Source organism: Procambarus clarkii, chromosome 40, assembly GCF_040958095.1.
Source record: "Procambarus clarkii isolate CNS0578487 chromosome 40, FALCON_Pclarkii_2.0, whole genome shotgun sequence".
Lineage (NCBI taxonomy): Eukaryota > Metazoa > Arthropoda > Malacostraca > Decapoda > Cambaridae > Procambarus > Procambarus clarkii.
In genome coordinates this window covers 30,982,905-31,219,370 of record NC_091189.1, presented here as the reverse complement: position 1 = coordinate 31,219,370, position 236,466 = coordinate 30,982,905, and the positions used below count along the sequence as shown (strand labels likewise).

General features: G+C 44.2%; 4 protein-coding genes across 7 annotated transcripts; 2 read left to right on the top strand and 2 right to left on the bottom strand.

Annotated features, from left to right (window-relative positions):
- Window positions 1-547: 547 nt before the first annotated feature.
- On the bottom strand, window positions 548-1,808 carry LOC123757989 (ester hydrolase C11orf54 homolog). The gene has a single exon (XM_045742073.2). It carries the CDS (start codon window positions 1,697-1,699, stop codon window positions 770-772), a length of 930 nt encoding a protein of 309 aa, XP_045598029.1. The 5' UTR covers window positions 1,700-1,808; the 3' UTR covers window positions 548-769.
- Window positions 1,809-1,879: 71 nt separating this feature from the next.
- Window positions 1,880-60,848, top strand: bor (ATPase family AAA domain containing bor). Of its 4 annotated transcripts, none has more exons than XM_045742070.2 (14): window positions 1,880-1,911; window positions 18,606-18,817; window positions 19,724-19,809; window positions 26,741-26,868; window positions 28,781-28,875; window positions 36,523-36,721; window positions 36,888-37,045; window positions 37,956-38,103; window positions 40,013-40,115; window positions 41,816-41,908; window positions 42,835-42,986; window positions 43,437-43,604; window positions 56,111-56,309; window positions 60,031-60,848. In XM_045742070.2, the coding sequence occupies exons 1-14, from the start codon at window positions 1,895-1,897 to the stop codon at window positions 60,133-60,135; spliced, it is 1,863 nt and encodes a 620-aa protein (XP_045598026.2). In that variant the 5' UTR covers window positions 1,880-1,894; the 3' UTR covers window positions 60,136-60,848. The 4 variants fall into 4 exon arrangements, with proteins under 4 accessions (XP_045598026.2, XP_045598027.2, XP_069195044.1 ...); XM_045742071.2 differs by lacking the exon at window positions 1,880-1,911 and adding an exon at window positions 12,438-12,571; XM_069338943.1 differs by lacking the exon at window positions 1,880-1,911 and adding an exon at window positions 12,486-12,685.
- A 5,557-nt stretch (window positions 60,849-66,405) lies between these two features.
- On the top strand, window positions 66,406-137,584 carry LOC123757990 (uncharacterized). Its single transcript, XM_045742074.2, has 9 exons — window positions 66,406-67,281; window positions 79,189-79,308; window positions 87,394-87,900; window positions 98,630-98,924; window positions 112,670-112,770; window positions 125,393-125,524; window positions 135,984-136,139; window positions 136,350-136,484; window positions 137,119-137,584. Exons 1-9 carry the CDS (start codon window positions 67,222-67,224, stop codon window positions 137,323-137,325), a joined length of 1,713 nt encoding a protein of 570 aa, XP_045598030.2. The 5' UTR covers window positions 66,406-67,221; the 3' UTR covers window positions 137,326-137,584.
- A 2,895-nt stretch (window positions 137,585-140,479) lies between these two features.
- LOC123757991 (CLIP domain-containing serine protease B4) lies at window positions 140,480-192,975 on the bottom strand. The gene is made up of 9 exons (XM_069338941.1): window positions 192,774-192,975; window positions 192,563-192,690; window positions 186,384-186,456; window positions 179,732-179,862; window positions 179,490-179,634; window positions 176,931-177,042; window positions 160,075-160,277; window positions 156,548-156,750; window positions 140,480-142,261 (listed from the first exon to the last, which is right to left on the bottom strand). Exons 2-9 carry the CDS (start codon window positions 192,569-192,571, stop codon window positions 142,055-142,057), a joined length of 1,083 nt encoding a protein of 360 aa, XP_069195042.1. The 5' UTR covers window positions 192,572-192,690; window positions 192,774-192,975; the 3' UTR covers window positions 140,480-142,054.
- Window positions 192,976-236,466: the final 43,491 nt, after the last annotated feature.

Here is a 236,466-nt window from a genome sequence, read left to right as displayed (position 1 = left end):
CTATTTATTGTCTTTATTGTCTATGCATTTTTATTAAAGTTGTGAGGGCCGAGCACAAATCTTGTTGAAAAGTATCTTTTTGTAAAAAAAAAAAAAAAAGACTAGATCGAGCCTGTCCATTTTTCAGTCATGTTTTCTTTAATAAGCTAATTTCAACTATTAAAAATATAAATAAACATACACGACAGACGTTCAAAATAATTTTGGCTTAGACCTTGTATAGTGGCAATGTTATTATGAAGTGTTTCACGGCGCTTCCAAGAATGCAAGCATCTGTATTACTACGTACAATATCGTTCTTATGGTTATGACAACAGGAAGATTTGTAAGTACGACCAATGCTGGATTCCTTAACCTGCCAGTAAACTTGTGCCCCTTGCTTAACTAATTCGTGGTGGTCTGCCATTATCTTTGTAATGACAGACCAAAACAGAGACCAAGGGATAAAACAAAACTAACTACCCTATTTCAAAGAATTTAATAAGTAATTGGCATACCAGTAACAGAGCATAAATAACAACATAGCATATGCAACAATGACCTACCCTTAATCCCCTATGTAAAATGTCCCCAATGTACGTGTCTTATACTTTGCAGTATTACTTTTAATTGTCACACAGTTCATTAACAATTCTTGCTTAATAATTATTGCTTAAAGACAACTGAAATAAAATTATTTTACAGGTTAAGCTGCACATACTGATGGCCTTCATCGGTTCCTTATTTAATCAAATAAGGTTAAAGTTTGCTGTAGATTAGCAAACAGCTACTAGTTTCTACCGAAGTCGTGGGTCACTTTAGGCTTATCAATACGGTATATAAACTCTGCCACGTTGTAAAATGCCTCATATTCTACTGCATCTGGAGTGGTGTCGTAGTGGTAGTGGCCACCACACTGGTTGCCGTATCCGTGAGAGTGCTCCAGTCGGAGGTCCAGCCCAGGATCTTTGGAGATTAAAGTGGACAAGAACACCATTGGAGCCGGCATGTCGAAGAAACGTAACCACTTATTGATGTCCTTGTCACAAGAGAGGGGAGCTGAGGAGAAGTCTGGCATGACGTGACACCAGGCGCTGCCCTCTACCAATCGAAAGGTTCCTCCCAACCCAACGGGCTTCTCACCATAATGACTTTCCAGTGCTTGGCGCAGGCACGATACAAAATTATTCTCGCCGGTACGCTTCTTTGCCCAAATTCGAAGAACTTTTCCAGCTCGACCTTCACTAGCGAACATGTTCAACATGAGAGCACATCTAGTTTCGCTCTCTGGTAACTTCACCAGTTCGTAGTTCCCGGAAGAATCAATCTTAGAAATACGGGACCCATTTGAAGCCTTCTCGCCAGTCTTCACATTCGCCATCAACTCGCTGTTAACACCAACAAATGTATGTGGACCTGCGCCCGCTCCCAACACAAAGGCATTCGGAAGATGTACCTCAGCTGCTAATTGCTTGATGTCATACACCTTGTCCTTGTGGGCCAACGGTACCAGGTGAGGTACACCGCCCACGTCCCCCAGCCTCGGCGACCCACACAACCCTTTTCCTTCCAAACGAAATGGTTCGTTTGTTAGGTCAGGACATTCAACGACACACACATCTACTTCAGCAAAATTCATTTTCAATGCATTTTGTAAAATAGGTGCCAACTCCTCCAATGACGGGACGTGAAGAGGTCTTTTTTCAACAGAGTGTGACATTGTACCAGCTTCTCAGACCTTCTCTCTAACTGTACCGATGTGGCTCTACGTTATCAGGCAGCTGGAGAGTAACTGAGATGCTACATGGATGAGATGCCAGGCAACAGCTGTTCGATCAAAATAACAAACAAGAAGCGAAACTCTCCCGTTAGTGTTGCCATCCGACCCTCCAAAATTTCCAGTAACTAAGAGAAAATGGATGTCCCTGAAGAGTAACTATGATATATTTACTATTATATTATCAAACATATTCAAATTCAAATTCAAATGCTTATTCAGGTAAAGTACATACATGCAAGGTGTGATACAAATATTGATTGATTTATAGACAGAGCTAATACATACAATGCCTAAGGCCATTATTATGCAAAGCGTTTCGGGCAGGAAAAACACTAAAGACTAAAACTTAATACTAATTGAGATTAAAGTATAAAATGTGTTGAAAAAAAATAAAAAAAAATAAAAAAGGGGGAACATGGCAGAAAAACAGCAAAAATACAATTTGGTCGACAAAACAGCATTGCTAAAAAATAACAGACATGGGTTGACATTATAGGGGTAAGGTAGGTTACAGGGAGTTAATTAGGTACTGCTTAGTTTTTATATTAAACTGGTTGGGAGAGGTACAGTCTTTAACATGATTGGGAAGGTCATTCCACATTCTGGGTCCCTTGATTTGTAAAGCATTTCAAGTTTGATTAAGTCGTACGCTTGGAATATCAAAAAGGTATTTGTTTCAGGTGTGGTGCTCATGGGTTCTGTTACAACCTTCAATGAAGCCTTTAAGGTCAGGATTGGCATTACAGTTCAGCATTATATATATATATATATATATATATATATATATATATATATATATATATATATATATATATATGTATATATATATATATATATATATATATATATATATATATACATATATATATATATATATATATAATACACATGAAAGGATGACTTCATATCTAACACAACATCTCATACCAATTCTATTTGCTGACGATAAGACCTTCATTTACTCCAGTCCCGACCCCCCTTGCTCTAAATGTCACAGTGAATACTGAGCTAAATAAAGTCCATCACTGGTTAACTGCCAACGAACTCACCCTCAATATTGATAAAACTTTCTATATTTTGTTTGGCAATAAATCCTCAAATCAAATAAATCTCAGGATTAACAATACCCAAATTTGTAACAAAGTAGATGGCAAATTCCTTGGCGTTCTCATTGACCACAAGCTGAATTTCCAGGGACACATTCTAAATATATCAAAAAAAGTTTCGAAAAATGTTGGCATTCTTTCTAAGATCAGATATTATGTACCTCGCCCTGCCCTGGTGACACTTTATTAATCTCTCATCTATTCTTATCTCAACTATGGTATTTGTGCTTGGGGTTCTACTACCCAAAATCATTTAATTCCTCTAATTACTCAACACAAAGCTGCTATTAGGACAATATCTCACTCTGGCCCCAGACATCACTCGGTACCCTTACTCAAATCTCTGAATATGTTAGACATTAAGTCACTGCACATCCTCTCATGTGTATTTTATATATATAAAACACTGAACTGTAATGTCAGTCCTGACCTGTCCAGTCCAGTCCTGATTTAAGAAGAAGGTTTTGGTAATTGACAGTGTCAAAAGCCTTACGCAGGTCCACAAATAACCCAACAGGGAACTCATTTTTATCAAGAGCTGCATGTATCAAGTTAATCATACTAATAAGTCCATCGTTAGTGCTTTTTTGGGCTCAGTATTCCCTGCGACATTAAGAGCAAGGGGATCAGGACTGGAATAAATGAAGGTTGTGTCGTCAGCAAATAGAATTGGTTTGAGGTGTTGGGAGGCATTTGGAAGGTCATTAATGTAGATGAGAAAGAGAAGAGGGCCAAGTATGCTGCCCTGAGGAACACCAATGTTGATGGGTAGGGTGGGAGAAATTGAATTATTCACAGAAACATACTGGAGCCTGTCAGTAAGGTAAGGTTTGAGGTATTGTAGGGAGTGTCCTCTGACTCCATAATGATGTAATTTAAGAAGAAGGTTTTGGTGGTTGACAGTGTCAAAAGCTTTACGCAGGTCCACAAATAACCGAACAGGGAGCTCATTTTTATCTAGAGCTGCATGTATCAAGTTAATCATACTAATAAGTGCATTGTTAGTGCTTTTTTTGAGTTTGAAGCCATATTTTCACGATCTAAGTATATTGTGCTTGGCTAGATAAGAGTAAAGCTGCTTGTAGATTAGTTTTTCAAATATTTTTGACAAGTTTGGCAGGATTGATATAGGTCTGTAGTTGTTAACATCAGTGAGATTACCACATTTGTGGACGGGGTTACTCTCGCTTTTTTTAGAATATCTGGAAAGGTTTGGAGTTCAAGTGACTTGTTGAAGAGCAATGCAATGGCAGGAGCTAAAGATCTGGAGTTTTTTTTGTAAATTAAAGTTGGTATCTCCTCAATGGCACTAGACTTGGTTTTAAGGGAAAGGATTATCTCATTAACATCAGTGGAATTTGCAGGCGTTAGGTACAGAGACTGTGGATAGTTACCTGTAAGATAGTCCTGAACATCAGTACTGGAAGATGGAATATCATTTGCAAGGGATGACCCAATGGAAGAGAAGAACCTATTGAACTCAATAGCAGAATCAGAGGCTGAAAGCAGACCATCATTATTGGACAGGAGTGTTGGTTTGTTATTTATAATCTTCTTTGATCCTAATATTTGTGAAATTGTGCTCCATGTTTTCTTAATGTTGCCCTTTGTTTGGGTAAATTTATCTTCGTAGAATTTAGTTTTGACTCTTCTAATTATTTTAGATAGCAATGATGAGTAATTCTTTGAAAATTCTTTGGAGACGATTCCTAACCTATACTTCTTGTCAAGGTCATGTTTTTTATTAATGAATTTAAGTATCCCCTTTGTAAGCCAAGGATTGTTTAGCTTTTTAGTTGTGACTTGTTTCGTTAGCATAGGACAGTGGGTGTTATAAAGGCTGAGAGTTTTTTGAAGAAATGATTGCACTGCTTAGTTGTGATCCCCTATGTTACCTAATTCGGACTCCCAGTTGACATTAGCTGCAGCAGCTATAAAATTGCCTATGGCAGTTTCATTGTGCAGCCTAAAGCTTATCTTCCTTGACTCTAGAGGTGGTTTGTTAATGTTAGTTAGGAGAAATGTGGGGTAATGGTCTGTAGTGCTATCAATGATTATCCCTGAAGTAAGTGGAGAGAGGTTATGTTGGTCCAGATGTGATCTAGAGTCGTGGCAGTACTATCAGTGATTCTAGTAGGTCTAGTAATTAAGGGTATGAGGAAGCAAGAATTCATACAGTTGAGGAACCTGGCAGCAGTAGGATTTTCAGGCTCGCCGAGGTCAATATTAAAGTCCCCTGCGATAATTAGGTGGTTTTTGTTCAGTCTGTTATCTAGTATTAGATTTCTAAGGCTAGAGTTGAATTTGGACACATCAGTGTTAGGAATTCTATAGACTGCTCCCACATTCAGGACAGACTCAGCACCCTTGACTCTGAAAATGGCGAAGATATACTCCCCACAGTAGTCTCTAGTTCTAATTACTTTTAAGCATGTTAGTTCTTGGTGGTATTAAAGAGCAGTACCACCATATGTCTGAATTGGTCGACAGTTGTGAATTGCTAAGTAGTTCGGCATGTTAAAGAGTTGAATAGTATCCTCTTTTAACCACGTTTCAGTAAGTATAATAAAAGAGAATTTGTTGTCAATAGTTTCAATCAAGGCACTAACATCATCGAAGTGTTTGCTTAGAGATCTTACATTCAAGTTAATTACAGAGATATTGTGATTGTGTGTTAATACATTGTTTACATCATGTGCTGTAAAATATCTGCAACTTTGATCATTAAAGTGATGATTGTCATAGATAGTGAATAAGAGGTGGATAACAATTGATATGTTTGTCCTGCACACCGCCCCCCATCCAGTGGGCAGGGGTGGATAGGTTACAGTCATTTAGTTACTACCTACAGTTAGCAAACTGGGGATATTTGGCTAAAATTTCTGGTAGCAGATCATATTGAATGAAATATTTACACATCGTTGGAACATTGGTTATAGAATTGTCTCTAAATTGACGTATCTTTTCGCACTCCATCACATACTGACGGAGGGTGTGCGAATAATTTTGTTGACACAGTTTACATTTGGTCAGGTCTACATCGGCAGATAATGAGAATTCCCAGAGATACTTGTAACCAAGTCTAAGCCGAGCAGTAGTAACATCTAGAAGTCTGCTGATTTTATTGGACGAACCATAGATGTGTGGCTCCTCTTGCATGATAGTACGATGATAGATGGAATTACTGGTGTCAATTTCACTTTGCCTCAGATCTACAAGATCTTGTTGAAGTTCTCGGTGTACTGCTGCTCTCAGATTGCTCATTGACAATCCAAGGTTACACTCAACGTCTCCTTTAAAGGCAGATTCTTTGGCTAACTCATCAGCTCTATCATGCATTCGGAGGCCAACATGAGATGGAGACCACATGAAATGGACTCTGTTACCATCCTTAATAATTTTGTTGTATTTGTGTCTAGCTTCGGACACGAGCATGTTACAGTTATGCCTTAAAGAGTTGAGAGCATTTAAGGATGATAAGGAGTCACTTACAATTAATGTATCAAGTTTGGAGACTTGTACACATTTCAGTGGAAGGAGCAAGGCAAATAGTTCGGTCTGAAGGGTAGAGGTCCAGTTGTTTATAATAAATAAATAAATAAAATAATAAATAAAATGTTTATTTAGGTAAGGTACATACATACAAGAAATTTTTACAAAGATTAGTTGACTTATAGGTAGAGCTAGTACATACAATGCCTAAAGCCACTATTACGCAAAGCGTTTCGGGCATGAAAAACTTAAATGACAAGCTTAATACTAATTGAGCATAAAGAGTAGAATGAAAACAAGAAATGAAAACATAGCTGAAAAAGCAGCACAAATACAATTATGTCGACAAACAGCGCTCTTTAAAAAAAACAGACATTGGTTGACAATAGAGGGGTAAGGTAGGTTACAGGGAATTTATTAGGTATAGCTTCGTTTTTATCTTAAACTGGTTGAGAGAGGTACAGTCTTTAACATGGTTGGGAAGGTCATTCCACATTCTGGGCCCCTTGATTTGTAGAGCATTTCTAGTTTGATTAAGTCGTACTCTAGGAATATCAAAACTGTATTTATTTCTGGTGTGGTGCTCATGGGTTCTGTTACAACCTTCTATGAAGCTTTTGAGGTCAGGATTGGCATTACAGTTTAGCGTTTTATATATGTATAATACACATGAGAGAATGTGCAGTGACTTAATGTCTAACATATTCGGAGATTTGAGTAGGGGTACCGAGTGATGTCTGGGGCCAGAGTTGGATATTGTCCTATTGGCAGCTTTGTGTTGAGTAATTAGAGGACGTAAGTGATTTTGGGTAGTAGAGCCCCAAGCACAAATACCATAGTTGAGATATGGATAGATAAGGGAGTAATAGAGAGTCACCAGGGCAGGGCGTGGTACATAATATCTGATCTTAGAAAGAATGCCCACAGTTTTTGAAACTTTTTTTGATATATTTAGAATGTGTCCCTGGAAATTCAGCTTGTGGTCAATGAGAATGCCAAGGAATTTGCCATCTAATTTGTTACAAATTTGGGTATTGTTTATTTTGAGATTTATTTGATTAGAGGATTTATTGCCAAACAGAATATAGAAAGTTTTGTCAATGTTAAGGGTGAGTTTGTTGGCAGTTAGCCAAAGATGGACTTTATTTAGCTCAGTATTTACTGTGGCATTTAGAGCAAGGGGGTCAGGACTGGAGTACATGAAGGTTGTGTCGTCAGCAAATAGAATTGGTTTGAGGTGTTGGGAGGCATTTGGAAGGTCATTAATGTAGATGAGAAAGAGGAGAGGGCCAAGTATGCTGCCCTGAGGAACACCAATGTTGATGGGTAGGGTGGGAGAAATTGTATTATTCACAGAAACATACTGGAGCCTGTCAGTAAGGTACGTAAGGTAAGGTAAGGTTTATACGGACTCCCCACTCAAAGTATAGGCCATCGCCCATTGTCAGGACAACTGCACTTCCAGCTGCACCCGTGGTGCGGTGTAGGGAACCATCAGTGTACAGTATATGATTTGAGAGAGAGAATGCTCTGTGGACAGAGCATCAATATGGTCTAAGGCGTTGAACTTTGCCTCAAGACGAAGCTCGGGCTGATCTCTAATTTGCTTCTTGGGTGGAAAGGGAGGGATTATATCTGGAAAATACTTAAAGTTTTACATTCTTGAAAAGCCACTAGGTTGTGTACTGTGGGGGTATAGAGACGGCCGGGTGGTGAAGGTGAGAGAGAGACGGCAGGGTGGTGAAGGTGAGAGAGAGACGGCAGGGTGGTGAAGGTGAGAGAGAGACGGCAGGGTGGTGAAGGTGAGAGAGAGACGGCAGGGTGGTGAAGGTGAGAGAGAGACGGCAGGGTGGTGAAGGTGAGAGAGAGACGGCAGGGTGGTGAAGGTGAGAGAGAGACGGCCGGGTGGACAGAGCATCAATCCAAGCTTCGTCTTGAGGCACAGCTCAACGCCTTAGACCATATTGATGCTCTGTCCACAGAGCATTCTCTCTCTCAAATCATATACACTGATGGTTCCCTACACCGCACCACGGGTGCAGCTGGAAGTGCAGTTGTCCTGACAATGGGCGATGGCTTATACTTTGAGTGGGGAGTCCGTATAAACAACTGGGCCTCTACCCTTCAAACCGAACTATTTGCCTTGATCCTTGCACTGAAATGTGTACAAGTCTCCAAACTTGATACATTAATTGTAAGTGACTCCTTATCATCCTTAAATGGTGAGAAATGCCCGAAATGCTTTGCGTAATAGTGGCTTTAGGCATTGTATGTACTAGCTCTACCTATAAGTCAACCAATCCTTGTAAAAATTTATTGTATGTATGTACCTTACCTAAATAAAATTGTATTGTATTGTATTGTATTAAATCTGGAGTGACCTGATAGAAATAAACCTGATAAAGACATAATAAATGAACTAAACTAACTGTCCTGCACACCGCCCCCCATCCAGTGGGGAGCGGTGGATAGGTTACAATCACTCAGTTACTGCCTACAGTTAGCAAACTGGGATATTTGGCTAAAATTTCTGGTATAGCCCTGCGTGCTATTTGGAACGTTTTGTTCCCAGTAGCTGAATCTTAAACAACAACAACAAGATACGAGTGCCATCTACCAGTCATTTCCACCAAGTGTGGTCATGTTATATTTCTTGAATGATGATACACACTTTGATTATATCATTGATTATTGCGACCAGTACATATTAATTATGTACTGCCTTGGACCACATATGGACAAACATAACAGCTCCCCTTGTATCTGGTATAATCTACGACAGAACAACTGACCACTATCCTACCTTTCTCATAGCGAACATGGACATAACACCACCAAAAAGCAAGAAATTTTCATTTAGGCTACACAGTGAATCAGCTTTAGACAATCTTACAGAGGCACTTCACAATATTAACTGGGATTCTGAATTCAATAATACCCATGATATAAATTCATTAGCTAACCTCTTCCTCTCCAAAACTCTAAGCCTCTACAACCTTCATTGTCCCCTTCTTACAAAGCAAGTAACTGACAAAAGATTAAACAATCCATGGCTCACAAATGGCATTCTCAACTCAATCAACAAGAAACATGAATATGAAAAGAAAGTTAGGATTGGCCTAGTTTCAAAGGAAGTAGCTAAAAGGTACTCATCAATGCTTACCAGTATCATAAGAAAGGCAAAACTTGCATATTATGTGAATAGATTCAATGAAGCAAAAGGCAACATGAAAAACACTTGGAAAACTATCTCTAGTATCCTAGGAACTAAACAACACTCACATAACCAAATAAAACTCTACAAGGATGGGGATATACCGTCAACTGATTTAGAAATGGCAAATGAATTTAATAGTTTCTTTTCATCGGTTGGTGCTAATCTTGCCAGTAAAATCCCACAGACTCAGACACATATTAACACATATCTCTCAGGCAGCTATCCAAACTCTCTTCTCCTTTCACCAATCAGCCCGGCAGATGTTGTGTCCATCATACACTCTCTAAAAACCAAGGCAGGGAACACCAGTGAAATTCCGTCCATTGTGTACAAGAGAGCCTCCCATGCCCTTGCCCCACCCATAGCACTACTGTTCAACAAATCTATAGAGTGTCACACCTTCCCTGATATCCTCAAAAAAGCAAGAGTAACGCCAGTCCATAAAGGAGGCAATCCGGCGGACATAATCAATTATAGACCAATATCAAATCTACCCATTCTATCAAAAATATTTGAAAAAATTATTTACAAACAGCTCTATTCCTACCTCGTAAAATTCGACATACTCAGCCCCTGCCAGTTTGGCTTCCGGTCCCAAAAGAGTACCAATGATGCAATCATTAGTCTCCTTGACATTATCTACTCAGCCCTTGACAAAAATGAGTTTCCGATTGGACTCTTCATTGACCTAAGAAAAGCCTTTGATACTGTTAATCACAACTACCTCTTACTTAAACTCCAGCATTATGGAATCCGAGGCCTTGCCCTTGACTACATCCGATCCTATCTTAGTGACAGACACCAATATGTAACCATCAATGATACAACTTCTTCCACTCTACCAATTACCGTTGGAGTGCCACAGGGCAGCATCTTAGGACCTCTTCTATTTCTTATATATATAAACGATCTGCCTAATGTCTCTAATATTCTCAAACCTATATTGTTTGCTGACGATACTACCCTTATCTACTCAAACCTCAACCCACATACACTAAATAATGTTGTGAATAATGAATTAAAAAAAGTCCACTTATGGATGTCAACGAACAAACTAACATTAAACATCGAAAAGACTTACTACATCTTATTTGGAAGCAAATCATCAAATGCAATTCAGCTACAGATAGACAACATTAACATCAGTAATAAAAATGATGGCAAGTTTCTTGGCCTATTCCTAGACAAGAGACTCAACTTCAGCACCCACATTCAACACATAACTAAGAAAGTCTCTAAGACAGTTGGTATACTCTCCAAAATCAGATATTATGTTCCTAACTCTGCTCTCCTCTCACTATATTATGCACTAATCTACCCCTATCTTAATTATGGTATCTGTGCATGGGGGTCTACCACTGCAAACCACCTTAAGCCCATCATCACACAGCAAAAATCTGCTATCAGAATAATAACTAACTCTGCTTTCAGACAACACTCAGCTCCCTTGTTTAAATCTCTAAACTTGCTAAATATTAACTCCCTCCACACATTCTCTTGTGTCAACTACATTTACAAAACCCTGTTCTTAAATGCAAACCATGCTCTGAAACTCTCCCTGGACAGATGTAATAGGACCCATTATCACCACACCAGAAATAAATATCTCTTTGATATCCCCAGGGTCAAACTTAATCTGTGTAAACACTCTATGCAAATTAAGGGACCTAGTCTATGGAACTCACTCCCTAGTGAATTGAAAAACTGTAAAACTTTTGCCTTATTTAAAAGCAAAACCAAAAAGTACCTAACTTCATCTATTTAGTTTCCTACACTGAGCTTTAAATTTGCTCTGTACCTAGTGGTACCCAATCTCCTAATTTTTATGTAATATCAAACAACCTTATCATTGTGTTCATTGCTGTCTTCTTTTATGTGCTAGCCATATGCTGTATTGTGACTACCAATTTTTGTCAACTACCATTCAAGCTGTCATTGCAATCAATCTTATATTGTTTCTGCTGTATTGTGCCTACCAATTTGTTGTCAACTACCATTTTAAGCTGTCATTGCAATCAATCATAGCTACCTATGTGCTTTAATATACTGTACCTATAATTTTCTCTCATCTTTTTTTTTTTTTTTCATTCCATGTAATCTGTTATCATTTTTTTGTCTATAAATTTTGCAAGTATTTACCTCCTTAAAATTTTCTTAGATTAAGGACCTGCCCGAAACGCTGCGCGTGCTAGTGGCTTTACAAGACTGTAATTACCTTAATTGTATCCTCACATTCCTTATGTACATTCTTGTATATGCATAAATAAAATAAAATAAAATAAATTATACATTCATAAGTTATCGTCGCTCCTAAATCAACACAACAACATTCGTAAGTTATATACTCGCTCTAGCTTTCTTACTAGAACGACGAGGAAAGTGGTAGTAAACATTTTCATTACATAAATAATAAATTTGTTAATATCATTCCATGGGATATGAAAGTTAATATATCAGTTATGAAGTGATCGCTAAAATACGGGTGATATGATCGAATTTATAATGTTCTCAAATATCACAGCAATGTTTAATACAGGACTATTTTTTTATATTTATATATTATATGTATTAATTTAATGGCACGATGCATCAGTTAGTAATTGTTCTAAGCTCACGTAAACTTTTCAAAATAATGAAGTCAATTCCAATATATTTCGTGATTATTTCATTGGCTTTCGTCCTTCGGCGACTTTGGCTGTGGTTTACAAGAGGAATAAATTCGAGTGTGGCAACTGCAGGTGGGAGAGTAGTGTATAAAGCCAGGTGCTGCATCATGCTACACACACACACATGCTTCAAACAATTTCTCTAAGCATTTTTGTTTTGTTATTAACAAGACTAACATACACAAGGTGTTAGTATTAAGAAGAAGGAGGAAATATAAGAGGGTGGCGGGCGTGACGTCACGACCACACGTGCACAAGGCGTCTGCTACTTGACAACATTACCTCACTACCTCCATATTCTCACCCTCTATATCGCTTAGAAGCAATTAAGGTCAGCCTTTTGACACTTTATTAACATGGTGGTTTGATAAGTTAGTAGAAACTTGAGAGATAACCGTGATATTGAGGGTTAAAGCCACGATCTGAGTTACCAATCATTGTGACGGTAAGCCGGGAGGTTGTGAGCATGTTACATTATGTAGCCAAGTTGTGCCCGTGCCCCATACTCTCGTGCCCCATACTCTCGTGCCTCATACTCTCGTGCCCCATACTCTCGTGCCCCATACTCTCGTGCCCCATACTCTCGTGCCCCATACTCTCGTGCCCCATACTCTCGTGCCCCATACTCTCGTGCCCCATCCTCTAGTGGTCCATACTCTCGTGCCTCATACTCTCGTGCCCCATACTCTCGTGCCCCATACTCTCGTGCCCCATACTCTCGTGCCTCATACTCTCGTGCCCCATACTCTCGTGCCCCATACTCTCGTGCCCCATACTCTCGTGCCCCATACTCTCGTGCCCCATACTCTCGTGCCCCATCCTCTAGTGGTCCATACTCTCGTGCCTCATACTCTCGTGCCCCATACTCTCGTGCCCCATACTCTCGTGCCCCATACTCTCGTGCCTCATACTCTCGTGCCCCATACTCTCGTGCCCCATACTCTCGTGCCCCATACTCTCGTGCCCCATACTCTCGTGCCCCATACTCTCGTGCCCCATCCTCTAGTGGTCCATACTCTCGTGCACCATCCTCTCGTGCACCATCCTCTCGTGCCCCATACTCTCGTGCCCTATACTCTCGTGCCCCATCCTCTCCTGCAGCATACTCTCGTGCCCCATACTCTCGTGCCCTATACTCTCGTGCCCCATCCTCTCCTGCAGCATACTCTCGTGCCCCATACTCTCGTGCCTCATACTCTCGTGCCCCATACTCTCGTGCCCCATACTCTCGTGCCTCATACTCTCGTGCCCCATACTCTCGTGCCCCATACTCTCGTGCCCCATACTCTCGTGCCCCATACTCTCGTGCCTCATACTGTCGTGCCCCATACTCTCGTGCCTCATACTCTCGTGCCCCATACTCTCGTGCCCCATACTCTCGTGCCTCATACTCTCGTGCCCCATCCTCTCGTGCCCCATCCTCTCGTGCCCCATCCTCTCGTGCCCCATCCTCTCGTGCCCCATCCTCTCGTGCCCCATCCTCTCGTGCCCCATACTCTCGTGCCCCATCCTCTCGTGCCCCATCCTCTCGTGCCCCATCCTCTCGTGCCCCATCCTCTCGTGCTGCCCGGCTCATAACTGCTCTCGGGCATCACGTGCTCTGTAACTAGTGTGTTAGCCAGCAGGGGTTGATGCTAGTACAGTATATTGTAAGGTTGTCATTGGCCAGTTGGTGAGGTTATCGTCATTTCCTAGGCACGAGGGCAGTTACACAGGTGATGAACTAGTTACAAGTAATTTTGGGTTCAGTTTCTGAACGTCTGTAACTATGCATAATAAATTAAACAAATAAATATATATATTAAACTGTGTAATTGTTTGTACTCGCTTCGGCAGTACATATACTAAATTGTGTAATTGTTTATCAATACTAACTTGCTTTGTCAAATGAATTACTTTGAGGTTCAGTTCCTGAGCCCATTAAATGTCTCGGTAACCTCTTAAACTATAACTCACACGATGGATATTAGGTTCATTACTTCATTGAGGGAGCCTGACGGCTGAGTGGACAGCGCTAGGGGTTCGTAGTCCTAAGGGTTCGAGCTCGTTCCCTGGCAGAGACAGAAACGAATGGGCAGTTTCTTTCACCCTGATGCCCCTGTTAACCTATTCAAGATAACCTCAAGATAGCAGTAAATAGGTACCTGGGAGTTACAGTTGCTATGGGTGGCTTCCTGGGAACGTGTGTGTGTGTGAAAATTGCCATTAACCACTGTGCTGCTCGGGCACGAAATATGGCATCTTCCCCCCCTTGTGCGCAGGAAATAAATTCTTGGGATATTTTTTTAAGTGTTAATACCCTTTCCTGATTACATATATGTAAAAAAATACTTGAAATTGTGCCTACTTTGCCCGCAATGGGATACGGAAAATGTCGTGTGATGTCACGATTTGGTGGTCGCCTGTGGCGTAGACTCCCGGAGGCAATCACGCGTTAAGTTCAACATGCGCGAGTTGTCACAAATAATTTTTTTATTTTATGCATACATTTCCATGTAATTTGTTTTGTTTTTTCTTGCCAGTCCTATGTATAATGAACACATGCACAATATTTGGGGCCTCGTAGCCTGGTGGATAGCGCGCAGGACTCGTAATTCTGTGGCGCGGGTTCGATTCCCGCACGAGGCAGAAACAAATGGGCAAAGTTTCTTTCACCCTGAATGCCCCTGTTACCTAGCAGTAAATAGGTACCTGGGTGTTAGTCAGCCGTCACGGGCTGCTTCCTGGGGGTGGAGGCCTGGTCGAGGACCGGGCCGCGGGGACACTTAAGCCCCGAAATCATCTCGATAACCTCAAGATTATGGCAGTAGAACATTCGTACTGTCCGAAGACACATTGTTACATGCATCACAAAAAGTGATCACATATTTTGCTCATATTTCCAATGTATCATGCTCATTTATGTATATTTACAACATATTTACACACAATACAGTATCACACACTATATACATTCACCAACAACACACTCAGCAACTCCGTGAGTGTGTGATGTGCTGCGAAACAATCGACGGGGCATAGTGAAACTTTACACTCAACATACCAGGTGGAGATGCATCTTCGCTTGCAATCTTTACGTTGAGTGTTCTTACATACAACACAGGCATATTTACCCATGTCCCGTGATGCTGTGCCTGGCATATACTCAAACTTGTGTACACCGAACATCTCGTTACCCCCCTCTGTCTGGAACTGCGTGTGGCATTGTTGCTGGCACTCCACGCGTTGCAACAGAAGGCAACAGAACACTCCTTCGCATACTTAATGAGCAGTTGTGAAACTTGAGCAATACTGAATACTGTATCCGTATTGGGGTCTCTTGCCCGATTTCACTAGATACATATTGAAACAGTTGAGCACTGCAACATCAATGAGGTAGAAAAAGAATTTTTTCGTCTACTTCACAGATTTAAGCACGCACTCGACGGCACCAAGCATCATGTCACATTTATCTACTAGGCGCATGTTGACGTTGTAGTCTATGACACAATCGGGTTTATATATTGGGAAGCGTGTTTGAAAGTGCACTGCCACTGTCCAACATAACACCAGTGTGAATTGTTGTCAACATATTCACCTCGCGTCTGTCCTTCCACCGCACTGATAAGATCTTGTCACACTTTTGCAGCTGGCAATCACCCACTGCAATACCTATGCCAAACACTGGCCCCTCCTGTGGGCCTTCACAATGCCACATACGCTGGTGTTGTGGTCAAGGAGTTATCTGGTCAACAAGGGGCTGGTATAATAGTTGTCCGTGAACAGTACATGCCCCTTGTTCAGCAACGGTTCCATGAGGGTTTCAAAGACACTGCCGGAGAACCCGTGTGGATCTTGACCTGGTGTGTCGATGTCTGTACCTGAATACAGTATCATGTCCATAATGATACCAGTTTCGCAGTAGCACAGCACGAAAAACTTTAGTCCATACCGGTGCCGCTTTGATGGGATGTACTGCTTGAACGCGAGTCGTCCCTTGAAGTGGACTAGCGATTCATCAATCACCACATTCTGTCCAGGTACAAAATTGTCACGGAACTTGCCTCTCATATCACTAAAAATCTTCCGCACCTTCCGAAGTCTGTCCTGTCTGTCTTTATTTTTGTTATTCTCAAAGTGCAGGAACCTATCACGTGACATGTACCGGTTGAACACGGGGGATGGAACAAGGCTGTCTTTGCTCCAATAATCTTGGATGACGTGTTTCTCAGAGTGATTCATCATCATGCTCAACGCGAGAAACATGTACATTTCCTCATTTGTAGTACCCTTCCATAGTGTCATGCGAGAGGCAGGTAAAATGCCTGTCTATGAGGCTGTGAGCGTGTCTGATTGTCTCTGCCACAAGATGGTTCGTGAATTCATTATCAAAATAGGCAAGGAAATAGTAGATTTCGGCCATATCGTCACCTGTATAGGGGAATAGTGGTGTCACACCAACATCGGTACCATCAAAAGTTGGTATTTGTGGGACAAATCTCTCACAATCCTCCCACACAGGTACACCTGGGGGTTTGGTTTTTGCGTCAACACCACAGTCAACACTACCACAAGTGCCACAAACATGGCTCCGTCGTCTTGTGCTAGAGCTGCGTATCAGTATGCCAAGAGATGAGGGTGTTCTGCGTAGTGTAGGCCTACCACGAAAACCTGATGTCGAGGAAACACTGTCGTCATTGTCCTCAGGCCGCGTGACATGCTGCCGCTTGCCACGGCGTATTGCTGGGGCAGCAAAATCCCGCCTAGTAACACCCTCACTGCTTGTACTCAGGTTGTCAACACTACTTGTATCAGAGCCTATGTCACTGAAGCCCGAGAATGATTCATCACAAGTACTGTCAATGAATAAACTTGTATCAGAAGACACACATGGTGGTGGTGACTCTTAATGGTGTTGACCCAGGGCGAGGCACCTGTACTGTACACACTCGCGATATCCTCCACCGCAGCCTCTCCCTCACTCGTGTCAGACCTTTGTGTAAGGTCTTACTCTGGATCGTAGTCTAAGTCAAATATCCATAGCACCATCATCATTCAAAATGTCGCGTATTTCCTCCTCAGAGAGTGGTTTTCCATGACCGCAGCTGACCGTGGAGCGGGAGCTCGTAGATGGTGCATCGGACATGGTTGCTTCTTTGAAACTGAGGCTCCTCACGGCCCTGGGGCATGCTGGGATTTTTTTTTCAAAATGATGGACAGTCACTGAGGCCCTCAGGCATTCATTTTGTACCCGCGTCATCGCGCACCAGTTTTGAATGGTACGCTATACCTATAAGATCCCCGAGGCGCATTACGCACCACCCATTGAGCGCCTACAGGCGTGTTGCGCAGTGCAGTGGTTAAGGACTTGCCTGAAACACTGTGTGTGCTAGTGGCTGTACAAGAATGTAAGAACGCATGTATATGTAAATAAATATAAATAAATTATTACTAGCAGGATGGGTATGGGGTCCATTATCACTCACAGGATTGATATCAGGTGCATACCCCCATTGAGGATCTCAGATTTAATTCCCAGGCTAGACAGACCTGGTTGGGTACATTTCCTTTCATATAATGCCTCTTGTTTACCTAGCAAAAAGTTCCCCAGGAGTTAAGCAACTGTTGTGGGGATCTCAATACAGACCTTGTGTGTGTGTGTGTGCGTGCATACGTACGTATACATACATACATACATACATACATACATACATATACATACATACACATACATACATACATACACAGGTTTCCTTTCCCCAATAAAACAAATTAATGTATTAGTAGTATAGTAATTTTGTTGCATAAATTCATAAGTTGAAAAAAGAATATTCTCAGGCAGTTTCTTTTAATCAAGATTGAAAGAACTGGCTCTTTGCCTACCTTCAATTTTCATTCCAAGGAATTTAGTACAATACTGCACAATTCAGTACAGTACTACTGTTTCTCTTCCAAGCACATTGTTATGTTGTAAGTTGCAGAAAACTATGTGCAGTACAGTATATTTGTTGTTCTCCCCTTACTAGACTCGTTAAAAATCTAACCCAAGTTGAGGGCAAACAAATACACTCTGCGGTGTTGATGAGATCAAATAAAACAATGAGTTGATTGTCCTGTATTGTACTTAATTTTCTAGAAAAATAATTTAAAGATGCATATTAGAATACATTACTATGGAGCAGAAATGATGTGTCGCTATATTTGAATGAAAGTCTTATGGAAAATGTTATCAAAGAGAAAGGCATAATAATAACATAACATGTAATATTTGTAATTATAGACTGTATACTAAAAAATTAGAAAAAATTAGATAAAAGTGTAGTTTATACAATTAAATTTTATATTACAGAACTTTGATGTTTTAAAGATTTGTTTAATTTTTGCAGGTCAAAGATGTCATGGCTATTTGGGATGAATCAGCGACCACAAGACTTTTCTCAGTTTGTGCCACCACCCGGTGCTGTAGGTGGTGGGGCTCCGGATGGATCAGGGGACTCTGGTGATGGCAAGGGCAAGAGTGGCGCTATGGATGCCTATCGGTTTGACTCTGCGGCACTAGAGCGTGCTGCCAAAGCTGCTAAGGACCTAGAATCCTCAAGTATGCATTAATTTATATTATAAATTACAATACTGTACATTGTTGTTGTTGTGAAGCATGAGGAAAGTAAATTAAAAAATAGAAGGGTACTGGTAAAAGCTTTCGAGGAGAATAAATAATATAATATGGATAAATAAGGATTATAAAATCAAGATTAAAACAAACTGAAAGGAGTAAGTTAGTGAGGGAGCAAGTCATTTATTGAGTGAAAAGTAGTACGAGTCAATGCATGATATTTTGGTGATTGCATATGTTCTCTCTGATGACATAAGTGAGACTGAGAAATTATATTGTTTGCTCAGGGTGAGAATGTCACATGTTCAAAAGGTTTAAATCATTGTTATTGTCAATTTGAATCTTAAGTGTGGAAACCGACTCTGATAATTATGTGATGAATGATATTTGTGTGCCAGCCATAAATAATAATAGCGTCACACTGAAACATTTTATGTATGACTAATAATATTTTAAGCATAAGGATATTCACAAGTATACATGAAATTGTTTGATAAAATGGCATAAAATGGTTCATTCTGAGCTTGATTATGTAAGAATAATTTTTATTACATACATTATAATAAAACTTTATCTTGAGAACTAGTGTGTCTATAAGGCAACCACAATATAATGGACCAATTTGGCATAGGCTGTGAGGTCACCTACTATTGATTAGTACTCTACTGAAGGCATGTGAATTTTCAGTACTTTACTTAATTTTTATTCCAACCATTTCTTTTAAAGACATCTTTCATATTGCAAGTTGTTACTGTATTTATGTTTTCAATTACTGTACTAAAATTGTTCAGGTTTTGCTTTATACAACAGTGTGGTGCTTGAGGGTCATTTTAAATCAGTGAACTTGGTTTATGCAGCATTATGATATTATACTTCAATGCATTTTTTCAGAATTTGCTAAGGAAGCTTTGGAATTGACAAAACTCCAGGAAGAAACGAAGCAGAGGGAACTTATAGGAACTGCAAAGGAAATGGAGGTTAGCAATGTATTTTGTTATAAATTTGTCATGCATATTAATTTAATCATGTATACTAATCAACTTGCAGATTATGTTCCACAGAAAATATATTGTTATATAACCTAACCAGTCTCAGTACCTGATACTAGGGTCTAAATCATAGTGTGTTCACTGTTTCCCATGTTCCAGATTCACAGATAGGTTCACAATCTTACAAGAGCATAGTTGTACAGTGGAACCTCGAGTGACAAGTGCCTCAATCTACGAGCAGTTCGAATAACGAGCGTGCCACTTGGCGAAAATTTGTCTCGATTGATGAGCTTCCGCTTGATTAATGAGAAAAGCACATGGTGTTTCCTAGCGTTTCCGCTGGTTCTCGCACATTCTCGGACACGGCCGACGATGCAAATATGTAATTTTTTTTTTTAGGATGCTAATGATGCTGGGATGTAAAGGGGGGTGACTGCTGTAATGTTGCAAAGCATTGATTTTGTTTTTTTAGACAAAATTAGAAAAACAAATAAAAAATTTGAAAAAAGACCAAATGTCAAAAAGGTTCAGTCAGTGAATGTCGGGTATGCTGATACAATTTCTAAAAAAATAAATGAAAAAATAACAAAATAAAAATTAAAAGAATTTGAAAAAAAAAGAAAAATGTCATAAAGGTTTGTTCAGTGATTGTCAGGTAGGCTGCTCTATTTTCTAAAAAAAAAATTGAAAAAAAATTGAAAAGACAAATGTCATAAAGGATTGTTCAGTGTATGTAAGGTAGGCTGCTCCATTATTTAAAAAAACTGAATATCATTGATGTTTTTCGGTGGTGAAACGCATTAATTTTATTTCCATTATTTTAAATGGGGAAATTCATTTTGAAAGACGAGCGTTTCACATGACGAGCTCGGTGCCGGAACGAATTAAATTTGTTAATCAAGGTTCCACTGTACAGTATATCAAGTGTTGAAGAGTCAAATACAGTGATTGAAATATTTATTAAAGAACTCGGCATTTGCTTAATGTTTATATCCTGTACTGCATTAATTGGTATACTAAATATATATTATTTGGTATATAGAGGGCCAACTTTGCCTCTATATACCAGTTTGAAGTTGAATACCAATTAGAAGTTGGCAATATAATGGCCAACTTAAGCTGCCTTGACAGTTAATTTTTAATGTCACAAAACTTGTCTCTGCAAATTAGTTGTCAAAAAGATGTTCAGGCAGTCTGTCGGCAGAGGAAAGGATGAAATATGGGCTGAGTGAATTTTAAGTTTAACCCCTGGGCTGCTCTTGTGATTATAGCCTGCAACACGCCCAGGTGCAAGAAATTAAAAAAAATATTCTTTTTTTATCTTATAAAAGTGTTGATTTGTGTTACCTGATCACGTGGAGAAAAAACAATCGTAGGTGACATATTTTTGGCTGCAATAGGGCAGGAAGTCTGGCAAAATTGAGGTGCCGACAGACTAGGCGTCTTGTGGGGGGTCTGCTCCACTTATGCTGACAGGCGGGATTTGCCACAAAGATATTATTACCTAATTATTTCAATGTGATTGATTTTTTTTTCAGTAATATTATTCAATAGTGTGTAGTGATATATTTATATAATAAAATGCATGAACCAACTGTACAAGTATGCTGGTATGGTGAGTTAAGACAATCATTGAGGTCGCCACACAGTCAGCTGATGCTCCCTCTCTCATTTGCCAACATTCCTCCTCCCACTATATTGCTTGTGCTGTTTTTACACTATATACACACATTATATGTAAGTATCTACATGTTTTATTCACCATAACTATACAACTAAGCTGGTATGGTGTCCAAACAACATAGTGATCTATGTTGCTTACCCATAGCTGGGAGCCGGTCAGCCAAGCGGGGAGCCGGTCGGCCGAGCGGGGAGCCAGTCGGCCAAGCAGACAGCACGCTGGACTTGTGATCCTGTGGTCCCGGGTTTGATCCCGGGCGCCGGCGAGAAACAATGGGCAGAGTTTCTTTCATCCTATGCCCCTGTTACCTAGCAGTAAAATAGGTACCTGGGTGTTAGCCAGCTGTCACGGGCTGCTTCTTGGGGTGGAGGCCTGGTCGAGGACCAGGCCGCGGGGACACGAGAGCCCTGAAATCATCTCAAGAAGATAGTGGCCACAAAAATCTGCTTGACAAGTGACATAGCAGCTACCAGATGACACCACCCTTCACCAAAATGGCACCTCCCAACATACTCCTTTTGCTGTTATTACACACTATATAAGTATCTACATGTGTGTTCACCATAGCAAACCACTAAGTTGGTATGGTGAGTCCAAACAAGAGTGAGCTGCCACACCCAGCCATCCCTCCTTCAACACCTTACTCGCCAACATTCCTCCTCCGACAAGTTTGTGGTTTTATTACACTATATACACTGTTATATATAAGTATATACATGTTTTGTTCACCATAACTAACTACAACTAAGCTGGTATGGTGTTCAAAAAACATAGTGGACTCAAAACACTGCATGACAAGTCACACAGCAGCCAACAGATGACAGCCTCACTCCCTCCCTCACCAAAATGGCTCCTCCCAACACACTCCTTTTGCTGTCATACACTATATACACATGTTATACATAAGTATCTGCATGTTTTGTTCACCATAGCGAACCACTAAGCTGGTTTGGTGAGTCTCAGACAATAACAGGTTATCTTGAGATGATTTCGGGGCTTTTTAGTGTCCCCGCGGCGCGGTCCTCGACCAGGCCTCCACCCCCAGGAAGCAGCCCGTGACAGCTGACTAACACCCTGGTACCTATTTTACTGCTAGGTAACAGGGGCATAAGGTGAAAGAAACTCTGCCCAATGTTTCTCGCCGGCGCCTGGGATCGAACCCAGGACCACATGATCACAAGTCCAGCGTGCTGTCCGCTCGGCCGACCGGCTTCCCAGGTTGCCACACAGGTTGCCTCCCTCCAGGTTGCCTCCCCAGGTTGCCACACAGTCAGCAGATGATGCTACCTCTCCCTCCCTCACCAAGATTACTCCTCCCACCATACTATGCATATTGCTAATTCTCACCACAATGCTGCTGTTATCATGAATCCTGGTCATTAAATCCTGTAAATGAATAATTTTCCACAAGTTTATTTTGTAAAGGAGCACAAGAAGTCATTTGAAGATTCTTAAATGAACGAAACAAGGGCAGTGTGCTGTGACTAGTGCTGTGAACCCCTTGAACAGCATTGTGTTCACTGATATCTGAACATTGTACACAGTCTTTATCACAGTCAGGCTCTTCTGTAATACTATCATGGATAAATAATACCAGTTACATATATATTTTGACTTTTTAGGCGATGCTGTGGGCTCATGCTGTGTGTGCTAGCCTTGGTTGCTCATTCAGTACGGAGGCTCTCACACCCGGGAATGTTGCCCACGATTTAAAAAAATTATGGCGTCAGTTTACAAGAGCCCTGAGGAAGCTGATGTGCACCCCATGTAGCTGTGGGACTTTTAAATCTTACGTGGTACTTCCAAACATACATAGCTGTGGTGCAATAGTTACTCACCCCCAGCTATATATGTATTGCACAGTATAAGGGTTAACATACTTTGCAGAGATTTTCTTTACCAGAATGAATGTGTGAAATGTGAGGAAAATTGTTGTTAAGAGTTACCATTCTCTTGATGTATGCTGACCTTTCCCATGTTTTAGGTTTTATGCATATCAGTACATTTATTCAGTGGATGTATGTTTTGGTATTTTGTTTTGCATTCTTTTCATTATCACAAAACTATTCTTGCCAATTTTCATTGACTCCACTCATCAGTCATTCAAAGTATTGTCTTCACCCATTTTGCATTTGTTCATCAGCAGTTATTGTGTTTATCTTTAATATTCCCATTTATTTTTCCAACACCTCAAAATAATTATTATTTTTGAGTTTAGTATTATTTTTCTTGCTAGTTTATTATAATTTTATTGCTTTTATCTTCATACAGTACTTCCTTTTTATCATAGATCTTTTCCCTCAATTTACATATCAAGAATCATTTTTTTTCTCTTGTCATCAACTGCTTTTGAATTTTCTTGTTCCAAGAAGTGTTGTCTTATTATTCTACCTGCAAGTGCAAACACCACATTCCAATGAATCATTTCTGCAGAAACATTGCTTGTGCAGTGGAACCGTGAGTGACGAGGGCCTCAATTTACGAGCATTTTGAATGAGGAGCACACCGATCACTGACAATTTGTCTCGATTGGCGAGCGCTCGTTTGATTAACGAGAAAACCACATGGTGCGTTCCCGCTGCTTCTCGCACATTCTTGGACGCCTCAGACGATGCAATTAAATTATTTATTTTGTTTAAAGTTGCTGATGATGCTGGGATGTAAAGGGGTGGCTGCTGTGATGTTGCAAAGGATTGATTTTTTTGTAGAATAAACAGAAATAAATTAAAATATTTTGAAAAAAGAACACATGTAAAAAAGGTTCGTTCAGTGTACACAGTACAGTATGTCAAGTAGGCGGTGGTGTGGGGGGATGGTGTGCGTGGTGTGGAGGATGGTGTGGATAATGTGGGTGGTTTGAGGGGATGGTGTGGGTGGTTTCTTAAAAAAAATAGAAAAAAAATGTTTCCATGTTTCTTAAAAAAAAAATGAAAACAAAATTGAACAAATATATAAAAAGGAAAAAGTCTTAAAGGTTCGTTCAGTGTGTGCCAGGTAGGCTGCTCCATTATTAATAAATAAATGAAAAATACAAAACAAATTGAACACATTTGAAGCAAAGAAAGATTGTCATAATGGAGCATCCTACCTGACAAGCACTGAACGAACCTTTATGACATTTTTTTTTTTTTTTTTATGAAACATGGAGCAGCCTACCTGACATACACTTAATAAATCTTTTGCTATTAAAAAAATGAAAAATTAAAAAAAAGTGAACAAAGTTGAAAAAAGAGAAAATGTCATTAAAGTTCATTCAGTGTATGTCAGGTAGGCTGCTCCACTAAATAACAAAAATCAAATGTCATATTGATGTTTGTCGGTGATGGAACGGAATATTTTTATTTCCAATATTTTAAATGGGGAAATTCGTTTTGGAAGTTGAGCATTTCACATGATGAGCTTGGTGCTGGAATGGCTTAAATTCTTTAATCGAGGTTCCACTGTATTTCTATGACAAGGCAGTGATTGGTCTATTCACAGGATCCTGCTCCAAGATTGTTAAATTCTTTTGTTATCGGCCAACATGCTCAACCTCTCAGCTAACATTATATATCTTAATGATATATTGTGCATTTACCATTTGATCTTTTCTTTTGACAATGTTTTAATTCTTTACACATTTGAATTATTCTTGTTTTTGGTTAGCACCTGTTAACCAAGTCGAATCAGATCGGCAACAGCTTAAACTAACAAATCCTACTAAAGTAGTTAAAATATCTCTTTGTTTATTGATTAATTTTTCCTGGACTAGAATCTGTTCAGCTTCTGTGGCATGTTATTTTAGTCAGGTTTATTCTAGTGGGATCCCACTGTTTGTATGTATTTGTATTTTATTATGTTTATATTCCATGTCAGTTACAAGGTGGAACATAAACTTTTCAATCAGTCCTCATTAGCTGTCATATATATAACATGTAAAATATCTGCTCCCTCTTCACAAACTACTGCCAACTAGCTTTGTTTTCTGTCACCACCTGCATGAGCAATTGTCTGGTTTCATGGAGGTCAGCATTCAATCCTTGACCGTCTTGGGCACCATTCCTTCCCTTCGTACTATTCCAAATCCTTATCCTGATCCCTTCCAAGTGCAATATACAGGAGTAATACTGGCTTGGTGCTTTCTCCTGATAATTCCCTTCCCTTTCCTTCTATCACTTATTGTGTTCTGTTCACTCTTAATCTCTTCTTCATCACTCTCCATATATGGCCACTTTTCTTTTTGGCATTTCTGTTTTCCCTACCCTCAGATTCACACACTTTCATCATCAGTCAAGCATCATGATCAAACCATTAACTCCTCCATCTTGTAATGTACCTGATTTTACACAAGGCATCTTTACATTACATTTTGAGTTATTACTCTATTTTTATCAGATTTTCAATTTCTACCGCTTTAATTGTACATTTTTTCATGTACTTGGCATGCCAGCATCTCTCCTTGTAATATAATGAGAAGTACCTACCACTTAAGAGAGCATTTGTATCCAAGGCTTTTATTATACTAACCACATTACTTCTCTGTCTAACTCTTTACTTTACATTTATATATTCCTCTTTTGTCACTTTTGTGACAAGTGGATCTTTTCCTCTTTCCTCACTTTTCCTCACTTTTCCTCTCTTTTGTCCTTGTGTGTTTAAACAGATCAACAAATTCCAGCACTTCTCCATTCACATTAATTCCATAGAGGGTTTTCTTTCCTTTCTAGCATCATTATTTTTATCCACTTTTTTTTAATACTGTATATCTTTTCTCATGCACATTAATATACCTTTCATCTTATTACATAATTTTTTCATCTCTTGATAATGAACAGTATCACCTTCACGCATCAAATTTTACATGCTTCATTTTTGCTATCGTAAACTCTCTCTCTTGAGTGTTTTTAACTATAGTACCTTCCTCATTTCTTTACTAATTTATATACTATATTTACTGTATATACAATAACCATGAGGCAACCACACAACTCTGGCTTACAAATACACCAATACTTACAAATAAAATACTGGCGTACAAATACAAATATTACAAATACAAATCAAACCAGTCACACATTAACCATTAACTCTTATGAATGCTCCTTTTCCTACACAACAACATTTCATCGCATATAATTAACTTCATTCGTGTTTAATTTTATGAAGAAATTCTTCAATTGGTACAAATAAGACATTAAACACACATTAATTTTCTAATCAAATTAAAATTTAGATATTTATGAAATATATTTTTTCCAGTTAAGAATAGAAGCAGCTAAAGCTGAAGGAAAGCGAATTGAACAGGAGGAAAGACGAAAAACACTTCAGGAACAGTCAAAATTGGATCAACAGAAATCCCAATATCAAGACCAGCTAGCTCGTAAAAGGTCAGTTTATAATATAATTAACTTATTACTCTGAAAATGAATTTGTGCAAGAATAATCACAAGCATGTGATTCGGTTATGCATATGTATCCATTAAGACAATGAAACGAAAATTCCAAATGTTTTCGCGTTTCACAACATTATCAAGGAAATACAGTACAGGATTTCCTTGATAATGTGGTGAATCACAAAAACGTTATAAATTTGTTTCATTTTTCTAGTGGATACTTACAAGCATATATTCGATCCCAATCAGCCAGGGTCTCCATGCCCCCAGCAGTCCAATGCTCTAACCACTCGGCCAGCAACTGTCAAAAGTGTTGGGATGTCGGGAGACCTACATGCACCCATGTTAAGTCAGATTACTCTGCAGGAAGCTTTTAAGATTTAAGAAGAGTTTTCCTAAGCAATATTCCAGTCTTAGATGAGAAGCCTTGTACCTCTTTTTGTATAATTCAATCCTAAGGCGTCTAGTACTAGGCACAGTGATCATCCTTTCACTACTTAATTTTATATTTCATAGTACAGGCATACCTCAGAATAAGAGTTTAATCCGTTCCTGGAGACGCCTCGCCTTCCGAAAACTCGCATTCCGAAGTTAATTTCCCCATAAGAAATAAAGGGAAATGAATTAATCCGTTCCTGACTACCCCAAAAACCCCACATCAAACTAAATTTTTATACCTAATTTACCTAATTCATCTAAATAAACCTACAAAACTGTGTTCCAGTTATTACTTACCTTGCTGTCGAGTGCTGTAGGCGTATGGAAGATGGTGAGGAGGGGGGAGGAGGAGAGGAGTTACTGTTTGGAAGGGGAGTCCCCTTCCATAATCACATCACATAACCCCATGCCTTGTAACACTATGGATACCACTTCTCTTTCTAAATTTTTCAAACCAGCCCCTGCTTGCCTTAAACTCTTTCTTATCTGCATCACTCGTTGCAGGGGTATTCTTTAGAAGGTCTTCGTGCAACACCCTGGCTTTCTCACAAATAATGGCCTCCGAAACACTATCACCCCTCAACTCCTTGTCGTGTATCCAAATTAATAACAACTTTTCCACTTCTTCAAGTATTTGTGGTCTTTGTGCCGTTAATGTTCTTACTCCTTTTGCCACTTTAGCACCCATAATCTTATTTTTCTTCTTAAGTATAGTGCATATTGTTGATGTGGCTTTGTTGTACTGCCTACAAAGTTCAACAACACGTGTACCGTTCTCATGCTTCCGAATGATCTCTTGTTTCTCCTCTATTGTCATCCTCACATGAGCTTTCTGGCCTTTATCCTTACCACTGGCTTTCTTGGGACCCATGGTGAGATATATAATAACAAATTGTATAGACAAATCACCAAAAATCCAACAAAACACTGAAAATCCGCGAGAAGAATTGATGTGGGGGTAGTCACTGAGCGCGAGACAATAATAAACTGAGGAGCGGCGGGGCGGAGGGGCGACGAACGCGCTAGGTCGGCTGTACGCGTATCAACAAACTCGCGTCCAAACTCGCCTCCCGAAGTAACCATCGCCTTCCGAGACAAATTTTTGGAGTAAATACACCTCGCCTTCCGAAAACCTCGCATACAGGGACAATCGCATTCCGAGGTACCACTGTACCAACATATGATCAGACAAACCTCTAGATGTTCCTCTCACTGCTCTTACATCACAAAAATGCTTTATCATGTTTCTGTCAACAAACACTTAGTAAATTCTTATTTTATACAATTTCATTATTTTCCCTGTGTCATATATTTATAAAGTGAATTATACCTATGCCTCTGTGATTGCTATATTTACTAGCAACACATTTCCTTTTTTCAGATCTGACCAATATTTGTTACACTTATCAATGATTAATATTTTGAAGAAAATTTTTTTGTCTAGTATTTAATTATATATCTTCTGCAGGTATGAAGACCAGTTGGGGCAACAGCAGAGGATGAATGAGGAGAATTTGAAAAGGCAAGAAGACTCCGTAGCTAAACAAGAAGCTATGAGGAAAGGTTTGCATATTAACTGTACTGTAATTATATATTTAATGGAGCTGTAACTTTCACAAGTTTATTCTTTAGGTTTTAACTATAATTTCTCTTTATCAGTTGTTATTATTGTTATCTGTTGTCTCAAATGCCAGTCTAAACCTCAACCATGGCCAAAACAGAAGCCTCGGGTCATTGTGACCAAGTCAATGTCTATCTACCATAGCAGAACATAAAGAAGGATTAGTAACAGACTGTACACAGTACCCTGCACATAACTAATTGCTAAGAGTCACCAATCTAATATTTGAGTTTCTGAGGAAGAAAGAAATTAGACCAGTTCTCTGACTCTAAATCTATTAAGTAAAATATGCCTAAATTTAAACTCATGCATCTAAATCTGAAAATATTTCAAATAAGATGATCCAAGCATTACATCTCTGGTTTTATTTCAATGTCACAGCATCTCACAGAGCAGATGCAGACATTGATTTAGAAACCATACACCCTATTTTCCTTTAAAAAATCCACTAGGAAAACCTTGATTGTGTTAGAAACCATACACCTCATTTTCCTTTAGAAAATCTACTAGGATTTTCCTTGCTTGTGCAAGATGCACCCCAGGAAAAAGGCTATCATGGGGAAGTATAAAAAACTCGAACACATTGTTATGGGTCTCACAAGGTAGATAGGTTCTGAACATATATGCTCCGAGGTTTGAAGGTTCCATGCCTAGGATGCTCCCTTAACCTGGAGGAAGACTTCATCTCGTTAGTCACCTTGACTTGTGAGCCACTGATGGAGAACCATAAGAGGGTGGCTTAGGGTGTTAATTCCTGCACTTCAATTTATAGGTTTTGAATCCTTTTTCTTTTGTAAAGGGCTCAGTATCTCATTCTTTTCCCTTTGGCTGTGGGTCCCAAGAGGCTTTGAGTTCTTTTATGTAGGCAACAGTGAGGATGGAGGATAGGAGTGCTGCACATGTCTATGGGGGAGGAAGGCCTTTCAGATTCATAACAGGGATTTCAGCTATCTCTTCTTTTGGGAGGGAGAGGACTCTGTTTCAGCTTGAGGCTTGGTTTGACTTTTCTGTGGTATTCGGAGCTGTCCCTTCCTCTTCCCTGGTCACTCTGGCATGCTGTCTTTGGGTATAGTTTCATCTTTTTGTAATTTCGAAATATTGCATCACCTTATCCTTTGTCCTGCAGACCAAATGTAAGAGTTCAGTGACTTCCTGGGAATTCTTTTCAAGAATGCAAGTTTTTGCTTCAGGGCTCTCCTTTGGGTCAAATCATATTCCCAAGACTTTCATCAGTCTTTCCCAAGGTTGCTTTTTGCTCTAAAACCATCCAAGTCTTGGCCTGCCTTAATGACTGGCTTGTTTTTATAAGCTCCAAGTTTTTTATTGAAATTATTTCTGTTTCCTTTGTAATCTATCCAGCTCATTTCTGTCATATGTTCTTTTCCACTGTTGTGATACTTGATGTCTACCAATCAGTTGTGCTTCACTGTATATTCCTCCACCATATATTTGTAAAATATCGTAGAGTCTTTGTCTTCCATACAGTAATTTAATACTTATTTAGTGCCATTTCTGGGGGGAGCCCCGTCGGCTCCCCGGAGCTTTACCGGCTGATATGCTAATGTCAGACTTTGGCATCAGTCATGTGTATGGAGTTCTAGGGCCTACCGGGGACCACGAGCCAGAACCTGGCCCCCTCAGAGAGGCAAGGGGAGCAATGGCCTATAGAAACCCCCGTGTGGTTGGAAGCATTCTATGTCTGCCATCGACCGGGTCAAGCATCCAGAAAGGTAAGCATTCCAAAACAAACCCCTATTCTGGTGAAAATTGCTACCTAAGCCGAACTAGTGAATAGAACTCTTCAACAGAAAACACGGAAACTAGTATGACGTCATACGTCACCGCGCCGCTGTCTGCGCAGCTCCCCCCTCCCCGGGAGGGGGAAGGGGGAGCCCCAGACCTCCCACGCCGGCTATCCACCCATCAGTTCTTCGGCTGATGCTATAGGCAATGGTTATGTGCTCCGGCTCCAGTGGTTGTTTCAGCACTGTACCTAGAGTGTGGTGTCTGTTTTCTAGGTGGTGCGTGAGCCGGGTGTGATTCTTCAGTACTCGGGCTGCATGCGCCTAGGGTTCCCTTCCCTAGGTGCCCTGTAAGTACTGCCCTTGGGGCTTGGGGCCACCTTCCACAAGTTCCTTGGGTCCTGCCCCTGCTTGGCCGTTTACCGCTTGGTTTTCGGCCGCTCTTTGTGTGCTCGGGTGTTCTGTCTCCCTTGTTCGCCTTAGAGTAAGGGGCGGTGTTTGCACTGGTGGGGCGCGGGGTACTGTGCAGCTTGTCTTTACCAATCATAGCGGCCGGCTCTGTTCCGCTTGGGTACGCTGTCCTCTTGCGGGGTTTTCTTTTTCTTTTGTTTATATACCTGGTGGGGGGGTCTGCCTTCGTTCTTGCCCCTTGTGTCCCTTGTGTTCTGAGTATTTCTGGTGGTACCCCCTGCTAGGTCCCCGTGAGTGTACACGTCCCGGGGGTTCAGCTCTTAGAAAGTTGTTTGGTAGCTTGGGTGCCGGTTAGCAGTACCCTGCCTGGGATTACCTGAGCGCGAGTCCTCTTAAAGTAAACGCTCGGGACCCTGGGAAACCCCTGGGGGCGCGCGGGTCCGATGGATGTGACCCCAGAGCCCCCCCCTCGCTTCCAGCGAGTTTGAGGGTTGCTCTCACCTTTTGTCTCTGGGTGACTCTCTGTTTTGCCTCCGTCTGCTGCCTGTGGGGTCGGTGACACCTTCGACCCGGTGTCCTGCGAGTTTGGTTGCTCGTTGTGGCTCGGTTACCCAGTTGTGCTAACAAAGCGGGTGCGGGCAGCAGGGGCGTTGCACTTGAGCCTTGGTGGTGGCAACGTTCTCGTGGTTTCCTCCCCGGGAGCCCCGGGGCTGCCCCGTTGTATTTCGTTTTGGGACTTGGGGGTGTTGGTTGCATCCACGCCCCCTTGTCTTTCCCCTGGTTCACCCTTCCTGCCTGCATCCGGTTCCTTACCGTCTGTAGGTTCAGGGCGGGGTGTTTCGTGGTGTTGAGACTCGGGCAGTCTCGGGGAATTCCCCTTCCGGGGTAGTGACGGGGGCATTTGGGCCTGTTCCTCCAGCCGTGTTGTATGAGTCTGCCAGTGGGCTCCCTTCCTTAGTGTTTTCACGGCTGCCCCGGTTTTCTGGTACGGCCGGGGCTTTGGGGGAACGGCTCGGCCCCGGGGCCTGTCGTGTAGGTTCCCGGGGCTGGGGAGGGGCTGCCTTGGGGGGGGCCTTGGCCCCGTTAGACCCCGTGGGGGGTTTTATCCCCCTCTAGGCGGGGCTTGTGGTTACGCGGAGTGGGGTCTTTCCTCCCCACTCGCCGTACGTGCTGTTGGACGTCGGCCCCTCCCCGGGCTCGGTTCCTTGGCCTTTGAGTCGGTTGGTTCCGTCCTGTGGGTGGATGTTTCCTCCCCCGCTTTTTGGGACGGTGTTTTTGTCATGTTTCCCCGTTCGTTGGGGTTCTGCGTGACTTTTGATCTCGGGTGCGCCTGCGCCTTCGTGTGCCTTCGGGACTAGTGTTGGCTTCTGTGTTCTCGAGGGTACGGGAAGGTTTTTCGCTACTTCCCGCATTATTGGAACGTCTGTCGGCTCCTAGTACTTGTCGCCCTGTTGGGCTACTTGTCGCCCTGTTGGGCTACTTGTCGCCCTGTTGGGCTACTTGTCGCCCGGTTGGGCTACTTGTCGCCCGGTTGGGCTACTTGTCGCCCGGTTGGGCTACTTGTCGCCCGGTTGGGCTACTTGTCGCCCGTTTGGGCTACTTGTCGCCCGTTTGGGTTCCCTTTTTTTTGGGCTCTTTGCTTCTTTGGCCGGTTTTATTGTTCCTGCTTCCTCTTTTGGCTCCTTTTCTCGTGCAATAGTCCTGGCTGGCGCCTTCCCGCAGGGAGGGTGTGCGGTTCGGTCAGCGTGTTATGCGCATGCGCCGTGGAGTTTGTTTTGGTCTGGGCGATGGTTCAGTGCTGGGGTTTTGCGCCCTTTTTTGCTACAGTGCTTCGCCTCTCGTTCTTCTCCCTGGCTGCGGTATGTGCCCCTTTGCACCAGGGGTGTCCTGGTTCCCAGTTGTGGGGAGGACACCGCGGTTTTCTGTGTCATGGGTGTGGACCGCCTCCTTCGCCTCTCCCTGTTCTCCTGCGGGTCCGGCTCTGGCGTCTTCACCTGGCGGTGCTCCCAAGTTCTTCTGGGCACGGTTGAGTCGTGTCAAGTTCGAGCCACCATTCGCCAGGTGAGTTTCTGCGGTCTGGCGTCTTTTGGCCGGGCGCTGGATGCGGCGGTGTTCATATACCTGTTTTTATTTAGGTATAATTTTGTACGACTGAGACCGTTCGCACACCAGTGACTGTCCCTTTATCACCCCTTCCTGTCCCCCTCATGTGCATGTCCAACCCATGCTGGAGTCATTCAGGGGACCCTCCTTTTTTAATGTTGTGAGGTGTGGGGGTTGTAGGGTTGGTTCTGTACTCACCTGGTGAGGCTCCTGGCTGTGCTTGCAGGATTTGAGCTCTGGCTCTTGGGTCCCGCCTATCTGGTAGAACTTGCGGGATAGTACCAGTGGAGTGCAGTGGTGCTATTGGCACTTTTGGGGAACACTGTATTACCATCAGTGGTCTGTGCTTGTTACACGACCTACTTGCGAGCATAAGCCTTCTTGCTGGTTCGTCCGTGGACTTCCAGGGCGCACTGGCCTGTTTTCGTATGGCAGTTCCGGCCCGTCCTGGTTGTGGGGGTATGTGGGCCGGTGGACTGCTCCTAGCAGCTGCCTGGTGGGCCATCCTCTGGCCGGTCTGGCCTGACCTTGGGCCGGGCTTGAGGTGTAAAAGAGCTCCCAGTACCTCATCCAGCAGGTATCGAGCGGGGTTTTCTCCGCCGTCGGTCGCCTGGTGCAGGTTTCTGGGCCTGCAGGGTTTTGTCGTGTCTCCGTTGGCCCTGTCTGGGGTCTGCCTGCTCCGTTCTCTGCCTTTGCAGAGGGGAGTTGCTATTTACATGTTGCATGTTGCAGTGGTACCTGTTGCTGCTGCTGCTGCACGTGAGCATTGGTACCGTGTTTCACGGTGGCGTGTCCTTGTTCCTGTGTCCGGTTGTGGAGTGGCGCTTTGCTGCCGTTTTGTGCCTGGGGATTGCGTGGGGTTTTTGTCCCTGCCTGATTGTCCACCCCTGGTTGTTCTCCTGGTTTTTTTTTTTTTTTGTGCTTCTGCTCTTTCTTCCTGCCTCTTCTGCAGCAGGAATGTTCTGCGTGTGTTCTTAGGCGTTGGTCAGCCTGTGTCCTGTGATGTGCTTCTTTGTCTCGGTCTGTTGCAGTTGTTCGTGCCCCTTGGTTCGGGTCCTGTTCTGGCGGCGACCCTTCCGCCTTCTTTGGTTTTCCTAGCTTGCCCTGCCGGTTGTTGTTGTTTTACTTTTTTTGGGGGGGTTCTTGCGATGTCTCGCGTCGGACCCGTCGTTTCTGAACTCCTGGCGGGCTTGCATGCTTCGGAGTTTTTCTGTTCGGCAGACGTTCCATCTCCTTGTGCCGCCTGGGTTTCGGTGGTCGCGCCCGAGATCTTCTCGCGGCTCCGCCTTTTTCCTGGGCTCAGGGGGGGCCTTGTCGGGGCTGCTTATGTTCTGCCTCGTGGTCTCGCCTCCGGTTGGTGGTCAGGTGGCTTCGTGGTAGGTGTCCCACCTGCGTGCTTTCTTGGCGGCAGTATGGGGTATTTTGGCGGTCCTTCCTTTTCCTGTCCCTTCTTCGGTGGGTCCTTCTTGTTGGCTTGGTTTACTCTCGGCTTGGTTTTCTAGTAGGGGTTGGGGGCCGTCGTCTTGCCACATACTGTCGCCTCTTTTCGTGCGGCGCAGGCGGAGCCGCTTCAGCTTGCTTTCGGTCTTGGTGTTGCTTCTGCACCGTTAGTCAGCTGTCTTGTGCGTCATTTCACCTCCGGCCTGTTCGTGCGCCGCTTGCACCATCCTGGTCTCTGGTCAGCGTGCTCTGTCTTCTCCTCGGTTGGTAGTGCCCCTTCGGTTCCGGTGTGTTTTTTCGTTGGCTCTTTCCTTTGGGCCTTTGCCTCTGGGGGTCGGTTCGCTGTGTTTTCTTGCTCCTTCGGTTTTAGCGTTTTGGTTGTTTGATGGCAGCAGTCTCCATCTTTTCTGGCGCGGGGTGGGGCTGCTGCATTCTGGAGGGGTCCAGGGTTTGTTGGTGCTTTGTTGGTCGGGCCGGGGGTGTGTCGTTTTTGTGTTCAGTGGCGGCCCTCTGCTGTTGTTTGCGTGCCACGGCGTTTGGGTCCGGAGCGCGTTTTGCGTTGATCCGGTTCTGTTCTTCCCGGTTCGCGGGTGATGGTGTCCCGGGTGGTCAGCCGTGTTCTTGCGGCTAAGCTGCCTGTGTTCTTCCCTCATGCCTGTGGCGTTCGTGGCTTCGCTGCTCTCGCTGTCGTCTGGGCGACGTGGCCTTGCAGTCTTTCGGGCATGGATTTTTGGTGTTCGTGCAGGGGCCTTGCTGCTCGTGGTTCTCGTGTTGTTCCCGGGATTTTCGGGGCTGTGGCGCCTTGGGTTGGCGTTTGCTGCCGGTTGTCTCGCCTCCTTGGGGGGTGCGTGGTGTCCGCCTCCCGGTTTTGTCCCTTTGACCTTCCTCTGTGGGTAGTTAGCTCCGGGGAGCCGACGGGGCTCCCCCCAGAAAACCAGCGTTGAATGTAATGAAACGCCATTTTCTGGGTGAGACCCGGAGGCTCCCCGGCAACCCTCCCTCCCTCCGGTCGGCGTTTTTCGCGTGTTTTGATATCCAGCCTCAGAACTGATGGGTGGATAGCCGGCGTGGGAGGTCTGGGGCTCCCCCTTCCCCCTCCCGGGGAGGGGGGAGCTGCGCAGACAGCGGCGCGGTGACGTATGACGTCATACTAGTTTCCGTGTTTTCTGTTGAAGAGTTCTATTCACTAGTTCGGCTTAGGTAGCAATTTTCACCAGAATAGGGGTTTGTTTTGGAATGCTTACCTTTCTGGATGCTTGACCCGGTCGATGGCAGACATAGAATGCTTCCAACCACACGGGGGTTTCTATAGGCCATTGCTCCCCTTGCCTCTCTGAGGGGGCCAGGTTCTGGCTCGTGGTCCCCGGTAGGCCCTAGAACTCCATACACATGACTGATGCCAAAGTCTGACATTAGCATATCAGCCGGTAAAGCTCCGGGGAGCCTCCGGGTCTCACCCAGAAAATGGCGTTTCATTACATTCAACGCTGGTTTTATGAGTGAGATATGGATAACTTGCACACCTGTAGCTCATTTTAACAACCAAAATTTTAGATGTACTGTATCAACTTCTTTTCATGTTTTCATGTGTAAAGCTCAGGGATGGATGTATATGTTGCATAATGGTCCAGTTCAATTAAATATTTATAAAAATCCTCTCAGGGGATCTAGTCATTTATGCTCCTTACATTACCCTTAGATCTAAGTCTTTTTTTAGTGTATTGCAATAGAGTAAAGGTGTCCCTCCATATATATTGGACACCTCGATTTAAGAATATTTGATAATTAAAAAAAAAAATTGGTGAGCATCCTTCATTAAAATTTGGTGAATAATCAAATATATTTGAACAGTACATATGTATACCAAACTAATGATAACTATTGTTTTCATAGCTACCATAGAACATGAGCTAGAGCAGCGGCATAAATATGACATGAAGCGTTTGGAAGCCGAAATGGGATCTAAAGCGAAGATAGAAAGAGAGAACCAGGATTTAACACTTGAACAAATTCGAGTGCGGGCATCTGAGGATCGGGAAACTACGCTGAAATCTTTGGTAGAAAAACGAGAAACTATCCTATCCTCCATAAAGTAAGTTTTATTTTTATTCTAATAAGCAAACAGATTACCTGATGTTAACTTCCTTATATTGTTTACTGATGAAATGTACAAAATATTTACAAACGATAATGAATTAGTACTTTAATAGATTATTGTACAACAAATTCTGATTATCGTGTGTTTATCTTTTGTACAGAACAGCAAGTACAGCAATTGGAACTGGTTTAGACACATTTCTAAGTGAGCCAGCCAAGATTCGAGCAGCAGTTGGTGGATTAGTTGCTCTTACTGCAGGATATTATGCTGCCAAAGGTTCATTAGGCATTGTGTTTAGATTTGTGGAAGCCAGGCTAGGTAAGTTGAACAAAAATAGTGTATTGTGAACAGGATTAATTTAAGCTTAGGCACTGGCTCTGCATGACATTCTTGTGAAGTGGAACCATGCTTAAGTGGACTGATTTGTTGACACCAGCTGCAGTTGGAACTTCATTGCACACCACTCTAATTATTTTATCAGACTATTATTAATTCGCCCTTTTCAGATGTTGCTCAACCTTTTCCAGTTATTTACAAGGAATGTCAATGACATTGGACTAAAGTTTAGGACCATCTCTGGTCCTAAACTATAGACCAATGGTATATTGCAAACACCTATTGGTATAATGCTTAATCATCCATATTATCAGGACCTCTATATTCTCTGTTGCATTATAGACTAGTTACTGTATTTGGAAGTAAATATTTGCAGATGATCTCTCTATTTTATGGTGATTTCTCTATTTTATAAATTGCATGATAATTTATACCCATGGTCCATGGTATAATAGAAATAAAATGATTGTATAAACAAATTAGTGCTCTTTTTTATACTAGTAAAAAACATATTTGTATAGTATATTATTTGTTAATATAATCTCTCTATCTCTCTAGACACATAGTTACATTAGCTGTGTTCTTTTTTACATTTGTTCATTATTCCTTTCTCAAAGTTGTAATAGTGTAATAATGTACGTGTACAGTATATCATGCAAATATCTTTTTCATAATTCTGTAATTTATGATAGTGTTTCATTTAGTGTTCCAAATATTAATAAACTATAAATTCTATTAGCTTTTACTATTCTGGATATTAGTTTCTTTTAGTGTCAGACGTGATGGTTTTATTTCAGTTATAGCCAAGCAGATTCCTATCAATTTTTTTAATATTTATAATTAATTTGTATAAAAATATAAATTAATGTAATTTTTCATTAATCTTCAACAGCAAAGCCTGCTTTAGTTCGTGAAACATCGAGGTTCAGCCCTTTTGAAGCTGTTCGTCATCCAATACAAACTTTTAAGAAAATGCAAAAGAAACCCGAGGATGTTTTAGAAGGCATAGTTCTCAATCCAAGTGTTGAAGAAAGAGTTCGGTGAGAAACTTTATTTTTCCAGCTTTCTGAATTTGATACTGTTATTGGTAGCTAAATTTAGTTTTTGCATGAATTTTTCACTAAATATGTTAGTCAAAGTAAATATTTGTGATTTAATGATTATTGTTTCATATTTATAGTTTAATTTAAATTTTAACTTTAGCCATGAACCAAAATATTAAAGAAAAAGAAAAGAACAGTAAATCCTTATTCTGTCTGAATTTGGAAGCTGTAAAATTGTACATCGTAAAACGATGTAAAACGTCATCGTCTCCTCATTTTCTGGTGTGTGGTTTAGTCTTCATATCTTAAGCCACGTTATTGTGACTCATCATTTGCATGTAAATTTGTAGTTTGCAACCAAAATGTAAACTGACCATGGGTTTGTTTTCCCATGTATGAGGCTGGGCACTGGATTTGATGCAATCAAGACAGTTTTGGTATGCTCACCCAAATACTGTGTACTGACCCTGTAGCTTCATAATTATATGTTAGGAATATATTCAAATGTGGTTTCCATTTTAATATATTCCTTTTAACCACGGTGCAGGAGCTGAAATTTTTTTTCATTGAATGTCTTGTTTTTTCTTTGTACCTGAAAGACTTAGTTTAGAGGTTTTCTGTGTCCTCAGTATTGACTACTTTCAAAAATCCAAGTTTCATCTGCAAAGGATGATACAGTACTACTGTATGGTTTGTATCCTTGTCTATGCCTAATATGAGAATGAGAAAAAGTACTGGAGCAATCACAGTATCCTAGGGACTGACCTTCTAAGGTCATGTCATAGTGGTCTTGCAGCAGTTGTGAAAGGCAGGAGCATCCTGCTCTGAACCCATGTTATCCAGGGTTACGTAGCCATTGTAATTGTTTTGTGATATTACTTCTCGGCACTCTTTCAAGCAATATTCTAGCAATATTTGTTCTGCTAGTCAATTCTTTACTCTCTACCTAGAGTTCCATTGTATCCAGGATTATCTGTATTAGATTTTTTGACTGACAGGTTTGGGTTTCACCTTCGTTTTAATACCTTGTACTAAGACATTCCTGCTCACTCTTATAAGTGAGCTTCATGCTATGCTTCTCAGTCCTGGCTCAGATTTTTGGTTTTATTTCCTGGTAAAAAAATTAAACTTCACATGCCATATCTTGCCTTTGGCCTGGTTTGTGTCCAAATTTCATCATGTGAGATGAAGTACTCTCAGAGAGAACTCTTATCAAATCAAAGACCCAAGATTTTTCAACACTCCCACTACACATAAAGGGCATAACTGGCCAGCCTCTCGTGGTGTTCCAGAGAGAACTTATAAACACCTCCAAAGGATACCTGATCAACCAGGCTGTGATTCATACATCAGGCTGTGAGCAGCTGCATCCAACAGCCTGGTTGATCAGACCACCAACCAGGAGGCATGGTCAGAGACCAGGTCATGAGGATGTTGATCCCTTGAAACAATGATAGGTAACCACAATTAACTGTGTTTTATGTTGTGTTATTATCTACATGCCTAATTAGACACATGTTCAGAATGATGCTTTCTCTATTGACTCCCTAGCACCTCATATGATCCTACAAAAACATAAATGCTCTCTCTGTCACCTTTTATGTTAGCCAAGTCAGATTATGCATAATTTTAGACTGCAAAATGATTTGCTAATACAAGTGGTTTTTCAAAACTCAAAGGCTGCTTCTTTTGAGGGATAATGTCTAAATTTCTTGAAAATTACCTATGATCTTTTAATATAGAAATGTTTTAATGCTTTTCTTTTGCATTTTCAGCATTAGAATTTGTAGATATACAATTGGTAAGATGCATAACAAAAATGTGCATTTATTACCTTTTATAAATATAGAAATTGGTATGCAGGTATTATAATGTTCTTGCTTTACTGATTCATTGTTGTTTTCAGAGACATTGCTATAGCTACCAAAAATACCAAATATAATAAAGGAATGTACCGAAATATCCTTCTTCATGGGCCACCAGGCACTGGAAAGACCCTCTTTGCAAAGGTATTTACATAGTTTCATGAAGTTTTTGTTTTAATTTAAAAGATGTGTGATTCAGCTTATAAGTATGTTAGGTATTTCTACTAGGAGGAATATTCTTGTATGCTAAGCAGTTGTGTGGTGTTACACGGACTGTAAATACAAAGTGAAAGTATAAGAAATGTAGTATATTGAAAGTAGTTATAATAGGCACAATATTAATTATCTAATTTTGCTTAAGTAGCCTTGACAGGGTCAGGATTATCAGAGATACCCCAGTTGTTCCTGAGAATTTTTCCCACCCATATTTTGAACTAGTGTCTGGCATTAATGGCTTCAGTGGGTAAGTGATTGCATGAATTAAGTACCTTATCAGTGAAAAAGCTGCCCTGGAAAACTAGTGCAGTCACAAAATATAGTTTGTAAATGAAAAGTGAATATAAGTCATTCTAAATCTTTAATCCTTAGACTGCTTAGGTGTTTAAAAGTACTATACGTATCAAGGTACAAACAAAAAGTCATTAACAAACCAAATTGGGAAAAAATCACGAATAGTAGTTTGTGCACTGGAGGTAATTGCAGCTAGCAAATGGAGCAGTGTAAGAGTTACTGTGATTGGTTCAGTATTTTTGTTATTGCACGTGATTCACAAGCTTTTTAAACACTGACTAAAACCATCTAAAAAACTGGATTGTCCTGGAAATTTTTAAAACCAAAACTTAATCAGATAAAGTAATTTTCTCATCAGTATCAAAATATTTATATAAAATTGAAAATGATTTTTAATGGCTTGTTTTGTGGGTGTGGGTGATGACTTGTCTGAAGAAGAGTTGATTTTTTATTATCTTCTCTCGAGTGATTGTCTCCCCTTGCTTGTCTTTATATACTTATTAGTATGGCAGTTTAAAAATTCCTAAATCTTTCATCAACACAAATACTACTCACTAATGTTCATTGACCTAAATTGTTCATTTGCTGCTGTTACTTGTGGTACCATCCCCACACTGATGTGTCAACACACTTTACCTTGCTTGCATTTACTCGGCCCCACTTGTGTGTGTCACTTTGTCACATTCACTTCAAGAAAAAATCTAAGATTGTAGATTTAGCTATGTAAAATATCAGAAAAGCAGACATTATCAGGATAAAATACTAAGTCAGTATGACTGTATAGCACTTGAAAGGGATGTGAGAACAAGGAGTTTAGACATGAGGAAGGGATGAAGGAACAATGCCCAACCATTTGAACTTTAAAATATCCTAAATTGTCTTGCTCACTTGGTGCTTGGCACACACAACAGTTATATGGAGGCAACTCTCAAACCTAATTTATAAGCTCTACATATCTCTGCAGATTTTATACTATGTTTCCTCTTGTTTTGCTGATTAAAGAAGCATTGATTGGCACACTACTGTGCCTGTACTCTGAGTCAACTTGGTTCAAGGATGTTAAGAAGCTACTAATAAATCCAGGGATGCTAAGAAATGAACGCTTGAGTTCTGTGCCACATACCACAGCAAAACACTTGTGTAAAATGGATGAACAGTGGGCAGAGTAGGCCTCGTGCATCTCAAGTCATGCTCTTATAACTTTATTCACACAAAAAACAAAGAAGTGGTTAAATAAATAAATTCAGTGATCAATGACTTACTGTATTTTAGTATTAAAATTTAATATGAATTATGTGAATTACTGATGGCCTTTCCTAATTTATTTTTTTCAGAAACTTGCAATGCACTCTGGTATGGACTATGCCATCATGACTGGAGGGGATATTGCACTTCTTGGCAGAGAATCAGTTGGTGCTATTCACAAGGTTAGCATGCATGGTTGTCATATGATTTCCTTCAGACAGTATTTGTTTTTTAAGTGTGGTTTACTCAAAACCATTACCTCTTTGCCATGTAAAGTGCTAGAAATATCCAACTCTTAATGCTTAAGGGCTGTTGTTTTATAAAGAAACTTTTTACGTTTTATAAAAAAAAACATTTTTGCATTTCACGAATTTATATGCACTTGTAGTATGTGACTATGATGTTCATTACTAGGTCTATTTACCTTGCTGTGGCATTTATCTACATGCCTCTCACAGTCTGTGTTGTTATTGGGCTAGGATTGATCAAGCATTTACAAAACCTGTAAATCATTCCATAATCATGAAGGCTTTGTTTACATTTATTAAACAATTTGCGAGCTTGGAAACTTCACAACCCAAGGTTATTATTTTTATAAACAACTTCATAAAGCTTTGGAGCTCATAAACTGTTTAATCAATGTAAATAATAAAGGTATTCTATTTCTGCTATGATTGAGGAATGGTTTGTAATTTGCAATGATTGTACAGGTTTGGTAAGTGGTTGCATAAATGCTTGATAAATCCTGGTCCTGATTTTCTCTATACCTTTCCCATTCTCATTATTCTCTTAATAGCTATTTTCTGACGACTCTTGTGGCCAGTTGGAGTAGTCTTCCAGTAGTCTGTCCTCACCCATTTGTGTCACCTAAGCATTCTTATTAGCTTAGCATCGACTGCATATAATCCTTGTATTCAAAGTTATGCTGTATTACAATTGGTGAATCCTGTGACGTTTGCTTTTTTTTTTTTTTACTTCCATGCCTCTATTCTTCCAATAAATTAAAAAAAAATTTAACAAGATAGTAAAGAAATTTGCTGCATTTATCATAATACATTTATAAATATATATCTGACATTCTTTAAAAGCTTTTTTTTTTGTACTTTAGGTATTTGACTGGGCATCCACATCACGCAAGGGTCTTGTTCTTTTTATTGATGAAGCTGAAGGGTTCCTTCGGAAACGCCATGAAAACATTAGTGAAGAATTACGGATGTCTATAAGTGCATTCTTATACCGGACAGGCACCCAGACTGACAAGTACGTTCTACAGCCTATTGTAGTCTCTGATATTGTTTAATTAATTAATGAATTAACTACTAAAATGAGTGTTCATGTAGAGTAATTTCCAGAACGTGTGTGTGTTTATCAAGTAGTAAGAGAACTTTGCAGTTGGCAGCACTACACAAAACATCACTGTTCTGTACACTGGTTTCCTCCCCACATTTTAGGCCATATACATATTGCAGTGTGTTAGGTTAGATAGTAATGTTACATTATCTTGTATCCAGGTACAACCAATTTGCACAACAGAGCCTAGAGAGCAATAACACTTTCACCAATTAGTGTAGTACATTTGGCCTTTAGCTTATAAATATAAAAGATAGCTTTTACACAGATATTCTGTAAATGCAATTCACATGAAATTAGCAATTATTGAGTCTAATATAATTTTTTGTGGTAGATAATGATCAATATTTGTTGTAACAGGTTTATGATGGTGTTGGCTTCAAACACCCCTGAGGTGCTCGACTTTGCTGTAGTTGACAGAGTCCATGAACCTGTTGAGTTCCCTCTACCTACTTTAGTGGAGCGAGAACGGATAATCAGACTGTATTTTGAGAAGTATATTCTCTTACCAGCTTCTGAAGGCAAGAGGTAAGCTTGTAATTTAATAACTTCATGTTCTGTGCATTTGTCTGCACGGTACACAAAGATTGCTGTCTTGTGATTACCTACTTCTGATTATTATTTTTTATTACATAGGTGAGTACAGTGGAGTATAGGTGAGTAGATGTCTTATGACTTGGAGCTTTCCCTTTCATAGTTCATGGTGAGCCTTACTATACTAGTTTTCCCAGGAGCACAACCTGCCCATCAGTTAACAACCAGTCACTATACCTAAATACTCCTAGATGAACAGGGGGTGAACACTTAATAAGGATGCTCGGTCAATCCTCCTTGGCCAAGATTTGAACCCAGAACAAATTTCTTGAGGTATGGTGTGAGAGTGTTAAAGAAGGAAACCTATGCTCATGGTGTTCATTTTTTTTAACTCATCTTAAATATGTTTTAAGTTTCTATAGAGATAGTGGTACATTCCATCTATTACTTTTAACATAACTGTATTTACTTCGACATGTTTTTTACACCAATTTGATTTTTCCTCTAATATCCATTTTTAGGTTGGTCAAACTATCAAATTCTTTTTGTATAGTTCGTTATAAGTGGAATGTGTCCATGTGGTGGGTGTTACTGTGGATGAGTGCTGAAGAAACTGGTTGTCCACTCTCCCAGACCTGGTGCAGAATGGGTTGCCTCCTGGTGCTTACCTATCAGTACTTACAGGGAAATTATTATTAACATTATTATTTTTTCTGGGGGGAGCCCCGTCAGCTTCCTGGAGCTATCCAGGCTGAATGGATATGTATAACTTTCTGACATCAGTCCAAGTGCTAGAAGTTCTTGCCTACCGGGGACCACGAGTCAGAACCTGGCCCCCTCAGAGAGGCACGAGAAGCAATGGCCTATAGAAACCCCCCTTGTGGTTGGGAGCATTCTATGTCTGCCATCGACCGGGATAGGCACCCAGAAAGGTAGGCACCCCAAAACAAACCCCCTATTCTGGTGAAAATATTGCTACCGAAAGCCGAACGAGTGGACAGAACTCCCCAAACAAAATTATCAAACTAGCATGAGGTCATCGTGTCGCCGCGCCACTGTCTGCACAACCCCCCCCCCCTCCCCGGGAGGGGGAAGGGGGGGCCCCAGACCCTCCACGCTGGCGATCCAACTGGCAGTTCTTGGCAGACGATTGTGCAGTTTCCTGAGCCTCCTGGGCTCTGTCTTCTCTACGTTTGCTCCTGTGGGTGGGGTCTGCCTCCACCACATAGCTTCCTAGTGCTTTCTGCTTCCTTTCCCCTCTGACATTGATCAGGTTCTTTTTCATGTCTGTGGCTCCTTTGGGTACTCAGCTTCCTCCTGTGTCCCCTTGTGCATACGAACATACGGACATAAGATCAGTGGAACTGCAGAGGGCCTATTGGCCCATTCGAGACTGCTCCTATTTCTTACCACCCTTTCCCACTCGTATAGATGTCCAACCCACGTTTGCTCCAATTGTGGGGCCCCACCACCGCATTCCGTGGTATCCGCAGGTTAGTTCCGCGAATCACCGAACTTCTTACCGTGCTGGTCTTTTCTTCAGGTCTTCACTGAATCTACACTTATTCCTTTTATGCCCATTCTTTCGTGTCCACAGTGTGCCACAAGGGTGGCATGTGCCACTGTCCCAGTTCTATTGTTTCGTTAAGTTTGGTGACGATCAACACAAACACTGTGAGACTAAATAATTTGTTGCATATGCAGTAGTATGTAGGTGATACTTTGGCGGGCGATGGTGCGAGTTAAGCTCACTGGGAGTCGGTACAGTATCTCGCGAGTGTCTGTTCTAGACCACACTTGCAGGTAGACTAGTTATTATTCGCTACTCTACTGCGTATATGCTCGGGCAACACCTCACCGTTCTCCAGAGGTTGGCAGGAATATTAACTGAAAGTAAGGAAAGGTTTGAGTTCCATACTTGGTACTACGTAGAGCTTAGCTTCTCTCGTTAGGCTACTGCGTTTGGAGCGAGTATCTTATTGGGATAATCTACTCGCTCCACCACCCTTGGTCTCTGCTCCATCCTTGTTTATTCTTCCCTACTTGGCGGGATTGTGTCGATGGCTCCTAACAGGGGTGTTTGGTGTGGTGTGTTGTTTTGGTCTCCTTGCGTGTGTCTTCAGTGACTCCTTTGTCCCTGTCTTTAGTTCTGTTTTGGTACCGAGTTCCTGCGATTTTCGGTGTGACTTCCTGCAGGCTTAGGTGCTGCGCTGTCTGTGGGGGGTTGTGGACTTTCGGTCTGCCGCTCCTGCCTTCCTGGTTCCTTTACTTGGACCCGGTTGCTGGGTTCCAGTCCTGGCTCCGGTTTTTCTTTGTTCCTTTTCTGGACCGGGTGTGTATGCTTTCCCGCGGTTCACGTCCTGGGTACAGTAGTTCTCCTCTTGGATGCCTCAGGGACGCGTGTGTCTTTCTTCCCTGCTGCAGCTAGTTATGTTGCTCCTTTGGGTTGAGGGGGAGCTGTTTTTCGATTCGCATTTTGCGCTTTCGTTCGTATTGCTCGTTTCTTGTCGTTTGTGTCGACACTGGTAGGTTCGTTGTTGGTCTCCCACCTGCATGTTTTGTCTCGGGGGCGGTGTGTGGTTTTCCTGACGGTCCTTCCAGTTTTCCTATCACTGCGAAGGGTCCTTCGGTCTTTGATAGGGTTGGCTTGTCTTCCCTTCGGGGTTGTTCCAGGACCGTCGTCTGGTATTGTCCTGTCACCTCGTATTGGGCGGTGCTGGCGGAGCCGCTTTTGCTTGCGTTCGGTGTTGCGGTTCCTTCTGTTCTGTTCTGCTTGCTGTCCTGGGCATTGTTCCCCTCTCGCCTGCTCTTGAGTTCTGGTGCCGTCCTGGTCATTGGCCTGGGTGGTCTCTTTTCTTCTCATTTTGGTCTGTTTTGTCTGTGGTCTTGGTTTTTAGGTTAAGGAGCGTGGCATTCGCCTCCCGGTTCCTTCCCTGTTTTCCTTATCTGTGGTGAGGTAGCTCCGGGGAGCCGAGGGGGTTCCCCCCAGAAAACCAGCGTTGAATGTAATGAAACACCATTTTCTGGGTGAGTCCCGGAGGCTCCATGGCATCCCTCCCTCCCTCCCGGTCGGCGGCGTTTTTCGCGTATTTTGACAACCAGCCTAAGAACTGCCAGTTGGATCGCTGACATGGAGGGTCTGGAGGGTCAAACCCCCCCCCCCCTTGCCCCTCCCGTGGAGCGGGGGTTTGCGCAGACAGTGGCGCGGCGACACGATGACGTCGTGCTAGTTTGATAATTTTGTTTGGGGAGTTCTGTCCACTTGTTCGGCTTTCGGTAGCAATAATTTCACCAGAATAGGGGTTTGTTTTGGGGCACCTGCCTTTCTGGGTGCCTATCCTGGTCGATGGCAGACATAGAATGCTTCCAATCACAAAGGGGTTTCTATAGGCCATTGCTCCTCGTGCCTCTCTGAAGGGGCCAGGTTCTGGCTCGTGGTCCCCAATAGGCAAGAACTCCTAGCACTTGGACTGATGCCAAAAAGTTATACATATCCATTCAGCCTGGATAGCTCCGGAGAGCCTCCGGGACTCACCCAGAAAATGGCATTCCATTACATTTAATGCTGCTGTTTTTTTTTTTTTATACACACACACACACACACACACACACACACACACACACACACACACACACACACACACACACACACACATACACATACACATTTTCCTGGATTGCCAAAAAGCCTTTGACACAGTACCCCATAAAAGGCTGTTAAAAAAGTTGGAGCAACAGGCAGGAGTAAAAGGGAAGGTTCTCCAGTGGATAAGGGAGTACATAAGCAACAGGAAACAGCGAGTAACGGTGAAGGGGGAGACATCAGAGTGGCGAGATGTCACCAGCGGAGTCCCACAGGGCTCAGTACTTGGACCCATCCTGTTTCTAATATATGTGAACGATCTTCCAGAGGGTATAGACTCATTCCTCTCGATGTTTTCTGATGATGCAAAAATTATGAGAAGAATCAAGACGGATGAAGATAGACAGAGACTACAGGATGACCTGGATAAACTGGAGGAATGGTCTAGAAAATGGCTGCTAAAGTTCAACTCGGGAAAGTGTAAGGTGATGAAATTAGGCGAAGGGAGCAGGAGGCTGAACACAAGGTATCATCTGGGAGGGGAAATCCTGCAAGAGTCAAATAGAGAGAAGGGTCTGGGGGTTGATATCACACCGAACCTGTCCCCAGAGGCCCACATCAAAAGAATATCAGGGGCATATGCTAGACTGGCCAACATAAGAACTGCCTTCAGAAACTTGTGTAAGGAATATTTCAGAACCCTGTATACCACTTGTGTAAGACCAATCCTGGAGTATGCAGCTCCAGCCTGGAGTCCATACCTAGTTAAACACAAGACAAAGTTAGAGAAGATTCAGCGGTATGCCACCAGGCTCGTCCCGGAACTGAGAGGATTGAGCTACGAGGAAAGGCTAAAGGAGCTGAACCTCACATCCCTGGAAAACAGAAGAGTAAGGGAAGACATGATAACCACCTACAAAATTCTCAGGGGAATTGACAGGGTGGACAAAGACAAACTCTTCAGCACAGGTGGGACACGAACAAGGGGACACAGGTGGAAACTTAGTACCCAGATGAGCCACAGAGACATTATAAAGAATTTTTTCAGTGTCAGAGTAGTTAATAAATGGAATGCACTAGGAAGCGATGTGGTGGAGGCTGACTCTATACACAGTTTCAAATGTAGATATGATAGAGCCCAGTAGGCTCAGGAATCTGTACACCAGTTGAGAGGCGGGACCAAAGAGCCAAAGCTCAACTCCCGCAAGCACAATTAGGTGAGTACACACACACACACACACACACACACACACACACACACACACACACACACACACACACACACACACACACACACACATACACATACACACACACACACACACACACACACACACACAAAACCCCCCCCCCCCCCCGTACACGTACGTACGTACGTGTGAGAGTGATGGAGTGAGGTCAAAAACTTTGGAGTTGCAAGATATAATCCAGCTTAGGGTCCCAGATATTGTTGCATTATCAGAAACGAAACTTGAAGGAAATATAATAAATGAAGTCATATTCCCAAGAGGCTACTCAGTTTGGAGACGTGACAGGAAAACTAGGAAGGGAGGAGGAGTGGCTGTACTGGTGAAAAAACACCTGAAGGTAAAAGAGTTAATATTTGAAAACCCTCGAGATATTGACATAATGGCATTGCAGGTCTGGAATCAGGATGATAACCTGATAATTGTAAATACCTACAGCCCACCAGCAAGCAACACGTGGACAAAGGAAGAACTGGATGACAAACGAGAGGGCCTCATAATGGTCATGAGAGATATTATTGTACAAGCAGATAAAGATAAATCACGACTGTTGATACTGGGGGACTTCAACTTTAGAGCAATAGACTGGGAGGCCTATGAAGCAAGAACGGAGGACTTTTGGACATGCAGATTTGTGAACCTCATTCTGGCGACATTCTTGTATCAACACATAAAGCAAGCCACAAGAATGAGGGAAGGAGATATACCGTCAGTACTGGATCTAGTATTCACCAGGAAAGAAGAAGAGATTTTTGACATCCAGTACCTTCCTCCCTTGGGAAAGAGTGATCACGTCCTGTTAGACATTAAATATGCTTTAAGATATCATCTAGAAGAAAATGGGGACATTGAAACAGTTGATAAACTCGATTTAAAGAGAGGCAACTATGGGGAACTTCGAAATTTTTTTAATGAGTGTAATTGGACAGAATTGTTGCTAGGCAGGGAAGTAAATGAAATGTATGCCAAATTTTTAAAACTATACGAGGAAGGCACACAAACATTCATACCAAAACAGAGATGCAGGACCAGAAAACAGGATTGGTTCGACAGAAATTGTGAGAGGACAAGAGACCAAAAGACACAAAAATGGAATCAGTATAGGAAGAGGCCAAACCCCCAAACATACCAGCGATACAAAGATGCGAGAAACAATTATACAGCAGTAAGGAGAGAGGCAGAAAGAAATTTTGAAAAAGGGATAGCAGATAAATGTAAAACAGAACCGGGCCTATTCTACAAATTCATAAACAACAAATTGCAGGTAAAGGATAATATCCAGAGGTTGGAAATGGGAAACAGATTCACGGAAAATGAAAAGGAAATGTGTGAAACATTAAATGAAAAGTTCCAAAGTGTGTTTGTACAAAATGAAATCTTCAGAGAACCAGACACAATAAGAATTCCAGAGAACAACATAGAGCGGATAGAGGTGTCTAGAGATGAAGTGGAAAATATGCTAAAGGAGCTCGGGAGGAACAAAGCAGCTGGCCCAGATGGCGTTTCACCATGGGTTCTGAGAGAATGTGCATCTGAGCTCAGCATTCCACTTCACCTGATCTTTCAGGCATCCCTGTGTACAGGAATCGTAGCAGACGTGTGGAAACAGGCTAACATAGTTCCAATCTACAAAAGTGGCAGCAGGGAAGACCCCCTCAATTATAGACCTGTATCATTGACAAGTGTAATAGTGAAAGTATTGGAAAAGCTAATCAAAACTAAATGGGTAGAACACCTGGAGAGAAATGATATAATATCAGACAGACAGTATGGTTTTCGATCAGGAAGATCCTGTGTATCGAATTTACTCAGTTTCTATGATCGGGCCACAGAGATATTACAGGAAAGAGATGGCTGGGTTGACTGCATCTATCTGGACCTAAAAAAGGCTTTCGACAGAGTTCCACATAAGAGGTTGTTCTGGAAACTGGAAAATATTGGAGGGGTGACAGGTAAGCTTCTATCATGGATGAAAAATTTTCTGACTGATAGAAAAATGAGGGCAGTAATCAGAGGCAATGTATCGGAATGGAGAAATGTCACAAGTGGAGTACCACAGGGTTCAGTTCTTGCACCAGTGATGTTTATTGTGTACATAAATGATCTACCAGTTGGTATACAGAATTATATGAACATGTTTGCTGATGATGCTAAGATAATAGGAAGGATAAGAAATTTAGATGATTGTCATGTCCTTCAAGAAGACCTGGACAAAATAAGTATATGAAGCACCACTTGGCAAATGGAATTTAATGTTAATAAATGTCATGTTATGGAATGTGGAATAGGAGAACATAGACCCCACACAACCTATATATTATGTGAGAAATCTTTAAAGAATTCTGATAAAGAAAGAGATCTAGGAGTGGTTCTAGATAGAAAACTATCACCTGAGGACCACATTAAGAATATTGTGCAAGGAGCCTATGCAATGCTTTCTAACTTCAGAATTGCATTTAAATACATGGATGGCGATATACTAAAGAAATTGTTCATGACTTTTGTTAGGCCAAAGCTAGAATATGCAGCTGTTGTGTGGTGCCCATATCTTAAGAAGCACATCAACAAACTGGAAAAGGTGCAAAGACATGCTACTAAGTGGCTCCCAGAACTGAAGGGCAAGAGCTACGAGGAGAGGTTAGAAGCATTAAATATGCCAAAACTAGAAGACAGAAGAAAAAGAGGTGATATGATCACTACGTACAAAATAGTAACAGGAATTGATAAAATCGACAGGGAAGACTTCCTGAGACCTGGAACTTCAAGAACAAGAGGCCATAGATTTAAACTAGCTAAACACAGATGCCGAAGAAATATAAGAAAATTCACCTTCGCAAATAGAGTGGTAGACGGTTGGAACAAGTTAAGTGAGAAGGTGGTGGAGGCCAAGACCGTCAGTAGTTTCAAAGCGTTATATGACAAAGAGTGCTGGGAAGACGGGACACCACGAGCGTAGCTCTCATCCTGTAACTACACTTAGGTAATCACACACACACACACACACACACACACACACACACACACACACACACACACGCACGCGCGCGCACGCACGCACGTACGTACGTGTGTGGGAACAAGTTCCTGAAGATTGCATACACCAACATAGATGGAGTGAGATCGAAGATACTGGAGTTAAGTGATGTAATACAGCTGCAGACACCAGACATTGTTGCACTCACGGAGACAAAACTTGAAGATGTAATTTTAAATGAGGTCATATTCCCAAGGGGCTACTCAATTTGGAGACGGGACAGAAAAATTAGGAAAGGCGGTGGCGTTGCTGTGCTGGTAAAAGAACACCTAAAGGTGAAGGAAATAATGACTGCCAATCCACAAGAAGTTGACATAATAGCACTAGAGATCTGCTATGAGGATGATAAACTAATGATAAATGCATATAGTCCACCGCCAAGCAGCACATGGTCAAAGGAGGAGCTAGATAGTAAACGTGAAGGTCTTATAACAATAATGAGAGAGATTATAGCGAGAGCGGATAACGATAGATCACGACTGTTGATAGTCGGTGACTTCAACTTGAAATCCATAGACTGGGAAGCATATGAAGCTAAAACAGAAGATTTTTGGACCTGTAAATTTGTAGACCTCATCCTGGAAACATTCTTGTATCAACATGTTAAACAAGCTACGAGGATGAGGGAAGGGGACGTTCCCTCCATGCTAGATTTGATATTTACCAGGAAGAAGGAAGAGATATTTGACATTCAGTACCTTCCTCCCTTGGGTAAAAGTGACCATGTCTTTTTGGGAATAAAGTATGCAATGCGTTATAAGCTGGAAGAAAATAAGGAGGTTGAAGCAGTTGAAAAACCAGACTTCAGGAGAGGACATTATGGTGACCTTAGAAATTTTTTTAGTGAGTATAATTGGACAGACTTGATTCTAGGCAAGGAAGTGAATGAGATGTATGGCAAGTTTTGTGAAATATATGATAAAGGCACAAAAAAATTTATACCAAAACAGAGATGCAGAACTAGGAAACAGGATTGGTTCAATAGAAATTGCGAGAGGGCTAGAGACCGAAAGACACAAAAATGGAATCAATACAGGAAGAGGCCGAACCCCCAAACATACCAGCGATACAAAGATGCGAGAAACAACTACACGGCAGTGAGGAGAGAGGCAGAAAGAAATTTTGAAAAAGGGATTGCGGACAAATGTAAAACAGAACCAGGTCTATTCTATAAATTCATAAACAACAAATTGCAGGTAAAGGATAATATTCAGAGGTTGAAAATGGGAAATAGATTCACGGAAGATGAAAAGGAAATGTGTGAAACACTAAACGAAAAGTTCCAAAGTGTGTTTGTACAAAATGAAATCTTTAGGGAACCAGATACAATAAGAATTCCAGAGAACAACATAGAACACATAGAGGTGTCTAGAGACGAAGTGGAAAAAATGCTCAAGGAGCTCGGTAAGAACAAAGCAGCTGGCCCAGATGGCGTTTCACCATGGGTTCTGAGAGAATGTGCATCTGAGCTCAGCATTCCACTTCACCTGATCTTTCAGGCATCCCTGTGTACAGGAATCGTAGCAGACGTGTGGAAACAGGCTAACATAGTTCCAATCTACAAAAGTGGCAGCAGGGAAGACCCCCTCAATTATAGACCTGTATCATTGACAAGTGTAATAGTGAAAGTATTGGAAAAGCTAATCAAAACTAAATGGGTAGAACACCTGGAGAGAAATGATATAATATCAGACAGACAGTATGGTTTTCGATCTGGAAGATCCTGTGTATCGAATTTACTCAGTTTCTATGATCGAGCCACAGAGATATTACAGGAAAGAGATGGTTGGGTTGACTGCATCTATCTGGACCTAAAAAAGGCTTTCGACAGAGTTCCACATAAGAGGTTGTTCTGGAAACTGGAAAATATTGGAGGGGTGACAGGTAAGCTTCTAACATGGATGATAAATTTTCTGACTGATAGAAAAATGAGGGCAGTAATCAGAGGCAATGTATCGGAATGGAGAAATGTCACAAGTGGAGTACCACAGGGATCAGTTCTTGCACCAGTGATGTTTATTGTGTACATAAATGATCTACCAGTTGGTATACAGAATTATATGAACATGTTTGCTGATGATGCTAAGATAATAGGAAGGATAAGAAATTTAGATGACTGTCATGCCCTTCAAGAAGACCTGGACAAAATAAGTATATGGAGCACCACTTGGCAAATGGAATTTAATGTAAATAAATGTCATGTTATGGAATGTGGAATAGGAGAACATAGACCCCACAAAACCTATATATTATGTGAGAAATCTTTAAAGAATTCTGATAAAGAAAGAGATCTAGGAGTGGTTCTAGATAGAAAACTATCACCTGAGGACCACATAAAGAATATTGTGCAAGGAGCCTATGCTATGCTTTCTAACTTTAGAATTGCATTTAAATACATGGATGGCGATATACTAAAGAAATTGTTCATGACTTTTGTTAGGCCAAAGCTAGAATATGCAGCTGTTGTGTGGTGCCCATATCTTAAGAAGCACATCAACAAACTGGAAAAGGTGCAAAGACATGCTACTAAGTGGCTCCCAGAACTGAAGGGCAAGAGCTACGAGGAGAGGTTAGAAGCATTAAATATGCCAAAACTAGAAGACAGAAGAAAAAGAGGTGATATGATCACTACGTACAAAATAGTAACAGGAATTGATAAAATCGACAGGGAAGACTTCCTGAGACCTGGAACTTCAAGAACAAGAGGTCATAGATTTAAACTAGCTAAACACAGATGCCGAAGAAATATAAGAAAATTCACCTTCGCAAATAGAGTGGTAGACGGTTGGAACAAGTTAAGTGAGGTGGTGGTGGAGGCCAAGACCGTCAGTAGTTTCAAAGCGTTATATGACAAAGAGTGCTGGGAAGACGGGACACCACGAGCGTAGCTCTCATCCTGTAACTACACTTAGGTAATTACACTTAGGTAATTACACACACACACACACACACACACACACACACACACACACACACACACAAAAGAACAGACAACTCCTGATGCCTGTTAGCTGGCTGAGAGTTTTCCCTTCCCGTTGCTCAAAACAAATCTTATACTAGTTTTCCCTGTAACACGACTTGCCAAACGGTTAGCAACCAGGTACCCAACTACAGCTAAGTGAACTGAGGCAGAGTTAGAGTGGCACCTAGACAATCCTCTCTGGCCAGGACTCAAGCCCAGACTAACTCTCTTGTGAAGCTTAGGACGAGTGTTACATCTCAGAGACTGTCTTTTTGCCTCCTGTCCCTTTATGTCTCGTGTGCTAATTACTTAATGTTCAAATTCTTCTTTTGCCACATCTAGTACCTTTACTATTGTAGACTGACATAGTCACGGGTGTAACGTACGATTATGTTACGTTGTTTGGTAGATTAGATACACAGTGTTTAGTGAGTTTCATATTTATTTAGTAGTCCTGGATACAGCAATGTCGTAGATGTTGAGACAGAGTTTGGAGCAGAGCAGAGAGCTGTGAGTGGCCGGAATCACGGAGCTCTGTGGGAGAGCGTTGTAGCTCGATGCGGTCCTAGTCTGCTGTCTGTTCTGTGTTGAAGCTGTAGCATCTTGGAGAGGATTAGAACTACCTACGCCAAGTGCTACATTCTTGACTGGAAATTGTACTGTCGACTATTCGCTATTCGGTGACTACATCTCGGCTTCCTCCGCTAGGAGAGGTTGATGGAAGAACACTAGAAGATGTGGATGGAAGAACTGTTATCTGTAAATAGGGATAGGATTGTAGCTTGTGTAGTTAGTGCTAATTAGTTATGCCATTAAGATAATGAGATAATGGAGCTACACTGGTTTCATATTTTTCTACATTTTCCCCAAAAAGTACTACTAATCAGCAGTATTTGGTGCACAAGTCTTGCAATACCTCACAGCAGCCAAAAAGGAAAATGTGGCCTTACACTAGATTTTTTAACCTAATTTTCTGGGGGGAGCCCTGTCGGTTCCCCAGAGCTATCCAGGCTGATATGCTAATGTCAGACTTTGGCATCAGTTATGTGTATGGAGTTCTGTGGGCCTACCGGGGACCACGAGCCAAAACCTGGCCCCCTCACAAAGGCATGAGGTGCAATGGCCTATAGAAACCCCCGTGTGGTTGGAAGCATTCTATGTCCCCTCCCGGGTAGGGGGGGAACCGCGCAAATGGCGGCGCTTCGACGTGTCATACTTGTTTGCTCGTTTCTGTTTGGGGAGTTCTATCTACTTGTTTGGCTTTTTGTAGCAATTTTCATCAGAATAGTGGTTTGTTTTGGGATGCCTACCTTTCTGGGTGCCTAACCTGGTTGATGGCAGACATAGAATTCTTCCAACCACTTGGAGGGGTTTCTATAGGCTATTGCTCCTTGTGCCTCTGTAAGGGATCCAGGTTCTGGCTCGTGGTCCCCGGTAGGCCCGACAGAACTCCATACACATGACTGATGCCTAAGTCTGACAATAGCATATCAGCCTGGATAGCTCCGGGAAACCTCCGGGACTCACCCAGAATATAGCGTTTCATTACATTCAATGCTGGTTTTTTATGTCAAATTATTGTGTAATTAGGGATGCTACAATTAAACAGTTCTTCACTATTCCTTGTAATGCACAGTATAGTAAAAAAATACAATAATTTTTATTAATTTACAGGAGATTAAAAGTAGCGGAGTTTGACTACAGTAAAGCATGTTCAGCTGTGGCCAAAATTACTGAAGGCATGTCAGGCAGAGAAATCACTAACTTGGCATTAGACTGGCAAATGACAACATATGCATCCCTTCAAGGTGTTTTTACAGAAGAAATTATGCGACGTAGAGCAGAAGCAGCTGTTCAGCATAAGAAATATAAGGTATGATCAGTTATCTAACAGACAATCTAGTAAGCATTCTCCTTAGTACAGTAGTTTGTATATTTGTGTCTTGGCTTACCATATCTGAATGTGACGTGTGAAGATCACTTTACACTTAGTATTATAACATGGTGTTGTAAATGAATTACCGGTATAATGGCATTAGTTCTTTATGGTGGAAACAGTTTAAATGAACATGATCGTAGAAGACTATACACAGCAAGCACGCTAAGAGTTGTAAAGTTAAGCATTCCTTAACCAAAAACCATCACTTGCCTTTCATACTAAACCTTCATTAATGTCATTTGCAAGTAGTTCAGTGTCTTCACTAACTGAGCTAATATTATGGGAAACTCACTCATTGATGGGTCTGCTCTGGTAAATTGCATGGTACGTCTATATAGAAGTCATTTTCCTAAAGGTAGGTCCCAATCTAGATTTAAAAATTTTTTAAGTATTTACAGGATAATTCTATTACCCCAAGATCATCACACTCGCTGGTCTGTCATAGTTTCATAAACTATAATAACTCCATCAGTGATTTATGGAGTCTTGATCTAGGATGACAAGATACACACATGGTGAAGCATAAGTCCCTTCCTTGCCACTGCTCCCCAGCATTAACCAACCTACTGGAACGTCGGGTTGAACCATGGTCTAAACCCAATGAGTGTGTATTGCTAATGGTGACTCATACTATGTATAAATGATGAGACCATAGGATGGAATCAGACCCATATTCCTGAACTCCCCAGGCAGCCATATCATGCCAGCCAGTGGCATTCCTTGACATAATCTTCCATCTTTGAATATAAACAGATGTCAGTGAATGCTTGTTTAAAGTTAGCTTACTAACCAGCAGTAGGTTGATTCACTAATTATGCTGTCAGTATTAGTAATGTTGCAGGAATTTACTTTATTGTATTTATACACATGCATTTCTTTATTATATATACTGTTGATCCAACATTTAAAATTTATCCATCCTTCCTCATATAACCAATAGTATTTTTGGCACAAACCATATGTCTGTCTATTTAAGTTGGGAGTGCATTTTAACCACCGTGCTGTGCGGCCTTAAAATATGACATTCCTGTAGTGCACTGAAAATAAATTCTTTGCCAAAAATTATTTTCTCTTGTATTGTTCAAATGCAGTCTGATCACGGGAAACTAAACAATAATATTGTATATGACATACTTTAGCCATGATAGAGCCGAGAAGTTTAGCAAATAATGGGCGCTGAGCGATGAAGCGCTCGGGGTCACTTGACCCCACCACCCCGTGGGCCAGCAGTTGCCGCAAATAATTTGTCATAATTTTGATGTTAAATTTTTTTTTTTTTTTTTTTTTTTTTTCTGTAATATTCAAAATTATGTAATTTGTGGAATTTATATAGTTCAATGTGTGGAACATTGCAGTGCTCAAAATTATGGGGCTCATATATGTGACATGTATATTATAGTCTACAATCAATCAAACAGTGTTTTTGCTGTTATTACACTATATACACACTTTGTATATATCTACATGTTTGTGCACCATAATGAACCACAAGGATCGTGTGTTGAGAGTTTATATACACAGAACAAGAATCCAAGGTCAACCTAGTGGCCAACAGCTGAGTGTGGCATAGGCTGCCCCAATTACATTTTTACATAATTATTTCAGTGTTTGTGAATAGTTTTATATCTAGTTTTTTGCACTAATTTTATTCAATAGTGTGAAATATATGGAATGTATGTAGTTAAATATGTGGAACTTCGCTGTTCTCAAAAATATGGAGCTGATATATGATGACACATATTATTAGATCAACCAGTGTTCTTGTTATTATGTTATATATGCATGTTATATATCAACATTTAGTAGTAGTAGGCATCCATCAGTCTAAGGAGACTATGGAGTTCCACTGTGGTTGTCAGTCTGGAGTGGCTTTTCCAGGGGTGCAAAGCCAGGGTAGGTTGATACGGGGGAGAAGCTGTCACCCATACACCAGGTCTCCCCTCTCCACGGCGCTGAAAGTCTCCACTGAAAGAGCAAACGCCAATACGATTGGTTCCAGCACCATCCCAGGAACTGTCAGAACGAAGTTAAAGGCAACATTAAACTGCCCTGGGGACTCCTGCTCTGAAGGTTACCTCGAAGTTGGTAAAAGAAGGCACAGGAACTCCAAACCTGGAGACAGCCATGGTCAGGGCTGGAGGAGAACCACCCCAGCAAGGGCAAGAATGACCCCAGCCTCCTGAAGCAGAACTTAGGGCCGCACGAGCCCCAGGAGGTGGATGTCCAAGCCCCGCACCCATGGGTTTCACACCAATCATCACAGCCCCCTTTCACCCAAGGCTGGCTTCTTTCAAGACCAAGCAGAAGGAAGAGTAATAATTATTAATTAATAATTATTACTCTTCCTTCTGTCGGGTTATGAAGAAAGCCGGCCTTGGGTGAAAGGGGGCTATGATGATCTGTCTCATTTATATGCACCATAACATACTAATTAGCAGTTCTGGTGGGTATGGTGATGAAATCAAAACACAGTATGGAGCCACAAGCAGACAACACAAACATCATGCTGTGAATATTGTAACTACATTGTGTTCACTTTTTTGAACATTGTATAGTCTTTATGACAGTCAGGATCATCTATAACACTATCAATGCAAAATAATTAAAGTTACCTATTTTATTCATCATTACTAAGTGGTGCGTGCAGTAGCCCCTAGCTGCACGGCGGTTCTGTGCGCTGCTGCTGCATGTGCCAGCCTTGATCGCTCTCTCTTAGCACTAAGGCTCTCACAGCCAGTACGGATGCTGACAATTTTTTTCAAGATGGCGTATGTTTACAGGAGTCCTGAGACACAGGATGTGAGCTCCATGTACCCACAAGAGTTTTGAATCACTCACTGTACCTAAAAATGCCACATGGCACTCTGCGCACCCTCGATCTAGAACCACAAGGCGTTCTGCGCAATGCCGTGGTTAATATATAGGCACGATATATATGGTCGCACGATCAAGGATGCCTGACAGCTGAGTGGACAGCGCTTCGGATTCGTAGTCCTGAGGTTCTGGATTCGATCCCCGGTGGAGGCAGAGACAAATGGGTAAAAAGTTTCTTTCACCCTGATGCCCCTGTTACCTAGCAATAAATAGGTACCTGGGAGTAAGACAGCTGCTATGAGCTGCTTCCTGGGGGTGTGTAACAAAAAGGAGGACCGGGCCGCGGGGACGCTAAGCCCCAAAACCATCTCAAGATAACGATCATAAAAATTCTTTACGTCAACTCTACCACCATCTCTTGCTACATCAGTGTTCATTATATGCAACAGCATCCCCTGTGTGCTATCCTTTTCTAATGTCTCCTCTCCTTAGTTATGAGCCATGACTTCCCAAATTACTGATTGATTAAAGCAATCAGCAACCTTGGTGATATTACATTACCCCTTTCTTGCTCCAGCTAACTGCAAATTGATCATGAATAACTTTTCATAATTCTATAGCAATTTCTCTATGTTCACATAGAGTGGAGGTAGGAATTATCACAGATGTGTGATGGGATAATGTAATAAATATTTGACATCTGTTAGCTAAGTAAAAGGGGTTTAATGCAAATATAGTAGTTTTATAAGCAACTTTATATTTGATATTGAAGAATTTAATTATTTTTGTAAATTATATTCCTGAAGGTTCACGACCAAGTAATGACGTAATTATGTTACAGGTCTCTTGGCGAAGTTCTCACGAAGACAAGAAAACAATGTTCAGCGCTGCAGTCATAGCCGCTGTAGGAGGAGCCACATCTGCAAAACCTGACAGTGTTAGCTGAAAAAATGTTCTAATCTAGGATTAAAATTATCACAGCTAAAAAATATAGATTGAACCTGTCTTATATATGAAGAATACTAATGGAACAATAAAACCTGTGAATGATCAACACAAAAATCTATATTATCACTGGCAACAGGTAAATAGTCTATAAAAAAAGATGCCTCATGATTGTGCTACATCCATTGAATCTGTTAAAGGAATTGTTAATAATAATAGTTATCCAGTTACATGTAATTTGTGCACATTATGAAATACCTGTAAAAGTTTTTTTTAGTAAATTAGTATTTGAGCAATCTAAAAATACTAAATAATAGTAAATAAAATATCCCAGATAATTATATCCTAGAAATATTTGTTGTCTTGCTCATGCACGTGTAAAATGTACAAAAAAGAAGCAATCTTGAAATGTATTGTGCAAAAAAAAAATTGTGCAGAAGCATTCCAGAATTAGCCATTGCTGGTGTATATTTAAGATGATGTGTGCATGCTTCTCAGTTATACCATTGTTTCATAATGGTAAAATATAATTGGGTTTTATAATTCTACAATGAACAAATTGTATACGTACAAAACTTTTTATATTTCTTTATTGCTGTATGAAGTACAGTTTAATTAATAATTTTGTAGATCATCATCATAAAAACTTGTATAATAGGTTTGAAATTGTAAAATATGATTGTATAGATGGTTTAATAAATTGTTGATATTTTATTCCCTTGTTTTAGTTACATTTTATGCTTAGCTATTAATTTCAGCAGACTTTGTCATAAGTTCTTAACTTAAATATTTAATTAAACCATTATAACAAAATTCAACAGACTTGTCTGTCCACTTATCAAATTTATAAACAAAATCTCTGCACTGCAATCTAGTCTTTTTTTTTTTTTTACTGAAATACTAACAAGGTTAAAAAAAAAGTTTTTGAAATACCAGACTTTTTCCACCTCGCTTGCCCAATGTATCTTTGGAATATCCCGAGACATGGATAGTGCTAAATAATCTAACCAGATTGGTGCCATTTGATAATTACAGTACTTTCCCAGCGTATCTCAAGTGTCTGAGGCTGCTCTAGATTAAGGCATTGACCAGCAATAACAGAAGGACCACTGAACAGCATGACTTTTGGACTGCCTCCAGTTGAACATTGCTCAATCCATGGGGAAGCTGTTAGCAATGCTGTCACTAATGTAGGCAAATCATTGCCAGTCATAAGGCAAACTGTAGTGTCAAGTGAAATCAAAACCGAGCCAAATACAGTACAGAAATAATTTTAATTTAATTAGCCAAAAATAATTATAGTCTAATAACAGGAGTTATTAGAGTATAGACCAATAAACTGACAATGGAAAGATGGTATTTATGGAAAAAACTAGTACATCTAGATCCAACAGTACATGCATTATAGGCTACTAATATTTGTAAAATAAACATACAATAAAATGGAATGCTGAAGCTGAAGATTTGTTGACATTTGTTGATGCTTGCTTTATCAACATATAAGAGCCAACATGGTCACTAAGGTTATTTGCTATTTGGACAAGTACCAACTTAATGTTAAACCAGATGAACTTTCACTACATGGGTCGATTTTAACAGCATTGTTGTTTGTGAAGCCTTTGTCTGGCTCCTTGTGGATGGTTCACAGAATTGCTAAAATTATCATTGCATAATATCCTTAACTGTTTGCATTTGTTCATCCGGCAGTAATTGAAGATGTAGTTATAAATGTTACAGGGGAACTAGCAGGGTAAAGCTTGCTATGAGAGTGGAAAGCTCTCAGACTGCCAAAATGAGTCAGAACTCATTTACTGTACCCCACCTAGTAAGAACAAAAAACAGTCACACAATCAACCTGAACATTTATGACACATGTGAGTGCAGTAGATCTAGGTGGCTTGTGAATCCTATTAGCAGACTTGAAGCTTTCCCTTTCCATGGTTCATGCTAAACCTTTTGTACCCTATTATAGTTTCCCCTGGAATGCTACCCATCAAATTAATTGATTTCAACCAGAAATCCCAATTTCTGCTAGGTGAACAGTTAAGTATTGGTCCCCATTCTAGCCCCCCTAGCCTTTTTACCTAAATTTACCTGAGGATCATCAACCCTAGTGGCCTTGCAAGAAGCTGGTGGCTTGCCAAAAAGTCCCACCATTATCACCAAGGATATTTTCAAGCTGAAAATGAAGGGTTTCATGATATTTTTGGTTTTGGTGAGTAGGCAATGACATGGGTTTAATACTCTATACAGTATATGTTTATGAAACAGAATATTTGCTTTTGGTCCAACATTGTTATTGTTGAACTTAAAGCTGGTTACAATTTTAATTCACAGAAGAAGCAACATTGTAGCTCAATGTAGGACAGATCCTTTTTTACACAAGATAACTCGGCTCCACCCTGATCTTTCTTTCCCCTCTTCTTTTGTTTACACCTCTTCCCCACTCCTTCCATTTCTTACCTCAACCCCCTCCCCCATCTGTCTCACCTCTCCCTTCCCCCATCTCCTGTCTCTCTCCTCTCCTATCTTCCCCTCTCCTGTCTCTCTCCTCTCCCCTGTCCACCTTTCTCCCGCCCTCTCTCTTTTACCCTCTTCAAACATCCCCCTTCACATTCCCTATCTTCAAACATTCCCTCCCCCCTTCTCTTTCCTTCTCTCTCTTCCCTCTGTAGCCAGTATAAACAATATACTCGCTCCAAATAAATTAGCTTAATGAGGAAGCAAATCTCATTAGCACTAATGACGTCACTCATACTTTTTCCCTAATTACAGTTAACATTCCTTCCAACCAATGATGAGATGAGGTGTAGTTCACTCACTGCTACCCGTTGAGGGTGTGGACACAATGCGATCGAAACGTCTATAGGTTAAGAGATTATGAGGTTATAAAGGTTATGACCCCCCCCCCCCCTTGCCGGTCATGCTTTCGGTAAAAGCGATAATCTAAAGGTCCTGAAGGATGTTACCGGCATCACACCCACTGACTTTAGTCAGGAAGAGATATCGTGGTCTTCTTTTCATGTGAGGAAGAACTAGAACAGCTCTGGACCAACGATGCCATACTTCGCAAGGAGCACCACCTACATCCTTACTTTCCACGTCAGTTCCTGGCCAGAAGAACTGCTTTTACCAGCAGGACCAGCCAGTGGATCGTTGACCGACTGTAAAATAAGATCATGGACATTATCGAGGACAAAAATCCGAACCTGGGTGTATTCAACCTAGAGTTCGGCAGCACAGACAAATCATCAATGAAGATTACTTTTACCACCATAGCCGCGGCCACACAGGCTGCCACACAAGGCTTCTTCTGCTTCACTTTACAAATACAACCCCGCCAAGTAAATAAGGAACGATACCATGAGATCCAGCAGTGCTTCAAGTGCAACGAGCTCTCCCACCCCACCAACAAGTGTCAGCACCCCGTCCAGAAGTACAGCCTCTGTGCACTGGACCATCACTACTCCATATGCAAGGCAACAACCCATCGCTGCTTGCTCTGTGATTGCAATGACCTCGTAATTTCCTACCGCTGCCCCCGCAGACTGGAAAACATCAAGGTCCAGGTTGAAGCCAAAAGAAACAACCCTTCTACCTCCCCAGCCCCAGGTGTTCAACCCACCACCTCAGCTCCCACCAACCGACCAGTAGACTTTACAGCCTTACTAAAGAGTGGCTCCTCCAACCAGGCGACCCAGCCTTCACAATGGGGACCCAAGGTCCTCTTTCAGGCTCCTTCACAACCCCCTGCATCACGTGCAGGCATTATCCTTGGTCTTATTAGACTAGCGGAGAGGTTTGCAGGACCAGACAACCACCGTTTTGTTAGTGAACTGAACATAATATACCTGGCCAATGACCTGGACCCCTTCATAGCCCCCTGGCGCAAGTCTCACTGCCTCCACTATCACTCCAGAGACTACAACCAGGTCGATTTCAACACAGACTCCAGGATCACCCAAGACCAGGGAAATCACTATTATCCTTTCACATTGTTATCACTTCACACGGTTATCGCATCACATGGTTATCACTAAGCACTAGAAGCACCACACACTTTTATCACTTCACATGGTTTTCATTACACTTGGAGTGGATTGAAGAGCTTTCAACCATCCAGTTGCTTGGGCGCTATTTCAAGGGGGCAACAAGGGGCCACGTCCAAGGAACCTGTCCCAAGACCAGGGAGACACAGAGGTATTTTCCTCTCCAGCTCCCAACACTCATACCATCACCTGCTCAACAGCCGCGCTAGCTGACGTGCTGTCTACAATTGCTAACAGCACCACCAACGCTCCTGAAATAGCTACCTCAGGCTGCGAGGGGAAAGACGAAAACACCAACTACGGAGGTTATGGACTCCTCAGACGAGGAAATCTTAGTAGGAGCTCCACCGCCGCACCATAGATATGACACCTACTCGGTACAAGACTTCCTCATGGAGGCCACCTCATCAAACTCCAACGACAGCACGGCTCAGCCAGTCTGAGTCAAAGAAAAAACGGAAGACCTAGAGGTTTACACTAACCCCCACCAGTTCCATAACTGGGACAGCCAGCCCTCCAGGGCTGAAAACCACCATGAAGACCCCATCCACACAAGACCCGCTGCCACAAAACGCTTTGCCCGAAACTGCCCGAAACGCTTTGCGTAATAGTGGCTTTAGGCATTGTATGTACTAGCTCTATCTATAAAGCCAACAAACTTTGTAAAATCTCTTTATGTATGTACCTTTGCCTAAATAAAAATTATTATTATTATTATTATTATTATTATTATTATTATTATTATTATTATCCATCCCCTGATCTCTAGTATCAGCTATTTATACAGATAATGGCTCCAAAGAGCCTCCACTTACGGGCTCACCATAGCCCGTGCTACTTGGAACTTTTTGTTCTGAATAGTTGAATCTAAAACAACAACAACAACAGGTTATAAATGTGAACATTATAGATGTTCATATAAGCAATCGAGAAGCGAGTAACCATCAGTAAAATATCCACAGTATTTCAGTTAACTTCAGTACATAAGATTGGGAGTTACCACACACCTTCAAAGTCCAGAATGTAGCACTCGGTTTATGCAGTTCTGACCGACCCCAAGACGCACCAGCTTCCACACAGAGCAGACAGTAGATTCCGACCGCATCGAGCTCCCACGCTCTCGTTACCCATTGAGTTTAGACACACACCGTCCCCCATCGAGCTCCGCGACTCCGGCCGCACTCGGCTCTCTGCTCTGCTCCAAGCTCCGTCTCAACGTCTACGACACTACTGTAACCAAGACTACTAAATAAATATCAAACCCCATTAAACACTGTGTATCTAATCTACCCAACAACGTAACATAAACGTACGTTACATCTCATTCCTAGCTCTTGATGTCTCTCAGAAAAAAGTATGTAAAGAAAGCACTGAAACTGCTAAATAGGTCTACAGGTAACGCAACCAATATTCATGTCATTAAAATCTCGAAAGAAATGAGGGAAAGAGGGGGAGGGGGGGTTTGATGCTGATATAGTGTGGCACTGGTGATGATCCCGAGTGGCCTATGATGCTCCCATACCCCACATGCTTCATGTGTGAAAGGTTGGTGAGGCTCCTCTCAAACATCCTCCTTCCTTGAACAAACATTCTCTTTTATAGTTTAATCCATGGAAATACCTAATGCCTAAGCTGTTATGTATATATAATTGCCAATTAAGATAGTTAAACGTTGAACTTGGAAAATCCTTAGGATTAATATATATTTTTTCCACAATGTGGTCGATCTCGAACCCATTGTTGATGTGACGACTTATATTGAATTTTGTAACTAGCTCATCAAGATTGTAACTTGCTTAGCTAAGTGAATTGTGGGGTTCAGTCCCTGAGCCCATTATGTGCCTCTGTAACCCTTTCCACTACCGCCCACAGGATGGTTATGGAGTGCATAATAAATGAACTAAACTAACTTCCACAATGTGACCGATAAGTTTGTGGTTCAAGTTCAAGTTCAAGTATGTTTATTGAGACAAGAAAACAATACATCTCAAAGGGGTAGAGTAGCTTAGGCTATTTCTCCCTTCTTGAAGAAGTCGCCAATTCAGAGCAAAGTAGTTACGTTCATCTTTAAACAAATACAAATCTTATTAATTTTCAACGTCTCGAATACATAAATTTAACACTAAATTTATATGAATATTTCAATAAATAATAAAAGAAGATACCTATTTGCAATTTGATAATAGTGCCCATAAATAAATATGTTTTTGAGAGACGAACGCGGCTATGTATGTAAACAGCGAGAGCGAGAGAGGTGGTTCCTGCCCGTGTACCCCCACTGTCCCCTCAACAGGAGGCGGCTGTCTTGACTTACTGCACCAGTGTCCCTTTCACAGAAAGCGGCTGTCTTGACCTACAGCACGAGTGTTATCTCACAGGAGACAGCTGTCTTCTGTCTTCACCTTCTGCACCAGTGCTCCCTCCACAGGAGGCGACAGTCTTGACCTCCTACATCAGTGTTCCCAACAGGAGGTGGCTGTCTTGACATACATGACAGTATTCTCCCACAGAACATAATTATCTTTATCCATCATAGGAGGTGGCTATCTTGAACTGCACCACAGTATTTCTCCACAGGAGGTGGCTGTCTTGATCTGCATCAGTGTTCCTGGAGTTTGGTGGGCTGCCGGTGTTACCTCAGGACATGGTGGGTGTCTGTCCTGCCGTGCCAGAGCTCATTTGAAGGTGCTGATGTGCTTTTGTCAGAGCAGAGTTCAAAGGATGTGTGATGTCTATAGCGTCTGGAGTCATTGGGGATCATTAAATAGCCCTCAAATTGGACTTGTTGGGGTCGCTGTGCTCACCATCCTGGGAATAGCCAGGGGTATCTGAGCAGTGCATTTACCTGCTTTAAGCCAGAGTTATCTTTCTGCCAAAAGGCAATGTATAGCAGCAAGGCTTAAGTATTTTACCCAGACAAGGGACCAGCAGAGTACATGAGGAACTGTTCTGTTGTTTTCTAAATCAACAACAATAACTACATCATCATCATCCTGTCATCGTGCAACAGAGGCTACCCCTACCCTTCCACAGAAACAATGGCCTCGGTAGATGTCATACGAGAAGCCGCTTTATACTTGGAGTATTTCCTTAAAGGAGTGAGTATCATTATGAAGATTGAGTCAAATAGAGGAAAAAAGTAATGATTCTTGCATGTAGTTGAGCAGATTGGTCCAACATTACTAGTAATGAGGCTTGTACAGCAGAAATCTATCTTATACAAGGCAGAGTTCCCCCATTGTTGAGTAAAATGTTTGGTAATACTGTATATTGTCAGGGATAGAAGCCTGTATATACAGTATACAGTACAGTGCAGTGGTACCTTCGGTTACAATCCTAATCCGTTCCCAAAGACGCGTCGTACACCAAAAATTTGTAACCCAAACAAATTTTCCCATAAGAGATAATGTAAATTTAATTAATCTATTCTACACCCCCAAAATTATAAACTTAAAAATACATTTTATGCAAAATACTACTCATATTTTTCACACACAAAACAATCAGGTATAAATATAAACCATAAATAAAATAAGTGAACATTTAACTGTACTTTACCTTTACTAAAGACTCTTGTTGGCATATGGGAGACAGGGAGGAGGGAGGAGTGGTGTTTGTGTATGGGGAGGGTGAGGAGGAGGGAGGTGGTGGTGAGACCGTCCCCTGCTCGCCTTAAACGCTTTCATATCTGCATCACTGGTTCAGATTTTCCTTTCAAACAATTCACTGCCTATGTTATGTGGCAGCCAGTCAGAACCAGTCACTTGGTCACAAGTCAGTCAAGCATTCACAGTTGTGGTAGTAACTGTTTAGGCATTTACAGTCAGTCAGGCATTTACAGTCATTCAGCCATTTACAGTCATTCAGCCATTTACAGTCATTCAGCCATTTACAGTCAGGCTTTCACAGTCAGTAAACAACAAGAGTTTAATGTCAGGTAGTCTGCCTCCTGATCCACCTACTGGTACCAAAGAAGCCTTCCGTATTAATCCTGAAATTTCTCGCAACAAAATTTAGCAGTGATTTTTGCATGGATGGATAGCTGAATGGCCACCCATACTGCTTTTTCGATTACACTACGTTATTCTACACCAAACGTTGTCCTGGTATGTCAAATTTCACACTCCTACAGGCAATAGAAATGATTTAACAAAGGGTCAAAGTTGGTCATTTTTGTGGTATTTACGCATTAACGGGACGAGAGCCCATTGAATATGGACCTGTTATTTAAGAACCAAAGCAGATTGAGCTCTAATATTTTGCAAAGTGTCATTTGGGGTCTAGGGCTATCTTACTACAAAATTTCATGGCATTTGGAGAGGGCCAAGTGGGAGCCATAGGTGACTTTTTGGTGATTTGAGATGGATTGACCCACTATCCATCTATCCACCCCTATCCATCCATCCAGTTTCCCCACCATCCATCCAGTTTCCCCACCATCCATCCAGTTTCCCCACCATCCATCCAGTTTCCCCACCATCCATCCATCCAGTCCCCCCACCATCCATCCAGTCCCCCCACCATCCATCCAGTCCCCCCACCATCCATCCAGTCCCCCCACCATCCATCCAGTCCCCCCACCATCCATCCAGTCCCCCACTATCCATCCAGTCCCCCCACCATCCATCCAGTCCCCCACCATCCATCCAGTCCCCCACCATCCATCCAGTCCCCCCACCATCCATCCAGTCCCCCCACCATCCATCCAGTCCCCCCACCATCCATCCAGTCTCCCCACCATCCATCCAGTCCCCCCACCATCCATCCAGTCCCCCCACCATCCATCCAGTCCCCCCACCATCCATCCAGTCCCCCCACCATCCATCCAGTCCCCTCACCATTCATCCAGTTTCCCCACCATCCATCCAGTTTCCCCACCATCCATCCAGTTTCCCCACCATCCATCCATCCAGTCCCCCCACCATCCATCCAGTCCCCCCCACCATCCATCCAGTCCCCCCACCATCCATCCAGTCCCCCACCATCCATCCAGTCCCCCACCATCCATCCAGTCCCCCCACCATCCATCCAGTCCCCCCACCATCCATCCAGTCCCCCCACCATCCATCCAGTCCCCCCACCATCCATCCAGTCCCCCCACCATCCATCCAGTCCCCCCACCATCCATCCAGTCCCCCCACCATTCATCGAGTCCCCCCACCATCCATCCAGTCCCCCCACCATCCATCCAGTCCCCCCACCATCCATCCAGTCCCCCCACCATCCATCCAGTCCCCCCACCATCCACCCAGTCCCCTCACCATCCATCCAGTCCCCCCACCATCCATCCAGTCCCCCCACCATCCATCCAGTCCCCCCACCATCCACCCAGTCCCCTCACCATCCATCCAGTCCCCCCACCATCCATCCAGTCCCCCCACCATCCATCCACTCCTATCCATCTATCCACTGGGAGATGAATGGATAGTTCAGATAATTCAGTATCCATCCATCCATCCATCCAGTTCCCCCACCATCCATCCAGTTTCCCCACCATCCATCCATCCATCCATCCATCCATCCATCCATCCATCCATCCATCCATCCATCCATCCATCCAGTTTCCCCACCATCCATCCATCCAGTCCCCTCACCATCCATCCATCCATCCATCCATCCATCCATCCATCCATCCATCCAGTCCCCCCCTCACCATCTGTCCATCCAGTCCCCTCACCATCCATCTATCCAGTCCCTTCACCATCCATCCATCTATCCAGTCCCCTCACCATCCATTCATCCATACAGTCCATCCATCCATCCAGTCTCTAAATCCATCCATCCATCCAGTCCATCCATCCATCCATCCATCCGTCCATCCATCCATCCATCCATCCATCCAGTCCCTCCATCCATCCATCCAGTCCCTCCCCCCATCCATCCAGTCCCCCCCCATCCATCCAGTCCCCCCCATCCATCCAGTCCACCTCCACCATGCAGTCCCCCTCCATCATCCATCCATCGATCCACCCAATATCCATCCTTCTAATTCCCCCATCCATCCATCGACCCCCTATCCATCCAGCCATTTCTCCCATCATCCATCCATCCATCCAGTCCCCTCACCATCCATCCAGTCCCCTCACCATCCATCCAGTCCCCTCACCATCCATCCAGTCCCCTCACCATCCATCCAGTCCCCTCACCATCCATCCAGTCCCCTCACCATCCATCCAGTCCCCTCACCATCCATCCAGTCCCCTCACCATCCATCCAGTCCCCTCACCATACATCCAGTCTCTTCACCATCCATCTAATCCCTTCACTATCCATCCAGTCCCCCTCACCATTCATCTTGGGACCCATGGCATGATATATAATACAAACTTTACTGTTCAGAAAGCAAAAAAGCAGAAAAAGAATGAAATTCTTTACAAAGAATTCAAGCGCGGTCGTTACTAGGTGTAATACACTGGTAAACAACTGAGTGTGCCTTGCCCTGCACCATGCACTCGCTCGACTCATACACGTATCAACAGATGTCGTATTTCAAGTAAAATCTTGTACACCAATTTAAATTTGACGATAAATTTGACGTCGTATATTAAAAAATTCGTACTCTAGGGCAGTCGTGCACCAAGGTACCACTGTATATACTTTAGGCTTGTATCGAGGTCCCCCCCCCCCCCGAGATTGAACTACCGATCCTTTCTAGGATGCAACCCCACAACAGTTGCCTAATTCCCAGGGACCTATTTACTGCTAGGTGAACAGAGGCATTATGTGAATGGAAATGTGCCCAACCATTTTTGTCTCACCCAGGAATCAAACCTAGGATTCACACTCACGAGTGGAAATTGAAGCCAACTGTAGTGTCAGAACACGTCACGTCTTCCTGTTATTTGACTATAATTTGTATGCATGTTATGGTAGGTAATGTTAGATTTGATTATGTAAATACAGTACAGTACTGTACAGTACTAGGTATGGTTAGAAGTGAGCTGGGAAAATTATGAAATAAAATTTATTATGGCAGTCATAGTGACGGACCTTGAATACAGTATTTTATGTCATCGGAAAGGGTGAAAAGTGATCTTTATTGTTTATGGAAATGTGAAACTTGATAATCATTACCTGAATTAAAAATTATCAATTGTCAGATACAAGTCGATGTGGTTTTGTGCTTCTTTGGATACAGATCTATGAAGTGCTATTCAATATGGTAGGTTCCCCAGAAAGTGCTCTAGAAATATCTTGCTTGTGCTGTGCAATGCAGAATATGGCTAACACTGAATTTCTGTACATGATCTGGTGACTAGTAAGGTAAAGTTACTACTCCTTGTCTACTTCTGCTACTTAGTTTTGTGTGTCAGTGGAATAAAAAACATGTTTATTAACATTCAATAAAACCTATGTTTTAAATTGAAAGTGGAGAGGTTTAACACGTAAAATTACATCGCAATCAAAGTAATATCTGCCCTAGTTGTAATTACCTTAGTGTAGTTATAGGATGTGAGCTATGCTCGTTGTGTCCTGTCTTCCCAGTACTCTTTGTTGTATAATGCTTTGAAACTACTGACAGTTTTGGCCTTCACCACCTTCTCACCTAACTTGTTCCAACCGTCTATCACTTTTGCGAAAGTGAATTTTCTTATATTTCGTCGGCAGCTTTGTTTAGTTAGTTTAAATCTGTGATCTCTTGTTCTTAAAGTTCCAGATCTCAGGAATTCTGCCCTGTCAGTTTTATCGATTCCCGTTACTATATTGTATGTAGTGATTATATCGCCTAAATGATTGTGGCAGATAACTCGAGTAACACACTGTGAGATTCATCCAGGTTTACTGAACAGTATATGCCTACTAAGCTATAATTTTCATATTATTATTTATTTATTCTTTGCCAAGCAGATTAAGATCTACAGTATTTGTTTGTGATATGGCAATTATGATAATAATAATAAATAATAAATGTTTATTCAGGTAAAAGTACATACATACATGATGAGTTACAAACAAAATGTTGGATTTCTAAATAGAGCTAGTACATACTATGGTTAAAGCCACTAATACGCACAGCGTTTCGGGCAAGATGTGTAAAACACTTAAACTAATTAAAATCAAAGCTTAAATTGAATTGAAAAAGGGAAAAGATGAATAAAAGAATAATAATTACATAATGGATGGAACAGCAGAAATTGAAACAACAGCAGAAGTAATTTTAACTAAATAAACATAAGACTACAATTTTCTTCAAGTTTCTACATTGTGGATATCAGCCGTTATACAAGTTGGTCAATAATCCATATTGTTTTAAAATGGCAAGAAATAGGTTGACATTTAGGGGGGTAAAGTAGGTTACATGGAGTTTATTATGTAATACAGTACAGGGGTACCTCGGTTTAAGAGTTTAATCCGTTCCTGGAGACAGCTCGTATTCCGAAAACTCTTAATCTGAAGCTAATTTCCCCATAAGAAATAATGGGAAATGAATTAATCCGTTCCTGACTACCCGAAAACCTCACTTCAAACTAAATTTTATACCTAATTCATCTAAATAAACCTACAAAACTATGTTCAAGTTACTACTTACCCTTGCTGATGAATGCTGTAGGCATATGGAAGATGGTGAGGAGGGGGGAGGAGGAGAGGTGTTACTGTTTTGAAGGGGAGTCCCCTTCCATTATAACATCAGGCAGTAAAGATTTTTCTGGTGTGCGCACTCTGGCATGTTTTGCCTGCATACCACTAGGTCCTGGTTGTGGCTTACTGCTCGATTTTCTCACAACAGATCTGTCCAAAGAAGATTGTTTTTCCCTTCTTTGCAAGATGTCTCTGTAGTGAGCCATCACATTGTCATTGAAAAGATTAATGCAATGTCCTACTACAGCTTTCTTTGGGTGAATCTTTTCAATAAAAGTTTGCATTTCTTCCCACATCTGACACCACTTCTTAATGTCTGCAGAAGGGACATTCTGTACTACCTCATCCTCCTCCACTGGAGAAACATCCTCAGCTGGGTCTTCTTGCTGTTCCTTTTGAAGGGCTTGGAGTTCTTCAGTGGTCAGTTCTTCATTGTGTTCTTCCACCAACTCCTCCACATCATCACCATCCAATTCCAAGCCCATTTGCCGGCCCAGAGTAACTATTTCCTCAACAATAGGCGCATCATTTACAGGCTCAAACCCCTCAAAGTCTAGTTCTGTCACACATTCAGGCCATAATTTTCTCCAGCCAGAGATCAGGGTTCTTTGAGTCATTTCTTGCCAGGCTTTGTCAATGAGTTTTAAAGCACTACAAATGTTGAAATGGTCTTTCCAGAACTCTTTGAGGGTGAATTTTGTGGCTTCAGTCATTTCAAAACATTTCCGGAAAAGTGCCCTTTCATAAAGTTTCTTAAAATTCGCTCTGATTTTCTGGTCCATGGGCTGAATTAGAGGAGTGGTGTTAGGAGGAAGGAACTTTACTGTGAGAAATTTACTGTATCTGTGCAATAATTCATCTTCCAAACCTGGAGGATGAGCAGGAGCATTGTCGAGGAGAATCTGGGCCTTGAGTGGCAAATGTTTCTCCTGCAGATATTTTTCTATGGCAGGCCACATCACTTCATTCACCCACTCTGAAAAAAAATCCTAGTCACCCATGCCCTTTTATTAGCCTTCCACATCACACACATTTCGGTTTTCTGCACTTTATACTGTTTGAAAACCCTTGGATTTTCAGAATGATACACAAGCAAGGGTTTAATTTTCAAATCGCCACTCGCATTTGAACACAGCACAAGCGTAAGCATATCTTTCATAGGTTTGTGTCCGGGCAATGATTTTTCCTCCTTGGTAATGTATATCTTTTCCAGAACAGTCCTGTTTCATCACAATTAAAACTTGTTGCGGTAGGCATCCCTCAGCCTCTGCAATCAATAAATCTTTTAGCCTCTGGTTTGTCTGAGCTGGCTGCCTCCCCATGCCTTGCAACACTATGGATACCACTTCTTTTCTAAATTTTTCAAACCATCCCCTGCTTGCCTTAAAGTCTATCGTATCTGCATGCGTTCCAGGGGTTTTCTTTACAAGGTCTTCGTGCAATACCCTGGCTTTCTCACAAATGATGGCCTCTGAAACACTATCACCTGCTAACTCCTTGTTGTTGTATCCAAATTAATAACAACTTTTCCAATTCCTCAAGTATTTGTGGTCTGTTTCGTGATTGTTCTTACGCCTTTTGCCACTTTAGCACTCATGATGTCCTTTTTCTTGTTAAGTATAGTGCATATCGTTGACGTGGCTTTGTTGTACTGCCTACAAAGTTCAACAACACGTGTACCATTTTCAGCTTCCGAATGATCTCTTTGTTTTTCCTCTGTTGTCATCCTCACATGCGCTTTCCCGCCAAACACACACCGAAACTATGACGTTGGTACAACGTTCGAACAAGTTTTAACAGCTCCTAACCAGTTATAACAACCAATATAGCAAGTTGTAACAACGTTCTAATACGTCATAAACACGTTAAGCCAAGATGTAACAACTTTATTACAAGTTGTAACAAGCGGAAAATAGAGACAATTATGGTTTGTGTTTCCAGGGTTCTTGCCTTGATCCTTACCACTGGCTTTCTTGGGACCCATGGTGAGATATATAATTACAACTTTTATGGTCAAATGGCCAAAAATCCAACAAAACACTGAAAATCCAGGTGAAGAATTGAGGTGGGATAGCCTGGGCGCGAGGCACTGGTAAACTGAGGGGCGATCACCGTACCACCACGCGCTAGGTCGGCCTGTACGCATATCAACATCCTCGCCTTCTGAGGTAACCCTCGTATTCCGAGGCACATTTTCCGAGCAAATCCTGCTCGTATTCCGAAAAACTCGTATACAGGGATACTCGTATTCCGAGGTACCACTGTACAGGCATACCTCAGTTTAAGAGTTTAATTGGTTCCTGGAGACGCCTCGTATTCCGAAAACTCGTATTCCGAAGCTAATTTCCCCATAAGAAATAATGGGAAATGAATTAATCCGTTCCTGACTACCCCAAAAACCCCACATCAAACTAAATTTTTATACCTAATTCATCTAAATAAACCTACAAAACTATGTTCAAGTTATTACTTACCTTGCTGTTGAATGCTGTAGGCGTATGGAAGATGGTGAGGAGGTGGGAGGAAGAGAGGAGTTACTGTTTGGAAGGGGAGTCCCCTTCCATTATCACATCAGGCAGTGAGGACTTCACTGGTATGCACACTCTGGCACATTTTGCCTGCATACCACTAGGACTTGCTTGTTTTACTAAGAATTTGTCTAATGACACTTGTTTTTCCCTACATTTTAACACTTGTCTGTAGTAAGACATCACATTATCATTTAAAAGGTCAATGCAATGGCCTGCTACAGCTTTATCTGGGTGAGTTTTTTCAACAAAACTTTGCAGTTCTTCCCATACTTCACACATTTTCTTACTCAAGAAGAGACATCCTCTACTGCCTCTACTCACAGCTATTTTCTTAGGTTGAACCTTACCAATGGCTTTCTTGAGACCCATGGCAAGATATATAATGACAACTTTTATGCTCAAATGGCCAAAAAACCGATAAAAAACTGTAAATCCTTGTGAAGAATTCAGGTGGGATAGTCACTGGACACGAGACACTGGTAAACTGAGGCGCGATAGCCATGCCACCACGCGCCAGTCGGCCTGTACACGTATCAACAAACTCGCGTCCCGAGGTAACCCTCGCCTTCCGAGACATATTTTTGGAGTAAATCCTGCTCGTCTTCCGAAAAACTCGCATACAGGGACACTCGCATTCCGAGGTACCACTGTACAATGAGGCCTCGACTTACGATGCTAATCCGTTCCCAGAGACGGATCGTAACTCGAAATATTGTAAGTCGAAGCGATTTTTCCCATAAGAAATAAAGGGAATTGAATTAATCCGTTCCCCACCCTCCAAAGTATTAACATACAAATACATTTTATACTGAATACAATGTTTTTTTCTAACTACAATATACAGTAGTACCTAAGTTGATCTTACCTTTATGGAGGGCTCTTGATGGCATATGGAAGATGGTGATGAGGGGGGGAGAAGGAGAGTTGTTACTGTTTGGAAGGGGAGTCCCCTTCCATTATAACATCAGGCAGTGAGGACCTTTCTGGTGTGCACTCCCTGGTACGTTTTGCCTGCATACCACTAAGACCTGGTTGTGGTTCAGTGCTTGTTTGTCTCACTACAGATTTGTCAAGAGACATTTGTTTTTCCCTTCGTTTTAACATTTGTGTGTAATAATGCATCACAGTGTCATTGAATAGGTTAAGGCAACGGCCTACTGCAGCTTGATTTCGGTGAGTCATTTCAGCAAAGGTTTGCAATTCTTCCCATGCTGCACACATTTTCTTAATTGTTGAGGAAGAGACATTCTATACTCTTGTTTCTGCTCTATGGTCATCCTTACATGGGTTTTCATATGTTGAGCCTTACCACTGACTTTCCTGGGACTCAGGGCGTGATATATAATAATTACTTTAGTGTTCAAAATGCAAAAATTCACCACAAACGCGGAATTTCTTATAGGCTCGATCGTCACTAAGCGGGCAGCTGTAGTAAACTGAGGCAGGTCAGACCGCGTGACCAGGAACCACGCGCTCGGTCGACCAGGATATTACAGGAAAGAGATGGTTGGGTTGACTGCATCTATCTGGACCTAAAAAAGACTTTTGACAGAGTTCCACATAAGAGGTTGTTCTGGAAACTGGAAAATATTGGAGGAGTGACAGGTACGCTTCTAACATGGATGAAAAATTTTCTGACTGATAGAAAAATGAGGGCTGTGATCAGAGGCAATGTATCGGACTGGAGAAATGTCACAAGTGGAGTACCACAGGGTTCAGTTCTTGCACCAGTGATGTTTATTGTGTACATAAATGATCTACCAGTTGGTATACAGAATTATATGAACATGTTTGCTGATGATGCTAAGATAATAGGAAGGATAAGAAACTTAGATGATTGTCATGCCCTTCAAGAAGACCTGGACAAAATAAGTACATGGAGCGCCACTTGGCAAATGGAATTTAATGTTAATAAATGCTATGTTATGGAATGTGGAATAGGAGAACATAGACCCCACACAACCTATATATTATGTGAGAAATCTTTAAAGAATTCTGATAAAGAAAGAGATCTAGGGGTGGTTCTTGATAGAAAACTATCACCTGAGTACCACATAAAGAATATTGTGCGAGGAGCCTATGCCATGCTTTCTAACTTCAGAATTGCTTTTAAATACATGGATGGCGATATACTAAAGAAATTGTTCACGACTTTTGTTAGGCCAAAGCTAGAATATGCAGCAGTTGTGTAGTGCCCATATCTTAAGAAGCACATCAACAAACTGGAAAAGGTGCAAAGACATGCTACTAAGTGGCTCCCAGAACTGAAGGGCAAGAGCTACGAGGAGAGGTTAGAGGCATTAAATATGCCAAAACTAGAAGACAGAAGAAAATGAGGTGATATGATCAGTACATACAAAATAGTAACAGGAATTGATAAAATCGACAGGGAAGATTTCCTGAGACCTGGAACATCAAGAACAAGAGGTCATAGATATAAACTAGCTAAACACAGATGCCGAAGAAATATAAGAAAATTCACCTTCGCAAATAGAATGGTAGACGGTTGGAACAAGTTAAGTGAGAAAGTGGTGGAGGCCAAGACCGTCAGTAGTTTCAAAGCGTTATATGACAGAGTGCTGGGAAGACGGGACACCACGAGCGTAGCTCTCATCCTGTAACTACACTTAGGTAATTACACTTAGGTAATTACTCAGCTGTCAGGCCCCTTGGCAGTACGCAATGGGTAAGTCGCACTTGAAATATTGAATAGGTATTTGCTTCTAGTATGGTGCCCGTGGGTTCTGTTATAACCTTCTAGGAAGCGTTTAAGGTCAGGATTGGCATTACAGTTCAGAGTTTTAAGTATACAGTATAGAGTATAATTGAGAGGATGTGCAGTGACCTAATATCTAACATGTTCAAAGATTTAAGTAAAGGGGGGCTGAGTGCTGTCTGGGGCCAGAGTTTATTATTGTTCCAATAGCAGATTTGTGTTGAGTAATTAGAGGACATAAATGATTTTGGGTAGTAGAACCCCATGCACAGATACCAAAATTAAGATAAGGATAGAGGAGAGAATAATAGATCATTACCAGGGGGGCAGGGCAGGGCAGGGTCCATAGTACAGTATCTGATTTTAGAAAGAATTCCACCTGTTTTAGAAACGTTTTTTGCTATATTTTGAATGTGGCCCTGAAAATTCAGCTTGTTATGAATGAGAACACTAAGGAATTTGCCATCTACTTAATTACTATGTTGGATTTTGTTAATTCTTAGATTAATTTGATCTGAGGATTTATTACCAAACAAAATATAGTAGGTTTTGTCAATGTTAAGGGTGAGTTTGTTAACAGTTAGCCAAAAATGAACTTCATTTAGTTCAGTAATCACTGTGTCATTCAAAATAAGAGGATTAGAACTGGATAATATGAAGGTTGTTTCATAAGGAAATAAAATTGACTTGAGATTTTGATATGCATTTGGAAGTTCATTAAAGTAGATGAGAAAGAGGAGAGGGCTGCCCTGTGGAACACCAATGTTGATGGATAAGGTGGGAGAATTAGAATCATTCACAGAAACGAACTGGAGCCTGTCACTAAGGTAAGACTGAAGGTATTGGAGGGAGTTACCTTTGACTCAATAATGATGTAATTTAAGAAGAAGGTTGTGGTGGTTAACAGTGTCAAAAGCCTTAAGTTGGTCAACAAATAACTCAACAGGGAACTCATTTTTATCAAGAGCTGCATGTATAAAATTAATCATACTAATCAGTGCATTATAGATCCTGGACTGACTTAATAAGTTGTCTTTATACAGATAGATACCTACTCACTAAATAAAAACTCACATAAAAATGTATATTTAAAAGTCTTAACATTAACCTATATGTACATTTTAAAATTGTAATTTATTGCTACTGTGTTAAGAGTAATAGGCAAATTTGTATTGCAGATGTCAGAGTGCAGTGTAATTGGCAGTTACACAGTTCAGTTTCTAGAAATGCGGAGCTTTAGTATGCGTCTCCAGTCAACTTTAGCATCACATCTGGTTCAACTTGTTGTAAATATGAAGGTATGTCTGCAAAAGAATATTTTGTATATTATCTGTACAATGCTCACTTGATGGCCACAGTATCCATTAGTGCCTTTGAACAATTCAGTTTTGATCCCAGCCAATCTTAGCCTGTTAGTTAATTTCAGATGGATGTGTGAAACTGTTTCTAAGCAAGGCCCTCTGAGTACTTTCCCTAAGCCACCCAGTTCACTGTTAATATGCTAGGTCCTGAATGACTTTGAGCCTCTTGGGGACAAGTAGCCTTAAAAATTGTGTTGTCTCCCTGTTCAAACAGAACAGGGAGCTTAGTGGAGAGCATATGGTACAGATACCTCAATGCACCACAGAGAAGAACTGTCTGCTATTATGTCAAGTATAATTGCTATAATCACTACTAACACCACCTCTTACTCTTTCTAGCTTGTGCTCAATACACCAGTCTGTGCACATTACACCATCCTGTGTTTATTGTACCAGTCTTTGCCCATTATACCATACTGTATTCAATACACCATCTTGTGCTCATTAGACCAGCCTGTGCTCATTAGACCAGCGTGTGCTCATTAGACCAGTCTGTGCTCATTAGACCAGCCTGTGCTCATTAGACCAGCCTGTACTCAGTGCACCACTCTGCTGTACTCAATACACTCCCTGAACTCATTTATACCTCCTATTATAATTATACTTCCTGTCCCTCATTACAACATGTTGACATGGGCAAGCCTAGGGGTGCATTTCTTGATTTCCATCATGAGATTAAATGTTTATTGTTTCATACATTATATATATTGTTACATATGAACATCTAATGTACATAAATATTTGTTAAGTTAATATCTTTTCTGTGGAGAGCCCCGTCTGCTTCCAGGAGCTGTTGGATTGATATTAGCAACATTAGTCGGGGGCTTCAGTCATATGGAGTTCTTATGCATACCGGAAACCATGAGCTAGAACCAGGTTCCCTCAGAGAGAAGAAGGGAACAATGGCCTATGAAAACTCCACTCTTTGAGAGTATATTCATGTTGGCCATTGAACGGGGTTAGGTACCCAGAAAGGTAGGTACCCCCAAAACAGACCCCAACTGGCAGAAAATTGCAACCCAAGACCAAACAGAGCCCCTAGAACTCCACCACAAGAAAAACAAGGTAACAAGCAAATTGTCATCAAACCGATGCTTTGCTTGTTTGCCCCCCCCCCCCCACCTTCCTCCACTTGGGAGAGGGAGGCTTCCCCTATCCAAGCTGGCCACCTGCTCACCAGTTCGGAGACTGAGCAAACAGAAGAAAACTGCCGACCAAAGGGGAGGGTGGGTGCCAGGGAGCCTCTGGGGCTCACCCAGAAAATGATATTTCATTACATTCGACGCTGGTTTTCTGTGAGGAGCCCCGTCAGCTCCCTGGAGCTAGATACCTAAAGATAAGTAAAAGAGGGACTTACCTGGGAGGCAGCAGCATCGCATGCCTCATGACGAAGATGGGGCTGGCCGCAACCAATGGTCCAAGGCCACACAAGACTGCTGAGGTCTTGTGTGGCCACCCCTTCCACCCCCCCCACCCACCCATGGGGAGAGGGAGACCCCCCACCCCCACCCGGGCCGGTCGCCTACTCATCAGTTCATCAACTGAAGCTGGCTGGAGCGGACATCCTCTCTGGCCTCGATTTCTGTCAGGGTTTTTACCTTAGTGGTTGTACCTTCTATGTGTTGGGGTGTTGGCCAGGAGTACCGGTTCTTCGGGCTGTATGTGCTTATGGTTATCTTCCCTAGGCGCCCTGTATGTACATCCCTTTGGTTTCAAGGTTATCATCTCTGTGGCTTTCGGGTTCTCACTCTCATAAGGGTTGCTGTCGCTTGGCATCGGCCTTGCCCTTGGGGTCAGCGGTGATCTTGGTGCTTTAGTTTGGCCCTGGGTAAGGAGTGTTTTGAGGTGCTCAAAAACCCCAACCAGCATCCAACCACGAATGCTGGTTGGGGTGCACGGTGCTGCACAGCTTACATACTAGCAGCAACCATGTCTTTCTGGCCTCTTGTTGTGGTGCACTTTCGAAGTTTCTTTTCATTCTTTTAAGTTTTTGTTGCCTGGCTTCCCATTAGTTATGCCTAGGTTCTGTTGGTAGGCCTCCACTCAGTCCCCGAGGTTGCTCCCTTCACAGGGGTCAGTTTGCCCAGTAAATAGACAGGGTTCAACCAGGGTTCAACTTAATTTCTCAAGCTAAACGAAATTTCTTTCATCCTAAACCTGCTTCCAACACTAGTAGCACTGTACTATGCCTTCCCTTCATATCTGAACTCAAAACTTTTACCAATACCTTTCGTCCTCTTGACATTAAACTCGCCTTTCGACAAACTAACACACTTCGTAGCAATCTAGTTCACACTGCTCCTCCTGCTTCTAATGCTGCTGGTGTCTACTCTATTTCCTGTTCATCTTGTCCTCTCCAATACTTTGGCGAAACTGGCCGTACACTGAATGACAGACTTAAAGAATACAAGAGAAGTGTTAAGTCTGCAGACACTAACAATGCTCTCTTCTGCCATGTGAGGGATTCTAATCATCCCATTGATTGGTCTTCCTCCAAAATAATCTTTCCTGCCTCTACTCTACACAGACGCCGTCTTGTAGAATCGGCTCTTATAAACAATGTACCCAACATGAACTTGAGTCCTGGCTTTGTTGCTGTGGACTCTTCCCTTTCACAGTATATACTCAAATGCTCTAATCTTTCTAACAAACGTGACTTAACATAAGCTTTCCCCCTTCCATTTCTTTCTTTCTCTTTCCTTTTCTTTCTCTCTTCTCCCTTTTTCTGTTCATTGTCTTCTCCTACGCTCCCTTGCTATCCTCTTCTTTTTTCCTATTACTATCTCCTTCGGTGGTTATAATAGGAGCTGCCTCGTATGGGCCAATAGGCCTGCTGCAGTTCTCATTACTACTATCCCCTACACCTGACTTTCCTCCTCAGCTCTCTCTTGCCTATTTATTGCCTGTCCCTACCTCCTCATCACAATCGACTTGAGAATGGTCCAGGACGGACCGAAACGTCGTCGTCCCTTCAATTTCTAGTGTGTGGTTGGTCAACAGGGTTCAACCAGTTTTGCAGCACCAGTGCCTGGGCTTCCCATAGGGACACCTTCCCCTGTGAGCTCTGTAAACCCCTATCGGGGCATGGGTGACCATGAGTATGTCTTCCGAGTTCCATCTCGCCTTGTGCGAGTTTGAGGGTTGTTTGTTGCCCTTGTCTCAGGGTGATGATTGTCTGTTTTGCCTTCATCATGCTGCTTGTTGGGTCGAAGACACCTTCTACCCGGAATCATGCAAGACTTGTTCCCCACTCATTATCCACTCGCTTTGACCTTGGTTCAGTCTGTGCCCGAGTCCTTTCCCTGTTGGCGTGGTTCGCCCTGCTCCCTACCCCCCTCCCCTTCCCCCTGCAGCCAGCTTTCAAACATTTGAGGGTTTTGGAGTCGGGGCAGGGTTTAGTTGGGGATGAGACTTGGGCAGCTCAAGGGCTGCCCAATTCGATGCATGGACAGAGGCCTTTGAGTTCGATCCTTTCGCTGAGGCTGCAGGGTCTTACCAGCAGGTTCTTTGATGCCAGGTTCTTTCTTTAAGGGGCATGGAGGACGGCTCTGCCCCAGAACCTGGTTTTGAGGCTGCAGGGGCTGGGAGGGGGGAGTCAGCCTGGGCCGCTTGGGTCCTGTTCGATCCTGCCTTGGCTTTGGTGCCCCTCAATGCAGGGTTTGCTGTTTCAGGATTTGGTGGTTATGGCAGGTTCGTTTCCAGGTTTTTTTTGGTTCTGTGGCTTTGTCTGTTTGGAGGTTTACAACCTCTCGGATTTCCCCTGCAGAGGTTCGGGAGGCCCTGTGTGCTCCTGCGAGACCCGGACTTTGCCTCTGTGATGAATCTGGTCTGTTTTGAGTTCAGTTCCTCGTCTTCTTCCTATTTGGTGCGTTATATGGTTCCGGCGTCTTCCTGGCTTACAGACTGCCCTTTTTTTCGCTTGGGGTGTGGCATGAGTTCTGTCGTACCAGCACGTTGGATTGGCAGGAGCTTACTACAGGTTTGCAGGTTTACCTGGGGGGAGGGGGCACTTTTGAGCACCTCAGTGCGTACCTTTATACTTCTGTGTTTCTTTGTGAGGTTGGCTTGCTCCAGTTGCACACCCAGGTTCCTTCTCTTTCGACTACCTTGGTTGAGGAGGATCTTTGCTCCCACGGGCATCTGGCCTTGTTCCTGTGCTTCTTTTTCTTTCTCAAGTTGTCCTTGGACTGGCTTGTGGAGGATGTGTAGGCACTGAGTGCCGGACCATCATCTGGGGCATTGGCGGCGTAGCTGAAACTGTATGCACCTATTTTTCTCAGGGAGGTGGGGCCTGTTTCTTGCCTCTCGCCTCATGTGTCGGCATGCCGTCCTTGCTCTCTCTATTGATTCGGTTTGGGCCCCTGGCTCTTAAGTTTTCATCTCCGTTCTGTCCGTTATTGTTCTCGGACTCGGTTGTTTCTCAGTTTTGGCAGGCGGCTTCTGCTAGTTGCCGTTCTCTTTCCGATTTGTTGGTGATCCGGGGTGGGCGTTCTCGCACTTCCCAGAAAGGTCATGCCAGGGTTCAAGTCTCTGCAGGTCGAGGTGGGTCCTTGGTGCAGCGTCTCTGTCGGTGCTTCCTCTGGAGCTGTTTTCTTCTGGTTGGCACAGTGGTCACTGTATGTAAGTCGCTTTTCGGAAGGAGCGCCGGTCCATTTGCGGTCATCCTGTTGACGGGGTGCTGGGGAGGGGGGTGCTGACTCTGTTTGCCCATGCTTGGTCCCACGATTCGTGGGAGTTTTGGGTCGTGCCCTCCAGCCTGTGGTGGCGTTGTGCGGTTCCTCCTCCTTTCGGAGGATCAGGGCTGATGGGCCAGGCTTCTTTCCCTTCGCTCTGTCGGGTCATCCTAGTGTGGGTGTGCTTGGGTGTGGTCAAAATGACTTAATCCCAGAAGTGGGTTTCTTGTTTGTTTCCAGGATTGGAAACAGGACTGTGCGGATCTTTGGTTCATTCTGGACTTGTCCTGTCTGAATCGCTGGATTCCTTGCCCCTCCTTTTGGATGACCACTCTGTTCCAGGTCCGGCTTCTCTTTGAGCTGGGTTCTTGGATGGTGTCTCTGGACCTCTGGGACATGTATTGGCATGTCCCTTTTCATCCAGGGTTCTGGAACTGGTTATGTCTTGTGGTGGGACAGCAAGCTTACTGCTTTCATTGCCTTCCCTTCGGGCTGAATATGGCACTTCACATTTTCACGCGTCTTACCCGGGTCATAGTGGCCCGTCTGCCTCTGCTTGGTGTTTGGTTTTTGGCCTACCTCGATGACTAGTTGGTATGGGTTCTCAGCCAGTTCGCATGTCTGCTTGCCAGGGTTTAATTCTTTCCCAGCTCGCCGAGTTCGTGTTCATGGTGAACTGAAGGAAGTCCCATTTGGTTCCGTCCTAGGTTCGGACTTGGCTGGGCCTTGTCTGGGATTTTCGGACAGTGTCCATGTTTTTTCCTCCAGCAGCGTTGCTCCAGCTGCAGTCCTGCCTTCAGCTGTTCCTAAGGGGGTCCCATGTCACTCAGTGGTTGCTCGAGCAGCTGTGTGGGAGTTTGAACTTTGCCGTGCTGGTTTACCCGCTGGGTCGGATTTGGCTTTTGCATCTGTTCTGGTTCCTTTGGGGGCTGTTCCTTCCGCCACTCTCGTGATCGCTGGGTTCTTCCACCGGGGGCCTTGCATCATTTGCTGCTTCTCCAGCTTCCTCTTCGGGTTTATCAGGGTTTAGTGCCTTGGCACTTTCCGAAACCTTTGCTCGATGTGTGTTCACGGACGCTTTGTCTCTCAGCTGGAACTTTGTGGCCAGTGCTCACCAAGCTGGCCTGGGGCAGTAAGCTCCATCGCTATGTCAGGCTCATAGCACGGTGCGGGAGTTTGCAGCAGTGTGGCTTTCACTGCAGTGAATTCGGTTTGCTCGAGGCTCTACGATTCGGCTCCATTCAGACTGCACCCTGGTGGTTCATATCCTGAACCGGGGGGGGGAGGGGGTCTCTTCAGTCCTTGGCTCTTTGGGGTTGGTTGCTTCAAGTGACTCTTCTGCTGAGTTCTTGGGGTTTAGCTTTCCTCATGGTTCACATAAGGGCATGTCCAATGTCCTGGTGGACACGGAATCTGTTCACGGAATGGACTGTCGACTCCTTCAGTTGGCCTTACCGGATGTTCAGACCCCCCTGAAGGGGACCTCTTCACGTTGGCATGGTCGAGACATCACCCAATATATGTGGTGCCCTTCCCCAACAGCGAAGCCGTCGCGGTAGATGCTTTTCAGCAGGACTCGACGAGGTGGAGTTACTTGTACTTCTTTCCCCCCAGTCCAGCTGTTGCTTCGGGTTCTGGCTTGGCTGGAGTCCTATCTGGGGAGGGTTCTCCTTCTAGCCCCATGGTGGCCAGCTTAGCCTTGGTTTCAGGCGCTGCTTGCTCGGTGTCCGAACCCAGGGCATTTTCTGCGGCATTGCCTCTTTCAGCAGATTGGACCGATAAGGTACCTCGCTGGTTCGATCTACTCTTCCGCTCTTTGCTTCTGGTGTTTCTGACGCGTGTATGTATCACCACTTGTATTGTGATCAGGTGGCTTCTCTCATCGTGTCCCCACCTGCGGTCTTCTCGGCGACTGTATGAAGTCTCTTGGCGTTCTTTTTGCCACCTCCTTTCTCTTCCTAGGGTGACTTCTGATTCTGTTCGTGTTGTTTTGTCTTTCCTTTCTTGGCTCTTACAGGACTGACATCTTATGCCGAATTTTGTCGCCTCTTATCGTGCGACACTGGCAGAGCCGCTCCAGCTTGTGTTTGGGGTGGATGTCACTTTGGCTCCATTCTGTAAGCTTTCTCGTGCATTTATCCACCTTCGGCCTGCTCATTTGCTGTCTGAGCCGTCCTGGTCTTTGGATTGGGTGCTATCTTTTCTCTTTTCTTCGGTTTGTTGTGTCCCCTTTGATCCAAGATTGTTTTCAAAAGGTTTTGTTTTTGTTGGCTCTGGTCTCTGGCCCCTTTTGTTTGCTTCTGGAGGGGTCCGTGGGTTATTGATGCTTGGTCAGACCGGGGGTGCATCATATTTTGTGTCCAGTTGCGGCTTTACGACTTTACCTTCGTGCCTCGGGTTCTGTGTCCATGGACGTGCTTTGGATTGATCTGATATCCCTTGTTCCCTGTTCCAGGTCTCGGGTCTCTCAGGTTATCTGTAGGGTTATCAAGTGTAGCCAGCCTGCGGTCTACCCTCATGCCCTTGATGTTCGGAAGTTTGCGGCTCTTGCTGCTGTTTTTGGGAACATGTCTTGGGCTGACATTTGGGCACGGGGGTATTTGGAGGTCGAACAGGGTCCTGGCTACCCGTTATCTTGTGAACGTTTCGTGCCCTCAGTGGTCTTGTGTGGCCTTGGTCCGTCGGTTGCAGCCAGTTGCCCCATCTTTGTCATGAGGCATGCAGAGCTGCTGCCTCCTGGATAAGTCCCTCTTTTAATTATTTTTGGGTCTCTAGCTCCAGGGAGCCGACTGGGCTCCCAACAGAAAACCAGTGTTGAATGTAATGAAACGCCATTTTCTGGGTGAGCTCCGGAGGCTCCCTGGCACCCACCCTCCTTCCCTTCAGTCAGTGGTTTTTCTTCCGTTTTCTCAGTCTCTGAACTGGTGAGCAGGCGGCTGGGTCAGGTGGACGGGACCTACTCTTGGCTCTGGGGGGGGGGGGGGGAGCATGAATGAGCGGCACATCGGTTTGATGACAATTTGCTTGTTACCTTGTTTTTTCTTGGGGGAGAGTTCTTGGGCTCTGTTCGGTCTTGGATTGCAGTTTTCTACCAGTTGGGATCTGTTTTGGGGCACCTACCATTCTGGGTGCCTAACTCCAGTCAGTGGCAGATATGAATATACTCTCAAAGAGTGGAGTTTTCATAGGCCATTGCTCCCTTCACCTCTCTGAGAGAACCAGGTTCTGGCTCGTGGTTCCTGGTAGGCATAAAAACTTCATAATACTGAAGCCCCAGACTAATATAGCTAATACAGTATCAGTCTGATAGCTGTCCGATTACATTCAACCCTGTTTTTTTTCTTTTCAGGGACTCCTAATGAAGTTGGACAATTCTATGTTGCCTATTTGTAATGCTGAAGTTCAGACAGAAGAAAGGGGTTTGTGTTCATTGTGCAGATGTCAGGGATCCATATGTGAACCTCTTAAGACCATCCCATTAGAAGATGCCAAAGACAGACTAGACACGGCTCTTCAAGAGAAATCTTTTGAATCACCTGAACTTGTTCACTTGCTTACCTCAGCACCTTTAAGCCAGCTTAAGCAAGAGATAGCATGTGTAACAGAATCCATTGTTTCTGGTTCTTCACAGTGTCATGAGGTGGAAATGGCTGTAAATGATATGGATTTTAAAGAAATTAAACCAAAGGAAATATTGAAGATCAGAGATAATGGTTTGATTACAGACTCTCAGACAGAAAAATGTGTTTTAGCACCGCCATTGCATACAACCCTTGATGACAGTATTGACCTGGATTATACTGCATCTTCACAGCTTGAAGAGGACTCTCAGGGGGAGATTTTATTAGATGATCTGGTTAGTATTAGTCTTGTTATCTTCCATATTTTCATATTTTCTTTTTTTTTTGAGGTTTATGTTCAATATCTCTAGAGCACCTCAATGTATTAAGTTAATAATGTACTTTAAATATTTAAATTTTGATAAAGAATAGAGCTGCTAGTAAACTGTAGCAATTAACTCCATGTCAACTATAATCTTCTGAGCTGCAGTATCTCGCATTGTTGCTCTCTAAGGTACGTTTGCATTATGTCAGTTTGCAACATTTTGGTACAAGCACCACTGGGGTCATCTCAGATTGTCACTGCAATATTATTCCAGTGAGAAAATCAGTAGGAGCGATGAGGACCCAAACCCCACACACTTTGGTACTCCAAAGTCCAAGTATGTGGGGTTCAAATCCCACATACACATATTCAAATTCTGTTGGACCCGCGCTTTTGAATGGTGTGAGACTCAGTCGGCATTTCAGGTTTTCCTGGGGGGCGACTTCGAGCATCTCAATGCTTGTTTGTTTGCCCCTGCCCTTCTGCGGGATGTTGGTGTCATGCAACTTCATGTGCAAGTTCCTTCCCTTTCGGCTGCCTTGGTGGCGGAGGATTTAGGTACTCATGGCCTGCTTGCTTCGGCCCTGCGGTTCTTTTCCCTCCTTGAGCTGTCCTCGGACTAGCTTAAGTTGGATGTGGGGGCGCTTGGGGCCGCTGCCAGGTCCGGTGCGTTGCCCTCCGCGGGCCAGGCGTCAAATGCTTTGCTGAAGCTCTTTGCGCCACTCCTGTGGGATGCGGTTTCGCGGTTCTATGCTTCTCGCCTCGTGTGTCGGCAGGCGGTGCTGGCTTCTTCCTTAGAATCCGCTTGGGCCCTGGCTCTCCGGTTGTCTTCTCCTTTTTGTCCATTTCTGTTTGCTGAGTCTGCTGTGATGCAGTACCTGGCCGCGGTTAGTTGTCGGCCTATGTCTGAGTTGTTGTTGCTCCGGGGGATTCGTGAGGGGCCTTCCCGGAAAGGTCGTACCAGGGCTCGGGGTTCTTCTTGTCATGGTAGGTCTTTGGTGCCGGATTCGGGGCAGACGCAGCCTACAGTACCAGCTGTTTCTGGTCGGCACGGGGATTGTCCTGTTTGTCGCTTAGGTTCTCGCAAGGTGTTTCGGCTCTTTGGCAGTTCGTCTCATTAACGGGGAGAGGGAGATGGGGGGGGGGGGGCTCGCCCTGTTTGCTTGCGCCCGGTCCCACAATTCATGGGCTTTTCGGGTCGTTTTGTGCGGCCTATGGTGGTGTTGGGTGGCTCCTTCCCACTTGGGTGGTTCGGGGCTGGAGGGGGCAGGCCTCTTCTCCTGCGCTCTGTTGGGTCATCTCAGAGTGGGTTTGCCTGGGCGTGGTTGAAAAGACGACGTACCTCAGGTGGGTTTCCTGCCTGTTTCCGGTCCTGAAACGGGACTGCACGGACCTCCGATTCATTCTGGACTTGTCCCGTCTGAACCCGTGGGTTTATTGCCCCTCCTTCTGGATGACTACTCTATCCCAGGTCTGTCTTTTGTTGGAGCCGGGCGCTTGGATGGTGTCCCTGGACCTCAAAGACGCACATTGGCATGTCCCAGTTCTTCCGAGGTTCAGGGACTTACTCGGTTTTGATGTGGGGCGTCAGGGTTACCGCTTTCGTTGTCTTCCCTTCAGGTTGAATATGGCACCTCGCATTTTCACATGCCTTACTCGGGTCGTGGTGTCTCGCCTGAGTCTGTTAGGTGTTCGGGTTCTGGCCTACCTCGATGACTGGCTGGTTTGGGCTCCCAGCCAATCCGCGTGTCTGCTCGCCAAGGATTTGGTTCTTTCCCAGCTCACCAGGTTCGGGTTCATGGTGATCTGGAGGAAGTCCCATCTGTTTCCCTCTCAGGTTCGGTCTTGGCTGGGTCTGGTTTGGGACGCTCGCACCACTTCCTTGTCTCTGCCTCCGGTAGCTCTGCTTCGCCTGTGGTCCCGCCTTTGTCTGTTTCTGAGAGGTTCCCAGGTCACGTGGCGGTTGCTTGAGAGTTTGTGCGGAAGCCTGAACTTTGCCATGATGGTCTACCCCGCCGGGTCGGGTGTGGCTTCGTCGGCTATTCTGGTTCCTTCGGGAACGTCTTTTTCACCTCTCTCGCAACCTCTGGATTCGGCCGCTGGGGGCTTCCTCTTCGGGTTTTTCGGGGTTTAGTGCCTTGGCGCCTACCCGAGCCCTAGCTCGATGTGTTCACGGACACGTCGTCTCTTGGCTGGGGCTTTGTGACCAGTGCTCACCAGGCCGGCCAGGGGCAGTGGGGTCAGTCTTTCCGTCGGGCTCACAGCACGGTCAGGGAGTTCGCGGCAGTGTGGATGTCGCTCCAGAGGGTTAAAGTCACTTGCGGATCAATGATCCGGCTCCATTCGGACTGCTCCTCGGTGGTTTATTGCTTGAACCGTGGGGGGCTCGATGTGGTCCTTGGCTCTTTTGGGCTGGTAGCTTTGGGTGACTCGTCTTCTGAGTTCTCGGGGTTTGGCTCTCCTGGTGGTTCACATCCGGGGGGTGTCCAACGTCTTGGTGGACGGCCTGTCTCATTTCCTTCCCCTTTCCACGGAATGGACGGTCGATGCCGACTCTTTTCGTTGGCTGTGCCAGACGTTCAGGACTCCAGATGTGGATCTATTCACGTTGGAGTGGTCAAGGTGTCTCCAGGTATACGTGGCGCCCTTCCCCGACTGCGAGACCATCAGAGTTGACGCCTTCAGGCAGGACTGAGTGAGATGGGGTTACCTGTACCTTTTTTCCCCGGTTTGACTGTTGCTACAGGTCCTGGCTCGCTTGGAGACTTATCAGGGAAGAGTTGTCCTTCTGGCTCCTTTGTGGCTGGCCCAGCTTTGGTTTCAGGCGCTGCTTGCTCGGTGTCCAAACCCGAGGGTTTTCCTGCGTCTTTGCCTTTTTTCAGCGGATCGGACCAGCCCGGTACGAGGCTGGGTCAGTTTTCTCCTAGAGTCTTCGTGTCTGGAGTTTTTGACTAGGGTGTATCATCACTTGTATGGTGTGCAGGTGGCTTCGTTGTTGGTATCCCACCTGCTAGCTTCGTCTCAGCATTAGTATGAGGTTTCCTGGCGGTCCTTCCGGTTCTTTCTATCACTGAGTAGGCATTATTCGGTCTCTGATAGGGTTGTTCTGTCCTTTCTCTCTTGGTTGTTCCAGGACCGTCATCTTATTCCCAATACTGTCGCCTTGTATTGTGTGGTGCTAGCAGAGCCGCTTCAACTTGCTTTCGGTGTTGATGTTACTTCTGCCCAGTTTCGCAACGGGCGTTGTTTCACCTCCGGCCTGCTCATGCGCCTCCTGAGCCGTCCTGATCTTTGGACCGGATTGCCTCGTTTCTTTTTTCCCCTCGGTTTGTTGTGGCCCTTTCCATTTGGGATTGTTTTTATAAAGCTCTTTTTCCTGTTGGCATTGGCCACTGGGGGTCGGGTCGGGGAGCTTCTTGCTCTTCTCCGGCGCAGAGGTTTCTGCTCCTTCGGTCCTGGTGGTCGTTTTGTTCGGTTGCAGCCGTCTCCCTCTTTTCTAGGGAAGAATGAAACAGCTGTGTTTCGGAGGGGGACTTGGGTTGTTGATGCTTGGTTGGTCAGGCTGGGGGTGCTTCATGTGTTGTGTCCGATTGCGGCTCTCCGCCGTTATTTGCGTGCCACAGCTTCGGTGGCCGGGGATGCGCTTTGGGTTGACCCGGTTTCCCTTCTTCCCTGTTCCCGGGCTTAGGTCTCTCAGGTTGCCTGCATTGTTATTAAGTCTAGCTAGCCTGCGGTTTATCCCCATGTCCACGACGTGCGCAAGTTTGATGCTTTGGTTGCCGTCTTTGGCAACTTGTCTTGGGTTGACATTTCGGCACAGGGTTTTTGGATGTCGAACAGGGTTCTGGTTGCTTGCTACCTGGTGAATATTCGGGGGCCAGGTAGGGCCTGCGTTGCCTTGGGTCGGTGGTTACAGCCAGTGTTTACTAGTTGTTTACTAGTTGTGTTTTGCGGGGGTTGAGCTTTGCTCTTTCGGCCCGCCTCTCAACTGTCAATCAACTGTTTACTAACTACTATTTTTTTTTTTTTTTTTTTTTTTTTCCCCACACCACACACACACACCCCAGGAAGCAGCCCGTTACAGCTGACTAACTCCCAGGTACCTATTTACTGCTAGGTAACAGGGGCACTTAGGGTGAAAGAAACTTTGCCCATTTGTTTCTGCCTCGTGCGGGAATCGAACCCGCGCCACAGAATTACGAGTCCTGCGTGCTATCCACCAGGCTACGAGGCCCCAGTTGTCTCGACTTCGTGTTGAGGAGTGAGGACAAACCGCCTCCCGGGTAAGACCCTGGTTTTCCTTATCTTTGAGTAGTTAGCTCCGGCGAGCCGAAGGGGCTCCTCCCCCCCAGAAAACCAGCGTTGAATGTAATGAAACGCCATTTTCTGGGTGAGTCTCGGAGGCTCCCCGGCATCCCTCCCTCCCTCCCTCCGGTCCACTTGTATTTTTTGCGTTTTCTAGGGGGAGCCCCTACGGCTCCCCGGAGATATCCATGGCTGATATGGATACCGAACTATTTTGCATCAGACGATGTGGGTGGAGTTCTAGGCCTACCGGGGACCACGAGCCAGAACCTGGCCCCCTCACAGAGGCACGGGAAGCAATGGCCCATAGAAATGCACCTGTGATTTGGAGCATTCTATATCTGCCATCGACCGGGACAGGCACCCAGAAAGGTAAGGGCCACAAAACAAACCCCTATTCTGGTTAACAACGAAAATCGACAAACGAGTGAACAGAACTCCCCAAGAAAAACGAGCAAACAAGCATGACGTCACATGAGCTGCGCAGCATGTCTGCGCAACTCTCCTCTCTCCGGGAGGGGGAAGGAGGAGCCCCAGACCCCAAGTCAGTGATCGCCGCAGTTCCTCGGCTGAAGGGATAGTGCATGGTCGTGTGGCTCCAGTTTCAGTCTTGTCTCAGTGTTGTGACTTGTTTTCAGTGCTTCTCTTACGGTGGTCGTGTGAGCTGGGAGTAATATTCTCAGGTACTCGGGCTGCATGTGCTTAAGGTCACCTTCCCTGAGTGCCCTGTAAGTACTGCCCTTGGGGCTTGGGGTTGCCTTCCACAAGTCACCTTGGGTCTACCTCTGTTGGCTTTTCGCTGCTTGGCGTTTGGCCGCCCGAGTGTTTGGGGGTTTTCCTCCCTTGTTTACCTTGGGGTAAGTGGTAGTTATAGTACTGGTAGGGCGCAGGGTAATCCGTAGTTAGTTTTCACCTATAACAGCGGCCGGCTCTGTTCTCTCTGGGTACGTTGTCCTCTTGTGTGTTTTTTCTTTTCTTTTTCCCTCATGGGGGGTCTGCCTTGTATTCCCTCCCCCTTATATTAAGGTCGTTTGTGTGGTGGCACCCCCTGCTTCGCCCTCACGGGTGGACACGTCCCGTGGGTTCAGCTTTAGCAATTTGCTTGGTGATTTGGGGTGCCTGTTAGCAGTGCCCTGCCTGGGATAACCCTTAGCAGACCTGTCTAGGGGCCCTGGGGAAACCCCACGGGGGCTCTCGGGTTCGATAGTGGAGACCCTTGCGTCCCCTCTCGCTTTGTGCGAGTTGAGGGTTGCTCTGTCCCCTTTTCTCAGGGTGACTCATTATTTTTGCCTCCGTCATGCTGCCTACTGGGCCGGTGACACATTCAACCCTGAGTACTGCTAGCTGTGTTGCTTGTTCATGGCTCCTTTCACCCAGTCTGCTAATGAATTACCTTGGGTGCAGGTTGTTGCAACCTGTTCGGGTTGTCGCTTTCCTGGACGCCCCGAGGCTGCCCTGCTTTGCGTAGGGACCCAGACTTGGGGGTTTTGGTCGTTTAGGCCTTGGTTCCGGCCACGCCCCCTTGTTTTTCCCCTTCGGTGGTTCTTTTTATTCCCCCCTCCTGCTTCCGCCCCCTAAGTGTCTGAGGGCTTTGGGGTCGGGGCGGGGTTTAGAGGTTTCTGAGACTTGGGCAGTTTCGGGGGTTGCCCCGTCCGGGGTAGCTGCGGAGGCATTCGAGTTTGTTCCTCCGGCCGATGCTCTGGGGTCTGACCAGTGGGCCCCTTCTCTTCCAGCTCTTTCTGCTGCCCCGGTTTTTTCTTGTGAGCCCGGGGCTTTGGAGGTCGACTTGGCCCCGGGGCCTGGTGTAGGGGCTCCTGGGGTTGGGGAGGAGCTGCCTTGGGGTCTTGGGCTCCATTGGACCCCGCCTGGATTTCCGTCCTTCTGAGCGGGGCTTACTGTTGCAAGGAATGAGGTTTTCTTTTCCCCCCTCTGCGTACGATTTGGACTTGGGTTCTGCTCCTCCCCGGGTTCGGTTCCGTGTCCCTGTGGTTTCTTCGGTTCTGTCTTTCGGAGGTTTTCGGCTACCCGCATCTCTCCACCTACGGTGCGGTCAGCCTTTGCAGCTTACCTCCTGCGTGACCCGGAGTTTGCCTCCGTAATGGTTCCTTCTTCGTTCAGGTTTGGATCACCGTGTCCTTACTGGGTGCGTTGTGAAGTTCCGGGTTCGTCCTGGCTTGCAGACTGCCCCTTGTTTTCGCTGGATGCTTGGGACTCGTTCTGTCGAACCCCGCACATTTGAGTGGCGCAAGGCGTTGACGGTGGTGTCCAGGTTTTCCTGGGGAGCGATTTTGCACATCTTAATGAGTGTCTTTTCGCTCCTGCCCTTCTGCGGGTTGTTAGTGCGGTGCGGCTCCTTGTGCAGGTTCCTTCCTTGTCGGCTGCACTTGTGGCGGAGGAATTGTGTGCTCGTGGCTTTTTGGCGTCGGTCCTGCATTTCTTTTCCCTCCTGGAGCTGTCTTTGGATTGGCTTGCAGAGGATGTAGAGGCACTTGGGGACATTCCTGGATCTGGCACCTTGGTATCTGCTGCTCAGGCATCGTCTGCCATATTGCTCTTCATGCTCTTTGCGCCGGTCCTGCGGGAGGCATTGCTACGGTTTTGTTGTGGGGGCATCAGTGCTACCACTTTCGTTGTCTCTCCTTCGGGTTGTATCTGGCACCTCGCGTGTTCACATGCCTTACTCGGGTCGTGGTGGCCTGTTTGCATTTGTTACATGTTCGGGTGTTGGCTTACCTCGATGACTGACTGGTTTGGGCTCCCAGTCGGTCCGCGTGTCTGCTCACCAGGGATTAGTGTTCCCCAGCTCGCCGGGTTCAGATTCCTGGTGCACTGGCGGAAGTCCTGTTGGTTCCCTCCCAGGTTCGGTCCTGGCTGGGTCTTGTGTGGCTCTCAAACCGCTTCCTTGTCTCTTCTTCCGGAGTCTCTCCTTCAGCTGTGGTCTTGCCTGTGTCTGTTTCTGGGGGGTTCCTAGGTCACCAGGCGGTTGCTCGAGGGTTTGTGCGGGAGCCTGAACTTCGCAATGTTGTACTACCCGCCGGGTAGGGTTTGGCTTCGTCGGCTGTTCTGGTTCCTTCGGGAACGTCCCTTCCACCTCTCTCTTGATTGCTGGGTTCGACCTCCGGGGGATTTGAGTCGGCTGCTGTGTCGCTGGCTTCATCTACGGGCTTTCGGGGTTCGGTGCCTTGGTGCCTGCCCGAGCCCTCACTCGATGTGTTCCCGGATGCATCGTCGCTAGGCTGCGGCTTTGTGACCAGTGCTCTCCAGGCTGGCCAGGGGCAGTGTGGTCCGTTCTTCCGTCGGGTCCACAGCATGATGCGGGTGTTCACTGCAGTGTGGTTTGCACTTCGGTGGGTTTGGGTCGCCCCCGCGGATCGACGTTCTGGCTCCATTCGGACTGCTCTCCGGTGGTTCCTTGCTTGAACCGAAGGGGTTCGATGCGGTCCTTGGCTCTTTGGGGTTGGTCGCTTCGGGTGACTCGTCTGCTGAGTTCTCTAGGTTGGCTCTCCTTCCGTTGGTTCTGCCGGACATTCGGGCGCCCGGAGGTGGACCTCTTCGCGTTGGCTTGGTCATGGAGTCTTCCATTTTCCGTGGCGCCCTTCCCCGACTGCGAGGCTGTCGGGTTCGACGTCTTTTGGCGGGTCTGATCGAGGTGGGGGTTCCTGTACCTCTTTCCCCCGGTTCAGCTGTTGTTCCTGGTCCTGGCTCGCTTGGTAGCTTTCCAGGGTCGTGTGGTCCTCTTGGCCCCGTGGTGGCCGGCCCAGCCGTGGTTTCCAGCGCTGCTTGCACGGTGTCCGAACCCGGAGTTTTTTCCGCGGCTCCGCCTCTTCTGGAGATCGGGCCGGTCCAGTACGAGACTGGTTTGCTCTTCTCTGCGAGTCTTCGCGTTTGGTGTTTTTGACTCGTGTTTCTCACCATCCCTATGGTGAGCAGATGGCTTCTTTGTTGGTTTCTCACCTGCAGGTTCCTCTCGGCGGTAGTATGAAGTTTCCTGGCGGTCCTTCCTGTTCTTTTTGGCCCTTCGTCGTTGTTCCTCGCTTTCGGTTTGAGTGGTGTTGTCATTTCTCTCTTGGTTGTTTCAGGCCCGTCATCTGGTGCATAATACTGTCACCTCGTATCGTGCGGCGCTGGCGGAGCCGCTGCTGCTAGCTTTCGGTATCGATGTTCCTTCTGCACCGTTTCGCAGGCTGTCTCGTGCGTTGTTTCACCTCCTGCCTGCTCATGCACCACCTGTGCCGTCCTGGTCTTTGGACAGAGTGCTCTCCTATCTTTCTTCTCCTCGGTTTGTTGTGGCTCCTTCGGTTCAGGATTGCTTTGCTGAGGCTCTTTTTCTGTTGGCATTGGCCTCTGGGGGTCGTGTGGTGGAGCTTCATGCTCTTCTCGGGCGCAGTGGTTTTTTGCTCCTTTGGTCGTGATCATAGGTTTGTTCGTCTGCAGCCGTCTCCCTTTTTTCTGGCGAGGAATGTGACTGCTGCTTTCCGGAGAGGTCCTTGGGTTGTTGCTTGGGTTCTCAGGCCGGGGATTTCACCTTGTGTTGTGTCCGGTTGCGGCCCTCTGCCGTTATCTACACACCGCGGCTTCTGTGTCCGGGGATGCACTCTAGGTTGATCCGGTTTCCCTTCTTCCCTGTTCGTGGGTTCGGGTCTCTCAGGTAGTCCGCGGTGTTATTAAATCTAGCCAGCCTGCAGTCTATCCCCGTGCCCATGACGTTCGTAAGTTTGCTGCTCTAGCTGCCGTCTTCGGTGATATGTCTTGGGCTGACATTCGGGCACGGGATTTTTGGTGGTTGGACAGGGTCCTCGCTGCACACTCCCTTGTGAACGTTGCTGGGCCCAGTCGGGCCTGTGTTGCTTTAGGTCGGCAGATGCAGCCTGTTGTCTCAACTTTGAGTTGAGGAATGGAGCACCGACCGCCTCCCAGGTAAGTCCCCATGTTTTATTCAGTAGTCTTTGGGGAAGTAGCTCCGGGGAGCCGTAGGGGCTCTCCCCAGAAAACCAGCGTTGAATGTAATGAAGCGCCATTTTCTGGGTGAGTCCCGGAGGCTCCCCGGCACCCTCCCTCCCTCCGGTCGGTGGTATTTCGCAATTTTGATATCCAGCCTCAGAACTGGGACGGGGATCGTCGGCTCGGGGGTCTGGGGCTCCCCCTTCCCCCTCCCGAGGAGGGGGGAGTTGCGCAGACATGCAGCATGGCTCGTGTAACGTCATGCTTGTTTGTTCGTTTTTCTTGGGGAGTTCTGTCCACTCGTTTGTTGATTTTCGTTGTTAACCAGAATAGGGGTTTGTTTTGTGGCCCTTACCTTTCTGGGTGCCTGTCTCGATCGATGGCAGATATAGAATGCTCCAAATCACATGTGCATTTCTATGCGCCATTGCTCCCCGTGCCTCTGTGAGGAGGGCCAGGTTCTGGCTTGTGGTCCCTGGTAGGCCTAGAACTCCACCCACATCGACTGATGCAAAATAGTTAGGTATCCATATCAACCATGGATAGCTCTGGGGAGCCTCCGGGACTTACCCAGAAAATGGCGTTTCATTACATTCAACGCTGGTTTTTTGGACATCCAGCCTAAGAACTATAGGTTGGGTCACCAGCAGATGAGTCTGGGGCTCCCCCCTTACCCCTCCCGGGAAGGGGGTGCGCAGACAGCGGCGCGGCGACGTGATGACGTCATGCTAGTTTGCTAATTTTCGTTTGGGGAGTTCTGTCCACCTGTTTGGCTTTCGGTCGCAATACTTTTACCAGAATAGGGGTTTGTTTTGGGGCCTCTACCTTCCTGGGTGCCTGTCCTGGTCGATGGCAGACATAGAATTGAGACCGCCCCAACCACAGCGGTGGTCTCTATAGGCCATTGCTCCTCATGCCTCTCTTGGGGGTGGGGGGAGGGGGGAAGGTTTTGGCTCGTGGTCCCCGGTAGGCAAGAACTCCATGCATTGACTGATGCCAGAAAGATATACATATCCATTCAGCCTGGATAGCTCTGGGGAGTCCCCGGGACTCACCCAGAAAATGGCGTTTCATTACTTTCAACGCTGTTTTTTTTAATTTGAGTTAAAATTATCATGGAAATTTGATCAAACATAACCTAACCTACCTAACATAACTAAGTCAATAGTCCTATTTAATATAATAATATTATTTGGAATACAGTAAAGCAATTTGGAAAGAAATATTTGAAAATAATGAAAAACACTCTGCTTATTAGGCAAATTGGGTTTTGTATACTAGACCAAGTAGTGCAATTCAGACTGTTAGATACAACATATTGTACAACATATGTACAGTACGTATTTTAATTAGTCTTTAAAGAAAATATACGTATCTGTCTTTCAAGAATATTTAAAGTATCAAATCCTTTTGAATCCGTTACATGATTTAATAATATACGTTTCCTGAAACAGAATGGCTGTGATGCAGCTCAGTCTGAAGGTCTGATGTACTCTGTGTACACCATGAACCCTTGTGGATCTCTGCAGTTAGTGAGTCGGGTTCTTAGCAAAAGTACTTCATGCAGGGACTCACTCGATGAGCCAGTTGAGAGAGCTACAATAAAAATTAACAACACGAAAGATGATGACTACAGAAGTCAGGCACAACTTGAATCCCTTATTTTACAAGGGGAAGATGTTAAGTCATCTGAGTTGGAAATGAATCAGGAGGAGATGGTTGTAGCCCCAGACATTCCAGGCTTTGAAGGTAGAGTATTTCAGTTTTTTCCTAAATTTTAAAATTAATTGTTAATTATCACACATTAGTATCATTATATACAACATGCAAAATAATACAAAATAAATACAAAACACATACAAAATAACAAACATACAAGCATACAAAAAAAATTTATACAAAATAAATACAATACAAGACATTTGTATTTATTTATCCATGAGTCCGTATACTGTACAGAGGAACCGCAAACATCTAAATTGTAACATTCCAGACTCTTGGTTTCACAATTTATGGATTTAATTTTTATTGGAAGGGGAATGAAGCTCTTTTCATGTGATAAAATTCATATTTTTCCAAAATCTAATATAAGAATAAATGAAACTGCAGAAGACCTATTAGCCAATACAAGGCAGCTCCTATTTATATCCACCAAAACTCATTCATATACAGTATATGTCTAACCTACTATTGAACACTCCAGCAATTTTGTCTATTGTATTGTCTAGTACACTGTGATTTGTTCCATAAAGCAATAACCTTCCTTTGAAACCAATATTTTCCTGAATCAAGACTTCTCCAATTTATATACTGTATATATTTTCTGTGGGTGAGCCTCTACAGCTCCGTGGAGGTTATCGGGCTAATGTACTTTATATTAGACCGAGACATTAGCTATAGAGTTCAGACCTACCAGCCCCAGAACCTGGCCCCTTCAGAGAGGTTTCAGGGAGCAATGGCCCTGGAAAGCCCCCCTCTGTGGTTGGGGGGTTTTCCTTATCTGCCATCAACTGGGGTTAGGCACCCAGAAAGGTAGGCATAACAAAACAAACCCCACATGGTAAGAAACTAAAACAAAAAAACAAACAGAGAGCTAGAAACTCCCTACAATCCCAAGGAAACAAGCAAACAAGCAAACATCACACTTTACTGCCGTGCCGCTTATCCTCGCAGCTCTACTGCCGTGCTGCTTGTCCTCGCAGCCCTCCCCTCCCCAAGAGGGGGATGGGGGGGGCTCCGAACTTCACCATGCCGGCTGCCTAGCACTCTAGTTCGTAAGCTAATGTCAACCGGGACAGACACTTCTCTGGCCTCAAATTCCTGGACGGTGTTTGCCTGTGTGGAATTCTCTGCTGTCTTGTCGTGGTGTGTGGTGGCCAGGAGCACCTCATCAGTGCCAGTGCCATCAAACTTAGGTGCTTCCTTCCCTAAGCGCCCTGTGATCACTGCCCCTGTGTGTCAGGGTTATCTCCCCTGAAGCATTCAGGAACCGCTCCCATAGGGGTTCTTGCTGCTCGGCATTTGCCTCGCCCTTGGGGTCAGCTGGGGCTTGGGGCCCTTGTTTGACCTTGGGTAGGGAGTGGTGTTGTGCTGGTTAGGGCGTTAAGGTGTTGTGCAGCCTACCACCTATGCGGCGACCAGTTCCTGTTGCGTCTGGGGACGGTTTACTTTTGCGGGGTTTTTCTTTTTTCTTTTGTTTTTTGTTTACCTGGTGGGGGGTCTGCCTAGTTGGACTATAGTTCCCCTGATATTGTTTTGGTGGCCTTCTGCTAGGCCCCCGTGCTTGTACACGTCACAGGGGTTTCGGTCTTGTCATCTACCCCTAGTTAGTTTGGGTGTTTAACAGGTTAGCAACACCTTGCCCGGGCTTTCCATAGTTGTTACCATGGGTCCTGGAAAACCCTGTCAGGGCTCGGTGGACTCATGAATGCATCTCTCGAGTTCCAGCCTTCCTTGTGCGGGTTTGAAGGTTGCTGTGTGCCCTTGTCTCAGGTTGACAGTCACCTGTTTTGCCTCCATCATGCTGCCTGTTGGGTCAACGACACCTTTGACCCTGGAGTCTTGCAAGACGTGTTCTCTGTTTGTGCTCCAGTGTTACTCTGATGATGTTGCCCTTAGGGTACAGGCAGCATCAGTGTTGCATGTTAGGCTTAGGTTACTGCAACGTGCTAGGTTGGTTTCCCACCCGGATGCCCCAAAGCTGCCCCGCTTTGGTTTTAGGGATCCAGACCTGGGGGTATTAGTCACTTCAACTTTGGCTCCTAACGCGCTCCTTGGCCCTTCCCCTGTTGTTCATCTGCACCTCTTCCCTGTGTCTGGCTCCCAAACATCTGAGGGTTTCGGATTCAGCACGGAGTTTAGTTGGTAATGAGACTTGGGCGGCTTCGGGGGCTGCCCCATTCTGGTCGGAGACAGAGGCATTTGAGCCGGTTCCTCCTGCCGAGGCTTCTGGGTCCCACCAGCAGGCCCCTGTCTTGTCTGCCTTTCCCCTGGACTTGGCCTTTTCTTCAGGGGTAGAGGGTTTGGAAAACGGCTCTGCCCCAAGTCCCGACTTGGGAGATCTCGAGGCTGGGGAGAAGTTGACCTGGGAGCCTTGAGCTCCCTTTGTCCCCGCTTGGGTGCTTTTGCCTTCCTTGCAGGGCTTATTGGTGCAGGGGAAGATGTTTTCTTACCCCCCTTCAAGGTATGAGTATGATTTGAGTTCGGCTCCTCCCCGGGTTCAGTTCCAGGCCCCTTTGGGTAACTCACCTCCATCTTTCCAGAGGTTTTCTACTTCTCGTATCTCCGCGAAGGAGACTCGGGAGGCTCTTGCTGCATACCTCTTGCGAGACCCGGTTTATGCCTCTGTGATGGATCCATCCTCTTTTGAGTTCAGTTCTTCTTCCCGCTTTTGGGTGCGTTTGGAGGGTCCGGAGTCTTCCTGGCTGGCAGACTGCCCATTCTTTTTGTTGGGGCGTGGCATGGTTTCTGTCAGACCTGCACGCTTGATTGGTGTGAAACTTCTACAGTTTTGCAAGTTTACCTGGGGAACATGTTAGAGCACCTTAAAGCGAGCTTGTTCGACCCGTGCTTTCTCAGGATGTTGGCCTTTTCCTTGCATGCAGGTTCCTTTTCTTTCGGCAGCGTTGGTTGCGGAGGATTTGCGAGCCCATGGGCATTTGGCTTCGGTCTTACGTTTCTTTTCCCCTTCTCGAGCTGTCTTTTGCCTGGCTTGAGGAGGATGTGGAGGCGTTGAGTGCCGGGCCTTCGTCTGGGGCGCTGACTTCGGCAGCTAGGGCGTCGGCTGCACTATTGAAGCTCTTTGCGCTATCTTGAAGGAGGCGGTGTCTCTGACTTTTGCTTCTTGCCTCACGTGCCGTCAGGCTGTGCTCGCCCTCTCTTTGGAATTCGCTTGGGTCCTGACTCTTAGGTTTTCGTCTCCGTTTTGTCCATTGCTGTTTGCAGAGGCTGCAGTCTCGCAGTTTCTGCAAGCGGCTTCGTCTAGTTGTCGTCCTATGTCGAACTTGTTGGTTCTCCAGGGTGGTCGTTCTCGGTTGTCTCGGAGGGGTTGTGCCAGGGTTCCGCTGGTCAAGGTGGGCCATTGGTGCCAGTTTCTAAGCTGACGTTGCCTTCGGTGCCAGCGTCGTCTGGTCGGCGTAGTGATCACCCCGTTCGACGTTTGGTTTCTCGTAAGGGGAGTCTGCCCTTTCGCGGTTTGCCCCATTGATGAGGCGATGGTGGGGGGGAGGCTCTCTCTGTTTGCCCACGATTTGTGGGCCTTTTCGGTCGTGTCATCCGGCCTGTGGTGGTGTTGGGCGGCTCATCCTCCTTTCGGGGGTTCGGGGCTAGCAGGGTAAGCTTCTCCTGCACTTCGTCAAGTCTTCTTGGAGTGAGTGTGCTTGGGCGTGGTCGATACGACCCTGTCCCTTAGGTGGGTTTCCCACCTGTTTCCAGTGCTGAAATGGGACTGTGCGGATCTGAGGTTCATTCTGGACTTGTCCCATCTGAACCCCTGGATTCCTTGCTCCTCCTTTTGGATAACTACTCTGTCTCAGGTACAATTTCTGTTGGAGCCTTGTGCCTAGATGGACCTCAAGAATGCTTATTGGCACGTTCCTATTCATCCAGGGTTCAGGGACTGGTTAGGTTTTGTAGTGGGGCGTCAGGCTTACTGCTTTCGTTGCCTCCCTTGCCTCCCTTTTGGCTTGAATCTGGCACTTCACATTTTCATGCATCTTACCCGGGTTGTGGTGACCCGTCTGCATCTGCTAGGGATTTGGGTTTTGGCCTACCTTGACGACTGGCTGGTGTGGACTTCCAGTCGGTCAACTTGTCTGCTCTCCAGGGATATGGTTCTTTCCCAGCTCGCCAGGTTCGGGTTCCTGGTGAACTGGAGAAGGTCCCATCTGGTTCTGTCCCAGGTTCGGACCTGGCTGGGTCTTGTTTGGGATTCTCGGACCACTTTCTTGTCTCTCCCTCCAGAGGAGTTGCTGCGGCTGCGGTCCCGCCGTTGGCTGTTTCTGAGGGGGGACCCGGGTCACACGGTTCTCGGCCTGAGAACTCGGTCACTCGGCCCTGGGAAACCCCTGTGGGGTTTCCCAGGGCTCTATGGTTTGATGGATGTGACCCTTGAGTCTCCTCTCAAGGGTCAAGGGAAGGGTCGTGCCAGGGCTCGGGGTTCTTTTTCCATTGTGGTAGGCCTCTGATGCCAGATTCGAGCCAGGCGCAGCCTCCGGTTCCGTCTTTTTCTGGTCGGCGTGGGGATCGCCCTGTGCGCCACTTAGGTTCTCTTAATGTGTATCGGCCCTTTCGCGATTCGTTCCATTGACGGGGTGATGGGGGGAGGCTCGCTCTGTTCGCTCTCTCTTGGTCCCACGATTTGAGGGCCTTTTGGGTTGTTTTGTGCGGCCTGCTATGACATTGGGTGGTCCCTCCTCTTTCCGGGGGTTCGGGGCTGGCAGGGCAGGCCACTTCTCCAGCGCTCTGTCAAGTCATCTCGGAGTGGGTTCGCTTGGGCGTGGTCGAAACGACCTCGTCTCTCAGGTGGGTTTCCTGCCTGTTTCCGGTCCCGAAATGGGACTTTTCATTTTAGACTTGTCTTGTCTGAACTTGTGGGTTTATTGCCCCTTCTTTTGGATGACTACTCTGTCCAGGTCCGTCGTCTTTTCGAGCCGGACGCTTGGATGTTGTCCTTGTACCTCAAGGATGCGTATTGGCAGTCCTGGTTCATCCGAGGTTCAGGGACTGGCTCGGTTTTATTGTGGGGCATCAAGGTTATCGCTTTTGTTGCCTTCCATTCGGCTTGAATCTGGCGCCTCGCGTTTTCACACGCCTTTCTTGGGTCATGGTGACCCGCCTGCGTCTGTTAGGTGTTTGGGTTCTGGCCTACCTCGACGACTGGCTTGTTTTGGCCTCCCAGCCAGTCCGCGTGTCTGCTCGCCAGGGATTTGGTTCTTTCCCAGCTCTCCAGGTTCGGGTTCTTGGTGAACTGGCAAAAGTCCCATCTGGTTTCCCCCTCAGGTGTGGTCTTGGCTGGGTCTTGTGTGGAACGCTGGAGCCACTTCCTTGTCTCTTCCTCTGGCATCTCTGCTTCACCTGCGTTCCCGGCTTTGTTTGTTCCTGAGGGGCTCCCAGGTCACAAAGCAGTTGCTCAAGGGTTTGTGCGGGAGCCTCAACTTTGTCATGATGGTCTACCCGCCGGGTCAGGTGTGGCTTCATCGGCTGTTCTGGTTCCTTCGGGGACGTTCCTTCCGCCTCTCTCGCGACCTCTGTGACCTCAGAGCCTAAATCTGTATTCCCTTGAGCGCAGGCGGGAGAGATACATAATACTGTACTCTATATGTGGAAAATAATTGAGGGGCTGGTCCCAAACCTGAACACAGAAATAACATCACATGAGACCAGAAGACATGGCAACGTGTGCAGAATACCCCCGTTGAAAAGCAGAGGTGCAACAAGTACTCTGAGAGAGAACTCTATCAACATCAGAGGCCCGAGACTGTTCAACATGCTTCCACTACACATTAGGGGCATAACTGGCAGACCCCTCACAGTGTTCAAGAGAGAGCTGGATAAGCACCTCCAAAGGATACCTGATCAACCGGGCTGTGACTCATACGTCAGGCTGCGAGCAGCCGCATCCAACAGCCTGGTTGATCAGTCCAGCAACCAGGAGGCCTGGTCGACGACCGGGCCACGGGGACGCTGAGCCCCGGAAGCACCTCAAGGTAAGGTAACCTCCGAGTTCGGCCTTCGGGGGCTTTACGTCAGTTGCTGCGTCGCCGGTTTTCCCTTTGTCCTTTTTTTTGGTTCAGTGCCTTGGCGCCTACCCGAGCCCTCGCTTGATGTGTTCACGGGGGGAGAAGGGGGTAGGTTGCGCAGACAGCGGCGCAGCAATGTGATGGTGTCATGCTCATTTGCTAATTTTCGTTTGGGCAGTTCTGTCCACTCGTTCAGCTTTTGGTAGCAATATTTTCATCAAAATAGGAGTTTGTTTTGGGGCACCTACCTTTCTGGGTGCCAGGCTGGTCGATGGCAAACATAGAATATCTCCCAACCACATGGGGGTTTCTATAGACCATTGCTCCTCGCACCTCTCTGAGGGATCCAGGTTCTGGCTTGTGGTAACCAGTAGGCAAGAACTCGATGCACATTGACTAATGCCAGAAAGTTATACATATCCATTCAGCCTGGATAGCTCTGGGGAGTGAAGGGGCTCCCCCCAGAAACATCAGATGTTTCAAAATGGTGTTTCATTACATTCAACACTGGTTTTATTTGACATGTACCTATAACTATTTCAACCCTCTGGAAGAAAAGACTTGGACGAGGATTCATCAATCATTTATGTGTCCACTTACTGTATTTAGAAGAAGCCCTATTTTGGGATATCAAAAACTTGTTTGGAAAACCTGTGTGTTTTAATTGAAATGTAAAAATACCAATACAACCTGATAGTTTTTTCTGATCCTAATATTTTGCAAAATGCGTAGACAGATTTGAAAACTACAAAGTTTGTTTTGAAAACTCAGTTGTTTTATTTAATTTCAGTTTTAAATATATCTCAGTTATAATTTTCATATGTAAATTATAAAGCTGTTTTTGTTAATGTGGTATTCAGTAGAACTTAGCATAAGTAAAACATCGTACAGTATTTTCTTGCTATGTCATACAACATACACATGGAAAATACTAGAGGGCCAGTGTAAGAGAGAGAGACCCTTGTGTAGGGAGAAATAGCAGTGTTAAATGTTGAAAAAACAGTCTGGAACTCTGATCCCTTTCATTTACACAGAGCATCATCTCAACAGGAGAATGTAATCTCCTAAAAAAAATGTAAACAAAAGGAATAAAATGGTTAAGAAAAAGCAGATTCAATGTAAGAAAATATAGAGAAACAACAGTGTTAAATGTAGAAAAACAGTCTGGAATATTATAAGACATAAATGAAGTATTGGGAAATGAGTATGACATGTATAGGGAGGGGACATTATTGGAACCAGGCAGGCAGGGACATGTGGCAGCTCCTATCAGTCACTTGGGAGAGGGAAGCAGTGACAACGAGACCAGTGTTGTGGATGGTCTCCAACAAATACGATAAGTGCAGTATTATAGATGTTTATAGCAGTGCTTCCCCTTTTCTTTATGAGTTAGAGATAGGAATTTGTGGAAATAAGGATTTTTGGAACCCTGTGTAATTACCTAAGTGTAGTTACAGGATGAGAGCTACGCTTGTGGTGTCCCATCTTCCCAACACTCTTTGTCATATAACGCTTTGAAACTACTGACGGTCTTGGCCTCCACCACCTTCTCACCTAACTTGTTCCAACCGTCTACCACTCTGTTTGCGAAGGTGAATTTTCTTATATTTCTTCAGCATCTGTGTTTAGCTAGTATAAATCTATGACCTCTTGTTCTTGAAGTTCCAGGTCTCAGGAAATCTTTCCTGTCGATTTTATCAATTCCTGATACTATTTTGTACGTAGTGATCATATCACCTCTTTTTCTTCTATCTTCTAGTTTTGGCATATTTAATGCTTCTAACCTCTTCTCGTAGCTCTTGCCCTTCAGTTCTGGGAGCCACTTAGTAGCGTGTCTTTGCACCTTTTCCAGTTTGTTGATGTGCTTCTTGAGATATGGGCACCACACAACAGCTGCATATTCTAGCTTTGGCCTAACAAAAGTCATGAACAATTTCTTTAGTATATCGCCATCCATGTATTTAAATGCAATTCTGAAGTTAGAAAGCATAGCATAGGCTCCTTGCACAATATTCTTTATGTGGTCCTCAGGTGATAGTTTTCTATCTAGAACCACCCCTAGATCTCTTTCTTTATCAGAATTCTTTAAAGATTTCTCACATAATATATAGGTTGTGTGGGGTCTATGTTCTCCTATTCCACATTCCATAACATGACATTTATTAACATTAAATTCCATTTGCCAAGTGGTGCTCCATATACTTATTTTGTCCAGGTCTTCTTGAAGGGCATGACAATCATCTAAATTTCTTATCCTTCCTATTATCCTAGCATCATCAGCAAACATGTTCATATAATTCTGTATACCAACTGGTAGATCATTTATGTAGACAATAAACATCACTGGTGCAAGAACTGAACCCTGTGGTACTCCACTTGTGACATTTCTCCATTCCGATACATTACCTCTGATTACTGCCCTCATCTTTCTATCAGTCAGAAAATTTTTCATCCATGTTAGAAGCTTACCTGTCACCCCTCCAATATTTTCCAGTTTCCAGAACAACCTCTTATGTGGAACTCTGTCGAAAGCCTTTTTTAGGTCCAGATAGATGCAGTCAACCCAACCATCTCTTTCCTGTAATATCTCTGTGGCTCAATCATAGAAACTGAGTAAATTTGTTACACAGGATCTTCCAGATTGAAAACCATACTGTCTGTCTGATATTATATCATTTCTCTCTAGGTGTTCTACCCATTAAGTTTTGATTAGTTTTTCCAATACTTTCACTATTACACTTGTCAATGATACAGGTCTGTAATTGAGGGGGTCTTCCCTGCTGCCACTTTTGTAGATTGGAACTATGTTAGCCTGTTTCCACATGTCTGCTACGATTCCTGTACACAGGGATGCCTGAAAGATCAGGTGAAGTGGAATGCTGAGCTCAGATGCACATTCTCTCAGAACCCATGGTGAAGCGCCATCTGGGCCAGTTGCTTTGTTCTTACTGAGCTCCTTCAGCATATTTTCCACTTCATCTCTAGACACCTCTATCCGCTCTATGTTGTTCTCTGGAATTCTTATTGTGTCTGGTTCTCTGAAGATTTCATTTTGTACAAACACACTTTGGAACTTTTCATTTAATGTTTCACACATTTCCTTTTCATTTTCCGTGAATCTGTTTCCCATTTTCAACCTCTGGATATTATCCTTTACCTGCAATTTGTTGTTTATGAATTTGTAGAATAGGCCCGGTTCTGTTTTACATTCATACGCTATCTCTTTTTCAAAATTTCTTTCTGCCTCTCTCCTTACTGCCGTATAGTTGTTTCTCGCATCTTTGTATCGCTGGTATGTTTGGGGGTTTGGCCTCTTCCTATACTGATTCCATTTTTGTGTCTTTTGGTCTCTGGCCCTCTCACAATTTCTGTCGAACCAATCCTGTTTTCTGGCCCTGCATCTCTGTTTTGGTATGAATGTTTGTGTGCCTTCCTCGTATATTTTTAAAAAATTTGGCATACATTTCATTTACTTCCCTGCCTAGCAACAATTCTGTCCAATTACACTCATTAAAAAATTTCCGAAGTTCCCCATAGTGACCTCTCCTTAAATCGAGTTTATCAATTGTTTCAATGTCCCCATTTTCTTCTAGATGATATCTTAAAGCATAATCAATGTCTAACAGGACGTGATCACTTTTTCCCAAGGGAGGAAGGTACTGGATGTCAAGTATCTCTTCTTCTTTCCTGGTGAATACTAGATCCAGTACTGACAGTACATCTCCTTCCCTCATTCTTGTGGCCTGCTTTATGTGTTGATACAAGAATGTCTCCAGAATGAGGTTCACAAATCTGCATGTCCAAAAGTCCTCTGTTCTTGCTTCATAGGCCTCTCAGTTTATTTCTTTAAAGTTGAAGTCCACCAGTATCAACAGTCGTGATTTATCTTTATCTGCTTGTACAATAATATCTCTCATGACCATTATGAGACCCTCTCGTTTGTCATCCAGTTCTTCCTTTGTCCATGTGTTGCTTGCTGGTGGGCTGTAGGCATTTAAAATTATCAGCTTATCATCCTGATTCCAGATCTGCAATGCCATTATGTCAATATCTCGAGGGTTTTCAAATATTAACTCTCTTACCTTCAGGTGTTTTTTCACCAGTACAGCCACTCCTCGTCCCTTCCTAGTTTTCCTGTCACGTCTCCAAACTGAATAGCCTATTGGGAATATGACTTCATTTATTATATTTCCTTCAAGTTTCGTCTCTGATAATGTGACAATATCTGGGACCCTAAGCTGGATTATATCTTGCAACTCCAAAGTTTTTGACCTCACTCCATCTATGTTGGTATATACAATTTTCAGGAACATGTTCCCTTTTACTTTGCTCTTTACTCCCCCTTCCACTACTGATCTTGGTGCTTTGTTTTTATGTACCATTTCACAAGCTTTCCAGTCCCTGTCACTTTGTAGAAAAAAGAATTTCTGTCTTCTTCATTTCTATCTCCATTTAGACGTTTTGCATCAATTAGGTTCATTTTCAGCTTTTCTCTGTCTTCCTTGGAGAGGTCTTGTCTTATTGACCAAAGTTTACCAACCTCATCACTCTGCAATTTCCTGGAATTTCTTAGCACTTCCATCATGTTTTTCACTCTATTAAACGTCACCCTTAAGGGGCGGTTCTTGTCTTATATTTTCCTATTCTTCTAAAATCACTGACATTTTCCTTTGAGCCTTCTCCTAAACCTACTATTTTCTCTATGATTTTCATCTCTTCTGCCGCTCGGTCCACCCTAGATGAAATTTCCTTCTCTAAACATCCAAAAATGATTATGGACTTAGTTCTATCTGCAGTGTTTTGTACCAGTTTACTGTTGGTTACCAGTTCTTTCCTAATTGCTTGCCTAATTTCTGCTTCTTGTTTGTCATTTCTGGTTTTGACTTCGGAACACACTTCTTTGATAGTCTCTTTCTCTTTTACAACTTGAGCATGTCGCTTTTATTTCTTCTTTATACTTTTCTATTTCTTTATTCACCTCCTCTATGTGAGTTGTCAGTGAAGTTTCCAGTTGGAGATCCTTACCTAACTCTATGTTAGCCCTTAGGCTCGCTTGGAGTTGTTCACCATATGAGTCTATTTTCTTGTTTATTTCTTCAAAGTCACCACACTTCACTTTCCACACCTCATTTTCTTTCACTAGTTCCTTGATTTGTTCCTCCTGATTTGTTACCTTGTCTGTTAATGCAGTAATAATTTTACCTTGTTGAAGCATACTCTCTTTTAGAGTGCAAAGCTCACTCCAAAGAGCTCCATTGTCTTCTTCCAATTTAAGCACTTTTTCTTCATACTTCTTTTGCATATCCTCAATTATCTCTAACCTGCCAAGAACACCTCCTTTCCTTATATCTTGTGGTGAGAATCCTTTGAAACCATCATCTGATGGTGTGTCTACATTGCCAGTGGTGGTGGTGACGGCGGCCATCTTAGTTTTTGTTCTAGACCAAAACAAACTTTTCCACTCAGCTATTTTCACTCACTTTTACTTGTTTATTGTATTTTATTTACTTTTACACTTCCCTGAACCTTTATGTAACCTGGGACACCACTGTAGCCCTCAACCTGTTCCCAATACTTAGGTAATTCGATATTTCCAGGAGCTTGCTGCAGTGTGACTCCTGCCTCCTTCAGCTAAAAAAAAAAAAAAAAAAAAAAAAAAGTGTGTAGGGAGAGTGGTGTTGTTAATTTAGGTGTATGTGCTCAGCTGTATGTCACATGGGAAGATTATCCACATTTATTTTGTATATCCATTTGTAAACCCAGACCCTTTGTAGTGACCTAAGAGGAGTGGAATAGAGTAATGACCTTAAGTCCCAGGTTGTAGAGGGAGAAGGAACCTCCCCTCCCCCTTTTTGTTTGTATCAATCCTGTGGTGGATCCAAGTACACCCCCCATCCCTGTTCTAAGAAGTGTGAGGAAATCTGGTATTTGTTAAATAAAATCATTTTTGTAAAATTGTACCCCAAGGTGTATTTCTTGTCCCATGTAATTAGAACTGGTGGTTATTACTATATAACCCCTGCACTTCCACTATTTATAAGAAAGTAAGAGCGGGTGTTAGTGATACTTTAAGGTACGGCTTTCAATCTCGTTCCTTACACCAGGTCTCAAATCTATATAGTAAAATAATAACATACGATATAGACAAAAATGTAGAATAGAACCAGTGAAGAGCAGGGCTGCCATAGGCACAATCAAAGAACACTCTTTGAACATCAGAGGTCCGCGGTTGTTCAAAATACTCCTAGCGAGTACAGTACTGTATATGAAATATTGCCGGAACAAACGTGGAAATCTTCAAGAGAAAACTAGATAGTTTTCTTCAAGAAGTGCTGGACCAAGCAGGCTGTGGTGGATATGTGGGCCTGTGGGCCGCTCCAAGCAATAGACCGTTGAACAAAGCTGCTACAAGTCACAGGGGCCAGGCTTGGGGTGTAGAAGAAATCCCAGAACCCCATCCAGGTACAACTCGCCAAATACATGACAAAACTACGACATTGCTACAACATTTGAACAACTTGTAACAAACACCTTCTAACAAGTTGTAACAGCTTTCTAACACGCCATAAAAACTTTATGTAACAGCTTTGTAAAAGTTGTAATAAAGTAACAATAGGGACGGTTACATTGTGTGTTTGCATGGAATCCAGGTATACATACTGTATGCAAGGGAATTCTCCCAAAACATGGAGACACGTTAGCTTCTCTTTTTGAGGTTATCTTGAGAGGATTTCAGCGCTTAGCATCACCGTGGCCCGGTCCTTGACCAGGCCTCCTTTTTGTTACACACCCCCAGGAAGCAGCCCATAGCAGCTGTCTAACTCCTAGGTACCTATTTACTGCTAGGTGAACAGGAGCATCAGGGCAAAAGAAATTCTGCCCATTTGTTTACACCTCCGCCGGGATCGAACCTGGAACGTTAGGACTACGAATCCCGAACGCTGTCCACTCAACCGTCAGACCTCCCCTCATAACTACATTCTCAACCTTTTCTATGACAAATTATGGCTTAATTACAAACCATTTGACATATTTCTGCCAATACAACCAGAGTACTTGTTTGCAACTTGCTTTGGGTACCACACAGCAATACTTGTGAGTGCATCAACATACTGTATATGAAAGACAACTTTTTTTTTTTTTTTTTTTTTTTTTTTTGAGATATATACAAGAGTTGTTACATTCTTGTACAGCCACTAGTACGCGTAGCGTTTCGGGCAAGTCCTTAATCCTATGGTCCCTGGAATACGATCCCCTGCCGCGAAGAATCGTTTTTTCATCCAAGTACACATTTTACTGTTGCGTTAAACAGAGGCTACAGTTAAGGAATTGCGCCCAGTAAATCCTCCCCGGCCAGGATACGAACCCATGACATAGCGCTCGCGGAACGCCAGGCGAGTGTCTTACCACTACACCACGGAGACAACTGTCTCCTACCCATACATTTATAACACATAATGTCCCACACAGATGCTAACCATAACAGCTCTGTCACAAATCCAGGTAGAAGCAGTGAATTCTCAGGTTGCAATGCTTATTGATGCAATGGCAACATTTGACCTGTCTTTGTCTAGAACCTCAGCTCAGGTCATGCATTAATTTCTCTTGGGAATTTGTTTGCTGTTTCACACCATTTTGAACTTCAATTTTATTGACTTAATTTGATACTCAGTTTCAGATCAAAATTGGGTAGGATTTTTTCTTGTAATTTTGTCTAATTTCCCATCGTTTGTTAATGAAATTTGAATTTTACAGAGCGGCAGTTACTGAAATCCACAAACAGAAGATCAAATTCAAGAAAAATTATTGCTTCACAGGGGAGTCCTGCTGGAACAATACTAACTGATATTGTTAAGGTATAACACTTTATGGTAATACTTCCCATGGGATTTATTCTTGTAGACTAACTAGGGTCTTATGTTTATTAGGAAGCTTTTCAATAGTCACCTTACTAATCTTCCTGTCTTACATGTTTCATTAGCTTTACAGTTTCTACAAGCTTACTACTTTATTTCAAGTGTTCATTACAGTACTGTATTTTGATGAAATTTTCTATTTAACCACCTAATTAAATGTTGTTTTCTTGGGAAGTTTGTCATCATTTGTGTTCTCTACAGTTGTGATTTTTTATATTTTAGGAAGTGTTTGGTGTGTTTAGGTGAGATATTCAACAGTTGGATAAATTGTATTTGTTTATACTTTCATGACAGTAAAAAAAACATTTATTGATTTTTTGTGCCAGTTAACCCTTGTGTTGCTAAGGGCAATTTGGCCATTGTCACCCACAGGCACATAACAACAACAACAACAACAACAAAATTTTCATCTAAACCTATTAATTTGTGTTCTCTGATCATGGGAAAAATAATAAAAACATCGTAAGTGGCATATTTTACCCACTATAGGGCGGGGAAGTCTGGCAAAAACAGGCGCTGACTCATCATGCATCCCAGACGGTCTGCTCCGCCCCAGCTGTCAGGCAGGAGTGGCCACAAAGAGATAATTACCTAATTATTTCAATGTCTCTGATTTATTTTTCTTCGTTTTTTGCTGTAATATTATTCAATAGTGTGTAGTGTGATCTATTTATATAATAAAATGTGTGAATCATCGCTGTACTCAAAATTATGGTGTGCATATTGTTGATTCAATTATTGTGTTCATCAAACAGTGAACAAATACTTTGTCGGCTATTACACTATATACACACATTATATATAAGTATCTGCATGTTTTGTTCACCATAACGAACCACTAAGTTGGTATTATGAGTCAAAAAGCAACGAGGAGTGACCACAGCATACCAGCCAGCCACTCGCTGCCACTCACTCCCTCAACACCTCACTCGCCCACATTCTCCTCCCACCATACTGTTTTTGCTTTTATTCACTATATACAGATGTTATATATAAGTATCTACATATTTTGTTCACCACAACTGTACAACTAAGCTGAAATAGTTAGTTTAGGTACTAAGAGACTTCGCTACACACAGTCAGCTGGTGGCTGCCTCCCTCACAAATTCAACCTTGAGGTTACCTTGAGGTGCTTCCGGGGCTTAGCGTCCCCGCGGCCCGGTCGTCGACCAGGCCTCCTGGTTGCCGGACTGATCAACCAGGCTGTTGGACGCGGCTGCTCGCAGCCTGACGTACGAGTCGTTCAAGGTCAGATGCACTAAAATTTCTCCCCCCAACAATACTGTTTGTGGTGTTATTACACTATATACAGACGTTATATAAGTATCTACATGTTTTGTTCACCACAACTCTACAACTAAGCTGATATAGTTAGTTCAGGCACTAAGAGACATCATTACACACAGTCAGCTGGCAGCTGTCTCCCACACACATTCAGGGTCAGACGCAATCAAATTTCTCTCCCAACAATACTATTTGTGGTGTTATTACCCTATATACACACATTATATATAAGTATTTACATGTTTTGTTCACCATAACTGTTCAACTAAGCCGGTATAGTGCCCAAAGAGCATTGTGGCCACCCCTACCCAGCATGATAAATCATGCAGATGTCACACCTCCCTCACCAAAATGGCTTCTCCCCACACTCTTTTTGCTGTTATTATACTATATATACACGTTATATATAAGTATCTCCATTTGTGTTCACCATAACGAACCATTGGTGTACTGAGTGGCAGTGGCAGGAAGTGGCAGCCCGCCACTGGCAGTCACTTGCTCCCTCCGTCACCTCACCTTACTCGCCACCATTCTCCTCCCACTATACTGTTTTTGCTTTTATTCACTATATACAGATGTTATATATATAAGTATCTGCATGTTTTGTTCACCATAGCGAACAACTAAGCTGGTATAGTGAGTCCAGACAATAAAAGGTGGTCACACAGAGTCAACAGATAACGCTACCTTCCTCCCCACTAAGATTGCTCCTCCCACTAATTATCTTTGTTGTGCTAATTATCACAACAATCCTGCTATTATCAAAATCCTGGTCATTTTTATCACAGTCAGGGGTCTTCTGTAATACTATCATCGCTAAATAATAACATGTACATATATATTATGGCATTTTTAGGCGATGCTGTGGTCACAAGCTGGTCAGCAGTGCTGTGAGCTCATGCTACGTTTGTCAGCCTTGGTGGCTCACTCACTACTGAGGCCCTCAAACCCGGGAATGTGGCCCATGATTTTTTTTTTAATGGCATCTTTTTACAAGAGCCCTGATGAAGGTGAGGTGAACCCCATGTATCTGCGGGCCGTTTAAATCTTGTGTAGTACTCCATGTCAGTGCAATTTATTGCAAGTTACTCAACCCTGCATATGACGTGTTGCGCAGTTTAAGGGCTAAAGACATTATTTTCTGGGGGGAGCCTTGTCGGCTCCTCGGAGCTTATCCAGGCTGATATGCTAATGTCAAACTTTGGCATCAGTCATGTGTATGGAGTTCTGTGGGCCTACCGGGAAACACAAGCCAGAACCTGGCCCCCCCTCAGAGAGGCGTGGGGAGTAATGGCCTATAGAAACCCCTGTGTCGTTAGAAGCATTCTATGTCTGCCATCGACTTGGTCAGGCACCCAGAAAGGTAAGCATCCCAAAACAAACCTCTATTCTGGTGAAAATTGTTACCAAAAGCCGAACAAGTGGATAGAACTCCCCAAAAAGGAACAAGCAAACGAGCATGACGTCACATGTCGCCACACAGCTGTCTGCGCAGCTACCCCCCTCCCCTGGGAGGGGGAAGGGGAAGCCCCAGACCTTGCACTAGCTATCCACTCTTCAGTTCTAAGGCTGATGCTAGAGGCAGAGGTCATGTGCTCTGGCTCCAGTGATTTTCAGCACTGTGCTTAGAGTGTGGTGGCTGTCTTCCAGGGGTGCAAGAGCCAGGAGTTATTCTACAGTACTCGGGCTGCATGCACCTAGGGTTCCCTTCCCTAGGTGCCCTGTAAATGCTGCCCTTGGGGCTTGGGGTTACCTTCCATAAGTTCCTTGGGTCCTGCCTCTGCTCTGCTGTTTCACTGCTCGGTTTTTTGGCCACCCTTTGGGTGCTTGGGAGTTTTGTCTCCCTTGTTTATCTTAGGGTAAGAGGCAGTTTGCACTGGTACGGGGTGCAGGGTGCTGCACAGCTTGTTTTCACCATTCATAGTGGCTGACTCTGTTCCTTTGGGTACGTTGTCCTCTTGCAGTTTTTTTTTGTGCCTTGTAAAGGGGGGGGGGGGGTCCTGCCTTGCTTGCCCCTTGGTATCTGACCTAATACAATTTTCTTCTGGTGGTGCCCCGTGCTAGGTCTCTGTGAGTGTTCACATCCCGGGGTTCAGTTTTTAGAAGGTTTGATAGACTTAGGCGCTGGTTAGCAGTACCCTGCCTGGGCTTCCCTGAGCGTGAGTTCAGTCTCAGGACCCTTGGAATCCCCATGGGGGCGGGTGGGTCCGATGGATGTGACCCCTGAGTCCTCCCTCGCTTTGTGCGAGTTCGAGGGTTGCTTTGTCCCTTTGTCTCAGGATGACTCTCACTGTTTTTGCCTCCGTCTGCTGTCTGTGGAGTCGGTGGCATCTTCGACCCGGAGTCCTGCGAGTTTTGTTGCTTGTTTGTGACTTGGCGCTAGGTTGTTTGCTACCCGGAAGCCTCGAGGCTGCCCCATTTTTAGTTGTTGTGATGGAGCTTGGGGGTGTTGGCTGCTTCAGTTTCGTTCCTTCCTCATCCCCCTTGTCTTTCCCCCTGTTGTGGTTTGGTCTGCCCCCCCCCCTTTCCTCCCTGCATCCAGATCCTTTCCGTCTGTGGGTTCGGGGTCGAGGCGGGGATTCAGTGGTCTTGAGACTTGGGTGGTCTACCCTTCAGGGGTAGCGATGGAGGCATTCGAGCCTGTTCCTCCAGCCGGGTTGCATGAGTCTGCCAGTGGGCTCCCATCCTTAGTAAATTTCCAACTGCCCTGGCCTTTTCTTGTGAGGCTAGGGCTATGGGGGGATGGCTTGGCCCTGGGGCCTGCCGTGGAGGTTCCTGGGGTTGGGGAGGGGGTGACTTGGGGGCCTCGGGCCCCGTTGGACCCCGCCGGAGTTTTCTACCCACAGTGCGGGGCTTGCGGTTACTGGGAGTGGGGTTTGTCCTTCCCCCCTCTGCGTACGAGAGCCCCTCCCTGAGTTCGGATCCTTGTTCCTTCGGGTCCATTCGGTTTCGTCCTATCGGTGGGCACTTTTCTCCGTTTCTACCCCCCTTTTCTCTGGGGCAAGACTTCTCCATCATGGAGGGGTCATGTTCCCCTATTATCGGGGTTTCTGCATGGCTTTTGGTCTCGGGTGCGACTGCCTTTCTGAGCCTTCGTGACATTGTTTGCTTCTGTGAGATCTCGGGGGTTCAGGAACGTCTTCGATTCTTCCTGCATTATTGGAACGTCAGTTTTAGGCTTACCTCCGGTCCTTTTTGGACTCGTTGGTCCGTTTCCGTGCTTTGGTTTTTCGATACTGTCTCGTTCTTTTGTCATTATATCTTCTCTCCGTGCTCTGTCTAGGAACTGCTAATATTTTGCGATACACCTTTTTGGCACTCCTCCCCGCAGGACGGGGTTGTGCGGTTCGGACCTCATGCGTCCTGAGCATGCGCCATAGGAGTTTGTTTTGTTATGAAGGGTGTACACAAGTGCTGGTGTTCTGCATCCTTCTTCTCTCGGGTGATTCGCCTCTACCCTACTATTCTCCTGCAGGTGCGGCTCTGGCCTTCTTCCTCTGGCGGTGTTCCCGGACTCCTCTCAGCTACGTTGTGTCATGACACATTCATGCCTACGTTCTGCAGGTGAGTTTATGCGGTCTGGCATCTCTTTCGGCTAGGCGCTGGTTGGTGGCTACGAATTTATGGACATCAGACTAAGGTGACTGAAGAGGGCCTATTGGCCCATACGAGACAGTTTCTATTTATACCCATCCAGTCCCACTCATATACATGATCATCACATGCTTGAGTCAATCATGGGACCCCACCTTCGCCATGTTATGAGGTAAAATGGTGGAGGTAAATGTTACACTGGGTCAGGATATTATGTGGTGACATTTTGCTGTGGCTTGATACTGGGGTTCCGTGTTGGGGTTTGATTGTGGCGTTTTGTTTGGCCCTGGCGTACTTCTTCCTGGGCCTTCCTTGTTCGTCTGTGTTGCTTGTTACATGGTGGGTCATGGCCCCGTTTTTCGTGGTCTTATCTGGGTCACTCTTTCCTTGCCCGTCTTGCAGTGCCTGGCTTAGCCCTTCCATATACTGTACATTGGATTCTCTGTGCTTACCTAGTTGTCCTTACCTAGCTGGGCTTGCGGGGGTTGAGCTTTGGCTCTTTGGTCCCGCTTCTTGGCTGTCGTTCGCCTGACATAGATATGGTCTCTGTGTTGTTGGTCCCGTCCCTTTCGTTCCCATTGTTGCCTGCCTTCCTCGTTCCTCATCTTCCTTCTACGCTCGTGTCCCTCGCTGCTGGTGCTGAGGCTGTTTTTCTAGTCTGTATGGCTTGTTCTCCTGTATCCTCTTAAGGTCGATTGACATGCGAGATATGGGTACATGACTGAACATGACCAACTATGCGAGGGGTAGTTAGATTGTTTTGCATGTCGGTTACTCATCAGGGCTTGACATCTGCAAGAAGCCCTGTACAAGTTAATTTATGCTTGTTTGTGTTGTGCTAACTGAGTGTCAAGGGATGTAATAGTTCTGATGTTACCTCGCCGCTCTCGTTACACCTTGTTGTGTGGTTTCGTATGTGCTTCTTGACACCTACTGCTGCCTTGCAGTTACCTTGCAGTGTTTCCGGGGCTTGGTGTCCCCTCGGCCCAGTCGTCGACCGGGCCTCCTCGTTGCTGGACTGGTCGCCCAAGCTGTTTGATGCTGCTGCGTGCAGCCTGACGTATTACTTACAGCCTGGTTGTTCAGGTATCCTTTGGAGGTGTTAATCCAGTTCTCTCTCTTGGTCACTGTGAGGGGACGGCCTGTTTTGCCCCCTTATGTGTCGTGGAGGTATGTTGAACAGTTTTGGGCCTCTGATGTTGCTGGGGTTCTCTCTGAGTAGGGGGCTAGGTTGGACTTTGTGTATGTTCCGTTCCCTGCTTTTGCACCGCCTCTGTGTTTGGTTACTTCCCGGCTTGCCAGGTTTGGGTTCCTGTTTTCCTGGTTTACCCTGCTACTTGGTATTTTCCGGATCTTGCGGTGTCACCTCTCACGAGTCTCGCATTGGTACCACAGTGTCTCCGATCTCCTGGTGAGCTCGCTGGCATTGGAAAGTTTTCTGTACGGCAAGACGTTCCTTCTCATTCCTTGCCGGCTTGGGTTCCGGCTCTGTTTGCTCGGTGGTCGCACCCGAGATTTTCCCGCGGCTCCGCCTCTTCCTATACTCGATCGGTCCATGGCGGGGCTGGTTCGGTTCTACCTCGAGTATCTCACCATCTGTTGGTGGTCAGGTGGCTTCGTTGATGATGTCCCACCTGCGTGCTTCGTCTGGCGGTGGTGTGGGGTTTTCTTTGGTGGTCCTTCCTTTTTCTTTCTGTCCCTTTGTCGGTTTGCTATGTTTTCTTGACGTGGTCTGATCCTTCTCATGTGGAGGTTTGGGGCCGTCATCTTGCCACATACTGTCGCCTTGTCTCATGTGGCGCTGGCAGAGCCGCTCCGGGTTGCTTCGGTTTGGAAGTTGCCTCGGCATCGCTTCGTGAGCCATCTCTGGCGTGGTTCACCTCCGGCCTGCTCTTGCGCCGCTTGAGCCGTCCTGGTTCTTAGATTGCGTGCTCTTTTCTCTTCTCCTTGGCTTGTGGTGGTCCCTTTGGTTCCGAGTTATTTTTTGTTGGAGTTGGCCTCTGGGGGTTGGGTTGGTGTGCTTCATGCCCTCCTCCGGCATCTGGGTTTCGGCTCTTTTGGTCCTCCTGATAGGTTTGTTCACTTGCGACCGTCTCCTTCTTTTCTGGTGAAGATTGGCACTGCTGTTTTTGTGGAAGGGTCCTTGGGATGTTTGATGTTTGGTTGATCTGGCCGGGGGTGCATCGTGTTTTGGGTTTGGTTGCAGGACTGCTCCGTGCGGGGCGTGCCACGGCTGCTGTGTCCCGGGTTCGCTCTTTAGGCTGTTCAGAGTTCCCCTCTTCCTTGTTCCAGGGTGTGGTACTCTTGGGTCGTCCTCGGGGTGGGTCGGTCCTGCCAGCCTGTTGTCTGTTCCCGTGCCCACGTCGTTTGTTGGTTGACTCTGCGTTCCTTCGTTGATGATCCTGGGCCTTGTCGGGCCTGTGTGGTCTTGGGTTAGCAGTTGCAGTTTTTGTCTCCGCTTCACATTGGAGGTGTGCTCCTTTCTCCTCCCGGATTAGGTCCCTCTTGTTTTCATCTTTGGGTAGGTAGCTCCAGGGAGCCAACGGGGCTTCTCCCAGAAAACCAGTGTTGAATGTAATGAAACACCATTTTCCGGGTGAGATCCAGAGGCTCCCCAGAATCACTCCATCCCTCCGGTCAGCATTTTTTTCGTGTCTTTTGACATCCAGCCTCAGAACTGAAGGGTGGATAGCCGGTTCGAGGGTCTGGGGCTCCCCCTTCCCCCTCCCTAGGAGGAGAGAGCTGCATAGACAGCGGCGTGGCGATATGTGACATCATGCTCGTTTGGTTGTTTCTTTTTTGGGGAGTTCTATCCACTTGTTCGGCTTTTGGTAGCAATTTTCACCAGAATAGGGGTTTATTTTGGGACGCTTATCTTTCTGGATGCCTGACCCGGTTGATGGCAGACATAGAATCCTTCCAACCACATGGGGGTTTCTATAGGCCATTGCTCCCGCATGCCTCTCTGAGGGGGGCCAGGTTCTGGCTAGTGGTCCCCGGTAGGCCCACAGAACTCCATACACATGACTAATGCCAAAGTCTGACATTAGCGTATCAGCCTGGATAAAATCCGGGGAGCTTCCGGGTCTCACCCAGAAAATGGCGTTTCATTACATTCAACGCTGTAATTTGCCTGTTTTTGTCTTGAAAGTTTGTCACTTCATGATTGCAAGACTCCCATATGTTCTGAAAAAACTTGAAGTATGATAATGTTACTTATACTGCTTCTGAAATAAAAAATCAGACAAAGCAGATCATGGAGCTTGTGAATAAAATGGAAAGCAGTGGTGGTAAGATAATTTGCAGGAAAACATCGAAATCTTCCAAGTATGAATGGATGAAGCAGTTTTTCAGTGGTTAATATAGCCCCGTAGGCAAAGAGTAGCTGTTAGTGGTGCACAGTTAGTCTGTTCATGAAAGGATGGAACGAACCATGGGCATGGAGAACTTTAAGGCCAGTTTAAAGTGGATACAGAAGTTTAACAGACTGTATGACATTGTACTTTAGCCATATTTTGCAGCTTCTGAATTGACAAAACTAGCTTGTAATAGAAAAATTGCATGTTAAAAAGTAAATTTTTCACATTTTGTTCCATCATATTGTACAGTATTTTTTTGTGTACACAAATCATTTTTTCTGGGGGAAGCTCCGTCGGCTTCCCGGAGCTATCCAGGCTGATATGGATATTATTAGCTTTCTGGCATCAGTTAATGTGCATGGAGTTCTTGCCTACCGGGGACCACAAGCCAGAACCTGGCCTCCCCTCAGAGAGACACGAGCAGCAATTGCGTACAGAAACCTCCTTGTGGTTGGGAGCATTCTATGTCTGCCATCAACCGGGTCTGGCACCCAGAAAGGTAGGCACCCCAAAACAAACCCCTATTCTTGTGAAAATATTGCTACCGAAAGCCGACCGAGTGGACAGAACTCCCCAAACAAAAATTACCAAACGAACATGACATCATCACGTTGTTGCGCCGCTGTCTGCACAACCTAGGAGGGGGAAGGAGCCCCAGACTCTCGTGCTGGTGATCCAACCTCTGATGTGATGTGATGTTCTTGGCTGATGTGATACTCACAAGTCAAGTGCCTCAAGCCCCTGATTTGGTCTCAGTTTCTGTGCCTTGTGGCATGGTCTGTCTCTACAGGTGGTCTGTGAGTCAGGAGTAATATTCTATGATACTTGGGTTGCATTCGCTTCGGGTTTCTTTCCCTAGGTGCCCAGTAAGCACTGCCCTTGGGGCCACCTTCCACAAGTCGCCTTGGGATCTACCTACGCTGCGTCTTTTACTGCTCAGTACTTGGCAGCCCATGGAGTCAGCTGGGGATTTTGTTGCCTTTGTTTGTCTCTGGGTAAGGGGTAGTTTTCATCACTGGTAGGGCTGCGGGGTACCGCACAGCTAGTTATCACCTATTATAGCAGCCGGCTCTGTTTCGCCTGGGTACGTTGTCCTCTTGCTGGGTTTTTCTTTTGCCTTTGTTTTCCTGCCTGGTGGGGGTCTGCCTTTGGTTGGTTGCCCCCAATCTGCATTTAGGGTTTATATATCCTTATCTGTCTTCTTGGTGGTACCCCCTGCTAGGCCTCCGTGAGTGGACACATCCCAGGGGTTCAGCTTTTAGAAGTTTGCTCAGTAGTCTTGTGCGCCAGTTCGCAGTACCCTGCCTGGGCTTCCCTTAGTGTGATACCAAGGCCAAGGGCCCCTGGGAAACCCTGCAGAGGCCTCATGGTCCGATGTATGCGATCCTTGAGGTCCCCCTCACTTCATGCAAGGTTGAAAGTTGCTCTGTCCCCTTGTCTCAGGGTGACACTCAATCATTGTGTCTCCGCCATGCTACCTGTTGGGTCGGGGATTCTTTTGACCCGGAGTCGTGCGACATTTGTTGCCTGTACATGCTCCAGTTCACCCAAGCTACTGAACATGGTATGAGGGTGCAGGCAGCAGAGGCGTTGCATGCTCAGTTTAGGTTGCTGCAAGGTGGTAGGTTCATTGCTTCCCTCGATGCCCAGAGACTGCCCTGTTTTGGTTATAAGGACCCGGACTTGGGGGTGAGAGTTGCTTCAACTTTGGTTCTGTCTGCCCTCCTTGTCCTTCCCCTTTGGTTGTTCATCCAGTCTCCCCATACCCCTTGCTTCTGGCTCCGAATTGTCTGAGGGTTTCGGAGTCAGGGCAGGGTTTAGTTGGTGTTGAGACTCGGCCGGACTCGGGAAAGTCCCCTTCTGGGGTGGTGTCAGAGGCATTCAAGCCTAATCTAGCCAGAGCTTCTGGGTCTGACCAGTGAGCCCCCTTCATTCCTGCCTTTTCTTTAGAGGTGGGTGGGGGTGGGGGGGTTGGAGGACAGCTCGGCCCCGGGACCTTGTGGTGAGGTTTCCGGGACAGGAGAGGGGTTAACTTTGGGGCGTTGGGCCCCGTTGGACCCCGCCTGGGTTTTTGTACCCTCAGAGTGGGGCTTGGTGTTACAAGGAGAAGGGTTCTCTTTTGCTCCTTCCTCGTACGAATTGGATTTGGCGTCTACCCCTTCCTGGGTTCAATTCCGTGATCTTGTGGGTTTCTCAGTCCCATCTTTCCGGAGGTGTTCAGCTTCCTGCATCCCATCACATGTGGTGAGGGAAACAGCTTACATCCTGCGCTACCTGGATTATGCTTTCGTAATGGATCCGCGTTCCTTCGTGTATGGATCTTCGTGTCCATGCTGGATTCGTTATGAAGTTCCGGAGTCATCCTGGTTAACAAACTGCCTGCTCTTCTCATTGGAGGCTTGGTATACGTTCTATTGATCCCGTGCACTTGTGTGGAGGGGGGGCTCAAGACGACGCTGTAGGTTTTCCTAGGGTGGCAAATTTAAGCATCTCAATGCATGATCGTTCGCCCCTGCCCTTCCGCGGGATGTTGATGTGATGGTTTCATGTGCATGTTCCTTCTCTTTCAGCTGCATTGGTCATGGAGGATTTGCGTCCACGTGGCATGTTGGCTTCGGCCTTGCAGTTTTTCTCCCTCCTGGAGCTGTCCTCTGATTGGCTTGAGTTGGATGTGGAGGAGCTTGGGGCCACCTCTTGGTCTGGTGCGTTGCCCTTAGCGGTGCGTGCGTTGTCTGCATTGCTGAAGCTGTTCACGCCACTTCTATGGGATGCCGTTTTGCGTTTTTTTGCTTCTCGACTCACATGTCGGCAGGCGATGCTCGCTACTTCCTTGGAATCTGTTTGGGCCCTGGCTCTTAGGTTGTCTTTGCCTTTTTGTCCGTTGCTGTTAGCAGAGTCTGCGGTTGTGCAGTATCTGAACGCAGCATTGGTTGCTGTCCTATGTCGGACTTGCTAGTCCTCCGGGGGGCTTGTGGAGGGGCTTTCCCGGAAGGGTCATGCCAGGGCTCGGGGTTTTCCCGCTGTGGTTGGCCAGTGGAGCCAGATTCGATGCAGGCGCAGCCTTCAGTACTATCTGTTTCTGGTCGGTGTGGAGATCGTCCTGGACGCCACTTAGGTTCTCGTAAGGTGTGTCAGCCCTTTCGTGGTTCGTCCCATTGACAGGGTGCTGGGACTCGACAAAACGCAGGAGAAGAGGCCTGCCCCGAACCCCCCAAAGGAGGAGGAGCCACCCAGCGCCACTGCAGGTCACATGACACAACCTGAAAGGCCCACACATTGTGAGACCAGGCACAAGCAAACAGAGCGAGACCTCCCCCCACCCATTTTCTGGGCGAGTCCTGGGGGCTCCCTGGCATCCCTCCCTCCCTCCGATCAATGGTGTTTTTCACGTGTTTTGACATACAACCTAAGAACTGATGGTTGGATCGCCGGCACAAGGGTCTGGATCTCCCCCATCCCCCCTTCCCTGGAAGGGGGGTGAGCAGACAGCGGCGCGGCAATGTGATGACGTCATGCTCGCTTGCTAATTTTTGTTTGGGGAGTTCTGTCCACTCGTTCGACTTTCGGTAGCAATATTTTCACCAAAATAGGTGTTTATTTTGGGGTGCCTACTTTTCTAGGTGCCAGACCCGGTCGATAGCAGACATAGAATGCTCCCAATCATACGGGGGTTTCTGTTGGCCATTGCACCTCGTGCCTCTCTGAGGGAGCCAGGTTTTGGCTCGTGGTCCCTGGTAGGCAAGAACTCCATGCACATTGACTGATGCCAGAAAGCTAATAATATCCACATCAGCCTAGATAGCTCTGGCCTAGATAGCCTCCGGGACTCACACAGAAAATAGTGTTTCATTACATCTTAGGCTGGATGTCAAAACACATGAAAAACACCATTGACTGGAGGGAGGGAGGGAGGGATGCCAGGGATCCTCCGGGACTCGCCCAGAAAATGGGTGGATTTCTGGTCGGTTCCCCAGAGCTAACTACCCATAGACAAGGGAAAAACACGGAATTACCCGGGAGGTGGTCAGTCCTCACTCCTTAGCGTGAAGTCGAGATTTATATATTTGCATATCTAAGTACAGTAAACAGAATCATATATCATTTCCCATAAGAAAAATAAAGGAAAATGTGATAAATAGCAAAAAAATAGCAACTGTTATGTAATCGGGTTATGTGTAAATCCTGTTCTGGTCCGGGATGACAAATTCCTGATTTTAGAGGGTTCACTGTATTCTTATTATCTCTTTAACTATCTTTCAGAAAATATTTCATTATTCTTCACAAAAAACATTAAATTTTTAATATTAAGTAAATACTTTGTACAGTTGGGCCCAGAGGATCTTGGTAGTGCAACATGGTGTGGAGTGTGTGAAAAGGAATTTCCATCAGCAGGAAGTCTTAAAGTTCATCTTTCTCGTATGCATAGCCAGGTGAAATGGTGCCATACATGTACAAAGGTAAGACATGTATGAATTTCTTTTTAATGTAATTGTGCAGTCTAATTTTAATTTTTTCTGTGGAGGAGCTCTATCGGCTCCCTGGAGCTATTGGACTGATATTAGCTAATACTGTATTAGTATATTAGCTAATATATACTAATATATATATATATATATATATATATATATATATATATATATATATATATATATATATATATATATATAATATATATATAATATATATATAATATATATATATATATATATATATATATATATATATATATATATATATATATATATATATATATATATATACATATATATATATATATATATATATATATATATATATATATATATATATATATATATATATATATATATATATATATATATATGCAAACATATAGTATATGTATTATAAAAATATATAATACAGTACAACCTCGATTCAATGTACCCCGATTCAACGAATCTCCGGCTAGTTCGCACACTTTTCAGGCCGGATTTACTCACCCGGTTCGACGAACAATGATTCGCCGAAGCGGGGGATGTTCGGATTTGCTTACGACGTCGAGACAGAGTTCACAGACTGGTGGAAAACTTTCACATTCTATCACAGATTGCAATTATTAATTCCTTCATATGACAAGTTCGATCACACAAGTGGACCACACAAGTGGACCGCACATGTGGTCCACAAGTGGTCCACAAACTTACGATGTTGGGACAGAGTTCACAGTGGTAGAAAAACTTTACCATACCATCACAGATTAAAATTAATAATTCCTTCATATGACAAGTTGGATCACACAAGTGGACCACACAAGTGGACCTAAGTGGTCCACAAGCTTATGATGTTGGGACAGAGTTCACAGAGTGGTGGAAAACTGTTTCATTCTATCACAGATTACAATTAATAATTCCTTCATAAGACAAGTTGGATCACACAAGTGGACCACACAACAAGTGAATCATATGAACCAAACACCAGCCAGAATGGTCCACAAGAAGTGACGCATATTAACCAAACACCAGCCAGAGTCGTCCACACAAGTGAACGACTGAGTTTCAATGATTTTCGTTCACCGATTTGTGGCACACGTATCTTTGTAAATTAATTTAAAGGCTGAAGCGTGAATAGCTAGCTAATATGTTGAAATCTTCTTATATACTGTACATTTTCTGTGATGAAACAAGACGAGTGAGGGTGGACAGATAAGGGAATACTGTACAGTAAATCTCACTTTACAGTGAGATTTCACTCACTTTCGTCTGTGTTGTCATAGTTCAGTGACCCATGGCTTTGAACGTTTCACATTAATAAATCATTTCTAAAACTGGTGTTTTAATAACTCTTTATTATCCTAATTAAACTAAACTAAATAAAACCAAAAATATACTGTAATAAGATAGATATCTCCTATTTGAGAAATTATTCACGTTATTGGCAGCACAACTCCAGTACGAGTGGACAGGTCTAATCCCTGTCCATACAACACCATGCTTGTTGTGTTTGATTTCGTCGCCACAGTTCAGCGATCTACGGCTTTGAAATAATAAAATTAATAAATCGGTTCCAAAGTAAGTATTTTTTATAGCTCTTATTATCGTAATAATGTTGCTAAACTAAATATGTAACCCAAAAATATATAATTTGATGTAAATTGAATATTTGAGAGAAATATATGTTACTGGAAATCAAACACAGCACCAGGCAGTGTTTTGTTTGATTTCGTCGCCACAGTTCAGTGACCTACGGCTTCGAAATAATAAAATTAATAAATCAGTTCCAAAATAAGTATTTTTTATAGCTCTTATTATCGTAATAATGTTGCTAAACTAAATATATAACCCAAAAATATATAATTTGATGTAAATCGAATTATTAAGGGAAATTTATGTTACTGGATCAGGCTTGAACACCAGCCTATTGAAGGGTGTACGTATAGACTTAGTCTGCATTCGTACAGTATGCACCCAGTGCCCTTAGCTTTGTCTGCGATTGATGTACAGTATTTATCCGCCGGTGGAAGAATAATCGTGGAATTGACCATTTTTCTGGGGGGAGCCCCGTCGGCTCCCCGGAGCTTTACCGGCTGATATGCTAATGTCAGACTTTGGCATCAGTTATGTGTATGGAGTTCTAGGGCCTACCGGGGACCACGGCCAGAACCTGGCCCCCTCAGAGAGGCAAGGGGAGCAATGACCTATAGAAACTCCCGTGTGGTTGGAAGCATTCTATGTCTGCCATCGACCGGGTCAAGCATCCAGAAAGGTAAGCATTCCAAAACAAACCCCTATTCTGGTGAAAATAGCTACCTAAAGCCGAACTAGTGGATAGAACTCTTCAACAGAAAACATGGAAACTAGTATGACGTCATACGTCACCCCGCCGCTGTCTGCGCAGCTGCCCCCTCCCCGGGAGGGGGAAGGGGGAGCCCCAGACCTCCCACGCCGGCTATCCACCCATCAGTTCTTCGGCTGATGCTATAGGCAACGGTTATGTGTTCCGGCTCCAGTGGTTGTTTCAGCACTGTACCTAGAGTGTGGTGTCTGTTTTCTAGGTGGTGCGTGAGCCGGGAGTGATTCTCCAGTACTCGGGCTGCATGCGCCTAGGGTTCCCTTCCCTAGGTGCCCTGTAAGTACTGCCCTTGGGGCTTGGGGCCACCTTCCACAAGTTCCTTGGGTCCTGCCCCTGCTTGGCCGTTTACTGCTTGGTTTTCGGCCGCTCTTTGTGTGCTCGGGTGTTCTGTCTCCCTTGTTCGCCTTAAGAGTAAGGGGCAGTTTTTGCACTGGTGGGGCGCAGGGTACTGTGCAGCTTGTCTTTACCAATCATAGCGGCCGGCTCTGTTCCGCTTGGGTACGCTGTCCTCTTGCGGGGTTTTCTTTTTCTTTTTGTTTATCTACCTGGTGGGGGGTCTGCCTTCGTTCTTGCCCCTTGTGTCCCTTGTGTTCTGAGTATTTTCTGGTGGTAACCCCTTCTAGGTCCCCGTGAGTGTACACGTCCCGGGGGTTCAGCTCTTAGAAAGTTGTTTGGTAGCTTTGGGTGCCGGTTAGCAGTACCCTGCCTGGGATTACCTGAGCGCGAGTCCTCTTATAGTAAACGCTCGGGACCCTGGGAAACCCCTGGGGGCGTGCGGGTCCGATGGATGTGACCCCAGAGTCCCCCCCTCGCTTCCAGCGAATTTGAGGGTTGCTCTCACCCTTTGTCTCTGGGTGACTCTCTGTTTTGCATCCGTCTGCTGCCTGTGGGGTCGGTGACACCTACGACCCAGAGTCCTGCGAGTTTGGTTGCTCGTTGGGGCTCGGTTACCCTGTTGTGCTAACAAAGCGGGTGCAGGCAGCAGGGGCGTTGCACTTGAGCCTTGGTGGTGGCAACGTTCTCGTGGTTTCCTCCCCGGGAGCCCCGGGGCTGCCCCGTTGTAGTTCGTTTTGGGACTTGGGGGTGTTGGTTGCTTCGGTTCCTTCCATGCCCCCTTGTCTTTCCCCTGGATCACCCTTCCTGCCTGCATCCGGTTCCTTACCGTCTGTAGGTTCGGGGCGGGGTTTTTGATGGTGTTGAGACTCGGGCAGTCTCGGGGAATTCCCCTTCCAGGGTAGTGACGGGGGCATTTGAGCCTGTTCCTCCAGCCGTGTTGTATGAGTCTGCCAGTGGGCTCCCTTCCTTAGTGTTTTCACGGCTGCCCCGGTTTTCTGGTACGGCCGGGTCTTTGGGGGAACGGCTCGGCCCCGGGGCCTGTCGTGTAGGTTCCCGGGGCTGGGGAGGGGCTGACTTGGGGGGCCTTGGCCCCGTTGGACCCCGTGAGGTTTTTTATTCCCCTCTAGGCGGGGCTTGTGGTTACGCGGAGTGGGGTTTTTCCTCCCCACTCGCCGTACGTGCTGTTGGGCGTCGGCCCCTCCCCGGGCTCGGTTCCTTGGCTTTTGAGTCGGTTGGTTCCGTCCTGTGGGTGGATGTTTCCTCCCACCCCTTTTTGGGACGGTGTTTTCGTCATGTTTCCCCGTTCGATGGGGTTCTGCGTGACTTCTGATCTCGGGTGCGCCTGCGCCTTCGTGTGCCTTCGGGACTAGTGTTGGCTTCTGTGTTCTCGAGGGTACGGGAAGGTTTTTCGCTACTTCCCGCATTCTTGGAACGTCTGTCGGCTCCTTGTCGCCCTGTTGGGCTACTTGTCGCCCTGTTGGGCTACTTGTCGCCCTGTTGGGCTACTTGTCGCCCTGTTGGGCTACTTGTCGCCCTGTTGGGCTACTTGTCGCCCTGTTGGGCTACTTGTCGCCCTGTTGGGCTACTTGTCGCCCTGTTGGGCTACTTGTCGCCCTGTTGGGCTGCTTGTCGCCCTGTTGGGCTACTTGTCGCCCGGTTGGGCTACTTGTCGCCCGGTTGGGCTACTTGTCGCCCGGTTGGGCTACTTGTCGCCCTGTTGGGCTACTTGTCGCCCGGTTGGGCTACTTGTCGCCCGGTTGGGCTACTTGTCGCCCGGTTGGGCTACTTGTCGCCCGGTTGGGTTCCTTTTTGGGCTCTTTGCTTCTTTGGCCGGTTTTATTGTTCCTGCTTCCTCTTTGGCTACTTTTCTCAAGCAGTAGTCCTGGCTGGCGCCTTCCCGCAGAGAGGGTGTGTGGTTCGGCCAGCGTGTTATGCGCATGCGCCGTGGAGTTTGTTTTGGTCTGGGCGGTGTTTCAGTGCTGGTGTTTTGCGCCCTTTTTGCTACAGTGCTTCGCCTCTCGTTCTTCTCCCTGGCTGCGGTATGTGCCCCTTCGCGCCGGTGGTGTCCTGGTTCCCAGTTGTGGGGAGGACACCGCGGTTTTCCCTGTGTCATGGGTGTGGACCGCCTCCTTCGCCTCTCCCTGGTCTCCTGCGGGTCCGGCAGGGTCTGGCTCTGGCGTCTTCCCCTGGCGGTGCTCCCAGGTTCTTCTGGGCACGGTTGAGTCGTGTCAAGTTCGTGCCACCGTTCGCCAGGTGAGTTTCTGCGGTCTGGCGTCTTTTGGCCGGGCGCTGGATGCGGAGTTGTTTATATACCTGTCTTTATTTAGGTATATTTTTGTACGACTGAGACCGTTCGCACACCAGTGACTGTCCCTTTTTCAACCCTTCCTGTCCCCCTCATGTGCATGTCCAACCCATGCTGGAGTCATTCAGGGGACCCTCCTTTTTTAATGTTGAGGTGTGGGGGTTGTAGGGTTGGTTCTGTACTCACCTGGTAAGGCTCCTGGCTGTGCTTGCAGGATTTGAGCTCTGGCTCTTGGGTCCCTCCTATCTGGTAGAACTTGCGGGATAGTACCAGTGGAGTGCAGTGGTGCTATTGGCACAATTGGGGGAACACTGTATTACCATCAGAGGTCTGTGCTGGTTACACGACCTACTTGCGAGCATTAGCCTTCTTGCTGGTTCGTCCGTGGACTTCCATCGCGCACTAGCCTGTTTTCGTATGGCAGTTCCGGCCCGTCCTGGTTGTGGGAGTATGTGGGCCGGTGGACTGCTCCTAGCAGCTGCCTGGTGGGCCACCCTCTGGCTGGTCTAGCCTGGCCTTGGGCCGGGCTTGAGGTGTACCAGAGCTCCCAGTTCCTCATCCAGCAGGTATCGAGCGGGGTTTCTCCGCCGTCGGTCGCCTGGTGCAGGTTTCTGGGCCTGCGGGGTTTTGTCGTGTCTCCGTTGGCCCTGTCTGGGGTCTGCCTGCTCCGTTCTCTGCCTTTGCAGAAGGGAGTTGCTATTTACATGTTGCATGTTGCAGTGGTGCCTGTTGCTGCTGCTGCACGTGTGCATTGGTACCTGTACCGTGTTTCACGGTGGCGTGTCCTTGTTCCTGTGTCCGGTTGTGGAGTGGCACTTTGCTGCCGTTTTGTGCCTGGGGATTGCGTGGGGGTTTTTCTGTCCCTGCCTGATTGTCTACCCCTGGTTGTTATCCTGGGGTTTTTGTGCTTCTGCTCTTTCTTCCTGCCTCCTCTGCAGCAGGGGTGTTCTGCGTGTGTTCTTAGGCGTTTGTCAGCCTGTGTCCTGTGATGTGCTTTGTCTCGGTCTATTGCAGTTGTTCGTACCCCTTGGTTCGGGTACTGTTCTGGCGGCGACCCTTCCGCCTTCTTTGGTTTCCTAGCTTGCCCTGCCGTTTTTTTTTTTTTTTTGGGTCTTGCGATGTCTCGCATCGGACCCGTCGTTTCTGAACTCCTGGCGGGCTTGCATGCTTTGGGGAGTTTTTCTGTTCGGCAGACGTTCCATCTCCTTGTGCCGCCTGGGTTTCGGTGGTCGCGCCCGAGATCTTCCCGCGGCTCCGCCTTTTCCTGGGCTCGGAGGGGCCTTGTTGGGGCTGCTATGTTCTGCCTCGCGGTCTCGCCTCCGGTTGGTGGTCGGGTGGCTTCATGGTAGGTGTCCCACCTGCGTGCTTGGCGGCAGTATGGGGTATTTTGGCGGTCCTTCCTTTTCCTGTCCCTTCTTAGGTGGTTACTCTTGTTAGCTTGGTTTACTCTCGGCTTAGTTTTCTGGTGGGGGTTGGGGGCCGTTGTCTTGCCACATACTGTCGCCTCTTTTCGTGTGGCGCGGGCGGAGCCGCTTCAGCTTGCTTTCGGTCTTGGTATTGCTTCTGCACCGTTAGTCAGCTGTCTTGTGCGTCGTTTCACCTCTGGCCTGTTCGTGCACCGCTTGCACCATCCTGGTCTCTGGTCAGCGTGCTCTGTCTTCTCCTCGGTTGGTAGTGCCCCTTCGGTTCCGGTGTGTTTTTTCGTCGGCTCTTTCCTTTTGGCCTTTGCCTCTGGGGGTCGAGTCGCTGAGTTTTCTTGCTCCTTCGGTTTTAGCGTTTTGGTTGTTCGGTGGCAGCAGTCTCCATCTTTTCTGGCACGGGGTGGGGCTGCTGCGTTCTGGAGGGGTCCAGGGTTTGTTGGTGCTTCGTTGGTCGGGCCGGGGGTGTGTCGTTTTTTGTGTTCAGTGGCAGCCCTCCGCTGTTGTTTGCGTGCCACGGTGTTTGGGTCTGGAGCGCGTTTTGCGTTGATCCGGTTCTGTTCTTCCCGGTTCGCGGGTGATAGTGTCCCGGGTGGTCAGCCGTGTTCTTGCGGCTAAGCTGCCTGTGTTCTTCCCTCATGCCTGTGGCGTTCGTGGCTTCGTGCTCTCGCTGCCGTCTGGGCGACGTGGCCTTGCGATCTTTTGGGCATGGATTTTTGGTGTTCGTGAAGGGGCCTTGCTGCTCGTTGTTCTCGTGTTGTTCCCGGGTCTTTTCGGGGCTGTGGCGCCTTGGGTTGGCGTTTGCTGCCGGTTGTCTCGCCTCCTTGGGGGGTGCGTGGTGTCCACCTCCCAGTTCTGTCCCTTTGACCTTCCTCTGTGGGTAGTTAGCTCCGGGGAGCCGACGGGGCTCCCCCCAGAAAACCAGCGTTGAATGTAATGAAACGCCATTTTCTGGGTGAGACCCGGAAGCTCCCCGGCAACCCTCCCTCCCTCCGGTAGGCGGATTTTCGCGTGTTTTGACATCCAGCCTCAGAACTGATGGGTGGATAGCCGGCGTGGGAGGTCTGGGGCTCCCCCTTCCCCCTCCCGGGGAGGGGGGAGCTGTGCAGACAGCGGCGCGGTGACGTATGACGTCATACTAGTTTCCTTGTTTTCTGTTGAAGAGTTCTATCCACTAGTTCGGCTTTAGGTAGCAATTTTCACCAGAATAGGGGTTTGTTTTGGAATGCTTACCTTTCTGGATGCTTGACCCGGTCGATGGCAGACATAGAATGCTTCCAACCACACGGGGGTTTCTATAGGCCATTGCTTCCCTTGCCTCTCTGAGGGGGCCAGGTTCTGGCCGTGGTCCCCGGTAGGCCCTAGAACTCCATACACATGACTGATGCCAAAGTCTGACATTAGCATATCAGCCGGTAAAGCTCCGGGGAGCCTCTGGGTCTCACCCAGAAAATGGCGTTTCATTACATTCAACGATGGTTTTTTACTACAGCTCTTTGGTTATAAAACAAAATGTCTCAGGGGCTTACTAATAGTGTCTTATTAATGCCAAAAATGAAGCAATATTTTGCAAGAACTAGTAGCAGAAAATCAACCAGCACGAGAACAGCCATACCCAACACGACAACAGCCGTACCCAGCACGAGAACAGCCGAACCCAGCACGAGAACAGCCGTACCCAGCACGAGAACAGCCGTACCCAGCACAAGCACAGTTGTACCCAGCACTGGTACGACAGCCGTACCCAGCACAAGCACAGTTGTACCCAGCACTGGTACAACAGCAGCAAGCACCAGCTCAGAAGCAGCTGAACCCACAGCAGCAGCGAGCACCAGCAAAGCTGATGCAAACATCTAAAAACATTGTGTGCAGCGTGAACAGTTAAAACAAGTGTTAAATTTAAGTGTGTACACAGTGTTAAAATTAAAGTTACAGTAATTTTAGTGTGCAATAGTTTTCATAAACTGTATTGTAGTACTCAACATACAGCAGAACTACTTTTAATCAACACAGTGCTAACGGCAGTATAAAATGTATTTCTATGTTAATATTTTGGAGGGTGGGGAACGGATTAATTCAAATCCCTTTATTTCTTATGGGAATAATTGCTTCGACTTACGATATTTTGACTTACGATCCGTCTCTGGGAACGGATTAGCATCGTAAGTCGAGGCCCCCATTGTATAATACACAGTACAACCTCGATTCAACGCACTATATGGGACCAACCCCAGTGCATTGGAGCGTTGGATTCGTTGCAAGAAGTGACCTTCAGGAGGCGTTTCGTTTGTGTCAGTACCTTTTTTTTTTCTTGTACACAATAAAAAACCAGCGTTGAATGTAATGAAACTCCATTTTCTGGGTGAGACCCGAAGGCTCCCCCGGGAGCTTTCCAGGCTGATATGCTAATGTCAGACTTTAGCATTAGTCATGTGTATGGAGTTCTGTGCGCCTACTGGAGACCACGAGCCAGAACCTGGCCCCCCTCAGATGAGGCAAGGGAAGCAATGGCCTATAGAAACTCCCATGTGGTTGGAAGCATTCTATGTCTTTCATTGACCGGGTCAGGCACCCAGAAAGGTAAGCGTCCCAAAACAAACCCCTATTCTGGTAAATTGCTACCAAAAGTGGAACAAGTGGATAGAACTCCCCAAAAGAAACAAGCAAACGAGCATGACATCACACGTTGCCGTGCCACTGTCTGCGCAGCTCCTCCCCCCACCCCGGGAGAGGGAAGGGGGAGCCTAAGACCCCCGCGCCAGCTATCCACCCTTCAGTTCTGAGGCTGGATGTCAAAACACGCAAAAATAATGCCGACCGGGGGGAGGGATGCCAGGAAGCCTCCAGGTCTCACCCAGAAAATGGTGTTTCATTACATTCAACGCTGGTTTTCTGGGGGAAGCCCCGTCGGCTTCCCAGATCTATCTACCCACAGAGGAAAATAGAAGGACATGCCCGGGAGGCGAACTCCGCTCACCACTCAACTTCAAGTCAAGACAACTGGCTGTCACCGCCAACCCAAAGCGACACAGGCCCGACTAGTCCCAGGAATGTACATGAGGTACCGCGCAGCCAGGACCCTGTTCAACCTCCAAAAACCCCGCGCCCGAATGTCAGCCCAGGATGTGTTGCCAAAGACGGCAGCAAGAACAGCGAACGTATGAACGTCATGGGCATGGGCATAGACCTCAGGCTGGCTAGCCTGAAGAACCCTGTGGACGACCTGGAAGACCCGCACCCGTGAACAGGGAAGAAGAGAAACTAGATCAACCCAGAATGATGACAGAAAGCCAATAGAGAAGCTAATAGACAGAAAGCTATCCAGGCTATCCAGCCTGGATAGCTCTGGGGAGCCTCCGGGGTCTCACCAAGAAAATGGCGTTTCATTACATTCAACGCTAGTTTTATACTGGCTTAGTTCATGAAGGTCCTCTTCCTCTCAGACCTTCAATTTCAAGTATATCCTGGTGAGGTGCCAAAAGTATTCTCAGGAGAGAGGTACAGATTCAGTAATACAAAACTATACATTCTTCTCGAGGCCAAGCTTTTAATGCTATACAGTATAGAAAAATGTAGCATATATATTATACAATACAATACAATACAATTTTATTTAGGTAAGGTACATACATACAATAAATATTTACAAGGATTGTTTAACTTATAGGTATAGCTAGTACATACAATGCCTAAAGCCACTATTACGCAAAGCGTTTGGGGCATTATATCCTTCACAGTGCTGAATGACAAATGTTAATGAGAGATTTAAATGGGCTAAGTATACTGTCTTTAGGCACACATATTTTGAGTATTGGAAAAATGGCTCTGTATGATTCATAGTCAAATCATGTCATCCATAGAGGAAAACTCTGTACAAACAAATTTAATTGACTAGCTTTATGAATTTGTTTGGGATGTTAAATTTATTTTAGAACTGTTTTTACACAATTCCATAGTTTATAAATTGAAGTCTTCATGTAATTCTAACATCCCATTTATGTTTTCATTTTTAACATTGGTAGAATATACAGTAACTTTATTTTGCAGACAATAGATTCTGAAGAAGAGATGTGTGATCATATTCGAGAATGTCATGGAGACCTACCCTTTATTTGTATTATATGTGGACAGAGTTTAAGAACCAATGCTGCCTTCCAGAGACATAAGGATATTCACAAGGGACTGCGTGGAAGTGCCTGTGAGGTAAGATAAAAATTCCATAGTAAGACAAAATACAAAGATGAATAATTTTTCAATATAAATAAAAAACTGAATAAGCCATGTCTGTGTAAATAAAGTACTAAGATTTTGGTATTGTCTTGACTTTATTTGACCATGAATTTCTAAAATGTTGAAGTGTCTGTTAAGTATATACATGTTCAATTTTATTTTTATGTATTTCTTGTTCTGCAGATTTGCGGGCAAACATTCTCTCGGACAGAATATTACAGAGAACATAAAAGGGTTCATACTGGAGAAAAACCATATGAGTGTGAAATATGCAAGAAGACCTTTAGTAGATCAAGCAATTTATACACTCATATGAGAGTAAGTAAATATGCTTATGTATAACATGTACAGTATTAAGCATCTTGCTGTTTTTCTCTATAACTTTAATGTTTCACATCCTCCAATCATCTAATGTGTCTTCATTCTTTAAAGTAGGTAAATGAAATTAATGTAACTATACTGAACAAAAAGACTAAGTTTTAATGGAGAAGCATTAGAGAGAAATGATGAAGTAGTTAGTTCTTATGATACACAGTACTGTGTCATATTTGTGTGTATTTTATGTGTATTAACAATATTTTTCATTTTATTAATTATCATTGAGTATTGTAGTTGACTGTTATTCTTTCAAGCTGTATGAGAGTAGAGAGAGTATGTGAGTGTTCTAGAATGTTTAAAATTGCCTATACTGTACTAATATGAATAAATACTGAAGCTAAACGAATTGAAACAGTGACCCTGAAATCATCAGCCACACGCAATGCCAACTGACCCATGATGAGTTTAAAGGTATTTTCAACTTTTAAGCCCATCACAGTCCAAGCAGTAGTGCATGTATCTAAAAATTTAAGGTTGATGGGATCAATTCTATCATACAGCCTCAACATATATTCACAGAATCTTCATGTTCCGGTGATTTTATGATACTATACTAATATATTTGTTCTTACAGATCCACAACAATGAGGAGCAACGTCACATATGCAATGTTTGCATGAAATCATTTGCTCGAGCTGATAAGTTGAAAGATCACATGATTCGTCATTTACAGATAAAACGTTATGCTTGTCGTTTATGTCCAAAGGCTTATAATGAGAAAAGAGACCTAACCAAACATTTGGAAAAAGTACATGCTGATCACAGTAATCTTGATACATGACAAGTTGTTATAGCAGGCAGTTCCTGTGTAATCTTTTCTTATCCTATAGATGTCTTATTTCTATTTAAATATCAATATTGGACATTTGGTATCTTCACTATTTATATTTTGTATTAAATTAAATCATCAGAATAGATCACTACAAGTAGTAATTACTGTTCTTCCAAGTATGATGCTTTAGAATTTCAGAATGAAATGTACAGTTAAGCTTAATAAATGTATTTCCTAATATATCTATTTAATAAAAAACTACTTTCTTGCCTACAGTTTATTTTCTATTGCCAATATTCTTGTCTGTTATAATATGCCCATATCAAGGTCTCATTATGGCATCATATTAACTCTATTCTGCTTGCCTTAACACTTTCGCGCTCCGTGGAAACTCGCGGTTCACAGGGGGAACGTGGCCCCTCCGTGCGGTTAAGCGCGCGGTGACACCCAAATGTGTATACTCGTTCCAGCTTTCTCACCTTAATTCTCGTGCTACGTCGCTCGTTTTGGTATCATTGTGTTCGCAATTAAATTCTCTACAGGTGTGTATAAATATAATGTCCAAAAGCCTAGCGTGACTCCCAACAGCATAGCGTAAAGTCGGCAAAAACGCACAAAATCAGTAACGTGCATTCTCGTTCCATTTTTTTACCTTAATTCTTGTGCTCCGTTGCTCATTTTGGTATCATTGTGTTCGCAATTAAATTCCCTACAGATGTGTATGAATAAAATGTACAAAAGGCTGGAGTGCCTCCCCGCAGAAAAGCCTAAAGTTACCCGTGAACGAGCACCATTTTGTACATTGCAACCTAATGATCAACTCGTTCAATTTGATAACATCAAATTTCGTGTTACGTCGCTCGTTTTGGTATCAAATTGTTCGCAATAAAAAGGCGAGTATTTTAAAACTAGTCCCAGAATAATAGAGCAATAACTGGATTTTTAACAAATATTTTAATTCTGGACGCTCATCATCACAAATTTATTTATAACTTTCCAGTGTTCTGACATAAATATTTGTGTTACATCTTTCATTTTGGTATCAAATTGTTCGCAATAAAAAGGCGCGCATTTTAAAACTAGTCTTAAGATAATAGAACAATAAATAGAATTTTAACAAATATTTTAATATTCGGACCATAGGCCTATTCATAATATTTCAAGTGTTTGGACATCAAGTTTCATGTTATATCTTTGATTTTGGTATCAAATTGTGTGCAATCTAAAGGCGCTTATTTTAAAACCACTACCAGATTGATCTGATAAAATTTAAATTTTTAAAAAATATTTTAATGAGTGACTCAGTACTGCGTCGTTGGAACACATTCAGTAGAAAAATGAGTGACGAGATAGTCAGTCTGTGGAACCTCAAAGTGTTAAGGTCATCAAACTTTTTTAAAGGTACCAAAATTATTTAAAAATCACTAATGAATATTATTTAAAAATTTTCTTCCATTTTGGCTCTCGTCCTGCATAGGTGAAGGCAGTTTTGGAGGGTACATGTTCTTTCAGCTGTCACATCTTGTCTTTGAGCTGAAAAATGCCCTTTTTCCATGGGAAGGAATCTCGGGTGATTGTTGTCCAAACTCCTAGACAGAGTAAGGGTTTATATTGTCCATGTGGATATATTTAACCTATCCATGTGGATAGGTTCGTGGACCTCTTGGCTCCAGTTACTGGGTCACAGCTGAATTAATTGTCCTTGGAGTTCTAGGTAGTCATTGTTCTTGTCAACCCTTTCATAAGCCACAATGACATCGTGGTGGGGGGATGTCTGTAGGTTTTTGGGATAGCCTGGACAATTGATGCTAGGGTTTTGCAGGTGATTTACTGGAGTCACTCTTTGGTATGGTGTATCTATCCAGCCCAGGCCTCCTAGACATCAGACAGCCATCTATCTTACTATATTTTACATGTGTGTATTCAAGTGTAGTTGATGCCCTTCTTTGTTATCGTGATTTTATTCCCAATGTCCACGGTTAAATTTTTGTGAAGAATACAAATGAATGGAAGGGTATAACAAAGGGGATGCAGACAATGAGTCACAATAACATGGCTAAAGAAATGAAGACTAAACCACACACCAGAAGATGAGGAGACGACAAGGCGTCGTCTTCTCATCTTCTGGTGTGTGGTTTAGTCTTCAACAAAAGGGATGTTAATTAACACTTTCCCTATCTCGTGACACATAATGCATTACCAATTTTTCTGCTGAGTCCTATCTCATGACATCATTTGCATCCAACAATAAAATATTTGTATAAACTTCACTTTTTATCTGATCGACTCTGGGATAGTTTCAAAATGAGCCCCTTTAAATTGTGCACAATTTGATATCAAAATGAAAGATGTAACATGAAACCTGATGTCAGAACACTTGAAAGATTATAAATACGTTTTTGGGCAAAATTTTAAAATATTTATTAATTAGGTGTTAAATATATTTATATAAAACAGAACACAAAACAATGGATATAAATTGGAGAAGTATAGATTTAAGAAATACCAGGGTTAGTATTGGTTTGGAAACTAAGAGTTATTGATTTATAGAAGAAATTACTAGGCCATTGTAATCTATTATGTCTATTATGTGAAACTAGGTACCATAATAGTCATGGGATTGCTGGATTGTTTTAAGCATACATTAGACATGTGTGAATGAGTTTGGGTGGATATATATAGGAACTGCCTTGTATGAGCCAATATAAGTTTTCTGATGTTTATTTTATATTTATTTCTGACTAAGAATGTGTCATTTTGGAGAGGTCTTAGATTTGCTTGACCCTCTCTCTCATCTTATGTGACTTGTGGTGGTGCTGGGCTGGTATCTTTGACTATTTCAGTCTGAGTGTTTGTTACTCAACCCCAGTACCATGGTACAGTGTACCATGTTTTAAAATCCATTTTATTCAGACTTATCATGTGCCGACATCCAGACCTAGCAGTGTTATAGGACAAGTTGCACATTTGTGCCTGACTCAGATTATCTGCCTTCATTATCAGTGTGTCATATTTTCATGCCTTTCCTTCAGTAAAACATATCATGCAGTGATCTATGCTTCTGAATGTTTGGTGCAGTAGGAAAGTGGTTCTTGCCTTCTACAATCCTTTCTGGCTGCATTCTGCAGCTAGTGTAAATTTTTCCTGTTTTGTTTCTTTCACATTTTCTGTTAAAGTGTTTGGTCATGGGAATCCAAGTTCAAGTGAGTAATCAAGTGGATTAAGTTTACAAATAAGGCTTTAAGTGCGATTGAAAAGCTCAGAGCAAGCCACCCAGTTGCTCCTGGTTAACCCAACTTACCTTGTGCTGTCAGAGTAAAGGTAGATGAAAATGAGGCATGGATTCTCTTGATGCCTCTGTTTACTGCACTGGTGCTGCCACCTGATGGTAGGTTGGGATAGCAGCTAGGCAGTAATTTAGTATATTGGGCAGATCATAATTTATGTGGTCTAACTGAACTTAAATATTCCTAAGAGTATGCTTGAGGATAGATGAACAAATCTTCTGAAGATAATTCCAGGCTGGACTAAGAATTCTCCAGTGTCTCCTGTCCTTTATTTATAGCTGATTTGAAAAGCAGAGGTGCAACAGGTACTCTGAGAGAGAACTCTATCAACATCAGAGGCCCGAGACTGTTCAATACGCTTCCACTACACATAAGGGGCATAACTGGCCGACCCCTCACAGTGTTCAAGAGAGAACTGGATAAGCACCTCCAAAGGATACCTGATCAACCAGGCTGTGACTCATACGTCAGGCTGCGAGCAGCCGCGTCTAACAGCCTGGTTGATCAGTCCAGCAACCAGGAGGCCTGGTCGACGACCGGGCCGCGGGGACACTAAGCCCCGGAAGCACCTCAAGGTAACCTCAAGGTAGCTTAGCAGAGATAGCTGGAAAAGATCCCTACTGCATCAAAGGATGAGAAGCTTCACTGATCTGGATATTTATGTGCTATTATATGTCCAAGAGAGAATACAACATTGTCTAGAGTGCAATTAAGTTCCTTGCCAAGAAAGCTTTCCATCTAGTTACTTGTAATTTAACCAAAGCAAGTGTTTTAAAACTTTCCACAACTATTGAATTTGATATTCTAACACTGGCATAGACGGGAGCCAGTCGGCCGAGCGGACAGCACACTGTACTTGTGATCCTGTGGTCCCGGGTTCGATCCCGGGCGCCGGCGAGAAACAATGGGCAGAGTTTCTTTCACCCTATGCCCCTGTTACCTAGCAGTAAAATAGGTACCTGGGTGTTAGTCAGCTGCACAGGCTGCTTCTTGGGGGTGGAGGCCTGGTCGAGGACCAGGCCGCAGGGACACTAAAAAGCCCCAAAATCATCTCAAGATAACCTCAAGATAGACAATATATATGTCCACTGCATGATCTTAAATATCCCTATTGTAATGTATTTTTATATTCATTACTCAGTGACAGTGTACAAGTAAATGTTGTAAGATAGTAAAACCCTTCAGCATATTATTTTATAGTCTAATTAATAATAATCCCCTAAGAACACATTGCTTTATACTCTACCAGTCAAAATTACACAGCACAGAAATATTGTAACATCTCCATCTTGTAACTTAAAATGCCAGTAGCTATTGGATATGAATAAGTCTTTTGTGATGTGATCCAAATGTCACCAAATTAAAAAAAATATACAAGAATTTGTGCATACTGTCTAGTTTCTTGTATTATATGGTTATCTGTACCCTTTATGTTTTCCTAGTACAGTACTTTAGAGTCTCATGTTCTTTTCAATCCATTTTCTATAGTGAGCAACAGAAGTATAAACAGCTGGTTTATCCATTTGCCCACAGTTTACGGGACCATAAGACACCACTCCAATTTGCAGGAAGGGTGGACCTGAAGGTCCTGCCATCACTAGAGGACCACCCGAGTCTCCTGCACAAGAGTCTTGTCCTTTACGGCCTCCTACACACATCTATGAACAATAGAAAATTATGTTTATATAAATAAAGAAAAAGTTTATGTAATATATATTGCACACAAACTTGCACTCATACACACACAAATGCAGATATAAAAACCCCACAAGATTAGGGAGTTTTCTCAGTAATCATGGGGACAAGAAGTTGGAGCTTCATTGTCACAAATATAAATGTGCTAGTTTGTGGATATGGAAAAAAAAAAGGTAAGGCATGGGCAAACATTTTACAAAAACTATAGACTAATCAGAGAAACTTAAGAAATAAATATATGTATATACATAAGTTATGTACATATAATAACAATAATCTATTGTCGGGGACAGGAAGCCAGTGTGTATTTGTACACGTTTTGGCTTTTACTGAGGTTCCCCCCCCCCTCAAGGCCGAATTACTGACCCCGCCCAGGATGCAATCCCACAGCAAGCTGACTAACTCCTGAGTACCTACTCACTGCTAGGTGAACAGAGACATTAGGTGAAAGGAACTGTGCCAACCATTTCTGTCCCGCCCGGGATTCGAACCCGGAATTCTTGATTGTGTGTCGAGAATGAACCCGACTGTACTACCAGGACCCTATATGAATACCTGTACTTACTTGGGAAAAATGTGTAGAGGGGTTAGATTAGAAACAAATGAGCCAGCTGTCATATAAATTAAGAGAGACTAAAAAAAGTTAAGAAATTCAAATTAGTAGTAGACATTTCATACAGCCAAAAACAAACTGATGTGACATAGTTAAAGAAAAATTTTTAATGATTCAATGAGTATAAAAGGTAGCCTTCCAAATTAGTAAACAATTTGTAGGTTTGTAGTTACATTAATTAATTACCTAAGGAAGTTTGCAGGTAATAAATGGGCAAGTAAAGTTTATGACAGAAATGATAAAGAAATTATAAAGCAAAATAATCTACTGATTTGAGCAATCAAATAGCTGGATTAACATACATTGTATCTGCAGCCTGAATACTGCATCATTTTATTAATCAAAATAAATCTACAACTAATTTAACAAATGTAAATATGGATCAATTCAATTATCCACTTTCTTCATTACAGCTGGGTCTCCTGATTTTTTTTTATATCCTCTATTACCATCACCATTCAGGACCATCAACTTGATTCTCATCCGTATAAAGACCTGCAGTTCCTTAGCACTATCCACATCTACCACGACTGAACATTCCAAACTCAATGTCATTGTGGTATTTAGACAGTGCAATTTAGATAATACAATGGAGATTGCAATTTAGACAATACAATGGAGATTGCAATTTAGACAATACAATGGAGATAGCAACTTATCTCCAGCTGAAGGTTGTCTTTAGGATAGTCACATCCTGACACCTGGATTAACAGAATGCCTTTGATTCTGTTCAACATACATTCAGTGATATCGGAAGACAGCGGGATCTTAGCAGTGGACCGCATTCACAGGTCCGATTTATGAATATCTGGGGAACTCCTTTTCCCAGAACAGCTGTCTGCATCATCAGGTTCAACACCCCTTGCATACAGAAGTGATAGACATTTTAGGGAACTACTCAACACTACCTGAATAAATGCCCAATATAATCACCACTGCCTCCCACATGTTCATCCTAGTCGATGCTGTCCAACCACATAAAGCACCAATTCAACTGAACTTCCATACACCCAAATTTTTCATTACTGAACACTAGCAAGTAAGTAAGTAATTATCAAAAGAAGGCTATGTAGCACCATCAAATGTGCGGAATAATCAGAGGGCGCTAAATATCACCAATAATGCCAATATGAGAACAAAAACGCATAAGGCGAACGATATCAAAAGTATCCGAGTCACCAAGAAGTCTTTTGAGGGACAGGTGACCGCGAGGGGCGGTCGGAAAGCAAGACACACGCTCGTCCTGGAAGTCAGGACATTCAAGAAGGACATGCACGACCGTAAGAGGGACAATACAACTAGGACAATAAGGAGCAGGGCGGTGCTCCATCAAGTGACATAGGTTAAGCGAGTATGGCCAATACGCAACCTCGCCAGGGCTGTTTCCCATCGCCGGTTACGGTGGTAGGAGGACGGCCACGAGGAAACAACATTTAAGAGTACGTAGTTTGTTACCAGTAACAGACGACCAAGAAGCCTGCCAACGGGTAAGGACGGAGGAATGGATAACCGGGTAAAAGTCGGAATATGGAATACCTTTACGAGAGATGGGATGAGCGGACAGCTTCCTTGGTGGCAGCATCCGCACGCTCATTTAAAGACACACCAATATGGCTGGGAACCCAACAAAACTCAATGACTTAAATTTACTGTGAACAAGAAACAGCCAATGCTGGATCTCGACAACTACTGGATGAACCGGATTAAAGGACCCGAGAGCCATGAGGGCACTACGAGAGTCAACAACAACTACAAAGGAAGACTGACAACGAGAAAGCAGGAGACGAAGAGCATAGAGAATAGCATAAAGCTCCGTTGTAAAGATGCTAGTCTCCGGAGATAAGCGACACATATAAGTGCGATCAGGAAAAACAACAGAGTAGCCAACACCGTCTGCAGACTTAGACCCATCGGTGAAGACAGAAACGGAGCGGGAGTGAGAAGAAAAGTGCTCAAGGAAAAGGCGGTTTAGAACTGTAGGAGAGGTAAAAGCTTTAGTGACGCGGGTCAAGGATGTACAAAACCGCGGAAGGGGGACTCTCCACGGGGGCAAAGAAGGAACAACACGAGGAGAAATATTAGAAATACGAACGGAAAGAGAATCCTGTAGGCGAGATAACCGGACAGAAAGAGGGAGGTGGTGAAGAGGAACAGGAACCGTAGGAGGGGTAAAAGTTAAAGCACGACAGAGGCGAGAGGAAGGATGTTGTAAGGACCGCGCAAGGTAGCGAAGACAGTAGTGATCACGGCAGTCCTGGAGAGACAGGAAGCCAGTGTCAACATACCAGCTAAGGACGAGAGTCGAACGAAAGGCACCAGAACTGAGGCGCAACCCAGTATGGTGCAAAGCATCAATTAAGACGGTGAAGAGTAGGAGAAGCAGACAAGTAAGCAGGGCAACCATAATTGCGCTTAGACAGGACGAGAGAGGAATGTAAAGCAAGGAGAGTGCGCCTATCTGCCCCCCCTTGAAGTATGGGACAATACCCGAAGGAGGGTAAGGGCCTTAGAGCACTCAACACGGAGGTAAGAGATATGGGGAGACCAAGACAAACGAGTGTCAAGGAATAACCCCAAAAGCTTCGTGGAATCTTTGTACTCAAGGGGATTACCATAAAGAGACAAAGAGGGACGAAGAACAACCCGTTTCCGAGTAAAAGTCATGGCGCAAGTCTTAGAAGTAGAGAACTTGAAGCCATGATCGGTGGCCCAAGACGACATGGCATCAATTACAAGTTGAAGCCGGCGCTGAAGGAGAGGCGAATCATCACCGTGACAGCAAAGGGTAAGATCATCGACATAGAGCGCGGAGAAGACACCTGAAGGAAGAGAGGAAAGAAGACCATCGAGGGCAACCAGAAAAAAGAGTAGTGCTCAGAACACTACCCTGGGGCACACCTTCGTATTGCTGAAAAGAGGTAGAGAGAGCGGCACCAAGTTGCATCCGAAAGGAACGACGAGAGAGGAAGCTGCGGAGAAAGAGAGGGAGATGACCACGAAGGCCAAAAGAATGAAGTTGAGATAGAATATGATATCGCCAAGTGGTGTCGTAAGCCTTTTCCAGGTCAAAAAGGACGGCAACAACGGAGGTCTTCGCAGCAAAAGCAGTACGAATGTAGACCTCCAAGTTCACCAGGACATCTGTCGTGCTGCAGCACTTGCGGAAACCAAATTGAGAAGGGGTGAGGAGGTGATGGTGTTCCAGGAACCACATCAGACGAACGTTAACCATACGTTCAAAGAGTTTGCAGACACAACTTGTGAGGGCAATAGGGCGAAAGTCCTTAGGGGAAGTACCCAGAGACCCCGGTTTGCGAACAGGGAGGACAACGGCATCGAGCCAGCCCTCAGGGACTGACGACGACTCCCAGATCCGATTTTACAGACTCAGTAAATACTGAGACGTGCACGGAGGGAGATGGCGAAGCATCTCATAATGAATACCATCGGAGCCCGCCGCCGTAGAACTGCAGAGGGCCAGGGCAGAACGAAGTTCAGAGAGAGAGAAGGGAACATTATAGGGAAGCCGAAGACGAGTGCAGAAATCTAAAGGACGATCGAGACTCAAGGACAGGTTTACGAAGAAGGAAAGATTGGGGAAGATGACGACCAGAGCTAACAGAAGAAAAGTGGGAACCCAGTTCGGAAGCGACCTGCAACGGGTCTGCCACAAGAGTACCATGGAGGTGAAGGACCGGTATAACATTGGGAACGAACTTACCCGCTATCTTGCGGATACGCTTCCAGATCTATGGCAGAGGAGTTTCGGACGTAATTGTGGAGACATAAGATGCCCAACATTCACGCTTAGCCGTACGGTAGCCCCTATGGGCCACCGCACTCGCTTTCCGAAAGAAAAGAAAAGAATCGGCCGTCTGCCGACGGCGGTGCCTCTTCCAGGCTGCACGCTTACAGCGGACAGCCCAAACACAATCCGCATTCCACCAGGGAATTAATGCACTTCCGCGGACCCCGAGAGGAAGAGCGAGGAATAGAGCGGAGGGCAGCGTCAAAGACAGTGTCATGAAAAAGGAGGAGAGCACGAGGGAGAGGCAGAAGGGAGAGGTCAGAGAGAGCAGCACTGAGGGTAAATAGGTTCCAGTCCGCCTTAGCAAACTGCCACCTAGGGAAGGAGAGGGAAGGGCGAAAAGAGAAAAAGGAAACAAGGATGGGGAAATGGTCACTGCCATGGAGGTCATCAAGAACCTGCCACGTGAAATCTAAGTAAAGAGAAGAAGAGCAGAGAGAAAGATCAAGACAGGAAAGGGTGCGAGTCCGAGATTCCAAGTGAGTGGGCTCACCAGAATTCAGAAGAGACAGGGAAGAAGAGAGGATAAACGGCTCAAGAAGGCGACCTCGGGTATTCGTCAGAACATCACCCCGAAGAGAATGACGACAATTGAAATCACCCAGCAGGAGCGCAGGCTCCGGCATGGAGTCCAGGAGGTGTTTCAAATCAGGAAGAGAAAGCGGGACACTCGGGGGGAGATAAATGGAACAAACTGTGTACCATTTCCCCACAAAGATACGAGCAGCAGAACAATGGAGAGGCGAAGGAAAAAGTAAGGGGACAAAGGGAACATCAGCGCGAATCAAGAGAGCAGAAGAATTAGGAGCCCCAGCAACGGCTTGGGGGGGGGGGGGGGGAGAAAGGAATAGCCACGAAAACGACCAGGACGAGCACCAAGCATCGGCTCCTGGAGACAGACACAAAGGGGGCGAAAACTGCGAAATTAGAAGTTGGAGTTCGAGGAAATTGGCGTAATAACCTCGAACGTTCCATTGAAGAATAGACATCGACGAGAAGAGAATGGACAACAGAGAACTAGGAAGAAACAAAGGCGAAAGAGCAACATAGCACGTTAAAGAATATCAGGGTCAGCAAAGTCAGGGTTAGGGGGCATGGGTAAACTGAGCAAAGACGGAGGGAATGAAGCTGGAGAACAGACCAGAGGTGGGGGGGGGCGTTGTCCGGAGGAAGAGGAGGAGACAACGGAGAGGAGCAGTCAAGGACAGCAGCAGGAAGAGGGGGAGTAGAAAGAGGGGAGCACACCTCAGCAAGGGCAGCAACCGAGAGGGAAGCAGGGGCCAAAGAAACCTCCATAGCAGGAACAGGGGGCGCAACCACTGAAATGGGAGGGGAAGGAGCAATAGAGCCAGTAGTAGGGGCCGAGGAAGAAAGCGAAGCCTTCTTACCCGCCGGGAGGAGGAAGGAGAGGAGCCAGGCTTACGCTTCTGACGTAAAGAGACCGGTGTCCCAGCAACTACGTACTTCTCGAACGCTCATCCGCTCCTGACGACCCTGCTGCCCCTCCAACTTTATCAGCTGCTCCTTGAGCCCACAACATCCCAAACATGATGTAACAACCCCAGAAGGCAGCTAAGTATCCAGTGACCTAAATGTGACCGAAATATTCGACAAAACCTAACCTACTAGCTCATCTCGACCTCATTAGTGTTGCTCCCTGGAGGAAGCTAACCTGACGTTTGCTGCTGCCATATCAACGAGTCTACCCCATCTGCCTGCGTACATCTCTGCTGCTACCATGCAAAACAATTCTAAGCTCGGCAAGGCCGCAAAGAAAGATAGCACACCTATCAGGATGAACCCAACCAGCCAAGCTAGCAACAGGAATAACGCGGCTGTCTCCTCTTTAGTGGCTACCGGGGGGAGTACCGACCCTCCCTGCGTCAACAATAACAAACCTTCCCAGCTGATTGAAGCGTCGTCACTGACTCGAGCCTTACAACAGTTATGTAACCATATGGAGCAACTTAAACGAGCTGCCTCCCCATGTTCTGACTTTAAGCGTCTCGCTGATAATCCATGGCTCAGATTATTGACTCAAATACATGATGACCAAAAGTCTATAATCCGAGAGCAGTCGGACCTGATAATGAAGCTACAGAGTGATGCTTTGGCCATGCACAAGATTAACCAAGATCTGTCTGTCAGAGTCGACCACCTCGAACAGGAATTAAGCTCTCTTCAGATCTCGGTTACTAACTTTAAACCAGCAGAAACCTCTAAGAAGCAAGAAGAGATGTTACAAAAGTTAGAGAACCATTTTAACTCCCTACAACAGCAACACACTGCAACCCAAGACGAATCAGACCAACTTAAGCTTCTTGATTCTGTCATCATCTCATCACATGATTTTTCCCATGAAACTGACAGAGAAGACTGTACTGCCATCGTGATCCAGGAATTGCGTACTAAGTTGAATTATTCAATCGAAGCAAGAGACATTAAGTCAGCTTATAGAGTGGGTACCAAATCATCTGGTACAAACAACAGAAAGATACGTGTGAAGTTAGATAGCTGCTCCCGCAAGTCAGACCTTATCACTGCTGCAGTCGCTAGGAAATCCAATGTTTATGTGAACGAATGTCTTACCAGATTCAGACAAAATCTCTTATTTAAACTACGTGGAATTTGCAAAAGATCCACTGCTATTAAACATTGTTTTGTGCGCGATGGTAAAATAATAGCTAGGAAGACTGACTCTGGAAAAACTTATGTCATAACCACTGAAGCACACCTCACTTCTTTCCTGGATGACTGTGGGATATCAGCTGAATAACCAGAACATAATTTGTAGTCTCACATACAACCAAAGTCTACTTAAGCTCTGCCTTTCCTTTCCAAAGGTGTTTATTTTTATTTTTATTTTATTTTTTTGTTTGTCATCTTTGCCTGTTTTATACTCTTAATTATTTGTTCTTAGTTAATCCCCTTGTCACTAAACCTAGGGCTTTTTATTACCCTGTTACTTAAAGTAACTTGGTATTTGTTTCTTATAATCATTTATTGGAATTAATTAACAGTATAATTGTTTATATAAGCATCTACCTCAGTATCTTAGTAAAATCTTCCACATGAATATACTCTCACCCTGTTTATTTTTACACTTAGATTTATATTAGAGTAAATTTCAAGATTTAATTAGATTTACATGTCTTTTTTTTTTCTTTTCTTTTTTTTCTCTCGGAATTATCAATTTGAGCTCACTGTTTTCTTAGGTTCATACCAATTATAGGATTTTAATTAACCATTACTAAGCTAATTATCTTCAAGATCATTTTTTATGATTATTATTTTTCTTATTATTTTTTATTTTACATTTATATTGTCAGTCTCTACTAATTTTTTGTTTTTTATTTTATGTAACTTCTGTGTCCTCCCTGGCTATCTATTGGATCTTTATTTTACTTCTAAATTGTTACTGTTTTATTGTATTTGCTTTTATTCTTGTGTTTTGCTTTATCGTGTATCTTGTATCGTGATCCCTCTGCATCTCTATGCACACTGATATTGATCCTGATCAAAATCTTCTGTCTCATATCTACACCAACCAGCACATTGATCATCATTATTGCAAGTATTTCACAGCACACCAGGCTAAAAACAAACTCCAAAATAGCACCTGTCTATCAGTTTATAACCAAAATGTTAGATCACTTGGTAAACATTTTGACGATTTAAATGCATTACTCACAGCACTAGGTACTAAACTGTACAACAAAATTGCTCTCAAGTTGACTATTTCCTTATCAGCATGAACTCCTGTATGCTAATCCCCACAATCACCAAACCTACCCGAGTCACTCAAACATCAGCCAATACCTTGGACCACATATGGACAAACATAACAGCTCCCCTTGTATCTGGTATAATCTACGACAGAACAACTGACCACTATCCTACCTTTCTCATAGCGAACATGGACATAACACCACCAAAAAGCAAGAAACTTTCATTTAGGCTACACAGTGAATCAGCTTTAGACAATCTTACAGAGGCACTTCACAATATTAACTGGGATTTTGAATTCAATAATACCCATGATATAAATTCATTAGCTAACCTCTTCCTCTCCAAAACTCTAAGCCTCTACAACCTTCATTGTCCCCTTCTTACCAAGCAAGTAACTGACAAAAGATTAAACAATCCATGGCTCACAAGTGGCATTCTCAACTCAATCAACATGAAACATGAATATGAAAAGAAAGTTAGGATTGGCCTAGTTTCAAAGGAAGTAGCTAAAAGGTACTCATCAATGCTTACCAGTATCATAAGAAAGGCAAAACTTGCATATTATGTGAATAGATTCAATGAAGCAAAAGGCAACATGAAAAGCACTTGGAAAACTATCTCTAGTATCCTAGGAACTAAACAACACTCACATAACCAAATAAAACTCTACAAGGATGGGGATATACCGTCAACTGATTTAGAAATGGCAAATGAATTTAATAGTTTCTTTTCATCGGTTGGTGCTAATCTTGCCAGTAAAATCCCACAGACTCAGACACATATTAACACATATCTCTCAGGCAGCTATCCAAACTCTCTTCTCCTGTCACCAATCAGCCCGGCAGATGTTGTGTCCATCATACACTCTCTAAAAACCAAGGCAGGGAACACCAGTGAAATTCCGTCCATTGTGTACAAAAGAGCCTCCCATGCCCTTGCCCCACCCATATCACTACTGTTCAACAAATCTATAGAGTGTCACACCTTTCCTGATATCCTCAAAAAAACAAGAGTAACGCCAGTCCATAAAGGAGGCAATCCGGCGGACATAAACAATTATAGACCAATATCAAATCTACCCATTCTATCAAAAATATTTGAAAAAATTATTAACAAACAGCTCTATTCCTACCTCGTAAAATTCGACATACTCAGCCCCTGTCAGTTTGGCTTCCGGTCCCAAAAGAGCACCAACGATGCAATCATTAGTCTCCTTGACGTTATCTACTCAGCCCTTGACAAAAATGAGTTTCCGATTGGACTCTTCATTGACCTAAGAAAAGCCTTTGATACTGTTAATCACAACTACCTCTTACTTAAACTCCAGCATTATGGAATCCGAGGCCTTGCCCTTGACTACATCCGATCCTATCTTAGTGACAGACACCAATATGTAACCATCAATGATACAACTTCTTCCACTCTACCAATTACCGTTGGAGTGCCACAGGGCAGCATCTTAGGACCTCTTCTATTTCTTATATATATAAACGATCTGCCTAATGTCTCTAATATTCTCAAACCTATATTGTTTGCTGACGATACTACCCTTATCTATTCAAACCTCAACCCACATACACTAAATAATGTTGTGAATAATGAATTAAAAAAAGTCCACTTATGGATGTCAACGAACAAACTAACATTAAACATCGAAAAGACTTACTACATCTTTTTTTTTTTTTGAGATATATACAAGAGTTGTTACATTCATGTACAGCCACTAGTACGCGTAGCGTTTCGGGCAGGTCCCTGGAATACGATCCCCGCCGCGAAGAATCGTTTTTTCATCCAAGTACACATTTTACTGTTGCGTTAAACAGAGGCTACAGTTAAGGAATTGCGCCCAGTAAATCCTCCCCGGCCAGGATACGAACCCATGACATAGCGCTCGCGGAACGCCAGGCGAGTGTCTTAATTACCACTACACCACGGAGACTCCGGAGACTCGGAGACTTATTTGGAAGCAAATCATCAAATGCAATTCAGCTACAGATAGACAACATTAACATCAGTAATAAAAATGATGGCAAGTTTCTTGGCCTATTCCTAGACAAGAGACTCAACTTCAGCACCCACATTCAACACATAACTAAGAAAGTCTCTAAGACAGTTGGTATACTCTCCAAAATCAGATATTATGTTCCTAACTCTGCTCTCCTCTCACTATATTATGCACTAATCTACCCCTATCTTAATTATGGTATCTGTGCATGGGGGTCTACCACTGCAAACCACCTTAAGCCCATCATCACACAGCAAAAATCTGCTATCAGAATAATAACTAACTCTGCTTTCAGACAACACTCAGCTCCCTTGTTTAAATCCCTAAACTTGCTATAAATATTAACTCCCTCCACACATTCTCTTGTGTCAACTACATTTACAAAACCCTGTTCTTAAATGCAAACCATGCTCTGAAACTCTCCCTGGACAGATGTAATAGGACCCATTATCACCACACCAGAAATAAATATCTCTTTGATATCCCCAGGGTCAAACTTAATCTGTGTAAACACTCTATGCAAATTAAGGGACCTAGTCTATGGAACTTACTCCCTAGTGAATTGAAAAACGGTAAAGCTTTTGCCTTATTTAAAAGCAAAACCAAAAAGTACCTAACTTCTTCATCTTAGTTTCCTACACTGAGCTTTAAATTTGCTCTGTACCTAGTGTTACCCAATCTCCTAATTTTTATGTAATATCAAACAACCTTATCATTGTGTTCATTGCTGTCTTCTTTTATGTGCTAGCCATATGCTGTATTGTGACTACCAATTTTTGTCAACTACCATTCAAGCTGTCATTGCAATCAATCTTATACTGTTTCTGCTGAATTGTGCCTACCAATTTTTGTCAACTACCATTCAAGCTGTCATTGCAATCAATCTTAGCTACCTATGTGCTTTAATATACTGTACCTACAATTTTCTCTCATCTTTTTTTTCATTTCATGTAACTGTTAACATTTTTTTGTCTATAAATTTTGCAAGTATTTACCTCCTTAAAATTTTCTTAGATTAAGGACCTGCCCGAAACGCTGCGCGTGCTAGTGGCTTTACAAGACTGTAATTACCATATTTGTATCCTCACATTCCTTATGTACATTCTTGTATATAAATAAATAAATAAAAAAAAAATATATAAATAAATACTGGGCAACGGATTCCAGCGTCTCAACAGAAGCTGAACGAGAGCACACACGACGGCCGTTAGGAGAGCGATGGACATCCGCCTGCACCGACAGGCGGCGGGGAGAGTCAATATAATAATAATAATAATAATAATTTTTATTTAGGCAAAGGTACATACATAAAGAGATTTTACAAAGTTTGTTGGCTTTATGGATCAATAGATGGAGGAGAAGGATTGGAAGGAGGATCGGAGGGAGACGAGGAAGAAGACACAGGAGACATGACAGACCGGGTAGAAAGAAGGGGAACCCCAGACAGAGGACCAGGAGGAGGACCCTTCGGGATAGAACTCAAAGGAACAGAGGAGGGGGAAGTGGGCGTTTCCAAGTTCCGGAAACGGTTGTGAGTCTGAGGAAGGCGGGAAGGACGAGGAGAGGAAGAGCGCAACACGCGAGCATAAGAGACGTTAGCATAAGGCGGGAGCCGGCGAACCTGGCGTCTCGTCTGGGGAAAAGATAAACGCTCCCGGTGCTTCAAGTTGAGGACGGCTGCCTCAAGCTTGTGATGGATATAGACATGGGAGAAGGTAGGATGGGCCTCACCGCAGTTGAGGCAGCGAGCTTGGGGAGAAGTGCACTCCGACTTAGAGTGACCTTCACCCCCACACAAAGGACAGAGAGAGACAGTCCCAGAGCAGCGGAGGGCACCATGCCCAAACCTCCAGCACTTGTTACAAAGCCGAGGAGAAGGAATATACTCCTGGACAGAGCACCTGGCACCAGCAAGAATGACAGAGGATGGAAGGGTCCTACCATCAAAGGTGATCTTCACAACTCGAAGGGGTTGACGGCGACGGCCACGAGGGGGACGAGTAAACGAGTCTACCTGGAGGACAGAATGGCCCTGGGCATCAAGGATATGCCGAATGTCATCGTGGCAGTCCAGCAGATTCCGAACACCGGTTGCAACATGGGGCGGGAGGAGAATAGTGCCAACACTGGCATTCAACCGAGTGTTCTTTGAGACCCGAACAGGGATCTCGCCAAGGCAGGATAAGGCAGCCAAGCGGGAAGCTGCATCCTGAGAAGGAGCAGCAACGACACGTGTACCGAGACGAGTGGGGTTGAAAGTAACAGACGCATCCACGGAATCAACAAGGTGCCGATGGAGGGAGAAATCGTCAGGAGGCGCAGAATCAAGAGGGAGGAGATCAAAATATTTGGCCCACGAAGCAGGACCAAATAAGGCCTGATACGCATCAGAATAGGAAGGAAACGAGCGAGTGCGGCCGTGGCGCTGACGGCGTTGAGAACCCCTAGAGAGAGAGGGGTCAAAAGGCGCAGTAGTCACAACGAGAGACTTAGCCGCACCAGGGGACGAAGTGGTCACCACTGGGGGCTGGAGGCTCGACCCAACCACAGAGGAGGGAGGGGAGCTGGGGGAAGAATTCAGGACGGTCAAAGGAGGAGCAAGGTCGGGGCCCAATGCAGCGGAGGCTACATAGAGCCCGGTCTTCCAATACAGGCCGACTCGGGGGCTTGGTCGCCCACCCCGCGAGCCTGAGAGGGTACAACAGCAACATTCAAGGACATATAGACGAAGAGAAAGAAATTCATCCATGAATGTGCCCCCATACTCACCATGGAGCCACAATTAGAGGCAGGACACCCAACAGGAAGCTATTGCCGATCATGCCGGGGCCCCCTAGGGGTGCGTCGTGAGTATACGCCTCACAAACGCCACCTTAAGAACCGTCAGTCCGTCGAGATCGGGTTCAGCGACGAAAGGGGGATTGACAATAAAAGGTTCCCCTCGCTCGAGACGTCGGGTACTACAGTTCTACGGGTACAAGAGTATGCCTCCTCAAGCACCCGGACGTCAAAATAGAAGAAGTCCAAAGGAATAACCAAAGCAAGCAAAAGGTCGGCAGGAAAAGACAAGCAGATAGGAGAAGAGGGGGGAGAAAAACGAAACAAACGGAAAAGGAAAAGCGATCCGGCACAATTAGAGAAGACAGCAGCAGGAGTGCAAGCCACCAAAGGACAGAGGACTGTCCCACGGAGCATCACACTCCAGCAACCACTAAGCCCCCCTCACGGCGCCAAAGGGCCGGATGGGGAGGGGGTGAACACTAGCAAGCATGAGAACATTCCCCTCAATGTGCCCGAGTGCAACTCACTTTGATGCTACACTGGACCTGCTCCTGAATGTCCTCTGAATAGAATGGATAGAATGTCCTCTATCCTGAAGTGACCAATGCTATTTCCCATAGGTACCGCCACTGTAGCACTTGCACCACCATTGGCACCTGCATGTGCACCACTACTAGCACTTGCACCATCAACTGTGCCTCTACCACCTATACTGGATACCCAGCCATGGCTTTTGCCACCATAACATATCCTAGATACTCAGTGTCCAGTCTCCTCCACCCCAGCTCTTCAGCCAGAAGGATGAATGAGGGTTCACTTTTACTTGGAGGGTAAAATAATACAGACTGGATGCAGAATTCATCAGCTGGGTATGTTTCTCAATAACATTCATCAGCTGGCTATGTCCTTTGCTGTGAGGAAGGGGTAAAATTATTATCCTTTGATATTAAAACTGCTTCCAGTGGTGCCAATAACCAACTGATGAGAGGAGTAACTGGCAGGCACACGAGAGGCACTGGCCCACTGACAAGCACTCATCAACCTCCACTCCCGCTAATTATTCTCGGTTGATTCTGGCCTCATCCTTATAAACACTACAAACATTAAACTTCACCAGAATACTTCTCTTCAGCAGTGCCTGCATGCATTCTCTCGGTCAACACAGGAATGCCACCACTAGCACTGCTTTATGGATTGCAGTGTTCTGATCTAGTCACACAACTTGTTACTACAAATACAGTATTCTGTATTTTAATAATATATATATTGTTGATTGTTACTGGTTTACATTCATTGTCAATCTGCCTATTTACCTGTTCATCAACCACATTTCCATTGTAAGTAATATTGCACTTCTCTTTATTAACAAATGGCAACCGAACATGGAGTAGCCTGTTACTAGTTGTTCCATTTTCTGTGAAGCCCCAGCCAGCTATCCATGCATCCCTTTGAGAGGCCAAGCTTGAAACATTTAGTCCCTCTGGTGGAAGACATACTGCTCGAATCCTTTTTTTCTCTGTAGAAAGCAAAAAAAATCTTTTACTTTTATTGCCTAATCCTGCAAATTTTTTAATTTACTATATATAAAAGTATATTTCTCTGTATAAGTGATAACCTCCCAATAACCTAATACCAAGATAAAAATTTACTTAATATAAATTTATATAAATTAATATATATATATATATATATATATATATATATATATATATATATATATATATATATATATATATATATATATATATATATATATACATATATATATATATATATATATATATTTTATTAAATATGACCGAAAAAGTAAGATTAATAATTCTAACACGAATTTTCTCAATCTTTCGTACATTATGCTTCACTGTTGGAGGTAAATCAAAAATCACTTCTCCAAAATTCATTTTTATTTCTAGTCTGACGCGACACGGGCGCGTTTCGTAAAACTTATTACATTTTCAAAGACTTCACAAATACACAACTGATTAGAACTTGCGTTTCCCTGATTTTATATCTACATTTGAGTGAGGTGGGAAGGGTGATGTGGCATTACATTTGAGTAAGGTGGGAAGGATGATGTGGCATTAGAGGATATTAATAGGGTATTAAAAGTATCAACACAAGACAGAACACGAAACAATGGATATTGAATAGAAGTGTTTGTAGAAAGCCTATTGGTCCATATTTCTTGATGCTTCTATATTGGAGCGGAGTCTTGAGGTGGGTAGAATATAGTTGTGCAATAATTGGCTGTTGATTGCTGGTGTTGACTTCTTGATGTGTAGTGCCTCGCAAACGTCTAGCCGCCTGCTATCGCTGTATCTATCGATGATTTCTGTGTTGTTTACTAGGATTTCTCTGGCGATGGTTTGGTTATGGGAAGAGATTATATGTTCCTTAATGGAGCCCTGTTGTTTATGCATCGTTAAACGCCTAGAAAGAGATGTTGTTGTCTTGCCTATATACTGGGTTTTTTGGAGCTTACAGTCCCCAAGTGGGCATTTGAAGGCATAGACGACGTTAGTCTCTTTTAAAGCGTTCTGTTTCGTGTCTGGAGAGTTTCTCATGAGTAGGCTGGCCGTTTTTCTGGTTTTATAGTAAATCGTCAGTTGTATCCTCTGATTTTTGTCTGTAGGGATAACGTTTCTATTAACAATATCTTTCAGGACCCTTTCCTCTGTTTTATGAGCTGTGGAAAAGAAGTTCCTGTAAAATAGTCTAATAGGGGGTATAGGTGTTGTGTTAGTTGTCTCTTCGGAGGTTGCATGGCTTTTCACTTTCCTTCTTATGATGTCTTCGATGAAACCATTGGAGAAGCCGTTGTTGACTAGAACCTGCCTTACCCTACAGAGTTCTTCGTCGACTTGCTTCCATTCTGAGCTGTGGCTGAGAGCACGGTCGACGTATGCGTTAACAACACTCCTCTTGTACCTGTCAGGGCAGTCGCTGTTGGCATTTAGGCACATTCCTATGTTTGTTTCCTTTGTGTAGACTGCAGTGTGGAAACCTCCGCCCTTTTCCATGACTGTTACATCTAGAAAAGGCAGCTTCCCATCCTTTTCCGTCTCGTAAGTGAAACGCAGCACGGAACTCTGCTCAAATGCCTCCTTCAGGAGGCATTTGTGTTCCTCACGTGTGCCCCAAAGAATGAGGTGATTTGATAAAATGCTATGCCCAAGATTACCATCCGAGTGCCGGCGGGGAAGTGGTTCATATAGCCTCGGCTATCACTTCCTTATTGTCCGGTCGTGATGGTCAAGCGGATTAAGGCGTCCCTGTACGTACCAGTTGTGGGAGTATGGGTTCGAGTCACTTCTGGGGTGTGAGTTTTCAGTTGTATATAGTCCTGGGGACCATTCAGGCTTGTTTGCATTTGTGTTCCTCACGTGTGCCCCAAAGAATGAGGTGATTTGATAAAATGCTATGCCCAAGATTACCATCCGAGTGCCGGCGGGGAAGTGGTTCATATAGCCTCGGCTATCACTTCCTTATTGTCCGATCGTGATGGTCAAGCGGATTAAGGCGTCCCTGTACATACCAGTTGTGGGAGTATGGGTTCGAGTCACTTCTGGGGTGTGAGTTTTCAGTTATATATATATATATATATATATATATATATATATATATATATATATATACATATATATATATATATATATATATATATATATATATATATATATATATATATATATATATAAATAATACATAGACTATAGCTATATATAAAATAAATATAATAGTTATACAGTACATATAAAATAGAATGACTATTATTTTTATATAATTATTATCTTGGCATTAGGTTATTAGGGAGGTTATCATATGCAGAGAAATATAATTCTCTGTATATGTCATAAACTCCCTCATAACCTAATGCCAATATAATAATTGTCTTGGGATAATCAATATTTATAAAATAGAATGTCCAAAGTAGGAGGTTAAACACTTTACACATCAAACATATGAATCATGTGGATTGTGTGTCATAGGCCAGTTGGGGTCAGCCCAAGTGTCATGATTTAAGAAATATCATCATCTTCATATGATGATATTAAATATCATATTATCCCCATGTGATTTCCATGAAGTCTGAAATAAAATCGGGTTGTGGAAACCATAGTTTTGATGTTGACTCCCGCTGTTTACCCTCGTGAAATGGAAGGGGAAGAGGAGAGGATGGAGGGAAGAAATGGTAAGGGATGTAAAGAAGGAAGGAGAGGGTGGATGTTGAGAGAGATGTGGCTATGTCTTTCTGAAGATGCAATAATCCACGTGGGGGCACACCAGAGATTTAATTATACCTTCTTTTTCTTAAGGTCAAAGATATGCTTGATTATTCGTATGGTTTGGTTAGCATTTTTTTTTTTACTGCTGCTCCTACCTGTTGTGTAACTCTTAGTGAATGGTGGATTTTGACTCTATGGTACTTTTCTTCATCAAGCTGCTGCAGGGTAATGTTATTAATTTGGTAGTTGTAACGTGTGTTGTTAAGCCCCACATGCATAGTCTTGCATTTTTCGATATTAAATAATATTTGTCAGTCTTCTGACCATTTATGGAGTTCACATAGATCTCTTTGTAAGGCTTCATTAATGCATTAGGCTAGATTGACGAATAAGGCGCTGAGTCGACTGCGCTATACAAATATTAAAATATAGATTGACGCATAAGACAATTTAAAAAAAATAATGAAATTATACAAATTGTTAGCTTATTAGCTTGGTACAAATGGAATTTATTAGGCTGAATATTTTTGCACACGACTCCTTTCCTTACCCTGTTTATTGCTTTGATATAGACATAAATAAATAAAATTTCAAAAGATAAAGTATTCACTTACGTGCAGTAAGGTCGATGGATTTACTGAGTCTGATAAGAGCAATATCATCAGAAAATTGTACTCTAGTATTATAGTCGGGGTGAATTATGACCTCTTCATGAGTAAAGTCCTGAGCCGGGGGCACACAGTTTTTATTTCCTTGTCGAGTAATCTCACAGTCCGTGTCAGAGCTCAAGTCCCAGTCTCCTAGGCGGATGATTTCACTAAGAGAAATGTAACATTTGATTATGGTCATTTATAACTTTTGATTACGGTCATTTAATAATACATAATTTTATTTTCAAATAATTGTTTACCTGAGAATCAATCTCTCTCTCTCTCTCTCTCACAACAGTTCATTCATCAGGGCAATAGGAGCCTCGAACACGCTACTTTCAGCATGACAGGCGAGTGTTCTATCGACTGAGCCATAACCACAATTTATATAACTCTGGCGTGGATTGCCTAATTCTTCTGTGCTCAAGTGGCAGCCCAGGGAAGGCTTAAAGTTTCAATTTAGGCGGCGGTTTGGTGCCTCTGAAATCCTTTCTTCTTGGGGCTACTGTAGCTCGTGGCTGAGTCGATAGAACACTCGTCTCTCATGCACTAGCTCTTCACATGTCAGTTGCTTAATATAGAAACTGTATTTGAGGTCGATCTTGAGCCCACTGATGAGGTAACGACTTAATTTTGAATTTTGTAACTAGCTCATCAAGATTCTAACTTGTTTAGCTAAATGAATTGTGGGGTTCAGTCCCTGAGCCCATTATGTGCCTCTGTAACCCTTTCCACTACCGCCCACATTATGGGTATGGGGTGCATAATAAATGAACGAAACTAAAAAAAACTCTCATGCTGGAGATCGCGTCTTCGAGGCTCCTATTGCCCCGGTGAATAATGAAAAGAAGAAATACCAGTTGCTACAAGGGTCATTAATCACAAACTTTTAGCAATATCTACCAAGGGAAAGATGATGGCAAATCACATTTGCAGCAGAAAAAAAACACTGGAAATGATGGTAACAGGACAGCATAACACTGTAACTAACTAGGACAGGTATACAAATGAGTGGCAAAAACCTAGTGTTCAGTTGACATCTTGGGGATGAAGTTTGACTCTTCTGTGACTATGAAATTTTGCTTCAGGCATTAGAATTATTGGCTAAAGATTGTCAGTTCAGAGCAGTGACTGCTGTAGAAACTTGTGATAACTATGTGAGAGATGCTTTTATTAATGGGCTAGTTTCTGCCACAATAAGGCAGCGCTTGCTTTAAAATAAAACTTTAGACTTACAGTCAGCCTTTGACCAGACCCACACCCTAGAAACGGCACAGAAACTTTCTGCCTCTTATGTTCAGCCAGGGGCTACTAACGCTGCCATGACACTCTCATTAGCCCTGGAGGACTCAGGAGGACAAGAAAGTGTAGAAGAAAAAGTTGAAACAGTTTCTGCAGCTACAACTAGTGGTTTAAAGTGCTTTTTTCTGGTTACACTCGACATCCTCGCAGTCGATGTCTAGCTAGAGAGGCTCTGTGTAGGAATTGCAAGAAAAAAGGTCATTATGCTAAGGTCTGCCGATCTCTGAAACAGACTAACAGTGCTTCAAACACTCAACTGCTATGCTTCCTACTTTAACTGGGACTTCGCCCTCATGCCTCAATATAAGAATATTGCCGAGCAGAGTGGGTTACTCGTCTATCCTGACAATGGGGCAGTTTCTATGGCTACTGTATCGTTCTCTTCAAAATTCCTAGGTCAGTGTTCTGTAGACTTAAAACTAACTGCAAGGAGTTAAACTTACCATGATGTGCATCTCAAAGTGTTACCCGATTTGTGTGCTGATGTGATTTTGGGCCATACATTTTTACGGAATCATTTTGTATTCGAGATGGCTTTTGGAGGCGAAAAACCTCCCCTTAGAATATATGGATTAGCTGCCGTCAAAGTACCGGCTCCATCCCTTTTCAGTAATTTAGCATCAGACTGCAAGCTGATTGCTGTAAAATCCAGACGCTATTCTGAGGCTGACAAGTTGTTTATTGAATCTGAGACCACACGGATGCTGCGTGAAGAGATAATTAGACCCAGTAATTCTCCATGGAGAGCCCAGGTATTAGTAACTAAAGGAGACCATCACAAGAAAAGAATGGTTGTAGATTATTCACAAACATTCAACCGATTCACGGGGCTGGATGCCTACCCCTTACCACATATAGATGAGATTGTGAATAACGTTGCTAGATTTAAAGTATACATCACGCTAGACTTGAGAAGTGCTTACCATCAAGTAGGTCTAACAGAGGAAGTAAAACTTATGTAGCCTTTGAAGCTTGTGGAAAGCTTTTTGAATTTAATCGTATCCCTTTTGGGGTCACTAATGGAGTGGCCAGTTTTCGAAGAGTAATTGATGGCATCCTCGAGAAAGAAGGAGTGGAGGGCACCTTTGCTTACAAAGATAATGTCTGTGTGTGTGGAGATTCTGAAGACGACCATGATAAAAATCTGAAACATTTTATGGACGTTGCAAGAAGGTATAACCTGACCCTGAATTTTGAAAAGTGTAGTTTTCGACTCCGGTCTATAAAGCTGTTGGGATACCTTATACAAGGAGAAATTAGACCTGACCCGGAACGCCTCGAGCCACTGTTAAAACTTCCACTACCAAGCAACACAGGTTCTTTACGCAGAACAATGGGAATGCTTGCACATTACTCCCGTGGGGTGCTGGGGTTTTCTGAGAAGATCCGTCCTCTCTCTCATGCCAATGATTTTCCCTTATCTGCTGCCACTGCGAAAGCATTTGAAGGGTTAAAACGAGACATTGCTGAGGAAGTGGTTCGAGCAATCGACCCAACAGCTCCTTTCGCTGTGGAAACCGATGCTTCAGATCATGCTATTGCCGCTACCCTAACCCAGAATGAACAACCAGTAGCTTTCTTCTCCCGAACACTTTCAAATAGCGAACAGAGGCACTCATCAGTGGAGAAGGAAACGTATGCCATTGTGGAAGCCCTAAGGAAGTGGCGACACTATCTCATTGGACGCCATTTTCGGCTTGTGACTGACCAGCGTAGTGTTGCTTTTATGTTTAACTCTAAATCAGCTGGCAAGATTAAAAATGATAAAATTGCTAGATGGCGAGTTGAACTCTCCTGTTACCACTATGGCATTGTATATCACCCAGGAAAAAAAATATACCCGCTGATGCATTCTCACGCGTATGTGGTGCCACCAGTGTGGATGAACTTAAGAAATTGCATGACAATCTGTGTCACCCTGGAGTGTCTCGCAAAATATCCCCAGTTTGCTAACTGTAGGTAGCAACTAAGTGATTGTAACCTATCCACCGCTACCCACTGGATGGGGGGCGGTGTGCAGGACAAACACATAAATTTTGACACTAGCTCTCCACATATGTCAGTTGCTTAATTTAGAACCTGTACTTGAAGTCGATCTCGAACCCATTGTTGATGTGATGACTTATATTGAATTTTGTAACTAGCTCATCAAGATTGTAACTTGCTTAGCTAAATGAATTGTGGGGTTCAGTCCCTGAGCCCATTATGTGCCTCTGTAACCCTTTCCACTACCGCCCACAAGATGGGTATGGGGTGCATAATAAATTAACTAAACTAACTAACTCGTATGGCTCATTTTGTCCGATGTCGAAATCTGCCTTATTTTGTGGAAGAAGTGAAGAAGATGACTAATTCTTGCTCTGCGTGCTCTGAACTTAAACCTCGGTTTTACAAGTTTGATTCTGGGCATTTGATTAAAGCTACTCAGCCATTTGAAAAAACTCAGCATAGATTTTAAAGGACCACTTCCATCACATTCAAGGAATAAATATATTCTTACTGTTGTAGATGAATTCTCTAGATTTCCTTTTGCATTCCTTTGCTCAGATATGACTACTGGGTCGTCAGATCAGCTGTGTCGTGCTTGTATGCAGGTTGGTAGAATGTTAACTTCTAGGTTAATTTCTATTTGTCCTAGCTTTAGTCATATGCAGTTTGCTTATTGTTATAGTGAATAGACAGTTGTCACGGTAAAATCTCTAGTAAGAGATTCGGCCTGCTCCATCATCACCTATTCTACCCATATCCCATCTATATATTCAAGTACTGCAGCCACAAGAAGAAGAACAACTACTTCCAGACGTCTAGACAATACCACCAGTCAACCTACCTCACAGCCCGTCACCCTCCTCGCACCTGGCGACGCCCCGGGAGCTCACACCATCCAAAACAAGCAGTTTAACAGCTGGTTAATAGTTAAAGAAGTCACCAGCGCCATCTGCTCGGCCGTCATTGTGTATATATAGGGCTGCCTAGCCCACTACAAGTTAGATTGCTCCTGCGTGCTCAACTGAATAGACCCGTTAACACATCTCGGTGTGGTAACGGATTTAGTTAGTCTGGCTCACAGTATTCCCGCACCATATTTTATTTTGCACATTAACTTAACGTAAATTAGATCGCTCACCTCGTTTGTTTCGCACACTTTGTATTAGAGCCAAGCCTGGATATTTTGTTTTGTAATTTGTTTAATTTCATTTTTTCTATCAAAGTAAAGTATTTTTAAATATTTTTTCCCTCTGCTTTATCCTACAGTTTACCTCACTGTGAAGACAACTTGCAGTTTTTTTTTTTTATTTTTTTTTTTTGCTATTTTATATGATTGGCATTCCATCTGCCTAGCGACTGCACGAACACCTACTTTTTCCGTCACACAGTGCTTAAACTGTATATTATATGGCTTGTATTATTGCAGGATGTAACTCTACTGTAATTATTTGATCAATAAAGCTACAAGTCTGGCAATGTTTTTCTTTTCCTCGGCAGCCAAGAAACATAACTAAAAGCGACAGCAGTTAGTTTAGTTCATTTATTATGCACCCCATACCCATCTTGTGGGCGGTAGTGGAAAGGGCTACAGAGGCACATAATGGGCTCAGGGACTGAACCCCACAATTCATTTAGCTAAGCAAGTTACAGTCTTGATGAGCTAGTTACAAAATTCAATATAAGTCGTCACATCAACAATGGGTTCGAGATCGACCTAAAGTACTGGTTCTAAATTAAGCAACTGACATATGTGGAGAATTAGTGTCACAATTTATATGTTTGTCCTGCACACCGCCCCCCCCCATCTAGTGGGTAGCAGTGGATAGGTTACGATCACTTAGTTACTACCTACAGTTAGCAAACTGGGGATATTTGGCTAAAATTTCTGGTAGCAGATCATTTTGAATGAAATATTTACACATCGCTGGAACATTGGTTATAGAATTGTCTCTAAATTCACGTATCTTTTCGCACTCCATCACATAGTGACGGAGGGTGTGCGAGTAATTTTGTTGACACAGTTTACATTTGGTCAGGTCTACATCGGCAAACAATGAGAATTCCCAGAGATACTTGTAACAGAGTCTAAGCCGAGCAGTAGTAACATCTAGAAGTCTGCTGATTTTATTGGATGATCCATAGATGTGTGGCTCCTCTTGCATGATAGTATGATGATAGATGGAATTACTGGTGTCAATTTCAATTTGCCTCAGATCTACAAGATCTTGTTGAAGTTCTCGGTGTACTGCTGCTCTCAGATTGCTCATTGACAATCTAAGGTTACACTCAACGTCTCCTTTAAAGGCAGATTCTTTGGCTAACTTATCAGCTCTATCATGCATTCGGAGGCCAACATGAGATGGAGACCACATGAAATGGACTCTGTTACCATCCTTAATAATTTTGTTGTATTTGTGTCTAGCTTCGGACACGAGCATGTTACAGTTATGTCTTAAAGAGTTGAGAGATGCAAAACTTTATATGAGGCTCCCCCTCCCCTTCCGGCCCGTTGGCGTCGTGAGGGGGCTTGGTGGACGGCTGCCGGAGTGTGATGCTCCATTGGGCAGTCCTCTGTCCTTTTCTGGCCTTGCACTCCTGCTGCTGTCTTCTCCAATTGTGCCGGATCGCTTTTCCTTTTCCTTATGTTTCGTTTTTCTCCCCCCTCTTCTCCTATCTGCTTGTCGTTTCCTGCCGACCTTTTGCTTGTTTTGGATTATTTCTTTGGACTTCTTCTATTTTGACGCCCGGGTGCTTGAGGAGGCATACTCTTGCACCCGTAGAACTGTAGTACCCGACGTCTCGAGCGAGGGGAACCTTTTATTGTCAATCCCCCTTTCGTCGCTGAACCCGATCTCGATGGACTGACGGTTCTTAAGGTGGCGTTTGTGGGGCGTATACTCACGACGCACCCCTAGGGGGCCCCGGCATGATCGGCGATAGCTTCCTGTTGGGTGTCCTGCCTCTAATTGTGGCTCCATGGTGGGTATGGGGGCACATTCGTGGATGAATTTGTCACTTTTCGTCTCTATGTCGTTGAATGTTTCCGTTGTACCCTCTCAGGCTCGTGGGGTGGGCGACCAAGCCCCCGAGTCGGCCAGTATTGGAAGACCAGGCTCTGTAGCTCCCGCTACGTTGGGCCCCGACCTTGCTCCTCCTTTGACCGTCCTGACTTCTTCCCCCAGCTCCCCTCCCTCCTCTGAGGTTGGGTCGAGCCTCCAGCCCCCGGTGGTGACCACTTCGTCCCCTGGTGTGGCTAAGTCTTTCGTTGTGACTACTGCGCCTTTTGACCCCTCTCTCTCTAGGGGTTCTCAACGCCGTTCGCGCCCCAACCGCACTCGCTCGATTCCTTCCCGTGCTGATGCGTATCAGGCCTTGTTTGGTCCTGCTTCATGGGCCAAATACTTTGATCTCCTCCCTCTTGATTCTGCGCCTCCTGACGATTTCTCCCTCCATCGGCATCTTGTAGATTCCGTGGATGCGTGTGTTACTTTCAACCCCACTCGTCTCGGTACACGTGTCGTTGCTGCTCCTTCTCAGGATGCGGCTTCCCGCTTGGCTGCCTTATCTTGCCTTGGCGAGATCCCTGTTCGGGTCTCCAAGAACGTTCAGATGAATTCCAGTGTTGGCACTATTCTCCTCCCACCCCATGTTGCAACCGGTGTTCGGAATCTGCAGGATTGCCATGATGATATTCGGCATATCCTTGATGCCCAAGGCCATTCTGTCCTCCAGGTTGACTCGTTTACTCGTCCCCCTCGTGGTCGTCGCCGTCAACCCCTTCGCGTTGTGAAGATCACCTTTGATGGTAGGACCCTTCCATCCTCTGTCATTCTTGCTGGTGCTAGGTGCTCTGTCCAGGAGTATATTCCTTCTCCTCGACTTTGTAATAAGTGCTGGAGGTTTGGGCATGGTGCCCTCCGCTGCTCTGGGACTGTCTCTCTCTGTCCTTTGTGTGGGAGTGAAGGTCACTCTAAGTCGGAGTGCACTTCTCCCCAAGCTCGCTGCCTCAACTGCGGTGAGGCCCATCCTACGTTCTCCCGTGCCTGTGTCCATTACAAGCTTGAGGCGGCCGTCCTTAACCTGAAGCACCGGGAGCGTTTGTCTTTTCCTGAGGCGAGGCGCCAGGTTCGCCGGCTCCCGCCTTTTACTAACATCTCTTATGCTCGCGTGTTGCGCTCTTCCTCTCCTCGTCCTTCCCCCCTTCCTCAGACTCTCAACCGTTTCCGGGCCTTGGACCCTGATACGCCCACTGCCCCCTCCTCTGTTCCTTTGAGTTCTTTCCCGAGGGGTCCCCCTCCTGGTCCTCTGTCTGGGGTTCCCCTTCTTTCAACCCGGTCTGTCATGTCTCCTGTGTCTTCTTCCTCGTCCCCCTCCGATCCTCCTTCCCATCCTCTTCCACCATCTATCGGCTCTCCCCGCCGCCTGTCGGTGCAGGCGGATGTCCATCGCTCTCCTAACGGCCGTCGTGTGTGCTCTCGTTCGGCTTCTCCTGTTGAGACACTGAAATCCGTTGCCCGGTACGTAGTTGCTGGGACACCTGTCTCTTTAAGTCAGAAGCGTAAGCCTGGCTCCTCTCCTTCCTCTTCCCCGGCGGGTAAGAAGGCTTCGCTTTCTTCCTTAGCTCCTACTTCTGGCTCTGTTGCTCCTTCCCCTCCCGTTTCAGTGGTTGCGCCCTCTGTTCCTGCTATGGAGGTTTCTTTGGCCCCTGCTTCCCTTTCGGTTGCTGCTCTTGCTGGGGTTCGCTCCCCTCTTTCTACTCCCCCTCTTCCAACTGCTGTCCTTGACTGCTCCTCTCCGTTGTCTCCTCCTCTTCCTCCTCCTCCTCCGGACCCCGCCCGCCCACCTCTGATCTGTTCTCCCGTTTCCTTCCCTCCGTCTTTGCTCAGTTTACCCATGCCCCCTAACCCTGACTTTGCTGACCCTGATCCCGACCCTGATATTCTTTAACATGCTCTGTTGCTCTTTCGCCTTTGTTTCTTCCTTGTTCTCTGTTTTTGTCCTTTCTCTTCTCGTCGTTGTCCATTCTTCAATGGAACGTTCGAGGTTATTACGCCAATTTCCTCGAACTCCAACTTCTGATTTCGCGGTTTTCGCCCCTTTGTGTCTGTCTCCAGGAGCCAATGCTTGGTGCTCGTCCTGGTCGTTTTCGTGGCTATTCCTTTCTCTCCCCCCCCCCAGCCATTGCTGGGGCTTCTAATTCTTCTGCTCTCTTGATTCGTGCGGATGTTCCCTTTGTTCCTTTACTTTTTCCTTCGCCTCTCCATTGTTCTGCTGCTCGTATCTTTGTGGGGAAATGGTACACAGTTTGTTCCATTTATCTCCCCCCGAGTGTCCCGCTCTCTCTTCCTGATTTGAAACACCTCCTAGACTCCTTGCCGGAGCCTGTGCTCCTGCTGGGTGACTTCAATTGTCGTCATTCTCTTTGGGGTGACGTTCTGACGAATACCCGGGGTCGCCTCCTTGAGCCGTTTCTCCTATCTTCTTCCCTGTCTCTTCTGAATTCTGGTGAGCCCACTCATTTGGACTCTCGGACTCGCACCCTTTCTTGTCTTGATCTTTCTCTCTGCTCTTCTTCTCTTTACTTAGATTTCACGTGGCAGGTTCTTGATGACCTCCATGGAAGTGATCATTTCCCCATCCTTGTTTCCTTTTTCTCTTTTCGCCCTTCCCTCTCTTTCCCTAGGTGGCAGTTTGCTAAGGCAGACTGGACCCTATTTACCCTCAGTGCTGCTCTCTCTGACCTCTCCCTTCTGCCTCTCTCTCGCGCTCTCCTCCTTTTTCATGACACTGTCTTCAACGCTGCCCTCCGCTCTATTCCTCGCTCTTCCTCTCGGGGTCCACGGAAGTGCGTTCCCTGGTGGAATGCGGACTGTGCTCGGGCTGTCCGCTGTAAGCGTGCAGCCTGGAAGAGGCACTGCCGTAGGCAGACGACCGATTCTTTTCTTTTCTTTAGGAAAGCGAGTGCGGTGGCCCGTAGGGCCATCCGTACGGCTAAACGTGAATGTTGGGCATCTTATGTCTCAACAATTACGTCCGAAACCCCTCTGGCCCAGATCTGGAAGCGTATCCGCAAGATAGCGGGTAAGTTCGTTCCCGATGTTTCACCGGTCCTTCACCTCCATGATACTCTTGTGGCGGACCCGTTGCAGGTCGCTTCCGAACTGGGTTCCCACTTTTCTTCTGTTAGCTCTGGTCTTCATCTTCCCCAATCTTTCCTTCTTCGTAAACCTGTCCTTGAGTCTCGTCCTTTAGATTTCTGCACTCATCTTCAGCTTCCCTATAATGATCCCTTCTCTCTCTCTGAACTTCGTTCTGCCCTGGCCCTCTGCGGTTCTACGGCGGCGGGCTCCGATGGTATTCATTATGAGATGCTTCGCCATCTCCCTCCGAGCACGTCTCAGTATTTACTGAGTCTGTATAATCGGATCTGGGAGTCGTCGTCAGTCCCTGAGGACTGGCTCGATGCCGTTGTCCTCCCTGTTCGCAAACCGGGATCTCTGGGTACTTCCCCTAAGGACTTTCGCCCTATTGCTCTCACGAGTTGTGTCTGCAAACTCTTTGAACGTATGGTTAACGTTCGTCTGATGTGGTTCCTGGAACACCATCACCTCCTCTCCCCTTCTCAATTTGGTTTCCGCAAGTGCCGCAGCACGACAGATGTCCTGGTGAACTTGGAGGTCTATATTCGTACTGCTTTTGCTGCGAAGACCTCCGTTGTTGCCGTCCTTTTTGACCTGGAAAAGGCTTACGACACCACTTGGCGTTATCATATCCTATCTCAACTTCATTCTTTTGGCCTTCGTGGTCATCTCCCTCTCTTTCTCCGCAGCTTCCTCTCTCGTCGTTCCTTTCGGGTGCGCCTTGGTACCGCTCTCTCTCCCTCTTTTCAGCAATACGAAGGTGTGCCCCAGGGTAGTGTTCTGAGCACTACTCTTTTTCTGGTTGCCCTCAATGGTCTTCTTTCCTCTCTTCCTTCTGGTGTCTTCTCCGCTCTCTATGTCGATGATCTTACCCTTTGTTGTCAGGGTGATGATTCGCCTCTCCTTCAACGTCGGCTTCAACTTGCAATTGATGCCGTGTCGTCTTGGGCCACTGATCATGGCTTCAAGTTCTCTACTTCTAAGACTTGTGCCATGACATTTACGCGGAAACGGGTTGTTCTTCGTCCCTCTTTGTCACTTTATGGTCATCCCCTTGAATACAAAGATTCCGCGAAGCTTTTGGGGTTATTCCTTGACACTCGTTTGTCTTGGTCTCCCCATATCTCTTACCTCCGTGTTGAGTGCTCTAAGGCCCTTACCCTCCTTCGGGTCTTGTCCCATACTTCTTGGGGGGCAGATAGGCGCACTCTCCTTGCTTTACATTCCTCTCTCGTCCTGTCTAAGCTCGATTATGGTTGCCCTGCTTACTCGTCTGCTTCTCCTTCTACTCTTCGCCGTCTTGATGCTTTGCACCATACTGGGTTGCGCCTCAGTTCTGGTGCCTTTCGTTCGACTCCCATCCTTAGCTTGTATGTTGACACTGGCTTCCTGTCTCTCCAGGACCGCCGTGATCGCTACTGTCTTCGCTATCTTGCGCGGTCCTTGCAACATCCTTCCTCTCGCCTCTGTCGTGCTTTAACTTTTACCCCTCCTGCGGTTCCTGTTCCTCTTCACCACCTCCCTCTTTCTGTCCGGTTATCTCGCCTGCAGGATTCTCTTTCCGTTCGTATTTCTGATGTTTCTCCTCGTGTTGTTCCTTCTTTGCCCCCGTGGAGGGTCCCTCTTCTGCGGTTTTGTACATCCTTGACCCGTATCACTAAAGCTTTTACCCCTCCTACGGTTCTAAAACGCCTTTTCCTCGAGCACTTTTCTTCTCACTCCCGCTCCGTTTCTGTCTTCACCGATGGGTCTAAGTCAGCGGACGGTGTTGGCTACTCTGTTGTTTTTCCTGATCGCACTTATATGTGTCGCTTGCCTCCGGAGACTAGCATCTTTACAGCGGAACTTTATGCTATTCTCTATGCTCTTCGTCTCCTACTTTCTCGTTGTCAGTCTTCCTTTGTAGTTGTTGTTGACTCTCGTAGTGCCCTTATGGCTCTCGGGTCCTTTAATCCAGTTCATCCAGTGGTTGTCGAGATCCAGCATTGGCTGTTTCTCGTTCACAGTAAATTTAAGTCGGTTGAGTTTTGTTGGGTTCCCAGCCATATTGGTGTGTCTTTAAATGAGCGTGCGGATGCTGCCGCCAAGGAAGCTGTCCGCTCTTGTCCCATCTCTCGTAAGGGCATTCCGTATTCCGACTTTTACCCGGTTATCCATTCCTCAGTCCTTACCCGTTGGCAGGCTTCTTGGTTGTCTGTTACTGGTAACAAGCTACGTACTCTTAAATGTTGTGTTTCCTCGTGGCAGTCCTCCTTCCACCGTAACCGGCGGTGGGAAACAGCTCTGGCGAGGTTACGTATTGGCCATACTCGCTTAACCCATGGTCACTTGATGGAGCGCCGCCCTGCTCCTTGTTGTCCTAGTTGCATTGTCCCTCTTACGGTCGTGCATGTCCTTCTTGAATGTCCTGACTTCCAGGACGAGCGTATGTCTTGCTTTCCGACCGCCCCTCGCGGTCGCCTGTCCCTCGATAGAATTCTTGGTGACTCGGATACTTTTGATATCGTTCGCCTTATGCGTTTTTGTTCTCGTATTGGCATCCTTGGTGATATTTAGCGCCCTCTGATTATTTTGCGTCTTTGATGGTGCTACATAGCCTTCCCGGTTTGGTGCCTTCTTTTGATAATTACTTACTTACTTTATATGAGGCTTAATTTTGCTCCCATCTTGGGAATGCATCGTGCAAGACAGCCTACCTCATTTATCAGAATTTTGGACAATGTGGCGAATGGTGCGAGAATATTCATCTCTGAGTCTTGCGACATGTTATCATACAGATTCGGGAACCGCCATTGAAACCTTGCAACAAAAACACATATGTGATAACATCCATCTGATCACAAATGTCATATAATTAATGCAAACACTCAAACGTCAAGGCCATCGGGTACTTATCAACTGGATGCCAAGTCATGTGGGAATAATAGGAAATGACATTGAAGACGAAGCTGCAAAACTTGCAACGAAGAGAAGAAATGTAGATATTTACATACCACAGAGTCTATCACAGATTAAGAAAGAAATTAGAAACAGAGCAATGTAAAAGATGTACAGTGACCACAACACAGCAGTTGTAATATCAGGATTTGCAGGTTGGTACAAGAATTCAAACAACTACGAACCACTTAGTTTGATGAAAGGGAGCAGTAGAACAACAGAAGTACACTTACATCAGATCAGGGCTTGGATACCCATGTGCATGGGAAATAGGCGTCCAGCTTCCGGAAGATGAGCGGAAATGTCAGCACTGTGGAGAAATGCCCAACAGACCACTGAACATTATCTAACAGTGCACAGTTACAAACCCATTAAGATTTCAACTTAGATTCAACAGAGCAGAAGAAGTTGTTAAACACATGGGACAAAATCTTACTGAAGCGACCATACGAGTCATAAATACTCATACTCCGCCCAAGTAAAACAGAAACAAGCAACACTTAGTGGGCCAGCCAGAGGTTTAGGGCCCGTGCAGGAATATCCCTGCAAAAAATCTCTAGTCTTGACCCATTTTTGTTGCATTGGTCAGCATATTAGAGCCTCCAACGTCACATCGATGTTGGTAGATATAATTACCTGAGTTTACCTGAGAGCAATTAACACTAGTGGCCTCGACGAGGACCGCGAGCTGGCGGCTTGTCGAAGGTGCCCCCCCCCCCCTATTTGTTTTGATGATCTTTTCCAGCTGAATTTTAAAACCCAACAGAATTTTAGCATTAACGGCTTCGGCGGGTAGGGGATTCCATGGGTTAATAACCTTGTGCAGCCCGTCCTCGCATACAAAGATCCAAGCTCGTTAATCCAGCCGCCAAACCCCCTGTTAATGAATGAAAAGCGGTTTACACACGACTCACAATACTGATGATGCCCGAACACTTCTGGAACAAGTGCTTCGCTCACGTCTTCTGTTCGAACCACAATTCTATAAACCACCCCATCCTTGACTCAAGACCATTACATCCAGCGGTCGACCCCACAGACGCATTCATCAATTTTAACATGTTCATTCAAAATAGAAATTTTTTTAAATATAAATTAATATTATAAAATATTAGCATATTGTGCATATATAGGCATAGGTTAGGTGTTTAGGTTCTGTTGGCGATTATTTGTATTTGTAGTACGTGGGTGAAGCATTTACAGCGTTGTGGTTCGAACAAAATTCGTCAATGAATTATATTTTATAGATAATAAAGTATAATCATCATTCTCTTGATGATGTCATTGACTGCTTCATGTCTGACAATCTTTCCCTGTGATCTACGACAGATGAGACCATGGCTGCCGTATATTGGTCTGCCGACGCATAGCCGCAGGTACACCGGTGTTCGGTGGAGAAAGGGGCGGCAATTATGCACAGGGCAACATCAGTACTTAGGTCCCGATGGTCCAGGCGGGTGCCCAAGGCGGAATTAGGGACAGCCAACAGGAAGTCCCCGGCATGGGGCGCTTGCACAACTAAGAGACACGCTTTGTCCTTCCCTTCCCATTTGTTATCATTTTATTAATTCTGATAGAATTTACCTACTTAAAATTATCTGTTAGATTAAGGACCTGCCCGAAACGCTGCGCGTACTAGTGGCTTTACAAGAGTGTAAATACTGTACTATGCTATGTATTCTCACAAACCCAATGTACCTTCTTGTATATAAATAAATAAAATAAAATAAAATAAAGAGCACAGCACCGCTCGTGTGCCAGGTAAGTCCACTACGGGCTCACCATAGCACGTGCTACTTACCCCGCTCCTGTGCCAGGTAAGTTACGGGCTCACCATAGCCCGTGCTACTTGGAACATGTTCCGAGTAGCTGAATCTATAACAACTTCCCATAAGCTGTCTCCAACAATGCTGTGATACACTGTTGGTTCTCCACTATGGGACTATCCCATTTGGCTTGTTTGCAGTCGTTTGGAAAAGTTGGTTGAGGGTGAGCGTTGGCAAGATTGTCTCACTGACCAGCTCCATCCGCGAATTTGGGATCATGAATCCCAATGGAGACTCTTAGATATTCTGGTAGCATTTCATTCTTAATTCACCTGTAGCACTGATCGAGGATAGGAATGCCGGCAATGCTAACTGAGTCGCCTTGCGAATACCTATACCCCCAAGTCTAACTGAAGGCATTGCCTGGTCCCATTAGTCATCTTGCATGCAGGGAGAGGTTTAACACTTTCATGGTTATTGATTTTAGGAGTGCGTGATATTCTGTTAATCTTGAATTGTCGAAGGAGGGAGAACACCTTAGGAAAGATGTAAGCCTGGGCAAAGTCAGGCACTTTGTGAGGAGGTACAAAGCATCGTGGGCATCCTAAGCCCCAATTCTTCCCTAAATCATCCTCAAGTCGTTCAACTTTCAACCTCAATGGCGCTCGAGCCCAGAATTGCCCCCCCCAGCAGCACACTGTTGGTGAAAGCGATCACTGGGGCTCCTGGCAACACGGTCCGTACTGCATCTATGACTCGTTGGCTAGATAAGATGATTTCACACTTTGATGGATTTAGGGTGAATATATATACAGACATTAGTTTTGAACATTGTTCATGGAATTAGTTCTTTTTTATAAGTGGTGCCTAAGCACCACTTATAAACCACAGTGGTTCAAACTAAGCACCACAGAGTTTGCACTCCAGGTGCAAACTCTGTGAGCAGAAACTGCGTCACGATCTCCACACTACATCACAAGCTGAATTTCCAGGGACACATTCTAAACATATCAAAAAAGGTTTCAAAAACTGTGGGCATTCTTTCTAAGATCAGATATTATGTACCACGCCCTGCCCTGGTGACTCTCTATTACTCCCTTATCTATCCATATCTCAACTATGGTATTTGTGCTTGGGGCTCTACTACCCAAAATCACTTACGTCCTCTAATTACTCAACACAAAGCTGCTATAAGGACAATATCCAATTCTGGCCCCAGACATCACTCGGTACCCCTACTCAAATCTCTGAATATGTTAGACATTAAGTCACTGCACATTCTCTCATGTGTATTATACATATATAAAACGCTAAACTATAATGCCAATCCTGATCTCAAAAGCTTCATAGAAGGTTGTAACAGAACCCATGAGCACCACACCAGAAATAAATACAGTTTTGATATTCCTAGAGTACGACTTAATCAAACCAGAAATGCTCTACAAATCAAGGGGCCCAGAATGTGGAATGACCTTCCCAACCATGTTAAAGACTGTACCTCTCTCAACCAGTTTAAGTTAAAAACGAAGCTATACCTAATAAATTCCCTGTAACCCACCTTACCCCTCTGTTGTCAACCCATGTATGTTTTTTTTTTTTTTTTTCAATTCAACGCTGTTTGAATGTAATTTTCTGTAATAATTTGTAATTGTATTTGTGCTGCTTTTTCAACAAAGTTCCCCCCTCTTTTACCTCTATTTTTATTTGTACTCAACACATTTTATTCTTTTTACCCATTAGTTTTAAGCTTTAGTCATTAGTGTTTTTTCCTGCCCGAAACGCTTTGCGTAATAGTGGCTTTAGGCATTGTATGTACTAGCTCTATCTATAAAGCCAACAAACTTTGTAAAATCTCTTTATGTATGTACCTTTACCTAAATAAAAATTATTATTATTATTATTATTACTGAATGCCCAGTTATTAGACCTTTCAGACCAGTCGGCATGAGTTACCTGGAGTTTTGTAATTACTTTATTAACTCTCGTGTTCTTGAAGATATCCTCATATTGCACCTAAAATTTGCCAGTGCAGGTACTGAACATATGTCCCTGTATGACTAACCATCCTGCGAGATGGGGACTTTTAGTATCACTGCTACCTTATTCACTCTTGTGTTGATGATATCCTCATAATGCACCTAGAGTCTGCCAGTACAGACTACTTATCACATGCCTCTGTATGACTAACCATCCTGTGTGATGGGGATTTTTTTAGCATCACGTAGCTAGCTTTTTTTTTAACAATGTACTCCCCTTCATATAGCCTACAGCTACAATAGCTACACAAATGCAGATGTAACTAATGTATTAATAAAAAAATATTATCGGGTTTATATAATGGATCGAAGTAGACAGAAACGTTTTAGTTGTTTCACTTTTATAATGTATAGGTTTAGTGACTATTAATTTGTTCAGATACGTCATTGCATGTGACTTATTAACGAATAAAATATAGTTATATAAATTCGTTTAATAGATAAAATAAATTAACTCATGTACTTGTTCCTCAGTAAGCGCAAAATTTAGTTTTTCAACATACACAGTTCAAATTATATAACAAAATATTATATTACTTTGAATGCCTCATTGAATTAGTATCTTAAGCCTTTAAACAACGTTTACTTGTAAATATTAAAAAATCTTTAATGGCCAACTTTCAGACAATTGTTTTCCATACTGTACTTACAGTTTCCTTTTATTTAATGCAGAAGGATGTACACAGTGCGCAGCCGTCAGTATGTATCTCTCATTAATTATTGACCCGCCACAGTGCACCTTTAACTCTGGGACTCCAGCCTCTGAAACGTTTACAGCTTTTAAAGTACAAACTTATACTAAACATGTAGACCAGACTGAACCATTTTTACAGGAACACTGCATCAACATTTTGAGACAAACTAAAAATCTGGTTATCTGGTTTATACAGTATTGTTATTTTTCATCTAGGCTATATAAATAATTGTGTATAACATTTATTCTCGTGTACTCGCCTCTTCAGTAGATATATAAACTCTCATACAAATTTACACTCTGCCCATAAAATCCAATCATATTCACACCGAATGAACAAATCCACAAGGGCCGTGACGAGGATTCGAACCTGTGTCCGAGAGCATCCCAGACGCTGCCTTAATCGACTGAGCTACGACATGGTCAAAAGAGTTGAAACCGAAGTTTTACTGAACTTACTGGATCCTGCAGCCTCTCCGAGGCACAAACTAGGGTTTTACACAACTCCCCCCTGCACCCGAGCTATGTCAATAGGCCGTTCTCTCTCTTCGCCCTTACTTCATTACACACAGAAATCACAATTGAATGAACAAATCCACAAGGGCCGTGACGAAGATTCGAACCTGCGTCCAATTGCATCACGCAATTGTGATTTCTGTGTGTAATATTCACACAGCTTCCTATCACCGCCACCCAGTAGCTAGGGCCGGATTAAGAAATCACAGGGTCTAAGCACTGAAAAGATTTGCCCATATAACGTAAATCTATGCAAACATTCCGTGCAAATAAAAGGACCCAGTCTATGGAACTCACCCCCTAATGAATTAAAAAAAATTCAACTTATGCCTTATTCAAAAGTAAAACCAAAAAGTACCTAATTTCATCCTCGTAGTTTCCTCCTTTCAAACTCACACTATATCTTGTGCTCCCTACGTCCCCAATATTAGTACGTAAGATACATATCTTCACCAGTGTAATCACCTCTGTCAATTTATATTGTTATATGTTGGTATACAATTTTGAAACATAGTATCTTTTCCTCTTACCTGGTCTCTTTAGATTAAGGACCTGTCCGAAACGCTAATTAGTGGTTTTGCAAGAATGTAAAAATACCAATCATATGCTGCCTTAATCGACTGAGCTACGACATGGTCAAAAGGAGTTGAAACAGAAGTTGAAATCTCACAATCCCATTGTACCTTCATGTAAATATTATTATTATTATTATAATATGTAATTTAAATTAAAAAGAATAATAAACTGTATATATATTCTAATGGATAAATATAATTATTTATATGAAAAAAACGCCTATTAATTCATTACTTTCTTGCTTTGAAGATATATAGCATATTATGATTATATTAATATTTGTTTATTTATTACGAGTCCGCCATTGTACGTGTCCTGGTTCATCTGCAACACTGCACCACCGTCCATTGTAAATCTGAAACAGAAAAAACCTTATGGGCCGCTCTTTACTTGGCCCTACAGCACGGGCTTACCGTGTTTAATGGTTAATCCAGGACTGCCATTAGGCTTTGGAGATGTTTTCTTCCCAGCTACTCGTAATCGCCTCATCACCAATTTATTTATTTATTTATTTATTTATTTATTTATTTATTTATTTATTTATATACAAGAAGGTACATTGGGTTTGTGAGAATACATTCTCCCTCTTTTAATTCTTCATTCATCTTCTTCATTTAATTACATTCTTCCCTCAATTAATTCTCTCCCTACCATAGGTAGAGATGTTCTACCTCTTCGCCCTTACTTCAATACACACAGAAATCACAATAGCGTGATATATCAAATGAATAAATCCACAAGGGCCGTGATGAGGGTTCGAACTTACGTCCAGGATGATCCCAGACGCGCCTTAATCGACTGAACCACGACATGGTAAAAGAATTGCAACCGTGATTGCTACTGCTCTCACACGGAAACCGTGTGAGAGCTATATCTATTGCTATTGTGAGAGCTGTATCTATTGCTATTGTGAGAGCTATATCTATTGCTATTGTGAGAGCTATATCTATTGCTATTGTGAGAGCTATATCTATTGCTATTGTGAGAGCTATATCTATTGCTATTGTGAGAGCTATATCTATTGCTATTGTGAGAGCTATATCTATTGCTATTGGGAGAGCTATTGATATATGACGCTATGGGATTTTTGTGTGTATTGAAGTAAGGGCAAGAGGTAGAATAACTTGTTGACAGAGCCCGTGTGCATGGGAGGATTGTGTAAAACCCCGGTTTGTCTCTCGGAGAGACTGCGGGATCCGTGTGGGGAGCAGTAGCAATCCCGGTTGCAATTCCTTTACCAAGTCGTGGCTCAGTCGATTAAGGCGCGTCTGGCATCATCCTGGACGTAAGTTCGAACCCTCATCACGGCCCTTGTGGATTTATTCTTATGACTACCAATACTTTTCAGTACTTATACCACCAAAACCTCCTTTCTAGAACTGGCAAAATAGGTAGATAAATGTATAATTATTACCATTCTCACCTGAGTATTCTAAAACAGCCATCCAAGGATGACTATCAATGGGCGCCACGGTTCCTCCATAAACTCTGCTAAGGTCCGACCCAAGACCACACTTACTTGGCAACAAGAACGTTGGTTGTGGCGCAACATTTCTGGGGCAACAGATCTGTCAGAATGAATAATTCCTGTACTGTTGCACAAAAACAGCAAAGCTGTGAATTAATAATAACACAGCATTTGTAACATTAAAACGAGATATGTACCTTGGGTTCTCTCTCATAGGAGCAAGTGAGCCGCTGCAGAGCGCTGAGATTCTCAGGAGTAGGCTTCTTCAGCAGCTGCAGCAGCTCAGGACATTGAGCCAGTGGGATGCACTGGTCAGGGCAGGTAGCTCCTGATGGGTTAGACGTAGTAAAGAGGATGAAATATTGGCATTTCTTAAAAACTGGGAGCTTGGGATAGACGTTTATAATAACGAGTTACGCAATTAAACTTTGTATTACATAAATTATAAATAATATTTCCGTGCAGTGATGCTTTGTTTTTTGTCAGAGCGGCGAATATTAACATGTATATATGTTATTATATTAATTATATAATTATTTATAACATATATATTATATATGTTATAAATATATTAACGTATATATATATTAATATATATATATATATATATATATATATATATATATATATATATATATATATATATATATATATATATATATATATATATATATATATATATATATATATATATATATTGGTGTATACTGGCAGCAGGTTTTCTTTCAAACATGTTTCATTGAATATGACCGCATATTCTGTATTTATTATTTTCTGGTTTAGGGCTTCTATCCCTCTAACTATTTTCTTAGCATCAGGGCTTAATTGGAATAGGAGTTCTCCAAAACTCATTTTCGTACTTTTAAGGTGAAGAAAAGAAGTGATTTACTATAGAGTGTATTACACTTATTTGTATAATTTGCACGACGTTTCGAACCTCCATGGTTCATTCTCAAGTGAACAATCTTACAATACTAGTTGATTTTATACCCGCATTAGGGTAGAAGGAACGGTAGAAGTGAGTGCCCCCAAAGATACAAAGCCAGTGTTCTCAATGCTTATATTCGTCGAGCGCTTACCCACTGCTCTGAATGGAGCAACGTGAGTAGAGAGTTTGAAAGAGTAACTCAGGTATTGGTGAACAACGGATATAGCAACGCGGAAATAAACGCTGCTATAAGAAGACACTTGGACCGTTGGTATAATTCAGAACCTAGAACAGAAACCACAACACCCCCAATAAAATTATATTACAAATCAACCATGCACAGTGAACATATAAAAGAGGAAAGAATAATGAAAGAAATAATCCGTAAAGGAGTAAAAAGCACTACTCCTAACCAAAACATAAACCTGATAATATTCTACAAAACCAAGAAGACTTCCGAACTCCTTATCAAAAACAGCCCGAAGCCGACGGAGAACCCTCTACAGCAGTCAAGCGTTGTATACATGTACACTTGCCCCCACGAAGGATGTAACCTTCAATGTAAGTACATAGGTATGACGTCGACCAAGCTGACGAGGCGTTTGACATGCCATCTTCAATCTGGTGCCCCTAGGAATCACATGAGACAAGCCCATGACATTACTCTAACAAGAGAAATGTTGAACAAGAATACTTGCATAATAGATAAAACCCAAGATTCAAGAAGATTACAAATTCTTGAGGCAATTCACATAAGAATAGAGCGACCTACCATGAACACCCAAATCACGGAACTATTTACTCTACCCACCATGAGAGTAAGGACAAGACAAGAACATATCGATGCCAACACAGAAGACAATGTCCAACATAACAGGCCAATTACACTGGATTAATCTTTGTGTTTAGATAGGAGATGCCTCGTATGGGCCAATAAGCCTTCTGCAGCCCTTATGTTTATCCCTTATGTATCCCCCCATGTTTTTCACCTTCATTGTATTATCACCTGACCTAATGCGGGTATAAAATCAACTAGTATTGTAAGATTGTTCACTTGAGAATGAACCATGGAGGTTCGAAACGTCGTGCAAATTATACAAATAAGTGTAATACACTCTATAGTAAATCACTTCTTTTCTTCACCTTAAAAGTACGAAAATGAGTTTTGGAGAACTCCTATTCCAATTAAGCCCTGATGCTAAGAAAATAGTTAGAGGGATAGAAGCCCTAAACCAGAAAATAATAAATACAGAATATGCGGTCATATTCAATGAAACATGTTTGAAAGAAAACCTGCTGCCAGTATACACCAATATAAACCCACATGACCCAGCAGTCCGCAATACAAAGTTTACCTATAGGTATAGGCAAGAGCTCATTCGGCATCAACTAAACAAGAAGAAGGAAGCCCTCCAAACCTTTATAGAGCAGGCGGAGCATCTGTTAAACAAATGGACCCAGTACGACATCCCTATCCAACTCAAGCAAACCATCAACAGTGAACTATTTAACCTGAAACAACAACATAAAACTCTTGTAGAAACAAAGACACTCCGTAAGTTAACATCCCTAAACGGTGGACAGCTAAAAATCCCTCGTCCTAAAGATGGCTACTTTAACCTGACTTCTTATGATCTTACCCAGGACCAACGAGACCTCTTAAATCTTGGTCTAAATTGTCAATTCTTATCTAAACCAAAGATGCATCAAAAACGCCTGGAAATCGAAATGCTTCTGGACGATATCCATAAGCTAGAAGACAACAAAAAAGTCATCACCACGGACACACTTCAAGCTGAACTACTTGCAGAAGCAGGGAAAAAACGAGGAACATATTCATCTACAATCTTAACCCCACGACTCAAAGAAGCAGCGAAACAACTAAAAAATCTGAAAGACGTAACAATAAGAAAAGCCGACAAAACATCAGCATATGTATTGATTCCTACCCATGAATACATGAACAAAATTAGCGACATCCTAAGTGACGACTCCAAATTTCAACGAATCACGAGGAACCCCGTAGAAGACCTTAAGCGGAAAGTAAACAAAACAATTACAGCAATCAACGCAAAGAAAGGTAGTGTGCATTTCAATAAACTTCAAGGCGAATATGGCTTAGGATATGCCTACGGCAATGTTAAGACGCATAAACCAGGTAACCCACTACGCCCTATAATCAGCCAAATACCAACCCCAACTTATCACCTGGCAAAAAAACTCAATGAACTCCTAACTCCATACACTCCAAGTAAGTTTAGTCTACAATCATCAGCAGATTTCCTAGAATTGATCAAATCTACCCAGCCCGATGGAATCATCGCTTCCCTGGACGTTGAATCCCTTTTTACCAACGTCCCAGTCGACACAACCATAGGAATGATACTGGACAGAGTATACAGAGACGAGAGCACCCCCAAATTAGACATACCTGAGCCACACTTGAAAAGTCTTCTCGAAGCATGTACAAAGGAAGCCCCTTTCATCAGTCCACAAGGAGACATGTATTTACAGATAGACGGAGTAGCAATGGGCTCCCCCTTAGGAGTTTTATTTGCTAATTTTTATATGGGAACCATCGAAGATAGGGTCTTCAGTAGCAGACAAAAACCAACTGTATACTGCCGTTATGTAGATGACATATTCGTAATAGTAAAAGACTCAGATGAACTAATTGACCTAAAAAGACACCTAGAGAGAGAGTCAGTACTCCGATTTACACATGAAAATAACAGTCTGCCATTCTTGGATGTACTAATAACAAAAACAGGAACCTCTTTAAGCACCAACGTATATACCAAGCCCACCAACATAGGATTATGCCTGAACGGTAGAAGTGAGTGCCCCCAAAGATACAAAGCCAGTGTTCTCAATGCTTATATTCGTCGAGCGCTTACCCACTGCTCTGAATGGAGCAACGTGAGTAGAGAGTTTGAAAGAGTAACTCAGGTATTGGTGAACAACGGATATAGCAACGCGGAAATAAACGCTGCTATAAGAAGACACTTGGACCGTTGGTATAATTCAGAACCTAGAACAGAAACCACAACACCCCCAATAAAATTATATTACAAATCAACCATGCACAGTGAACATATAAAAGAGGAAAGAATAATGAAAGAAATAATCCGTAAAGGAGTAAAAAGCACTACTCCTAACCAAAACATAAACCTGATAATATTCTACAAAACCAAGAAGACTTCCGAACTCCTTATCAAAAACAGCCCGAAGCCGACGGAGAACCCTCTACAGCAGTCAAGCGTTGTATACATGTACACTTGCCCCCACGAAGGATGTAACCTTCAATGTAAGTACATAGGTATGACGTCGACCAAGCTGACGAGGCGTTTGACATGCCATCTTCAATCTGGTGCCCCTAGGAATCACATGAGACAAGCCCATGACATTACTCTAACAAGAGAAATGTTGAACAAGAATACTTGCATAATAGATAAAACCCAAGATTCAAGAAGATTACAAATTCTTGAGGCAATTCACATAAGAATAGAGCGACCTACCATGAACACCCAAATCACGGAACTATTTACTCTACCCACCATGAGAGTAAGGACAAGACAAGAACATATCGATGCCAACACAGAAGACAATGTCCAACATAACAGGCCAATTACACTGGATTAATCTTTGTGTTTAGATAGGAGATGCCTCGTATGGGCCAATAAGCCTTCTGCAGCCCCTATGTTTATCCCTTATGTATCCCCCCCATGTTTTTCACCTTCATTGTATTATCACCTGACCTAATGCGGGTATAAAATCAACTAGTATTGTAAGATTGTTCACTTGAGAATGAACCATGGAGGTTCGAAACGTCGTGCAAATTATACAAATAAGTGTAATACACTCTATAGTAAATCACTTCTTTTCTTCACCTTAAAAGTACGAAAATGAGTTTTGGAGAACTCCTATTCCAATTAAGCCCTGATGCTAAGAAAATAGTTAGAGGGATAGAAGCCCTAAACCAGAAAATAATAAATACAGAATATGCGGTCATATTCAATGAAAAATATATATATATATATATATATATATATATATATATATATATATATATATATATATATATATATATATATATATATTATTAACAAGCTTAGGTATACACAGCAATGTGCTGCTACCATATTCTGTATGAATGATTACATAGTGTAGATAAAAAACTAGCTTTAAGTTCATCTAATATTCTCCATCTCACAGGATGGTTAACCTGAAATTGAGTTGGATATGGGCATTCCAATCTCTGTTGTAAAAACCGCAATATTTCAGGAAATTAGGGAAGACAGAAGACAGAAGACACTCAAAGGCCAGAAAGCACGAATATAAAGAGCTATGACATGTTTAGAACCGAGAATTATATGTACGGGCAGCATAAAACATCCGCAAGAGAGTGTGACGTTGTAATTGCCAGAATTAGGCTGGGATGTCGATATCTATGGCAGGTGGCTGCAGGTATGTTGACTGAATCCCCAAATGGTGAACAATCCAATTGTAAAGTATGTGAGCAAGAGCCAGGACATACTCTCCAACATATTATGCACTAATCTATCCCGATCTTAATTATGGTATCTGTGCATGGGGTTCAGCCACTGCAAACCACCTCAAGTCCATCATCACCCAGCAAAAATCTGCTATCGGAATAATAACAAACTCTGCTTCCAGACAACACTCAGCCACTTTGTTTAAATCCCTAAACATGCTAAACATAAACTCATTCCACACATTCTCTTGTGTCAACTACATTTACAAAGCCCTGTTCTTAATGCAAACCCCTGCTCTGAAACTCTCCCTGGACAGATGTAATAGGACCCATTATCACCACACCAGAAATAAATATCTCTATGATATCCCCGGAGTCAAACTTAATTTATGTAAACACTATGCAAATAAAGGGACCTAGTCTAGGGAACTCACTCCCTAATGAATTGACAAGCTGTCCAACTTTTGCCTTATTCAAAAACAGAACCAAAAAGTACCTAATTTCATCTTCGTAGTCTCCTACTTTGTGCTGTAAAATTGCACTGTATCTAGTGCTACCCAATCTCCCAATCTTTATGTACCTAATCCAAACAACTTTACCATTGTGATCATTGCTGTCTTCTTATATGTGCTATCAATCTGCTGTATTGTGCCTATTAATCTTTGTTAAATTACCAATCAAGCTGTCAATGCCATCAATCAGAGTACCGATGTGCTTTAATATACCTTCTAATCTCTCTCATCTCATTTTTTTCTTGCAATGCACCTGTTATCATTTTATACATTCTGCTAGAATTTACCTACTTAAAATTATCTGTTAGATTAAGGACCTGCCCGAAACGCTGCGCGTACTAGTGGCTTTACAAGAATGTAAACACCATGCTATGTATCCTCACAAACCCAATGTATCTTTTTGTATATAAATAAAATAAAATAATAAACACTATATCTGTGATTGCCCTGTTATCAGTGATTTCAGACTAAATGGTATGAGGTACTTTGAGCTCTGTAATTATTTCATACACTCAGGAATATTGGAAGATATTCTTGTGCTGTACCAAGATTTTGCTAATGGAGGCTAATATATCATCAGCCTTACATTTCATGTTCTTCCCTGATTCCATGTATGATTAACCATCCTGTAAGATGATGATTCCATGTATTTCTATTGCATGTATTAGATGAATTAATAGCTAGTTTTTTATCGACACTGTAATCTTTCATACAGAATAGGGTAGCAGCACATTGCTGTGAACACCTAAGCTTGTTAATAATAAAAATAAAAGGATGGTTAGTCATATAAGGAATCAGGAGAGAGCATGAAATATAAGGCTGAGCTATTAGCCTACATTAGCAAAATCTCTCCATGAGAAGCCCGCCGCCCCCAACACAGAGTAAGACTGGAAGCAGAGAGGAAGTATACTTACTCTGAGCAGCAGTCAACTGGAGGAGCAGCAGCAACGGGACGCTGCACCAGCCTGGTAGCACGCAGTGGACCTTCTGCTCACACAGATATTTGTTAATATGACTAATATTTACACAACTGAAATACAATTTCTAGTGCAGGTTTGGTAGTGGTAACTGAGTTGAATAATATGGCCTCAAGTAGGTGTGGTTTAGTGTTATTGTGTAGAATAGGATAGTAGAAAAACTGCTTGGTAGCGTGGAGTGGAGGCAAAATGGATTGGCAGGTGGAGTATCCGTCGTAGGACTGGTCTTGGCTGACAAAGAGGTGGACTTCCAGTGTGATGACGTGGAAGGTGAGTGGAAGAGGCAGTTCCACTGCTATGCAGGGGATTTACGTGACACACACACACACAAAAAAAAAAAAAATATATATATGAATTCTCCAAAATTCATTTTTATTTCTAGTCTGACGCGACACCTGAACGCATTTCGTAATAACTTATTACATTTTCAAAGACTTTAGTTTACACACACACAACTATAACCTGCAAACACTAAACAGAGTTCTACTATGCTATCATTTAAACAGCTTTCATCTTATATATCCGCATTTGGGTGAGGTGATATGTTACAAAAGTTTTGGATGAGGTGAACAAAACTTTCAACATAAGATAGAACAAACTTTCAACACAAGACAGAACACGGTGCATTGGGTAAAAATTGGGTAAATTAAAGAGAAGAATGGAAGTAACTGCAAAGGAACAAATCCACAAGGGCCGTGACGAGGATTCGAACCTGCGTCCGGGAGCATCCCAGACACTGCCTTAATCGACTGAGCTACGACAGGGTTAAAAGGGTTGAAACCAGAGTTCTACTGAACTTACTGGATCCCGTAGCCTCTCCGAGGCACAAACCGGGCTTTTACACAACCCCCCCCCCTGCACCCGAGCTATGTCAATAGGCCGTTCTCCCTCTTCGCCCTTACATCATCACACACGGCCTTGTGGATTTGTTCATTTGATGCATCACGTTAGTGTGACCTCTGTGTGTAACTGCAAAGGGCCTATTGGCCCATATTTCTAGATGCTTCTATATTGGTGCGGAGTCTTGAAGTTTGTAGAATATAGTTGTGCATTAATTGGCAGTTGATTGTTGGTGTTAACTTCTTGATGTGTAGTGCCTTGCAGATGTCAAGCCGCCTGCTATCGCTGTATCTATCGATGATTTCTGTGTTGTTTGTTAAGACTTCTCTGGTGATGGTCTGGTTGTGGGAAGAGATTATATGTTCCTTAATGGAGCCCTGTTGCTTATGCATCGATAATCGCCTGGAAAGAGATGTTGTTGTCTTGCCTATATACTGAGTTCTTCGAGGCTTACAGTCCCCAAGTGGGCATTTGAAGGCATAGACGACGTTGGTTTCTTTTAAAGCGTTCTGCTTTGTGTCTGGAGAGTTTCTCATGAATAGGTTGGCAGTTTTCTTGGTTTTATAGTAAATCGTCAATTGTATCTTCTGATTTTTGTCTGTAGGGATAACATTCCTATAAACAATATCTTTCAGGACCCTTTCCTCCGTTTTATGAGCTGTGGAAAAGAAGTTCCTGTAAAATAGTCTAATAGGGGAGTACAGGTGTTGTGTTAGTTGTCTCTTCAGAGGTTGCATGGCGTTTCACCTTCCTTCTTATGATGTCTTCAACGAAACCATTGGAGAAGCCGTTGTTGACTAGGACCTGCCTTACCCTACAGAGTTCTTCATCGACTTGCTTTCATCCTGAGCTGTGGCTGAGAGCACGGTCGACATAAGCGTTAACAACACTCCTCTTGAACCTGTCTGGGCAGTCACTGTTGGCATTGAGGCACATTCCTATGTTTGTTTCCTTAGTGTAGACTGCAGTGTGGAAACCTCCGCTCCTTTCCATGACTGTTACATCTAGAAAGGGTAGCTTCCCATCCTTCTCCATCTCGTAAGTGAAACGCAGCACAGAATTCCGCTCAAATGCCTCCTTTAGCTCCTACAGATGTCTGACATCAGGTACCTGTGTAAAAATGTACGTCAACATACAACATACCGTATATGGCCGGTTTCAAGTTCATGTCGACTAAAACCTTCTGTTCGATGGTGCCCATGTAGAAGTTCGCAAACAGGACACCTAGGGGAGAACCCATGGCGACCCCATCTACTTGCTTATACATGTGCCCATCCGGGCTCAAGAAGGGTGCCTCTTTAGTACAAGCTTGGAGTAGTTTCCTTAGAATGTTTTCTGGTATGTCAAGAGGAGTACAGGCCGGATCACGATACACTCTGTCCGCTATCATCCCGATTGTTTCATCCACAGGTACGTTGGTAAACAGTGATTCTACGTCCAACGAGGCTCTTATCCCTGCGGCCCGTGTACTTTACTGCGGGGAACACGGGCCGCAGGGGTAAGAGCCTCGTCAGACTAGAAATAAAAATGAATTTTGGAGAATGGATTTTTCAATTACCATCGACAGTGAAAAGAAACATAAGAAATATTGAGAAAATTCGTGTTAGAATTATTAATCTTACCTTTTCGGTCATATTTTCAACATATGTTTACAAGAAAGACTGTTACCAAATTATACTAATATATATATATATATATATATATATATATATATATATATATATATATATATATATATATATATATATATACATATATATATATATATATATATATATATATATACATATATATGTATATATATATATATATATATATATATATATATATATATATATATATATATATATATATATATATATATATATATATATTAGTATATTTTGGTAGCAGTCTTTCCTGTAGACATATATTATTAAATATGACCGAAAAAGTAAGATTAATAATTCTAACACGAATTTTCTCAATCTTTCGTACATTTCTTTTCACTGTTGGAGGTAAATCAAAAATTAATTCTCCAAAATTCATTTTTATTTCTAGTCTGACGCGACACGAGCGCGTTTCGTAAAACTTATTACATTTTCAAAGACTTTAGTTTACAAATACACAACTGAATAGAACTTACGCATCTCCGATTTTATATCTACATTTGAGAGAGGTGGATGGGGTGAGGTGGCATTAATAGGGTATTAATTTCATCAACACAAGACAGAATAAGAGGTGGCATTAATAGGGTATTAATTTCATCAACACAAGACAGAACACGAAACAATGGGTATTGAATAGAAGTGATTGTAGAAAGCCTATTGGTCCATATTTCTTGATGCTTCTATATTGGAGCGGAGTCTTGAGGTGGGTAGAATATAGTTGTGCATTAATTGGCTGTTGATTGCTGGTGTTGACTTCTTGATGTGTGGTGCCTCGCAAACGTCAAGCCGCCTGCTATCGCTGTATCTATCGATGATTTCTGTGTTGTTTACTAGGATTTCTCTGGCGATGGTTTGGTTGTGGGAAGAGATTATATGTTCCTTAATGGAGCCCTGTTGCTTATGCATCGTTAAACGCCTAGAAAGAGATGTTGTTGTCTTGCCTATATATTGTTTTTTTTGGAGCTTACGGTCCCCAAGAGGGCATTTGAAGGCATAGACGACTTTAGTCTCTTTTAAAGCGTTCTGTTTTGTGTCTGGAGAGTTTCTCATGAGTAGGCTGGCCGTTTTTCTGGTTTTATAGTAAATCGTCAGTTGTATCCTCTGATTTTTGTCTGTAGGGATAACGTTTCTATTAACAATATCTTTCAGGACCCTTTCCTCCGTTTTATGAGCTGTGGAAAAGAAGTTCCTGTAAAATAGTCTGATAGGGGGTATAGGTGTTGTGTTAGTTGTCTCTTCAGAGGTTGCATGGCGTTTCACTTTCCTTCTTATGATGTCTTCGACGAAACCATTGGAGAAGCCGTTGTTGACTAGGACCTGCCTTACCCTACAGAGTTCTTCGTCGACTTGCTTCCATTCTGAGCTGTGGCTGAGAGCACGGTCGACATATGCGTTAACAACACTCCTCTTGTACCTGTCTGGGCAGTCGCTGTTGGCATTTAGGCACATTCCTATGTTTGTTTCCTTAGTGTAGACTGCAGTGTGGAAACCTCCGCTTTTTTCCATGACTGTTACATCTAGAAAGGGCAGCTTCCCATCCTTTTCCATCTCGTAAGTGAAACGCAGCACGGAACTCTGCTCAAATGCCTCCTTCAGTTCCTGCAGATGTCTGACATCAGGTACCTGTGTAAAAATGTCGTCAACATACCTGCAGTATATGGCCGGTTTCAAGTTCATGTCGACTAAGACTTTTTGCTCGATGGTACCCATGTAGAAGTTTGCAAACAGGACACCTAGGGGAGAACCCATGGCGACCCCATCTACTTGCTTATACATGTGCCCATCCGGGCTCAAGAAGGGTGCCTCTTTAGTACAAGCTTGGAGTAGTTTCCTCAGAATATTTTCTGGTATGTCAAGAGGAGTACAGGCTGGATCACGATACACTCTGTCGTATCACCCCATCCACCTCTCTCAAATGTAGATATAAAATCGGAGATGCGTAAGTTCTATTCAGTTGTGTATTTGTAAACTAAAGTCTTTGAAAATGTAATAAGTTTTACGAAACGCGCTCGTGTCGCGTCAGACTAGAAATAAAAATGAATTTTGGAGAATTGATTTTTGATTTACCTCCAACAGTGAAAAGAAATGTACGAAAGATTGAGAAAATTCGTGTTAGAATTATTAATCTTACTTTTTCGGTCATATTTAATAATATATATATATATATATATATATATATATATATATATATATATATATATATATATATATATATATATGTCGTACCTAGTAGCCAGAACGCACTTCTCAGCCTACTATGCAAGGCCTGATTTGCCTAATAAGCCAAGTTTTCATGAATTAATATATTTTCTCTAATTTTTTTCTTATGAAATGATAAAGCTACCCATTTAATTATGTATGAGGTCAATTTTTTTTTATTGGAGTTAAAATTAACGTAGATATATGACCAAACCTAACCAACCCTACCTAACCTAACCTAACCTAACCTATCTTTATAGGTTAGGTTAGGTTATGTAGCCTAAAAAGTTAGGTTAGGTTAGGTTAGGTAGGTTAGGTAGTCGAAAAACAATTAATTCATGAAAACTTGGCTTATTAGGCAAATCAGGCCTTGAATAGTAGGCCAAAAAGTGAGTTCTGGCTACTAGGTACGACATATATATATATATATATATATATATATATATATATATATATATATATATATATATATATATATATATATATATATATATATATATATATTTAATTTATATATATATATATATATATATATATATATATATATATATATGTATATATATATATATATACAAAGTACTTTTAATAGTAAGTACTTTTAGTACTTTATAGTAAAAGATAGTACTTTTTGTAACAAGGTACATAATATTACATACATTGATGTAAAAGGCCATTATATAGTAGAATTTGGTACTATATTCACTTTATAGTCCGAAAAATCAAGCTTAAAACAAACTTTAATATACATAGGCCTAGTATGGCACATATATGTACTATATTAGGTTAGGAAGGTTAGGCTAAATTGGTTTACTCTTCGTTACTATAATTACTAGCTAAACAGGAATATGGGGATGACAGTGATACGATCGACCATATCGTTACAAAAGGTACTATCATTTCAGCAGGACTGGTTGCACAAAATACACTACATGAAGTTATACCTGCCAGATATCCTAACATGCCCTGTCACAAAAAAATTTACAACTTAATACTAAACTCATCTATAATGCAGCCCTCAGAAACCTCCACCCTCTCTGAGTTGCAAGCTTCCACTAACACCACCTCAACACACAGGTGGGCCGCTGCCCTAGGTCGCCAACACAACATTACTCATACATTTATCCTAACCCCTACACATCATTCTTACTAACACAAACAAAGGAAATTAAATTAACATAATGTTACATTATTTATATGGCAAGTATAATTTAGAATGATACAAGTAAAACAGTTACTGATCAGACCCCAACTTGGAACTTATCCTAACTGAGTTACGCGCGCATTCCTGCAAGGCGGACACTCCTCACTTCATTATGAGACTAATTCATGATATATACTGTCTGAACAAATTATATTCTGAAATTTAGCTATATATAGTAATCCAGTTTATTAATACACACAAATATCAGGAGTTCTAGTCTTACACACCTGTGTCATCACGAATTCAAACTGTTTCACAATAAACTGCTCCAGTTACTTGATGCTGTCACGACCAAGTGCGTTCATACCGTGGGGCGTACTGGCGCGACCTGTCTTCCTCTGCTGGCGAGCACTCACTGGAAATGTTGTTTTAGAGTCAGCCACTTGGAACAAAAAGTTCCCAGCAGTACGGGATATGGCAAGCCCGTAGTGGACTTACCTCGCACAGGAGCGGGGCTGTGTGACTCACTATCTGGGATTGATTGATTGATGAAGATTAAGCCACCCAAAAGGTGGCACGGGCATGAATAGCACGTAAGTGGTGGCCCTTTTGAGTCATTACCAGTATCAAGAGCTGATACTGGAGATCTGTGGAGGTGCGACTGCACCCTGCGTGACGGGAGATGTCTCCCGTGCTCTCTGGGAAATCAGGGCTGCTGTATACACCGGTATATCCGGCCTTATCGGGGACAGGACGTTTCTTAGGGATCTCCAGAGCATCAACTTTATTATGTTCTAGAACTAACTATATGATAGAGTATCGACATGATTTAAACTAAATTCCTTATTAAGAATGCGTAGTGCCCTCATCGCCAATTCCTGCACAGCAAATTAATTAGACTAGTTTCATCAATTAAGGCTATGATTATCATAAATATAAAGACTTAGACGAAGTTTGGGTTGGTCTTAAATTTCCTTCATGGGTGGAAAGGGAGGGATTATAATACGAAAAAAAATCCCATGGGACAGGGTAGTGTCATATTGTTCTTCATCTTGGTACATATTGTGATCCCAATATATTCTGAGTTCAATTACAGTTGCACAGTTTCAGTAATACGTGTTAAATAATATTGACTACACATATAAGATCTGGAAGACTTTTAGGTTCAACAATTTATTTCATGCACTTATTCTTGCCAGCCTTCCAATTATCAAAACTTTTCTTTGAAAATACTGGGCTGCTGCCAACAATCGATCTTTACGTATCAAATTACAAAAGTGAGTAATTGTTGAAATAGTACTACGTGACAATATATGGGTAATTGTTCTTTGCTATTAATTAGTTTCCCAGTTATCTCTCCTAAGCTCTGTCATGTGCTCCCTCGCCTTGGCTAGGGCTTTCTGAAAGAGCTTGAGCATTGCTACTTTTGTTAACAGTCTCAACTCTCACACCCCCGTCAGCCAGGCATGGAAGGATATTAACAGAATTAAAGGCGATAAGATCGGCCAAGTAGCACACCCTCACCCTCTACACAGAGCAAACGAGTTAGTCGATGCTTGGGCAACCACCTCTAGCTTCAATAATCTTCCCCCAGACACACAGTTCAGATTAAATGCTGGTTACGGAGATCGAGAAAGGCTCGTTGACTTCATGCTCCACAAGGAAGATAAATGCAACGTGCCATTTATGGAGTTTGAATTACTCGCGGCCTTAAACAAAGGTAAAGCCACATCACCCGGTGAGGATGGTATCACTTATGACATATTACGTCTGCTCCCTTTAGTACCAGGGAATCCCCTGCTTGAGCTGTATAATATGAGCTATGTTACTGGGGAACTTCCTATCTCTTGGACCAACAGTATAATCATTCCAATTCCCAAGCCAAATCAAGAGAATGCTTTCTGTCCAATTTACCTTACTAGCTGCATTTGCAAAACATTCGAGAGAATGGTCCTAAACCGTCTCCTCCATAGAATAAGAACCATGCTATCCCCTCAGATATATGGCATGGAAGGAGTGTGCATCATTGCATCACAACCTTTCTTACCCTGTACACTGAAAAGTCATATATCACCTTCCTAGATCTCAAGTCTGTATTTGATATTGCAAATTGACATGTTATCTTGAGTGAGCTTGCAAGAATGAATATTGGTGGTCGGCTTCTTTCTTGGATCAGGGGTTACTTATCCAACAGGAAGTCATCTGTATGTTTCCAGGGGCATAGGAGTGTAACAACAGACTTTGAACTAGGTACCCCACAGGGAAGTGTCCTCAGTCCTACCTTATTTAATATCTTAATAAACACGCTGTTAAACTCTATACCGAGCAAACCCAACGTCCACATCATTAGCTATGCTGATGATATAATGATACTCATCACTGGGTATGCTAACACGCAGAACACTCTTAACTCTGTATTTGACTCATGTCAGGACCTAGGATTAGTCATCTCAGCAGAGAAAACAAAGATACACAATCGGCGCCCACCCAGGCAGGGAGGAGCTGTTCGCAAGATGCAGTTGTCTGATAGCTCCCAGCTTGACTATGTAAACAGTTTCAAATACCTTGGCCTTGAGGTGCCACTGTATGGTCCTGTTGTATTCAGACTCTGTCGTCTGTATAAAGAGAGGCTCAGAGCTCTTAAGGCTGTTGCAGGTTATCACTCAGGCTATGGTGCTAATGTCAGAATTGTCAAAATGATGTACCTTGCATACATCAGATCTTTAGTGGATTATGCTGCACTTCGGCTTGCTTTGATGCCTGAAAGAAAGCTTGAAGGACTTGAAAAATTGCAGAATACAAGTACAAATATTTATTCAGGTAAAGTACATACATACAAGGTGAAATACAAAAGTTGATGGATTCATAGATAGAGCTAGTACATACAATGCCTAAAGCCACTATTACGCAAAGCGTTTCGGGCAGGAAAAACACTAAGACTAAAACTTAATACTAACTTAGATTAAAGTATAAATTGTGTTGTGAAAAAATCAGAAAAAATGAAAAAACGGGGGGGGGGGGGAACATGGCAGAAAAAAAAGCAAAAATACAATTTAGTCAACAAACAGCATTGTTAAAAATCGTAGACATGGGTTGACATTTAGGGGTGAGGTAGGTTACAGGGAGTTAATTAGGTGGTACTTAGTTTTTATCTTAAACTGGTTGGGAGAGGTACAGTCTTTTACATAATTGGGAAGGTCATTCCACATTCTGGGTCCCTTGATTTGTAAAGCATTTCTAGTTTGACTAAGTCGTACTCTTGGAATATCAAACAGGTATTTGTTTCTGGTGTGGTGCTCATGGGATCTGTTACAACCTTCTAGGAAGCTTTTAAGGTCAGGATTGACATTACAGTTCAGCGTTTTATATATATATATATATATATATATATATATATATATATATATATATATATATATTGTGACGGTAACGCGTTGGTGTTCGGCTGTTTAAGGCTAGGGGTATGGCCTCGTCACATAGTTATAAAAAAAAAATAGAAAAACTGGAACTTCGTCTGTGGTAAGGTAAGGAGAAGACACACAAAACACAAGTAAAACTTTAACAATGAAATTTTAATTACGTTAAATAAATCAAAACATGAAAATAATGCACAAACAAATATGTATAATAAAATCAATCAATCAAAATAATAAGAATACTTAAATGACACAATGAAAAGTTACGTTAAGGCAAAATAACAAGAAGTGCAACACAAAGGTAAGTGGGAGGTGCTGGAATATTGGCTTAAAGCCACCACCTCTCTCAGTACACGCTAACGTCTAGCTGGGAGGAGTGCTGGCTACGAAAGCACTGAACATTCTGAGGACTGATGTTGGGGCGACCCCAGACATCAGGTAGTATTGGGGGGGGCGAGGCAGGTGCAGCCAGACCGGCGACCAATCAGCGGAGCCGTAGCGATCAACGGGTAGTTTGGTGGTTGGAGTTCGAACAGGTGGCTGGCTGCATACGTTTCTGCTCACCCTGGCAAGCCTTGCTGGTGTTGTTGTCGTTGTTGGACATTTCTTCCATAGTCTTTTTATATAATTGTGAAGACGTAATTATGGAGGGAAGAGCAGGCTCAATCTCTTGAAGGAGATTATCGTCACAATATATATATATATATATATAGAATACACATGAGAGGATGTGCAGTGACTTAATATCTAACATATTCAGAGATTTGAGTAGGGGTACCGAGTGATGTCTGGGGCCAGAGTTAGAGATTGTCCTAATAGCAGCTTTGTGTTGGGTAATTAGAGGACGTAAATGATTTTGGGTAGTGGAACCCCAAGCACAAATACCATAGTTGAGATAAGGATAGATGAGAGAGTAATAGAGAGTCACCAGGGCAGGGCGAGGTACATAATATCTGATCTTAGAAAGAATGCCAACAGTTTTTGAAACTTTTTTTGATATATTTAGAATGTGTCCCTTGAAACTCAGCTTGCGGTCAATGAGAACGCCAAGGAATTTGCCATCTACTTTGTTACAAATTTGGGTATTATTAATCCTGAGATATATTTCATTTGAGGATTTATTGCCAAACAAAATATAGAAAGTGTTGTCAATATTGAGGGTGAGTTTGTTGGCAGTGAGCCAGTGATAGACATTATTTAGCTCAGCTTATTTAGCGCACTGTGGCATTTAGAGCAAGGGGGTCAGGTCTGGAGTAAATGAAGGTCGTGTCGTCGGCAAATAGAATTGGTTTGAGATGTTGGGAGGCATTTGGGAGGTCATTAATGTAGATGAGAAAGAAGAGAGGGCCAAGTATGCTGCCCTGGGGAACACCAATGTTGATGGGGAGGGTGGGAGAAATTGAATTATTCACAGAAACATATTAGAGCCTGGCAGTAAGGTAAGACTTAAGGTACTGCAGGGAGTGACCTCTGACTCCATAATGTTGCAATTTAAGAAGAAGGTTTTGGTGGTTGACAGTGTCAAAAGCTTTACGCAGGTCCACAAATAACCCAATAGGGAACTCATTTTTATCAAGAGCTGCATGTATCAAGTTAATCATACAAATAAGTGCATCGTTAGTGCTTTTTTGGAGTCTGAAGCCATATTGACAAGAGCTAAGTATATGGTGTTTGGCTAGATAAGAGTAAAGCTGCTTGTAGATAAGTTTTTCAAATATTTTAGACAAGTTTAGCAGAATTGATATAGGTCTGAAGTTGTTAACATCAGTGAGATCACCATATTTGTGGACAGGCGTTACTCTCGCTTTTTTTTAGAATTTCTGGAAAGGTTTGGAGTTCAAGTGACTTGTTGAAGAGCAATGCAATAGCAGGGGCTAAAGATCTGGAGGCTTTTTTGTAAATAAGAGTTGGTATCTCCTCAAGGGCACTAGACTTGGTTTTAAGGGAAAGGATTATGTCAGTAACATCAGTGGCATTAATAGGCATTAGGTACAGAGACTGTGGATAGTTACCTGTAAGATAGTCCTGAATATTAGTACTGGAAGATGGAATATCATTTGCAAGGGATGACCCAATGGAAGAGAAGAACCTATTGAACTCAAAAGCAGTGTCAGAGGCTGAAAGCTGACCATCATTATTTGATAGTAGTATTGGTTTGTTATTTAAAATCTTCTTTGATCCCAATATTTGTGAAATTGTGCTCCATGTTTTCTTAATGTTGCCCTTTGTGTGGGTAAATTTATCTTCGTAGTATTTAATTTTGGCTCTCCGAATTATTTTAGATAGCAATGATGAGTAATTCTTTGAAAAATCTTTGGAGACGATTCCTAACCTATGCTTCTTCTCAAGGTCATGTTTTTTATTAATGGATTTAAGTATCCCCTTTGTAAGCCAAGGGTTGTTGAGCCTTTTAGTTGTGACTTGTTTCGTTAGCATAGGACAGTGGGTGTTATAAAGGCTGAGATTTTTTGAAGAAAAGATTGCACTGCTTGGTTGATGTCTCCTATGTTACCAGAACGAAGCCTTGAGGTTAATCCTTGGGTACCCTCGTACCACAAAGATACTTAATATGAGAAACAAACTTAATATTCCGAGCGTTGTTGATCATGTTACTGAAATTAACTGTCAAATTGGTATAAAAAATGCTTAAAAAACTCATCCTAACTGCTGCACAGAAGCCCTCCAGAATTTCTTTATTGAAGATCAGCATTGTTCCAAATGGATAACAAAAACTGGAACTCAACTCAGAATGTATCAGGTTCATGATTTGTACCAAGAGAAACAACAACGGCACTTTCCTGCACCGTGGGAGGTTACACCCTTTCCAGTTTTAATCCCTCCCTTTCCACCCAAGAAGCAAATTAGAGATCAGCCCAAGCTTCGTCTTGAGGTAAAGCTCAACACCTTAAGCCATATTGATGCTCTGTCCACAGAGCATTCTCTCTCTCAAATCATATACACTGATGGTTCCCTACACCGCACCACGGGTGCAGCTGGAAGTGCAGTTGACCTGACAATGGGCGATGGCTTGTACTTTGAGTGGGGAGTCCGTATAAACAACTGGGCCTCTTCCCTTCAGACCGAACTATTTGCCTTGCTTCTTGCACTGAAATGTGTACAAGTCTCCAAACTTGATACATTAATTGTAAGTGACTTCTTATCATCCTTAAATGTTCTCAACTCTTTAAGACATAACTGTAACATGCTCGTGTCCGAAGCTAGACACAAATACAACAAAATTATTAAGGATGGTAACAGAGTCCATTTCAGGTGGTCTCCATCTCATGTTGGCCCCCGAATGCATGATAGAGCTGATAAGTTAGCCAAAGAATCTGCCTTTAAAGGAGACGTTGAGTGTAACCTTGGATTGTCAATGAGCAATCTGAGAGCAGCAGTACACCGAGAACTTCAATAAAATCTTGTAGATCTGAGGCAAAGTGAAATTGACACCAGTAGCATAGTATTTACAATCTTGTAAAGCCACTAGTACATTGCAAGAAAAAAATTAGATGAGAGAGATTAGTAAGTATATTAAAGCACATTGCTAAAATAAAGCTCTGATTGATTACATTGACAGCTTGATTGGTAATTTAAACAAGATTAATAGACACCATACAGCAGATTGGCAACATATATAAGAAGACAGCAATGATCACAATGGTAAAGATGTTCGGATTGGGTACATAAAGATTGGGAGATTGGGTAGCAATAGATACAGTGCAATTTTAAAGCAAAAGGTAAAAACTATGAAGATGAAATTAGGTACTTTTTAGTATTGTTTTTGAATGACGCAAAAGTTGGACAGTTTTTCAATTCAGTAGGGAGTGAGTTCCATAGACTGGGTCCCTTTATTTGCATAGAGTGTTTACACAGATTAAGTTTGACTCTGGGGATATCAAAGAGAGATTTATTTCTGGTGTGGTGATATTGGGTCCTATTACATCTGTCCAGGGAGAGTTTCAGAGAAGGATTTGCATTTAAGAACAGGGTTTTGTAAATGTAGTTGACACAAGAGAATTTGTGGAGTGAGAATATGTTTAGCATGTTTAGGGAGTTAAACAAGGGGCTGAGTGTTGTCTGAAAGCAGAATTTGTTATTATTCTGATAGCAGATTTTTGCTGGGTGATGATGGACCTGAGGTGGTTTGCAGTGGTTGAACCCCATGCACAGATACCATAATTAAGATTGGGATAGATTAGTGCATAATATAGAGAGATAAGAGCAGAGTTAGGTACATAATATCTGATTTTGGAGAATATACCAACTGTTTTAGAGACTTTCTTAGTTATGTGTTGTATGTGGGCTGCTGAAGTTGAGTCTCTTGTCTAGGAATAGGCCAAAAAACTTTCCAACATTTTTATTGCTAATGTTTACATTGTCTATCTGAAGCTGAATTGCATTTGTAGATTTGCTTCCAAATAAGATGTAGTAGGTCTTTTTTATGTTAAGTGTTAGTTTGTTGGTTGACATCCATAAGTGGACTTTTTTTAGTTCATTATTAACATCATTATTTAGTGTATGTGGGTTGGAGTTAGAGTAGATGAGGGTAGTATCATCAGCAAACAAAATAGGTTTCAGAATGTTAGATACATTAGGCAGATCATTGATGTATATAAGAAATAGGAGAGGTCCCAAGATGCTGCCCTGTGGCACTCCAATGGTTATTGGTAGAGTGGGAGAGGTTATATTATTGATGGCTACACATTGGTGTCTGTCACTAAGATAGGATTGGATATAGTCCAGTGCATGGCCTCGGATTCCATAATGATGGAGTTTACGTAAGAGGTAATTGTGATTAACAGTATCAAAGGCCTTTCTCAGGTCAATGAAGAGTCCAATCGGAAACTCATTTTTGTCAAGGGCTGAGTAAATTATATCAAGGAGACTAATAATTGCATCGTTAATACTCTTTTGGGAGCGAAAGCCAAACTGACAGGGGCTAAGAATGTCGAATTTTACGAGATAGGAGTAGAGCTGTTAGTAGATAATTTTTTCAAATATTTTTGATAGTATGGATAGGTTTGATATTGGTCTATAATTGTTTATGTCTGCCGGATTACCTCCTTTATGAACTGGCGTTACTCTTGCTTTTTTAAGGATATCAGGGAAGGTATGACACTCAAGGGATTTGTTGAACAGCAGAGCTATAGGTGGCGCAAGGGCATGGGAGGCGCTCTTGTATATAATGGATGGGATTTCATTGGTGTTCCCAGCTTTGGTTTTTAGTGAGTGTATGATGGACACAACATCTGTCGGGCTGACTGGTGAAAGGAGAAGAGAGTTTGGATAGCTGCCTGAGAGATATGTGTTGATATGTGTCTGAGTCTGTGGGATTTTACTGGCAAGGTTAGCACCAACCGATGAAAAGAAGCTATTAAATTCATTCGCCATTTCTAAATCAGATGACGGTGTAAGGCCATCCTTAGAGAGTGTTATCTGGTTGTGGGAGTGTTGTTTAGTTCCTAGGATATTAGAGATGGTCTATGGATCATCCAATAATTAATCTTGTTTATCTGTATCAATTGCTACCCAGTCTCCCAATCTTTATGTACCCAATCTGAACATCTTTACCATTGTGATCATTGCTGTCTTATATGTGCTGTCAATCTGCTGTATGGTGTCTATTAATCTTGTTTAAATTACTAATCAAGCTGTCAATGTAATCAATCAGAGCTTTAATATAACAATGTGCTTTAATATACTTACTAAGCTCTCTCATCTCATTTTTCTCTTGCAATGTATCTTTATCATTTATCAATTCTGATAGAAATTACCTACTTAAAATTATCTGCTAGATTAAGGACCTGCCCGAAACGCTGCGCGTACTAGTGGCTTTACAAGAGAGTAAATACTGTACAATCCAATGTATTCTCATAAACTCATTGTACCTTCTTGTATACATATAAATAAATAAATAAATAAATAAATAAATAAATAAATAAATAAATAAATAAATAAATAAATAAATAAATAAAATCAGCAGACTTCTAGATGTTACTACTGCTCGGCTTAGACTCGGTCACAAGTATCTCTGGGAATTCTCATTATGTGCCGATGTAGACCTGACCAAATGTAAACTGTGTCAACAAAATTATTCGCACACCCTCCGTCACTATGTGATGGCATGCGAAAAGATATGTGAATTTAGAGACAATTCTATAACCAATGTTCCAACGATGTGTAAATATTTCATTCAAAATGATCTGCTACCAGAAATTTTAGCCAAATATCCCCAGTTTGCTAACTGTAGGTAATAACTAAGAGTGATTGTAACCTATCCACCGATGCCCACTGGATGGTGGGGGGGGGGGCGGTGTGCAGGACAAACATATCAATTGCGACACTAGCTCTCCACATATGTCAGTTGCTTAATTTAGAACCTGTACTTGTGGTCGATCTCGAACCCATTGATGATGTGACGACTTATACTGAATTTTGTAACTAGCTCATCAAGATTGTAACTTGCTTAGTTAAATGAATTGTGGAGTTCAGTCCCTGAGCCCATTATGTGCCTCTGTAACCCTTTCCACTACCACCCACGAGATGGATATGGGGTGCATAATAAATGAACTAAACTAAAAAAATATTAATTAATAATAATTATTATTATTATAGTAATAATTATTTTAAAATATTTGGTATTTCGGATCTCATCAAGAATAAAAAAAATGGATGTATAAGTCGCATATAACAAAAATCACCATATACTTCGTAGGGTGATAATATACTTGTATATTAGTTCTAGATTCTCGTGTGACTTTCGAACCTCTTTAGCATGTTCTTGTGATTTCATTGTACGTGACAAGAACGTTTTCATAGCTGTAATCACAAACATGTTGATTAGAATCAAAGAAAGTCAGTTCCTGCTCAGAAAGAAAAAAATGCCCCAGTATAGTAATTAGAATATAATTCTACTGCATTATTCCTTGTAATGATCCTCATATTGTGCTTCAGTGAACCATTGTATAATCTTGAGATGTTTTCCCTAATTGTACCTATTAATCCTTGTTCATTATTGAGTATTGTTATTATTGTGTATAATTCTAATCTGCTTTTGTGTCAAAAATTCTTGCAATATACCGGTAAACATTTTTTTTCTTTTTTCTTTTTCAACTTTACTGTAATTATTCTACTTAAAATCATCTGTACGTGTAAAGTAAAGCTGTAAAGTACCTGTAAAAAAAAATTGTCAATTTTACTGTTAATTATCTGTTAGTTTAAGGACTTATTTTAAGGTTAGTTTAAGGACTTGCCCGAAACGCTATGCGTACTAGTTGCTTTACTAGAAAGTTAATTCAACTTAAACTCTATGTTCTCTGTTAACCCCCAATGTACCTTCTTGAATATATAAATAAATAAATAAATAAATAAATAAAATAAAAAAAGGCACCAAGACCGGAAGATTAGCACTATCTGTGACACAGAGTCAAAAAGTCCTAGATATAATTCAAGATGCTAATACGAAAGCTAAAGGAAGAAGAGCGATGTAAAATGTTAATGACTCCCAGATGCACTCAAAATTTCTTTTCACATGCTGACCTCTATGGTTAGTTCAGCAAAATTAAACTCTCTGGCTCCCAACACCGACGGCCTGTGCCAGCCAACCTAGCTGATGTAGTAACCTATTAACTCCACACAACAGTAACACTAATACTACAAATCCAAAATGGACGAGCTACTACACTTTACATGCCACACAATTTCTAACCTCATCCTACATTTCCTGTATTTATGAATAAAAAGTATCAAAGTGAACATTCTGAGTATTGGGTGCATAATAAACTAGCTGCCTCCAACGGCAACACTCAATCAAATTTACGCAACCACTTACGAAACATGAACATCTTTCATCAATCGTGGTGGCTTTGTTTACACTTATGAAACAGCTTATGAGCTCCAAAGCACTATATACACTCTTAAAGCAAGTGCAAACAAAGACGGCATAATTAGTGAAAGACGAACAGGTTTCGTAAGTGGTTGTGTAAATGCTTGATGAATCCTGGCCTGAAGGAAAATTTTCTTTGTAATGTTGAACTCTCATGTGATGATATTCTATCTTTCAGCATTCTCGGGTCAAAATAGTCCTCGAGTCATTTGAGGCTCGGGTCAAATGGTCCTCCCTCCTCTCTGTCTCCCTTACAACTTCCGTGGCAGGGATTCCGGGCCTGACCGCCAGGGGGTCTAGACGTGGTCGCCAAGTGCTCCCCAGTCGTTGCTAGGCGTTCCGTGTGGGAGGGTGTTGATGTTGCGTTGGCGCCATGGGGACCCCCTCCCCCCTATTCGCCGCTCTGAGACCGTGGATCTGGAATTTTCTGGACGTGCGTCTTACCTGGCCCTTGAGATTGTCCTGTTGGATATGCTGCGTGTGCGAGTTGCCGACGTGTACGGGCTCCAACTGCTGTCCACCCATCGGGCGCTTGTTAAATTTAACTCTGCTGCTGTTTATAGAGACTTCGTGGCCCGTTACGATGGGCGCTCTCTTCCTCTCCCTGGGGACGGTGGTACCGTCACTATATCTGACCGGTGCTGCTCGGTAACGTATGTGGCCCTGCATGGTGTGCCGTTTGAATTCACGGAGGCTTTGCTTCGGCGGTATTTTGGCCAGTTTGGGACTGTCGTTTCCATCCGGATGAACTCCGTCTCTGCTGGCAGGTGGCGTGGTGTCTCGTGTGGGACCCAGACTCTCGGCCTGCGGCTCAACTCTCCTGTCCCCTCCGCGGTGACCTTGATGGGCTACACTACGCGGGTGTTCTAAGCCTCGACAATGTTTTTGTTGTGGCATTGAGGGGCATCTGGCAGCTGATTGCACTGGGGTCGCGGCTGCCCTTATTAATTTGTTCCGGGACGAGGATTTTCCCCCGTTGGTGGCGCAGGACCTGCCGCCTCGTGATGGAGTGGGTGGGGAGGTTTCCCTGCCGCCTGCTGACCCGGTGGTGACTGTTGGTCCGGCGAGGATGCGGCGAGTGTCGATGTTTCTTCTGAGAGCTGTTCCTCTGTGGAGTGCAAGGATGGTGCGTCTGGCGCTGGTGTAGGTCCGGTGGATGGTGTGGGCCCTGGTGTGGCTCCTGCTGTGGCTCCTGCTGTGGGGGTGGGGGCCGGTGTGTAATTACCTAAGTGTAGTTACAGGATGAGAGCTACGCTCGTGGTGTCCCGTCTTCCCAGCACTCTTTGTCATATAACGCTTTGAAACTACTGACGGTCTTTGGCCGGTACCTCTTGCTTCGGGCGCGTTGCCCGTGTCGGATGGTTCCGATTCCCCGTGAGGGGTGGTTTCCCTTTGCGGCGTTGAGAGTGGACGTGGCGGCCTGGTGATGGTATTGAAGAAAGCTGCACGCTTTGAGGGTTCCGAGCCCCCTCCCCCGTCCCCTGTTTCGTCGGCGGCGGTTCTGCCGCCCCACACGTCTGCGGCCACTTCTTCTGTGTTTCCTGCTTTGTCGGGGGCGGTGTTGCCGCCTCCGCTCGCTATTCCGGTGTCTCCTGCTTCCTCGGCGGCGGTGTCCATGCCTCCCAAGTCGGATTCTTCGTCTTGGGTGTACCGTGGTTGGGCGCGTCCGCTTCCGCCAGATGTGGTGATTCCTGAGTATATGGAGTACCCGCGGTGTCGTGAGGGCCATTCACCTACCGAACTGGAGTATTTAATATGGGAGGCTTATAAGCAGAAGTATCTGTCGTGAAAGTTTCCTGAGAAATATCCTCCTTGTTGACTGTTGTGTGTTGTGGAGTTGCTTGCGCCTGGGTACGTGGGTGTAGGGTGGGATTGCATGTGTGTGTCTGGGTCGCGGGGGTTTTGTTTTCCGGTTCTTGCGTGTTCCTTTTTTTTTTCTTTTTCTGCTTATGGGTTGCTTGTGTGGGGTTTGCGTGTGCTTGTGTCTTTCTGTATATGTTCTGTGTGGTTGGGTGTGGTTTTATACTTCCAGCTCTGTGTGTAGTATGCGTGGCTGGTTGTGCTATTGTGCTGCTGTAGTGGTGTGTTTAGTGTGGTGGTGGTATATATTTTGTACTTGTGTTCTTAAGGCCTTTTGGTCGTTTGCATGTTTTTGTGCCCTTTGTTTTTTGTACTTACGGTTCCCTGTGTGGTTCTGTTTTCTGTTGTTAATCCCTTGTGTCCTGTACTGCCTTTAGCTTGTCTTATGTGCCCGTGTTGGGGTTTGTTATATGCTTTGTATCATATATATTTCACTTTTGATTATTCTTGTGTTTGGGTTTTTTGCCTGTTGTGTATCATGTATGTACTCGTGTTTTCTTGTATGTGGTTTTTCTGTTTGTACTTTGTAGTTTTCTTTTATAAAAAAAAAAAAACTTCCGTGGCAGGACCTGCCGGTCCACAGTAACATTCAGTCATGTTAAGGGCATGAGAAAAATGCAATTCAGCTTGACCTGTACCTCCCCTGGCGGCAATAACTAATCAGATTGAATCATCTGCAAACTAACTAGAACATTTTTGTTTTAATTAGCTGGGAAAATTAATGATTCTGATCACACATTAGTGATCAAACAAGTACTAAAATATATTTAACAATTTAGTTCATTAAGTTAAACAAATCTTTTTCTTGTACCGCACCACGGGTGCAGCTGGAAGTGCAGTTGTTCTGACAATGGGCGATGGCCTATACTTTGAGTGGGGAGTCCGTATAAACAACTGGGCCTCTACCCTTCAGACTCCCCCTCCCCTTCCGGCCCGTTGGCGTCGTGAGGGGGCTTGGTGGACGGCTGCCGGAGTGTGATGCTCCGTTGGGCAGTCCTCTGTCCTTTTCTGGCCTTGCACTCCTGCTGCTGTCTTCTCCAATTGTGCCAGATCGCTTTTCCTTTTCCTTATGTTTCGTTTTTCTCCCCCTCTTCTCCTATCTGCTTGTCGTTTCCTGCCGACCTTTTGCTTGTTTTGGATTATTTCTTTGGACTTCTTCTATTTTGACGCCCGGGTGCTTGAGGAGGCATACTCTTGCACCCGTAGAACTGTAGTACCCGACGTCTCGAGCGAGGGGAACCTTTTATTGTCAATCCCCCTTTCGTCGCTGAACCCGATCTCGACGGACTGACGGTTCTTAAGGTGGCGTTTGTGGGGCGTATACTCACGACGCACCCCTAGGGGGCCCCGGCATGATCGGCGATAGCTTCCTGTTGGGTGTCCTGCCTCTAATTGTGGCTCCATGGTGGGTATGGGGGCACATTCGTGGATGAATTTGTCACTTTTCGTCTCTATATCGTTGAATGTTTCCGTTGTACCCTCTCAGGCTCGTGGGGTGGGCGACCAAGCCCCCGAGTCGGCCTGTATTGGAAGACCAGGCTCTGTAGCTCCCGCTGCGTTGGGCCCCGACCTTGCTCCTCCTTTGACCGTCCTGACTTCTTCCCCCAGCTCCCCTCCCTCCTCTGAGGTTGGGTCGAGCCTCCAGCCCCCGGTGGTGACCACTTCGTCCCCTGATGTGGCTAAGTCTTTCGTTGTGACTACTGCGCCTTTTGACCCCTCTCTCTCTAGGGGTTCTCAACGCCGTTCGCGCCCCAACCGCACTCGCTCGATTCCTTCCCGTGCTGATGCGTATCAGGCCTTGTTTGGTCCTGCTTCATGGGCCAAATACTTTGATCTCCTCCCTCTTGATTCTGCGCCTCCTGACGATTTCTCCCTCCATCGGCATCTTGTAGATTCCGTGGATGCGTGTGTTACTTTCAACCCCACTCGTCTCGGTACACGTGTCGTTGCTGCTCCTTCTCAGGATGCGGCTTCCCGCTTGGCTGCCTTATCTTGCCTTGGCGAGATCCCTGTTCGGGTCTCCAAGAACGTTCAGATGAATTCCAGTGTTGGCACTATTCTCCTCCCACCCCATGTTGCAACCGGTGTTCGGAATCTGCAGGATTGCCACGATGATATTCGGCATATCCTTGATGCCCAAGGCCATTCTGTCCTCCAGGTTGACTCGTTTACTCGTCCCCGTCGTGGTCGTCGCCGTCATCCCCTTCGCGTTGTGAAGATCACCTTTGATGGTAGGACCCTTCCATCCTCTGTCATTCTTGCTGGTGCTAGGTGCTCTGTCCAGGAGTATATTCCTTCTCCTCGACTTTGTAATAAGTGCTGGAGGTTTGGGCATGGTGCCCTCCGCTGCTCTGGGACTGTCTCTCTCTGTCCTTTGTGTGGGAGTGAAGGTCACTCTAAGTCGGAGTGCACTTCTCCCCAAGCTCGCTGCCTCAACTGCGGTGAGGCCCATCCTACGTTCTCCCGTGCCTGTGTCCATTACAAGCTTGAGGCGGCCGTCCTTAACCTGAAGCACCGGGAGCGTTTGTCTTTTCCTGAGGCGAGGCGCCAGGTTCGCCGGCTCCCGCCTTATACTAACATCTCTTATGCTCGCGTGTTGCGCTCTTCCTCTCCTCGTCCTTCCGCCCTTCCTCAGACTCTCAACCGTTTCCGGGCCTTGGACCCTGATACGCCCACTGCCCCCTCTCTGTTCCTTTGAGTTCTTTCCCGAGGGGTCCCCCTCCTGGTCCTCTGTCTGGGGTTCCCCTTCTTTCAACCCGGTCTGTCATGTCTCCTGTGCCTTCTTCCTCGTCCCCCTCCGATCCTCCTTCCCATCCTCTTCCTTCATCTATCGGCTCTCCCCGCCGCCTGTCGGTGCAGGCGGATGTCCATCGCTCTCCTAACGGCCGTCGTGTGTGCTCTCGTTCGGCTTCTCCTGTTGAGACACTGGAATCCGTTGCCCGGTACGTAGTTGCTGGGACACCTGTCTCTTTAAGTCAGAAGCGTAAGCCTGGCTCCTCTCCTTCCTCTTCCCCGGCGGGTAAGAAGGCTTCGCTTTCTTCCTTAGCTCCTACTTCTGGCTCTGTTGCTCCTTCCCCTCCCGTTTCAGTGGTTGCGCCCCCTGTTCCTGCTATGGAGGTTTCTTTGGCCCCTGCTTCCCTTTCGGTTGCTGCTCTTGCTGGGGTGCGCTCCCCTCTTTCTACTCCCCCTCTTCCTACTGCTGTCCTTGACTGCTCCTCTCCGTTGTCTCCTCCTCTTCCTCCTCCTCCTCCTCCTCCTCCTCCTCCTCCTCCTCCGGACCCCGCCCGCCCACCTCTGATCTGTTCTCCCGTTTCCTTCCCTCCGTCTTTGCTCAGTTTACCCATGCCCCCTAACCCTGACTTTGCTGACCCTGATCCCGACCCTGATATTCTTTAACGTGCTCTGTTGCTCTTTCGCCTTTGTTTCTTCCTTGTTCTCTGTTTTTGTCCTTTCTCTTCTCGTCGTTGTCCATTCTTCAATGGAACGTTCGAGGTTATTACGCCAATTTCCTCGAACTCCAACTTCTGATTTCGCGGTTTTCGCCCCTTTGTGTCTGTCTCCAGGAGCCAATGCTTGGTGCTCGTCCTGGTCGTTTTCGTGGCTATTCCTTTCTCTCCCCCCCCCCCCCAGCCATTGCTGGGGCTTCTAATTCTTCTGCTCTCTTGATTCGTGCAGATGTTCCCTTTGTTCCTTTACTTTTTCCTTCGCCTCTCCATTGTTCTGCTGCTCGTATCTTTGTGGGGAAATGGTACACAGTTTGTTCCATTTATCTCCCCCCGAGTGTCCCGCTCTCTCTTCCTGATTTGAAACACCTCCTAGACTCCTTGCCAGAGCCTGTGCTCCTGCTGGGTGACTTCAATTGTCGTCATTCTCTTTGGGGTGACGTTCTGACGAATACCCGGGGTCGCCTCCTTGAGCCGTTTCTCCTATCTTCTTCACTGTCTCTTCTGAATTCTGGTGAGCCCACTCATTTGGACTCTCGGACTCGCACCCTTTCATGTCTTGATCTTTCTCTCTGCTCTTCTTCTCTTTACTTAGATTTCACGTGGCAGGTTCTTGATGACCTCCATGGAAGTGATCATTTCCCCATCCTTGTTTCCTTTTTCTCTTTTCGCCCTTCCCTCTCTTTCCCTAGGTGGCAGTTTGCTAAGGCAGACTGGACCCTATTTACCCTCAGTGCTGCTCTCTCTGACCTCTCCCTTCTGCCTCTCTCTCGCGCTCTCCTCCTTTTTCATGACACTGTCTTCAATGCTGCCCTCCGCTCTATTCCTCGCTCTTCCTCTCGGGGTCCACGGAAGTGCGTTCCCTGGTGGAATGCGGACTGTGCTCGGGCTGTCCGCTGTAAGCGTGCAGCCTGGAAGAGGCACCGCCGTAGGCAGACGACCGATTCTTTTCTTTTCTTTCGGAAAGCGAGTGCGGTGGCCCGTAGGGCCATCCGTACGGCTAAACGTGAATGTTGGGCATCTTATGTCTCAACAATTACGTCCGAAACCCCTCTGGCCCAGATCTGGAAGCGTATCCGCAAGATAGCGGGTAAGTTCGTTCCCGATGTTTCACCGGTCCTTCACCTCCATGATACTCTTGTGGCGGACCCGTTGCAGGTCGCTTCCGAACTGGGTTCCCACTTTTCTTCTGTTAGCTCTGGTCTTCATCTTCCCCAATCTTTCCTTCTTCGTAAACCTGTCCTTGAGTCTCGTCCTTTAGATTTCTGCACTCATCTTCAGCTTCCCTATAATGATCCCTTCTCTCTCTCTGAACTTCGTTCTGCCCTGGCCCTCTGCGGTTCTACGGCGGCGGGCTCCGATGGTATTCATTATGAGATGTTTCGCCATCTCCCTCCGAGCACGTCTCAGTATTTACTGAGTCTGTATAATCGGATCTGGGAGTCGTCGTCAGTCCCTGAGGACTGGCTCGATGCCGTTGTCCTCCCTGTTCGCAAACCGGGGTCTCTGGGTACTTCCCCTAAGGACTTTCGCCCTATTGCTCTCACGAGTTGTGTCTGCAAACTCTTTGAACGTATGGTTAACGTTCGTCTGATGTGGTTCCTGGAACACCATCACCTCCTCTCCCCTTCTCAATTTGGTTTCCGCAAGTGCCGCAGCACGACAGATGTCCTGGTGAACTTGGAGGTCTATATTCGCACTGCTTTTGCTGCGAAGACCTCCGTTGTTGCCGTCCTTTTTGACCTGGAAAAGGCTTACGACACCACTTGGCGTTATCATATCCTATCTCAACTTCATTCTTTTGGCCTTCGTGGTCATCTCCCTCTCTTTCTCCGCAGCTTCCTCTCTCGTCGTTCCTTTCGGGTGCGCCTTGGTACCGCTCTCTCTCCCTCTTTTCAGCAATACGAAGGTGTGCCCCAGGGTAGTGTTCTGAGCACTACTCTTTTTCTGGTTGCCCTCAATGGTCTTCTTTCCTCTCTTCCTTCTGGTGTCTTCTCCGCTCTCTATGTCGATGATCTTACCCTTTGTTGTCAGGGTGATGATTCGCCTCTCCTTCAACGCCGGCTTCAACTTGCAATTGATGCCGTGTCGTCTTGGGCCACTGATCATGGCTTCAAGTTCTCTACTTCTAAGACTTGTGCCATGACATTTACGCGGAAACGGGTTGTTCTTCGTCCCTCTTTGTCACTTTATGGTCATCCCCTTGAATACAAAGATTCCGCGAAGCTTTTGGGGTTATTCCTTGACACTCGTTTGTCTTGGTCTCCCCATATCTCTTACCTCCGTGTTGAGTGCTCTAAGGCCCTTACCCTCCTTCGGGTCTTGTCCCATACTTCTTGGGGGGCAGATAGGCGCACTCTCCTTGCTTTACATTCCTCTCTCGTCCTGTCTAAGCTCGATTATGGTTGCCCTGCTTGCTCGTCTGCTTCTCCTCCTACTCTTCGCCGTCTTGATGCTTTGCACCATACTGGGTTGCGCCTCAGTTCTGGTGCCTTTCGTTCGACTCCCGTCCTTAGCTTGTATGTTGACACTGGCTTCCTGTCTCTCCAGGACCGCCGTGATCGCTACTGTCTTCGCTATCTTGCGCGGTCCTTGCAACATCCTTCCTCTCGCCTCTGTCGTGCTTTAACTTTTACCCCTCCTGCGGTTCCTGTTCCTCTTCACCACCTCCCTCTTTCTGTCCGGTTATCTCGCCTGCAGGATTCTCTTTCCGTTCGTATTTCTGATGTTTCTCCTCGTGTTGTTCCTTCTTTACCCCCGTGGAGGGTCCCTCTTCCGCGGTTTTGTACATCCTTGACCCGTATCACTAAAGCTTTTACCCCTCCTACGGTTCTAAAACGCCTTTTCCTCGAGCACTTTTCTTCTCACTCCCGCTCCGTTTCTGTCTTCACCGATGGGTCTAAGTCAGCGGACGGTGTTGGCTACTCTGTTGTTTTTCCTGATCGCACTTATATGTGTCGCTTGCCTCCGGAGACTAGCATCTTTACAGCGGAACTTTATGCTATTCTCTATGCTCTTCGTCTCCTACTTTCTCGTTGTCAGTCTTCCTTTGTAGTTGTTGTTGACTCTCGTAGTGCCCTCATGGCTCTCGGGTCCTTTAATCCAGTTCATCCAGTGGTTGTCGAGATCCAGCATTGGCTGTTTCTCGTTCACAGTAAATTTAAGTCGGTTGAGTTTTGTTGGGTTCCCAGCCATATTGGTGTGTCTTTAAATGAGCGTGCGGATGCTGCCGCCAAGGAAGCTGTCCGCTCTTGTCCCATCTCTCGTAAGGGCATTCCGTATTCCGACTTTTACCCGGTTATCCATTCCTCAGTCCTTACCCGTTGGCAGGCTTCTTGGTTGTCTGTTACTGGTAACAAGCTACGTACTCTTAAACGTTGTGTTTCCTCGTGGCAGTCCTCCTTCCACCGTAACCGGCGGTGGGAAACAGCTCTGGCGAGGTTACGTATTGGCCATACTCGCTTAACCCATGGTCACTTGATGGAGCGCCGCCCTGCTCCTTATTGTCCTAGTTGCATTGTCCCTCTTACGGTTGTGTATGTCCTTCTTGAATGTCCTGACTTCCAGGACGAGCGTATGTCTTGCTTTCCGACCGCCCCTCGCGGTCACCTGTCCCTCGATAGAATTCTTGGTGACTCGGATACTTTTGATATCGTTCGCCTTATGCGTTTTTGTTCTCGTATTGGCATCCTTGGTGATATTTAGCGCCCTCTGATTATTTTGCGTCTTTGATGGTGCTACATAGCCTTCCCGGTTTGGTGCCTTCTTTTGATAATTACTTACTTACCCTTCAGACTGAACTATTTGCCTTGATCCTTGCACTGAAATGTGTACAAGTCTCCAAACTTGATACATTAATTGTAAGTGACTCCTTATCATCCTTAAAGGCTCTCAACTCTTTAAGACATAACTGTAACATGCTCGTGTCCGAAGCTAGACACAAATACAACAAAATTATTGAGGATGGTAACAGAGTCCGTTTCATGTGGTCTCCATCAAATGTTGGCCCCCGAATGCATGATAGAGCTGATAAGTTAGCCAAAGAATCTGACTTTAAAGGAGCCGTTGAGTGTAACCTTGGATTGTCAATGAGCAATCTGAGAGCAGCAGTACACCGAGAACTTCAATAAGATCTTGTAGATCTGAGGCAAAGTGAAATTGACACCAGTAGTTCCATCTATCATCATACTATCATGCAAGAGGAGCCACACATCTATGGATCATCCAATAAAATCAGCAGACTTCTAGATGTTACTACTGCTCAGCTTAGACTCTGTTACAAGTATCTCTGGGAATTCTCATTATCTGCTGATGTAGACCTGACCAAATGCAAACTGTGTCAACAAAATTATTCGCACACCCTCCGTCACTATGTGATGGAGTGCGAAAAGATACGTGAATTTAGAGACAATTCTATAACCAATGTTCCAGCGATGTGTAAATATTTCATTCAAAATGATCTGCTACCAGAAATTTTAGCCAAATATCCCCAGTTTGCTAACTGTAGGTAGTAACTGAGCGATTGTAACCTATCCACAGCTGCCCACTGGATAGGGGGCGGTGTGCAGGACAAACATAAATTGTGACACTAGCTCTCCACATATGCAACCCGTCCTCGACTCAAGTCCATTACATCCAGCGGTCAACCCCACAGACGCATTCATAAATTTTAACTTGCTGTTCATTCAAAACGGGAATTTTCTCAAGTATAAATTAATATTATAATATATTAGTATATTGTGCATATATAGGCATAGGATAGGTTAGGTTAGGTGTTTAGGTTCTGTTGGCGATTATTTGTATTTGTAGTACGCGGGTGAAGCGTTGTGATTCGAACAAAATTCGTCAGTGAAGCACTTGTTCCGGATATGTTCGAACTTCAGCAGTTGTGAGTCGTGTGTAAATCGCTTTTCATTCATAAACAGGGGGTTTGGCGGGTGCATGGAATCACTTTTGGATCTTTGTTTGGAGGACGGGCTGATCAGTTGCTTAATTTAGAACCTGTACTTGAGGTCGATCTCGAACCCATTGTTGATGTGACGACTTATATTAAAGTTTGTAACTAGCTCATCAAGATTGTAACTTGCTTAGCTAAATGAATTGTGGGGTTCAGTCCCTGAGCCCATTATGTGCCTCTGTAACCCTTTCCACTACTGCCCACAAGATGGGTATGGGGTGCATAATAAATGAACTAAACTAACTTGTACCTATCCCACGGTGTCATTAGGCTACATTAACATTCCGCTGCCACAATTATATATATAATCTTGAGCAAAGTGATTTTAAATTTGGTATTAGGGAGTATCTACATAATTCATAAGCAGCACCTTCTACAAAAATATGATTTATTTGTAATCTATCTTAGCCAAGAACAATAGAATCAGAATCAGAATAATACAGGAGAAGATGCCCATAGGGGCGAGCTTGGAAGTGGGGACAGAAGAAGATAAGGGGGGGTGAGAGGAAGAAGATTTGTAAGAGAAAAAGTGCCAGGGCTAAACCCAGCTGCGTGTCGTTAGGTTGCGGCTTTCGAGGCAGGGACTCAGTCGGGTGTTTTCAGTGACAACATCGGGACATCACAAACTCACAACATCACAGTGATTGGCTCAAGAGCGTCAGGGCTGAACTTTTTTACGGATTGTTTGTGCTGGTTGTTGAGAGCTGAATATGTAATGATAGTGGATGCTGGGTGTTGAGAGTTAAAGTTTAACGAAATACAGAGTTAGGAAGAGGATCATGGATGGTAGAGAAGAGGTCATGATTGTTTCGTGGTAGTCTGAGAGTGTGTAGGAGGAAATCAATGTGTTGTTCATGATGAGTGAGTAGTCTATCGATTTGTTTGTCTGATAGAGTTTTCCAGTAGGTATTTAGGGCAGGAATGTTAGTACTTTCATGGAGACTTTGATTGGTATTTAACTCTTGCCATCGGGTGTTGAGTACCCATCTTAGTGCTCTGTTCTGTATTCTTTGAAGTTTTATTTTGTTAGTGCGTGCAGATAGAGAAAGAGCTAGTGGAGCGTATGTTAGGAGAGGTCTAATAAGTGCTTTGTAAAGGTGCATTTTTGTGTCAGGTTTTGCAAATCTAAGTCTGTATAGTTTCTTCATGGCTTGAAGAGCTATTGCATGTTTCTGTGTTATGTGTGTGTGAAAGAGTAGTTGTCGATCAAATGTGAGTCCCAGGACTGTGGAGGAGGGAGATACAGAGATGTAAGTAGGATTTTGAGTGTATGAATAGAGTTTGAGAGGAATTGGGCGAATAGTTCTTTTACAGAAAAAGTAGGTGATTTTAGATTTGCTGGAGTTGGTTTTTATACGCCATTTGTACTCCCACTCAGTGACAACATCAAGTTCTGTTTGTGCTCTGTTTGTTAGTGTATCAATGGTGTTGCTGGTGACAAGGTGAGAGACATCATCAGCATAACATATGGTTAATGAAGTGTGATGAACAGGGTCAGGAATGTCGTTTATGTATAGGATGTAGAGTGTTGGGGCAAGAACAGAACCTTGGGGAACACCGGCGTGTAAGTTGAAGTAGTCAGAGTGTTGTTGGAGGAACTTAATTCGCATTGTCCTATTGTCTAAGTAGTTCGAAAGAAGTTTGGTGGTGATAAGAGGAAGATTAAAGTTGTTGCATAGTTTGAATTTTAAGCCGTCATGCCAAACAGTGTCAAAGGCCTTCTCAACGTCCTTAGTGATGAGTGCAGTCTTAAGTCTTTGGTGCTGATTGATACTGAGGTAGTTAGTCATGATGTTTAAGGCGTCGTGAGTGGACCGGTGAGGCCGAAATCCAAACTGTTTGTTAGTGAGTAAGTCATTGTGTTCAAGGTGGGTTCTAAGTCTCTGGTTGATCAGCCTTTCAAAGACTTTGCCAAGTGTCTCTAGAAGGCTGATGGGTCTATAGTTCTTTGGGTCAGTGTGGGGTTTCCCAGGTTTTGGAATAAGAACGGCTGTGGCAGACTTAAAGTTGAGTGGAAAGTATCCAGAGGCAAGGGAGGCGTTGAATAGGTTAGTGATAGCAGTAATGATAGAGGCAGGGAGTTGTCTAAGAAGGATATGTCCAATGCCAGACGCACCAGGGGCTCTACGACGAGTGCCCATGAGAGCTGTCTTGACATCAGCTAGAGTTAGGGGAGTCTGTAGTTCAGTGTTTGAATTGAGATTTTCAAGGTGAATGAGGTCGTCTGGTGTAGTTGCTTGTCTATTTTGGTGTATCCAGTCTTCGACTATTTCAATGTTGGGGCGTGCAAATGGTTCAGGAGGATGTGGGTGAAAGATTTGTTCCCAGTGGTGTTTAAAAATGTTGAGAACTGCTTCAGGATCAGTGATTTTGTTGTTATTATGTAGAAGGTATTTAAACGGTGTGTGAGTTGATCCTTGTAATCGTTTGATTCGTTTCCAGAATTCTTGAGGTGTCAGTTTTCTGTATTGTTCTGCTTGTTCTATAAGGTGTTTCCAATGTTTTGTGTGATCTTCATCTAGGCTGTTAAGGATATGGTTTTTTAATGCTGTTAGGTCCCATAGTATTTGTCCATGTCGATGTATGTTTTGTAAGAATCTAGTGTGATAGCAAGCTAAGAGGCGTTTGGAGCGAATGGAGGGGGTGAAAGTGAAATGTGGTTTGTGTGCTGTTTTAGGAATGGAGATGTTTGCTGCATGAATGATGGTGTCTTGTATGTTGAGTGCTTGTGTGTCGATGTCAGTGTGATGTTTGTCATTGTATTCATAAGTGAGATCAGTGTCATCAATGTGTTGTTTGAACATGTCCCAGTTTGCCCTATGGTATGAGAATTGAGGAGTGCTGGGGATGAGAATAGGATTTGTGGAGACTGTGAGAATTAAGGGAATATGATCAGAGCCCGTAATGGGCCCTGGTGAAATGAAGTGTTGCAAGTTGCTGCCGTGTCTGTTGGTGAATATGAGATCAGGCCGGCCAGAACCTGTATGTGTGAAACAAGTGGGGAAATCAGGGCCAAGAAAGAATAGATGTTTTTGGGTGTATATTTGGTGAAGCTGTCTGCCATGCTGATTTGTGGTATTGTGGTGGAATGTAGGGTGTTGTGCATTGAGGTCTGCAAGCAGAAAAACAGGCAAGTGAGAGTTGTTGAAGAGAGTTATGAAATCTTGCATGGGAATGTCGGTGTTAGGACGGGTGTAGGTTGTGCAGATGATGAGAGACCCCATTTGTGTATGAACTTTAATGGCTAGGAAATGTTTGTGAAGCCAATGAGTGTGTAAGAGTTCGTGTTTGTATGAAGAACGGATGAGTATTGCAACTCCTTCATGTGCTTCATCTGGTGACTGGTAAGAGGTGTAGCCATAATGTTTGATTTTATATGAGTTCGTGATATATGTGCTATTTAATAATAGCACATCAGGTCTCTCGATCTCAATAAAATCTGACACCATGTGTCTAATGTTGAAATATGCCCGCACATTAAACTGTATGATCTTTATGAATTTTTAGGTTTTGATGGGGTGCTGGTGGGGTTTTGTGCATGTAAAAGAGCATGAGGGTTGCGTGATTCAATGAGTTGGGCAGTTATTGAGGAGGGTGCATCTTGGAGGATGGTGGTAGGAATTGTAGGATATTTACAGCGGGAGGTGGGAGTAAGACAACGGGTTGCTGAACGGGCTCGGGACGAGACAAGATGAGTTACAGAAGAAATGACTGAAGTTGTTGGGGGATGGAGGGAGACAGAAGGCTTGTTGACAGGGACCGGGTGAGAGGTATCAGAGGTTGTGGTGTTAGTAGTCAGATTGGAAGTGGAGAGGACAATGTTGGGAGAAGAGGTTGAAAGTGCCTTTGACATGGATGCTTCAGTTTGGGATAGTCCAGGATGTGCTGTTTGGTCAGTGGCACCGTTTTCTGTGGCAGTCAGGAGTGGGTTGGTAGGAGATTGTGGGGGAACTGTAGTATTTTCTTCAGCTGAAGTCATGGTGTTTTGTGGAGTGAGGACTGTAGGAGAGAATGGAGCAGAGCGCAATAGTTGAGTAGGAGGAACAGAGATACTAGGAAGGCCGTTATGAGTGAGAAAGATTGGAAGATAGTCAGCAAAGTCACGGCCATCGTCCTTGGCCTTCAAGTAAGCAGCTTGTACACAGGCAGTGACTCGTTCATATGCAAGGTTCTGAAGAGGAGAATAAGGTGGAGGTGGTGGGTGAGGGAAGAGAGGTGGAGAGGACTGAGTTTGTTGTGCAGTATTATGATGATGTTGCTGGTGAGGTGAAGCATTAAGGACACTGGCATAGGACATTGAGGTGGCTGATGCTGTTTGGTGATGAGATAGGTTATGGGAGGTTGAAGAAGAGGAATGAGGGTGTGCTTGAGTGCGAGGTTGGTTATTGCGAAGAGATTTTAGGGTTTGCTTTCTCAAAGGGCAAGATTTGTCAACTGCTGAATGACCTCCTTGGCAATTGATGCATTTTAAAGTGTTGGCAGAGCACTGAGTGTAAAAATGGCCTTCTGCAGAACATTTTGAACAAATTTGTGGGCTTTTACATTTCCGGGTTTCATGACTGTATTTGTAGCATTTAAAGCATTGCAGCAAAGGAAGATAGTCAACTGGACTAATGAAATAGGGAGGAGTGCTGGTGTTGAGGATTTTAATTCCATGGTGCAAGAGTTTTTGAGCTTCTGTAGGGGAGGAACATTGGATCTTGAGGTGTTTTGTATTGGGCACTGGGTATATCTCCATTACAGTAATAGCATTCCTGTGAGAGATGTCTTGAGAGAGATTGATAGTAGTAGGTGCTGAAAGGACAGAGCTGTCGACATTTCTTACAAGTACAGAGCATTTAGTTTTTTGTTCAATAGTGAGAACAGGAGTAAGTGAAGCTTGTGTGAGTTTTCTGAAAGTAGGTTCCTTGAAACAGGCAAAAAGGTCGTCTTCAGAGGCAATGAGAAATTTGATGGTGTTTGTGTTGGCATGTTTTATATGGTTAGTGGCTGGTGTGCCAGTGGCATTGTAAAAGGTAGTGATGCAGTCAACTGTGTCTATGGGTGTATTCCCAGTGTAGGTCATCCGTAGACAGTGAGCCATTGTGACTCACTGTCTACTGACAGTCCCGTGTCTTGTGCCAATCACTGCGATTCCATTAGCTCAGTGGGGGGGTCAGTGTGCTCGTGAGCTGTGGGTTGGAGCTCGGTTGTCAGAGGCGTAATTCCGGGTTCCTAGCAGGCTAATTGAACCCGGTTCGGCACAAATACAAAGTATTCGTGAGTCCTGAAGGTGTTACTCAAGGGCAACCCCCACTGCTAGTTGACTCGCACTATCACGAGGTTCTAGCAGTGGATCGGCATAGCAAACAAGCCAGGCAGGGAGACACAGGGCGCAAGCACGTGCTGTGACCCCACCTGGGAGGAAAGGACGAATACCCCACTGCACTTTCACCGCACAGGGGGTAGGTCCCGGCCTGAAGAGGAAGAAATGTTTAGCAGAGGAGAGAAAGAGTGCTATACACGGCAATACACATTACGTAAGTTAGGCCATCCAGCTGTCCCTGGTTTTATTCAGGGTGGCAGTACGGGTTGGCCCACTAGGGTAATGTATCTTTGCACGTTATATCACTGATAGAGCTGTAACATAAACCGTGAACACGCCGAGAGGAAGAGCCGTCGTTGCCTGAAAAAGAGGTGTGTGCCAGTTTGCCTGGGTGTTGCCTTGGATGGAAGATGGCTGTGATAAGGATGTGGCCCCAGGTAGGGTTACCACGAGAGTATGCTCGTCTGGGCCGACCAAGCGGCCCTGACCTTGCAAGTTAGCAACAGGTGCTACTAGCGCTCTGCATCTCTGGCTGTTGTTAAATCGATGCTGTTGGATCACTGTGGTGGTTGTGATGTCAGATGCCTCAAAACGGTGGTCCCATGTAACTGCAATAATGCAGAGGCAGGTGGTTGCAGGTGCGGGGGCGCTCAAACAGCGTATCGCCTAGATCTCACTGCGAGCGCGACGTGCTGCTGCTTCCGTTGCCAATGAAAAGATGAACAATAGCCCTTAATGCCAACTAAAATAAAGCTAGCTTTGCAGACCGCAATGCATCCGTTAAGATTTTATACTAATTAAAAATTTAGCATCACAAGTAGGTATTAAAAATGTTGTATATTAAAACGTGACTACAAAACGATATTAAAATTATAACTACATTCAACTATTTGTTTATGAGATATTTACTACTCTTAAGCAAGTAAGTCATTATCAAAAGAAGGCACCAAGCCGGGAAGGCTATGTAGCACCATCAAATGTGCTGAATATTCAGAGGGCGCTAAATATTACTAAGGATGCCTATACGAGAACAGAAGTGCATAAAGCGAACGATATCAGAGGAATCTGATTCACCAAGGATTCTATCGAGGGACGGTCGTGAAGCAAGACACACGCTCTTCCTGGAAGTCAGGACATTCAACAAGGATATGCATGACCGTAAGAGGGACGGACAATGCAGTTTGAACAAAAAGGAGCAGGGCGGCGCTCCATTAAATGCCCGTGAGTTAAACGTGTATAGCAAATACGCAACCTCGCCAGAGTTGTTTCCCACCACCTGTTACGGTGGTAGGAGGAAGGCCATGGGGACACGCTATCCTTAAGAGCACACAGCTTGTTACCAATAACAGAAGATCAATGATCCTGCCAACGGGCAAGGAATGAGAAATGAATAACTGGGTATAAGTCGGAATAAGGAACACCTGTACGGGAGATGGGACAAGTGGGGATAGCCTCCTTAGCATGTTTTGCTTCACACATTTCATTGTGATGAACAATGGACCTGCTAATTCCAGTTTGTACAGTTCTACTTTCTTCAAATCCATCCAGGAGTTCTTGTCTAATGACACTTTTAAGGGACCTATTTGATAACTCAAGATTCCGTTCAATACTGTCTTTATTTACTGCAGCCTTCCCCTCCCCGCTCAGCTCGTTGATGCCGTGGGGGGGCTTAGTGGGCGGCTGCCGGAGTGTGATGCTCCTTGCGACAGTCCTCTGTCCTTTTCTAGCCTTGTGCTCCTGCTGCCGTCCTCTCCAATTGTGCTGAGCACCTTTTCCTTTTCCTTCTGTTTCGTTTTTCTCCCCCCTCTTCTCCTATCTGCTTGTCGTTTCCTGCCGACCTTTTGCTTGTTTTGGTTCTTTCTTTGGACTTCTTCTATTTTGACGCCCGGGTGCTTGAGGAGGCATACTCTTGCACCCGTAGAACTGTTGTACCCGACGTCTCGAGCGAGTGGAACCTTTTGTCAATCCCCCTTTCGTCGCTGAACCCGATCTCGACGGACTGACGGTTCTTAAGGTGGCGTTTGTGGGGCGTATACTCACGACGCACCCCTAGGGGACCCCGGCATGATCGGCGATAGCTTCCTGTTGGGTGTCCTGCCTCTAATTGTGGCTCCATGGTGGGTATGGGGGCACTTTCGTGGATGAATTTCTTTCTCTTCGTCTCTATGTCGATGAATGTTTCTGTTGTACCCTCTCAGGCTCGTGGGGTGGGCGACCAAGCCCCCGAGTCGGCCTGTATTGGAAGACCAGGGTCTGTAGCTCCCGCTGCGTTGGGCCCCGACCTTGCTCCTCCTTTGACCGTCTTGACTTCTTGCCCCACCTCCCCTCCCTCCTCTGTGGTTGGGTCGAGCCTCAAGCCCCCAGTGGTGACCACTTCGTCCCCTGGTGCGGCTAAGTCTCTCGTTGTGACTACTGCACCTTTTGACCCCTCTCTCTCTGGGGGTTCTCAATGCCGTTCGCGCCCCAGCCGCACTCGCTCGATTCCTTCCCGTGCTGACGCATATCAGGCCTTGTTTGGTCCTGCTTCATGGGCCAAATACTTTGATCTCCTCCCTCTTGATTCTGCGCCTCCTGACGATTTCTCCCTCCATCGGCATCTCGTTGATTCCGTGGATGCGTCTGTTACTTTCAACCCCACTCGTGTGGGAACCGACCTGTGAGATTTATATTTATTTAATTTATATGAATTTATATAGAATTTATATTTACATTAATTTATATACTTCGATAGCAATTTGTATGATGTTAAGTGGACTGTATTTCTGCAATAATCTCATAATCTCACAAATCGATCCTCTACACATTAGGGGGGGTTTATATTAATTAAATTTATATATATGCAGCCAATCAAACTACAGTATTAGACTACATACATTGAAGAGGTTCCTTATCTTATAGTACAGCAGGCCTTAGTCCACCAGGTATAACCAGGATGTAGACACCACATTTTCCCTCTTTGAGGTAGCTTCCATCACCCTGGTAACTGATGCACAAAGCATGCTTCCTCGTCTTGACCTGTCAAAAGGGCGCTAGCTGTAAAGCCAGAATCCTATATATGACGGGTATATCAGAAAAAACACTGTACATGGAACCTTAAAGACCTGGCTTAATTACCTTCAGTATGAGGCTATCTCGTGCTCTAACCGGACCACCCTATATACACTGACATTAATGGCCACAAATGAAAGATAAATGGGTTTCGGAAGAACACTTAACTTGATTTGTTGACAGCGTGTTGATAATGGTACACCTTTGGTTTCCATAACACTTCGTCCAAGTAAAATTAACAGGAGCCGTATTTGCTCCCGTGAGCCTCTGGTCTTGTCTAAACAATGGCTGCCCCTCCTTCCTCACTGACGCCTGGCTTACATTGTCCAGATGACAGAAAGTGATAGAAGGGTCACATTTACTCTACTTTAATATTGATAATTAAGTTAATTTATATGAGATGTTTTTATGATGGTAAAGTCCAAAGACTAATGTATTTAAGAATAATTCCCAGCAGAATAGCTGGTGAATTTATAATAGTATGTGGTGATGATATCCCGTTTTCTATAGACGGTAATTCCACTACAAGTTACGTTTTCTATGGTTAACTTGTTTATACAATACAGCAATTATTATCTGTCTGTATGTTATATTAAATGGTGTCGGATTTTCCGACAACTCATCTCGGTACACGTGTCGTTGCTGCTCCTTCTCAGGATGCAGCTTCCCGCTTGGCTGCCTTATCCTGCCTTGGCGAGATCCCTGTTCGGGTCTCAAAGAACACTCGGTTGAATGCCAGTGTTGGCACTATTCTCCTCCCGCCCCTTGTTGCAACCGGTGTTCGGAATCTGCAGGACTGCCACGATGACATTCGGCACATCCTTGATGCCCAAGGCATCAAGGTTAGAGCACGAGATAGCCTCATACTAAAGGTAATTAAGCCAGGTCTTTAAGGTTCCATGTACAGTGTTTTTTCTGATATACCCGTCATATATAGGATTCTGGCTTTACAGCTAGCGCCCTTTTGACAGGTCAAGACGAGGAAGCATGCTTTGTGCATCAGTTACCAGGGTGATGGAAGCTACCTCAAAGAGGGAAAATGTGGTGTCTACATCCTGGTTATACCTGGTGGACTAAGGCCTGCTGTACTATAAGATAAGGAACCTCTTCAATGTATGTAGTCTAATACTGTAGTTTGATTGGCTGCATATATATAAATTTAATTAATATAAACCCCCCCTAATGTGTAGAGGATCGATTTGTGAGATTATGAGATTATTGCAGAAATACAGTCCACTTAACATCATACAAATTGCTATCGAAGTATATAAATTAATGTAAATATAAATTCTATATAAATTCATATAAATTAAATAAATATAAATCTCACAGGTCGGTTCCCACACGAGTGGGGTTGAAAGTAACAGACGCATCCACGGAATCAACGAGATGCCGATGGAGGGAGAAATCGTCAGGAGGCGCAGAATCAAGAGGGAGGAGATCAAAGTATTTGGCCCATGAAGCAGGACCAAACAAGGCCTGATATGCGTCAGCACGGGAAGGAATCGAGCGAGTGCGGCTGGGGCGCGAACGGCATTGAGAACCCCCAGAGAGAGAGGGGTCAAAAGGTGCAGTAGTCACAACGAGAGACTTAGCCGCACCAGGGGACGAAGTGGTCACCACTGGGGGCTTGAGGCTCGACCCAACCACAGAGGAGGGAGGGGAGGTGGGGCAAGAAGTCAAGACGGTCAAAGGAGGAGCAAGGTCGGGGCCCAACGCAGCGGGAGCTACAGACCCTGGTCTTCCAATACAGGCCGACTCGGGGGCTTGGTCGCCCACCCCACGAGCCTGAGAGGGTACAACAGAAACATTCATCGACATAGAGACGAAGAGAAAGAAATTCATCCACGAAAGTGCCCCCATACCCACCATGGAGCCACAATTAGAGGCAGGACACCCAACAGGAAGCTATCGCCGATCATGCCGGGGTCCCCTAGGGGTGCGTCGTGAGTATACGCCCCACAAACGCCACCTTAAGAACCGTCAGTCCGTCGAGATCGGGTTCAGCGACGAAAGGGGGATTGACAAAAGGTTCCACTCGCTCGAGACGTCGGGTACAACAGTTCTACGGGTGCAAGAGTATGCCTCCTCAAGCACCCGGGCGTCAAAATAGAAGAAGTCCAAAGAAAGAACCAAAACAAGCAAAAGGTCGGCAGGAAACGACAAGCAGATAGGAGAAGAGGGGGGAGAAAAACGAAACAGAAGGAAAAGGAAAAGGTGCTCAGCACAATTGGAGAGGACGGCAGCAGGAGCACAAGGCTAGAAAAGGACAGAGGACTGTCGCAAGGAGCATCACACTCCGGCAGCCGCCCACTAAGCCCCCCCACGGCATCAACGAGCTGAGCGGGGAGGGGAAGGCTGCAGTAAATAAAGACAGTATTGAACGGAATCTTGAGTTATCAAATAGGTCCCTTAAAAGTGTCATTAGACAAGAACTCCTGGATGGATTTGAAGAAAGTAGAACTGTACAAACTGGAATTAGCAGGTCCATTGTTCATCACAATGAAATGCGTGAAGCAAAACATGCTAAGGAGGCTATCCCCACTTGTCCCATCTCCCGTACAGGTGTTCCTTATTCCGACTTATACCCAGTTATTCATTTCTCATTCCTTGCCCGTTGGCAGGATCATTGATCTTCTGTTATTGGTAACAAGCTGTGTGCTCTTAAGGATAGCGTGTCCCCATGGCCTTCCTCCTACCACCGTAACAGGTGGTGGGAAACAACTCTGGCGAGGTTGCGTATTTGCTATACACATTTAACTCACAGGCATTTAATGGAGCGCCGCCCTGCTCCTTTTTGTTCAAACTGCATTGTCCGTCCCTCTTACGGTCATGCATATCCTTGTTGAATGTCCTGACTTCCAGGAAGAGCGTGTGTCTTGCTTCACGACCGTCCCTCGATAGAATCCTTGGTGAATCAGATTCCTCTGATATCGTTCGCTTTATGCACTTCTGTTCTCGTATAGGCATCCTTAGTAATATTTAGCGCCCTCTGAATATTCAGCACATTTGATGGTGCTACATAGCCTTCCCGGCTTGGTGCCTTCTTTTGATAATGACTTACTTGCTTAAGAGTAGTAAATATCTCATAAACAAATAGTTGAATGTAGTTATAATTTTAATATCGTTTTGTAGTCACGTTTTAATATACAACATTTTTAATACCTACTTGTGATGCTAAATTTTTAATTAGTATAAAATCTTAACGGATGCATTGCGGTCTGCAAAGCTAGCTTTATTTTAGTTGGCATTAAGGGCTATTGTTCTTGGCTAAGATAGATTACAAATAAATCATATTTTTGTAGAAGGTGCTGCTTATGAATTATGTAGATACTCCCTAATACCAAATTTAAAATCACTTTGCTCAAGATTATATATATAATTGTGGCAGCGGAATGTTAATGTAGCCTAATGACACCGTGGGATAGGTACAAGTTAGTTTAGTTCATTTATTATGCACCCCATACCCATCTTGTGGGCAGTAGTGGAAAGGGTTACAGAGGCACATAATGGGCTCAGGGACTGAACCCCACAATTCATTTAGCTAAGCAAGTTACAATCTTGATGAGCTAGTTACAAACTTTAATATAAGTCGTCACATCAACAATGGGTGACATGGAACATTCTGTTCTCCAGGTAGACTCGTTTACTCGTCCCCCTCGTGGTCGTCGCCTTCAACCCCTTCGAGGTTTGAAGATCACCTTTGATGGTAGGACCCTTCCATCCTCTGTCATTCTTGCTGGTGCCAGGTGCTCTGTCCAGGAGTATATTCCTTCTCCTCGGCTTTGTAACAAGTGCTGGAGGTTTGGGCATGGTGCCCTCCACTGCTCTGGGACTGTCTCTCTCTGTCCTTTGTGTGGGGGTGAAGGTCACTCTAAGTCGAAGTGCACTTCTCCCCAAGCTCGCTGCCTCAACTGCGGTGAGGCCCATCCTACCTTCTCCCGTGCCTGTGTTCATTACAAGCTTGAGGCGGCCGTCCTCAACTTGAAGCACCGGGAGCGTTTATCTTTTCCTGAGGCGAGGCGTCAGGTTCGCCGGCTCCCGCCTTATGCTAATGTCTCTTATGCTCGCGTGTTGCGCCCTTCCTCTCCTCGTCCTTCCCTCCTTCCTCAGACTTACAACCGTTTCCGGGCCTTGGACCCTGATACGCCCACTTCCCCCTCCTCTGTTCCTTTGAGTTCTGTCCCGAAGGGTCCCCCTCCTGGTCCTCTGTCTGGGGTTCCCCTTCTTTCTACCCGGTCTGTCATGTCTCCTGTGTCTTCTTCCTCGTCTCCCTCCGATCCTCCTTCCCATCCTCTTCCTCCATCTATTGGCTCTCCCCGCCGCCTGTCGGTGCAGGCGGATGTCCATCGCTCTCCTAACGGCCGTCGTGTGTGCTCTCGTTCAGCTTCTCCTGTTGAGACACTGGAATCCGTTGCCCGGTACGTAGTTGCTGGGACACCGGTCTCTTTAAGTCAGAAGCGTAAGCCTGGCTCCTCTCCTTCCTCCTCCCTGGCAGGTAAGAAGGCTTCGCTTTCTTCCTCAGCCCCTACTTCTGGCTCTGTTGCTCCTTCCCCTCCCATTTCAGTGATTACGGCCCCTGTTCCTGCTATGGAGGTTTCTTTGGCCCCTGCTTCCCTTTCGGTTGCTGCTCTTGCTAAGGTGCGCTCCCTCTTTCTACTCCCCCTCTTCCTGCTGCTGTCCTTGACTGCTCCTCTCCGTTGTCTCCTCCTCTTCCTCCTCCAGACCCCGCCCGCCCACCTCTGGTCTGTTCTCCCGCTTCCTTCCCTCCGTCTTCGCTCAGTTTACCCATGCCCCCTAACCCTGACTTTGCCTACCCTGATCCCGACCCTGATATTCTTTAACGTGCTGTGTTGCTCTTTCGCCTTTGTTTCTTCCTTGTTCTCTGTTGTTGTCCTTTCCCTTCTCGTCGTTGTCTATTCTTCAATGGAACGTTCGAGGTTATTACGCCAATTTCCTCGAACTCCAACTTCTGATTTCGCGGTTTTCGCCCCTTTGTGTCTGTCTCCAGGAGCCGATGCTTGGTGCTCGTCCTGGTCGTTTTCGTGGCTATTCCTTTCTCTTCCCCACCCCCCCCCCCAGCCGTTGCTGGGGCTCTTAATTCTTCTGCTCTCTTGATTCGTGCTGATGTTCCCTTTGTTCCTTTACTTTTTCCTTTGCCTCTCCATTGTTCTGCTGCTCATATCTTTGTGGGGAAATGGTACACAGTTTGTTCCATTAATCTCCCCCCGAGTGTCCTGCTTTCTCTTCCTGATTTGAAACACCTCTTGGACTCCTTGCCGGAGCCTGTGCTCCTGCTGGGTGACTTCAATTGTCGTCATTCTCTTTGGGGTGATGTTCTGACGAATACCCGGGGTCGCCTTCTTGAGCCGTTTCTCCTCTCTTCTTCCCTGTCTCTTCTGAATTCTGGTGAGCCCACTCATTTGGACTCTCGGACTCGCACCCTTTCCTGTCTTGATCTTTCTCTCTGCTCTTCTTCTCTTTACTTAGATTTCACGTGGCAGGTTCTTGATGACCTCCATGGCAGTGATCATTTCCCTATCCTTGTTTCCTTTTTCTCGTTTCGCCCTTCCCTCTCTTTTCCTAGGTGGCGGTTTGCTAAAGCGGACTGGAACCTATTTACCCTCAGTGCTGCTCTCTCTGACCTCTCCTCCTTTTTCATGACACTGTCTTCAACGCTGCCCCCCGCTCTATTCCTCGCTCTTCCTCTCGGGGTCCGCGGAAGTGCGTTCCCTGGTGGAATACGGATTGTGCTCGGGCTGTCCGCTGTAAGCGTGCAGCCTGGAAGAAGCACCGCCGTCGGCAGACGGCCGATTCTTTTCTTTTCTTTCGGAAAGCGAGTGCGGTGGCCCGTAGGGCTATCCGTACGGCTAAACGTGAATGTTGGGCATCTTATGTCTCAACAATTACGTCCGAAACTCCTCTGCCCCAGATCTGGAAGCGTATCCGCAAGATTGCGGGTAAGTTCGTTCCCGATGTTTCACCGTCCTTCACCTCCATGATACTCTTGTGGCGAACCCGTTGCTGGTCGCTTCTGAACTGGGTTCCCACTTTTCTTCTGTTAGCTCTGGTCTTCATCTTCCCCAATCTTTCCTTCTTCGTAAACCTGTCTTTGAGTCTCGTCCTTCAAATTTCTGCACTCGTCTTCAGCTTCCCTATAATGATCCCTTCTCTCTCTCTGAACTTCGTTCTGCCCTGGCCCTCTGCGGTTCTACAGCGGCGGGCTCCGATGGTATTCATTATGAGATGCTTCGCCATATCCCTCCGCGCACGTCTCAGTATTTACTGAGTCTGTATAATCGGATCTGGGAGTCGTCGTCAGTCCCTGAGGACTGGCTCGATGCCGTTGTCCTCCCTGTTCGCAAACCGGGGTCTCTGGGTACTTCCCCTAAGGACTTTCGCCCTATTGCCCTCACAAGTTGTGTCTGCAAACTCTTTGAGCGTATGGTTAACTTTCGTCTGATGTGGTTCCTGGAACACCATCACCTCCTCTCCCCTTCTCAATTTGGTTTCCGCAAGTGCCGCAGCACGACAGATGTCCTGGTGAACTTGGAGGTATATATTCGTACTGCTTTTGCTGCGAAGACCTCCGTTGTTGCCGTCCTTTTTGACCTGGAAAAGGCTTACGACACCACTTGGCGATATCATATTCTATCTCAACTTCATTCTTTTGGCCTTCGTGGTCATCTCCCTCTCTTTCTCCGCAGCTTCCTCTCTCGTCGTTCCTTTCGGGTGCGCCTTGGTACCGCTCTCTCTGCCTCTTTTCAGCAATACGAAGGTGTGCCCCAGGGTAGTGTTCTGAGCACTACTCTTTTTCTGGTTGCCCTCAATGGTCTTCTTTCCTCTCTTCCTTCAGGTGTCTTCTCCGCTCTCTATGTCGATGATCTTACCCTTTGCTGTCAGGGTGATGATTCGCCTCTCCTTCAGCGCCGGCTTCAACTTGCAATTGATACCGTGTTGTCTTGGGCCACCGATCATGGCTTCAAGTTCTCTACTTCTAAGACTTGTGACATGACTTTTACGCGGAAACGGGTCGTTCTTCGTCCCTCTTTGCCACTTTATGGTCATCCCCTTGAGTACAAAGATTCCGCGAATCTTTTGGGGTTATTCCTTGACACTCGTTTGTCTTGGTCTCCACATATCTCTTACCTCCGTGTTGAGTGCTCTAAGGCCCTTACCCTCCTTCGGGTCTTGTCCCATACTTCTTGGGGGGCAGATAGGCGCACTCTCCTTGCTTTACATTCCTCTCTCGTCCTGTCTAAGCTCGATTATGGTTGCCCTGCTTACTCGTCTGCTTCTCCTTCTACTCTTCGCCGTCTTGATGCTTTGCACCATACTGGGTTGCGCCTCAGTTTTGGTGCCTTTCGTTCGACTCCCGTCCTTAGCTTGTATGTTGACACTGGCTTCCTGTCTCTCCAGGTCCGCCGTGATCGCTACTGTCTTTGCTATCTTGCGCAGTCCTTACAACATCCTTCCTCTCGCTTCTGTCGTGCTTTAACTTTTACCCCTCCTGCGGTTCCTGTTCCTCTTCACCACCTCCCTCTTTCTGTCCGGTTATCTCGCCTACAGGATTCTCTTTCCGTTCGTAATTTCTAATGTTTCTCCTCGTGTTGTTCCTTCTTTGCCCTTGTGGAGAGTCCCTCTTCCGCGGTTTTGTACATCCTTGACCCGTATCACTAAAGTTTTTACCCCTCCTACGGTTCTAAAACGCCTTTTCCTTAAGCACTTTTCTTCTCACTCCCGCTCCGTTTCTGTCTTCACCGATGGGTCTAAGTCTGCGGACGGTGTTGGCTACTCTGTTGTTTTTCCTGATCGCACTTAAATGTGTCGCTTACCTCCGGAGACTAGCATCTTTACAGCGGAACTTTATGCCATTCTCTATGCTCTTCGTCTCCTGCTTTCTCGTTGTCAGTCTTCCTTTGTTGTTGTTGTTGACTCTCGTAGTGCCCTCATGGCTCTCGGGTCCTTTAATCCGGTTCATCCAGTAGTTGTCGAGATCCAGCATTGGCTGTTTCTTGTTCACAATAAATTTAAGTCGGTTGAGTTTTGTTGGGTTCCCAGCCATATTGGTGTGTCTTTAAATGAGCATGCGGATGCTGCCGCCAAGGAAGCTGTCCGCTCTTGTCCCATCTCTCGTAAAGGTATTCCATATTCCGACTTTTACCCGGTTATCCATTCCTCCGTCCTTACCCGTTGGCAGGCTTCTTGGTCGTCTGTTACTGGTAACAAACTACGTACTCTTAAATGTTGTGTTTCCTCGTGGCCGTCCTCCTACAACCGTAACCGGCGATGGGAAACAGCTCTGGCGAGGTTCCGTATTGGCCATACTCGCTTAACCCATGGTCACTTGATGGAGCGCCGCCCTGCTCCTTATTGTCCTAGTTGCATTGTCCCTCTTACGGTCGTGCATGTCCATCTTGAATGTCCTAACTTCCGGGGCGAGCGTGTGTCTTGCTTTCCGACCGCCCCTCGCGGTCACCTGTCCCTCAATAGAATTCTTGGCGACTCGGATACTTTTGATATCGTTCGCCTTATGCGTTTTTGTTCTCGTATTGGCATCCTTGGTGATATTTAGCGCCCTCTGATTATTCTGTGCATTTGATGGTGCTACATAGCCTTCCCGGTTTGGTGCCTACTTTTGATAATTACTTACTTCTTACTGCAGCCTTAGCAAGGGCGTCAACTTTGTCATGTTCCTGCAGGCCAATGTGAGAAGGAATCTACAGCATTTTTATATTTACCCTCTTGCTAAATATTCTTATATATCTACGTCTAGCTTCCAAGACAAGCACGTTATTACTTGATTGCAAACTGTTTATTGCTCGTAGTGAGGAAAGGGAGTCGGAAATAATTAAGCTGTCTACTTCAGTGTTGTCAATAATTTCGAGTGCTACCAGTATTGCTACCAACTCGGCTTGTATTGTGGATGCCCAGTTACTAATTCGGATATTCCTTTGAATTGTGCTGCCATCGGGCTGATGAGCAATAACAGCACTTCCTGCCCTTCCTGTAGATGTACTGAGTGATCCGTCAGTGTATATGGCCTGTGCTATGTTGTTTTCAGCTTGTATATTGTAAATGTGTTCTATGGTGCTTAATTTAGCAGCAAGCTGAGCATGAGGGTTGTTTGTGATTAGTTTCTTGGTGGGGTATGCAGGGGTCAGGATGTCAAAAGGTACTATCTGCCAGGGGTGGAAGGAAGTGCTGTACTCTCTCATCTGTATATACATCGTGCAGTCCCATCATTTTAATATGAGTGGCTGTTCTTTGAATCCATTTAGACTCACTGGTTCCATTTTGTGTATGGGGCAAGTAACAAAGTAAGTAGACTAACAGATGTTGTCACAGCTCGTATAAGACTTGGCTACAAGTATCTCTGGTAGTTCGGCTTGTATAGGGATCTAGATGAAGTAAAGTGTAAAGTGTGTGGAAAAAGACAGGGACACACACTCCAACACTATATCTTGGACTGTAGTAAAATTGAGCCTTTTAGAGATAGATCTAAGCTCACTCTGTATGATATAGCAACCTATCTTATTATCATGGATAAATTACCTGAAATCCTTGCACTGTATCTATATTTCGCTTCCAGTAGATAAACGACATATGAGATGAAGAAACAAGTAGTGTATTGTGAAGACTAATAATAAACAGAAGCTACCCTATGACTATCTCCATTGGTCAAACTATTATGTATTAGCGGTAAGACCTACCATTAATGTATAATGACTTACTGTAAATGTATAGCTCTTGAAATAGCACTTTCTCTGCAACTAACTGACATTGTAACTATAAGGTGTGAAGGATAGATGAAATCGTTTATGTAATAATCTAAGATGAGGTCTGATAAGGACCTTTTATGCCCTCTGTAATGCTTTTTGCGCTACCGCTCACAGGATGGGTATGGGGTGCACAATAAACTAGCAGCCTCCGGCGGCAACAATCAAAAGCCTCCTTAACGGCAACGTCCGCACGCTAATTTAAGGACATACCAAAATGACTGGGAACCCAGCAAAACTCCACTGTCTAAATCTGCTGAAGATAAGAAACAGCCAATGTTGAATTTCGACTACCACCGGAAGGACTGGATTAAAGGACTCGAGAGACATGAGGGCACTGCGAGAGTCAACTACAACAACAAAGGAGGATTGACAGGGAGAAAGTAGTTGACGAAGAGCATACAAAATAGCATAAAGTTCTGCCGTGATGATGCTAGTCTCCGGAGGCAGGCGACACATACAGGTGTGGTCAGGAAAACAACAGTGTAGCCTACACCGTCTGCAGACTTAGACCGATCGGTGGAACGACACGAGGAGAAATATTGGTAACATGAATCGAAAGAGAATCTTGTAAGCGAGACAACCGTACATAAGATGGTAGGTGGTGAAGGGGAACAGGGACAACAGGACGGGTAAAAGTCAAAACACGACATAGGCGAGAGTGAGGGTGTTGTAAGGACCGTGCAAGGTAGCGAAGACAGTAGCGATCACGGCGATCCTGTAGAGACAGGACGCCAGTTTCAACATACAAGCTAGCTGACATTGTAACTATAAGATGTGAAGGATAGATGAAATCGTTTATGTAATAATCTAAGATGAGGTCTGATAAAGACCTTTTGTGCCCTCTGTAATGCTTTTTGCGCTACCGCTCACAGGATGAGTATGGGGTGCACAATAAACTAGCCGCCTTCGGCGGCAACAATCAAAAACAAAAAACATACAAGCTAAGGGTAGGAGTCGAACCAAAGGAATCAGAGCTGAAGCGCAACCCAGTATGGTGCAGAGCATCCAAACGGCGAAGAATAGAAGAAGCAGACGAGTAAGCAGGGCAATCATAATCGAGTTTAGACAGTACGAGAGAGGAATGTAAAGAGAGGAACATGCGTCCATCAGCTTCCTAGGAAGTATGGGACAAGATCTTAAATAAGTTAAGGGCCTTAGAGCATTCATCTCGGAGCTAAGAGATATGAGGTGATTAAGACAAACGAGTGTCAAAGATTAACCCCAAAAGCTTAGCAGAATCTTTGTACAAAAGGGGATGACCATAAAGCGACAAAGGGGTTCGAAGAACAACCTGCTTCCGAGTAAAAGTCATAGCACAAGTTTTAATTATAGAGAACTTGAAGCTATGACTGGTGGTCCAAGACGACACATCAATCGCAAGTTGAAGCCACCTTTGAAGGGAAGGCGAATCATCACCTCGACAGCAGACTTTAAGATCGTCGACATAAAGCGCTGAGAAGATAGCAGAGGGAAGGGAGGAAAGACCATTGAGGGCAACCAGGAAAAAGAATAATATTCAGAACAAGAAGGGTACACCTTCATATTGCCGAAAAGAGGCAGAAAGAGGGGTACCAAGCCTCACTCTAAAGGAACGACTAGAGATGAGGCTTTGGAGGAAGAGAGGGAGATTACCACGATGGCCAAAAGAACGGAGTTGGGACAGAATTTGGTATCTCAAGGTGGTGTTGTACGCCTTTTCCAGGTCAAAAAGAGCAACAACAACGGAGGTTTTAGCAACAAAAGCAGTATGCATATAGGTTATACTGTTCAAGTTCCCCAAGACATCAGTCGTGCTGCGGGGAAGGGGGAAGGTAGAGAGGACACAGGAGACAGGGCAGACTAGACAGGAAGAAGAAAAACACCAAACGGAGACCCAGGAGAAGGACCTTCTGGTTCAGAACGTAGAGAAACAAGGTGGTGGTGGTGGGGGGTGTCCAGGTCCAAGGCCTGGAAACGGTTGTGAGACTGAGAAAGGAAGGGAGGGCGAGGAGAGGTGGAACGCAGCACATGAGCATAAGACATGCCAGCGAAAGAGGGGCGACGGCGTACTTGGCCTCAGGAAAAGACAAACGATCTTAATGTTTCAAATTAAGGATGGCCTCCTCAAATTTGTAGTGCATACACGCGCGGGAGAAGGTAGGGTGGGCGTCACCGCAATTGATCCTCTGGAAGAACAGCACTCTTTCTTAGAGTGACCCAGTCCCCAACACAAGGAGCATACACACACTGCACTCGTGCATTTGAAGGGAGCATGCCCAAGTTTCTAACACCTATTGTAAAGTCTATGAGAGGGAATGTACTCCTTAACGGATCATCTTGCACCAGCAAGAATGACAGAAGGCAGAAGGGACCTATCAAAAGTGATCTTCACAACTCGAAGAGGTAGACTACGACGGCCACGAGCGGGTTGCGTTAACATAGCCTGGAAGATAAAATGGCCTTGGGCTGAAGGATATGTTTAATATCCTCGTGGCAATCTTTCAGTGGCAAGATTCACGAAACAGTTACGCAAGGACTTACGAACGTGTACATTTTTCCTCAATCTTTGATGGCTTTAAAAGCAGTTTACAAGCATGAAAACTTCCCAATCAACTGTTGCTATTATTATAAACAGTTTCCTGGTGCTTTGGAGTTCATTAACCGTATAATAATTGTAAACAAAGCCGCCAAAGATTGAGAAAAGATGGACAGGTTCGTAAGTACCTGCGTAACTGCTTCGTGAATCTGGGTCCAGGTCCCTAACACCAGTCGCAACATGGTGCGGGAAAATAACCGTGCTAATACTGGCATTTAATTTGAGCGTTTTTGGAGATCCTAACAGGGGTCTTTTCAATACTGGACAACGAGGCTAAGCGAGCAGCTGCTTCCCGAGGAGCAGCAGTAACGACATGAGTACCAGTACGAGTGGGGGTTAAAAGTAACAAAGGTATCTACTGAATCAACGAGGTGTTTATGAAGGAAGAAATCGTCAGGACGTATAGAATTCACATGGTTGAGATCAAAATACTTAGTCCATGTAGCAAGCCCTAACAAGGCTTGGAACATCGTAGAACTGGAAGGAATCGTGTGGGTGCGTATGCGAAGGGGACAACGCAGAGCACCTCCAGTAAGATGGGGGAGGTAAAAGGTGCAGTTGTCACAATGAGAGAAGGAACTGCTCCAGGTGATGAGGTGGTCATCAATGGGGGCTTGGGGCTCGACCCTGCCACAGAAGTGGAAGGGGCGCAGGCAGTGGGGCGGGGGGGGGGGGGGGGGGAAGGTAGTCCGGTCTGGGCCCAATGTAGCGGGGGCTACAGAGCCCGGTCTTCCATCACAGTCCGACTCGGGGGCCTGGTCGCCCACCCCATGAGCCTGGGGTAAGAAAGGTCATGTCAGTATCCATATATCATGTATTTTTAAAGGTCTGGGGCCTGGAACCAATGGATACCACCTACCAGGGCAGTCAGGGAGGCCGAGCGTGGGCCAGTGCAGGAAGGGGTGCGTCGTCCCCAGCAGTGCTCCCACTTTTTAACAGGAGAGTCCTACTGCTTCGTTCATTCTCCTTCACTGGTGCAAAGACCTCATTCTCCCTTTCACCCCAGACTGGACACCCAGCCATTCACTTAGGGCAGCCATTCACGGGCGACCCCTCCAGCAGGTGGTCAGTTGGCTCACAAGGCCCCCTACGTTTGTGTTCTTTCACACGTACATCTCCGAAAGAGGAACAGGAAAGGGGCGGGGGCAACCCTCACTGGTCCCAGAAAGTAAGTAAGTAATTATCAAAAGACGGCACCAAACTGGGAAGGCTATGTAACACCATCAAATGTGCTATAATCAGAGGGCGCTAAATATCACCAAGGATGCCAATACAAGAACAGAAATGCATAAGGCAAACGATATCAAAAGTATCCGATTCACCAAGAATTCTATCGAGGAACAAGTAACTGCAAGGGACGGTCGGAAAACAAGACACACGCTCGTCCTGGAAGTCAGGACATTCAACAAGGATATGCAAGACTGTAAGAGAAACAATGCAATTTGGACAATAAGGAGCAGGGTGGCATTCCATTGAGTGATCATGAGTTAAGCGAGTATGGCCAATACGCAACCACGCTAGAGCCGTTTCCCATCGCCGGTTACGGTGGTAGGAGGACGGCCACGAGGACACAACTTTTAAGAGTACGCAGTTTGTTATCATTAACAGAAGACCAACAAGCCTGCCAACGGGTAAGGATGGAGGAATGAATAACTGGGTAAAAACGGAATAAGGAATACTTTTACGAGAGATGGGACAAGAGCGGACAGCTTTCCTAGCGGCAGCATTCGCACGCTCATTTAAAGAGACACCAATATGGCTGGGAACCCAGCAAAACTCAACCGACTTAAGTTTACTGTGAGTAAGAAACAGCCAATGTTGTATCTCGACAACCACTGGATGAACCAGGTTAAAGGACCCGAGAGCCATGAGGGCACTACGAGTCAACGACAACTACAAAGGAAGATTGACAACGAGAAA

Coding starts and splice junctions, on each gene's coding strand:
- LOC123757991 (XM_069338941.1), bottom strand. Junction 160,278..176,930: donor GCATTAAATAAAAGGAAACT/GTAAGTACAGTA, acceptor CATTTCTCTTAG/TGAAATCATCCGCCTAGGAG. Junction 156,751..160,074: donor ATCCATCGACCTTACTGCAC/GTAAGTGAATAC, acceptor TGCTTTCTACAG/AGAAAAAAAGGATTCGAGCA.
- LOC123757989 (XM_045742073.2), bottom strand. CDS start 1,699: ATGTCACACTCTGTTGAAAAAAGACCTCTTCACGTCCCGTCATTGGAG.
- bor (XM_045742068.2), top strand. CDS start 17,407: ATGCTGGGATTTTTTTTTCAAAATGATGGACAGTCACTGAGGCCCTCA. Junction 26,869..28,780: donor GACCAGCTAGCTCGTAAAAG/GTCAGTTTATAA, acceptor TATCTTCTGCAG/GTATGAAGACCAGTTGGGGC. Junction 56,310..60,030: donor TTCAGCATAAGAAATATAAG/GTATGATCAGTT, acceptor ATTATGTTACAG/GTCTCTTGGCGAAGTTCTCA.
- LOC123757990 (XM_045742074.2), top strand. CDS start 67,222: ATGGCCTCGGTAGATGTCATACGAGAAGCCGCTTTATACTTGGAGTAT. Junction 112,771..125,392: donor TACTAACTGATATTGTTAAG/GTATAACACTTT, acceptor TACTTTGTACAG/TTGGGCCCAGAGGATCTTGG. Junction 125,525..135,983: donor GGTGCCATACATGTACAAAG/GTAAGACATGTA, acceptor TTTATTTTGCAG/ACAATAGATTCTGAAGAAGA.